Below are 288,358 nucleotides of genomic sequence, written 5' to 3'. Positions count from 1 at the left end.
AAATGTCAATAATTTTTCAATGAAAGTTCCATTTTTGAAAAAAGGTCATTTTTCTTCAGAAAAAGCTTTTTTTGTGCAAAAAAAAACCATTGGCCAGCTTTGGTTCAAAAGCAATCAACAGTCTGAAACCACGTTTGCATGAATCACTCATTAAATAGTTGAGAATAATGAACTCAGTTTAAAAAAAAAAGTCTGAAGCTAATTGGACAGACAGGGGCTAAATGTAGCAAATAAACTGCTATGAGGAGTCCATTCAGTTCTAATAAACATGTTCACAGTGCTTTATGAGGAGTGGGATTGAATGCAAAGAGAACTCCCAGAGCCGTCTTTAAGATGGGATAGGTGCCAAAAGAGAGATTCCACATTTAGCTTTCCGAGGTGGCAAAACTACCATTAATTTCAATAGGTCAGGATTTCACACTAGTGGAAAAGAACCAATCACCAAAAACATAGAAAACCATACCTTGCGTTTTCATTCATTGTTCCTTTTTTGTTGTGTTTTTAAAAGAAAATGCTATTTAGTGAATAATCATTGTCATGTCTTGAGCTCCCTAAACATCATTTTCTTTTGCAATCCCCTTAGCAGTTTGAATTTCAAAGATTCACGCTCCTCAAATTAACTTCGTATCACAAAAACTTTCACACAATGGGGAGGTAGCCCAGAAGATTTATGGCATATAATTGATGATCTCGTATGTTATTTGCCTTTTCAATCAATAAACCAGTTTCAGATTGTCTGATGTCAACTGTATGCAGCCTTTTTGTTTGGTTGGTTGGTTGGTTTTGCCGGAGGCTAGTCCTAAGGACCTGGCTGTATAAAAGTGTCTCACACTCAGAAGGAGGCTCTCAGGCCTGTTGTGGCACCGGCATCTGCTTTGTGTGCGTAGATGTGCAAAGAAGCTTAAGTAAGTGTGGGAAAACAGCAACTGCAGATCAGGATTTGCCATAAGGCAAGACCTAACACATAGCTCTTTCTGGTTCATCACAAACAGATGGAATAATACATAATAGGCCTGAGCTAAAGGTCTTCTGATAGAGTCTGTTTCTTATGAATATACAGCTAAGATATTAATAAAGTTTAAAGAGAAATCTCTTAGGAAGAAAATACTGTATCTACTTAATTGTCAGGCTATTTGTTGCTAATTATTTTAATTGATAGAGAACATGATGATTAAAAATATGCACATTCAATTTGCTTTATGTCATTGAATTCATTTTCACAAACCACAACTTGTATGCCATGTGCAGCAGCATTACCCTTTCACAGGGAGGAAAATTAGACTAGTCAAATGTACTTCTCCTGCCCCTCACATCACCTCAAAGGCAGGAAACTGGCAGGAGAATAAGGGACTGTGATTCCTTTAAGGCTCTCCCCACCCCTGCCACTCATGTAAGAGCTCCACCTGAGCTGATGGGTGGGTCAGTGAAGCTCAGGTAAACTCATTCACCCTACACACTCAAGAGGAAGGTGTCTGCTGTGGACATTGTCACTTTTTTGGGAGTGGGAAGGAATTTTTCCCTCACTGCCAAATTGGGTGAGGTGGGATGGGGTTTTTTGCCTTCTCACAGCAGGTCAGGGAGGTAGGTCAGGAAAGCTAGGTTCAAGTTTTCACAACTTAGCAGGTGGCAGGTGTCCAGTGCAGGTACTAATTCCATAGGGGGTCCAGTTTCCTGATCAATCAGAATTGGAAATGGAGTTGGAGAAAGGCATCCCCTAAAGAAGCTGGGGAAAAGGGGTTGGGGCACCTAATGTCTGGTACAGTGGGGAGATAATCCCTTTTCCCCAGCCACTGAATCCTCCTATGGGGGTGGGGTCCCACCAACAAGCTGGGACCAAGGGTGGAGGAATGGGAGATGACAGCAGCTGTCCACCAGGTAGAAACAATTAAGGACGGTGTATCATGCCCAGTGGAACTGGAGTCAGAGGGCAAATGTTCCCTGAAGAGATTGTTATTGAGGGGACACCAATAGAATGGGGAATGCAGGACATTAGTCTGGAAGCCACTCCTCTATGACAGAGCAGTGCACAGCTTTAATAAAGTTTTACTTGTTCAATTTAACCTGCATTCAGCTTTACTCTTTGCAAACGAAACATGGTGGCAGCGTCTGAGATGTGAGTTCTCTGCAATGCAGCAACTGGCCTGGAACTCAGTCTGAAGTCCCTAGAGCACTGGTCTCCGAACTTTTTGGCTCACGCACCCCCACCGTAAAGACCAGAAGACCTGCCACAGACACGCCACCGCCGGAACAGGGCCGGAAGACCTGCCGCAGGTGCGCCGCCAACGGAACAGGACCGGAAGACCCTCCGCAGGCGGTCTGCCAGAGCGGAACACCAGCCATGGACATGGAGAGCTGTTGCCAAAGAAAAAAAAAGGCGGAGTGCCGTCCGGCAGCACTCTTGCTGCCGCGCACCCCCGGGATCATCTCGTGCACCCCAGTTTGGAGACCACTGCCCTTGAGGCCTGGATTTTGCAGGCACAAACTTAGCCCAGCAGGGAACCCATGGAAGGATGAGTTCAAGCTGTATGTATGCAGGCCTGACATGCAGGAGAACAGCAACAGCAGGAGGATTAAACTGTTACTTTACCTTATCAGGAAGCAAGACAGGAAGGTCTGCAGTACTCTGAACCTCATCGCTGCTTCAAACCTCACATCAGTCCTAGGAGCCCTGGGATCTATTGCTCCCCAAAGAAGAATGAAATATACAGCAACACAGGTTTTTCTCTAGAGACCAATCCAAAGGGGAGAAGAGAGACCCCCATTGTTACTGCCTTATGTACACTAGTTGCTATGTGTAATTTGGGGGACTTCACAGACCCCCTGACTCAGGACAGGATAGGCTGCAGCACTTGGAATCACCACCTGCTCTGGGAAGGCAATCAGAAGTGACTCAAGAGAATGGATGAAAGCCCCAGAAGGCACAACACCCTCAGAAGCACATTACCCCTGGGGGAATTCTGCGCCACTGCACGTGCACAGAATTCATGTCCCTCGCAGATTTCTTTGCTTCCCTGCAGAAAAATGACTTTCTGACAGGGAAGCAAAGGGAAGCTGCAAGAGCAGTCACACACCACTCCCTAGCAGCTCAGGTACATCGTTTCAAGCACCCAGAGTAGCCAGCAGAGAGGTAAATCAACTCAGGGCTGAGAACACGCCAGCCAGTGGCTCCTACCCTGAGCCAGGATCAGCTGCTAGTCCCAGCTGGGCTAGAGGCGGGAGAGGATGGGGCTTCCTCTTCCCCTGTGTCAGACCCACCCCCAGAAACCTCCTCCAGCTGCAGGAAGCTCAGCATCCTCCCCTGCTTCCTGCCTCCATCGCTCCTCAGCTGCAGGGGGCGGGGAGCTGCTCCTCCATCTGCCCAACCCCTGTGCATCCGGACCTCTCATACCCAGGCACCCCTGACAAGCCTCACCCCATACACCCAGAACTCCCCTAACCATCCATACCCAAACCCCACCCCACTGACCCTCAACTCCTGCATCTGGAGCCCCCTGCACCCAGACCCCCTGCCTCTGGACCTCCATCCCTGCACCCAGACCACCCCACAGTGATGAGCCCACCCACCTGCACCACCCTGAGCCCCCACATCACTGACCCCCAATTAGCTGCACCCAGAGTAGGGAAACTGCAGGGTGATCTCCCACCTTCGTGCAGGCAGTGGCCTGGGCTCCCCACTGCCATGCTGGAGTCTCTGCATTTATTTATTGACAAATAAAACTTGCATCATTTTTCAGAATTTTAAAATATTGTGCACAGAATTTTTATTTTTTTGGCACAGAATGCCCTCAGGAGTAGCACATGCAACGAGACAAGAGTAACAAAGAGCAGGTAGCCAGGGTTCCATACCCATAGTGAGATTAATTTACTGTGGGAGACAATATGCAGGCAAATATGTACCAATACTAGGACAACATTGCAAGGAATATGGAGAGTTGAATCATTTTAGCAGTGTGTGCAAGAACAGAGGAAGATCCCAGAAGGATTCAGACTTGCACAAGAGGATGGCATATCACACAATGATAAGACATCTTGATTCTCTCCTTGAGTCCAAGAGCATATCAGCTTCAGGCTGTCAGGACAGGCAAGCAACAAGGAACAATACATTCTTTGTGCCTGAAACAATGTTAATAAGGAAATTTCCTCTGTAATTTCAGCTTGATAAGGGGAGCCTTCAGCAATGTGATTCCTCGGGGCAAATTGGACTCAGACACTCCCATTTCAAATAGTAGGTTCAATTTAACAATCTACAATGAAAGCATAATGCAGACCATAGGAAAATGTGACCCCCATAGTTATCAGACCAAAAGATAACAAACGGTACCAACCAAAGTTTTTGGTGATGAATGGTAAGCACCACAGACCCCTCTTGGGGAACACAACCATGGATCTGATTATGGTGCAACATCAGTATTGGACTGCTGCAGTATAAGAAGAAAAAGGGGAGTCCCATAGACAGTGGAGACAATTTTAAAAGCATATGGGGACGTTTTCAAAAGGGACAGGTGCCTCAAAGGAAAACTGCGATGGGATGTAGACCTCCACCATGGAATCTGTGTGCTTACTATGAAGGAAAATTCCAGTGGCACTTCATACCCCAGTATGAAGGAACTCAAAGGTCTGCAGACCAGGAGTATCATAGCACCTATAGAGGCCAATAAACTTGGGTTAGCAGCATGGTGGTGGTAAAGAAGCCATCAGACAAATTACGCATCTGCACAGATCCAAAGTGATTGAACCACGCACTGAAAAGGTGCCACTATACACTGTCCACAATTGGAGACATCTTGCCAGAACTTTCCAATGCCAGAACCTTTATAGTCTCTAATGTGAGGAATGGGTTTTGGCACATAAGCCTGGATAAAGAGTCTAGCATGCTGACAACCCTTTGCAACCCAGTTTAGTCACTACCAATGGCTGTGCATGCCAGTGGGCATAAGCCCAGCACTATACGTGTTCCAGAGGAGACTTAACCAAACACTGGAAGGTCTGCCTGGGGTGAAAAAAAATTGCAGATGATATCCTTATTGTAGGGGAAGGGACCAATGATACAGAAGCTGGACAAGGCCACGACAGAAAACTACAAGCTTTTCTACAGTGATGCAGGGACAAGAAAATAAAACTCAATCCAGAAAAAATGTGACTCTAACAGCATGAGGTGACATACATTGAACAACTGCTCTCAGCAGAGGGACTGTAAGAAGATCACACCAAGATGGAGGCAGAGACATGCCAGCTCCAGTAGATGTGAAAGGGGTACAGCGCTTCATAAGAATGATCAATTTTCTAACGACTGTCCACACCTGGCTGTGGTAATGAACCCATATGTCAGCTCCCAACACAGGATGCTGAGTGGGAGTGGTCAGGACCTGAACAAGAAGCATTTGACATGCTGAAACAAATGATAATGGATGCCTGTATCCTGCGGTCTGGGTACATAAAGGTTTTTGGGCGTTAGGGGAAAAATCCCAAACTGAAGACCCCTCGCCCTTCCAAAAAAACAATGATGCAAAGGGGGAGGGGTTGAAAAGAGAGCCCACCCTGTACTCCCCCTGCAGTGGCGGTTCCTATATCATGGGGGTGGGCCTCACTCTGGCTCCCCATCACAGAGGGGCAGTTGGGCCAAACCTAAAGGGCACTTTGACCCCACAAACCAGGCTGTAAGACCACTCTGTCTGGGAACTCATTCACATTGCCTCTGTTTTTATTCTGCCCCAGGCAGCCCTGCCAAGAGAGCCACTGACACTCCAGCGTGATGCATCAGAGAAAGGCCTGGCTGTAACTCTTTTGCAAGAGAAGCCGGTCGCTTTTGCCAGCAGAGGCCTGTCAGACTCTTCACGGGGGTACACCCACATAGAAAAAGAGCTTCCGGCGGTGGTATTTGGAGTGGCATGATTCCAACCGCACACCTATGAGCACGCAGCAATAGTGCAATCAGACCACAAATCCTGAGAGACAATCGTGCCAAAGACCCTTCTCCGTACTCCAAAGAGGTCGCAGTGCATGCCGCTGTACCTCCAGTGCTACCACGTAGAGATCAGGTACTGTCCAGGATGATTCCTGGTGCCCGCTGACACCCTGAGCAGGACTTTTGCGATGCAGGGACTGCCTGAGGCCAACTGGCAGAGGGCACAGCAGGTGCAGAGGGTTGCACAGGGAGCCCGTGGGCCAGATAGCCGCATAATAGTTCACCAAAGGGTGGCCTGTGAGTTTCCTACCATGAGCCAGTACCCACTGGTGGTCACAACCATTGCAAAATGTATGTCTAGATAATATTTAAGGAGTTATGTATCTTTTCTGAAAATTATGCTCTTAAGGTTTCGGAGTTAAGGCCGGTCGCCAGGAGGTATGGCATACCGGCAAGAGCTGGTGCACCATACTGGGGCAGCCCAGCTTCCCCAGGGGGCAATTTAAAGGGCCTGGGGCTCCCAGTAGTGGCTGGAGACCCAGGCCCTTTAAATTGCCTCCAGAGCCCCGCTGCTGGAGGCCTGGGGTAGAGGCTGCAGGGCTCCGGTGGCTATTTAAAGGGCCCGGGGCTCCCCTGCTTCTAAGGTCCCGCCCTTTAAATAGCCGCCAGAGCCCCACCGCCGCTACTCCAGGGTTCCGGGGCTATTTAAAGGGCTGGGGTGGTAGAAGCAGGGGAGCCCCAGGCCCTTTAAATAACCCCCGGAGCCCCAGTCTGCGGCTGAGGCTGCTACCCCGGGGGTGGGCACTTACCTTACAGGGTGAGCTGGGGCTGGCTCTGACCCCCTCAACCCTGCCCCTTTCGGGGGCCAGAGCTGGCCCCAGCATACTGGTAAATCACTGGACTTACTTTTACCCCTGTGCATATCTCAGAGATGTTCCTTTCAGGCAGGAGATAAGAGACACCTATATCCCTATATCTGCGTGCTGTATGCCTCTTTGCATACTGAGCCAGGTGTAAACTGAGAGATTACAAAATCCACAAAACAGAAAATCTAGAGGATGAAGCAAACAACAGGGGGTAGGGAGAAGTCCTATTTCTGAATAAAGACAAAATTTGTTTTGGTATATCTTGGAGCACAAAGAGACACAATTAAGCCTTCACCTTGGAGGCAAACTGACAGTGTGCATGTCTCATGAAAGGAGGGCCACAGCCTGCTGCGCTGTAAAGCGCTGCAAGAATTTTGGATGAGCAATAATCAACAAGTTTCAGAGTAAGCAGCCGTGTTAGTCTGTATTCGCAAAAAGAAAAGAAGTACTTGTGGCACCTTAGAGACTAACCACAAGTACTCCTTTTCTTTTTGCGAATAATCAACACGATACTCTCATGCCTTGTAGAATAAGTCTAGGCCCTAGAATGCATATTATGATTTTATTTTATATGTAGCCATTTGTTTCCAATACTTCTACTTGCTACTACTTGAATCTCTGTGCTTTGTTAAATAAACTTATGTTTATGGTGAAATCAGGTATATCTAAGTGTTGTGTGTTAAGCGGAGTGGTGATCTAAGGTGGAATTGGTAAGCTGGGCTGCACTGTTTCTCGGGATGCAGCAAATTGGTAGATACTGTTTCTCCAGTAGACGAGCAGCTGGGCACTCCAGAGAGACACTGGAGCGCTGCCATGTGCCTATTGTTAACTCGCAGGCTGACAGTGGAGACTGTGAGGTCTAGGGAGGAGTGTTTGTGTTGCCTGTGGTCAATGAAGTTGGGGAGCTGGCCCACAGCAAGCAAGGTTTCTTCACATTAAGGGCAGATGGTAGCAAGGTGCCTCACAACCCTGTGTAACACCTAGACGTGCCAAAGGATATATACCCATCATCAGTGGGTTTGGGGAAAGGGGATCAGGACACAGTGCAGGTCAGTGGATTCAATCTCCCAGTTTCAGCAGATAAGTGAATCAAAGAGGCAACAGGAAGGACATCCAGCTACAGCCCATCAAGATACTAGCAGGATGGGTAGAAGACACAAGCCAAGTACCAGTAGGAGCAGAACCATATTTTCAAGCCAAAGGTCAGCGGAGTGTGCAGGATGGAATCATATTTTGAGCACTCAGTTGCATGGAGAGAGCAGTCGCATGGAGAGAGCAGTCCACAGGGTTTAACAAAGTTTCACTTATTCAACCTAAACTGCATTCAGCTTCACACTTTGTGAATGAAACAGAAGGCATTATGAACTGCACTGGACGAGTTGATACCATGGCGTTCCCAGATGAGTTAAGTTAATACACTTGAGGCCTAGTGAAACCACAACCCTTACATCTTGTCCTTCTTGCATGTCCAGTACAACAGTACCTGTGACTTGTATGTATGCACTGATTCTGAGCCTGCATCTCCTTTCACTTATAAAAGTTTTCAAACACAGTAACTGTATTGACTTATTTGGAGTACTCTTTATTTATATCAGTGCAAGAGAGAGGAGACTCAGGCCCATTTGCTTTCTCTGATGACGAATGAAAATGAATACCTTCTAATAAAAGAACTTGTTTACCAGTAGCAACTTACTGATTAGTACAGACGACAGTTTGATGGCTGGCTTCTAGTAAGTGGACTCAGGAAGAGAGTTAAAGTCAAGATACATTCCAAACTGGTAATGTTTTTGCTATATTGGCATTTGAAGGAACTAAAGCCAACCTGTAGTGGACGTGATGCAGTAGCACTGTGTTCAGCCCCAGATACTGGAAGCAGCATCATTGGCTAACCCATGTACTCATGAGCCACAGACAGATCCATTTTCCAGCACTCCTTTGCTGGAGGAATGGGTCAGCCTTTCACAAAGCCTGTAAAGAAGGGAATTATTATTATATATTATTACTTGTTGTTATTTGTATTGCAGTAACACCTAGGAGTCCTGGTCATGGGCCAGGGCCACATTGTGCTAGGTGCTGTACAAACACAGAACAAAAAGACACTCCTGACCCCAAAAAGCTTACAAAGTATAAAACAAGAGACAATAGGTGGATTCAAACAACGACGGGGGAGCACAAAGAAATGATGAGGTCAACATGACAAGCAGTGGTCTCATCATGCCAGACACCTAATCTATGTCAAGTTTTTTGTGGACATCATGACAAAGAAGGGATTTGAAGAGGACAGTGAGGTAGCTTTGTGGATGGATAGTTCAAGGAGATAAGTAGTAGTCCTTTGAATCTTACCCACCCAGCCAGTATCAGTTTTGACTTTTCAAGGTTCCTTCCAGTCTTTCATTTGTATGATGTTTATATGATCAAGGGCAGCATGGGAAAAAGCACAATAGTGCTTTTCTGAAATTTGTAAAATTAAAGGGGGAAATGAGAGAATCCAAGATCTCCCTCCCGTTCAAAAATCATCTTAACACAACAAAATATAAGTAATGCCTTTCCTGGAACCAAGAATTCAATATTTCTTCTGCAGGGCAGGACAAACTGCATCTATATACTATATAGAGAGAGGAAGTATGTGAAAAATTTCTTTCTGATTCTAGCTATTCATCAGCCTACACCTGAATCAAGAGGGCTGATAACTCTCATAATTTTTAGCTAAAGTAACTGCTGAATCTATTCTTACTCATATCAAAGTCTGTTGTTTCTTTTTCCCAAAATATAACTAAGTTATTTTGATTTTGCAGCAGTGAGTTCCACAGGTTAATTATACATCATGTTACAAAAAAACCCTTATGCTACTGTACACTGAATTAATGTTATGGCTTGTTCATATATTTATGCCTACAATATTGTGGCCTCTGCAGTGACAAGCTTTATGCCATCTGATTGTGAACTAATTCCATCTGGGATGTGCACAAGACTCATCACATGTGTACAAAGAGAAACTAGTCCTATATTCATTTTAATAGTTCCTGAAGAACATTATTATAGGCAGATGCAAGGAGAGAACGTAAACAGGGAAAGTGGTTCAAATGATGTAAATTACAAGTCTAAAAATACAGCTCAGACAAAAAAACATTCATTTAAAGGCTTGGTCCTACAAACTGCTGAGTCGCCTCAAGTCCTTGTCTCCCAGGAAACTGATTGAGCCTAATGAAAGTAAATGGTAATAACCACTGCTTAATCAGAACAGTATTAACTTAAATTCCACTTAATAGGAAATAATTTAGCTTCTGCTAAGCAGTTAAATGTGTTTTTCCGGGTGATGAACATGTGTGAAATTCTAAGGTCCAATCTTCCAGTAATCAAATTCTCAAATTAAGATGAAAGGGTGTATTTTCCTGGGCACTCATTTTGACTATAAGTAAAAATGCAATTGGGGATCTGTGTGGTCACAGTACCCCTTTGTTCATTCACTATGGTACAGGAGGCCCTGAACTTGAACCACAAATTTGTTAAAGTGCAGCTTAGGCCTGAGATCCAATGGTAGAGACTTTGTCTAACATTAGTCTGCACTACACCTAGCTCAAGAAGCCAATGCCAAATGTCCCTCACTTTTATCTACTATATTCACGTGCATTTGCTATTCATTTAGAAGGATGGCACAGGCCTTTCAGAGAACATAAAAGGAAGATGGGTCCAACCCCATCAGTGATGTTGCTGTGTTAGATCCACCTCTTGAGTCCTCCAAATGGAAGGTTCATAGTGCCAACCCACAGCTTGTTCAAGTGACTTCCAAATGAGTACAGTGCTGCCACAGACGACAAACCTCCTTGAGCTTTCCAAGAGCTGCATGAAGAGCTGCCAAGAACTAACTAGTATCATCTTTTGATTTCATTTCTCATTGTACCAGAAGAGTGGAAAGCTACAGAATCCTGCCACTGGAAGAGAGTATCAGCAACACTGATATCCGATAGTTAACACTGTCCAAGCAACATGGATTTGAGGCATGTGCTCTTTAGTAACAGCATTCTTTAGTGCTTTTGTTGCATGACTTTAGAGAAGATCATGTTCGACATGGATATAGGGCCAAATTCATTCCTGGTGTAACTCCCTTGCAATCACTGATGTTGCAACAGGGATGAATTTGGCCTTTGTGTCTTTAAAAAACTGTGATTTACATTGTGTGCAAGTCTTATTACCTCCTCAAGTGAAACATATTCTAAATCCCTACACAGAAACTGAAGAAGTATCTTGTGCTCCTTTGAATTTCCTACACTCAAGTACAAAGTCTCTCCGTTTTGCCTTTGCAGCAATGCCCATAAAATCTGGCTTCCTTTGAGTTCCAGCAGGTTTTTTGTCTTCCAGTTTCTATTTCTGCATTGAGGCCATATTTAGTAAAAGTCATGCCTACATTTTTCTGTAGCAAGTCTGCTAATGTGATATTACTTTGAAAGATTTAGGAACAATCTCCTGGGTGTTTTGTTTTGTTTTATTTTTGCCTATTTAATTGTATTTTTTCTCCTCTTATGGACAATAAAAACCCAAAAGATACACAATAACCCCACACAGTGACATATTTTTCAATTTATTCAAATCTTTCTTAATGGCAATAAGTGCAGAAAAAACATTCTTTGTCACTCCAGTCATCAGGAAGGTTAGAAAATCAAGGGACAGTTGTTTTCAAGACAAGGGACAACTAATGACAGTTGTTTTCTTCTAAATCATTAGGAGGTATGTTATGTTGATGGTGCTACAACTTTGGTCTTCTGACATTTTTCCATAGTGCACATCATCACAGTATTTTAGTCTTCTCAGCTTGAAATATTGGTTCCATAGTTTCTAATTTTTTCTGTGTCAGAACCTCACACAAACAGTGAGTTTTCTATAACATGTAACTACTGTGCTAGCCTGTGCTCATTCTTTAGTAACTATCACCAGGCGTGATGTAATTACTGAGTTTTCTGCCTTTGCAATACTGGAAAAATATGAAATGCATGTCTAGAGCACTCCAACGTAGTGTTATTTTGCTTCTTTTCTTGTAAGACTTATTTATTTTTCCACTCCTTACACCAGTGGTGGAAAAGTTGCAGCCCATCAGGAGAATCTGCTGGCAGGCCACCAGACAGTTTGTTTACATTTGCACAGCTGCCCGTAGCTCCCAGTGGCCGCGGTTCACTGTTCCCAGCCAATGGGAACTGCGGGAAGCAGCGGCCAGTGCGTTCCTGTGGCCCGCGCCACTTCCTGCAGATCCCATTGGCCGGGAACAGCAAACCGTGGCCACTGGGAGCTATGGGCGGCTGTGCAAATGTAAACAAAACTGTCTGGCGGCCTGCCAGCAGATTCTCCTGATGGGCTGTGTGTGGCCCTCAGGCCACAGGTTGCCCACCACTGCCTTACACCCTACGCTGTGACAATTGCAACTGCTGTTTTAAATGAAGTTGAGCTTCTGTATATTTTTGGTTATATCCATGCATGTGTCCTATATATTTAGTGGAGCCAAGTAAATAGTGAAAAAGAATTGTCAGTGAGTATTCACAGTGCCTCTGCTTACACCATGCTGAATTTGAATATGGAGCTCTCATACATGGACCCAACCATTTCTCTATTTTAGTCTCACATCATTTTGCCTAACCGGTTCATCAATTTCATGGACAATTTCATCCAATCACCATGAATTCTTCTGTCAGAAGAGTTTTGTCCAATGGATCCTAATATCAAAGCCAAAATGGTGCATCTGCTTACGTTGTAGAGCAGGGGCTTTTCTCCCTTTCTCCCATACAATCCTGCAAGAGTCTACCCCTTTTCAAAGAGTCAATCTTCGTCTTTCTTAAAGGTCTACAATGGCAGGATAGTTAACAAAAAAGAAGTATAGATGCTTCATATAAGTGTCTTAATCCATATGTACATTCAATAAGCATCTGCCTATACCTGGCCAGAATTTGGCCCCCAGTATCTAGCTTTCTAAATATCAGGAATAAGTAAAGATTTTGAAGTACTTTGGTTACAGGACACCCAAAGTGCAAGATGTTCATATGATGATCCCCTATTTTCTGCCCTAGCCACAAATTATGTTACACATAAATAGATTTCTATCTTAAATGGGCTTTGATTTGAGCAGACAGTGCAAATTGTGATAGGATTTCATAACAATACTTAAAATCCTGGTGTTACAAACTTAATCTTTTCATATGAAATTATTTTTGGTTCTTCCTGCTATGCTGGGATGACCTCCTTTCCAGTGCAGAATAGCTGAACATCAGTCCATCCAAAGCAGGTCAATACTGTAGAAAGGATTGATGTAAGAATTGGTAAAGAGCATGTAAGGTATTTCCTCTTTCCCCCTTAAAAGCAAGATTGCATTGCCTCCACATTACTCCAAGTCCCTTCTTCAGTTTTATTTTAACACGATCTATGGTATTTTTCAGTCTCTATTCCTCTCCAGCAAAATTGATTCATAACATACTCTTTGTCTCATCATTAGGTTGATTCTGAAATTTCTGGTTGTGTAGAACCTCACAGGACCATGTGTTCAAAGCATTTACTTTTAGGGGCAATGTCTTCAGCTACTACAGTGATGACAATGGTAAACCAACCTGAGTAGAATTCTTAATTTTGAATTCATCTTGTAAATTACAGAAGGCATTTACTCTAACCTTGGTCATCAAAAAAATGTGAACACCTAATTTCTCCAAAGCCTTCTTTGATTCCTTTTATTTTTTTAAACCTTGGTGCATATCAGAGTGCAAGGATGAAGCTTTGTTCCTGCTGTCAAGACAACCGCTGCCTCTTCAGCAAAAGGGAAATCAAAGACTCACAGAAGTCGAGTTGAGTTTGAACCTGAAGCTGAAGGCTGCAGTCACTAAGCACACCTGGTACTCCCAATAAGAGCAGGACACTCAAGAAAATTGAGGCTTCAAACAGAGCTTCCACCTAACATGCTCTAATTTCTCTTCTTTTGGGGAAGATAAGAGGAAAATTCAACATGAGAATCTATTTGTTAAATCAGGTGAGGAGTTCAAGACAATCTTCAGGATACCACAAGAAAAAAGCCTCATTACGTATAATTACTGATTACCAGTACCACAGATTGATAACAAGCTTGCTCTGCCAATCTTATTCTGCCATTATTAGAAGAGGCAATTAAACTAATTAACAAATCAACTTTTCTGTGCAACAGTGGGTTATTGACCTCCCTTATAAGAAAGCAAGGTTAGCTAGTGGAGGGGATTAAATAGGATGCCAACCTTGGAACAGCACAATCTTCAAAGTTTAGCGACAACATGTATAAGGTATCCAAGATAATTAGTGAATTCTTAGGTATTGGAAAACTACTAAATATACCTTACACATCCTAGAATGTTTAGCTAGTTAGTTTCAAGTTACAAAGCTGTATATAAGTGGCTCTCGACCCTTTATATACTCACATCCTCTTTTCCATAACATGACCCTTATCCCGCCTGGCCAGGATCTAGTAGGGACCCTCTCCTTTAGCAATACAGGAAGGACAAGAGAGCTGTGACCCCCTGACATCTGTTCACAGCCCTCCTTGGGGAATCATGACCCACAGGGTAAGAACCTCTGTCCTATAGGATTAATTTAAAATAAAAATGGTTGCTGACAAAAGTAGTTAATGGAGCTGAGATTGTCTGAAATGCCTCTGTACAAATGTTGACCCATAATATAAATGAGACCCATAATATAAATGTCAGAATTTTCAGAGCTACCCGGGCACCTAGAGAGGAAGACTTGTACCTAATCCAGTACATAATGAAATTTATGCACTCACTGGGATTTTTTAAAATGCCTGGTCTGAACACCTAGTGGCTATGCACTATTGGGAAGGTGGTGAACACCTTTTGGCCATTGTGAGTGGGGCCACAGGATCAAGCACCCGACAGGGTCTGCAGGGAATTTCAGGCACGAGGGTGTTAACCAGGAACTCAGATCTTGCCTGTGGTTAACTGGATGTGCTCTAGGTTCCACACCTCAGAGTCCCCACCCAGCAGACTCATTCCCCCAAACTGCATCTATCAACAGAGAGAAAACTAAGGACAGGGTTAACTATAAAGCAAACTGGTTTATTAAACAGTGACTCAAACAGGAAACAGTAACTTATAGGACCCCCAGCAAAATAATACACAAAGGGCATACAGGTACAGGTTGGCACAAGAAACTGCCATAAAGTCAAGGTCCCAAACCCATAATGACAAAGGGGAATTTACTACGGGTAAGGTACAGAGGTACAAAGCATACTACACCAGGTTCAGAGCAATGGACCCACGACAGAGGACATCACGGATGGAATACATCAGGACAGCAAGGTGAGGACACAGGAGTTCAGGATACAGGTAAGCTAAGAATCAATCAAGAACTGATAGCTGGAACTATGGAGTTCAAATCTTCTTCTGTGGTCTTCTTTAGATCCCTCGAAGTCTTGGTTAGGACATGTACTGTGCTGCCACCAGGAAGAACAGCCTCTCCTCTCGGGTGCAGCAGTTCTTTTATGCTCTCCTGTTGCTAGGCAGAACTCAGGCCATGTGACCATAGGCACCAACTTCCCCTCTTTCCCATGGGTGCTTGAACCCCCCCCCACCGCCCCTGGCCCTGCCCCACCTCTTCCCATCCCTTCCCCACCCCCATTGCAACTCCTTCCCCAAAGTCCCTGCCCCAACTCCACCCGTTCTCTGCCAATATTCCAACCCCTTCCCCAAATCCCCGCCCCAGCCCTGCCTTTTTCCCACCTCCTCCCCTGAGCACGCCACGTTCATGCTCCTCTCCCCGCTCCCAGAGCACGCTAACGCTGCCAAACAGCTGTTTGGCGGTGGCCCGACGGAAAGCATTGGAAAGTAGGTGGAGGAGCGGGGACACAGCGCCCTCGGGGCAGGGAGGAGGAGGGGGGGCAGGGAGCTTGGCTGGTGGTGGGTGCAGAGCACCCACTAATTTTTCCCCATGGGTGCTCCATCCCCAGAGCACCCATGGAGTCGGTGCCTATGCATGTGACCCTGGCTCTTTCCTGCCTTAGAGAGAAAAAGGTGTGAATTGTCTCAAGAAGAAGAAGGTCACCAACATGGTGGACAAACAACAACTCCTTACAAACAAAAATGGTGAACTGCCTAAACAAAATGGAACTTGTAGTTTTTCCCCTACCAGGGCAGCATTACAGGAACTAAGTGTTGAAAAGCTAGGCAATCCCAAGGTAAGTCTAAATGGTTAGGTATGGGACTACCTTGCTCCTTGGTTCTAGGTCACTGCTGCAGAGGCTGCCTCTGAAGACATGCCAAAGACACCTGCTGAGAGTGGAAAGGATAATTCATGAAAACAGCCAATGTATGGAATAACAAAGTACTCCTACAAGTGTAAGGTGAGAGTATAGAAACAAAAAAGGGGGAAGGAGGAAGTGGTACGGGTGTCAACTTGTCAGAGAGGTGCTTTCTTTTATTTATTTATAAGTGTTTTGTTTGCAAATTCCTGACCAGTCCCCTGTTAGTCAATGCAAGATTTCTTCCATTCACCAGATGCAGATAGCCATATCTCCTCCAGGATGAAGTGATGTTTGTGCTTGTTGGTCCTGGCTAGTGGCAGCTATCTATTGCTGGAGCCTACATGCTCCTGTGTGAAGGGAACAATACAAAAGGAAACACTTCATTCTCACAGACACAGAGTTTCCAGTTACATGCTGTAAAGACGCAATTGACAGGACAAGATATTTGCTGCACCCAGTTATCATTGTAGGACATGTGGCTTTTGCCTGACAGTGGGGGAATGTCTGAGTTTTCACAGAGCTGGGAATGCTTTCTTCAGAGTTCAGACACTGTGGAAGTTAAAATCTGGACATACTGGGGGGAGGGAGGGTCACTTTTGATAAACACTCTGCTTCCGGTCACTGGAGCGGTAGGAATCAGCAGGGGGAAAGATTATGCAACCCATATGTTCTGAGCAATGTCAACACACTGTATTGTATGGCACATAACTCCTCCATGCTCACCTGAGGACTGCTGGCTCATGGGACAGTGACCAGCCCCTGTATTCCATGGGTGGCCATCTGTTAGATGGGCTGGAGCACAATGGTCTCCTCACAGAAGAGAGCCCATGGCCCCTCCTATTGCTGGAGCTTCCCTCTCCAGCTTCAGCATACTCAGTGACTGCCTTCTTCACCTCACTTCTTGGTGCCCTCCAGATCATTCCAGTGGCCTGTCACAACATTTGCCTCCATTCATAGTCTTGCCCTATAGCCACCACTTCATCAGACAGGGCTTCAAAGAAGTTATAGATGGCCTGGGTCAGTCATGTGATCTCTTCTGGACTGAGTCTGACAAGCCAGCCATCCCAAAACCACCACATAAAGCAGATGCTGGCAACCAGAGAGCAACGGACTCTCACACACCCACTGTGCATCAACTGGCTGTTTAAAAAAAATCATGGGTTGGGTGTGGAACTCACAGCACTACATATGCAAATTGTTCATTATTTATTGGGTCCTAAATCCTTAGTTAAGTAAGTGCTATTTTTTTTTTAAATTTGACTAGTAACTGGGCACACAACATGCTCTGTGACTTAACACGGGCCTTCTCTGATCTCCACCACCCAACGTAATCCAACACTGGTGTCTTTCAGAGCTCCTTTACTGCATGGCCACAACAGCCATTATAGCTCAACGTGCATATGTTATACATGTAGGGAGAGGAATAGTAGGAAGCACAGTTTAGTGGCGTACCCAGTTATCAAACAAGAAGTGTAGGCCTGCTAAATGTGGCCTGTGCCTGGCGTTACATGACGCTGGCGCTGATTGAAAAGGTCAGGGAAAAAAATCTTTTAAAAAATGAATTTTTTCTTTAAAATTTTCATTTAATTTTTGAAAAATTGCAACTACTCTATAAACGATCTGGAGAAAAAGCAAATCCGGGGGTCAAAAATTCAAAAAATTAAAACCTTTTTGACCAGCTTTACTTGGCACACATTCAGGCTCTTACAGAAATGGCACTCGCAGAAATAGCAGTCAAAATAGCAAATATGACCTTCACGTTATTTTGCTTCTTCATCCTTTTTTTAAAAAAATGCAGTTCTGTTTGCCTCTTTCTAATCAAAAAACATTCCTCAATCTAGTGAGCTTTTTAATTAAATGCCAGCTGTTTTTTGTATGGAATACATCATACATAAATTGGTTAGTCTCTAAGGTGCCACAAGTACTCCTTTTCTTTTTGCAAATACAGACTAACACGGCTGTTACTCTGAAAACTGTATTTTTAAAGTGCCTTGTCAGAACCTGTTTAAATTTTGATTAATAAGTTATTAATTACTGTGCTCACTTGCTTTAAAACTCCATTTACTAGTAGGGTCCATGGGTTGGGGAGGGTTTTGTTTGTTTTCTTTCATCATTTGTTTTTGTTGTATTTATTTGAAACACCATTATTGTTTTTGGGGGGAGGGGAAATCAATGTATTGATTACTATTTCTTTTTGCTTTTCTAATTTTCCTTTGTACTTCCTTCCAAAGAGTTTTACAGCTTACTTAATCATCTGCATTCCATGTTTCTTTTCTCAGACGCCTTCTGTTTGCCCTGGTATGGTGCTCTTTAATCTCACTGCTTTACCATATCTGATCTTGGAACCCCTTTTAAATATTACAGGAATGAGCTTTTAATTTGGAATTTTCTTCCTGTGGTCCAGATCATCAGCTGGTGTAGATGAAAGTAGCTCCATTGACTTCAAGGGATAATTCTAACCTTCAGCAGCTGAGGATCCAAACTTCTTGTTTTTGTTTATTTTTGTGCATACAGTAAATAGCAAAGTCATAAAAAATACAATAAAAAGTCATCTAATCTAGTTTTCATTTTATTTAAATAGCCTTACATAGTTCACATTTGACGACTATTACTAAATTTTTCTATATCACTTAATCAGAAGCCTTACAACTTTATCATCACTAAAGGACTTCCTCTTTGTACACATGCATCTGGGGCTGGATTGTGAATGTCTTCCTTGTGTTGGCAAAAAGAAAAGGAGTACTTGTGGCACCTTAGAGACTAACCAATTTATTAGAGCATAAGCTTTCGTGAGCTACAGCTCACTTCATCAGATGCATATCGTGGAAACTGCAGCAGACTTTATATATACACAGAGAATATGAACCAATACCTCCTCCCACCCCACTGTCCTGCTGGTAATAGCTTATCACTTTAGATTTATCTATAAATTTATCTTTAGATAAATCTAAAGTGATAAGCTATTACCAGCAGGACAGTGGGGTGGGAGGAGGTATTGGTTCATATTCTCTGTGTATATATAAAGTCTGCTGCAGTTTCCACGATATGCATCTGATGAAGTGAGCTGTAGCTCACGAAAGCTTATGCTCTAATAAATTGGTTAGTCTCTAAGGTGCCACAAGTACTCCTTTTCTTTTTGCGAATACAGACTAACACGGCTGTTACTCTGAAATCTGGTTCTTTGTGTTGGTGAGCACAAGCAAGTAATCCCATTGACTTCAGTTCATTCATTCCTCACATAAGTAAGAGTTCCACAGTCTAGCCCAGTGTTTCTCAACGACCGGTCCATGGACCGGCGCCGGTCCCCGAGATCTCCCTGACACAGTTTAGGAAGGCAGCAAGCCGGTCCCCGATACCAAAAAGGTTCAGAAACACTGGCCTAGCCCATAGTGAATCTTTTTTTTCCAAATATGTGTCTTATTGCCCATTGTTGTGTGACCATGTGTTTAAAGACCCTATTGTAATGCATATGTGCAAAGTGTTGCTTTGTGAACTTTCACCTGGAATTCACAGACTTTTGTGAGTTTAAAGTCACAGCAGTAACATAAAGGCACAAATTCTGGTCTCATTGAAGTCAACAGCAAAACTCCCAAAGAACCAAGATATGGTCCTGATTGCATTAGCAGTGTTTTACATGGAACATGATACATACTACAAGATATAAAGTATAATTTTTACTCACAGTCACACAGTATTGGCCACGTACTATTTTATTAGTAGCACCATGTTTGTCATTAAGCTCCTATTAACCAAAAAGTTATTATTCTATTATTTTGGGTGTATCTGGGCCTCTAACTTTATGCTCTACTCCCTAAACTAGAGAAAAGCCTAGAATCAGTTCTCCCAATTCCCATGTATCAAAAAAGTCATCCTACTTTACTTTGACAGTTACTGAACTGAAAGAACAGTATGGGATGTTATTCCAGGACATATTTGTGACATGCCAAGGTACAATCCAGACTAATAAGCAACTGCATTACCCCTTCCCTCTAATCAGGGGTGCCCTTTACACTGCTTTGCTGCTGTAGCCTCCAGCCTGGACTGCTCACAAAGAGTCTCCATGTAAGTCACTCCCAGCTATATCTGTGTGAGTGTTGCAGACAGCCAGCCAGACCTTGCCTTTTAGCAGCCTTAGTTACGCTGCAGGGTGATCCCAACACACCCCAATTTTGGATTTCCCCCCAGAAACATATGCCCTGTATTGCCCAGCCCTCTCCTGGACAGTATGAGTGTATTAAGTCCATTATTCCTTTAACAGAATAATATTCACGCAACTTGTTACCCCAAATGGACTTACCCAGACACTTAAACTTGAACACACTGGATTAGATAAAACAATAAAAACAAGTTTATTAACTACAAAGAGAGAGATTTTAAGTGAGTACAAGCAATGAGGCATAAAAGTCAGAAATGGTTACAAGAGAAATAAAGATAAAATGTTTACCAATGCCTAACTTAACAAACTATATTAGATTCAAGCAAAGTTTCTCATCACATTCTCCAGCAGATTACTGGCCAAATTCTCAGGTCAAAATCCCTCCCCACTCAGTCCAATGCCTACTTCCTTTGTCTTTTCAGATGCAGTGAATGTGATAGGTGAGAGTGGGGGTGTCTTGGGGTGTTTGACCCTCCTTTTTATAGTTTCAGTCCCCGCTCATGAAAAACATTTCCCAGCTGAGAACCAGGAGCCAAAGAGTCTATATAGAAGGATATTCCCTGCTGATTTTTTCACCTGTTTGAACTTCCTTTGTCTTCCCTTCCTACTTGATGACTCTGTTTACTGCAAATGCAAATTAAGCAAAGCACACATCCCTTTGTTTAGGACAGACCTGTTTGCCAACTTCTGTTTGGGCAGAACTCTGGGGTTTGGAACGTTTTAATAACTCCATAAAGGGGATTCTTATAACTCCACATACAATGTAGCCACACATATTTTACAAGGACAATACTGACCAACAAATTGAGTTTTCAAATGATACCTTACAAGGCATACTTTGTACAAAGATTACAATAGCATGTAGGGTATGAATACATGGATGTATTCCATGACAATATTAACGTAGTCTTTTATTGCCCTTAAAAGGAATTCTATAGAATATTTGCCTATTTCTACCAGGACTCTGGCTCCAGCTGGCCAATTACTGTCTGTAACATAATTCTTTGTGATGTAACTACATATTTCACAAACACGGTCTAAGTATTTGCCTCGATCTAAAATTTTTTTCCAGTTTGCCCACTTGCATTATGAAATATTATTGCTATTTATAATACTTGTAAAGAACGAGGCAGGATAAGTTACAGTACCTAGTGTTATGGCACCTTCCAATAAGGAACCACAAGTGCGGAAAGGCATAGGAACAAGAGGTGAAATCCTGGCTCTATTGAAGTTCATGAATGTTTTGCCATTGACTTCAACAGAGCTAGGCAACTCAAGAATGCTGTGTTATGGACATTATGAGTTGGATCCTGTATGGTACTGGGCACGCTGGCCCTGATCCAGCAAAGCACTTAAGGATGTGCTTAGCTTTAATCATGTGAGAAGTTTTACTGAAATCACAGGGACTGGGCACATGCTTAAAGTTAAACTAACCATGTTCTGAAGTGTTTTGCTAGATTTGGCCCAGAGTGCTCAGCAACTTGTATAACTGAGCCCTATGTCACCTTTAATTAAGAATTTCCTTGTTCTTTTCATCAATATTCTCATCCTGAATATTGTTTGGCCTTTTTTCTGTTATATGTTTTATTCGGATTTTTTGCAGTGTGATATATCAAAATTGTAGTCATGCAAAGTTGTAACAACTATAACTTTTTCATGTAAGAACATAGCTGTTCAGTACTGTACTTCAGAACATAGGTCTGAATTCTTTTCCTGCTCTGCTAAGCAAGCATTATAAGCTTCTAACACTTAGGGAAAAAAATCTTTTCTTTCTTTTTTTCTTTTATTTCTCACATTCATTTGAACAATTTTTTAAGCTTAGAACTTGTGTAAAGAAAAACCTTGAAAGAAAATTAAAATCTCTTTTGAACACACAGCAATTGGTTGATATTTTCAAGCTTTTCAATGCAACTGCATTCAAAAATTGAATGGGTGCTGTTTAATATCAAACAATTGTTTTAATTCCATTTCAAGTGCCTCACTGTGTTCATGCTTGTTAATTAAACATGTTATCAAAAAAAATACAGCCTAAGTTCCACAAAACTTCATCTACACCTGCTTCTCTTTTGAAAAGATGTCCTTGGAACAACTCCAGCATATTAAATGGAAAATCATCTATAACAAATAAGATAGATTTTTACCTGTAGGCTTTAGCATGAGTTACTATGTATTATATTCACTATTCACAGTCAATAATCTGAACATTTCTATAGGATAAAAAGTGAAACATCATTTGAACTCTATTCAGATGCGTAATGTTCTGGTATGTTTGATACGGTGAACACCAAATATTCCTGCCCCATCTCTAAAGGATGTCAGAGGTGAACAGAAAAGCCCTAAAATGGCTCAGGTCTTTCCTCTCAGATTGAACTCAGAGGGTCATTTATGGGTAGCTGTTCCACCACCCCAAAAACCCTCAGCTGCAGAGTTCCACAAGGCAATGTCTTCTCTCTCATATGCATCATCATCCATTCAGAGCCTGGGGCAGAGATGGTGAAACAACACAGGCACCAACAATATGCAGACAATACCCAGCTCTACATTGCCTTGATATCAAGCAGAAATTGATCTCAAACTTTCCCAACGTCTAGCAGAGATAAAGACCTTCCTGAAGAGCAGAGGGCTAAAGGTAAACACAGACAAAATGGAGTTGATCCTGTAAGGAACATGGACGCACTATGAAGAACTTGTCTGTTCTAGGACATATTCCCCTGTTGAGGTCATCTGCTCTCAGGTTGTTACATCCATCTTTGGGATTCTTTTGGATTCCTCAAATCTAGTGAAAGCCCAAATAGCTGTAGCAGCAAAAAAAACACCCATCTCCACCTACAACTGACCAAGCAATTGTAACTCCTCCTACCAGCCACAGATCTAGACACCATGATCCATTCACTCATGACCTCCAAGCTTCATTATTGCAACACAAATTTAGGCAGTCACTCTGAGATAGATCCCATTTGTACAAAGCACAGCAGCCAATATGCTTAAAAACACAAGTCACCATGAACACATGACCCAGTGCTCCACCTTCTGTGCTAGCTCTCCATTGAATAGAGAGTCTTGGGCCTGGTCTATGTTACAAAGTTAGGTCAATGTAAATCATCTTGTGTCGGCCTAAGTGCCTAGACTCAAATTTGTCTCTGGCCAATGTAAGCACCCCATTACAACAAAGTAGTAAAACCACCTCCATGAAGAGCACAGAGCCATGGCTGACCTACTGAGGTTAGCACAGCAGGAGTGTACACACAGTCCACCAGCAGCCGTTCCACAATGCTCCAGTCCCTACAGCAGTGACCGCTCTGCTCACAGTTTTAAAGTCCACTGCCCAGGGGTCACAGAGACCGAAAGCCACCTGTGACAGAGTGCAGGGTACAAACAGCTGATCCTGCACGCTGATCATTCAGGTATTAATTAGTTCCCCTGGAGAAAGCCGACAGAGATAATTAGTCAGTCAAGCTGGCCAGCTGAGCCAATTACCCTGCCAGCACAGGCTGATAAGAAGAGGCACAGGAAGGAAGTGTAAAGAAGAGAGGGTGGAACAGGGCTAGCTCAGCCTAGCCCCACAGGAGCTCAGAGTAGGGAGACCTCTATTCCTCTCAGGCCCTGGTACGAGGGCTAAAAGCTAGGTTAACATCATAAATAGGCTGTTGCCCAGAGATTGTTGTGAACTGGCTGGAGAGAACTTACAATAAAAGGACACAGTGAAGGCACAATGACTGGAGTCTGTGCAGTCTCTGTGAGGAGAAGGCAGAAGAGGAGCCACAACGGCAGAAGAGGAGCCACACCCTGTGACGCCATCCCACACTTTAAAAAATTCCCATGTTTCTGAAATGCCTTTTCCTGATTGCCCACCTTAGCAAGTACACTTAGCAGCTTACCTTTGTTGCACGCAACTGCCCAACTGATCATGCCAGCTCCACGCACTAGGTTGTACTGCTGCCTGGAGTAGACAGGAAGCACTGGATTTCCTGGGCCTGTTGGGAGAAGAGGCTATGCAAGCACAGCTACAGCCCAGCTGTAAAAATGTGCACATCCGCAAGCAGATTTCACAGAGGATGCAGACAAAGGAGTACAACAGGAGTACGGTGCTGCATGAAAATGAAGGAACTTTGCCAAGACTCCACGAGACCCAGGAGTGCAGCAATAGATCTGGTGCTGCACCACAGACTTGCCATTTTGACAAGGAACTGCATGCCATGCTTTGGCAGAGATTCCATCACCACCATCACCACCATAACTCAGAAGAGCCCACCATCACCACCACAACTCAGAGGAGCCCAAGACAGAGAACTCTGCCATGAACAGGGAGGAAAAGTCGGAGAGATGCAATGGGGACTGCAGCCACGCTGTGAGCTAGGACCTGTATGAGATTCTGCCACAGTGTAGCCAGTCCACCAAGCAAGCACAGACAAGCCTGATGAAGGGGAAGGGGGGACTCGGCTAAGTGCACATGCATTTTTCCTTACAATGCTTAACTTTAAAAATAGCGCCTAGTCCATCCCCAGGCAGACAAGACAAAGGTATTGACTTTCATTGTTTTACTAGTATAAGAAGAGGTAGAGGTACAAACAAACAGAGGTAGAACTACCATCTGTCTTTCATTCCCCTGCTGGGTTAAGCAAGGCAGGATGGGGGAAGGACATGGGGAGCAGTTTGTTTATGGGCATAGGGATGTCCCTTTTATCCTCCCGAGAAATCTCAATTAAACTTTCATGGAGATACTCTACAATCCTCTCCCAAATGTTTCTAGGGTTGGTTGTCTTATTTTTTCCTCTACAGTAGGACACTTTCCCATGCCACTCTGTGATAAATTCAGCTGGCACCATTGCAGTAAACAGGCTAGTGGCATACAGGTCCAGGTGGCTTCGGGACTCCAGCAGCAGCTGTGTTCTCTTATCTTTGCACTCCTCAGGAGTGAGACATCAACTAAAATCACCACTGCCTGTGGAAAATAGTGTCAATATTCAACACCATTGTCCTGTATGCATACTCAAGGAAAACGGATCAAAAGGTTATGGTTTCAAATAACAAGAAATCCTTTCCCACCCCCGTACCACACCCAATCCCTGGTGGGCCACATGCATCATGGATGGGGCGGGAGCGTAGTGCTGTGCTGAGGCACTCCAACGCTGAAGTGTCAATACACATTTCTTAGGTAAAATGTTTATAAGGATAAGGGAAGGGAGTTTTGAAATTTTTCTTTCCCTTTCCATAGTGACTCTAAATCCTGTTTTTATCAGCAGCGTCTGGCATGGCAGCTTTGAGGGGTTCCCCCTCTACGCCCACAGAATGCATGAGGACGAGCAAAAAGAGGACTAGGCAGGGCATGTTCTGCAAGATCCTGCAAGCCGTTGTTTCACAGACTGTGAACAAAGAGTTTGGAGGGCCATGACCAACAGCATGGAAAAAGACAGTGAGGCAGGAAAAAGGCCCAAGAGTCCCAGCAGGGTGAGAAAAGGGAAATGCACCTGGAGATAATAAGATTTGGGGGCTCACGGTGAACAGGAGCTCCCAGTGTGACGCTATAGCATCAGGGTTAATGTGATCCTGGGATGCATAAACAGAGAAATCTTGAGTAGGAGCAGGGAGGTTATTTTACCTCTGTTTTTGATACTGATGCGATCACTGTTGGAATACTGTGTCCAGTTCTGACCCCACAATTCAAGAAGGATATTGATAAACTGGAGAGGGTTCGGAGAAGAGCCATGAGAATGATTAGAAAACATGCCTTATAATGACAGACTCGAAAGGTTCAAGCTATTTGGCTTAACAAAGGTTACGGGTTGACTTGATTGCAGTCTGTAAGTATGTACATGGGGAACAAATATTTAATAATGGTCTCTTCAATCTAGCAGACAAAGGCATAACAGGATCCAAGGGCTGGAAGTTGAAGCTAGACAAATTCAGACTGGAAATAAGGCATACATGTTTAACAGTGAAAATAAAAGGAGTACTAGTGGCACCTTAGAGACTAATCAATTTATTTGAGCATAAGCTTTCGTGAAGTGAGCTGTAGCTCACAAAAACTTATGCTCAAATAAATTGGTTAGTCTCTAAAGTGCCACAAGTTCTCCTTTTCTTTTTGCGAATACAGACTAACAAGGCTGCTACTCTTAAACATGTTTAACAGTGAGAGCAATTAATCATTGGAACAGTATACCAAGGATAATAGTGGATTCTTCATCACTGACAATTTTTAAAATCAAGTTCAGATGGTTTCTAAAAGATAAACTCTAGGAATTATTTTCAGGAAGTCTCTGGGCCTGTGTTATACAGGAGATTCGACTAGATGATAACTAAGGTTCTGTCTGACCTTAGAATCTACAAATTGGGAACTACACCACGAACTCACTACTAGAAAATATAAGACTAACCACTGACCTCACCTTGTTCAGAAGTGTAAAATGTATCTATTAGACTTAGCTTTCTCTCAGTAAATTTTTCACACACACACACACACCATCCCACTTACACACATAAACAGACACCCACTCACACATACAAACAAAAAACTCCAGCAACCCTAAGTTAATCAAGGTATTTTAAGGTATTTCTCTGATAGGCTGAGAAGAAAGAAAAAGAGAAATAGACTGATCTTGTCATTTCTCTTTTTAAACATTTGGTTGGTGAACAATTCTTATGGTGATGGGAGTCTTATTAAGTAGGTCAGCGTAACCAGAGATGCACATAATCTATGCAGAGGTGCTTGAATTATTTTGTCTATTTTTCCCCTCCTTGTTCTCACTCACCTAATTTCTCCAAGCAGAACACATGGTGTATTCCTACCAAACCATGAAGATCATATCAGACACAACTTTTCCATGATTTCCATGATGTGCTTATAAATCAGCTAACGTCTTTCTAGTGTAGAAAAGAAGTGCATGTTCCAGTGGACTAGGGCACTATCCCTCCACCACTGAAATCTAAATTAGTCTCATCCAAAGTAATTAAAAAAAAGATTGAGATTAGAAGCTATAAAAGGATCTCCATGAAATGAATAAAGATCTTTGATCAATTCATAGAGTTAAAACATCACAATGGCATAACACATCTGGCACTACTTAATGAAGACAGTTGGCAGCTTCTCTTGAAAGAGCCTCAGATACATAACGCATGTTGGCATAAATACCCTCTGAGTCTGAATCTAGTACAATGTGTTTGCTGTAACCCAGGCTTCTAAAGCATTGCCATTTCTTAACAACAATGGGCTAGAGACAATTGGTTTACACTGAATTTTGGAATAAAGTCAATGCATTTTTTAAGTAGATTGGCAATTTTGCTGTTACAGGTTCAGTGGCACCAAACCACAGCTACCTCACATATTTTATTTTATGGCATTTATCAAGTAAATAAATATGGTTCTTTTGGAAGGGGACAAAATCCTATTTAACAAAAGTCTAACATTTACTAGAAAATTCTATGTTATTATTGTTAGAAATAAATTGCCAATCCTATAAAAGTGGTTGATCATTTAACGGTTCGTTTTCTCACAATTCAGTAACTGAATAAAATATGCTACCAATCTAAAGCCAACAGAGGTTCTTAACTAGAGCTAAAGTATAAGTGGTAAGGATTTATTGTTTCCTATTGCAGTATCTGATATGCCAGGACAGTTTACTCTTAAATTTTTCCTGAACTGTACCTGGAATGGTGATTTTTGGTTTAAATGCTGGTTTGTGAGAGGCAACGTTTAATGAAAACAACAGTCCATTAGTGGTTGAGCCGGTGATCCACTGCCAGCAACTGGTGCATTTCTGTACTCCATATACCACCTAATACATGGAATGCCCTCTTTAAACTAATATGTCAGATCACTACACTCCCATTGTCTCCATTTCCTTCCAAGATGCACTTCAGCCCTACAAGAAATTATTCAAATCATAATCGATAGATAGGAAATTAACTGGAGATAATTTGCACAGCAAAGGAGAACTAAAAATGTGAAAGTACCTATATAAGTACCAGTCATCACCCTTACCTTTCTACTTGTCCAGTGTATTAGTTTATCACTTTTCCTCAGCTTTTGTCCATTTTTTCTCTTCTAGGCTATGGTCCAGGACAGGGTCTATGTCATCTTATGTGTTTGGAAATTATCTAAAACACTTTGGGCAAATGAATAAATACATGCATAAAACATGCAAATAAATAAACATTGTGCAAAGGACTACATAAAAAATGTTAAGGTTTCAAAGTCATGCACTCAAAATGCCAGAATTAAGCTTATCCCTACAATCTTAATTGGCCCCCGTTGTAGCAACTCATAATAGCCTTGACTGCTACAACAGCTGAAGTCTATAGCTAGTTCTCCTGGATCAAGATTTAGTGCCTTAACCGCAGGAGATTGAACTTGGTCATCTCTGCCTCATTCACAAACCATCCTGTGCAGTGAATGAAGCAGAGGTACTGGATACAATAAAGAATAATCATGTATTTAAAGGTTATCATAACGCATGTACACAGGGAGGGGCTGAATTAAGTTTACATAGGAAGAGCTCAGACTAGAAATCGTAACCACCTCCTGGCTCCTAGTTCAGCACTCTTCTTGGCCAAAGGGGTGCTACTAGTGTGTCCTATCTGGAGTTCAAGTTCTGTGGCATCTGGAGCATGCTCACTGCAGATGGAATGTTCAGAGACTTTAGCAGCATGTCTATATACAATCCTACTGTGTATGTCCAAATGGGGATTTTCCTAGCTTTTCTGAAACCAAACCTAAGAAGATTTTCATGGGAACAGCAAAAGGGACTAACCAAACCCCGAGACTACCTCCAGGAAAATTTCTAGTTCCTGATCCAAAGCACGAAGTGCTAAAATTCTTCTAAAAAGTGATTGTACAAAAATTAAAATGAGCAAAATTACCTGTTTTTCCCCTACCATCATTCTTGGAAATGACTACGCCGTTTTTGCTAAAGCTTAAAAAAATAATTCAGCCTGAGGTAAAGACCAAGGTCTGGAAAATTTCAGCCCAAAAGATTACATTTTTAGCAATATCATAAACACCTGAATCCAGGTCAACGATAGAAAGCGTTAGGCAACCTTAGCTGCAATGTCACTTTCAGCACTGCCTCTCACAATAACTATAGTAGTAAAAATTATCATTAATAAAGAAGTTCTGCAGCCACTTCATCTAATTCTCTGCCAGGTTCCTTTACATACTGAGGGATTCAGGTGGCTTTTTTGCACGACGGATTTAGTTCACTTCTGATACTACCTCATAAAGTTGTAACACACAGCATTTAAGAGGCAGCTTCTTATTACCTCGGCACTGTCACATGATATGGATCAAGTTTAAAAAACTCTTGTAACATGAAGAGATCAGTATCCATTGACTCCGGTGACTACTCTTACACCTGTTATTCAGGTCATTATCTTGCAGGCTAAGGGTATGTCTACACTGCAATAAAAGACCTGTGGCACAGCCATGTGACTGACTCAGCCAACTGGCTCAGGCTTGTGGAGCTTGAGCTGAGGGACTAAAAATTGCAGTGCAGATGCACAAGCTCAGACCTTGAATGTTTACACTGCAATTGTTAGTCTCACAGCCCAAGTCCTGTGAACCTAAGTACTGCAAGCCCAAGTCAATTGACCCAGGCTCTCAGACTCAGTGCCAATACAATTTTATTGCAGTTTAGACAAATCCTTTGACACTCTTGCACCATCTCTCTATCCGGACTATTATCAAGTGTTGCTACTTCTTCCTCCACAACATATAAAAGCTCAGTGGTTTGAGCATTGGCCTGCTAAACCCAGGGTTGTGAGTTCAATCCTTGAGGGGGCCATTTAGGGATCTGGGCCAAAATTGGGGATCGGTCCTGCTTTGAGCAGGGGGTTGGACTAGATGACCTCCTGAGGTCCCTTCCAACTCTGATATTCTATGATTCTATGATTCTTTCTGCCCCAGTGGCTAAAATCCTTATGCATGCTGTGATTGGGTGTGTTTACCCCACACTTGCCTGGAAAGGGTTAATGCAGACTCAGAAGGAGTCTAATTAACCCTACAAGCCACAGCTGAGGGGAATCAGGTGGCTAAGCAATCCCCTGACTGAGTGAGGGGGTGCAGCTGAGAAGGAATGAGCTGGGTTAGGGCTATAAAGGCAGGACACTGGCAGCAGAAGGGGGCTGCTGGGAAAGCCTGTAGTCACTCCCGGGAAGAAGAGTGTATTTGGGCTAGCAAACCTGGGGGTGGGGTGGAGGGAGTAGGAAGGTAGGACAAGGCTCAGGGAAAGGCAGTAAGGTCTAGATGGGAACTAACCTTGACTGGCTGGCTAGAGGGTCACAGAGCCAGAACCCGGTGTAAGGGGTGGGTCCAGATTCCCCTGCCAGTCACTGAGGGAGTGGCACTACGAGGCAGTGAATGGGAACACTGCCTAGGACTGCTGGCGAAGAAAGACTTGATACCCAGGAAAGGGAAAATGCATCTAGTGATGTGGTCAGAGGGCTGAGTCATGAAGAGGCAACAGCAGCTCATGCAGTGAGAGAGGGGCCACAGTCCTAGAGAGAGAGAGGCAGAAGATAAAATGCAACTGTGGGAAGGGGTGTTGACCTTGAGCTATTCCCCAGAACGACCAGGAGGAGATGCCATCCTAGCGGTGGGAAGAGCACCCCACCATAGATGCTTTTGTCACCTTGCACCTAATTTACAGTAATCATCTCCTCTGTTGCCTCCTTATTCCTAGCAAAGCTCCCTCCCGTCCAGCCAAAATGAATCTGCCAAAGTTATCTCATCGCCTACCAATGATCTGACACATTTCCATCAGAAAGAAGACTGTATCAAGCTATAGAACTCAGACAGATGGGGTAAACATTATTTTTCCATTCAAAAGACCAAAAAAAATCATTTTGATTATACCTAACCTTGTAGCATTGAGACAATCATATAAACCACCTGAGCCCACAAGACAGGAGAATGTATATATTTTTTTCTTTTAGAATTCATTGTGTAGTTATAAAAATGACAGTCCATATACCAGGAAATTGCCAGTAAAGCCAAATGTAATGGGAAAAAAATGTGTTCTTGTTTATATGTTGCCTGTTGTATTATTCTTAATACTTCTCACAGAAGTTGCAGATACAGTAATTAAAAATTGTCATTCACTGTTAAAAGACTTTTTTTAAAAATGATCCAGGACCACTTTTTCTTACTATTAGCAGGTTTCCACTGACTTGCCCAGAATTCTTGCTTCTGTGGACTGGGTTTGACAGACTAAGAATATACCCAGCTGGTTTTCAAACTAACATGTTCGATAGTCTGGAGAAGGGCTGTGAGACATGTCATAAAAACAGCTGCCTCTGTCTCCCAAACCAGCCAGAAATAAGCTGACGAGAACAAAACCTTGAATGAAAACACCTCGACTTTTCATGCAGGGACAAAAGGTGGTCATTATGCATACCAGGAAGGTTCTTTTATAGTTAGTAATTACATATAAATTGGAGAGTTACAATCAAAAAAATCATTTCTTTCTTCATTTGCTTAAAATGTGATTTCTGCGGCCATTATATAATTACTGGCATTTTTCAGTAACATTATTAAGAACAAATGAGCTACTGCTTCTGAAATTATCATAAAGATGAAAATACTGAAAATTCCTTATTAGAACTAGTTGTTCAGTGTGAAACAAGAGCAGGGAATTTATTTCTTGAAAACTGAACTTTCTTCAATGGCAAAAAAGGATCAATCTCTGTCTTTTTTCTTCTAAAAAAAAGAAATTAGTCCTATTCTCTTAGACACGTTATTTCAAGCTCTCCATTTTCTTCAGGTACCCTCCCATCGCTGTAGAAAACTTCCAGTGCTGACTGACCTCTAGCAGTGTGCAACAAGCACAGGAATAAAGAACCCAAACATCGTGGGGGGGAATCCTGAAATAACAGGAACAGCTCCCAGCTGCTGCTGCTTTTGCTGTTTCCCAGAACTTGACATCATCAGCACATGAATAAGAGAAATGTGATGTTATTCATGACAGCTAGTAAAGTCTGAATTCAAATTTGCAACACTGAGATGTTGATAGATCGGACACTATATACAACACTCCCAAGGAGAGCTAGGAGTCGGGGACAAGCATTTTCTTTAAAATAATGAATGTGGATTCTCAGTGAAACAAACATCTAGAATGTAGAGCTAGAGGGACCTTCACTACCAGCTCTCCTTCTATGTGTCTGAGTCGGATTCATCCTTGGGACACAGGGAACTCGCTGGTTCAGGGAGGTTTCTCCTCTGTGCAGCATCTTCAGTGAATCTGGTCCATTGTCTTTATGCTTCCCCAGGCAGAAGGGGGAGAGGGGAGATTCCTCACTATGGGTGAGCCCTGATGGTATTAATTAGTTTGGAGCTCTCACCATTCGTGGCAAATCCCACTTCTCCTACTCTTCTCAGCTCCACTTAGTGTGGAATGTTGCTACCCCATCACAGCTGGGCCAGGCAAGTATAGTAGGCAAGTATAATCAGAGAGAAGCTTTAATAACCAGTCTCCATGCAGCTCTCCTCTCCACACAAAGGTCATATCAATCTACCCTCTTCCTTCTTACGCATTCAGCTAATGAGCCTCTTCCCCGCTGATTAAGAGCTCTTACATCCAGAAGATGATTGTAGACATACCCCTAACCCCTGTCTTTGCGATCAACAAAACACAGCCCCGGCTCACTCAGATTTTCATCCTGTCCCTTCACAAAAACATCCAAATGTATTTAAACCACAGCCTCCACTCACACTGGCACATCCTCCTCCTTCTCTACCTTCTCTTCTCATGGCCTCGCCCTTTTGCCCACATCATAGCCCAGGATACCTGCAGAGATGAGTGTTCTATCAGCTTCAGAGAATCATAGAATCTCAGGGTTGGAAGGGACCTCAGGAGGTCATCTAGTCCAACCCCCTGCTCAAAGCAGGACCAATCCCCAATTTTTGCCCCAGATTCCTAAATGGCCCCCTCAAGGATTGAACTCACAACATTGGGTTTAGTCGGCCAATGCTCAAACCACTGAGCTATCCCTCCCCCCTTCAGAGAGGTGTAGGAGGAGCCATTGTCAGAGAAGGGATTTTTCTTGAAGGTAGGAGAGGATTTGGCCCTTCTGTTTCAGATGGCTTATGCAGCTTGCCTTTTACATTCTTATTTGGGTATCCAACTGCAAGGGCCACCTTGTGTTGTCTGAAGGGACTAAAATGCTGCCAAACACTGAGGATGGAGGAGAGAGAATTTGGTTGCACATGTGGAGGAAGTAGGAGGACTGGGGGATGGGTGGATGCATACCATCTCCCCCAGCCACCACTGTCAAATCTGCTAAAAACTGAGTGCTGCATCAGGATGCATAAGCTTTTTCCCTGCCTTTGGGAACCCTCTCCTTGCAGGAGGCTTTCCTGAACAGGAGACAGCCTGGCAACGTGGCTCAGTTTTAGCTAGCTGCCCAAGAGCTAGAGGTGGGTTTGGGAAGGGGCACATGGAACTAGTGCATACAAGACTCTGTCCCCAGTGTAGCATTTTCAAGAGTGTTATGGAAATACATATGTAAAGAATTATTCCCCTCGCTTCTCCCCCACTGAATAGAACCAAACACATAGGATCCTAGGTGGCTACAGGACGCCTGAGCCCTTCACAGCCCAGCAAGAGCCCTCAGTTTCTGACATTATGGTTCTACTTGAGCCAGGCTACCAGGGACTACCCCTGGTCTCAGTAACCACAAAGGGGTCCATGTGAAAGATAACACAGCCCCACATAAACCTCAGCAAATTAAGAAAGAAGACTAAAGTGCATCCTATGTTTTGACTCCCGGCCTGCCCATTCTCAGACTCTGCCCCCTGCCCCTCCAGCACAGATTCTAGCCCCCGAAATGCCCTTAATGGGATCCAGAAGAAAGAATTTTGCTAGAGGCACGTTAACCCATCCCTTTTTTCCCCATTTCTGCACACAGACGGTCCTCTTCAAGCATGTGGATTGAGGGGAAAGGAAACAATCCCGCCAGTTGAATGGTGCGGCTTTCTCTTTCAGTGGGAGAGTAAGCTACAGATTGGATTTGCAGCTGGGAAGCAGAGTGAGATGAAATGTAATCATCACTACTGGAGTGAACAGGAAATCAGATTATCAAAGCAAATTCTGTTTTTCTTTTTTTAAAATAATTATTTAATTATGGTTAAATAATTTTTAAGACATAGAATTTACACGACAGCTTGACGACCACAGATCTCCCATTCACTCAATGTATGAGATTTATTTCCTATGTCCTAACCTACATCAGCCTGTTAAAGTGGCTACTCCTTGGCTGCTTGTTAATCATGGGTTTTGGTTGTATTTTTATTAACTTATTCTTCATTGTAATTAGATGTAGTGATTAGGATATCTTTTATGAGGGTGTAGTTTACTTTTAACTGCTCCATCAGGCCTAGGGTATAAATTACGTGCATTTCAGCTGCCTACAGCACTTCAGGAATATTCAAATCCTATTGCTTTATGACCATGGAAACTGCTGAAAACTGTTTGAATGAATAAACCCCTTAATTTACTTAAATTAAATGGAAGTATTGTTGTCTTTTTTAATATTTCCCATTGTTTGTCTGTGGTGAGAAGTGATTCTTTCCCTGTGGACTTTCAATCTGTTAGTGTGAATCAAAAGAATCAATACACAAAAAATTCTGGAATGACCAAAGCCAGTGACACATATTGAATGTTATAAACATTTGCTGATCCAAAAGATGTATTTATAAACTTTTCTGGGTCTCAGAGGTCCTTCAATAGGACACTTTTCTTTGTGTTCACATCAAACACAACATTCATTTACAAATGAATATCATTTCCTCTTGGTTTGATTGCAGAGCCCACCTTATTTGCATGTCTTTGTTTTCCTGTTGGAGTGCTTACCAGTCTTCTACAGCTGGTAGGGGCTATACTCAGTACCTGCTATTTGCCATAAGACACTTGATTCAACTAGTTACAGCCTTGAAACAGATTCCCGGAGACAGTTTTGCATAAGAAGTATTTAGATAAATGAAATTCACAGGAAAAATACTACTTGAAAGCTGAAGGAAAGAATGGTAGGAAATAATTCATTTAAAACAAAAATATGTTTCTATTAATGAGAATATAGGCTTATGGTCTGGTTTAAAAATTAGGAGCCATCTGTTTTTCAGCAGAACAAAGGCTAGATTCATGTCTTTATGATTATGTCCATGTTTGAAGTGGTCCCCCTGTATATATTTCCCCCTTCCTCATGTAGAAGGGGGTGTGATCAGATACCATTTCCTGCCTTCCCAGGCCCTACAATGGTTATCCAGGGGCAGGAAGGGGACAAGGAGTTAGCAGGCCAGGGTGAGGCTGGAGGGTGCTCATCATGCCACACCAACACCCAGTGTAGACCAAGGAGGACAAGTCCTCTGTTAACTTTCCAGTGGAGCCTCTGGCAGTGTGGCTCCAGTAGAGCTGCCTTGCTCTGGGAATTGGGGCAAAGCCACAGAGACCCACCTACCTGTAGGTCCAAACTGCCCAGTTGGAGTCTGGGAAAGCCCAGCTCCCACTCCACAGTTACCGCTGGCTCATATCTCTGTGATGGGCTCAATGCCCACCCTCCAAAATTTGACGGAATTCAGACCCAAAGTTTGCAGTTCAGGGCCATTTGTGCCCCAACCATTCCCCTTTCAGTCCTTTATGCATTGCCAGCAAGAACTTTCCTCACTTTCCCATCTCACAGGCCTTGTCTTCACTACAAGAAAAAAGCACGTTCTTCACTCAAGTTAACTAACTTGAGATAAAATCCTAGTGAAAACAAAGCAGTGTGTAATTTTCACAAGTCAGTATAGAGTCACAGTCATAGGCCATGTCTACACTACAGTAGACTGGATTGACACAAGTTACATCAGAATAAACTCACCACAGTTAGTATATCTCTTGTACACATGCATATTTGGTTCCTTGCATCGGTGTAGCACAAACTCACCAGAAGTTCTTGTCGATGCACCATGGGTAGGTATCCCAGTGTGCAACTCACCAACATTCGGTGCCTTGTCCAGAAATGAGTAACACTCGAGTGGTTAAGTTCCCATCATGCAAATTCCACCATCCCATAATCCATTCATATCCCATATTTTTTTAAAAATCCCACAAACCTACTTAGCATTTTTCACTGTCCACCATCTCTGACAGAAGCACCGAGCCCGCACAGCTCTGCACTACTGTTAGGAGAATTGCAAACACAGGATGAATGATCCTCCAATGTTTGCAGAGCCACAAGAAGACTCAGAACACCTGGACACATGACAATTTTGTGGTGGACAGATTGCTATGGGACATAGCAAAAAAACAATTTAAGGTTGTTGGTGGCATTCACAGAGCAGCTGCAGATGGTAGAGAGTCACTTCTGGGCCCAAGGAACAAGGACTGACTGGTGGGATCACATTGTAATGCAGGTTGGGGATGACAAGCAGTGGCTACAGAACATTTGGATGCAAAAGACTACATTCCTGGATCTCTGTGCTGAGTTAGCCCCAGCCCTCCAGCGCAGGGACACCAGAATGAGAGCTGCATTCAGAAGGACGCAAGCAGGAACATTTTTTTCCCAACCAATGGATTACCATTGGTGATGATGAAATGACAACAGTGATCCTGAGGGACCCAGCCTTGCTCCCTTGGCTCATGAAGCCATACTGGCCCCCTCAATAGGACCAAGGAAAGATCTACCATCTCAGCAGTACAGAATGGCAGATGAACGTGCTTTTGGTAGATTGAAAGGACTCTGGCATTGTTTATTCATGAGATTAGATCTCTGTGAGAAAAATATCCCAATGGTAACAGCTGCTTGTTGTGTTTGCTTAATATCTGTGAGGCAAAGGGGTGGGGGGAAGCTACCATTGGGGTGGAGGTGGGAGTGGCTGTCTGCTGACTTTGAACAGACAGACACAAAGTGTCATAAATATAAAGGGAAGGGTAACCACCTTGCTGTAGTGAGTGCTATAAAATCCCTCCTGGCCAGAGGCAAAACCCTTTCACCTGTAAAGGGTTAAGAAGCTAAGGTACCCTCGCTGGCACCTGACCCAAAATGACCAATGGGGGGACAAGATATTTTCAAATCTGGGGCGGGGGAGAACACAAAGGATCTGTCTGTGTGATGGTTTTGCCAGGAACAGATCAGGAATGCAGACTCACAACTCCTGTTAAGTTAGTAAGTAATCTAGCTAAAAATGCGTTAGATTTCCTTTTGTTTAATGGCTGGTAAAATACACTGTGCTGGATGGAATGTATATTCCTGTTTTTGTGTCTTTCTGTAACTTAAGGTTTTGCCTAGAGGGATTCTCTATTTTTTTAATCTGATTACCCTGTAAAGTATTTACCATCCTGATTTTACAGAGGTGATTCTTTTACCTTTTCTTTAATTAAAATTATTCTTTTAAGAACCTGATTGATTTTTCATTGTTCTTAAGATCCAAGGGTTTGGGTCTGTGTTCACCTGTACAAATTGGTGAGGATTCTTATCAAGCCTTCCCCAGGAAATGGGGTGTGTAGGGCTTGAGAGGGGGGGGTGAGGGGGATATTTTGGGGAAGATGTCTTCAAGTGGGCTCTTTCCCTGTTCTTTGTTTAAAACGCTTGGTGGTGGCAGCATACGGTTCAAGGACAAGACAAAGTTTGTACCTTGGGGAAGTTTTTAACCTAAGCTGGTAAGAATAAGCTTAGGGGGTCTTTCATGCAGGTCCCCACATCTTCACCCTAGAGTTCAGAGTGGGGAAGGAACCTTGACACAAGGGCTGTTAGAAGAGCTCAACAAGGAGCTACGGTGCTGAAGGAGGCCTTGAAAGAGCACTTTAACCACCAACCACAGTGTTGTACCCAACCCTGAAGTTTTGGGGTGTGGTGCTTAGTGTACCTTTATGAATATAGCAGTCTGTTAATATACCTATTAATTGTGCAGGGTTTGCTGTACATTTATAATTATTACACTCTGTCATGGACCTGTGGTCCTGTACAAGAACAAGGAGTGGGTGCTGTCAGTACCGCTGTGCATTCTGCAGTAGATGTTATGAAGTAATAAAGAGGAATTAATTTCTAAAACAGAGTTTTATTGTGAATCAAAACCAGTGTAAAAAAGTGTTCAGTTTAAAAACCAATCCAATAAAAAGTTATGTAAATAAATTAATGGAACAGAACATAGCAAGGGGAAAGGACATTCATGTCCTTTTCAGTCCATTTTGCCTACACATACAGCAATCACAGGTCAATGTATGTTGAAGCTGTGGTTGCCTTCATTGTCCCCCAGCTTGGGGTGGTATGGGTAGGGATGCAGGGCCTGATGCCACAAAAAACACTGGGGTGTACGGAACTGTTAAAATTTAGTTCTCCATATCCTGGTGCATCTTCCACCCCTTTTCCTGCTGGGACTTCTGGGCCTTTCCTATCCGCTCTTTCCTTCTGCATAGTGTCTGAAATATTCACCCTCCAGACTCTCTGTTCATAGTCCGATGCAGCACTGACTTGCAGGATCTCTGAGAACATGTCCTCCTGAGTCCTTTCTTTCCCCTTCTTGTCTTGGTCAGGTGTTCCACAGGTCTGGAGGAGGGAGCCCTCAAGGCCGCAATAGAAACAACTAGAAATAAAACACACAGATGTATCATTGTATTCATAATCACATAGGAAAGTGAAAGTTGTGTTTCAGAATTCCCACTCTTTGCTCCCCTAAAGTTTTAAACACCACATGCTTTTACTGACACTTCAACTTTGGAGCAGCTCTGCACAGCAGTCCCAGCCATGGTGAATTTGGGCAAGCAGGGTCATGGGGACCAGTACTGAGGGAAGGAGGAGGGAATTGTTCAGGTGCATAAAACAATACAATTTCAGCTCCTATTAACACGGGTGCAAGTACAGGCAACTGGCACGGTCTTCCACAGGCAGAAGGGGTGAATTAATGCATGGGCCCATGGAGCGTAGAAGTGGGGGAGCCACCAGCACCAGAACTGTGGCCATGCCCCCTGCTCCTCCTCTTCCCCCAGGGTCCCGCCTCCTGGCCAGGCCAGAAGCTGGAGTTGGACAGTAGTAAGAGCAGCCCAGGAAGCCTGGGCCACTATGGGGAGGGTCTGGGGTGCCGAAGAGCAACCCCCAGCCTGCATCCCTGCCCCATGGGGCACGCCACTGCCGGTGGGACCCAGGGGCAGGGGCTCAGGTCCAGACTCCTGCCCCCACCCTGGGTCCTGCACTAGGGTTGCCAACTTTCTACTCGCACAAAACCGAACACCCTTGCCCTGCTCCCTCCCCCACCCCCACTCACTCCATCTGTCACTTGCTCACTTTCACCAGGCTGGCTCAGGGGGTTGGGGTGCAGGAGGGGGTGAGGGGTCCGGCTGGGGCTGAGGGCTCTGGGGTGGTACCAGAAATTAGCCCCTTCCTGCACCCTGAACTCCTAAAGGCTGAGGCAGAGGGCAGGGATGCAGGAAGGGGTGAGGGCTCCGGCTGGGGGCTCTGGGTGAAGCCAGAGATGAGGCGTTTGGGGTGTGGGAGGGGGCTCCAGGCTGGGGGGGGTTGGAGTGTGGGAGAGGCCTCAGGGCTGGGGGAGAGGGGTTCAGAGTGCAAGAGGGGGCTCCAGGTTGGGGCAAGGGGTTGGGTGCCAGGGGCAGGGCTCCAGATGGTGGGGCAGGCTTTGAGTTGGGGCTGGGGATGAGGGGTTTGGGATGCGGGAGGGGGGGACCAGGGTTGAGACAGTGGGTTGGGGCATGGGAGGGGGTGAGGGGTGCAGGCTCTGGTCAGCACTCACCTCATGTGGCTCCCCTCCAGCTCCTACCATGTGAAAGTGCATCCAGGTGGGGTCTATGTGCTGCCCTGTCCAAAAGCACTGCCCCCGCAGCTCCTATTGGCTGCAGTTCCCGGCCAATGGGAGTTACAAGGCCGGTGCCTTGCGCAGGGGCAGTGTGTGGAGTCCCCTGGATGCCCCTATGCCTAGGAGCCAGAGCGGGGATATGCCACTGCTTCTGGGAGCCACACAGAGCCACAGCAGACAGAGAGCCTGCCTTAGCCCTGCTGCATTGCTGACTGGACTTTTAATGGCCCAGTCAGTGGTGCTGACCGGAGATGCTAGGGTCCCTTTTCTACTGGGCATTCTGATCAAAAAACAGACACCTGGTAACCCTATCCTGCACACATGCTCTGTGGAGGGAGGAGGCCCTGGCCCAGCCTGACAGGAATCAGGGAGCTCCAGAAAGGTTGCAGACATAGAGGAGCATAGATGTCGATTCCGTGGGTTCTCTGGGGCTGGAGCACCCACTGGGAAAAAATGGTGGGTGCTGAGCATCCACCAGCAGCCCCCCTATCAGAACCTCCCTCTCCCTCCAGTGCCCACCAGTGGACCCCGCTGATCAGCACCTCCCCCTCCGCGCCTCCTGCCTGACACAATCAGCTGTTTCGCAGGAGGCTGGGGGGAGAGGAACAAGGACGCAGCATGCTCAGGGGAGGGGGCAGGAAGAGGCAGAGTGGAGGTGGAGTGGGGGTGGGAAGAGGTGGGTAAGGGTGGGGCCTTGGGAGAAGGAGTGGAGTGGGAATGGAGCCTGGGGCAGAGCCGGGGCTTGAGCATCCCCAGGCACATTGTAAAGTCAGTACCTGTGGCAAGAAGCTGGGCAAGGAAGGCTCCTCCAGCACAGCTTCTGCTGCTACTGGCCCGGCCTCAGCAGCCACCACTCTCCACCCGGGCTCGCTTAGTGCCTGCACCCGGTTCCCACTGCCAGGCTGTCCCTGCTGGGTCCTGCTGCTGCCAAGATGCCCCTGCCTGGTCCCGCCTGCTCCCAGTGACAGGCTGCCGCTGGGCTTTGTGCCCAAGGTAGCAACCATATGCCTCTGGCCCCAGGCTTGCAGTTTGAAGGGACAATGCTCCCTCATCCCCCAAACTACACCTATACTACCACCACTCCTCACCTTCCTGAGGCTACTATGCCCATGTTAAAAGGGGGGCTATGGCCCTCCCACTTTTATAAGTGGAGGAGGGACAAAGGTTCCCTTGGCCCCCAGGGTGTGAGGGGGCAAAATGTTCTTTCTGCCCAGGGCACCAGTAAATCTTAATCTGCCTCTGACAGGTGATGGTGATTTTAGCTGATATCTCGCTCCTGAGGGTAACCAAGACAAAAAAGGTACAGCTGCTACTGGCATCTTGGAGCCGTTGGGGCCCATATGTCTCTAGACTGTTTATTGCAATGGTGCCTGCTGAAGTCATCGAGGACTAGCATAGGAAAGTGTCCTACCGTGGAGAGACAAATAAGGCTGTCATTTCCTAAAGAACTTTGTGTCATGGAGTGTTCGCCCCCACACTAACCTGGAATGGATTAATGGGACTGAGAAAAGACCAATTAACTATATAGGCCACACCTGAGGGAAATTAGGAGGCCTAAGCAACCTTGAATTAATAGTGGAGCCCAGCTGAGAAGGAACAAGTGGGGCTGGTATAAAGCCAAGAAATTGGAAGCAGAAAAAGGCTGTAGTGGGGAAGCCTGTAGTTATTCACTATGCATTACACAGGGAAAGGGGGAAACCTGGGGAGAGTACAAGCCTAGAGGATCCAGGCCCTGTAGGAAGGGTTTTATGCTGGTAGAACAGAAGCCTGAGAGAGGCAGAGCAGGAAAAGGCTCAAGGAAACGGTGGCAAGGTGGGATGTTGCAGACATTGGCAGCTGATTAAAGGGTCCTTGAGCTGGAACCTAGAATAGAAGGTGGCCCTGGGTTCCCCTACCAGCCACTGGGGAAGTGGCACAGTCAGGGCAGTAGATTTAAAGACTACCTGGGATGGTTCATCTTGTGGGCCTTTGATACCTCAGAAGGGGGAAAACCTATAGCGACCTGTCTGGAGGGCCAAGCCACAAAGAGTGAGTACCCCGTGTCAGAGAGAGAGAGAAAGGTGACGGAGCACACAAATGAATGACAGAAGGGGTTCTTGGATCTGGAAGGAGCAGCCAGGAGGAGGTGCCCTAGCTGTGAGTGTCCCTTGTTACACTTTGAAAGAGGATTGCAGATACCTCCACGAAAGTTTCATTGAGATCTCTCAGGAGAATTCAAGGGACATCCCAGTAAACATAAACAAACTGCTCCACATAGCTCCCTTCCCCTCTCCCCACCACCTAACCCTACAGGGAAATGAAAAGTAAATACCAACTCCACCTCACTTTGTTGTACCTCTACCTCTTCTAATATGAGTAAATTAATGAGAAGTCAATACTTAAGTCCGGCTTAGCTTGGGGTTGGATGTCATTAGTATATCTAAACATTGTAATGGAAAAGGTATTCACACATTTACCCAAGGTTCCTTCCCCTGCATTGGGCTCACCCACTCTTGGCTGCCAGGAGTGGCTAGACTGTGGTGAATTCTCACACAGGTCCTGGCTCACGGCATAGCTCAATCATGTCTCCCATCCTTCTTGTCCTCTTTCTCCTCCTCTTCCTTGCTGTTAGCAGCAGGGGACTGCATCTTGGGCTCCTTGGAGGTATTCATGGTGCTCTGTGGGGTTGCAGCAGGTCTGTGGCTCATCACCAGATCAGCTGTTGGCTTCCCTGACCTACTGGTGTGCTTGCAGCTGTTCCTTCACTTTCACACAGCACTGCTGCTGATCATAGCCCTTCCCCTGCACCCTGCCTGCAAACTACTAGTAGATGTCCATGTTTCTATGGCTGGTCCATAGCTGTGCCTACACAGCCTCTTCTCCCCACAGGCCCGGGAGATCCAGTACCTCCTGACTACTCCAGGCAGAAGAACAGAAGGGGCTAAGGTGCACCAGTGCCCAAGGCCCCCACAATGGCAGGGAATGAAGTGAAATATACCAGATGATCCTAAGCAAGTGACCTACACTCTACAGTGCAGAGGAAGGGGAAAAAACCCCAAGGTCCCTGCCAATCTGACCTATGGGAAAATTCCTTCCTAATCCTGAATATGGTGATCAGTTAGATCCTCACCATGTGAGTCAGACCGACAAGCCAAGTACCTGAGAAAGAGAATTCTTAGTACCCCCTTTGGCCAATGGCCTACCCATCCAGTGTCCCATCTACAGCTGTGGCCATCTATGATGCTTTAGAGGTAGAATGGGGGAAACAGAATATATTGTGGGAGGGGGAATCCTGCTGACCACTGCAGGTGACCAACTGAAGCCCGGAGGTTTTAGGAATACAAGACATGAATCAGCAGGGACCTTCAGGGCTCTTGAGCCCAGCCCCCTGCTGCCACATACACTCCCATACATACATTTGTCAAGCACTATCTTAACACTAATTAAGTTTGTTTGACTCCTCAATTCCTATTGGGAAGGTGTTCCAGAACCTCACCTGTCTGACAGTAAGAAATCTTCTAATTTCCAATTTAATTTATTCATGGCCACCTTATACCCATTTGTTCCTGTGTCAACATTGTCCTTTAGCTTAAATAGTTCTTCTCCCTCCATGGTGTTTACGCCTGGATGTATTTATAGAGAACAATCATATCCCCTCTCAGCCTCCATTTTCCTGAGCTAAACAAGCCAAGTTCTTTTAGTTTCCTCTTGTCAAATAGGCCCTCCATGCACCTGTTATCCTAGTAACTCTTCTCTGTACCTGTTGCAGTTTCAATTCATCTTTCGCAAATCTGGATGACCAGAACTCTATACAGTATTCCTGATGTGGTCTTACCAGTGCCTTGTACAATGATGTTAACACTTCTGTAGCTCTACTGGAAATGCCCCTCCTGACACATCCTAGGATTGCATTTGCATTTTTCACAGCCACATCATATTGGCTTATCCTTTGACTAGGTTCCCCTATAACTTGACTTGTTAACTTGTGGTGAAACTACAACCTGCCTTGTTTTCACCAGGATTTTACCTCAAGTTAGTTAGCGTGAGTTAAAAACACCCTTTTTCTTTTGCTAGGGAAGACAAGGCTACAGTGTTTCATTAACAAATCTTCCTTCTATGCTCATGACATCCAGGCTATAGTTAAATCCGGCTGGTTCCATCTCCAGAAACTGTTCTTTCCTCTTCCGCACTAGTACTAAAATTCTAGTCGATGCTCTCATCCCTCTACCGCTTCTTCTCTGGTCTCCCCATATTTCAACTTTCATCCCTCTACTCCCAACTATAATGCTATGGCATTAGAACAGTCTTCCTCTTAATGCTCTCACCTTGTCATTCTCTTTTTGGCATCCCTTAACTGACTACGCTGTGCCTTCCCTCTGCCAGATTCAAATTTCTCGCCCTCACCTTCAAAGTCAAGATAAACACAAGATGGTATGTCTGCATGTTTGTAAAAATGGACAGAAAACTGTATTTGAAAGAAGAAACTGCCACAAAGAGCAAACTCTCCAAAAAATGGTCATCACCAAGTGCTATAGATTTGTAGACCTACTCTCTGAATAAAGAAATGTTGGGCCTGATTTATGTAGAGGTGTCTACTAACAGCAGCCTGTCCACTGAAGGTAGGACAAGAAGTAATCAGCTTAATCAGTGGCAAGGAAGATTTATGTTAGATATTAGGAAAAACTTTCTAACTATAAAAATAATTAAGTACTGGAATAGGTTTCTAAGGGAGGTTCTGGAATTGCCATCATTGGCATTCTTAAGAACATGTTAGACGAACACCTATCAGGATGGTCTAGGTATTCTTGGTCCTGTCTCAGCACAGGGGGATGGACTAGATGACTTCTCGAGGTCCTTTCTAGCCCTACATGTCTATGGTTCTATTATTTTAAATGTCCGTTTTAAGAATTAGGGACTAACAGCTACCATTTAAAACCTGTAAGCTTCATAAAAAAGGTCACCAAAAAGAAGAGTTTGATGGTCTGTCTGTTGCTGATTTTATTTATTTAAGATTCATTTTAAGTTCAAGACTTACTGTCCCCAACACTGGAAAAAGTAAGGTAACATGGTAGAAAACAGATGGTGAAATTAAGTAGTGCTGACTATTGATATTATCCTTGCTGCTAAAGGGGATGAATTACTTAAACATTTGTGATCTTTATAACTTTCAGGGTAAAGATGTACTTAAGGGCAAACAGTCAGACTCAGGGATTTTTAAATATGTAATCATGGTATTGGGTACCATCATAAATCAATAAATGTACACTGTTTTTTTTTCTCGGACTGCACAGACAGACAATCTCTCTGACAGATTCACATTTTTTTCCAAAAAAAGGGGGGCACCCCCAAGCCACAAAATATTGTTACTCCTTTTGGCCTGTGTGGCTAGACAAAATTCAGGGTCTAACAGTTTGTTCCAGTTGGGAGTAGAAATTGGTGATAATCAGGTATTTCTTTGATGCAGTTTTGTTTATTTACAAAGAACATACAAGCTCTTGTCTCTGAATGCAGAAGGAACCACAAACAAAAGGAGAAATTTGTTAGTTTACAGCCCCAAGCCTCTTTAGCCAACACACCCAAAAGCTCTCCCTCTCTCTAGCTTTTTCCAGGGGCACATTGTGTTCACAGGCTATTGCTAGACTTTGCTGTCTTTTGCCTCTGCCACTCCCTCTGTTCTTGTCTGTCTTCAGTTTCTGTGTGTTCTCTCACACGCACGCACACACACTTGATCAAAATACCCAGTTGAACCCTCGGCCCACCAGGTGCTAGTTTCTGGGCACACTCTTGTTTTGTGTGTGATCCTTTAAGTGTTTCTTACTAAATGGGGGACTTGTTCACATATCAGTTTGAACTAGGTTTTAACTCCACCCATAGCAAAGTTTCATCCAGCTCATAACAATACTAAGAGGAAGAACATCCCAGGAGAGCATATCTTCTTTAATTCTAACCACAGTTAGAGAACAGTTTATTGGTCCACTGTCTTTCCAAGTGCATGCTTGTTGTCAATGGCAATGCTCCAAACTCAGAATTGCAGATCCCCCTGCAGATCTTTTCTCTTCAACGTTTAACTGTAGAGAGTAACACAGTAACTTTTATTCTCCAGTCTTCTTCAAGGGCGGCAAGTTGTATAGGCCTGTGGTGCCTGTGCTCCAGCAAATTCAGGGCCTCAGCGGCCCGGCTCCATGGATGTTCGGGGCCGGGTCTCTCCCCTGGCCCTGCCTGCTGCCACCCCTGCGCGCCTCCCCCAGAGCATCCCCCATCCCCGCCTGCTGCCCCGCACACCTCCCCTGAGTGTCCCTGCCTCATCTGTGCCCTGAGCAGCGGGCGACTGCCCCCTGCAGCTGCGCGCTGCACTCCCTCATCCGCCACTGCTGGCTAAGGGAGGGGCGCTGGCAGCAGGCTGACTGCTGCACCTGCAGAGGAAGGAGGCGCAGCGGCATTGAACCCCCCCAACCCTGGCAGGCGACTCCCAGGAGGCTTATCCTGTCTGGACCTCCTGAGCCGCAGCCTGGGGCTTGGGTGAGCTTCGTGCTGGGGGCGCAGGAGGGAGAGGAGAGGAGGCTTCTCCCCCATAGCTCTCTGCTGCCGGTGGGGAGAGCGCTAGGGAGAGTCTTACTCTCTGGCCCCAGCCCCAGGGCAGCCTGCCTGCTGCACCCCGAAGTTTGAACTCCTCAGCCAGACTCCTCACCCCCCGACCCCAACCCTCTGCCCTAGCTCTGAGCCCCTCCCACACCCCAAACCCCTCATCCCCAGCCCCACTCCAGAGCCCACACCCCCAGCCAGAGCCCTCACCCCTGCCCTGCACCCCAACCCTCTGCCCCAGCCCTGAGCCCCCTCCTGCACCGTGAAGCCATCATCCCAGGCCCCATTCTTTGCTTAGGAATTGGCGTTTCTTTCCTTTGTTCTTTATAAGTGGTTCTTCGGGGCGCATTGCTGTGAGTGCTAGGCTGTCTGACTTGTAGGCCTTGTCTGCACTGGGTTATTTTACACCAACATAGCTGCATTTGTGCAAGCCTCTAGTGTAGACAATCCATGCCCAGTTAACCATGACTTGTGCTGGCACAGTTTATCTCAGTGTGAAATCCCAGTGTGGATAAGCCATTAGTAAGGTGACAACTCCACTTTATCTAAAAAATTAGTTTTATAAAAACAAACCCTTAAGACTCACAGAAAAATGTTCCCCGTGTTATTCTTTTAAATTCCGTTGAAAACACTGGTTTTTACAGCAAGGACAAATTTCCATGAAGTGTTTGCTACCCAAATGTTACAGCACTGAGAACTTGGAAGCACCTTAATTAATTTTCATTGTCCAAGATAAGCGAAGCACAGACTGTGAGAGAGTCATAAATAGGTAAAGAAATACTTGTTTACAATATATGGCTTTCAGGCTGGCCATGTGCCCGATCATAGAGTTTTGCATTTACCTCTCTGTGCACATTAATGAAGATTTACCCTTTTAGATTCCTTTCATCTTGGTTACTAGGCTGAAATATTTGTATAATAGTTAAAACAACAAATCCAGTTAAATCAGTGTACATCCCCAGTCGTAATGCTCTGCCTGGATATTGGTGGGGAGTGCGACATGAATGGTAATCTATGTATGCTAAACCCTATAATCCAGTATTCTGTGACATCTGTAACAAATCCATAGCCACTATCCACTTGTGATTTCACGATGATAGAATTCAGATGCTCCTGCGCCATAAACCCAAACCCTTAGCAGCTGAGCTGAAAGACTATCTCTTACGTATTAGCAACATGGAGCATACTCTACAATATATGCTTGAGCTTGCTCTACCGTTGAGTATTTCTGATTCTACCCAGTGAAGGACAATTTTACCCATATTAGCTAGTTCATTACAATATCAACACTTATGTAGTTCAATACAACTTCATGCCCAGCTCATGAAACATGCACATATTACTGGCCTGCTACTCCTCTCAGTAGAATAATTCCATTGACTTCAAAGGTAGAACTCCTCAGCACAAGAGGAGAATCAGGCCCCATAAGCCCTTTTAATCAATGATTTGCATCCCACAAAATAAAAAAGGATCCACATGGCAGAAAAACCCTACCAAAATAAAACATGCCACTGAAGGTGTTTCTGCCCCTGTGGAGAAGATGTGAGAATAAACAACACATAATAGATATTAGTCACATTGCTTATTGCACTGTTGGCAGGCACTCAGATACTATGGTGATAAATGCAGTATAAGAACCTGAACAGAACAGAATAGAAGCTGGAGTAGGAAAAGGGGGGTAGTGAGTAGGGCAGCTTGGCCAGAGCAAAGTGGGCAAGGAATGGAGTAGAAGATGTGAAGAGAGATGGGACAATTTGTCCCCAGCCTTGAAAGAGAAAACAAGGAACTTGAATTTTATGTGGAAGGATAAAATAGCACAAGTTTCTCTGTAACCTTTGGTTTTGATGGAATAATACGTAATAGCCTGAATATAAAGTGAATGTGGGTGACATTTTCATTGTCTTGTTGAGAGGATGATTCAGGTGGCCTAAACCTCAGGAATATTTTCATATTGTTTTCTAATATATGAAGCCATTGAACAGTTATGTAATTACTGTGACTGAGGCCTCACTTCTGAGCAATTCAATCAAGAAACACCTGGAAAGACTGATATTGACTGTGCGTTAGTGATTAAATACTCTTCAGCTGCTTTAGAAAATGGTCCTCTTTTAAGACATTTGCTTTACAGCTGGAAAAATATATCCCAGTATCCCTACAGTAGAACCTCGCTAATTTTGACTATACTAAGCCACAAACACAATACTTTTCTCTCACACAGACACAAAAATCATACTAACCAGTAGCCTTGATCAACCCTCTTCCCAGAAAATGCCTGCTGGGTTGAAAACTCTGAGGATACCCTGAGTGAATTTCCTAGACCTTTTCCCCTGTGGAATTTCTAGCCAGTAGCTGGTCCTGGAACCATTAAGAAATGTTTCCTTAGTACAGAAGAAGCCATGGAAAAGACTGTATTAACAGTGCTACTTTTTCCATGGGAATTGGGCAGGGAGGATGAATTGCATCCCTTCAGACCTTTCCCTGATCCACACCCTCCCAACACCACAGAGCTCTCTCTACAGAATCCAAGTTGGTTGATCCTAATGAAGAATCAGAATCAAGACCAGAAATCAAGCAGCAAACGAGCCTATTTTGCAAACCACTGAAGCTGGGATTTTCAAAGAAGCCCAAGGGAATTTCATAGTTTCATTGAGTTTAAGACCAGAAGGGACCATTAGATCACTAGTCTGACCCAGGGCCAGCCCACAACATTTTGGCACCTGAGGCTGGGAGCTCAAATGATGCCCCCCATGTCCCCTCACTTGGGCCAAAACTTTGAAACTCTGGGTCCTACTGGTGCCTCCCAGTCTGGCACCTGAGGTGGCTGCCTCAGTTTGCCTCATGGTAAGGCCAGCCCTAGTCTGACCCATTGCATAATACAGGCAATCAGACTTCACTCAAATACCCCATCACTGAGCCAATAATTTCAGTTAAATCAAAGGATATTAGTCCTCAGGAAACTAAACTATTGTGTACCACAGGCAAGGTGAGAGTTAGGCACCCAGCTCCCATTGCATATCAATAGGTGTTGGGCACCTGACTCCTTTGGACATTAGAGTCTACGACTCTAATAGTGTCAGAGCACAAATGAATGCAATAACTAGAGATGTCTATAGCCTAACTTTTTTTATTCTAGTGTGAAAGTGATAGGATAATGATAGGACCATGTTAGGGAACCAGGTGTGACAATTTGGGGAATCTGTCTGTACAAATTATAAAATCTGGTTGATGTTGTGAAGTTGTTCTTATGAAAATTACTATATCATGGAAAGCCTCTCTTTCTTTATGTATCCACCATTACTGACAAGCTTGTAAGCATATGTGATAGAGTGTCCACCCCACACAAGGCAGAACTGGTTAAATTAGGCTAATTAGCCTAGTAGCCGGCAACTGGGAGGAGATTTAGGCTTGAGTGACAAGCACTGATTGATGATGAAGCCCAGCTGGGCAGGGGCAAGCTGAGCTTGTATAAAGCCAACAAGCTGAGGACAGAAGGGGGCTGCAGAGGAAGTAGTCAGCAGTCACTCCCTAGGAGAAGGGAGGTATGTTTGGGACTAGAGTCTGGCAAGATGTCAAAGAGGGAAGTAGGAAGGAGTCTAGGGAAATAGCAACAGGGTCTGGGAAGAAATAAACAAGAGTTACTAGACATAGGGTCCCTAGACTGGAACCCAGAGTAGTGGGTGGGCCAAGGTTCTCCTACCAGCCACTGGGAACGTGGCATAGGACCTGGCCTCAGAGCAGAAGACCATCTCGAATGGCATGTGGACAACCAATCCAGCAAGAGTCTGATACCCTGGAAAGGGAAAACTACATTGACTTAGCTGGAGGGCCAAGCCACAAAGATGGAGCACCCTGAGTCATGAAGAAGGAGCTCTGGAAGTCCTGGAGAGCAAGGAAGGACACAGTGTTAGCAACCGTCCGAATGGGGGCATCTGACCTGAAAAGAGCTAATCCCCAGATGTGGCCACAAGGAGACAGCCAATAATGTGCAAACCCCATAACAACTAGTTTGAGAATGTGGGTGTGATGGTTACCTCAATACAAGGGGAGGATGAGTGTTTCCAGTAGAAAAAGCAAAGAGGAAGCAACAACAGAACTACAGTGAGAGAAGGCATTTTTTGCTGAAGGCATGTATACTTTCTCGAGTTGGACCCCACAGTTGCCGCTTTCATCAGAGGAGGCCAATAAACAACAAAAATGGATCCAAGTGCTATTTATGCAGATCCTAGAGAACCAACAGAGACAATGAGAAACACAAAAAGAAAAGGAGGACTTGTGGCACCTTAGAGACTAACCAATTTATTTGCGCATAAAGTATGCATCCGATGAAGTGAGCTGTAGCTCACGAAAGCTTATGCGCAAATAAATTGGTTAGTCTCTAAGGTGCCACAAGTACTCCTTTTCTTTTTGCAAATACAGACTAACACAGCTGTTACTCTGAAGTGAGAAACACAGTTATTTCTACAGAGTTATTTGGTAAAGTTGGCTGAACTGCAACAATGTTTCCTTAAGATGATCCAGGAGGAAATTAGCCATTAGGAATGGAAAAGAGGTTCTGTGGCTAAGGAGCCAGAGGTCTTGCCAAGCAAGTGTCACGCCTGTGGGAGAAGGGGACACCTGAAAAAGGAATGCCCCTCCCTATGTTGTAATAAAAAGGTTTGTCTGGAAGGAAGGAAAGCAGAACAGCCAAGAAGAGTCCCACCTGTCGCGAGAGCAGGAAAGGGGGATACCTGTTTTTCCTGTGGGGAATTAGGGCATGTAATGAGGGGCTATCCTAACAAGAAGGGTAAAAATACCCAGGAAAAGAGCAAGTCTGAGGGAAAGGAACAGAAGGGAGTGCCAATGGCCCACTACTTGGGCACAAAAGCTAGCAGAGAAGGCCAAAGGGGCTATAATGATGGAAGGTAGAGAGGAGTTGGAAGGAAGAAACACTCCCACAAAGATAAAGCTGAAGGATACTGGGATAAATATGGAGACTAGCTGGAATACGGTGAGAGCTCAGACCCAGAAGGAAAGGGTTCTTGGGTAGCCTGTGAAGCAATGGCAGAGGCTATCTGAGGAGTTGATAGCTGAGGAGCAGGCCCTAGAGTTCCAATGGGAGAAGTACTGTGGCACTATGGAAGAACAGGGCACACTGCTTCTCTTCATGCGGGACCTGGGGCAGGCAAAGCGATAACCTGTGGGTCCAGTTATGAAAAATGCAAGATAGGCAGCACCTGTACCTCCATGGAATAGTCTTAAGAGGGAGGGTATGTGATGGGGTGTCCACCCGACACAAGGCAGAATAGGTTAAATTAGGTCAATAAAACTGGTCGGCTGCACCTGGGAGAAGACTTAGGTTTGAAGATGATGAAGCCCAACTGGGCAGAGGCAGGCTGAGCTTGTATAAAGCCAGCAAGCTGAGGACAGAATGGGGCTGGCTGGCTGGGCTGCACTGGCAGTGGTGATTGCCGACCAGGCAACTGAACTGGTTGTGTAGGCTGAGAGAGGCTGAGAGCTGGGACTTGTAACTCAGGAGCGGCTTGGGCTGGTGGTTGGCTGGCTGAACAGAGTTGCAAATACAGGTTGAGAGGGACAGGCTGGAAGTGATTTTGGAAAATGGGGGAGAAGAGGCAAGGGATGAGGAATAGCTGCGGATTAGGAAGAAGGAAAAACAGAATAGAAATACCTGTATCTGAAGAAGAGGGAGCAAACATGGATGGAAAAAAAGAGAAGGAAAAGGATTGACATCTTCTAATTATTAAATCACTAGCTGAAGAGGTAAAGTCAGAGGTAACAGGAGATGTTAATCCCTTTAAAACCATGGAATAGATTAGGTGAAATATCTGTGATATATTAAGAGCTAAAAGGCTGCAGGGTGGAGATTTCTTAGTAGAATGTACCCATAAGGCAGAAAAACTTCTTAAAACTACAGTTTTAGGGAAAATAAAAGTAATTTGCAAGCTACCTAAACATATAACAGAAGCAAGAGGAATAATGTATGGGGTTCCACTTGGCATGATTGAGGATGAAATGAAAAGGGGTATAAGTGAGGACCAAGTGCTGTTTGTTAAATGACTGATTAGCAGGAGAGCGGGAGAACACAAACCATCCACAGCCACCTGAGTAACATTTAAAGGTGCAATGCTACCTAATAGGGTTAATATGGTTTAACCCAGAAGAGATGATATCCCGTATCTCCCAGCCCCTTTGAGATGTTCTAAATGTCAAAGTTTCGGGCATGTGGCAGCTGTCTGTAAGGGGAAAACAAGGTGTCCCAAATGTGAAGGAGAACCCTTGTATGAGAACTGTCCGTGAGGAACAGAACTAACATGCAGCAATTGTGAGGATAAGCACAGGGCAGCATACAAAGGATGTGTGGCAGAGGAATGAGCTAGAGGGAGATACAGAAAATTAAAATTATCCATACAATATCCTATGTAGTAGCCACCAAAATATATTCACAGCACAATATACAGAAGGAGGAAAATGCTACTGAGGGAAAAGAGCTACCAGTACACCTACATGCCGTTCAAGGCAGGAAAGATAATACAAGGGGAATAAATGAAGATGTACTGCTTGTAGGCAAAGAGAAATTTATAGCTTTTCTGACAGAAGTTATTAAGTGCACTTTACAGACAGGGAAGAAGACTGAAAGAATAAAAATTATAACAAGTGGCAGAAAAGTATTTCCATATAGGCCCTCTCTCTTTAGACTGCATTCATATAATTTTAAAAATGAAAATAACAGTGCAGTTTAAACAACACAGGTCTAATGTTTTGGGTTTGGGTTTGGTTTTGGTTTTTTTGCTGGAATGCATATAGTTTAATAACACATGGTCAGGAATTAAAAGAAAACTGTTTTTGAAATAGAGAAAGCAAACCTGGAGTGATATGTATACGAGAAACAAGGTCAGTGAGGAAACTTATGTTTAGACTTTCAGGATACAATGTAGTCAGATGTGACAAAGAAATAACAAGAGGAGGAGGGGCTTGTGCATTTATAAAGAAAGGTCTTAGTTATGTTGACTTAACTGTACAGAACTTAAGTTTTGAGTACAATATTGTTGAGATTCCTCTGCAGAACAATAGCAGCTTTATATGAATCTATAACGTTTACAACCCCTTTTAAAAACAAGACAGTCTAGACTTGGAAGAGTAAATTCAGGGTGTCAAAGGCCAATATATTATTTGTGGAGACCTTAATAGCCATAATGAATTATGGGGAAGCATGAAAACTGATTATAATGGCAAATGCCTGGGACAGTTCATTGACATGCACAATATGGTATTGCTCAATACTGGAGCACCTACTATGTTTAAGCTGGTGGATAGAACCTTTTCAGGTTTAGAGCTAGGAATTGCAACAAACAAAACAGCAAGCAAATGCTGCTGGTAAACCTATAAAAGAGATGGAATGGGAAGTGATCACTTTCCTGTGTAAATTACATATCAAGACCAAGGTAATGTTAAAAACAATGAAGGAATTCCTACCTGGAGCCTTAGAAAAGCAAACTGGGGACTCTTTAAGAGTACATGTGCTGATATCTAAGTACCAAATTGTAGTGATAATCTAGCAGAATTTCATGATAATATAATAACAGGAGTTGTAACAGCAGTCAACCTAGCGATACATAAAACATTGAATTGCCACAAACTCAGAAATCTTCAGAATGAAGATTGTAAAGCAACACCTAAAGGGAGAAAGAGAGAGAGAGAAGGCATACAAACAAGCAAAAATTACAACGAATAACAAGGACTTAATGAACTATAAAATATGTAAAGCAGTGGCACAAAGAATTATTAAAAAGGCAGAGAAAGAGAGTTGGAGACAGTATTGTGGGAAAATGAACAAAGATTCCAAGGTTACACAGAGCTATATAAACAAGTTAAAAGAATGAATGGGATACGAAGTAAAAACAAATTTATACCTGGTCTTATAGTAAATGATAAAGTTGAAAATTGTAACTTAGGAAAAGTGGACATTTTAGCAAAGGAGTTCCAAAAAGTTAGCAGTGATATAAGAGGAAACACTACAAGGACACTCTTAAAGTATATCTTAAGAAGGGAGGCATTGACCCCATGAACTGGGAAGAGCTGGCTGGCAATAGACTGCAATGGCATTGCATTATATCTCAAGCCTCAGCCCATTTTGAAGAGAATCGCCTTGCTCAAGAGGCTGCAAAATGGCAGAGGAGGAAGGAAAGGGTACAGCATCGCGGCCAGCAGTTGTGCTCTCTCTAAGCAACCACCTGTCATATATGTGGAAAAACCTGTAGAGCACGGATTGCACTCCTCAGCCATCTTAAGTCTCATCAATGACTTTTTTCCCCCTTTTATCCTCGTATTGAGGGATAGTTGATGACAACAAGTGATTTCAATCACAGGAAAGAGTTCTGTGAACAAAAAAGAATGTTTGATGAAGAAAATTGTGAGGCCCTGCCTGGCTGGAACACAAAAAAGCTATAAACAAAAGCAAAATATACAGCTCTGGTAAAGATAGCATATGTAATGCAATGTTTAAGCACCTACCGGAAGGGAGTTTAAGAGTTTTATTGAAATAATATAATATATAGGGAAAAGAGATTCTACTGGCAGAATGGAAGGAAGCAGTCATTATACCAATAGGAAAACACAAGACCTGATGCATATAGACCTACTGTCCTCACATCATGTGGGCAAAATTGTGGAATGCATGCTAAACGAGAGATTAGTAGCATACTTGGAAAAAAAGAAATTATAAACTGTGTACAAAGGAAAGGAAGATGCACAGTTGATCATATAATAAGATTAGACACAGAAATACAAAAAACTTATGAGGAACCAAGTTTGCTAGCTTTCTCATTGGGCATTGCAAAAGCATATGATGTGCTATGGAGGGAAGGCTTGCTGTAGAAATTAGCCACAACTGGAATAAGAGGAAGAATGTTCTGGTGGATAGGAGAATTCTCAAGTGATAGAACCATACAAGTCAGGGTGGGGGTGCTTTGTTGAATATTTATAAACTTACTAGTGGCACTCCACAGGGATGTGTTATCAGCCCAACCCTGTTTAACATTATAATGAATGACCTCATGGAGAGTATATGGGCAGGAATAGGTATTACAATATTTATGGATGACTGTGCTATATGGGCCAAACACAGAATGGGGATTTCAGAATGGGGAGATACTTGGGGATTTAAGTTCTCACTTGCTAAAACAAAGGGAATGATCTACATAAAAAGGAAGACTGGGGAAGAATGGAACCAATATCTCTATACAGAAAAAATACAGGTAGTTCATAATTTTACATTCTTACGAGTTATATTTGATAATCAACTACCTTGGAAAGGTCATATAGATAATATCAAGACTAAATGTAAAGACAGGCTGCATCAACTTAAAAGCATTACTGGGAACTATTGGGATGCAGATAAGAACACATTGATGCTGTATATGGCATTAATAAGATGAGTTATAGATTATAGACGCCAAGCCTTTAACTCAGCTTCTAAATCACCCCTAAATAAATTAGAGCTGATCCAAGCCCAAGCTCTGTGAATCGCATGTGACACGAGTGTTACAACTCTGTTGTCTGGGCAGCAGGTAGTAACCGGAGAAATGCCTATAAATTTAAGCCTAGGTGTAAGCCCACCCCTATATGGGGGGCGGGGCAGCAAAGCAGGGGCACACCCATGCACGTGCACACAGAAGCCAGTGCCCTTGGCTCACGGGCTCTCGCCGCCCACTTGGAGAGGAACCTGGGCTGCTGGTGCTGGCGGTGGACAGGCTGGCTTAAGAGGGGAACCCTGGTTCTGCTAGTGGCCACCCTGGCAACAGCTGTGGCAGTGACGTGGCTGCTCTGGTGCCGCTGCAGCCACCTCCCTGCTAGGGCTGCTGTTGCTGCCAAGTGGATGCCACATGCCCGGCTGCTGCTTCCCCCCACCCGTTCCCACGTCCCCTTCTCTTCCCCCACCCGTTCCCACGTCCCCTTCTCTTCCCCCACCCGTTCCCACGTCCCCTTCTCTTCCCCCACCCGTTCCCACGTCCCCTTCTCTTCCCCCACCCATTCCCGTGTCCCCTTCTCTTCCCCCCACCCGTTCCCGTGTCCCCTTCTCTTCCCCCCACCCGTTCCCACGTCCCCTTCTCTTCCCCCACCCGTTCCCACGTCCCCTTCTCTTCCCCCCACCCGTTCCCGTGTCCCCTTCTCTTCCCCCCACCCGTTCCCACGTCCCCTTCTCTTCCCCCACCCGTTCCCGCGTCCCCTTCTCTTCCCCCACCCGTTCCCGCGTCCCCTTCTCTTCCCCCCACCCGTTCCCGCGTCCCCTTCTCTTCCCCCCACCCGTTCCCACGTCCCCTTCTCTTCCCCCCACCCGTTCCCGTGTCCCCTTCTCTTCCCCCACCCGTTCCCGTGTCCCCTTCTCTTCCCCCCACCCGTTCCCGTGTCCCCTTCTCTTCCCCCCACCCGTTCCCGTGTCCCCTTCTCTTCCCCCCACCCGTTCCCGTGTCCCCTTCTCTTCCCCCCACCCGTTCCCACGTCCCCTTCTCTTCCCCCCACCCGTTCCCGTGTCCCCTTCTCTTCCCCCACCCGTTCCCGTGTCCCCTTCTCTTCCCCCACCCGTTCCCGTGTCCCCTTCTCTTCCCCCCACCCGTTCCCGCGTCCCCTTCTCTTCCCCCCACCCGTTCCCGCGTCCCCTTCTCTTCCCCCCACCCGTTCCCACGTCCCCTTCTCTTCCCCCCACCCGTTCCCGTGTCCCCTTCTCTTCCCCCCACCCGTTCCCGTGTCCCCTTCTCTTCCCCTCACCCGTTCCCACGTCCCCTTCTCTTCCCCCACCTGTTCCCGTGTCCCCTTCTCTTCCCCCACCTGTTCCCGTGTCCCCTTCTCTTCCCCCCACCCCTTCCCACGTCCCCTTCTCTTCCCCCCACCCGTTCCCGTGTCCTCTTCTCTTCCCCCCACCCGTTCCCGCGTCCCCTTCTCTTCCCCTACCCGTTCCCACGTCCCCTTCTCTTCCCCATCCCCTCCTGCTTCCTCTCTCCACTGTCCCCAGCCCCGTCCCCTTCTCTTCCCCCCACCCGTTCCCACGTCCCCTTCTCTTCCCCCACCCGTTCCCACGTCCCCTTCTCTTCCCCATCCCCTCCTGCTTCCTCTCTCCACTGTCCCCAGCCCCGTCCCCTTCTCTTCCCCCCACCCGTTCCCGCGTCCCCTTCTCTTCCCCCCACCCCTTCCCATGTCCCCTTCTCTTCCCCCACACGTTCCCACGTCCCCTTCTCTTCCCCCCACCCGTTCCCACGTCCCCTTCTCTTCCCCATCCCCTCCTGCTTCCTCTCTCCACTGTCCCCAGCCCCGTCCCCTTCTCTTCCCCCCACCCGTTCCCACGTCCCCTTCTCTTCCCCCCACCCGTTCCCACGTCCCCTTCTCTTCCCCCACCCGTCCCTTGCCCTGCCCCCCTGCTGGCACTCACCATTGTAGAGGAAACAGGCAGGCACTAGAAGCCAGGAGGCACCCTCCAGCTGCCGGGGCTGCGGCCTGAAGCACAGGATTACAGCTGCTCCATCTCACCCCCTCCCCATGAGCCAAAACATGCCGGGGGGGAGATGCAGCGTGGGAAGGACAGAGCACCCCTACTCTCCCCCCGCAGGTTGAGCAGAACAAGCCCTGCAGGGCAGCTCAGCGCTCACAGAAATCGGGGGAGGGGAGAAAGTGGCCCCCATGTAACCCCCACACACACACACACATACACACACCCCTCGTCTCTGTTTCGGGGGGTAAACTACACCCCCTGCATCCCCTCAGACTACACCCATGAATTTAATGATGACATTGTTAGATTTAACCTTCTGGGCTATGTGTAATGGAAATAGGGAAAACAAGAGTACCAGACCAATGGATGAGGACTGCTGGGAATTAGGTAGCTAAGAAGTAACTGGGGTGCCACAAATTCCCACATGCTAACAGGGTGAAAAGTGAGTAAAACCCTTGGGTAAAAAAGAAGATCGAGAAGAAGTTAAAATCTTTAGTCATGGGAAATCAAGCAATATCCAGTTGTATGTCCAGTTGTGAATTTAGAATTCAACAATAAAACAAAGTGAAGAGCAAGATCATCAAATATGATGACTAAAACTTATGAGTTATACATGGCAAATGGTGTCTGCATAGCCAGATCTATATCAGTGGCTCTAGAGATGACAATAGAGATAGTATCCCTTTTGTATCCCTGAATTTGAATTAAGAGCTCTATGAAAGCCAGGGTATGTCAACACTACGAAATTAGGTCGATTTTATAGAAGTTGATTTTTAGAAATCAATTTTATACAATTGATTGCGTATGTCCACACTAAGTGCATTAAGTCGGCGGAGTGCGTCCTCACTACTGTGGCTAGCATTGACTTATGGAGCAGTGCACTGTGGGTAGCTATCCCAGAGTTCCCGCAGTCTTTGCCACCCACTGGAATTTTGGGTTAAGCTCCCAATGCCTGATGGGGCAAAAACATTGTCACGGGTGGCTTTGGGTACATGTCGTCAGTCACCCCTCCCTCCGTGAAAGCAACGGCAGACAATCGTTTCGCGCGTTTTTTCCGTGCAGACGCCATATCACGGCAAGCATGGAGCCTGCTCAGCTCAGCTCACCGTCACCACTGCTGTTGTGTCCTGGGTGCTGCTCATAGACTCATAGACATTAAGCAGAAGGGACCATTATGATCATCTAGTCGACCTCCTGCACAATGCAGGCCACCGAATCTCACCCACACACTCCTGCAATAAACCTCTCACCTATGTCTAAGCTATTGAAGTCCTCAAATCATGGTTTAAAGACTTCAAGGTGCAGAGAATCCTCCAGCAAACTGCTAACTGTCATCATCCACCACTTCCACTGCAACTCTACTCTCCTGCTCTCCTGGTGCCATGAATCCACCTCGCAGGTCCTCTCGTCGTTCTGTATAAATATCTAGTCTCTTGGCATCCGTCGTCATCCACCACTTCTGCTGCAACTCTGCTCTCCTGCAGACGCCATACCATGGCAAGCATGGAGCCCGCTCAGCTCACCGCTGCTGTTGTGAGCATGTAAACACCTTGCACGTTATCCTGGAGTATATGAAGAACTAGGCTAAGAGACGCCAGCATGAGGATGATTTTGATGAGGACATGGACACAGACATTCCTGAAAGCATGGGCTGTGGCAATTGGGACATCATGATGGCAGTGGGGCTGGTTGATACAGTGGAACGCCGATTCTGGGCCCGGCAAACAAGCAGACTGGTGGGACTGCATAGTGTTGCAGGTATGGGATGATTCACGGTGGCTGCGAAACTTTCGCATGCGTAAGGCCACTTTCCTGGAACTCTGTGAGTTGCTTTCCCCAACCCTGAAGCGCAGGAATACCAAGATGAGAGCTGCCCTGACAGTTGAGAAGTGAGTGGCGATAGCCCTGTGGGAACTTGGTACACCTGACTGCTACCAGTCAGTTGGGAAACAATTTGTAATGGGCAAATCTACTGTGTGGGCTGCTGTGATCCAAGTAGCCAATGCAATCATTGACATTCTGTTATCAAGAGTAGTGACTCTGGGAAATGCACAGGTCATAGTGGATGGCTTTGCCTCAATGGGGTTCCCTAACTGTGGTGGGGCAATAGACGGAACGCATATCCCTATCTTGGCACCGGACCACCTTGCCAACCAGTATATAAACCGCAAGGGGTACTTCTCAATGGTGCTGCAAGCACTGGTGGATCAAAAGGAACATGTCACCGACATCAACTTTGGATGGACAGGAAAGGTACATGACGCTCGCATCTTTAGGAACTTGGGGCTGTTCGAGCAGCTGCAAGAAGGGACTTACTTCCCAGACCAGAAAATTACCACTGGGGATGTTGAAATGCCAATAGTTATCCTTGGGGACCCAGCCTACTCCTTGCTCTCATGAAGCCTTACACAGGCAGCCTAGACAGTAGTAAGGAGCAGTTCAACTATAGGCTGAGCAAGTGCAGAATGGTGGTAGAATGTGCCTTTGGACATTTACAAGCTTGCTGGTGCTGTTTGCTGACTAGGTCAGACCTCAGCGCAACCAATATTCCCATTGTTATCACTGCTTGCTTTGTGCTCCATAATATCTGTGAGAGTAAGGGGGAGATGTTTATGGCAGGGTGGGAGGTTGAGGCAAATCACCTGGCATCCTATTTTGAGCAGCCAGACACCAGGGAGATTAGAAGAGCACAGCAAGGTGCACTGCACATCAGAGAAGCTTTGAAAACCAGTTTCATGACTGGCCAGGCTTCGGTGTGACAGCTGTGTATTTTTCCTTGATGCAAACCCGCCCCCTTTGTTGACTTTAATTCCCTGTAACCCAACCACCCTCCCCCCTTCGAAATAAAGTAACTATAGTTTCGAAACCATGCATTCTTTCTTTATTAATTAAAAAATAAAGGGAGATAACTGTCAAGGTAGCCCGGGTGGGGTGGGGTGCGGGAGGAGGGAAGGACAAGGCCACATTGCTTATTGTAGCCACACTACAAATCAAACTATTTGAATGACAGCCTTCTGTTCCTTGGGCCATCCTCTGGAGTGGAGTGTCTGGGTGCCCAGAGCCTCCCCTCCTCACCCCACCCCCACGTTCTTGGGCATCTGGGTGAGGAGGATATGGAACTTGGGAAGGAGGGCAGGCGGTTGTACAATGGATCCAGCGGAGGTCTGTGCTCTTGTTGGCTTTCCTGCAGCTGCACCAGACAGCACATGTGCTTTAGGTACAAGGTCGCATTTTGCCTTTTATAATGAGCGCCTGCAGGTATGGTGACACATCACACACGGCTGGGCAACAGAATTCCGTTTTCATGCAGCCATGGTAAGGCAAAGGGTACGTGGGGTTGGCTTCTTATGCATAACATGTGGGAATGGTTTCAAACTACAGCACCATCCTTTCCCATAGCAAGCAATGGGTTCGGTTTCACATTTAAAAGGAGGGGCTGCGGTTTTCAGGTGGATGTGCAGCACACACCTCCCTCCCAACCTCACTGTGTGGCTATTCTCAGGAATGATCCCTTTTAGCCAAGCGCAAACAGCCCAACATGAATGGGGTCCTTTTACTGTTCCCTTACAAAAATTCCCCTATTTCAACCAGGTGACCATGAATGATATCACTCTCCTGAGGCTAACACAGAACGATATAGACTGAACATTGCTTGATTGATACGACCAAAACCGAGGACCATTCACTGCCATGCTTTGTGCTGCAATGATTCCAGAATACTTTCAGAGTACCTACAGGAGAGCTTCATGGAGATGTCCCTGGAGGATTCCCGCTCCACCCCCAGACATGTGAACTGACTTTTCCAGTAGCTGTACTGGCCGCGAATGCATCCCAATTCTTCAGGGCAAATCAAACAGTAAACATCATTGCTTTTAAACCCTGTACTGTATTTACAAATGTGCATTCACCAGAGCTGCCTTCTCCAACTTCCCCAGGTAAAACCAACACTCCTAAAATTCCAAATGCCAGATCTTCTTCCAGTGTAAAGTTTTACTGGAAGATCATCCCCAAAAAAATTAGAAATAAGTTTTAGAACTAATAAAGGCTTGGACTTGCAAAGGGGCCTAAGGGAGTTAGATACCCAATTTTCATAGAAATTAGTGGGAATCGGGCAACTAACTCCCCTCCCCTAAGATTTTCCTAGCAGAGTAGCTGGGGACAGTAAGGGTGAGGCCTAGGTTGCAATAGAGATTGTTCCAGATGCATCTCCTGAATACAGCAAAGATATTTGCTCATAACCAGGGTTCTGGAAATATAAAGTCATGCCTATGTGTTCAAATAACATTGTGTCCATTAACAAATTGTTCAGTTCCTTTTTGGCATTTAAAGAAGCTTCCTGAATAAAAATGAAAGCACCATCCTTTACAGAGGAATTTCAGGCAGTGCCTAAAATATCAGTAAAGTCTCATGGTGTGTCAAAAAGTATTTGGTACCCTTTTATTTTGGGCTGAAATAAAAAGAATTTTAGCAAACCAACACACCAATAATGTACCTAGCAAAACAGATAGAGGTCAAAAAGATACTTAAATATTTGGTGGTCTTTTATTCAATACTAAGAATATATCCACCTGCAATAAACCAGTCCCTCAGTCCAACTTTTTTTTTTAATATTAGCATTTAATAGACAGGCATAGTCTGTTAAATATGTAATCAGAGATTTCACTCAATTTAACCAAATCACTAGAAATGAGATGTTATAGGTATTGTACTCTCAATATGGTAACACCCTATTAAATAGAGAGACCTGATGGCTATTAAAAAAAATAAAAGAAGAGGAAGAAGAATTTTAGGAACTGTTCTTTTTTCATAAGAACTAGTCTGACTGTGAAATAAAGCTAAAAGCCCTGAAGGGCCTCATACTCACAATTAACCAGTGGATACAAATATCAATACTGGCAAACTTTGCAATCCATACTCTACAGTCTAGGAATGCTTATTAGAAAAATAAGCAAGAAACATTTTTTTAAAGTTTCAAACTGCAACCATATTGTTCAGCTAAGCAGTTTAAGAGATCACAAAGTAGAAAGCAGTTGTCATAATAAATAAACCGGGAAATGTCATTTTTTTTAAAATGTAATTACAATTGGCATTTTGGGGCCTGCTACTGGAAGTGTCCATCTTGCTGAAAAGTTGTTGTTTTTTAACTCTAACATTATGCGAAGCCTAAGGGAAAAATTGTGATCCAAACCAGACTAAGCAGGTTCAGACCTGCTTTAGTAATTGTGACACTGGCAAACCAGGTGCCAGATCTTGCCAAAGCTTCAGGCCTCAGCTGAGCATTGACAAATTCATTGCTGGAAACCAGTCTGTTTCACCTGTGCGTTAGTATGGTTAAGGTGGGTATTGAACTTATAGCAATGTGTTTAGTGTTTAGACTTTATGAAATGCTGGTAAGTTGCTGTATGCATTAATCTCACATATCTTTATCACATGCTAAAAGGTAATATTTAAATTTTTGTTTTATAACTGTAAAAAATGTTTGCCCTGAAACTGTGAACATAGGCAGAAGGTATCATCTCCTGCCCATCAAGAAGGTCTATCAAAACCAAATGGGCAATTGTGAAACATCACAATACAAACACATTGTTAATTATCCCTGTCATAAACACACAGCTAAGGGTAGCATAAAATCCCTCCTTTACCCTGTAAAGGGCTAAAAAGCTCAAATAACCTGGTTGGCACCTAACCAAAAGGACCAATAAGGGGAGAAGATACTTTCAAATCTGTGGGGAAAGGTTTTTGGTTTGTGTTTCTTTGTGTTCTCTCGGGAGGCAGAGAGGCACCAGATCAGGAAAATCCATCTCCTCCAAACAATCCTGAAACAAGTCTCTGATATTACAAAAAGTGTAAGTAAACAAGGCAAGGTGCATTAGGTTATCTTTTGTTTTAGCTTGTAAATTTTTCCTGTGCTAAAAGGGAGGTTTATCCCTGTTTTTTGTAACTTTAAAGTTTTGCCTAAAGGGGAATCCTCTGTGTTTTAAATCTAATTACCCTGTAAAGTTACCTTCCATCCTGATTTTACAGAGCTGCTTCTTTACTTTTTTTCTTTATAATAAAGTTCTGCTTTTTAAGAATCTGATTGGTTTTTAGTGTCCTAAAAACCCAAGGTCTGTGCTCACCTGGTTTACCTATTTGGTTGGTAGATTCTCAAGCCTCCCCAGGAAAGGGGGTGAAAGGACTTAGGGGGATATTTTAGGGAAACAGGAACTCCAAGTGATCCTTTTCCTGAATCTTTGTCTAACTCACTTGGTGGTGGCAGCAGTACCCATCCAAGGACAAGGAAGGATTTGTGTCTTGAGGAAGTTTTTAACCTAAGCTAGTAAAAATAAGCTTAGGGAGTCTTTCATGCAGGTCCCCACATCTGTACCCCAGAGTTCAGAGTGGGGAGGGAACCCTAACAATCTCCTCACACCATGAAGAGGCTAAGTGCAAAAGGGCTTGTCCCATCAGGTTGAATTCTGGAAGAAGGAAATAAAGACAGTTTGACATGAAAATTTTTCATCTCTCTTGCTGTTTGGACTCTCACAGGGCCAAAGCTATGAAACAGAAGTAGAGATCCCCAGGGTCAACCTGAGTTAGCCGTAAAAGACACTCAGAACTGACAGATTATTACAATAAGGTCAACTTTTAAAACCATGGACTGTAATTCATTTGTGTATATGCTTGCCTGCTTTAACCTTATAATAACTCCCTTATTTCTTTTATTAGTTAATAAATCCTTAGATGGTTTACTATGGGATTGGCTACATGCATTGTCTTTTATATGAGATCAAAGGTACAAGCTGACCTGGGGAAAGTGACTGGTCCCTTGGGACTGGGAGCCACCTGAATATTTTGTGATCTTTGGTGTATAGCAACCAATTATCACTAAATCCAGCTTGCCTGGTGCCAAGATCTGGAATGCTCAAGGGGCCTATCCGTGACTCCATGGTAAGACTGTTACAGTGCATCAGGAGTTCACATTTGTTACTGGGTTGGTGAAATCTAATTATAGAATATACAACCAGTTTGGGGTCTCTGCCCTGCTTCTTGACAGTCTGCCCTGAGGTTGGCACTCATGGTCATGAGCCACTCCAGACAGTGTGACAGTAATGACTGAACAGCTATGAAAAAGTATTTAATACATTTAACTTTGTCATTGTTTCTTCTGACAGTCAGACCAATGTTACAACAAGCTGGAAATTAGTTATGATTGGATTCCTACCCTCCCTATGACCAACAGGCTTTGATTTCCAGCAAGATGGCTGCCTCCAGCACCACGCTAAGAAATGCCAATTTCAATTGTATATTTTATTTTATTTAAATGTATTCACCTCATGATTTCTGGGCTGAGCAAGGCTGATACAGTTTTCCTTAAGAGCTCTGGGATGGAAGGAAGTTATCATTATGGGCCATATACTACCATCAGTCCAGAACCCAACAGTAACTGATGCCACATCAAAGACTGCATATGGCCCTAAGAGTCCTCTGGTTAGATCATCATTGCCTGTTCTTTCTAAGTATGCTCCGTTTTGTCAGTAGTTATACGTTGATGGAGCCTCTCAACAGAGAGTGAGAGGCTGAAAGAGACATAATTTCCAATTGTGAGCTAAGCACCAAAGGTGGTAGTTGGTCAAGGTTTTACATGGGGCTCTATAATTCTCTCTGTCTGCTTATAAGCTTCATGTGTTCTCATTAAGGACATTTCTGAAAGTGCTCTTTAGCCCTTTGCTGTGGCTACTGGGATGCACAGTGATGTGCAACTACTGAACACCTGCTCTTTACTTTTTCCTTCAAGCCTTTTACTGGGGTGCTACTGAGTTTGCAGCACTGGAAAGCAGTAAGGTGGAAGCTCTATGCAGGTAAATGACATACAGAACTAAGATAAAAGATTTGTTTTGAATCTACTATAATTTTTGGGTGGGGCATTGCCCCAAGTGTCCTAAAGGCAAAGCTATGTTGCCAATTCTCTGATCCAGAGTTGTGTATTGTGAGGAGACCATCTGAATCACAAGCAGTTTTCACAATCTGCAGAAATGTATTAAAAGTGTAAAATATAAACCTTTTTCAGAATAGTCCCCCTAAATTTTATATTTTTCTAAGATACTTGTTTAGTCATTTGCACTAGGATGACAGCAGTGCCATTACCTAAAAGATTATTAATTACTTGTTAACACACTCCAAGCCACTAAAGGTCATCGGCTTTGCTTTTTTACAAATCACTACTACTTTATTTCCATAGAACTAAGTGGGCTTCAAATTAATCAGTATCACATGACACTACCCAGAGGCAACTAGTCTAAAGTAACACACAAGAATAAATACAAGCCTTTTTAGTAACCTTTTAGGGGGAAGTAACTTTGGATCAGGATAATATGTTCCAAAACTTACCAATGAAATGTTACAATAAATCAAAACTGGCTTAAAAATTGTTCAAAATATTCCATTAAATCCTACATATTTCAAAATGCTAGCTTTAAACATAGCAAAATATATACCTCCTAAACCTACTAATGTATTTCCTTTGCTATGTCTTTCGATTGCTAAGGGTTTTCTTTCTCCTGTTTCTTGTACAACATAAGTTTATAAAACTCGACATGTTATTGGGAACCATTTCTTATTGGATTGACTTAGAACATACCTGAAAGCGTCTTGTTGCTCCTAGATTTTATCTGATATGGTCCAGTGAACTCAAGCAAGCCTGAACCTGACCTTGACATGTTCCTGTTTACCTTAAGGTGATAATTCAGGAAGCAACTGCTCATCGTCAAGTTTAAAATAATTCTTTCTGCCGGTTTTAAGGGAAAAAACAAAAAGATCAAAAAGAATCCTTGACCTTCACCATTTCCTGACCTAAAGCTAACTGCTGTTGGATTCTTTCTTGTCCATATCTTCTGTCACATAAGAAGTTTCAACCCGAGGCTTTCTGCCCAATTCATCAGATTTTTATTTTTTTATGTTTTGCTTAAAATAAAGCTTGCCAATAAAGTGACTTTATTTTAAATCATCCTTACAAGTAAACTGACTTCTACTGAGAGTATATCAACATTCAAATATTTTCAGTATAATGTTTTCACATCAATGCAGAGACCTTTGTGAATCTAGAATGCAAACTGTGTTACTTCACCACATCACAGTTCTATAGTCTTACAAATAGATGTTTAAAGATACCCACACATTTTCATTCTTGTAACAGTTTTCAAGACTCTACTGAGCATTTTACTAATAATCTCTGTGCTATTTTTGCACAAGGAAAGGATTTTAAAATACAAATTTAGACCAAAAAGGCCTTCAATCTTTAACACAAATATATGTCTCTATATCGTTTACATAGGTCAGTGGAGCCAAATCCCTGTCCCAAAGATGATCAAACTTTGCCTAGCTGAGCACTGTAGTAGCAACTAGCCCCAAAGCCACACATTAATAGCAGTAGCTAGAAAAAAATTGCTCTTATCCAATAATAATCTTACCGTTTCATCTGCAGATTTCAACATGCTTGTTGGATAAGCATCATTGGCATCAACAGCTTGTGTTCAGCAGCTTTGAAAATCAGATGTCTAAAGTTAGGAACCTAAGTAACTTGCTCAACATCATGCAGCAAGTCTATAGCAGAGCTGGGAATAGTCCCAAGCTCCCCGAGACCTGGTCCTGTAACCTAGCCATTGGACCTTGCTGCTTCTTCATATGTAAGTGTAGCGTATAGACACTATAGGGCAACCTGCATCATTTCATAATGGGATCTGGAGAGCATAGCTCCATACTAAAGATAAGAGTGGCCATAGATCTCATGACAGAATTGTTTGGGACTGCATCTGATCCACGGGACATATTTTTCCAGCCCTGACTAATCTTCTCCTACAATGTACCAAATAGTACACACAGACTTTTGGAGCTGTTTCTGAAACAAGGTCAATATTAGAGCTGGTCAAAAAAATCCATCAGAACTGTTGTTCGATGGAAAATGGGGTTTTTGATTAAACAAAATTTTTCATGGAAAGTGTTTGAGGCTGAAAATCCAATGATTTCAAGAGAAAACTCAAAAATTTCCAGGGGGAAAGAGTTTCAGACCACTTCAAATCACTGTCCAAGAGCCCTCCCAATACATAAAACAAATAGCTTCTGCCACTGATTTCTAATAAGCTAGTAAGTAGGGGACACTTTGATTATAAGCCAATAAGGCTACAACTCATTTCACTCTTCACTATTCTCTGTTCATTCCCCCTGTCCTCCCCCCCCCAAAAAAAAAACATATTTAGTCCTCTCCATAGATAAAGAAATGTGAAAACTTGGTCATCTATACAATCCTAGTCCATGAGCAGACAAACCTCCCACTAAACCACACTTAGAAGGAATAATTCTGTTCTCAGTCATGCCACAGGTCTTAATGCCTCTATTGTCCCTATGTACAAGGAAAACAACAGTACTTACCATTTATACAGTGCCTTTCATCCAAAGATCTCAAAGCTCTTTGTAAGTGTGATTAAATATTATTTTCACCACATTATAGATGGAGAAACTTTGCCAATTATTTACTGTAAACCAAAGGAAATAAATGGCGAATCTGGAAATAGAACACAGCTCTCCTGATTTCTAGTCACCCATTGTAACAACTAGCCCATTCTTCAGCTTTTCCACTGCATGAATGGAAGATGTACAAACATAGGGAAAGATTTTAAAGGGACAGTTTTGTGTCTGGGCCACTAGCAACTGCTCACGCAGTATATCATCAGTCTGAACTGAGTCTATCTCATTTGCAGCCCAGATTTGCTCCTAGTGAAATCAATAAGAGATCTGGAAGAGGCTTCAATTGGAGCAGGGACAGGTACCAATGATGCCTAACAAATAACATAAGAGTTGAAATCCACCATGCACAACCACTCAGAGGACAGGGGGCCCCAGACCCCAAGTTCTTCATGTCCATGTTAGTGTAGCTACAGGCTTTGAGCATTTCAAATCTAGGTCACTGATACTTTGTTTCCTAAGGTGCTTGCACCTCTGTGCCATGGCTATGAAGACTGGTCGACACTTCAGACTTAGGTCGATATAAGGCAGCTTACTTTGACCTAACTCTGTAAGCATCTACCCTACAACGTTGCTCCCACCAATGTAAGTTGCCCTCTACACCGATCGAATCACTCCACCTCCATGAGAGGCATAGGGCTTAGGTTGATGTAGTTAGGGTGAGGCAGTGGCCATGTAGACAGTGTGTTATTTACATTGCTCACAGGGTTCACAGCTGGAGCCATGCCCGTGCCCCGAGCTGTCAGCCCCACAGTTGAAAGACTTCAGCGGTGAGCCGTGCATGGGGCTAACAACTCAAGCTGTCAGCCCTCTACACTGCCCCACTTCAGGTAGTGTAAGCATTCCTGGTGAGGACGCACACCACCAGCAGAAGGAGGGTAGTGTGGACGTGAAAAACCGCCATACTTACACTACTTAAATTGACTTAATTGTGTAGTGTAGACAAGGCCTGCGGGAAGATCTTTGCCCCTCCCAGACCATAAGGCCCCAGCTGGACTGTTGCCTGACTCAGGATTGCAGCTTCTCCAAAGTGGGGAGGGACAGCGTGCCAATGCTTGCCTGCCCCTTCCCTGCCCCCTCCCAGCAGGGGTTTGATGCCCACCCAATGGCAACCTCAGCTCTGAGAACTCAGCCCATAGAATTTTAGACCCTACAACTTGTCACACCCAGGGCTCCAGTTATGGGAGGGGGCTTACTTCTTATGCTACTTCCCTGCTTAGCTGCACTGAGTGCTCAGCCTGCACCAGGTCCTGGAGATGCCTAGCACTGAAGATGCTCCGCTGCCCAGGGATATGCTGCCTGTGCCAGTCCCAGCCGCCCCGCAGGGTACACTAGCCAACTCAGGTCCCAGAAGGTGCTGCTGGGGCTCTTAAAGGGGCCGTGCTTCTTCTGGACTGGTACGCTCTGGGGGCGGACTCCTGGGTGTGCTCACAGTACAGGGACGACCCTGCACTGCGACAAGGGGTACTGGAGCAGGATCCTCTGTGTGGCAGGACCCAGCTCCTGTATAGAGCCCATGAGGGGCTCACTCCCTCATCCTGCCTGGGTCCAGCCTCAGGGGAAGTCAGCCGGTCCCATCAGCACCCTTCCTACACGGGAGCAGCCCCAAGAGCCACCAGGGCGCCGCAGCAGCACAGCCAGGTTGCTGGCGATAACATGGTCCAGTGACGAGGAGGCAGGCTCTAAGTCTCCAAGCTTCTGCTTGTGGCTGGGGTAGGTCCCTGCACCTGCTGCCTCATCTGCCCTGTGGTGATGGTACTAGTGCCTTGTAAAGCGCTTTGAGATCTCCCCGTGGAAGGGGCTAGACATTCCTCTGATTATGTTTTTGACATTAAATTAACATTATTAAGGTTGCTTAGTCAAGCACTCAAATGGTAGGAATAGCCAAACTTATAGTCGCCCCTGCAGCCTTAACTGGGGCCCTTGTGCTTTACATGCTTTGCACTGAATGAGGCAGAGGCCTCTTGTGGGGAGAATAGTGTGTGTGTGATCACAATCAGTCACACGGACACCTGCCCCCATAACCACAGACATCACAGGCCACCCCTCACCCAGCCATTCCAGGGACTTTCCCAACCAATTAGATGTTTGCAAACCAGGTGCAGAGACATAAGGGAGCCTCATGCTCAGAGCTCTGTCTATCTGCACCTGGCTGACAGAGGGCTAAGCACATGCGTGAATCCCAGTCTAAACAATGCTGATGCTGCTTCCTTTAAGTGTGGATCTGCCTCCTTTGCCTTTGTACTTGCTTGCAAAACCCACTGCAGTCCAAACTTCCAATCCTGCCTTTCCCCAAGAGTTAGGGGAAGAGTATTCCCCTCACCCCAGATTGGTATACACACACACACACAGAGGGAGACACAGACACACAAACACCTTCTCATAAGAAGGCTTGTGAACAAATCAGTATCCCCGCTCCTGGCTATCATAGCAATGTCTGATTATTATTTGTAGTTTGCATCACATTCGAAAGTTGACTTATCAAAAATTGCATTTCAGGCAAAATAGTTTTCTACAGGAGCTGCACTGCCGCAGGATAGGCATGCATGAAAGACACATTGGGTTCAGCCCTTTTCTTTCATATATAACTGTCTTTGAAATCATAGCAGAGGAAACTACTGAGTCAGGCAGTGCAAATATTATGATGACAAGCCAAACATACACAAATGAAATGTCTATGAACAACATTAGAATCTTTCACTCCTGTGGCTGCCCTTGTCAGGGAGCTCACCTTTTTTCTGCAACCCTGTTATATGGGGATCTCAGAAACACCCATGATATACGCATTCATAAGTATATAAACTGTCTTGGATTGGTGCGGCAAGCCTAAAATAACCCGATAACAGCTTTCCACAGTGAGGTGGTGAGAAAGTGAACCCAGGTGACACCAAATGAAACGAAGCGTCACATCTGGAAAATATAGGGTTTTGAACTCTTTCAGCAGAGATCTGTAAACCGGCCAGTTTGTTTAACTAAGTGACAATTTACAATTAATGCTTGTCTTTTCTGCCCTTGTGCTTAATCACAGACCAGTTAGAGACACCTGTGGCTTTGATGGTATTGCAAATTCTGTCCCAAGAGCTAAAAAATGTGTCCTGATGTGATCTACATTCCCACTAGAAACCTCTTCTTCCAGATAATAGAGCAATCCAGAAAACATGACCAAATGAAATATGACATAAGGATCTCAGCACAGAAGTTATTCTACTTCACCTGAGTTTTATATAATTCAATTTAGCTATTTTATGATTGTGGGAGAACAAAAAATTGAAATATTGATGACTTGAGAACTGAGGGGTTCCGCCCCCTTTGGTTGTTGCGGGTGGTGCCTTCTCGATTCAAAGATTATTCTGATTTAAAATATAATACTCTACAGATCATTAATCTACAGTGTTGACTCTCCTGTAGAGATTTAAAGGGAACGTAACCAAAGCATTGCAGTTTGGCGTTTTGTTGTAGTTAGTTGGGTTGGATTTGTTTGTTTGTTTTTATGCACACTCTACTGATATAATCATGTTAAATAATCCACAGATTAGGGTTCCCTTATTCTGCCCTTCGCCATGCTAGACCATAAGAGCGCCTTTCGATGATGTCAAGTACCCATATACAAGGTTGCTGGGAGATTTTAAGAATCATTCTTTTCAATACGTGCTAAGGGGAGCCTGGCAGCATGATGCACTTCCAAATGCCTTGGGCAGTGTGAGTGCCTCGTACACTGCTGTGAGATCATACCAGCTCTGATGCAGGAGTTATGACCTCAGTGAAAGGGCAGTAAGGAGTTGCCATGATCGTATTGCTCGCGTGCAGGCTCTCAATGACAGATTTCGTTCTTTTGAAAAGGAAATAAAGCAGACGCAAACACCTGCTAAAATAAGTGACTGGTTTAAATCCAGACCCTGCTCCCACTGAGGTTAATGGCAAACGTCCCATTGGATCAGCTGAGGGCAATAGCGGGGTCCTGATCCCCTAAAATCCATGAGGGAGATTTTTGTCCTTTACTTTAATGGGAGCAGGATTGAACCAGGCCTTCAGTGATTAGATAGCAGACACTATGTGTGAAACAATCCTACTTCTGAGAAATAACCTAGCTCTTGATGGATTGGTTGATTTATTTATTTAATGGCAATTTTGAATTTAAATCCAATGCTTTAAAGTAAATTATGGATTTTGTTTCCTTTTCCTATACCTGTCATAGAGGTTAAATTTTAACTAACTAAAAAAGATGGTCAGCTTTGTAACTAACATATATATATTGCATAGACCAATGATAGTTACCTTATTTGAGATAGTCTTAGTTTCTAAGTAAATGCTTTATGCAATTACTTTGGAATCTTAAATTACACTGTATTCTCCTTGTACTGAAATAGGGCCTGATCCTATTACTTACTCAAAGAGTAATACTCCTGCCTAACAAGATCGATAGGACTACTCAAGGAAGTAAAGATTACTCACCTGTGTAAGGGCTGTAGGATCAGGCCCCAACTGTACTATAAAGCCCATCCTTCCTGCCTATGTGACTGCAAAAATCACATTAAAATCAATGGAGAGTTTGAGATGCAAAAAGAATGCAGGACTGGGTCCTATTTCTGCACTCTCCAAAGATAAGGGGAGAAGGGAAAAGTCCAAGGAGGACAGAATGACATTTTGCATTATAGGCCACATTGTTAACCCCTTAAACTGAACTGGTGAACAGTTGCTCACACAAGGTGTCCTACTGATTTCAGTAGAGCTGCTCGTGTGACTGACTTTGCACGAGTGGGAATAGAAGGCAAACAGTCTGGCCCCACGAGTGTGTTTCTTGGGGAGGTAGGAATATTCACCATTGTTCTGCAGAGATTTTAATTTTGGTGTATTTTGTTTCTCTGTGCAAAAGAACAGAAAAAAGGCATTTTCTATTATAGCCTATGTAAAATACAAAACAACAATGATTATAAATACGAATGCTTGCAAATATAGAACATGTTTACCGAACATCTGAAAGCAAATTAAAGTAAATACTTTGTTATATATATTAACATATATATATATATATAACACAAAAATATATTGCTGCACTTGTCCTTGTTCAGAAAATTGCTTTAAAGAAAATCTTGGCTATAGGGAAAAATCCAGTTGGTTTTTTTGTCACAGTTTGATCATTAAAATAACTCTTTAGGGTTCAAAATACTCACTAGTAGCAAAATATTCAGAGTTGAATTCCTTTAGGGCTTCATCTAAAGTCCTTTTGAAGATAATTGACAGGCTTCTTCTGACTTCAATGAACTTTGAATTAGGCCTTTGATTACTATTAGTTAAAAGTGGTATTTCCAAGAACCAAACTTATTGAAGTCATTGAAGTGAACAACTAGACAAACAGTAGTTTGTCACCAACTTTATTTAAAAAAAAAATCGCATGACAAACCGGAATGGAGACCAAAATACTGCGTCCACTGTACATCATTCATTATAAAACAAACATACACCACATTTGTAGTCTACCAAACAGTGTATTTTCTTTAAAATTATATAGTGCGTGCTTTTTAGATTCATGCTTTCAATATTTATTTTACATTTGCTATTCAAATATTTTTTCTGTTATAAATAATTGCAACTTGATCAAATTGTGTCCCTGTTATCATCCTATACGATCCTATTCAGTACTGCAATGCGTTTGTTTGTTGTTGTTTTTTTCTTTTTAGACACGAGCAAGCACATCTGAAGTGTAAATAAAGTGTACAGAGGCCAGACATGTCTGCAGAATGGTGACTACTGTCCGTATCTAGATCTTAGAACGCTAGAACAAGTGGCAGGAAAATACATAGAAAAGAATTGTTTCCAAAAGGCACAATTTCCTCGACACGAAGGTACAATACAAAATAGATGGCGGCTAAAACATTGGCGCTTGTTGCGTGTGGACTCGTGCTGACTAGGATTAAACCCCCTGAGGGCTGATGCTTTGGCAGTTCGGGGGGGGCTTTACAAGAGCACTGAACGGAGTGAGAGTGGATGGTTCAAAACAAGCACCCCGTTCTGTCCCCATCCGCAAGGGTTTGTTTCTGAGCCCCTTTCCATACGGTACCCCCTGTCATTTACCCAGGAGGGCAAAGCCCGCTGAAGTGCTTCAAAGCCCGTGTAAACAGAAGCGGATCTGCGCTGTGACAACCCCCACCCCGGTCGCTGGATTACTGATCATTGCCCCTGCTGCCGGTTTCCTGGTCGCTCGGGTCATCCGTGAAGCAAACGTCCACGTCGCTCTCGTTGTCAGTCTTTTGCTCCGGCTCCTGGGGCTGGTAGCCGGGCTCGCTTTTGTCCTCGGCCGCCTTGTGGAGGCTTTGGCCCGGGTGCCTGGATTTGACGTGGCGCTCCAGGTCCCTGCGCCGGACCAGCACCTTGCCGCAGAACTCGCAGCGGTAGGGGGTGTTGCCCTCGGCGTGCAGGCGGATGTGCTTGTTGAGGTTGCTGGGGTCGCCGAAGGGCCGCAGGCAGACCTTGCACTTGAGCGGCTTGTAGCCGGTGTGAGTCCGCATGTGGATCTTGAGGCCGTACTTGCGCGAGTAGAGCTTGCCGCAGTAGAGGCAGAGGTGGCCGGTCTTGGGCTTGCCGCCGGCTGGGCCGGCGAGGGCGGCGGGCTGCAGGCTCTCCAGGCGGCCGCGGCTCTTCTCGGCCGCGATCTCGGAGAGCTGCTGGGTGTGCATGGCGATCTCCCGGTCGATGCCGGCCAGGGAGCCCAGCTCGGCCGGGTGGAGCCCCGCCGCCGCCGCCGGCCCGTTGAAGTAGGCCACGGAGTCCGGGTACTTGAGGAGGTTGCCGAGGTGCAGCTTGAGCGGGTAGTAGGGGGCGCTGTAGAGCAGCTCGCCGTTGTAGAGGGTGAAGGGCACGAGCGGCAGGTTGCACTCCCCGGGGTAGGCCTTCAGCCCCTCGAAGGGCGGCAGCGAGAAGCGCTCCAGGTGCAGCCCGGCCCCGGCCGGCAGCGGCGGGTAGCGGCTGGGCGGCAGGCCGGCGTGGTGCAGCCCCCGCTCCACGTGCTTGAAGGCCGAGGTCTCCTCGAAGTGCGAGAGCAAGGGGAAGGCCCGCAGGCCGCCGGCGCAGGCCAGCACGGGCGAGGGGCCCTCGGCCGGGTGCCCGCCGCACTTGGGGTGGGGGCCGCCCGCCAGCGCCTCGGGCCCGCCCCGCCCGGCCCTGCTGCTCCCCAGGGCCTTGCTGAAGCCCAGCCCGCCGGCCTTGCCCTCCTCCGCTTTGGAGAGGCCGGCCGGCCTGAACGCCGACCTGCCCCCCGGGTAGAAGCTCAGGCCGTTGCTCCCCGCCGAGCTCCCCACCAGGCCGAGGAAGGGCCCGTGGCTCCGGCCCGAGCCCACGCTCATGTCCAAGGCTCGCTCCTGCTCCTCTTTCCCCGCCGGCCTGCGGAGCGCCCCCGGCTTGCTCACGGGCGGCGAGGCGGCGGATTCCCGCTTGATGCTCTCCCGGGCCGCCTGCTGCAGGCCGTGGGTCCTCAGGGGAGCCGCCGCGCCGGGGAGCTCGCCCGCCGCCGCCTTCGGGGACAGGCTGAAGAGGTCCGAGGAGCGGGCATGGTCCGGGTGGTGGAGGAAGCCGCGGCCGTTGTTCAAGACGCAGTGGAAGTGGACGTGGGCTTTGAGGCTGTTGGGGTATTTGAACGTCCTCCAGCAATACCAGCAGATGTAGCGCTCCTCCCCTGGGAAGAGAAGCGGAGCCCGCCGTTAGACAAACAGTGGCGCCCCACCCGCCTGGGTCAGCGAGAGAGAGGCCCGTGCACACCCTTGTACCCCAGCAGAATGGCCCACTCCTGCCTTAGACAGTCCATGCACGTCCTTTGAATCATTGCTAAGAGGGGTGCAATGGAAAGTCATGCTGCTCTCCCTCACTGCCCACGACTTTTGCTTCCTTCTCTCAAGTTGCACAATAAAGGCCCGATGCAAACCCCACGGAAATCAATGGGAGGTTTTCGGTTAACTGCAATGGTTTGGATCGGATCCTAACTGCAGACGGGTTGTTCCCCCTTCTCCACCCGCCCAGCGCCTCCTCTAACGCCTCCTTGGGGGACTAGAATGCTGCCACAACTTTCTGGTTTGTCTTTTCAAGCTGGGTCACAAAAGCCTCCTGGCCCAGGAGCTGAGCTGGCCTGGCCCGGGCTGGGCTGAGCAGAGCTGGCTGGGCGGAGGTGGACTAAACTGAGTTTGGACTGGGCTAAAATGGGCTTGGGGAAAGGAGAGCAGCTGTTGCCTTAAATCGTCTGTCGCTGGGCCCATCTGTTGACGTTCGCAGAATAGGTAGCGTATGTCGAGGAGTTGACTAAACGGAACAAAGGCCAATCTAATGATCGTGAGCTCCTCATTACCCCGCGAGACAATCTCCTATATGTATAGGCCATATGTAATCATTCCTTTTCAAAGGACAATGCCCTTTGTGCCCCATCCCTAAACATTTGGGCTTCCCTGAAGCGGAACAAACCGAAATGGCCATGTTTGTGTTATGACTTCATGTTACTTTAAACTTAGACTTTTCTTTCTCTTCGTTCTGAGGAATAAAATAAAGCCTGGCCTGTTCTATCAACCCTGACATTTATATGTATTCTCTGCAGGAGATTTTTTTTTAACTATATATTAGGCTCTCCTACTTACCAGCATCCAAAACGTACAAATTAGATATTTCAAACCATTAAAAAATCATAACAGTAGGAGTGCAGGCTGTACATTCCTGGACAGCCCTAACTTTATAAAGAATACACTAACAGCAAAGTTGTGAAACTGAGCAAGTAAAATAGTATATATTTTCAAGATTGCTGGAAACCTGTTAAAATATTGGCGAAGTATCTTTACAAATATTAAGAGGTGCGAAATCAATCAACCTTAAAAGCGGAGTAAATAAACACCAGAGATTCCTGGTTTGGCCTTTTAAGAAATGTCATAGAAACATAGTTCTAACGTGTTAAAATGATGCATTAGCTTGAAGCAAAGTAGGGAAGAGTGCAAGAGGAGCGTGTAAAATGGTTGGGTTGTTAATGAATAAGCTCACATGGAATTAGCACACTAAACAGCCTTTTAAAAATGACTTTTAATTCAGGAATCAACCAGTGTCAGTTCATTCATTCAGTATCATTCAGGATAAAATAAAAGTCTTTCCACCCCAACCCCCCATTCCTCTTTGGAACACTGTCATGCACACTGAATAATGAAAGCACAGAACAAAACATGGGTTGCGTATTTTCTCTTCTGTTAAGTATTATGTAGTTTCTGTCATGCATAGCGCTCACTAGCTTGCCTTGAAGTGAGTGGTCTTTATGGATCTATGCTGGAATCTTAAATCGGACGTTGTGTGTTTTTTCGCACTGCTGGGCTGAGCTGAGGGGGAAGGAGGAGTGAGTCTGCCGAGACCTTAATTGCTCAGTTGCAGTGGGTCTGACTCTGATCCATTTCAGTAATCCCATTACCGTGCATTGAGATACAGGTAAACTAGCTTTAAAAACGAAAAGGCTTGCAGTTAGAAACAACCTCCACCGCCTAACAAGCCTATTGTGTTGATTTAGAAACTTCTACTTTCTGGCTCTTTTCAAAGAAGCTGCGTGGGTGTTTTATGTTCTTAACAAAGTAGTTGCAATACCAACTAAGATTTGTTCCAAACGCAAACGTATCCTGAATAAAAATGGATGACTCTCCCCTCCCCCGCAACTGTTTCCAAGCAATGACCTAGTAAAAAAAAGCCTTGTTTATAATGTTACATCAATTTAAACCTAAATTGATCTAGTTAAAAACTTTGTTCAACAAAATCGGCTGCCTAGAAGTTTCTTCTTGCATTTTTTCAAAATGCTATCCACAAAAGTACATAGGTGCTGGAACTAGGGGTGCTCTTGCACCCCCTGGCTTGAAGTGGTTTCCATCAACTACAGTGTTTATAGTTTGGTTCAATGGCTCTCAGCACCCTCACCATACAAATTGTTCCAGCACCTCTGCAAAATTAGTAATAACTACACTTACATCTTGTTTCACTTATACAGCCCTCACACTGTATTGATTAGTCTGAAACTTCACTCTGGAAGTTGGGAAAGAGCTGATTTTCAGAATAAGATTGCATCATATGTGTTATATTTACAATGGATTGGAAAGGACATATGAAATAAACGTGTGTATTTTTACAGTGGAGCAGATTCGGTTGTCCTTATTCTGAAAGAGCAGTGCTGTAGTACTGTACTCCCATTGGACTTAGTGAGATTACTTGTGGAGTAAGGTACAGTAATATTCAAGGTGAGTGCGGGCAGCAGACAGACTACGTAGCAGATCTTCTCTCCTTCATTGATTTTGTTACAACGGGTCAAATTCTGCAGGCCTTACTCCGGGCAGTAGACCCACTGGCTTTAATGGGATGAATACGAATTTGACCCTGAGTTTGTTTCTCATGTCGCAGTATTAGTTATAGAAATGATTTACCTCTTTGTAGAGTGACATAAACTAGTAATGTTAGGTATTAGTTTAATAGTGCCTCTCAATATATTAAATAACAGGCCCTATCCTGAATTCCTTCCTGAGTGCTCCAGGTCCTGAATAAGCTCCAGGAGATGATCAGCACCTTGCAGGATCAAGACCTTCCTCCTTACGTTGGGCACTGATTTATGTGGGAAACCTTCTGAGCAAGAAGTGTGTAGACAGTGCGGGATCGGGCTTCTGATCTGTAGGAATCATGTAATCAATGTGCGCTGCTCATTTCCTCTTTGAACAAGTCTATTCTATTATCAGGCTCTTTATACCTAATCTGTGCAGGGAAATTTCAGAGCAGCAATGAATATATTCAGGCTCCAAGCAGAGTGACTAAGTAGACCATCCCCAAAAGCAATTTTCAAAACGAGCTTCAATCTGTTGCCTACGTTTTCACTAGGAAGAGTTTATTCCAGTTTTGCAGAGACTTGTATGAAATACTCAATGTAACTGCTCTTAGAATACAATTCTACATCCATTGAAACCCCATCTCAGCTACAAAATGCCTGCACATGGAAAACAGCACATGGAAATATGCTAGCTATCAGATTCATAGGAAACTATTTAGACAGATAACTGAAATATTTTCCTACGTCATATTTCGAAACATACGCTTTCCCCCTTTCAGAAACTACCGGGTTAATAATTTTAAAACATCGTTTATGTTTACACTACAACTTCGCCTAAAAACAAATTGCAGATTAAAATAATTTATCCAAGACTGATGCATGCCAAGTGCTAGTTTGCTAGTGCACATACATAAACTGAATTTAACTCCCACGTTATTTTTAATCAGTACTAATTTGGTAAACTGACCATTACCCTTTTAAAACAACTAAACGAATCTGAGGAGTCGCTGGAAATTGTCCCATATTTAACCTGAACATGGAATCTGAAGCTGTGACAGAAGGGAAAAGGTGAAAATAATGTTTTAAAAGGGCAGTAAGATAAATTACTGTATTGTAAAAATAGAGAATGATTGTTTTATAAACGATCTTAAAATCCCATTTTCCTTTGAAAATTATAAGATAGTGTCTATGTTGAAAACAGTCTCCTTATCTGAATCCTGAAATGTATTGTCAAATTGCTGGCTCCACTTATTTAAAAACAGCTTTTTAAACATAAGCAGAAGGAACAGATGACCAATTAACAATAAAAAGGGTGGCTGATTAACAATCGTTGTAACTGTGCGGGTATTATTTTTTAAATGTTCTGTTTGCAAACACGTATTTTACTTGCTTAGGTTTTCTAACTGCAGTTTTATATCACAAAGTGGATGCTAATTATAACGTTGCTCTGGAGAAAAACAAAGCAAAACAAAAACACCTTTGCAGTTGGGAAATCGGCGTGAAGCTCTCTGTTAGAAAAGGCACCTGTGAGTTGTATTGACTTCTACGCAGTAATTACTGAACAGAATCATAAAGTCCAAGTTGCTGTACCTTTCTCGTCGTGTGTCGGAGTAGCAGTGATTGGGATGTCAAACCACTGAGCCAAAGAGTTTGAATACCACACGGTCAGCTCCTCCCCTGGCTGGACATCTCTAAGCGCTCTGTAGAAAATCTATTCGAAAGAGAGAAAACCTTATCAGTGCCTTGTCCCTTACAGCAACTCAACGCTGTTAAAGAACACTCCGCCAGAACGTAGCCCGCAATCGAGAGAGAGAGAGAGAGAGATACCTGTCCTCCTGGTAGATCTGCAATAGCTTCCAGAGTCTGTTCTTGTGTGTTTCTGGCAGCCCGGATTAACCCTATCCACTCCAGAGCTGAGCCCCCGGCTTCATCCACTAATTCCCCTCTCACCATCCGTACCTAGAACACAGGCATCAGCCACTGTCATTTCCACACAGGATTCAAGCAAGGCAAAACACAAACACAAATCCTTTATATAAATAAAGCCTAAACGTGCTCCTTACTGGCAACCCTTGCATCATCTTCCCAGTCAGGGAATCGCTGGTTTAAACAGTCAATATATAAAGGCCGAACAAGTGTTTGGAAATAACTGCACACCGTTTGATAGTGGTGAAAGAGAAAGAAGCAGCTAATTTATACGAGCTAGATTTTGCCATCCTTACTCATATTGAGAGTACTGTGCATTGAGATAAATGACATTGCTCGTGGAGTAGGTTGTCACTCATTGTGAGGAAGGATAGCAGCATAGTCTGGCTCTAAAAGCTGTCACTCTTTGCATGATTGTCAGAACAATTCTGTGTAAGTAATTTCTCCACTGGCCAGCATTTGCTAAAATGTGTCTTGTTCAACTGCTGCTGCTGCCTTTGGTTTTAAAGTTTAAGATCATTTTAAAATGCACAGGTAATATTTCAAATTCACGTTTCTTAATGAGTGCGGTTTCGTGCCTTACGCCTGCAGTGAAGCAATTGTAAAATACGCCACTTGTCAAAAGAAAGGAGGGAGAGAGGAGAGAATTCTGCTTAGCTACAAAGTCTCTGTGGCCTCATACTTCATAATCTGCTTGCCCATACAAAGAGAAAATGAAGTGCCAGCTCGCTGAATGACCATGTAATAAAAGTCAATTGAACAAAGCCCTCTAAAGAGAGAAACCAATGGAGCCAGATGAGAAATAAATTTGAGGGGGCTGGCAGAGCGTTTAAAAACAATTAAAGGGCATTAAAAATCCGAGTGGAACTTATGACCAACCTGTGCACTGAGGGAAGAGGGGGAATAGAGGGAGGGTATTTGCCTTGTGGCCATCGCATCCATAGACCCATTTACAACACAAGCCAGTTGAAACCACTCTCTAGCAGAATTTGCTGGGGGTAACTAGTTCATCTCCATGAAATCCCTTTTGTTTATTAGGGAAGATTTTGAAACTTTGAGGTGTCTGATACTGGAAGCCTGAGATAGTTTCCGCATTCCAGACTTACGGAGTTCTAACATCAGTCAGTTCCATCAACTACACGCGACTGTGTTGATTTCAGTACGTCTCTATTGTACATGTATTTGAGCTCTAAGCCACGGGTTTGTTTTCAGTAGCTGGAAAAACTGCCCTTAACTCTGAGCCTTGGCTCAGCACAGGCATCTGGGGCTTGTGCTGTATCTGAAAATGACCTAGCCCCTGGAATATTTGCAAGCCAATCTCATTCTCCCATCCGCCTGCGCCCAGCTCGAAAAGGTACAAATTATTACTGGAGCTGATTTCGATACCGGCCGAAGAGAAGACGATTTTTAAAAATACGAATAAAAAGCAAGAGCTGTGGTATCCAATATGGCTTTGGCTGACCTTGTCGCTTTGGCCCCATCGTATAAACACCAAATAAAAATATATATCAACGAAACCGTGACAAATCCAGGGACGCTTGGACGGGGAATATGATTTCTCTGAACAGGTCGGTGATTACGTTTCAGACCAAAAGGGAGAAAGGAAGGAACAAATCACCAACAAGTTAGCGAAGCCCCCCGTGTAACCGCGTCTGAGAGCATAGCCAGCGCCACAAAACTGCAAACTAGCGAAACTCCCTCACACCTAAAACCAGGGGCAAGCACCTCTTGTGCAGGATACATCGAAACAGGCTCTCTGCAATCACGGGCTGTGAAATGTGCCCCTCTACCATCCCTCTTCTCTTTGGCTTAATGAAGATCTCAAAGGCAGGGACATATCCTCTTGTCTGAAAACACCGCCACAGCCCCTTCACCTTCCCCCTACCAAGTCCAGCCTGCCGTGACCCTATCCAGCAATGCAGGGAGTGGGCAGGAAGGCTGGATAGGTTTTCTATACATTCAATTTCACAGGGAATCTTGGGACACTTTATCAAACGCTTCCCTTTCTTTCCTGGTACTCTGGCTTGTTCTAAAAGGTTAGGGTGAACCGAGGAGAAGGCCGCCTCTTCTCCTAAGTACAGATCCCCCTGAGTCACTGTCTGATCAAACGAGGTCCAGCAGTGCAGATGAGACCATAGGAAATACCTTTTTTTTCGGTCCTGGCTCCCTGCGGTCTGACAGGTACTTGCCCAGTTTGAAGATGCCCGGCACAGGACCCAGCCGCAGTCCGGCGGGGATGCAACTTTCTGCATTCACGCTGATGGCCGGAGCCCTGCTTGTTTGCATTGCTGCCTCTGGGTATAAGGAATCGGGAACCCAAAGCACTTAAAGGGGATGGAGTGACAGAGACAGCCAGCGAGCACGATGAACACAGGCTTATCTCCGCCTGCAGAGTGACGCGGGGGTGTGTGCACGCCGGCTTTTCAATTGGAGCAGGAGGGGTACCCCTTGGCACGCTGATGCTCTAGGGCGCAGAGTTTGGTGAGAGAGTTTAGCTCTTACAGCAGCTGCAGAGTTCCAGCCAAGTGGGTCACGTGGAGCCTTTCCCTAACCCTCCTGCATAATCAAGTACTTTGAATGGCTAGCAAACAATGGTCCAGGCGACCTTCCCATTCCTAAAAATCCAATTTGTCAAGGGCAAAGAAAAGGCGCTGGTGAATCAAAGGTCTGGAGGGACCATTAATCCTCAGCATGGGGTATTGTCCCCTAGACAGTTACGATATTTTAAGTGACAAATCCACTGTATAATTTCTCCATAAATTTTACTTCCTTTTATTGTTCCTAGACAAACCAGTTTTGGAAAATAAGTGACTATTTTAAGTCTACTTGGCTGATTCTTTTGAGGTTTAATATACTTCAAAGATTTTTAATTCTCTTCCCTTGGCTTTATTGTAAAGGAGATTAAACAAAGAGATGGGGAATGTTTTGAGGACTTGTTAACTTCTATTGATTCCTGGCGTGTGCCATACAGAAATTGGGCAGGTACTTGATGGGAAAACACCAGAAAATACCTACACTTTTAAAAAAACTAACCCAACCATATTACCATTTCAGTGGATTGGTTTCAGGCCAGTAACCTATTTATAACAGCTCTGGTCCTTAACTTTTACTTTCGTCTGGGATGAATGGCACAAAATATGAACCATTGTTGTCCTTTTAAATCACGAAGTGTTGCATTTGTGAACACCGTGGGAATTGTTTAATTCGTGTTGTTAGAGAAACTCAAGAGATGGATTCAAACACAAACAGACATCACAGAATGCTAGAGAGGATAATATATGTTTTTGTACCCCTTCTAAATTAGTACTTCTCCAGGCTATTTTTCCATATACAAAATTGCTCCCACTGAGAATACTTTTTTAAAAAAAAGTTTTTAAAAAATGTAATTTAACCTAGAACAATGTGTTTCAGACACAATCCATGATTCCAAATGATGTGCACTTTTTGTAAAGGGTGAGCATATTTTAATTACACAAACATGGAACACTGGTCTACAAGAAGCTTACAAGTTCATTTGTAGCGCATAAAAACACTTAAGAGAGTTGAGGGGCCGGAAGAACAAGATTTTGGAACGGGAATGTATCGTGATCTATTCGTCGGACACACACAAAAATTCCAGATGTGCACAAAATACTAAAGAGTCAATAACTGAAACTTCTATTTGCGCTTTTATAATTTTTCCCATTTCTAAATAGGAACCTCTCTGTAATATATGTGAAGTTGATCTAAATAAGCGGCATATGAATGTTTCTTTCTTTGAAGAACAGCTGCATATGCATATTTTAGACATTATTTCCAATAGCAAGTGCTCTCGGTTTGTTTGTTTGTTTTTCCTGTAGTTTGAGAAATAATCCAATACTAATCCGTTCAAAAACAAGCTATTAAAAAGTTAGCATTTTAGTCTTTTAGGTACAGCTCAGGATAGGCGATATGAAACTGAGTAAATGCTATGCAGGCAAGCAGGTAGCTCTCAATATCTCATCATAAGGTTTGTAATCGTTATTTTGTTTGTTTGTTTACAGCAGCACTCGTCAGTATAATAAATATTAATGGTGAGATGGCGCATTTTTCTCCACGACATGGAGATAAGCGGAAAAGCTCTTTAGAAATAAGTTGATTGTAAATGAGCCTCATAATTCTTAAATCTGCATGATCTGTGTTAGCTTGACCTAAGTATATATGAAGACGGACATCTCAACACGCGGTGCTATGACACCAATTAAGGCAGGCCATGTCTTTCAAGTTAATGCAGAGCTTAACATGGCAGTTGATTATGCAGACAGTTAATTTCATCAAACCCATCTTCTGTCCGCTGCAGCAACAAATTGGTGTTTGATTGAATGTTAGGTAGCTGCCACATGTCAGACATTTAAAAGTATTTGTATATTCACGTAAATTCATAAACTTTAAATATTTCTTCGGTTTAAACACTGCAGTGGCTAAATGGCTGAAGTCCGGTATCATGCCTCTAGGACATGGCGTTAAATCCCTGTTTACCTGTTGTATTTTGTTTATATGGCTATGTCCACAGAGATGCAAACCGTGGGTTAGATTGTGGCAGCACGGGACTTTTGCTGCAGATTTGAATGAGAGCAGAATCTGCCCCTATTTAAATAACTAATGAAGAAACCCCGCCTAAGTGAAAGACGGGGAAAATGGCTGTGGCAAAATGCCTTCTCTAGTCCCAAATTGTTCCCCTGCACTAAATCAATGTAGGTCATGGATTCATTTTCAATAACGATACATTTGCGCGCGCACTAGGCAAGCAGAAACAAATGTAAACGACGTCTGTGGAAACATTAATGATTATCGATCATTCCTCTCCATGGTGTAATTGTAGGGAACATTCTGAGAATAGGTTCGGTGTGGACTGCAGCAGGGGTGGAAAAAAACTGAGATGACCCCTTTGATCAGCAGCATGAATGGGGGGGAAAGGATAAACAAGAAGTTGAGGGCAATAAATTTAAGCCATGAACATGTCCCTATAACCTCTGGCCTGGCGACTTTAGGATGACACCCAGTTTAAATTGCAAGAGCTGCAGAGATAGAGAGACGGCTTTTAAGGAAACCAAGGTACCCTACCGCTCCATTTGGGGAGCTGCTCCATCCCCTCCTTAATGAGTCACAAAGCGTGAACGACACGCGAACAATTTTATCAATAGGACCATGTAAAGGCCGACTGTGAGGAAAGTTATTTATTAATATAGCCAATTGTGGCTGGTTCCCATCCACTCAGAAAAGAAAAGCCCTGCTCTGGAAGCATTCACACCAGTTCTCCAATTTTTATTCTGTCCTGTGGCTCAAAGTTGAAGTTCCCCAAGTGAAATAAATTGTCCACAAAAGAGGAAAGGAACCACATTTTCTTTTATTTTTCCTTCCCTAAAAAGGAAGGGTGAAACCGATCTAATGTGCCCACTGGAGCAAGATGCAGCATGAAAGGCCGGGTGTTAAAAGTAAAAGCAGCCTTTGGAGCAAATGGGATGGAAAATTAAATGAAATTAAATAGCTTGAACGACCGTATTGTCCCTTATTAAAAAGACACATTAATTACATGGTTTCAGCTTTATTCAAAGACAATGTTTAGACTCAATCAAAACGTTCCACTCTCGTTTTTTTATATACTTAAGCTGGGCTGCTCGAAACACCATTAAAGTGAAATAACTTTTGCCCAGAGATTTCATGAAAGATATTTTAGCAGTCAGCCCTTATTTATGCCCACCGCTGAACTGCCAATGCCCCTGCGGAACACTCTGGCACAGTGTTCTTTTTGATTTAACAGGTTGCCCCATAATGAAGCATGAATGTTAAGGAACAACAGTCATCCAAAGAGGCACAGTTGCAGAGAGCAATGTCCCACCAGGGAGCTCCATTCAAATCATCAAACTGCTCCAGCACAGCGAAGGTTCAACATTACATTCAAACCAGCATGAATGCCTGTATACAGGGCCAGCTTCATTATGTTGCAGAGAAACACAGTGGACGCTTTAACAAAATACTGCCCCTTCATTCACTAGTCAATATTCTCGCAGTAAATTGAAGCAGCCAATTCCCCCATTGGCCCTTTTTGGTTTTTGTATCCATTTCAGAAAGGAAAACAACCGCTCTGCGAGCGATGAGCCTGGCAGATTCGAAATGATCCGCTGTAACATTTCAGATTTCACATGCTTTGATGCGGTGCCACAGTCTTTGGCCACACTACACACACATATACACACACGCACCCACACACACAGAGTGTGCATAGATCACAACACTCCGAATTACATGCGAGCCCTTTTCCATCTCATAAGGCAAAATGCGCATTTAAAACAGACCCGGAGTTCTTTCATAAATCTTCGCTTTTAATTTAAAACTTCCTTGGCCCTGGAGTATCCAAGCACAGTTTTAAGCGTATTTTTTTCTGTCTCGTTTCACTTTTATAATAATAGTCGTAATCAGAATGAGTTGTTAATATTAATTGTTACCTATGTGAGGCGGCTTGGCAGAGTGATAGGACCGGGGGTAAGCGCTAAAGGCTCCTAACGAGCTGTGCGGTGCGGGGCAGACAAGATGCGGGTGGGATCTTAAAGCAGCTTTTGAATAGTCATTAAGGTTCTATGGGAACCCCAGCAGATGACATGATCTCAATTTGGGATTCTTATTCTAAGGGGCAAGGAAGCTTCATTCGAGATCGGGTTAAAATAAGTTTAGTGCTAGCTAAAAATTCCAGCGTAGGGTGGTTGTTTTTTAAACGCGGTTTCAGCTGGAAGCGATGCTTGCCACAAAAGGTATTCAAAGTCCGTCTAAAGTTGCCTTTTAACCGGATTCTCCCCCCCGAGCCCCCAACTTATCTCTTGATTCTTTCGGTTGACATGGTACAAATAAAAGTCAGTAAACTTGTTGCTGAATTGCAATGTTTCGGTGTACCTTATAAATTCATACCTTTTCTCCCTCCATCGCCTTAGAATGAGCCCCTGTCTCAATTCGATTTTCCTTGCTGTTGGGCACATTTAGGAGAGACTCTATTTGTGAAGTTCATTTCTAGGCAAATGTATTCAAGAGCTGATTGGGATGAATAGGACCGTGTGTCAGCCGCCCCTAATTGGGATTAAAGCACTTAGGACCATATGCAGAGAGTGACAGAAATTCTCAGGTTTCATTGTATGCAGACTTCCACCCGCTTGGACACTCCTCCTCGAAAGGAGATTTATAAAGATTTCGGAGAGAAACTAAGGAAATAAAAGAGAGACAGAAAATGACCGGGCTAATGTCTCTCGGTGGGACTGCCAGCCCAGCAAATGTTCATGACAGCTCCTGAGAAAAGATGATTAGAAAGAAAGCTGCAATGACATAATTGGACTCTGACGGGGTGGCGAGCGGAGCAGTTTAAGGGGAATCCTGCTCGGGGGGACGCAAGGATTATTTCGTGTTCAGGGAAAACAAAAAACAAAAACGAAACACGGATCTCTCTCGCCCAACGTCCAATGACGCTCGTTTGTTCAACCCTACCACTAATATAAACATCCTCCAGAAAAAACCCCGCGTAGCTAATGCTTTTTAAAGCAGCAGGAAATCAACGAGAAAAATACACTGAGGGGGATACGATCCAATTATACAGAAAAGGGTTAAAATGAACACGGAAAGGACTACAAAGCGGAGTTATTTTACAAGTATAATTAGACATGCCTTAGAAATATATACGGCGAGCATTACGGGCCTGATTCCATGCCTATAAAAGTCAATGGGATCGGAGACTTCCATTGATTTCAGTGGGCTTGGGATCCGGCCCTGGGAGACATAAAGCTCATATTGGCTGATAAAGCCATGTGAAAGACTGACAAGCGGGTTTTGAGCTCCGACTCTCGGCCTCCTGGAGGTGGGATAAGTTACTCTCCCGTTGGCCTGACAATTGAACAGGGAGAGCAGAACAGAGAGCGAGCTCTCCTGCTATGAGATGCTGTCGGCTCCTTACTTTCGCCCATAAACACAGATGTCGGACTATTCACTTCTTCGTTCACTGACGGTGACCTTCCGCCAAGCACTCGCAGCAACACTCAAGCTTTCTCGTGTCAACACACCCCAGTACCGACCAAAGGGGATTGCCCATGTTGATCAAAGAGAGGAAGAAATGAGAACGGCCCTGTTATATTTGTGTACGTATTTTCCCTACATTTTATAATGAAACGCCGTCCAACTCTTCTATTGGATGGCTCGTTCATGCTGAGAAGGGAAGATGCTCTTAGTACCCCCTTTTCTTACCCCACCCCTCATTGCCCCGCCTCTCTTTTCCCACCCTATTCTGAGATCTGATTGTTATCGAGAGAGAGAGAGAGAGAGAGAGAGAGAGAGAGAGAGAGAGAGAGAGAGAGAGAGAGAGACTAGGGGATGCAGCTATTGATTTTCCGATTACTTAAACTCTTTCCATAACTGAAGAGCCCATAACTTTTAAGAAAAAGGGCATCTGAGACTTACAGGGTGAATAAAATTTAAAATCAATAGGGTGAAAAATACCAAATCGCAGGACAGATTCTTCACTGACACAATCCCTCTGTTTCAGACTGGAAAACTTTCGGTTATCAATCGACTTGAATCCCACCGTCGACCGGTGGTTTACCTCGAAAAAGACATCCCCACAGCTCTTATTCACCCTTTGTATGCTAAATCCTGATCAATATACTCGGGCAGCAAGAACCTGGGACACAATAGGCCCGATCCTGAATTCCTTCATCAATCAAGATTCCCATTTAAGTAGATAGAAGTTTTGCCCGCATAGGGGCTGCGTGAAGGGGATCAATTCTGGATGGACAGGGGTCTTTCTCGATCCTGATCGTCTTCAAATCAGGGAATATACTTGCAGTACACATTTTATTGCTGATTTAAAGTTCTAAAACTAAATGAACCCGCTGGTCAGTCGTGATGGTTCTCATTTGCTTCCATTGAAATCAAGAGGAGTTATGCCTTTGACCTGAGGATGAGCAGGATCAGACATTCTACCGCTGATGTAAACGAGCGTAACTTCATTGTGGGCTCAGACGATTTATCTGTGAGTTTCGCATTCACTAGAGGAAAAGATTACCGTAAAAAAAACCAGAAGATTCTCCTTTTTATATATATATTCCATAGGCTTCCTACGTTTCAGACCAGCAAACTCTATAGGTCATAGTCAACAGAGGATTTTTTTCAACCACCCGTTGCCCATATGTTACCCTTATTTTGAATCGATCTAAAATGTATGTTTTGTATGTGGCATATATGCAATGTACAATGTATAACTCTGAGTTGATTCACAGCACAGAAATAGCTCTCTGCCTACCCCGTGCCGGAACAGAAAAAGAGACAAATATTTTAGATGACTTTTATTGACTCACAAAATGAGGGTAATGAATTTGAGAGAGCGGAATCTTTTCACGTCTTTCAGTTCAGGGGCTGCCACAAACCGTAATGTGGTGGTTACAGGCTGACTCAAGGGAGGGATTCCGAACAGAATGTATGGAAAATAGAATCTTGTTATTTCAGAAGCTCGGAAAGGATATTGTATATCTCACTCCAGCGGCAGAGGCAACGTATGCACAAGTGATCGTGAATGGTCTAATTTTCTCCCTTGTGGGTTCCCAACCCCACCACACCTTTAACTTCACTTCACGTGTGTGTGTGGGGGGGGAAGAACTAGGGGTCACCAAATGAAATTAATAGCCATCAGGTTTAAAACAAACAAAGGGAAGTATTTCTTCGCACAGTCAACCTGTGGAACTCTTTGCCAGAGGATGTTGTGAAGGCCAAGACTATAACAGGGTTAAAAAAAGAATTAGATACATTCATGGAGGATACATAGGTCCATCAATGGCTAATAGCCAGGATGGACAGGGATGGTGTTCCTACCCTCTGTTTGCCGGAAGCTGGGAATGGCTGACAGGGGATGAATCACTTGATGATTACCAGTTCTGTTCATTGCCTCTGGGGCACCTGGCACTGGCCACTGCTGGAAAATAGGATACTGAGCTAGATGGACCTTTGGTTAGACCCAGTAGGGCCTTTCTTATGTTATGTTCTTGTTGGACCCGGTTCTGCTCTCACTGAAATAACTGGGAAATTTGCTATACGGTGGGGGACGGCTGGGCTCCTAGGTAGTGTTAGTTCACTATCATTTATTTGCTCGCTCTTGGTGCATCAGCAGTTCTGGGCCTTAGGAGAAACATGAAAGGTGTATGTTGTGATTTGTGCCAGAATAGTATGAAGCCCTTGAAAACCAATACACCGATTCTTTTGTAAGGTGTGTATAATTCGAATATAGAAAAAAAACAGACCAAGAAAGAAATACGTTTTCTGAATGCTGCAAACAAAAAGGTTTCAGAGTAACAGCCGTGTTAGTCTGTATTCGCAAAAAGAAAAGGGGTACTTGTGGCACCTTAGAGACTAACCAATTTATTTGAGCATAAGCAAACAAAAAGGGCCAAGTTCTCTGCCAGACTCCATGGGAGTGAGGGGACCAGAGCCCTAGAGTTTAGCCCTAAAAATCCAGGCCTGTCCCTTGTTCCTGAATCTCTGCATCATTCTCTCCCACTCCGGAGTAACTGACAGAGATGGGTCTGCTACAGAGGAAAATACACACACAGACGGATCACACGGCTTAAGGAAAAGACAAAACAGTGAGGTGAAGGAGTAGCTATCAGGCCTCTTATTGTTTTTTGTTTTTGTTTTGTTTTTTTTTTACCTTACCAAAACTAGATTGTGTAGAAGAGTAATTTATACGTCGATTTACGGTCATTTACTAATAGTACTTAATAATTGTTCAGTCAAATCAATCACACCCAGGTAACAGTAGTTAGGTTCTCGAAATCCCACAGCATCGAAACCATATGCTAACTATCATATACAAATATTACAAATAAAAATCACATGGCATCTAGCTAGCTAGCTATGTCACCAAATAGGCTGTTAATGGGTTATTTTATAAGCGCAAAAGCTTCTCCAGCTAAAAGGTCTGCGTTTTTATGAGTCCTAATTGAGAGTAAGATACAAACCAACGGCCAATCCCTACAGTCCTTTCTTCAATCTTCACTAGACAGAACTCTCATTGACCTGAGTGTGAGTTTTACAGGAGTTCCTGAGGATGCATCGTTAGGCCGAAGAAGCGTTCTCATGCTGAGGAACTATCGTGAAGGCGCATTCATTTAAAACACCAAAGCCAGTCATCCCGAAACGGGAAAGTGTTTTTCCCCCCTTTTTTTTCCCCAGTGATCTAACTAGGATTTGGTGATTTTTGGAATCTTTTGACAGCTCGACGTTTGTCTATAATTGTAATAATCTCTCTTCGGAGTGATTTCCTTTTAATTTTCCTGACAGCTCGGCTACAAGTTATAGTGAACGTTTATTGATCCAAAAGCATATATATTGAGCATGATAGATATGCATATATTTATGCCACGACTCATTAGTATGATCCTTTGTGCGATGATGGTTCGCACTTGTTGAATGGGCATCTTGAAGAGCATTGTAAACCTAACAATGACCTGTTTCTAAATGAGCCATACGACGAGCACTCTTCTGACAATGTATCCGGGTTGCTTTTGTCCACACCGAATACATGGCTCCGTTTTCTATCCCTAGAGAACGTTACTGGGAAATAGCATCTAAACAGCTGAAACTAGTTAATCGTCTGAAAGACAGAATGTCCAGTCATGCTTTCCAATATCCCCTGTATTTTCAGCTGTCAGTTGATACTTGTGTTCACTTATGCGGAAGACAACGTGAAATCCAGATCTACACTAGATCACTTTTTGTTATTTGGTTAAGGACCATGTACTGCCCCAAGGATCATACCTAGCTATCCATGAAGCCTAACGTTGGGAAACACCCGGAGTCCTGGAACCACAAGGTCAAATTTAGACAAAGTCCTCTGCCCTTCCTTTCAGTGGAGAATGGACTAACTACCATGAAGTTTACTGTTTGAGATGACACCTTAAAACGCAGACCCTGGCTTTTCTGTGTGGTGGACATTAAAGGTCCCATGACACTGTTTATATAATGTAGGGTTTGTCTCAGCGTTATTGGCCAACATTTCTGGGACCTGTCTGAAAACCTGAAACCAACCGGACACAAATGCACACTATAAATAATAAATAATATTCTGAGGTCTTCCACCAGATCGGATACAACCGAGTTTGTGGGGAAGGGCCGTTTTGGAATAAAAATTGACAGAATTACCATACCCCACACAGTTTCCTTTGTATCCTGATCTCTTTCTCGGGCAGACTCAAATTTGGGTAATGTAAATTACAGTTGAACTTTAATTACACAGTATGTGAGCTCGACTTTCCTCTGACATATGAGCGATAGAAAGCGGTCTAGCCACTCACATATTTTGGTATTGTCACGGTAAATTAGATTAAAATGCAAAATCCAGGATCTAACAAGCCAAATTCATACCTAGTGCAACACCATAGGATGAATTTGTCCCTTGAGATGTAATTACAACATTCCCTGGAAAATTTGGGCCTCGAACTCAGGAATGGCTAACATTGTTCCAGGCAAACATGGGCCATATTGTGGACGGCTCCTGTGCACATCATTGGGGTTAAGCAAGTAAATCAAGGGCAAAGAATGCGCCCAATGTATTTTCTGCTTCGAAATATGCGGTGTTGATCCTATATTATTTGTTTTAATTGACTTGTCTGTAGTACAAAGTGTGACCAGACAGAGCAGGATGGAAAGGGTTTAGCTGGAATGTGGCAATAAATGACTGATTCCCGCCTTTGAATGCCTGCAATGTCAGAACCCTAGACCTTGCATTTCTTCAGGTGTAATATTATAGATGATCATGCTCAGACATATGGTTCCTTGTAATTCAACCAAAAAGAAGTCTATGACATAATTACATCAAAAATGCTTTGGTCATTGAATGAAGGATACAGAAAAAGGCAAATATTTCTCTACAATACCCTATCAATGAAAAGCTTTAGGTTGAGCCCATTGGAATTAATGGTAATCCTTCAACTGATTACAATAAGCTTTAGCTCAAACTCTGTGCGCAGCCATTATCTCTGCATAGCCCCCTGAGAAGACTATTCGACATCCTGCTGAAATCCTAGACCCCACTAGTTAGCAAAGAACACGTTCTCACCTGAGAGTCCTGGTGAAAACTATCGTTAGAGTTGCCTTATTTAAAACAAATGACACTTCTACACACAGCTGAGTAATTTTCAGCAGCCGAGTGTAGCAATATACAGATACCTGGCAGTCTTCCAGTCAATCAAACAAACAGGATCCTTGCTGTTGTAGACGCAACTTTTAATATCTTGGGACTAACATTGATTGTGGCTAATAGCAAGGACTGTATTTATCTGATTGGATTATTTGGTTTATTCTTTTGGATTTGTTTTTTGGTCTTCATGGATGAGAGAGAAATTGGTACTGGGGCTTTTTTAAACTGTTTACATTTTCTAAACTGCTTACATTTTCTCTCAGCCAGCATATCTGTTGTCAAGATGTCTCATAAACTGCCAGGGCTAGAACCTGTGTGTTCTCCATTCAGCAGGGTTACTCCCTTGCCAAATTACTGTACTTCTCCTCCCTTCCTTAATTCTCTCGTGTCCTCTTCTCCCTCTTCCCTTCAGCGGCCTTCCATTTTATAATCCTTCCTCTTTGCCCAGCTTCTTGCTGAGGCTTTTAAAGAGAAGATTGGTGCTATTTGCTGGAAGTATCTTTTACTTGTCCTTCGCCCTCCTGATTCCTGACCTTCCTTGCCCCACCGTACCTCATTCCTCTCAATCTGGTATCTTCTCTGCATGTCCTCTCCTCTGTCCTCAAAAGGCCCTCTCTTGGCCCCATCAGCCCCCATCCTTCTTTCTAACACCCATTCCTCTCCTGTGCCTCTAATTTGAAACATACTTGCTACTCACACTGCCTTGAATACCTCTCCCCAAGCTCTTGCTTTGCTCCCTAACATCTGGTTTTTGCTCCTTCCACGCCCTTAACATTTTCCTCATCAGTTACCAGTGACCTTTTCTAGACTATACCTCAAGGCTTCTTCTCCACCCTTATCCTTGATTTATCCACTACCTTTAGTATTACCCTGTCCCGGAAGCTGCTCCCTACCTTTCATGGTTCTCCTCTAACCTCTCTGACTGCACCTCCCACCACCACATTATTGCTCCCGCCAGCGATTTCTCCTCTGTTCTCTCCTCTTCTTCTACACTCTATCCCTAAGCAATCTCGTCCTTTTATTCTATTACTCTATGATCAAATCTATGAATGACCCCACAATAGGAGAGAGAGCAATGACGCAAAATGACCGAGCCAAACCGCAAAGTGACCTGGAGAGGTTGAAACAGTAGAAAGTGCAGATAAACAGGGGATATTTGGTACTAATAAATGTCAAGCCCGGCATCTAGGGAGAAGAAATAAACAGCGCAGATACAGCATTTTAGGATTAACCAAGGATCCGCACTTGTACTGCAGATTGGTTATTTTCATTTTATCTCTTTAGTACTGTCCCGTTAGAACGTTATGCAGTCATGAACGATTGACACAAATAAGGTTTGTAATCAGATGTTCACACTGGGGTTGATCCAAACTCTATGAAAGCCAGTGGAAAGCAGTGAAAGGAACTGCTTATTTTTGACACAGCTAGCGCACACTTAACTGAAGCTTTTACGTGTATTATTGAAAAACACAACTTAAAGGCAAACTGGTGATTAGATTAACTTCGATGTTTCACAGATGTGCCAGGAAATACCTGTGAACCTTTTTGGGTACGTTGATACATTTGTTTTATGATGTCTTCTTAATCCCTTGAAATACATTGTATAGAAGTCTCTATTTTAACTCCTTTAGAGTATTGTTATGGCATTTTAATATGTTGTATCACCTAAATGGTCTGCTCCTGAAGCTTTGAGGCAGACAAAACGATCATTCATATCAATATGATTTTTCCTACATAAAGACGGCATGCTGGGACTCTTCTAATTTGAATATTTTCACTGATTCTCTCTGTTTAGGCTACTTCTCTGAAAATAGTGGAGAGCTAGATATTTTCAAGTCTGTTTTTGAATCTGATCCAGGGATAATAAAACTGTAGGAAGACACACAAAGCTAAAATATATGACCAAAGAGAGTGCATTCTGTCAAACTTTCCCACTCAAATAATCCCTCTGCAATGTTTCGCTTGATTCTTTATACACAGTAAGAAAAGGAGTACTTGTGGCACCTTAGAGACTAACCAATTTATTAGTCTCTAAGGTGCCACAAGTACTCCTTTTCTTTTTGCGAATACAGACTAACACGGCTGCTACTCTGAAATCTGTCTTTATACACAGTGTACATTTTTCCTTAAGAGTTATCGGGGGTTGCCATATCTTGTAGAATAAATGTTCTATTTTCTGAGTAATTGTAGCTATAATATGAAACATTTAATTTTCTAATAAACCTTCCTCCTGAACAGCATCATAATACAATATATTATTACTGGATATTCAAAAATACTGTTAATAGCAATCATCATCCACCTAGCTCTCATATAGTGCTTTCATTCAGCCAAAGCACTTTATGAAGCAAGTAGAATAATCCCCATTTTACAACTGGGGAAACTGAGGCACGAGGAAGAGCCATGATTTGCCCAAGTGGCCAGTGGCAGACCCTGGGGTATGTAACCCAAATTTCCTGGGTCCTATTCCATTGATCTCCTTACTATAAATAAATATGCATTTAAATGCTGTGCTGGGGACAGACAGATTGAGTAAGATTTCACCCCTAGACTCCTATTGAATTCAGCACTTGATCTGAGAAGAGCCAGGGAAACCACTAGTATGGGGGAGGGAGAGAGAGAGAGAGAGAATGGTAGCTGCTAGAAGGGAAGATTTCTTTCTGTAGCGGCACCAGAGAGCAAGACAGGGCGGGCTGGCTGGCTGGTAATGACCTAAATGGGGAAAGTGATAGGTTTTGCCAGTAAAACGAAGAAATGGCTGTGAGAGCTGGATTTTTAATGAGAACCCATAATGCTGTAAAGGGTTTCATCATTTTCTGCTTTGCAAGACATGACTATCAGCAAGGACAAATGGAAGTTTTGCAAAAACCCAGCTATCACAAACTGTTCATTACACTCTGGTAAACATTTCCTCATGGTGAAACAGTGGGGAGGCAGGGAAGAAGCAGAGTATTTTTCTAGTGTATGCAGCTCTCTAATTAATGAATTTGACAAACTGAAGGTTTCTCCTCTGGTTCCTGCTTAAAGTGACTTGACTTCTTTTTAATGAAGTAGAAATGTCTGAAACAGGAAACTAAATGGATATATAGAACAGCCAAGGCTTAAATCCACGTTACCTCTACTGTATAGGCTCTGTGCATAAGTCTATTTTCAGATCTCGTTTTATACATCAGGAGGAAGTATAATGCCCTTTTCCTTCATCCTTGTCATATTTTTCAAACTGAAAACAATCTATTGATGATGACGGTTTTGTGGTAAGGAAGCTAAAGCAGCGCATAGGTGTCATCTGTCAAGGAGTCATTTTCCTTGTAATTTATGTAGTTTTAGTATAAATGTTGTTGCCTCATATTCGTTGTTGTGCTGTTTTGTTTTGTTTTGAAATCCCTAAATAAAAATAGTTTAACATTGCTGCTGAAGCGCTGTCCTCTTCCCATCCAATGTCATCTCTGAATCGTGGTTTTAAAGTGTGTATGGAAGAGAGGAGAGTCTTTCACTCAAAAGTTTCGGTCTCTGTCTCTTTTCTCTCTCTCACTCTCTCTCTCTCTCACACATACACACACACACACGCCTTTTATCTCCTTCACGCTCTCCGGGAACAGCCTAACTAGAAAGAGAGATCCTTTTGCTACTTGGATGCTTCTGCCACGGAATCTTTTAAACAAACCTCTCGCCTTAAAATCTTTGCCAGCCAGGCTCGAAATAACCTGCATTCAAAACGACTTGACGCCAGCCAACTCTTGTGTTAAGATGGCGCTTGATAATCCTCAGTTTTAGAGTCAAGGCTGTCTTCTGTCTTCCTGTCCATTGTTGCTTATTCCCATAAAGAACTACTAGCACTATTTTTAAAAGCTGCGTTTCCCCCAAGTCTTGCCAAAGAATGGAAGGGAAAATCAAGTCGATGTGTAAAGCACCTAGCCATTGCTCACTGCAGCAGTGCCCTTGGCTTCGGTGGAGTGCTCCTATGTGTAGAAGCTGTTCACATGAATACAGATTTGCAGGATTGGGTCCACTAAACCATATGATTGCCTTCAAAATGGAAAAAAAAAGTCCGTAGGTATGGACTTTCTACAGTATTACTGAATGCTCAGACCGCGCTTTCAAAATAAATGTGGCACATATTCAACACACACACACACACATCTTCAGAAAGCTTTAACATTCATCCAGAATCGAGCTGCCGTTTGCGGACCATGTCGTGTTGCTCGCATTGATGCTCCCGGTTCATAAAAACATGTACATATGACGCCAAATAGATCTTTAATGCCCTTATTCTAAAAGGATAATCAGGGTCTTAACTTTGCACGTTGGGTGGAGCTATATCTTGTGTTTGGATTTTCCACTGGTGGGGATTTTGTTTGTTTGTTTTGGACTTGTATAGAAGGCCAAACATTTATTATATTCTGGAAATTATAACAAAAATCTGTCTCATGAGATGACTTCCCGGCAGAAGAATATCTGCATTTTCATCACAAAACACCTGAAGCTGTCATTATGGACTATTGTGCCAGTGGTCATATCAAGTTTTGGTCTACGTGGCCCTCATTTCGCATAAATATCAAAATTACAGAGGCTCACTCATGAATAGCCCCAACACACAACTGAAGCAAGCAAAACTCCTTTGTGGCATGCTGCTCTTAACGCAAACTATTCCGATTTGCTTTGATTCCGACTGTCCAGGCTGCCTTGGCAACTTATGAGGGTTTACCACATAAGCACTGTAAGCGGTTGTGTTGCTAGTGTGAATAAGAACCCCCCACTCTGCGTCAGACCAGCGGCCCATCTAGCCCACATCCTGTCTCTGGCAATGGCCAGTGCCAGATGCTTGGGGGATTGAACCGAACAGTCTGAGTGATCCATCCCCTGTCTTCCAGGCCCAGCTCCTGGCAGTTGCTGGTTTAGGGACACCTGGAGCGTGGGTTGCCTCCGGACCTTATTGACGAATAGCCGTGGATGGAGCTATCCTTCAGTGGACCTGTGGGATTTCTGGGTAAGTCTGTATGCTCTTCAAACCAAGAGTTCACTACAATGGACCAACACAGCGTCCCTCTTTATCCCACGTGCTTCCCTTGAACGTCAGTACACACAACTTCTGAGTTAAGACAAAACGATACATCTTTGAGCTCCCCAAGGAGCTCAATATCTAAAAGGCGGAAGAGGAGGGAAGTTGTCTGGGCAGTTGAGGAAACCAGAATCAGGCCATTGTAAAATTTCTGATGATAACTACGGTGACGGTGCTGAATTAGAAAAATCACCCAGGTTTCAGAGTAACAGCCGTGTTAGTCTGTATTCGCAAAAAGAAAAGGAGTACTTGTGGCACCTTAGAGACTAACCAATTTATTTGAGCATTAAAAATCACCCAGTCATTCAATAACAGGTTGCTAGTTCTGATGACGGGGAACGGCAGCAGTTATTTCCAGCATTCGAAGGGAACATACATAGGTAGGTCCGATGTTCAGTAAAGAAATAAAGGTACATTTTCATGCCGGGCTCTGTTAGCACTAAACAATAGCCTGCCAAAACGGAAATAGGCTTTCCTGCCACGTTTGTGTTGCTCAGAACGTATCACGTCACCTTTGTAAGAAAGGGATACAATACTCTGATTAGTCTTGCGATGTAACTTCGAAATTGTTTTCGAATAGCCTGGATTTGGCGCAAATAAGCATGTCTGTGTGGAAAGTGTATTATTATAATTATACCGGACCGACCGTTCGGGTGATGAGGTGACCCCTTATAATTCTCCCTGGCTTTCTGCGAGTGTGGAGGCATTTTCTTTTAACCAGAGCAGTTTATTTTCTCTGGAATAAATTGTAATTCACCCTGAGTGAACCTTTCAGAAATGGAGCTGAAAAGAAGCTTTTGATTTAGGCGCTGCTTTGTGTTTGAGAGACGTTTCAAGTTTGGTGTGATGTTAGGAGGAGAGTTTCTTAACAATCCTTTCCATGAAATCGCCAACAGCTGAGTCAAAATCTTGTTCTCTCTCTTAAGTAATACGTGCGAGTGTGTCTGTGTAGCGATATAGATTAGAAAACATAAAATACAAAAATAATAGGGCCCTGCTCAAAAACATAACGCGAGCTTCTAGTTTAGAGCCGAATCATTTTTAATAGATGGGAATGAAAATTATTCCGGCAAAGTCAGGTCTTCTTTTGTAAAAAAAATTTCTTCAAGCGTGATCTATGTAAGATCTAATTAATTAACATGTTCCTCTGTTTTCTATTCATTTATCTTCAGCAAGGTTGGCGATTTTTCGGGATGGAAACTTCCCATAAGTTAGACTTTACCACATGACACTTCTTGGAAAAAAGAAAAGGAGGACTTGTGGCACCTTAGAAACTAACAAATTTATCTGAGCGTAAGCTTTCCTGAGCTACAGCTCACTTCATTGGATGACTGACTGTCGCTCAGGAAAGCTTATGCTCAAATAAATTGGTTAGTCTCTCAGGTGCCACAAGTCCTCCTTTTCTTTTTTGCTAATACAGACTAACACGGCTGCTACTCTGAAACTTGGAAAAAAGGTTACTACTAAATGTTTCAGAGATGCAAAATGTTATAACAACTGTCAGGTCCTTTAAAGGCTAACAAATACCTTTGCGAAATAATGCGCAATGCCTTGCTTTGGGTAATCATTAAACAGAGCAGAAGAAAAAGGGACCAGCTCAGGCAAAAAATGCATGCTCATAATTTTATTTAATTTAATAAAAGCGACAAACCAGGTTTAAAAACCATGCATAGTTTGGAAATGCGGTTTGACTAAAGGCGCTAAAGTTAGAAAGATTGAAGCGTGTGGCATTTGACTCTCTTTTCTTTGATCCCAAGCAAATTATCATCGTGATATATTCTTCTTAGCTCTCAGCCGCAGTAGCACCAGTAATCCTTAGCATCCTCTTTCGGGTGTCTTCCTGGATGTAGGCATTGTCTGTCTCAACTGTTTTAAGGGGAAGATGATGGTAATGAATGAAAACCGGTGGGGCAAAAATAATGAACATTCAAAGGTACTAATGAGGCAGTAATAACCCCTGTGCAAATCACAGACACGACCTCCTAGACTGTGCCAACGCATTAGGAATGGTGCAAAGTCAGCTGAAGATACAGGGTCAGAAATACTTTTAAATACATACAGTGCAAGCCTGAGTGGATTATTCTCGGGGCATGGTTACATCAGAACCTCGATCAGTCATTACTTCGGCTTGTGAGAGAAAATAGTATACTGAAGTAGTGTGATTCCCAATAATTACACACGATTTCCCCCATCCCTGTGAATCTCAAGGTTTCTGTTATTCCCTTGCATTTTTGTCATATGTTTTTCCTATCGGTCCCTATCCCGGTGGAAATGACTCCTTTACCTGATAAGCACAGGTTTGCTGGGGGTGATATCTACAGGCTCAGCCTGACCTTCGACAATGTTTTCAATGGTACTGCCCTGCCCATGGCCTGTCATCCTGCCTATGAGATGGAGTCCACTCAGAGAGGTCACCAGTTCTTCTATCCTCACTTTCAATCAGCTTCCTTAAAAAAAAACAAAAAGCACCGTAGCATTGAGCGTGACTGTGGAATGAAGGAGACCCCGAAAGCTAAAGAAAACACAAACAAGCGAACGAGGATCGCGTGTGAATCTGGCATAAATCTGCTTCTTCATCAGCATCATAACTTATATGTGGCGATCTCAACGTCCAAAGCCATTTTTTCACGTGCAGGAGATTTTGCTAGTCACACAGATGGAGGGCAATTTTCTCCTTCATTGCTTTCAGTTCCTCTTGCAGTGTTTGTGTTTTCTCCTGAAAAGATCAACACACATCTTTCCTCTGATCGCATCCAAAGAGAGCAATTAATCAAAAGCCGGTCTAGGATGTTAATATGCCGGAGTGAGCTGTGCAAAGGGTACTGTGTGAAGAATTCTTGTTAACTGCAGAAAGGACTAGCAAAAATAAATCAGGACAGAGAAAGGTGTGCCAGGTTTCCTGCTTTTCAAAGATCTACAAGGCAGTCGAAGGACGTGTATTTAAGTCTAGTGACTGCCTACTCCAAAAGATGGCTCCTAACAATTAAAATTCAGGATAGTTTTATATTGGCCTAGTTTACCTATTGGCTTAATTCAATATTTGCAAAGAGGAAAAAATTAAATTAAATTAAAACCTACGAGATGTAGCTTGCCTGTAATTCTTCAGTCACTTCGGTGTATTTCTCTTGGATTTGCTTGATCTGAATCCCTAATGCTGCATTTCTGTTTTAAGGGCCTTAATCTGTAGCACCAGAAGAGTGCAATGCGAAATCACCGATCTGTTCACTCCTGCCATGAAATCCTGGCCTCACTGAAGTCACAGGCAAAATTCCCATGGACTTAATGGGACCAGGCTTTGAGCCTTGAAATCTTGTCTTTTATCTCCACAAGTATCCCAAGAACTGAAATGGTTTTGGACAGAAGTGAGAAAAGTTTCCAGTGCCACCACAGATTTCGATTTTAATAAAGCTGCACCATACCGTAATAAAAAATCCTCTTCAAAATGAACCTCGCCTGCAAGGAAGAGGTTGAGGCCAATTTAAACACCTGCTCAATATGAACAGTTTGTGCTGCACTGAATCCTGCATGTCTGCATCCCCCATATTCTATGCTAGAACTGGGCACACCCACTTTGTATCAAACATACACTTAATATAAGTGTACTTAAGCCACGAGAAAATTGAATATGTTCCTATCTGGCCAAAATATGTGGAAATCAGAAGAAAATGCATTGATTTGAAATTCGATATTGCATTTCTGTCTGTTGTAAGGTTTTACTGGGAGGAGGTGTGGTAAATAAAGTGTAAGAGTCTCTAGGGCCCAGAAATGAAAATCCTTTGAAATAATAAATTATTGTGTTGGAGGTTTGCAGCTTCGTTGATTTTAAATGTGGGTTAGGGAGGAGGTTTGGACTTTGTGCCCTAACCCTACCTGTCAAAGGGATCTAGCTATCTGTAAGATAGTAACTTTTAATAACACCTCAGTCTCTGACACTTACCTTAGTATTTGTCCTTATGCTGGAAACTAAAGTGTGGACTTAACTAGCAACTGCTATTTCACTGTGTTTTTCACAGCTTAATAAATCTACCCCGAATGGCACCTAGACTCCACACCAAGGAGCTGTCTGTCTTTAGAAGTGTCACTTTCTTCCAAACAAGACATGTTCTATTGCAAACTAATTGTCTTCTAACCCTGTCAGTCATTTTTTTCAGATGATCTGAACCGACCTACACGTTGATTTCAGATGTGGGAATTAATAAGTAGCCGAAGTTATATAAAATATTATTCGCGTATGCTTTCTACCGGTTTGACATGGGGTCATATATAGAGTCACCACTCCTCCAGTCCACCTCCCTCCCTGCAAATATAGCCTAAAAGACCACCATTACTGGAAAATATATCAGACGACTGTCACATTACCTAACTTAGTGAAATCAGAACAAAGGGTTGCATTAGAAGTGACATAACATAAGCTGGAAGGGGTTTTCAAATCCACTTACACTTCTTTTGCAGTTCCCTATTTCTTCCCTGAAACGTCTCAAATTCTCGGTATGTTTTGTGGAAGGTTGATTAAAGTCAAGAAATCTGGTTTTGTACCATTCGTCTATTTCCTGAGGGGAAATTAAACGGAATATGGCAAACATGAATATTTATAGTCAGATATGAAAGAAAATATGTGTTTCAGTGATTTCATTAATACATAAATTTAGTTAAAGTAATGGGAATATTGCCAACTATTGTATGGAGGGCTATAGATAAGTGTAAGTAAATTAGCAAAATGTACTTGTAATTTTAAAATTAATCTTCCAGTGTACAGCCATTGAACGTAGGCTCTCCCTCCATGCCTTTCTATGCCTTTTGTGGCATGTGTAGTAGGAGAAATATTTCTCTTATGAAGATATCTGTCTATATTGTGGATGTTTGTTTCTAGAGATGGCATAGTAAATATATTAAACATGTTTGTCACGAACAAGGATTTTTTTTATCAGCAAAGGCTGACAGATAATTTCATTTTGCAGATCCGATGAAGTATAATTTTACCTGCAGGTTCTTGGCTGCAATTCCTTCAGACTCTATCTGAATGTCCCTCAGAGCAGGAGCCAGGTCTGGGACTGAGCAGGAGACATCAACACACGCTGAACCACTGTAGCTCTGTTTCATCAAATCTTCGATTGCCTGTTCTGACAGAAACACACACAGTACATGGTAAATAATACGATACTTCTGCTGAGCTTCCAGAACAGAAGGCTTGGAAAGTGATGTTTAAGACAAATAGACGTACAAACCTCTAAATCTAACCTCACTGTGTACTCTCTGCAGGAATGCAATTTCAGCCTCCAGATTACCCAGCTGTTTCTCCAGGGAGACGCGAGCTGAAGTGGCAGCCTCCACATCCTTCAATTAAATAAATGCATAAATAGATAAAATAAAGATCTAGCAAAGGATTTCACATTTAACACCAATGCTGGCTTTTCGAACTCCACTCTGTAGGTACAGAATGGTTTCCTCTGATTTCACAGCACACTCGGAAATAAAACGTATGTGACAGAATGGCTGAACAGATGAAATAATCTTCATAAAAAAATGTCTCTCTCTCCCTCCACCCCCTTTCCCTCCTTTGCCATTTTGTGTCGCCAGGACTAATGGGTCGCACTAATATCAGGATGAGAATGATCCCAAATCGCTGTATTGTTTCAGTGCACGATAGGATCAATGCAGAGTATAGCTTGCATTCCAGGAAACTGCATCTGCTTTGCTTAATTATAAACTCAGTCCTACGGGGCTAAAAGCTTCAATTCTCTTCTCCGCTTTCTTCCTCCCTTCAAAGGCACATCATCATAGGGTTTCTTTACGGACTGCAGCTGGTCGGCCACAGCTTCCTTGGAAAAGCCTTGAAAAAGTGTGGTGTTGGACCTACAGTACTGTGTGAAGAAGCACTGTTGTGTGGTGACAGGGTATATTTTCCTGGGCACTTTACACGGGGGCATTCTGTGGTGCATTGCTGTGGGTGTGGCACCATTGTGACATGTTCTTGTGTGGGTGGGACACACGGGCATGCTATAGTATGGTCCTGTGTGGAGCACTTCGGTGCTGCCCTGCCTGGGTGTGGTGCACCCTTGTACCTATTACTGTAGTGCATAGGAGCCAGAGTCATGGACCAAGACCGCTGACCCCATGGAGCTAGCGTAACACCAACACACCCCAGTCGACCAGGTGCGGGATGGAACCTTGGGGGTCTCTGGAGCTGAGTGCAGGAGCCTCCACTGCATGGGCTAAAAGCCAACTGCCTGTTAGCTAAGGCTGTGGAGCAGACTCCTTAATCTCTGTCTCTGTAGGTGGTCTGGGTGCCATTAGAGGGGACAGAACACCACACCCAGGAGGCGTGTGGGTAACTCTCTAGGTGCTGTACAAACACAGAACAAAAAGACACGCCCTGTTCCAAATGGCTCACAATCTATGTATAAGAAGGACAACAGGTGGAAACAGACAGATGGGGGAAGGCCAGCGTGGCTTGCTGTGGTGCTCCCCAGTGGCTGTGTGTTGTGATACAGCAGGCTGGGCTGTGGCGCAGGGCTATTACCCTGTGCGCTTTCCTAAGGTCCCTGACTCTGCACAGCTTCAGCAGCCGCTCTCGATACAGATTTCCCAGGCCACCGCAGGGCTTCGAGCTGGGTCTCCAGCGGTTAGCTTCCTTGCTCTAAGGCTCTTACCTAGAAGCAAAAGATGAATCAATCAACCCCTGACTGGCTCCCCACACACGTTGGGGATTCTGGTCTAGACCCCCAGACACCCGCCACAATACACCCAATGGAGCTGCGAGAACCAGCTTCCCACCCGCCCCGCGCACACCGAGCTCCCAAACCCAGAGTCTCCAGCGCCACCGCCACTTTCAGCGCCAATCGAACCTCGCTGTCAAGTTCCCAGAAGGGGGTCTTGGATATGGAAGGTGATTGAATTGCTATTTAATCTATCAGTCTTGTGTCTTAGTAGGGGGCCATTCAACGGCGGTTACTGACTCTGGTGGCCCTCATTAACTTTATTAACAGCGCGTGGGAAGGAACTAGTCCCCCCAAACTCCAAGAGTTCCTGAAGCAGTAGATTTGGTAACTGGAGAAGGAAAGGAAAGATCTTGGGGTCTGCCAGGTACATAAGTATCTGGGAACATTCCTTTTTTACTAGATACTGAAAAGGAAGCCTCCCTTACCAGCTAAACCTCAACACGCCTTTCTACGCGTATTTTTTTCTCAAACATCTATGGGCATCTTACCCCCATCCTCACAGCTAGGGCTGGTGACGGAATGCCCCGGTTGCACAGCCCTTTCAGACCAGGTTTGTATGAGACCTTTTTGGGATGCAGGATGTGGAGTTGGCTCAGATGTTGCTAACCAGCATTTAACCCCTCCCCTTGCATGACTCTGTTCCCATTAAAGACAATGGAAGTTTTGCCATTGACTTCCATGAATGCAGGATCGGGTCCAATTACTTCAAGATTGGGCCCATAGCGTCAGCAAGACGGGGTATCGCGAGCGCCTGTCCCAGCGAAGTCATGTATTTTTAATTACTCCTCCATATCAAACATGTGCGCACCCACAACGCTTTAAAAAAAAGGAACAAAAATGCATTGAAACGAGCTCATTGCGCTCAAAGAAAATCGATTGGATTAATGTCTTAATACATACTGAACCAACACGTGTATAGAATGTTAATATATAATAGTAAATAACAAAAACTTGCTAATTGTAAATCAGAAATGAGTGCCACTACGATAACCCATTGTATTGTATTTCTTTTTAAAGCCTCTAGGTAGGGAGTAGGTTGGGAAACTACTATAGAGGTCATACACACTGTAACCAGAGTGGGAATAATTCACTTTAGGTGATCACTCTGGTTACAGTGTGTATGGTAACACCCACTGTTTCATGTTCTCTATGTATATAAATCTCCCCACTGTATTTTCCACTGAATGCATACCATGAAGTGAGCTGTAGCTCACCCCAAAGCTTATGCTCAAATAAATTTGTTAGTCTCTAAGGTGCCACAAGTCCTCCTTTTCTTTTTTGTTTTATTTGTGTACTTATATTGATGTCCCTGTGTATGCGACCCAAAGATTATCGCAATAGCTCCTTTAAACCCTTTCTTTACCTTAAGCTAAGTCACTGTTATGTGAAATAGTTCAGTTTAGGTCTTTCGAATATGGATTTAAAATATTTAAAATAAAAAGGGCAGGGTAAATATTGATACATCTATTTCGGCCCTCAGGGAATTGAAGAAATCCCAAGGAGTTGATCGGGAATAGCCCAAGCTGCTGGTTTTGTTTCACCTCCCCCTAAAAACACTTAATTCGCCAACAAACGAATTAGAAATAATCTTTCTAATTGAATCATTGTCCTTTTCGCCCTTTAATGTTCACTCATGGCACTTAGTCCGGGGAACAACGCACTTCGATTTTGCTAAAACGCTTTTCATATTGTCTACAGATCTTTGATCGGGAGAGGAGGGAAGACGCAAGAGAAGCACACAACTTGCGAGGCAAACCGCGCTGTAAAAAGTGCCTCGGCCCCGGGGTGTCTCTCCGGGCGCGCCGCGGGTGCAGAGAAATCTTTTTCTAACCTTTAATTTTCGACTCCGATCGTTTGCACCCTTTAATACCTGAGGCGCAGCACCCGGATCTATAGCTCAGTCTCTGTCCACAACTATGCTTCAGGAGAACTGTTTCTCAATTTAAAGGGACAGGCCTGATTCCCCCGCCCGCCCCCAGCAATGCGCGGGAGACCTTCCTAATATTCACTGGGGCCCGAGACTGAGCGCGGCGAAGTCCCCTCTGAGCCGAAGCCCGCCCTAGCCTCCCCTGAAGTGGAGCGCAAGCCCCTTTGTCAGCGGCAGCTGGTGCCCGCTGCTGCAGGAGAGCTCGGCTGCCGTTCGCAGCAGCTGTCAGGCCAGCCGCGGCCACGCCTCGCCCCACCCCTCCGCCTTCCCCTTTACCTGGCCAGGAGCGGCCCGCGGGTGGCCGAGCTGGTCCTTCTGCTCGCCCAGGTAGCGGAGAGGCTCCGGATTTGCTCGCGGCGGCTGCGGCTGGTCGAGCAGCGCTGGCGTGGGGGCCTGCTCCCAGCCGCTGCACCGCCGCCATCCCGGAAGCGCCGGCGGTAGGAGGACATCCTGGCTGGGCTGCGACTCAGCGGGGCTCCCTGCGGAGGGCTGGCTGGAGGGCGAGGGGTGGGTGGCTAGAGGAGTGATCCTGAGTGAAGGGAGAGGAGGGTGCAGCTAAGGAGGGAGGGATCCCGGCCGGGAGAGAATGACAGAGGGGTGGATGGTCACTAGGATGGGTGTCTAGGAATGGGTGGCTCGAGGGACGAGAGCCAGAGCCCTGGAAAGCTGGTTGGAGTTAGCTGAGTGTGCAGATAGTGGCGATGCTGGCAGCCCGGGAGCGACATTCCCGTGTTACACCGCCAGCAGCTCAGGAATGTCCTAATCGGGTCCCAGCAGCAGGCGGACTCACCCTTCCCTCCTCCCTGTCAAAATCCCCCTCAGAAGCCAAATCCCCAGAGGAGAAGGGAAGGGCTCGGCAGCAGCCTTCCCTCCTGCAGCTGATCTAATGCCTCAGTCAGACGTGCCAGGTCCAGCATGAGAGCTGGAGAACAAAGCGTGCGAGCAAGAGTCTGGATATACGTGAAACGTACAGTACCAATGTGTCTCTTACCTTCGGTCTGCGCTGTAGGAGACACAGAAGGCTACGTGGAAAAGGGGTGCTTTTTAAAAACATCCACTATAGAGGGAGCATCTCCAGCACTGCAGCGGAGCAAATTATAGTGCCAAGGTAAACACGAACAAGGCTGGTAAATCACAGAGAAGAAAGCGTTCCTAATAGCTAACTTGAAACAGGGGGATTAGAACATGGCTACTACCGCTGCTTCAGCATATGGACTTTAAATCCCCTCCCCCACCGTAGTGGTTTGTATCACCAATTTCACCATTCCAAGAAAAGGAAATAAGAAAAAAATAAAAGTTCCAAGAATTCATGCAGGAGCTCATACATTCATTTGCAGGGGTTGCATAGATCTTCATGTTTTATTAAATATAATTTAATACAAAAATAGCTTTTATTCCACACACTGTGCTTTGCTTTTACTACAAGCATTAGCTTGAAAGTGCAACAGAATTAAGAGAAATAAAATGGTGCTGTTACTTGCTCCCTTAAAGCTTATTAGGACATATATATTCAAAACTGAAACACCTGATTAACCTTCAGTCTTGGGTTGGTCGAATTCTTTGTTCTAATGGGTATGTTTTAATAATCTAAAGCCTTATTAGTATAAAACATAAGGATATTATGGATAGACCATTGTTATCTTACGAATATAGGAAATGCAGTACTGGAACAGAGTGAAAGTCCATCTAATCTACTAAGTTTAGGGTGTTATCTGTCAGATATGTGTTCGTGGGGAACCAGGGCGGAGTATCCAGCCTGTCTGACTCACCAAGGACCCCTCACCCCAGTCTCTACTTGAAACAAAACCGATCAAAAGAAAGACTTACAAAAATCAATAAAAAGGCAGCATAAAACACACCTAAATCCCTCCTGACAAGGGTGACAGGATTAAGGAAACTCCCCTAGCCTTATTTGCATCAAAGATGGGACAGGAAGATGTGACGAAGTGGGACTGTTCTTAATGTTTCCTCTGAATACTGTATTGGTGCCTCAGTTTCCCCAATGCATTTCTTAAGTCTCTAGGTGGTGGGATAAGGGAGTGTAATTGTTGCAGAGCAAAGGGCCAGTGTACATAAATGGAGGACACTCTGTCTCCTGGCAACTGATGGTCTGGGCCCTTCCCCCCTGCAAGGTGATAGATAAAGGGTTGGAGAACAAAAGAATCAGGTGACCTCCTGTCCCAGGAAAGGGACAAAGCCCAGAGGAGGAGGGGCTGGAAGGTGAGTCAGTTTGGGGCTGGCTGGGGACGAGGAGTGAAGTGCAGACATGGTTGTCTGGCTCACTGCCCCCCAGAGTGGACCCAGCTGAGGTAGGTACAGCTGTTCTCTGTACCTACAAGCTTTGTTTTATGATCGTGTTCCTGTGGTCTAATAAACCTGTTTTACTGGCTGGCTGAGAGTCCTGTCTCACTGCAAAGTTGGGGTGCAGGACCCTCTGGCTTCCCCAGGACCCCACCTGGGTGGACTCGCTGTGGGAAGCACATGGAGGGGCAGAAGATGCTGAATGCTCAGAGGTCTGACCCAGGAAGGTGGAAACTGTGCAAGCTTTTTGCCCTGCAGACAGTCTGCTCACAGAGAGGAGACTTCACCAGAGTCTTGACTGGCTTCGTAGGGAGCAGTTCCAGAGCATTGCTCGGGGACTCCGTGACAGAAGGCATCTCCATTAGTAAACAGAATGGAGAACAGAGATTCCAAGGCAAGAACCAGAATGAACTCTGGGACCAGAAAAGCAAGGAAGCACTGCATGATGAGGGATCTCTGCTCCAGATGTTAATGAACCTACACCTGCACACACCCAGCTCTGTAGTTATCAGACCAATTCTAGCAATAAATCCTTTATTGGTATCCAAAATACTGAAGCTGCCTAATTGCTTTGTGAGCTCCCTGGAAGGAACACTGCCCATAGCCAGGAATGATCAGTCCCTATTGTCTAGCCTGAACAAAACAACTTTGGTATACTCCCTTGAGCCATCAGTTTACCCATAAACAAATCTAGTATTCTCCCTTGAACCATTGTTGTTTCCCTACAAACCTCCTACCCACGCTCAAGTAAGGGTTCTGATGCCTGAATCCAAAATCTGCATTGGTTCCATAGGGACTTCATTTTCTCCTGACTGATTGTGCTAGGGTCTCTGCCTGTCTCCAGCACTCCAGCCCTCAGCTACATATGGAACCACTATATGGAACCCCTGATCGATTCAAGCTTCACCCCAACTCGCTCTCTCTGGTTTTTTTTTCATAGTCTAGGTTTAGCTTTCTAACCCTGACTTGTGTGATAAGATATAGTTTTCTAAACCTGACTTTTGTAATCAAATTTAAGCTAAGTTAATATTGTAACTGTTTTGTTTGTTTGGCTCTCCTTCCATGGTTATTACCTGGCAATAAATAACTTTTATGGTTAAGCTGGTTGCTTCCCCCTCTCTCTCTCTCTCTCTCTCTCTCTCTCTCTCTCTCGTGTTGTTGGCTTCCCCATTTGCTCTGCAGCAATGCTCCTCTTACTTAAGATAAAGATCCCTGTAGCGCCAAAAACGCCTGTGGGGTTTACTCATCAAGTGGGTTACTACCAGAACAATTGTAATGGGAAAGTGGGGATAGGGACGTGCTGAACCTGTGGCATGGGAGGGTGGCAGCTTGGAAGTGTTGCTCCACCCAGCCTGCTCAGGCATACTCTATTCCGGTGCGGTGCTCGTGGCATATGAGGGTGACAGCTTGGAAGTGATGCTCGACCCAGCCTGCTGAGTCCAAGGACATACAAGGGGTCAGCTTGGGAGTGCTGATTAACCCAGTCCACTCAGCCATGCTGTGTTAATGTGTGTGTGTGTTCACCTGATTCTGGGGCTGGAGGATCCCAGCCCTGGGGAACCTAGGCCCTGCAGGATAGCTCCATTGTGAGGGAACTTGCGGAAGGGAGAAGTAGAGCTCTGTCTGAAAGCACAAGTGACACAAGAAATACATTGACAGAATAACAGACCCCCAACCCAAAGAGTAACCCTAATAAATCAGCATACCTCCAAAGTAACAGGCAACTCTGGTAACAAAGGGCCGTATCAAATTCATTGCCATGAAAAATGCATCTCAGACTGGTCTTTTGGGTGCTTTTACCCTAAACTATACAGATTTCATAGGAGAGACCAACATTTCTCAAATTGTGGGTTCTGACCCAAAAGGAAGCTTTAGCGGGGGTTGCAAGATTATTTTAGTGGGGTTGCGGTATTCCCACCCTTACTTCTGCATTGCTGCCTTCAGAGCTGGGTGGTCGGAGAGCTATGGCTGTTGACCGGACGCCCTGCTCTGAAGACAGCGCTCCCCAGCAGCAGCACAGAAGTGAGAGTGGCAACACTATACTGTGCCACCCTTACTTCTGCACTGCTGCCTTCAGAGCTGGGCAGACAGAGCGTGGTGGCTGCTGACTGAGGGCCCAGCTCTGCAGGCAGCAGCGCACAAGTAAGGGTGGCAATACCATACAACAACTTCTGCACTGCTGCTGGCGGCAGCTCTGCCTTCAGAGCTGGGCTCCAGGCCAGCAGTCACTGCTCTCCAGCTACCCAGCTCTGAAGCCAGCACTGCCGGCAACAGTGCAGAAATAAGGGTAGCAGTACCACAACCCCCCCACACACACACACACACTAACGTTGTGACCCCCTCCCCCGCAACTCCTCTTTGGGTCAGGACCCCTACAATTACAACATTGAAATTTCAGGTTTAAATAGCAGAAATAATGAAATTTACGATTTTAAAAATCCCATGACTGTGAAATTGACCGAAGTGGTCTGTGAATTTGGTAGGGCCCTAACTATGTTAGCTTCCATAGTGGCCAATAGTGGAAACTTTCAGAGGAAGACATATTCCCTCTCAATGTGTCTCAGGAGGGAAGAACATCCAAGGAAGAAATGGTTGGAGCCAGGAGAAACTGATCAGAATGTTTACTAATTTGTGTACAAGGCACTGAGATGGGATCCACCTGAGCAGTACCACCCAGCACAGTTCTCTGCTTGGAAAGTTTCTCAATACCTGCTATTCTTCAGATGTCATATTTTATCCACTGTGGATCAGGAAAGTATACAGTTAGAATATTATCCCCATACTTTCTCACTTTAAATATCTCTCAGCAAGCTATCAGATGGTCTACTGCTCTTGTTATCTGTCATCTTATTAAAACAAAATATAGAGAGTGACTGGAAAGAGGTGTCAGTAATCAACACAAAAATCTACATATTGCTTTTTATGTAGTTAACTTCAAAAAGAATCAACAGAAATGGAAAACTCAAAACCACCTACTATGAATGTTCTCCCCCAATTCAGATTAGATAGTACTTCAACATCTTCATTATACAAAGTGACTTTTATCAACTTCTTATATTTGGTACTTTCTCTCAGCTTAATTAAGCATGCTTTAGGCATACTTACCATGTGTCAGCATGGTTTATGTGCTCTGTTGTGTCTAGCTCTCCCACTAGACTTGCTAATTTTTCTAGACACAACTACACTATTCATTTTCTTTTTCTATTCCTGTAAACCTTCAATAGAGTTGTGGGAACTCACAGAAATGCAATGTTCATTTAGGACCTGATTTAGGAAAGCACTAAAGTAAGTGCTTAAGTGCCATCCTGAATAGTGGTGTTTTACTGAACCAACAGCACCTTAGCTGTCAAATATATAAATAGCTACCACAAGGTGTTAAATGTTGGGAAAGCATGAATACTGGTGTATAAGGCATATAGATTTCATATAAACTGACAAATATTATGGACCAAATCTTGAAGTCCTTATTCAGTTTTTATGTTTTTATTCAGTGTTTACTCAGACAAAACTCTCAGTTAAGTCAAAGGGGATTTTGCTTAAGTAAGGACTGAGAGGAAGATAATTAAAGTCATTATTTGACTCTATTTATTAGTTATTATTTACACAGATTTTAAGGTGCCCATTATTATCATAGTGTCTGGGTGCTCACAGAAAACTTCAAAATATAGAAGCTCATTGAAACATCATGATAGAATTGACTTGGTTACAAACTGAAAGAACTATCTGTGACCCTTAGAGTATCCCAAGGCCAGAAGGAACATTGTTGTCATGATATTTACCCATGTAATATATCATTGGAAAACCAATAACTTACTTATCATTAACACTCTTGCATGATATATGTATGATCAACCCACACAAAACTTTACAGATGGGCTGGAAATATGAGACGAGGCATGTCAGGGAGAGTTCACTCCAGACAAGTTTACTCCAGATAGAGGAAAGAGGCTAACACCTCAAATCAGGTGTGGCCAAATTCAATAGGCTATTCATTTGTACTGGAGGTTTCAGGAAGAGATCATTTGCATTGTAAAAGTCACCAGTCAGGTAGAAGACGGCACAGAGTCTACACCAGGCAGCATGGCATCCACATCCACCAGGGAAAAGGAATTCTATCTGATTACACATTTCAGAAGATACATTTCACAGGTTTACTGGACTACAAAGAGAGGGAGAGCAAACCCCTAAGTTATCCTTCACCTGAGGAGACAAAGAAACAAAGCACTTTATGTTCTGTGAAGGGTCCTGACCAGCCAGTTTGGGCAGCCATGCTGGAAGAGACTTGGTGAGAAACTTTTCTGAACAAGAGATTTAAATCAGGTTTTAGTCTTAGAGGCATATTTTTACTTTTGTTTGTGTGTAACCATTTCTATCTTTATTTCTTATACTTGGTATCACTTAAACCTATGACTTTTGTTTAATAAATGGGTTTTACTTTTAATATAAACCAAGACAGTGCTGTGATTGAAATAAGTGTGTTTATCAAACCCCAGCTAAATTAATGAGTTGCACTGTATTGTCTGCAGTGTATTAAAGAAGCAATGAACATAATAACATTTGTGAGTGTTCCAGGAGAGGGCTAGACACTGCAAAGAGGCATTTCTGGGGAACTCATAAACTGGAGTGTGCTGTAAGTTCCCTGCAAAGCAAGGTTAAATCTTGAGGAGTTTGCTCATAAGAAAGACAGGCTGGTGTGGCAGAGAGCTGACATACAGCCTTATCTGGAGCAAAGCTCACTCTTGCTGAGGCAGAGAGGTAAGGCAGTGGCTCACAGTTCTGGTGTACTGAACAACATGTCACAGTATCATATGGGGGAGCTGGAGCAGCAGTGACCTAAGTATTCTCAATATTCACTGGAGTTTGGTGCTCTGTGGAGGTGACCTACCAGAGTTCTGAGGGAAAGGAAGAGAGATGTTTAACATCAACCAATTCACACATTAATATTACTGTGTGTCTCTCATATAAAATAGTTGCTTACTTATCATTTTGACAGCAAAAATTGTCCACAATGTCACCTTTTGCAAGGGGTGGGAATGTATTGGGGTAAACAGGAAAAGTTTTTACTCCAGAAAAGGGTGTAGGGAATTCAAGAACCCAGTTTGGATCAGCCTTCTACTCAGGATTTGGTGTAGTAAGGAGAATCAATTCTCAGAAGATTTAGGAACAACAATATATAGGATCCAACTGTGATCTCACATCAGTTGTACCAACAAGACAGCGTAACAACAAAAGATTTACACTGATGTAAATGAACAATCAGGTCATAGTCCATATTAAAATAAATAAAACAAAACTTACCATAATATGGAATAAACACACAAGCCACAAGAAATTCTATAGTACTCACAATCCAAATGGAAGCATATCTGTTTAAGCCTAACATAAAATATTATCTGCTTTGGGCGCTTGCACCAAAGCTCACTGAAGCCAGTGAGAGTCTATGCCGTTGGTGCACTGCCTACTACTCTTATTCTTTTGAATTCTCTGAGTACTATGATACATATATATGCTCTAACCTATTGCATATAATAACCTGCATGCCATGTAATTCCTGATGGGTTAATAACTGATTGTGGACTATAATGTATAAATAACTCAATTCACCAATTCTCCAGAAAGCATCTGTTTAAATATGTTTCATCAAGTCCATATGATCACAAACAAATGGGGTAGCTGAGAGTTCTCTTCACATATCACGGAATCTTCTAACAAGGAAAAACTACATGTTATTGATTCAAATGTTTTACTGATGGTTTACTGCATTATACCACTGTGTAACGTCATTGCATTACACCTATAATGCAGTTATCCATTTAGAAGCGAATAGACAGAATGACATGAACATTTCTGTCTACCACAAGATTACATCTAGCACTGAAGATTATCAGCTCTAAAATGGTGGTAAAATCACCCTAAATTAGTAGAAAAAACAAATGTCATGGAAGAATTGAACAAATACTATGCCAACTCTGAAGAAATTTGTGAAAATGTTGAGGGACAATGCCATGCTGTGTGATCACTGCCTTAGATATTTACTCACAGTCATGATTACAGAATTTCACTATGGGCTGTGGAAGAATGGGACTTGTATGCAAATTAGTATGTAAATAAGCTGCATATTTATGAACAACAATGAAATAGCTGCTTTCTAAAAAGCAAAATTTTTCCAAGATGTTGAATGTTTTATAAAGTGGTCAGCTGTGTTTTCTATTAGTCTTCTTATGTCTTCTGTCAGCTCCTGATGAAGATTAAAATGTTGTTCAGGAATTGTAGTACATTATTACTTTTTCAGGTATCCAAGAGAGGAAAAAAGAATGTTCTCCAGAAGCCATAGTCACAGGGAGAGTAGCAAGTATTCTTAGCAATTAAACTATAGACATTGTGAAAGAATATTGGATCATACTAAGCCAAAGTTTCAGTAAAAGTATTATGTATTGCCTCCTTTGCTATTATTCAATAAACACTAGGGCTTGAGTGTCCTTTGATTTATATCAGTGTAAATCAGAAGTTATTCCACGGAGGTTAAAGGAGTTACAGCTGTACAAACTGTTGTAAGTAAGAAGAGAATCAGACCCAGGATCTTGATTGTCAGGCAAGCAGTGATTAATCACACCTCCCCCATATCAGCCATTTGTCATTCTGACAGACTATGCCAGATACATCCATACTATAACTTCTTCGACATCAGTGAAGTTATGCCAGCGATGATTGTGGCTTCATACAGTAGGTATAAACAGAGGAGATGGGGTCTACATTACCAACTGGATTGGTACAGCTTTGAACCTCAGATTAAGAGTCAGACTGGTCACTGTATTGCTCCAGTTTTACACTGGCATAACATCATAGATATCAGCGGTGCTATGGCAACATATATTTGGCAAAACACCGTGATGAATAAGGTCTAAGGGCTCTATTACACATCCAGAGGCAGAAAAGTCAAACCAACCTACCACTAATGTAATGAAAAATACAGGTATATAGTCAATATTCATAGCTTCTGTCATAAATATAAAAGGAAGGGTAAACACCTTTAAATCCCTCCTGGCCAGAGGAAAAGCCCTTTCACCTGTAAAGGGTTAAGAAGCTAAGACAACCTCGCTGGCACCTGACCAAAATGAACAATGAGGAGACAAGATACTTTCAAAGCTGAAGGGGGGGAGGGGGAGAAACAAAGGGTTCTCTCCGTCTGTTGTTTTTTTTTTTTGCCGGGACCAGAGCAGGAATGCAGGTCAGAACTCCTGTAAAAAGTCAGTAAGCAATCTAGTTAGATAAGCGTTAGATTCCGTTTTGTTTAAATGGCTGATAAAATAAGTTGTGCTGAATGGAATGTATATTCCTGTTTTTGTGTCTTTTTGTAACTTAAGGTTTTGCCTAGAGGGATTCTCTATGTTTTGAATCTGATTACCCTATAAGATATTTACGATCCTGATTTTACAGAGGGGATTCTTTTACTTTTTCTTTAATTAAAATTCTTCTTTCAAGAACCTGATTGATTTTTCATTGTTCTTAAGATCCAAGGGTTTGGGTCTGTGTTCACCTATGCAAATTGGTGAGGATTTTTAATCAAGCCTTCCCCAGGAAAGGGGGTGCAGGGCTTGGGGGGATTTTGGGGGGAAAGACGTTTCCAAGTGGGCTCTTTCCCTGTTATTTTTGTTAGACGCTTGGTGGTGGCAGCAATAAGGTCCAGGGACAAAAGGTAAAATAGTTTGTACCTTGGGGAAGTTTTCACCTAAGCTGGTAAGAAGAAGCTTAGGGGGGTTTTCATGCAGGTCCCCACATCTGTACCCTAGAGTTCAGTGTGGGGAAGGAACCTTGACAGCTTCAGATACTAAAATGACACATGCATACAAATAGGATAAATCATGTTCAGCAAACCATAACTTTTCCATTGACACCTTACATGACACACTTTGTACAAGATTTGTTGCAACTGTTTAACAGTGTTAGCAACAATGATATACATGGTCCTATTTTAATCAGATAACATCACAAAGGGCCATTTGCAGAGAGCTATTCTCAAGGGGTTGTTTCCACCCTTTCAAAGTACCCTTTTTAACTGCTAAGGCAGCATTCAAGTGCCTTAGCATAACTGAGAAGAGTCCCAGGATCTGGGAGTTATTGAGAAACAATAAATATAGACCATTACAATCCCATTTTTACAGAATCTCTTTTCAGAGCAGAACCATGTGTTAACACAAGCACTGATGACTGTGAACCAGTTATAATGGAGATATTACCTGTGCAGTGTCATGTAATGGACAGACACCAGAGTACTAAATCCTGTGCATTTACTTGGAGAAATGGAAGTAGGGCCTGATCTTCTTAAAACATAATGGAAGTTTGGCCATGGAAGGGCAAAGGATCAAGTCCTAAACAACCAGAAAATAATACAGATATGGGGGAAAATTGTCCCATTTGACTTTGAGTATCACCCAATTTCTTAACTAGAATGATACATAACCCGTGAACAAGAATAAGCAAATCAACAAGGCATGTGTAATATTCTCACGTTTCTTCATAAAGTGCTGTTTTCTATAGGATGGACACTTATTGTTCTTTAATGCAGCAGTTATTTTTCCGTATTCTCTATTATTATTTACTGCCTTCTTGAGAAGCTCAAGTTACTAACACAGCGTAATGCCACTTGCTTTATGGGTTGTTGTTTTGTTTTTTTTTGCAATAAATTATAATGCTGTCTTCCAACTCTACCACATAATTGTACATAGTGACTAGACAGTCAGCTGTGCCAGAGCTCTGTTCAAAGCAGCTGAGAAAGGGAGCACAAAAGTTTACTTTTGCTCTCCCTTAATCTCCAGGGCTGCCAAGATTGTTGTAATTGCCACTGGCTTTTAATGGCTCCCCCGGTTTCGCAGGTCTCAGATTTCTGGAGAGCAGCACTCTCTAGAAAGGATCCAGCATGTCCACACCCACTATTGTCAGGGGGCCAAGAGGGCATGGGGTATAGCCAGCTATGCTTGGGGAATCCTCAGATGCCTGCTAAGGGCAGCTTTATGGCCACTTTCTGCCTCTCAATTGATATAAAGAGCCATAGCCTGGGTCAAAATCCAGCCTCTTAATTTTGTTAGTACCTTGCAAAAGTTTTCCTGCTTATTATCTGCATAGAACACATTTGATTTCATATATTAAAAAACCCTATCTATATATAGTTCCTGGTTGGATTTTTTATTTTAATTTACTTCATTTTTCTTCTGAACATGTCTACCACATAGTATTCTATGCTTTTAACTAGATGAAGTACCATAGCATGTCCTCGCATATTGTCTTTTGTCTTATAGTTAGATTGTAAGCTCTTTGGGGTAGGGAGTGTCTTTCTGTTCTGTGTTTGTACAGCACAATGGTGTCCTGATCCACCACCAGAGCTTCTAGATGATATGATAATACAAAAAATAAGTGAAAAGTAATAATAAAGTGAAAATCAACTTCCAGAAAATTACATGGTGCAGTGAACTGGTTTTATTATATATGTAGGTGATGCACCATAAACTTTAATGTTAATATTATTGTTTTAGGTATATTTTAACATATTTGGTTTATTTGGTGTTAACAAACACTACAAAAATAGCAGTCAGTCACTTTGTAGGCAAATGAATACTTTTCTCATATAACCCAAATTTAAAAACAGTATATTATGAAACTACTTGAAATAACTACTACAGTGTTCTCTTAGGTCCAAAATCTACAACACTTTGATCCCCCCCAAAACAAACAAACAAATAAACAAACAACAGACAAAACCTCCCAACCCCCCACAATTTACTTAGCTCAAATTTACTTACACCAGAATGAATCAACACAGATCTTTTGATGTAATCTGGAAATTTTTTGGCCCTGACCCTGAAATTGGACCCATGTGGCTGAACACTCCCACCCAGGTAAAACCAGATTGCAGGATCTTGGCCGGTGTCAGGATTAGTTAATTGTTTCTCTGATCAGTTTGAGAAAAGTAAGTTACTGTTATAGCTACAGGAAACACAAATTAGATATTTTACACTACCTGAAGGCAAGCATAACACATAGTGTAATCAGTAAGCTCCATGTGCTTGTTCTTAGTTCACAGTAACTGTGATAAAATCAAATTCTTTGCCTGCAAACGAAGAAAATTGAAGGGCATAAGGAGCATGCTAGAGAGCACTTTCACAATATCTGGGGCAATGCTAAGGAAAATTAAGCTCATGTGAATTGCTTGTGAAGAAAACAAACTATTCTTTTAGTCAGTATTTTGCATGGTCTGTGAGTTGTGCCAGTCAGTGAATCTGAAAGAAGAAAGCCACTTCTGACATCTATAGATCACTGTCCAGATATCTTGATATTGGATGCTAGCTAGAAAGCTAATTATTATTCTTATTTGTTTTTAATAGCACCCACAATGGGCGATGTGCATCACAATCTCAGAAGTAAACATGGTGTCTATTCTGCATACTTTATATAATAGAAATTGTTAACTATTATTATTGTTGTCACTCTTAGGAACCCCAGTCAGGGAACAGGGTCCCATTGAGCAAGGCACTATGTAGGCAAATAAAAAAAGACAATTCCCGTCCTGAAGCAGAGCTCTATGTAGCTCAACAGCTGCTATCTCTTACCAACAGAACTTGATCTATTAAAGACATTAGCTCATCCACCTTGTCTCTCTAATATCCTGGGACCCCACAGAGCTACAATAACACCACATAATTCACGTCCTGTCGGACACTAGGTGTCAAATGGTTGCAACAGGCGGGCTAAAGAGACAGCTAGGGTGGGAGGAGGCAGGAAGAGATGATGAGGTAAGAAAATAAACAGAACTTGGCAGACAAATACAAGTCCTTGCTTGCCATTTGTGGTAGATAGATAATAACCAATTGCAACAAGAAAGCGAATGTCTGCATTCAAGTACACAAAAGGTTGTTATAACAGGGAAGGAGAAAAAAAATTCTCTTCATCCTCTGGGGATAGGACAAGAAGCAATGGGCATAAATTGCAGCAAGGGAGGTTTAGGTTGGACATTAGGAAATACTTCCTAACTGTCAGGGTGGTTAAGCACCGGAATAAATTGCCTAAGGAGGCTGCGGAATCTCCATCATTGGGGATTTTTAAGAGCAGGTTGGACAAACACCTGTCAGGGATGGCCTAGATAATCCTTAGTCCTGGCGTGAGTGCAGAGGTCTGGACTAGCTGACCTCTCGAGGTCCCTTCCAGTCCTACCATTCCATTCGGAATTTCCTTAGCCCATCTACGTCTGCCCTCAGAAATCAGGGGGACACAAAGTGCAGCAGAGAGCAGGGAACAGCCGCTGTCCCCGGGGCCAGGCGCTGCCCCAGCACACAGCGCCCCCCAGGCAGCCCGAGTCCGGCCAGCGGCGTGCACAAGGGGGTCCGGCGTTCCCTGTCTGCCCCACTCAGCCGCTCCCGCCTCCCCAGCGCAGCCGCCCTGCCGCCGACCCTGCCTGGCCCCCGCCCGCCGCCGCCTGACCCGGACACGCGCCCCCGGCCAGCCCCGCTCTCGCTGCCCCCGCCCGGCGGCGGGGCGGTTTCCAGGCGGAACCCGCCTGCGCGGGAACTGGCGCGCTCGGCAACGGGCGCCGCCGGTCGGCGGAGCCAGGACACCACCGGGCTCCTGCCGCCGCCGCCGCCTCCTTCCTCCTCCCTCCTCCCGCTGCTGCTGCTGCCGGGCTGAGCGGCGGGGTCGTCGGCAGCGTGACACGAAGCAGCCGCCTCCGGACTCCTCTTCATGGCAGGGAACTTCTGGCAGAGCTCGCACTAGTGAGTGGCCCCCGCCCGGCCCGGGGCTGCCTGGAGGGGGGCGGGTGGCCGTGGGGCGCCTGGTCCGGCAGGAGGGGGCTCCTGGGGCTCGGCGCTGGCTGCGGGGGGGGGGGGGGGGGTTGTGTGCAGGGGCTTGGGGTAGGCTGGGCGCAGCTGTCCCTGTGGCCACGGTACATCTGGGAGGGTTGGGCTCGGGGTTGTGGAGACCACAACAGTGTGGCCGGGGGCTTTTAAATCCACCCGGACGCTCGTTAACCCGGTCCTTTGCCCAGTCACTTCAGTTTGCTCCTGACTCCCTTCCCCCCCCTTGTTTCCACCGCGGTTTTTTGTTTGTTTTTTTTTAAGTGAAGGCCATAGAAAGCTTATTAAACTTGTGTGGAAAGCTGTTAGGTGGGGGTGAGGGAGTTCTGTACTCGATTTGGGCAATGCCAATAATTTATGAATAATAATTAAAATACCTGTGTGTTGTTCTCACCCCCAGACCCGGGTTCTGACACATCCAAATTGTGGGCCAGAGAATGTGTTTTGGAAGATTTGAATTTTTTTTTAACGGACAAAACAAAATTAAAAAATAAGAACATTTTCGAAACAGTTGAGAAGGAGATCTAGAGCATGAAATTAAAACTTGTGACAGAAGGAAGAATAGTGTGATGGGAGGAAAATGTCTTTTAGCAAAATCAGGCACATGACCATATAAAATAGGGTTCATAAGGGACTTATGATGATTCATTGCTAATTAAAATGACTCAAATAGAAATATTTATAAACAAAAATAAGCACTTACCTGTTTTAGTAGCTAGAGTATATTGGTATCTATATAGTTAAACCAGCTGATCAGTTTCTCTGGCTTAGTAGCAATTTTCATAATACCTGCAGTTTAGTCATTTCCTTTCTCTTCTATTTTGTGCCTTACTCACTTGGCTACCCTGATTGTAATAATTGGGAATGTTCATGTACACACAAACGATTTACCAGTAAATCCACAACTTTCATCCCACTCTAGCCTATGTATACATAGGTGACCTTTCCATATTTATACATAGGATAAGCATGCAAAACTCATGACTGGACAAGCTCAAGAAGTATGACTATATGTAGGAAGTGGAAGTGGTTCAGTTAGACTCACACAGGTTAAGCATATGTATAAATATTTGTATGAAGCATGTGAGTAATCCCAATTGAAGTAGTCAGATTAAAAATGTTGGCAACTAATTAAAAAAGGTAATTGTAGCATCTGTGGAAGGCTAGCATTTTAAAGGGTTTTTTTGAGCGTTTGTATATTGGGGTTGCAGAAAAAAAGTCACAAATGCTCCAGGAATGGCTGTGTAAATACTCCCTTCACGTCTAATAATATTCTGCACCAAGGAGAGAGAGAGGAATTGAAAAGCCTTTCCTTGAAGGAAAGGCCCTTGAACTAAATATGCAAGATAGCCAAGAATGAACTGATAGAGTATCTCATTATTATACAAGAATGAAGAATGCAGATCAGTCCAGATTTGAGTATACAGAATTTTAAAAAGGCATATTTGATAAAAATATAGAATAAAATACATGAATAACTGACAATTTATCAGTTTTATAAACATTTTCAGCAACAAAATTAAAAGAAATCCTCTTACTTTTTGTGAGTATTTTTCCAAAAGCCTTACTTTAATGACCCTAATGAGTATTCATTTCACAAGAGTGCCTCTAGTATTGCAAGACTAGATTAAAGAGATACTGTCAGCCTGTTTGGTCCCCAAATGTAATCTGCAATCTAGTTGTGCTAAAGACACTACATAATGTTTGTGCGTAGTTTTTAAAAATTGCTTTCCCCCCCACCAGTTTACAATGGATTTTGGATAAACAAGATTTGTTGAAGGAACGCCAAAAGGATTTGAAATTTCTGACAGAAGAAGAATATTGGAAACTACAGATATTCTTTACTAATGGTAAAATGGTTTTATTTTTAGCTCGGCTGTTTAGCCCATATTGTATTTACCATGTCTGAATTCAGGTTTCAGTTGCTTAGAATATCAGTTTCTCATAACATCTTATATACATTCTCTCAACCTATTAAACATGTAACTTTAAGTTACAATCTTTTATAAATTATTCAGATTAGCTGTATTCTTAGTTGTATGAGGAGTTTTATAGATAAACTAGCTGCATATGTATTTCTCAGTTATGTTATGAAATTTCAAAAGTCTTCCTTCTTATTTTCAGGAAGTTTCTGTAAAGACAAAAAGAGGGAGGGCAAAAAAAGAAGCAAATTTATATGTAGAGGCTTAAAGGTTAGAATGTGGAGTTATTTAGGGCTTGATCCTGCAAGGTGCTGAACACTCTGGCCCTGACATTTAAGCACTGGAATAGTCCTGTTGGAGCAATGAGATACCTTTAAAAATCTGAGTAATGTAGGTGTTGCTGTACTCAGCATTGCAATGCCTAAGTCTAATTTTTAGAAGTGATTTAGGGCACATCCACACTTCAGAAAAAAAACAAACAAAAAATGTAGCAGTGAGTCTCAGACTGAGTCAACTGATTTTGGGCTTGTGCTGTGGGGCTGAAAATAACAGTGTTGGAGCCCGGGCTCTGAGATCCACCCCAGTCACCCAGTCAGTTGACTGAGGCTCTGAGACTCGCTGCTGCAGGATTCCCCCCCCCCCCCCGCATTAATGAACCCTAAGTCACTTCTGAAAATGAAATTAGGCTCATAAATCAGTTAGGCATTGCAATGCTGAGCACAGGAACGCCTAAATAGCTTTAAAATCTGGGCTTAAGTGCTTTGTGTCATAAAGACCAGAACGTTTAAGTATCTTGCAGGACCAAGCCCTAAGGGAGAAAAGACTCTTAAACTAGCACTTTGTGCAAAGTGCTATTTAAATACTCTCTTTGAACCATCTTGTAAGATAGGTAACAGTATTTTCTCAGTTGTCTGGGAGGAGAAACTGAGACAGAAAGGTTTCAGAGTAACAGCCGTGTTAGTCTGTATTTGCAAAAAGAAAAGGAGTACTTGTGGCACCTTAGAGACTAACCAATTTATTTGAGTATAAGCTTTTGTGAGCTCAAATAAATTGGTTAGTATCTAAGGTGCCACAAGTACTCCTTTTCTTGAGACAGAAAGGTTAGTGACTTTCTTGAGGGCACTTATAGTCCTGGCATCTAACATGAACTCTATAACTCTAGTTTTCCATCCCCCACTTCTATGCTCAGATGCATTTCTCTTTGGCATAGCTATTCTTATTTACAATTACCAAGATTAAAGTACTCTGCAAAATCTGATCACAAATAATTTGGCTGTATTAACACTTGTATAGTACAAAATAACTGAGTGAGCACTCATGTTTATCTAATGAATTAACTATCCTAAAGTTCCTTGAGGACAAAGTAAAACAGTATTCTGATTTTGTAATGTAACAAGATTTAAAAGGACATTGATAGATTTATGAAAACTAAAATATTTTAAAAATCTTACTTTTTCCGTTGATGTTGCTTTTAGTGCTTCATTCCTCTCGGACAAAGAAAACAGACTAGTTACTTCCATTTTCTGGTGAAGATTACCAGCTGATTAAATGAATGTCAGTCACTTGTTTTGTTACATACTTTTTAAGTTAGGTTTTTTTAATCAGCTCTTACCATTGTCCAAAGAAGGACGTTTGTGACCACTTTCATCTGTAGGAGTGTGGACATTTACTAGAATTTATGTTCCTTTGGAGTAGACTAGTTTTCTTTTCTGGTTTTCATGCATTAGCACATGTTTCGGTTACAAGCTGTTAAGAAAAGTATTTCAACTTTAAACAGAAATGTTTTCATTTTTAAATCAAGTTTTTGAAATGGTTGTGAAAACACTTTTTAGTATTAAATTTTTGTGAAACATTGAAGCTAAACAACCTAATAACATTCTTTAAAATACTTCATTTGAAAGCTTCCATTTATAAGGTTTCTTTAGGCACTTATCAGTTAACTTTTTTTTTTTCTTTTCTAAATCTCACTTGGTTTCTCTCTCTGGTCACATATGGCCCAACCATTCCCTCCTACAGAAAAACCCCAGGGGAAGGGAAAATGAACTTATAAAATTCTGTGTGGCTTACTGCATGGATTTTTCTGATGCATCATCCCCAGTGTGAGGACACCAGCATGTAGTGAGATCAGGGGACACAATACTGTAATTGTGCAAATGTTCAAGATTCATTGGGAAGCTTGTGGATATTGAGGTATTTGTGCAGAGACATTTCATGTTGCAGCTTGGCTCCTTCCTTGGCAGCATTGCTTATTTATGAGCCTTGAGGCCATTGGCAGCCTGGCCTTAACTGTGCAATATGTGTGTTCTCTCCCTGAGGGAATGAGGAGGTCACAAGTCAGAGATAAGGACTTAGTTTTACTTTGAGTAATGTTAACACATGACATAATTTTTTCCTCTGCAAAATCTGCTGGGTAGCCAAAGAATAAGGCCATTAAGAGTGACTTTCCCTCAGGTTCATCCCACCTCCAGCCAGCCATGCCCCCAGTACCTTCACATTCTCAACTGGGAGCCGTTTAGGTCCTTGCATATGGGGAGAGAGCTTCTGTTGTCTGTGGGAGACAGTGGACAATGGCGCATGAGCAAACTAGACAATTACAAGTGCTTATATGCTTCTAATACAGTGTAAGATTCTAACAATGTTTAATAATTTAAACTGCTTGCTTTTCCCATCTGATACCACTGTTTGGTTTTTGCTGTACATGCTTAAAATATGTTGCGTGTAAACTAAATGACATAACTTGAGACCTCTGTATAAAAGGCACGATACTGATATGGCATTGCTTGCTCGAACTAACAGCAGAGAGAGAAATACAGGAAAAGTAGCATGTGTAATGTTTCATTCCATCGTTCTTTAATCCCACCTCTGCTCTGTATCCCAGACTGATGCATCTAATGTGCTTGGCACCTTTCCTTTGCCTGAGAGGCCAAATGAGCTACCTGCACAGCTGACACCAGGGCTGCTTCTTGGCCAGCTGGCAGAGAACACTTGTGATGGAGCAGCTGACTACTTCCTCTGGTCTTCCATCCCCTTTCCCTAGACTAAACATGTCACTTCTCCAACACCTGCTGCCTCTGCCAAATCCAGTGACCATGTTTGTTGGCAGCTTTATTCAATTTACAATGCATGTAAAAGTCAAGTTTAATTTAAAACATTTGAATTTTAGACTGTAAAATGGACACCCACATTTTACCCAGTGGAGGCTGTGTAGTATGTGGTCACCTTCCCAAGGGACATGCATAATTTGTGCATAATGGAGCAAATTGTCATCCTCATCTTTAAGAAAATGTCCAGTCCACATACACCACAGGCTGCAGCATGCATCCACTGTTATCAAAATGGCCTGCTGAAACATGGTCTCTGTGGAGTCAAACCTCTGAATTTAAAATGAGGGCTGTCTGACCACACTTTAGAACCCTTTCAATCCAGTTTCTCCCATGGGCCCCACGTAGTGTGCCCAATAAATGGTACCAATCATATTAAAACGCAACTTAAATATATTGTTCATTTTTTTTTTTAAGTCATCCAGGCTTTAGGTGAACATCTTAAATTAAGACAACAAGTTATTGCCACTGCTACAGTCTACTTCAAGAGATTCTATGCCAGGTAGGACTGTTTACTATAATGGTACAAGAATAACGCGTTTGTTAGGCAGATTTTGATAGCCCTTTAAAAGTGCAATAATAAAATAAAAATGCCATTTTTGTTTGTGAATGGTGTAAAGCTTTTATGTTGATAATGTTAAACAGTTTTTACATTTCCAAAGCAAGTGTGGTGCTCTTAATACATTAATCTTTCTACGTGTGTAAAACAACGTATAATTTTGTTATGACATTTCAGATATTCCCTAAAAAGTATAGATCCAGTATTAATGGCTCCTACGTGTGTGTTTTTGGCATCCAAAGTAGAGGTATGATGTATTATAATTTTCTAATGTAAAACTATATGATATATAAGGGAGATGAAATATTTAAGGTTCTTAAGGTATTTTTTGTTTCCATGATTTGGGGGTTCAGACCTCTTTTTTTCTATGGATTTCTGTATCGCTTTAGCGTCAGAGAGAAAATGCCCAATGATTGCTGCTATTAAGTAGTACTTCATTTTTCACAATGTTGCCTGAGTTACTGGCCTGTTTTCTCAACCCTAAAGGATCTTGGAGATTTTGACAGACTGTTTAGATGATATTTTAATGTAGTTATTTATTTATCTTAAATTGTGCTGCTGTTCCGTAAAATCTCCATTTTTATGTGGTTCAGTTTTGTCTGTTATGTATAGAAACTGGTTAAATGTTTACTCCAATTTTCAAATATAATTGAAATTCTACTGTGTTTTTCACTGTATATGGGAAGGATTTACCACACTTTTTTTAAATTTCAATAGCAAATGCTGTAGCTCAGATCTTTATTTTAAGAAAAGTGTGCATAGTTGGATGGCAAAGGATATTGGTAAGGAGGAACCAATCTTTCCAGCTGAAGCTCCCTGACTTGAGTATGGCCAGGGTCAGCAATGCCTGAGATTTGTTATAATCTGGAGGATGTTCGTGGCCCTTTGTGAAATAAAATGGTCTCAGGTCATTCTTTGATAGATGTCCACACACACACGCACTCTGCTGATGTTACAGCTGGTTCAGCTGAACTCTTGTTAGCACTAGTGAAAGTCTTGGTGTAGACGAAGCTTTGGCAGCATCCTGTGTGTGCAGTTTCTTTTTATCACTGTGTTAATTTAATCTTCTGATAATGGCAGACAGAAATAATAGATACACAGTTTTAATTTACACAGTATTGGAAACACTGGGTGCCGCCAAAGCCTTGTCTATACTTGGGCTCCGACTGGTGTTAAGAGGGCAGCTGAACTGGTGTTAACACTGTTGGGAATGTTTCTGTAAAATTATTCAATGTAAATAAGGCCTTGTCTTCTCTGCTAATACTGCCAACAATAATGCATGAAGACTGAGCTAGCCTTGAAACATTACCAGTGGCTTTCTAGAACAGGGTTTCCTCTCAAACAAGATTGAGATGTATTGGTAGTGGGATGTTGGAGCTTGCAGTATGACTGCCTATTCTGTATGGGTACTATACATAAATTAAGTATTGTGAATGTGACATTTATGAGTATTAAATGTTTGTTACCATTCATTTTAATGAGAACAGTGGAGTAATTATTAAATGAAAAGTAACCTCTGTGTTGGTGTAGCTTTACTTAAATAATTAACTCATTCTGATCACCTAAACAGAAATTTAATAGGGAAGAAAATATTTAGTTAAAATGTAATGTAAAAAAAATGTCTAGCAAGAAAACCCAGTGCTTTTAAACTGATAAAAGTGTGATCAAATGATATTTCAGCAAGTTCAATACTAACTGGGTCACCTCATTTACCGCTCTTCTTTGCTCAGGAATTTGGTGTGGTCTCAAACACAAGGTTGATTTCTGCTGCTACTTCTGTATGTAAGTGTAAATGATGTGTTTGTTATACTATATTAAGGAAGCTATTTTCAGGGGAGAGGAGATGTTCACTTTGTTAAGAAATAGTTTCTTATCAAATCATGAGGGATTTTTAACCTTGCTCCATAAGGGCAACTCATTTACATCGTCTGTGCTTTTAGGGGAAAAGACACCTGTTTGAAGTGTGTATGTGGAAGAAAAGGTCCTTTCTGTGTACCATTCTACACTGGTATCAATTCTGGTGGGAACATATCAGTCAAATCACAACTAAAAATAAGGAGCCATGATGATTATCCTAAATAAAGAAACCCTGAAAATCAGCTCTAGATTTCAATTCAAGCAACGGTGTAAATCAGAAGTGTTGGGCTTTATTTGTCCTTTTTATCACTATTAGCTTTCATAGAACTACTATTCTGTTTGAGATTTTTGATAGACCTAAATACTTTTTGTTTGTTGGAAAATTGCTAATTGCAAACACATTGTTATAGATTCAATTCATTTTCATAGGTCAAGCAAAAGATACTATTTCTAAGTTTTTATAAAGTTAAAATCTAATTAGAGAAAACACTTAAAAATTATTTCCCCTTATTCTCCTTTTCCGTTCTTTCCTATAACTTCCTCTCATTCCCTGAGGTCCTTAAACTAATGACTTATGCAGATGAATTCATGATCCAAACTAGAAGGCCCAGCTGCTCTCAGCTGATAATTTCTCACTACTCTGCTCTTCAAAATGTAGGTCAATGCATTCAAAACCCCACCTAGAACTTGAGAGGACAGGTGACTGGCTGCATTTGTAGCTTGTGTATGCAGTATATCACTCCATGAGGTTAGCCCTGTGACAGTTCCACCACCAGAAGATGAAACACTTCATCAATGCCAGCTGGAAGACCAAAGATCCCACCCCAAGAAACCCTAATGGTTGGGAGAGGAGGAGTTATTGCTGAACCAAAGTGACATCCATAATATTGTTTTCATTTTAAAAATAAACGATCTTCAGATTAGAATCTTAAAGTTTGTAGAATCCTGTATTTTGACATTTGGAAAAAGATTAAGCTTGTATATGATATGATCTTCTAAGGACTGACTTAAGTTACTGAAAAAATATTTATGTAGAATTCTGCGACTAAAAATACGTCAGTACTGCAGTTAGTAGGTTTGCCATTTTACATTAAAACCTTAGCAAGAGTGCAGATTTGTGTAATAACTTTGTGCATCAATGAGGACAGCAGATATGTATTTGATAAAGATACAGGAGTCTAAATTTAGTGTTAGCTTTCAGGGATCTTGCAATGCTTTTAAAAACAAAATACTCCACTGTTTTTGGGAGCACACATTGAGAGGGAGGACAATGCACAGGTGGCTTTTTCTTCAACCTCACTTTTGTATGTCTGTCTTCTGCCTGTGCCTCTGTTAGCAGAGCTTCTTCAGCAGCACAGGTTCAGCGGATTGGTATAGGACTTTGGAGAGGAGGGGAAAAAAGAGTTGAGTGGAAAAAATAGGAGATGCATAAAAGGAAACTAACAAAAAGGAAGACCTGCTAGTTAATTGAGACAGTTTGGTCCTTTGCACTTTGCGCAGTTGCTAGAGGCACTGAGGAGGCAGTGTACACTTCCCCTTGGGGAGAAGGCACCTTCAATTGATCTCTAGCAACCTCTTCACTCTACCCCTGCAGTTGAGTGCAGGAACAGCTCAATAGGGCGATGGCTCCAGCATGCTTTGGAAATCAAATCTTTTCCCCACAACTCTCCCAAAAAAAATTGGGATTCTTTTACCCCTACTTGCCTGAAAAAGCGTGGTGAGGAGATCTTTTCTGCCCAACTTCAGAGTCAATTAAAGAGCCATGATGAAAGGACTGTCCACTGATGGTGAACTGTAGTCTTGTTTCTGTTTGACACAGAGCAGTATAATTGACCTGCAACTGGGTCTGTTCCTAAAACTTGGCTTGGTCAAGCTATATTCTCCTCCACTTCTAATGCTGTTTTTCTCAGGCAGTGGTATACACAGGGTTCTCTTTTTAAAATTATTATAGAATTGTATTGTTTACATTAGTTTTTGGCTTCTTTACATTGTATATTGTTTCTTGTGTAAATTAAAAACAAGTAAATGAAGTTGCAGTAGTTTTCTGAATAAATAGTCCACATAATCATTGAGCAGTTCATTATTGTTTTTAATCTATTGAACAACTCAAAATTAAAATTACTCTTTTAATTTGAAACTAAAATTTCCATCTAGTGGTGTGATCCTACAGACAAAATTCACATGGAAGTATATGGAATGTGCATACATACCTAAGGACTTCAGGTTCAACCCTTTAGTTGTTCAGAGGGCTAGATCCTCCTCCTACTGATGTCAATGGTATAGTAGACTTCAGCCAGAATCAGGCCCTAAATTACTGTCTCTCAGTATTATAGGGAACACTGTCTGCTCAGAAAATGTTAATTGTTGTCCATTTTGTTCAGAGGGGGAGTTTCTAAAATAGGTTTAAAAATGCATGATCTGACAGAACTGACAGTCTTTATTCAAATAATACTTCATCTTTCAGGAATTAAACCACTGAGTTATACAATTGAGTTAATTCTCCTCTTCCAAGTAGGATTGTTCTTTATGTATAGCAGTAGATCGTTAGTGGCCAGATAAGAGGGTTTGAGGCTCTACATGCTGAAGAACTAATAGAAATAAGTAAAGAAGAATATTTGATTTAATTTTGTCATTATTTTTAATATATCAATCTCTTTTTACTACAGTGAAAACTAGGTTTTCTTATGCCTTTCCGAAGGAGTTTCCTTATAGGATGAATCATGTAAGTATGATATAACTCTAACGAATAAATACATAGACAAGCATGTGTGAGCAGGAATAAATTGTATGTCCTTCTTTGAGTGCTTGCTCATGTCCATTCAACTTAGGTGTGTGTGCTCGCCACATGCACAAGTTGAATGGGCATGAGCAACACATCTCGAAGAACACCAGTTACGGAAAAGGTAACTGTCTTTTTCTTACAGGTGGAACAGCTCTGTATCATAAATAAATCACAAATAAATAAATACCTACCAAATTCACGGCCATGAAAAATGCTTCACGGACAGTGAAATCTGGTCTTTTGTGAGCTTTTACCCTCTACTATACTGAATTCATGGGAGAGACCAGCATTTCTCAAATTGGGGGGCCTGACCCAAAGGGGAGTTTCAGGGAGGGTCGCAAGGTTATTTTAGGGAGGTTGTGGTATTGCCACCCTTACTTCTGCACTGCCTTCAGAACTGGATGGCTGGAGAGCAGCAGCTGTTGACTGGGTGCCCAATTCTGAAGACGGCGCCCCCACCCCAGCAGCAGCGCAGAAGTCAGGGTGGCAATACCATCCCATCCCACCCTTACTTCTGCACTGCTGCCTTCAGAGTTGGGTGGCCAGAGAGTGGCAGCTGCTTACTGTGGGCCCAGCAGGCAGCAGTGCAGAAGTAAGGATGGCAATACCATACCACAACTTCTGTGCTGCTGGTGGTGGTGGCGGCTCTGCCTTCAGAGCTGGGCTCCCAGCCAGCAGCCACTGCTCTCCAGCTGCCCAGCTCTGAAGGCAGCGCTGCTACCAGCAGCAACGCAGAAGTAGGGGTGGCAGTACCACACCCCGCCCCCCCCTCCCCACACACAACCCTGGGTCAGGACCTCTATAATTGCAACACTGAAATTTCTGATTTCAATAGCTGAAATCATGAAATTTACAATTTTTAAAATCCTATGACCCTGAAGTTGACCAAAAATGACCATGAATTTGGTAGGACCCTAATCATTAATTTAGTGACCTGACTTGTGCGATTCTGGCTCTGCATGAATATTTAGCTCCTTTGCCTTTTTATTTAATTCATATGGCTACAACATATTGACTGTTTTATAAATGTAATGCATTGTACTATTTTGTAACGAGAGGCAATTAAATCTCAATTTGGGGCCCAACTGAGTGAAAATTGCACCAGGCAATCCTTTGGAAACAAGTTTTTTTTCAGGTCTTCCATGGAAAAGTAAGACATATTTTTTGTTAAGTAATTTCTAAGCAATATAGTTTCACTGTTGTTTCAAGGTTATTTCAAGCTGTTCACAATTAACTTTGAATTAGTTGTAGGGAAACTTTCTTTGGGTAACCCATGTCCATGCTTGCAGTTTCTTTATGAAAGAGTTACTTGTTGTATCACCTACTTTCCTTAAATTAGTAGAAAGAGAAATATTATAAAGGGAAGAGAGAAATAAAGTGGGACTGAATAAAATAGCAGTAATTATACAGCAGTTGGTTACTAAGTACACTGCTCCAGAGTAGATCAAAGTAATTCCAATTCCTGGGATACTCACCAGGCCTACACATGGGAACAGTTGGCTCATGTTAAATGTTTTTTATTTTTGTCCCCAATATTTAATCTGTAGTAAAAATCTGTCCCTCTTTCTACAACTCTTATTTAGACTTAAGAAATTTCCAAGTGTTGTGAAGGCAATATCTTTGGTAATGAAGCCTCACAATAATGAGGGGATTGGTACAGATTTTATTAATGTAATATATTTCTTTCAAATTTACTTCCTTTTAGCTTTTACTATCATATTCCCAAAGGCAAAGCATGTCTCCTTACAGTCTTGGTAACTGTGATATATAATAAGAGACTACTAAATTCTAATCTCAATATAATTTTTCATTTTCATTTTTACTGCTCTCCAGCAGAGCTGGCCAGCCCAATGTTATATATTAATTCTTCTTTAGATCTTGATGTAGATCCCTGGGGGCAATGCTGTGCTGCTATTTTAGGATCAAACTCAAAGCCACATAAAAGTATAATATTGAACAGCACTGCTATTCTGGTTCTTGTTGAGTCAGCATTCAGTTTATAGAATTGTATGATACATCAAGGATTGGTTACATGGAACCAATACCATGGGAAACTTCAGCATACCCAATCTCTTAGTAGATACCTCTGAAATTACTTATTGGTAATAAAATATGTGATTGGAGGCTGGTAACTGACGTTCCTATTTGCCACATAATTGTATTAGAAATGTTAAATGTCTTCTAGTTTAGTGTAATACAGTTAGTGCCATCATTATAGTTTCATAGCCTTTCTTAATATACAGGAAAATATTGCTTGCTTTAACTAAACAAATGCAGTCTAGTCCCCTTCTTATGATGCTAAGCCATCATCCTGAGTCTTGAATATGAGATATCTTGTCTTGATGTCTATAATTTATCAGAATATTTTAGTAACATTTTATACTCTAATATCCTATACATCTGTCAATATCCCAGATATCCTTTTCATTTCATTTCAGTCTTTGCTGTAAGGGTAGAGAAACTAAATCTACACAGGCGCAAGTGTCCTCAACTGTTTTTAACCTCCAATGAAGTTGGGGGCACTCAACCCCTTGAAAGATCCGTCCCCATGTGAACAAAGCAGCATAAGTACTGTAAATGAAATAGTCCACAGAACATATTCATAGAACAGTTAAATGAGAATACTTAAGTACACAGCAATGACAGAAAAAAAAACTGTCCTTAGAAGTGGAGTGGTTATTAAAATGATGAGACAGTTGACTAGCTAAAGATTATTTCTGTTGAGATATTTCTTAATTGGTTTGTAGTGTTTCTATAAAAAAAAATTTGGAATTGGTGAAAGCGCTGTGGAATGACTGGGGTTTCTTGCGCAATTCGTAGTATATAGGAATTCTTGTATGTAAAAAAATGTATTAGTCTGGATGCTGACTAACCCTGTATTCTCTTTCCTGTTAAGAGAAAATTGTTGCTTAATTATATTTTTAATTCTTTGCAGATATTAGAATGTGAATTCTATCTTTTAGAATTAATGGTAGGTGTCTTTCTTTCTCTTACTACCAGATTAGTTTATTTTTACGGAAATAATATGTATGGAGCTGCCATTTGTTTGTTCAACCTGAGTTTCATTGTTGAAGTTCTTATTGTCCCCTTTTCTCAATTAACTTTTGTGTTTTCGAATATGTGGAGGTTAGCGACCCCCTGTATATAGGTTGCTTACCATTTTGCACTGTAAAGATTCTAGTGATCATTTTTGAAAAACTCGAATATTTCCATTATGTGCAGAAGGACTCTAAAATTTAACAGGGTGAAGACCCTAGGGTCGGAGATAGAGATGTATCTTTTGTACCAAGAAATTCTGTTCAAGTTTGGCTGAGAGAAACTTTTGAAAGTCACCATTTTCCTTTCAACTAAACTTTGGCAGTGTGCCAAAATAATAACTGAATGTGAACATTCAAATTCTCACAGTGCAAATCTGAAGATAAATTCATTAATATTTGTGAAGCATTCAGATATTAGAACATTAGTGTTCTAGAAAATACCACAAGGAAATTAATAATTATGTATTCATTGCAGGAGTTGGATGGTGTCCTGTTAAGACAGGGCCACAGTTGATAATGAAGATAAAAATAAATATTGAACATCTGCCTCATTCCCTGAACATTGTCCATTTTGTGCATTGAATGAGGCAGGGGTCCTGTGGAACGGTACAATCATGTAGTTAACTTTTTGTGCTCAAATAGTATGTGATCATGTAACTAGAGACTCTAGCATGATGCTGTGCAGGAGGCCGAATTAAGGTTGCATAGGGAACCTAAAATCTGACATTTCCTAACTTTTGAATGCCTAACTCTACAACCTAAATAATGTTGTTTTAACATAGGTTTTCAAATATGTAATTGTATACATTTGTAATGCTGCCACTACCTGTATCCAGTACTATAAAGCACTTAAACGTACCAAATACAGGTGAGCAGTTCTTGGAGTTGCCAAAATACTAAATAATTTATTTAGTGTCTGCATCTTCAGAGCATCACACCAGTATTTAGCTAACTTGAGTCTTTGTTAGGGTTGTTTGGGGGTTATCTTAATTTTTATAGTGGAGGAAGAGAAACTGAGGCAGGGAGATTAAGTGACTTGTCCCAGGCTGCAGAGGGAGTGGGCTCAGATAACTATTCTACACCTCAGATAACTAGTGCCAGAAAGAGGAGCCCTTTTAAATGCATGATAAGGATATGAAACATAGGTTAATTTTTGTAAATATGCAAGAACAAATAGGTTTCAGATTAACAACCGTGTTAGTCTGTATTCGCAAAAAGAAAAGGAGTACTTGTGGCACCTTAGAGATTAGTCAATTTATTTGAGCATAAGCTTTCGTGAGCTACAGCTCACTTCATCGGATGCATACTGTGAAAACTGCAGAAGACATTATATACACAGAGACCATGAAACAATACCTCCTCCCACCCCACTCTCCTGCTGGTAATAGCCCATCCAAAGTGACCACTCTCTTTACAATGTGTATGATAATCAAGGTGGGCCATTTCCAGCACAAATCCAGGTTTTCTCACCCCCGCCCCCTTTTTTCCAAAAACCACACACACAAACTCACTCTCCTGCTGGTAATAGTTTTTTTGTTTTAAGATATGAAGGTCGCTATCTTAAAACAAAAAACTTCAAATCCAGACTCCAGCGAGAAACTGCTGAATTGGAATTCATTTGCAAATTGGATACTATCAATTTAGGCTTAAATAGAGACTGGGAGTGGCTAAGTCATTATGCAAGGTAGCCTATTTCCCCTTGTGTTTTCCTACCCCCCCTCCCCAGACGTTCTGGTTAAACTTGGATTTATGCTGGAAATGGCCCACCTTGATTATCATACACATTGTAAGGAGAGTGGTCAGTTTGGATGAGCTATTGCCAGCAGGAGAGTGAGTTTGTGTGTGTATGGAGGTAGGGGGTGAGGAAACTTGGATTTGTGCTGGAAATGGCCCACCTTGATTATCATGCACATTGTAGGGAGAGTGGTCACTTTGGATAAGCTATTAGCAGCAGGAGAGTGAGTTTGTGTGTGTGTGGGGGGGGGGGGGGGCGGGCGGAGGTTGAGAGAACCTGGATTTGTGCTGGAAATGGCCCAACTTGATTATCATACACATTGTAAGGAGAGTGATCACTTTAGATAAGCTATTACCAGCAGGAGAGTGGGGTGGGAGGAGGTATTGTTTCATGGTCTCTCTGTATATAATGTCTTCTGCAGTTTCCACAGTATGCATCCGATGAAGCGAGCTGTAGCTCATGAAAGCTTATGCTCAAATAAATTGGTTAGTCTCTAAGGTGCCACAAGTACTCCTTTTCTTTTCAAGAACAAATAGTTATTTTAACAATGTTTGAAGTTACTGCAGCAATGAGATGTCCCAAATTCCCTGTATTTGACTTTCGGTGTTTTTGTAACAGGAGAAATATTTCTTTTCTTGAGAAAGAGGTGTTTTGAATATTGGTGTTCTGTGCTGTGCTTAGGAACAGTCTCTGATCTTGAGAATTAATCAGACCTTAATTGCAACTGACTTTATTTACATGCATCTGACAAAGTGGGTATTCACCCACAAAAGCTTATGCTCCAATACGTCTTAGTCTATAAGGTGCCACAGGACTCTTTGTCGCTTTTACACATCCAGACTAACATGGCTACTCCTCTGATATTATTTACAGAAAGTTACTTTTTGTGACAATTAACATTTTTCCCCTGTAACAATGTACATGCAATATTTGATTTCAGCTTTTGTGTGTAGCACATATTCACTGACACAGCCCTCCAGTGTTGCATACCTATAACCAGTGATGAGCTGCCAAAATCTTAACAACCCGTTCCCTTCTCCCCCCACGAGGGGGACATTGCCCACCCCGGCCCCCCAGGACTCCTGCCCCATCCAACATCCCGTGTTCCTTGATGCCCCCCCCCGGACCCCTGCCCCATCCACCCCGTCCCCTGACTGCCCCCAGAACCGGGCAGGAGGGTCTTGTGGGCCACCGTAGTGGGTGCCCACCCCGCCCCTAAGAGCCAGAGGGACCTGCTGGGGGGCGAGGTGGGGAGTCCTGGTGGTGCTTACCTAGGGCAGCTCCCAGGCAGCATCCGGCAGGTTCCTCTGGCTCCTAGGGGCGGGGTAGTGTAGCGGCCGCTCCCCACTAATCACATCAAAAGCGGCTCCTTAGGCGCAGACTCCGTGGGTGCTCCGAGTCTGCAGCAGCCATGGGGAAAATTTGGTGGGTGCTCCCCACCCCGTGCCCGGCCCCAGCTCACCTCACCTCCACTCCGCCTCTGCCTCCTCCCCTGAATGCGCCACCCCGCTCTGCTTCTCCGCGCCCCCCTGGCTTCCCGCAAATCAGCTGTTCGCACGGGAAGCCTGGGAGGGCTGAGAAGCAGGTGGCGGCTTCGCACTCAGGCCCAGGGTGGCAGAGGTGAGCTGGAGCGGGGAGCAGTTCCCCTGCGTGCCCCCAGGGTTACCTGCTGCAGCACGGGTGGCCCTCCTCGCGCCCCCCGACCCCAGCTCACCTCCACCTCCCTGGGCCTGAGCACGTAGCTGCCGCTTGCTTCTCAGCCCCCTTCCCCTCCACCTCCCTGTTCCTGCGCGAACAGCTGACTTGTGGGAAGCCGGGGGGTGGGGGGCGGAGAAGCGGAGCAGGGTGGCGTGTTCAGGGGAGGAGGCAAAGGCGGAGCGGAGGTGAGCTGAGGCCGGGCGTGGGGCGGAGAGCTGCCAGTGGTTGCTCTGCACCCACCAAATTTTCCCCTTGGGTGCTCCAGCCCTGGAGCACCCATGGAGTCTGCGCCTAAGGCGCCACTTTTGGCTGGTTGTTAAATTTAGAAGCCCTTTTAGAACCGGTTGTCCCTCACGGAACAACTGGTTCTAAAAGGGCTTCTAAATTTAACAACTGGTTCCAGTGAACCGGTTCCAGCGAACCAGCTCCAGCTCACCACTGCCTATAACTAGCTATTGTTGGGAGGCGAGGGGGGTCTTTGTTCTTCCTTGTACACTCCAACCTTAAGAGAGAGTAAGAAAATTCAGAGCTGTTTAGACTTTTAAAACCAGTGTCCGTTATTTGGCAAGCTTCTCATGTATGGTATTATTTAGTGACAGACTCTTTTCTGGCAGCGTTCTGAATTTTCAGTTGGGAATTATGGGTTTGTAGGCAAATAAGGTTTCAGTGAGCTGAAGATGTGGCACTTTTCTTTTCCCTTAGAGAGGCAAAGGATGTTGACAGACTGGCAATCAGTCTATATAATGGTATTTTAGAGAGAGAGTGCTTCCCTCATTATCCCAGAATTAGGGTGTCATGATGCTAAAATATATAAAACTGAAAGGGGAGAAAAAAAGATTGTTAAATCAATGTTTATAATGCAAACTGATGACGGTGTATTTTCTATTAGAATTATAATTTGATTTTTTTAAACTTGTTTCTAGGATTGCTGTTTGATAGTGTATCATCCTTATAGACCTTTGCTCCAATATGTGCAGGATATGGGCCAAGAAGACATGCTGCTACCCCTCGCATGGTAATAAAGACAAAGGTTAATAATACTAGTGCATTCTTTCAGTAGGAAAGCTAACTTGAAAAAATAAACTTCAGAGATGGTCAAGTACAAGTTGGTTTGGCCATGTCTAAACACAAAGTGGCAGCAATTTATTGATGTACGTGTGTCTACACAGGGGTTGACGGTGTAACTATTCTGGTTTCAAACTGATTTTAAACTTGTGTGTAGACCAGAACTAGTGGCACGGTGCCTGCCCTGCTAAATAATGAACACTGAATAGAGATGCTCTTTCCCTGCTAATGTGAGAGCTTTTTGTTGTACCTTGTCATAGTAGAACATGTCAGAAGTAGTATACAGTTGATCTGTTCTTTTAGATCTGTGATTTTCAAACTTTTTAGGCTGCGTACCCCTTTCCAAATAATGTAGTCTACACCAAGTGCCTCCATCTGAGATAGGCAGAGTCAATGTGGGTGGGTGGGGGGTCACGGGCAGAAATCTGGAATGGCACTCCATTTAGCAATAGCTTCTAGAGGATTTCAAACTGAGGTGTGTGCCCCCCCCCCACAGAGACATGGAGGAAGATTCAGGGGGATGAGTAACGACGCTAGGCGGTTTGGGCCAGCCCTGCGCAGTGGGGCTCGGGGAGGGAGTGCCAGCTCCACCCCCTGACTCACTTCAGCAGGTCACCCACCTCTCGGGGTTGGGGGTGTGCAACCAAAAATGGTAACTCAAAGGTGGGGCTCAACTCATTGCAACCTCCCTCCCGACAGGCTGGGTGGCCCACTAAGGTGAGTCAGGCATGGAGGTGGTACTCCCTCCTCAAGCCCAGCAGTGAGGCGCTGGCCCAAGTCGCCTGGTATTGCCGCTCGCCCTCCCCCAGAACTTTTCTCAGTGCCCCCCATTATGGGTATGCTCCCCATAGTTTGATAACTTCTGTACTAAATAAAATGCATTGTCTGCCATTACAGGATTTTTCTTGTATACCCCATGATGAGAGCTTGTATACCCCTAGAGAGATTCATACCCCAGTTTGAAAACCACTGTTTAGATTAACAAAGCTTTCTTTTTAAAATAAAAATAAAATAGGCAATAAAAAATTTAGTCTGTTACTCTGGACTGTCTAGTAGAAGCCAAGAGCTCCTGAATTATAACTTATTATAATTTATTGTATATATTATTATTATATAACTAATTATAACTTAAACTCAGACATGGACTCCCTCCATAGCTTTGAACACACTACTTACTCTTTTTGCCCTTGTTTCCTCCTCCGTAAAACGAGGATTATAATACCTCACAGGAGAGCTGTGAGGATTGGTTGATGCTGACAATTTTATGATGCATCTTCAAAATATTTTGCAAAGCAACAATTTATTAGGAAGCAAAATATACTTCACATAGAGTGCTTAGAAGCAAACCATTACTATGATCACCTGGGAATGAATCAAAAGATTCAAGATTAGAAGTGTATGTACATGGATACATTTCAGAGTAGCAGCCATGTTAGTCTGTATCTGCAAAAAGAAAAGGAGGACTTGTGGCACCTTAGAGACTAACACATTTATTTGAGCATAAGCTTTTGTGAGCATAAGCTTTCCGATGAAGTGAGCTGTAGCTCACGAAAGCTTATGCTCAAATAAATGTGTTAGTCTCTAAGGTGCCACAAGTCCTCCTTTTCTTTTTACATGGATACAGATATTCATGATTTTCCCCACCTTTATTTCTGACTGTCTTAATGTAAACAAATTCCTCCTAACTTTTAAAATAGACAGTAACTTCTGAAGTAAAATGAGAATAAAGGTGAACAACAGAGTGTTTACTACTTTTGTTTGCACAGGAGGATAGTGAATGACACATATAGAACTGATCTTTGTCTACTGTACCCTCCCTTCATGATAGCCCTAGGTAGGTAATAAGTTCAACTATTTCACTGTATCTGAATGGTTTCATCTTTCATAGTGTTCCATGAATGGGCATTTCTTAGCAAATTCACTGTACTAAAGAATGTTGATTTGTTTATCCCCACCATCTCCTTCAATTAGCACTTCAGATGTTATTGATGGTGCAGTCATATGGCTTGAAAATCTTGCAAGAAACCGGAAAGCTTGATTGTGAGCTTAATCCTTGAAAACTATGTCTTGGAAGTGTTGTAGAATAGACAGTGGTAAAGGGAGGCAGAAACCCTCAATTATAAAGAAGGAAATAATAGTAGAAAATATATTCTGAAAATTAATCTTTTAACAAACTAATCTTTGTTCAGTAGACATGTCCCTACACTTATTTTACTTTGCAGCTTGCCTGCATGTGGCCTGTGTTGTCCAGCAGAAGGATGCAAGGCAGTGGTTTGCTGAGTTGTCTGTTGATATGGAGAAGGTATTTTTTTTTCTTACTTGATACATACTGACTAGAAAGCTATGTCATTAATATTATAAATTGATATTTTGCTTGCCTATCATTTAGATTTATACTCTTGTTAGATGATACACACTATGCATTGTTAAACGTAGGCAGGAGTTGGATGGGAGACATCTCAAAAAACCCAGATATTTCAGAAAGAGGACTTGGTTATTCAGCGCATAGCACTCTGTCCGCTGAGCCAGTTGTCAAGCACAGAGTGCTTCTGGAGTTGTCATTTTTCAGATGAAACCTAAAACTGAGCTCTTGTTTAGTTGTGGTCATGAAATAGCCTATGGCATCTTTCACAAAATAAAGGTGTTAGCCCAAGCATTCTGGCCAAACTCCAGTGTGGGCAATTCTGCCTAATTCTTTCTGCAGTAGCAGTTGCTTACTCACCATTCTTATTTTTAATATAGCTGTTCTGTACTTTCCAAAATGTTTTACACACAGCAAATCTTTCTGGATGAAAAGTACTATGACCCCAATTAATTAAAGCACTTAAGCTTATGCTTTAGAGCTTTGCTGAACCAGGCTATATGAATTACACTTTTGGGCTTGACTGCACAGCACAGTTGCAGTGTGTTGTGCATACCAGTGTAAGGTAAAATGAGCTGAACACGACAGGGAGTACAGGGGGAAACTACTCTGTACCAAGGGGTGGTGCTATGTAGCTACCAAGTTACTCCTGCTGCTGAACATATTTGTGTGTATTTAGACTTCCCAGTTCTGATACGAATAACAGTCTAGGCTTAACAGTTCACATCACCAGACTCCTTAGTCAATTGTGACTGATTTCAGAGATGTGTGTTGCTTCCATGGTGCTTAATGCTTTATCTAAACTCAGGTTTTGTTTGTTTGTTTTGTTTGTTTTTACTATCTGCCAACATGAGAGCCATACATCACATGCAGTCCTTGCTTAGTAAAAATACTGCACTAGAAATTCATATTTGTAGAGGTTAGTAGGAAGAGAGGGGAGAGCTAAGATGGCCACAAAGCAAAAAAAAGTGGTATGAATAAAAAAAATTACAAGAGGTGAAAAAAATAAAAAATTGGTAGACAGTACTTTGGCAAACACAAGAGCAGCTGTGGGAAAGTTACAGTTCATAGGACAAAATACTTGTGCACTGGTCAGCCCCTTCCCTCCTTCAGGGTACCTAAACCAGTGGTTATGAAACCTTGGTCCACGGAACACCTGTGGTCTGCAGACCACTTGCTGGGTGATCCATGGTGAGCTGGCTGGTTATATGCTACTGCCTATCCTGTTTACCAGCTGCTAAATAGCCTTAAAAGAAGCTAAAAATACATAGCTAATATTATTTTTCCATGTAACAGGTGGGATGTTTAGTTTTTGATGGGGAGAAAAAAAAGTGGTTTGTGTAATTCTGAATGGGAGGCAAAGTGGCCCAAGAGACGCACTCTCTTTGCAGTATCCTAGAAATGCAGGGCTGGAAGGGGTCTCGAGACATCAAGTCCAGCCCTCTGTGCCTGAGGCAGAACATGTGAATCTAGACACCATCCCTGACAAGTGTTATGATGTAATTTACCCTAAGGAAAAGCTTTAGAACCCCTAAGCTAGACCAAGACCCTCTCAGCTATCTGTGGAAATAGTTAAGATTGCTAAATTGTTGAGACTGATGTGAAAGCCACTCTGATATAGAGAAAGCATCATATTTACATTTTGGTTGGTTGATGGCTACACATTTGTATCGGTAGTGATGAACACAGAACCACTATAGTATCTGATCTCAAATATCTCTTTCTAATTAGATTTTGGAAATAATCAGGGTCATTCTAAAACTGTATGAACAGTGGAAGAACTTTGATGAGAGGAAAGAAATGGCTACTATTCTTAGTAAGATGCCTAAACCGAAACCACCTCCAAACAGGTACTATACAGTTTTTACTTTTCTTTTTTCATACCACTTCATATATTGTACAATGTCTTAAACTAGACACTTCCTCTTAAAACACAAGTGAATATTTCATTAGGGGCATAGTAAATACAGTATGTTTACAGTCCAGATCTTTCCATGATAGACTCACTCCTGTCTACTAGTTTGGGAGCCATGAAGAAGAATTGCTTCTGGTTGATGAGAATAGTTTTAAACATTTTATTGTTAGTTTTTCTGACTAAAGTCATTTAATGGGAACTTCGTTTACATGAGTTCACCATAACTAGGAAGGCCTGACTGCTCAGAACTGCATGTAAAATTTGCTCTTGTAGATACTGTGATTGGGTGTTGTGTAAATTGACAATCTGCACATGCAAATCACCACTAAGGTGCAAATATGTAAGCTTAATTATGGTAACTGCAGAAGTAAACTGGGTGCACAACTGGACATTTTTTTTGCATGTGCAATTTTGAAAATCAAGTCCTTCAAGTGCTGGCTGTTTTGCATGCTTTCTAGTGGAATTAATTTATTTAGACCTAGTTATCAAAACAGTGGGTTTTTGATTGCATAGAGTTAGGAAAGGCAAAAAAAAATGCTTTGAATTTTGTGTCTAAAGATTCTCTATTTCAAGAGGTTTTTAGTACTGTCTTCTATTGCACAATAGTTCTTCCTTTCTTAAAAGCTAGCAATGTAACTAATATACATTTTGTATCTGAAATATGTATTTCTCCCTCTAAACAGTGAAGGAGAACAGGGTCCAAATGGAAGTCAGAACTCCAGCTATAATCAGTCTTAAGACATTCCAAAGAACTTTATTATGGACCACTTTGGATCAAGACATACTGGGATCTTAATTGTGTTCATGAAATGGACAGAAGGTTTTAATAACGTCTTTGACAAAGAACTTGAAGAATAAATGGCTTGTTTCTATCAAGCGTGTTGAAAGCTTTTTCTTTAAAATTGCATGAACCCCTTTAACACTGGAACTACTGTATTAGCAAGATTTCTCAATGTAAGGAATTCAGAAGTTTTGAACAGAGCTTCAAAAGATTCACACATCCACTTCAGTATTAATAGTTTTGTTTGCTTTCAGAAAAATGTAGGTTGCCATTAAAGTGAAGATTATTTTTTAAACTGCAGTAATGAAGCCTGTCGAGTGTAACCATATTAATGGCCCTGTGTCTTCATCATTTTGTTTATTACTGAAGGAGGATGGTGTATAAATCTTGTCATTTACCGAGTTTGTTTTATAGCTAAGGAATATTATTCAAAAAAAAAACCTAATCTTTCAGCAACAAAGGCTGCAAAAACCTGTAAAAAATGTTACGAGTTTCAGTAAAACCAGTGCAGGAAAGAAATTAAGTTCCTCTTCTGGACTAAAAGGATGCTGTTTTACTCAGTACATGGAGCTCAGATATTTTTCCACAAAACCTAGTAGCCCAGCTTACCAGAAAAGTGCAATATGTATAGTGGACATTTGAGGGGGAAAAAAAAGTTTTCACCATTTCAAATATTAAAGTTTAAATTATTTGCAAGTACTATACTGTGCAATCAAATGTTTTAGAAGCACGTAATCATATTTGGATAATATTGCTATCTTTTTATTGTGGATTTTTTTGGTACAAAAAGGTATACACTGTTAGTCTGCCTTCATGTTATGAATGAGATTCTGTAGAAGTTTACTGAAAGGAGTAAGCTTCATCCTGGCTGTTTTAAAATGTGACTAAGAGTAGCTCTTGAGAATTACTGCAATGGGATTCTTTTGTTACCTACTTGCTGGACAAAATGAGTTTCCTTCAAACCATGGGCTGTACCCTACATGCCTGAGTCATGCAGAACTCCCACTCAAGTCAAGATTTGGCCCTAAAGATTTTAATGTTTTGTCCCCCTTGCCCAACAGCTTGCGTACTATTTAATTCTCAACTGAAAATGCTGATTTGCCCACAAATAAAAGTTGAATGAGAAAAACTGAAGTCTAATAGCTTTTTGTCCAATCTAAATTTTTTCGCAAAGCATAGTAACACATTACACAGGTCTAAAGTATAGACAATAAGTGCTTGAAAAACCTGGCCCGATGGACCTTGTTAATTCTAAAACTTGACCATTTAAAAACCACCTTACTTTTCTGTAATCCTCTACTGGACTCCTCATTCAAAGATGCAACCCAAAAGGTGGTTTTGTATGCAGTTAATGAGGCTAGTTGCACTTATTCAAGTTTTTTTTTAATACAACATTTAATGCAAATTATTAACACTTTATACTGAGAAAACAGGCATTTTAGCCTTATTACTTTTGTTGGTAAAGACACTTGGTCCTTCTACTCTTGAAAATTGACATGTTGGTTTTGACCCTTGAAACTTAAACAGTATTGTTTGTAATGAGGACATGAGTAGGAATAAATCAATGCAAAATGACAATGATTGTGTGTAGTTCTTAACACTGATTGATTATTCCTGAACTAAAGCTTTACTGAGGTAGTATTCCTCAGTAGTAGCTGTGTTAATAAGTATTTTACATAATCTACAGTTTTAATACAATGTGTTAGACTAGAAAGTTAACCATTTGTTTTCAAAACTTCTTGCTTCTGCATGTAAATGTTTTCATGATTATAGTGGTGAAAGTATTTTTTCCATATAGTTCTAAAGAGTTCACTAATTGCATTAGACAAGTATCACTTCTCTGCTAGTCCTCAGAGCTAAAACGCCATTACACTGTTACCACAGATACAAGAAAATGGTGACCAGAAAATCCCTACCCAAATGTGGGGGTAGGGGGGATAGGAGGAGAAACAGTATAACAGGTTATAATGTAAAATAGCTCTGACTGTTAAGATATGGTAGACTGACCTCAAAAAGAAACTGTATCCACCCCCACAATAAAGTAAACAGCATAAATTGAAAGCCTTCCTAAAGTGAAATAGACTAGCTGGTTTCTGGTACCCTTTAGTAGGATGTCTACACCCTTTAGATTTTTTTTAAAGTACTTATCCCCACATATTTGTACAAACATTTAAGATACACATGACACCAACTGTCCCTCTAAGGCAAATCTACATTAACACCCTTAATAAAAGCCTGCAAGAGAGAACTTTAAAGTGTGCCCTTATCACCAACAAATCAAGGTTCTGTCAAAACAACTTAGGTGGAGAGGAGGAAGAGTTCTACTGTTGAAAAGTGCCCTTCCAAAAGCACCCTCTTCCTTTAAAAGGGGGCGGGGGATGGCTAGCTTAGTGCTCCTGTAAGTCCCACCTTTGGGGACTGAACATAAAGAGGTGGTCTGTCAGGTCATCAAGTAGTATGCCAAAGAAGGCTAAGTCAAAATTCCAACTCCAGAGGAAAGCTATTTGTACAGATTAGGGGACATGTGTAGTTCATATAAAGCACTGCTAATTCATGTTCCAATAACTTGCAAATGGACTTAAGCAGCGATTCTCAACATTTCCCCACACAGTAACCTCTCTATTCCTATTTAGCAAGAATCTATCCTGGTAATTCTCCCATCCCTCATTTGGCAATATAAACAGCTGTGTACCCTACACTGAACCCACTGCTCAATAGTTGCTACCCCATTAGAGATCATTAAAGTTGTCTAGTCATGCACAAGTAACCGGTCAGACCCATATCTAAAAGAAAAAGAAGAAAAATCTACATTTCTTCTCCTATGCAGGTGGAAAGTTAAAGGGCAAAGCTGCTCATTGAGTAGCCTGTGATCTAACCTGCAACAAATTGCAAGTCTAAGCACAACAGAACTTCAGTTTTATAAGCTATAAGTTATGCAAACCATTTTTCTTGATGGGGAATATGTTACATAATGAAAATGTCAAAGCAGCAAGTAGACATCCCTTCATATTCTGATTCCTTCAATGCATTGGAAGTCACTTTGCCGTAGCATGAAGGACAAAATGATGCAGTGCATCAAACTACAGCTTATGCACCATACCGACTATAACTTCATAATGTTCAATTTTATGAACTCAATGCCCAGTTTATAAACTGGGGATTCTACTGTAATACAATAGCAAGTGTACTTATATGAGCAGGGTTGCTAATAATTGATGATCTGTATTTCTCACTGTAAAGCTAGTCAGTGTCTAACTCCCTTGGGCTCTGAAGAATCCAAACCTAAATCAATCACATCTATACTATCAGGTCATATGCCTAAAATTCTTATTTCACATTAGGCTCATAAGGAAGGTATATAAATTGTCTGTAGTTTTCTAGCCAAAACTCTATATTTACTTTTAAATGTTACTAAACCTTCTTGAAGTACCTTTACATAGCTCCTGTAGCCAGACTCATTACATTTTGCAGTCACATTTGAGAGTGTCACCTCTTGTGTTTGCAGGATCTGTTCCTCCCTTCCTATTTGCCCTTCTGACAAGACAGGTTAAGAACAGCTACTATATGCAGATTAGTACCAAGTATCATTCTAACCCAATTAAAATAACTGGGCAAGAGGACTATATAACAAAATTTATAAAGTCTGTTCATCACCATAAGTTTAACCATGATCCCCTGTTGTACACATTACTATGAAGTATATCATTAGTACAGTATGTTCAGTTTTTACTTTGGAGTCCTTAGCTTTAAATTTTTTTCATGGAGTAGTTTCATAGTAATTTTAACATATGACCAAAGGAGAATCAAATTGCTACTTGTGTAATCTTCAACTCTCAAATCACATTTTAAATTCAGAATAACCAGCTACTTTTAACAGTGTTTATTAAGTTTACATATATAAATAAACATTCCCCTTCACCCCACATTCTCAATCTTATTTCACACAAGGCTAGTAATAGCTTGTATTAATATCAGGACACTATAACAAGGCTTGTATTCCAAAATTCATCTTCATTGTTTTGTCTCTGGTGGTTCATATTTTGCCCACTCCTCCAAACCACCAGCATAGTGCTGAACTCTGAAAGTACACAGAAGATTGTCAGTGTTATGGAGATGTTATTACTGGTAATCTTGTACAAAAAGAATAAAGCCTAGTTGCTTTAAAAAAAAAAGTATTCTCTAGTTTCTCTAAGAAACACTGTACAATAGTGGTAGTGTTCATTGTTGCAAAACAGTCTAATTGCTCCTAGTTTCACAGAGCAAAAATGCAAATATTTTGCAGTAGTCTTTATGGTTGACTTTCACTTAGTGATCCTATTTCAATTAGAGAAAATGAACAACATGGGGGATTAATGTCAAGCAAGTGGTGGCATATGGTCAATGCATATTGCATTCAGAAAAAAAAAAACACAGGCCATGTTTAAATACAGTTTGATCAAGTAGTTGTGTAATAGGAGTAGATTCACTTTACTTTGGGAAATTTAAGTGGTACCAATTTAGTCCTTATCAACTTAGTCCAAACCTCACTTTGAGACTAGATTCAGATCTATACATTCTAAGGAGAAGTTTATAAACATGTTGAATGCATTGGTAGAGTGCTAACATTTCAAACCATTACAGTGAAGATCATTTTGGCCTCACATTTGCACTAGTTTAAGAAAGTTGGAGTTTTTGTTTTAAATCCACCATTCATGTTTTCCATGCATACTTGTTTGATGGGTTCCTAGTTCTTCATTAGCTAACCTGTTATGTTTGCAATATGGATTTCAGATTGTTAAGGAGACTCCCTATATTAATGGAGGTGAGGGAAAGAAGGTTCAATATCTGATTGGTCCCCGACACCTTCCCAAATGCTATACTACCTAGAAGATAGCATAAAGGGGCAGGTGGGTGGGTAGTGGAGCATTTAGGGCCAGAATGACAGTTTAAAAAGAACTGTGTGCTAACATTAACTGAGGAGGTTTTTCCAATCTACAAAGTAACCAAACTTAAGAAGGAAAAAACAAAAAAAGAGCCTTTTCTATGAAGCAATATGAAAAACAGATAGTGAAGTTTCAACATGTTAAAAACAAACCAAACAAAAAACCCCAACAACAAAAACACAACCCACACACAAAACAATGTGGGGTCATAGATGGTTTAGTCTGGTTCTACTCAGAAGAGTAGAGTAGAAGATTGGAATTATGGCATTCCATTTTGGTATGAACTATTTCCACTTCAATATTTGCTCAGTTTACAAAAGCAAAGGCTGCCAGCAGTCCAAACTCTGCCTGCGGCCTGAAAGTCAGATTGATGGTTAGATAAGAGGAACCTGAGTAATAAGAATTCTGCAGCTAAGTGCTGCTTTCATCTTACCCCTGTGCAAACATGTTATGCCCTTAATTACCATATACCTGAGCAATCTAGCAAAGGATTATATAATTGAGGGCATGATTTGACGACAATAGGGTTGCACAGATGGCACTGCAATTGAAAATCAGCCAACAGTTTTTTTGACATGCAACAAGAGAATTCAGTTAAGCCTCCCAGAGCTGTTCTAGTTTTGCAGAACTGACAGCAGTGGGAAAAGTCTTGTTACTGATTGACCAGAGATGTCTCAAACTACATTCTGGGAACAGAGCTGCAAAGTACCATTTTATTTAAAACAAAACACAAAAAAAAACCCCAAAAAACACCACACCAACAGTTTAGGTACTCGTTATTCCATTTGTTTTCACATCTTCACCTGTACCCTTAAGATAATGGCCATACTCGGTCAAACCTGTGGTCCATCTAGCCCAATATCTAGTCTCTGATAGTGGCTAGTGCCAAATACTTCTGGCAGTAGGAGGGGTAGGGAACACCTTGAGTATGGTGTTGCAATCCCACTATTTTTCACTGCAGTGAAAAACTGATGAAAAGAATTCATTTAGCTTCCCTGCAACAGCTGTGTCTTTCTTGAGTGCTCCTTTAGCCCCTTGATAATCCTTTGGCACATCCTGCTTCTGATATACTTAATTTTTCTTGCTGTTAGTTTCTGATTTTTCAAGTTGATCTTCCAGTTTTCTTGGCCTGTCTAATTATACTTTTACACTCGATTTGCCAAAGTTTATGCTGACTTCCAATGTTTAGAAAATGACTTTTTGCCTGTAATTGCCTTTTACACTGCTGTTTAGCTTATGTTTGTTCTTGATTTGGGGTATACATTTAGTTTAAGCCTATATTATGGGGTTTTTAAATTAGTCTCCCTACAGTTTTCAGACATTTCACCCTTGTGACTGTTCCTTGTCATTTCTGTTTAACTAGCTTCCTCATTTTTGTGCAGTTCCCCCTTTTGAAGTTAAATGCTACTGTGGTGGGTTTATTTTGGCATTTGCCCCCCTTACAAGGGTAAGTTTAATTACATTATGCTCGCGATTACCAAACTGTTCAGCTATATTTCCCTCCTGGACCAGAGCCTGTGCTCTACTTGGGACTAAATAAAAGATTGCCTCTTCCATTGTGGGTGCCAGGACAAGCTGCTCCAAGAAGCAATCGTTTATAGCTTCTAGACGTTTTATGAGCATCCTTTCCTGAGGTGATATGTACCCAGTCAATATGAAGAAGATTTAAAAAAGCAATAATAATGGGGGATTTCATCTGTCTTTGCAGCCTCTCTAATCTCCCTGTGCCCACCAAGGAAGCAGTCTACTTTGCAGACAGCAACTTTTCCCATTAATCCTGTTCTCCATACAGGAGCTTACCCAGCCAGCACCTCAATTGCTTACCTGCTGAAGCCCAAAGACATAGCAATATCCAATGCCTTCTTGCTTCGCACTCCTGCCATGCATGAAAAGACTAGATGGTCAGTTTTAGCAGGCATATCTTGATTGTACCGTTCTTTAAAGTCTTTTGGGTTCATCTGTAGAGCTTCCATAACCTCACCTACTGCAAGAATAGATGCAAAGTCTTTTATGTGAAATTCATGAAGGAGTTTTGTTGGTGAAGATTTATACTAGTTAGCTTCCCAGAAGAGTCTGACAAAAACAAGTTGCAATATGTATGACAAGTCACCAGGGTTTGCTTGCAAGTTTAGGCTTAAATGTTTCTGATCCTGTTGCTATTCAGTGATATGTATGACTTACATGGTATGTTGATGGAGCCAGGAATTTTTCCAAACTGTCCAGTTTCCCACTTCTCTCGAACATCAATAAGAGTCATTTGGGATTTTAGCAAGCCTTTGAGTTCTTTATAGGAAAGACTACAATCAGCAGCAGTGTCAAGATTACGAAAGATCACATTAACAGTTCTCAGACCTAGAAAAAGAAAAGACTGTCATCCCACAAGAAGCAGGAAAAATCATAAAGAAATCTTGGAAAAGGTGGTTACCAGTAATCGTGCTAATAAATAATAATAATATTAAGATGCGGCAATCTGGGGGAATTTACCACTGAAAATTCACTAAGGCCTGGTCTACACTACGGGGTTAGGTTGAATTTAGCCATGTTAGGTTGATTTTAAAAAAAAGACTGTGTCCACACAACCAACCCCATTCCGTCAACCTAAAGGGCTCTTAAAATGGACTTCTGTACTCCTCCCCAACAAGGGGAGTAGCTGAAGAGTTCATCTAGCATTCATGCACCTGGAAACAGTCAGGGCACACCCTGACTGTTGTGTAGGAGCAATGCACACATTGCTCTGCTCTGTCCAAGGACATGGACCATGGAAACATGGACCATTTGGGAAGTCAAAATAAGGACATCAACCGTGGGAAGCTTCCTTGGCCTAGGCTCAAGGCCTGAGAACAAAGATTGTAGTAGATAGAGGCTGGTAAATAAGAATATTAATCAAAGTCATATTACTTCCTTTGTTGATGCCTTTTGCTGTCGGAGTATGTAATGCGCAGGGGGGAGAGAAATAAAAGAGAGGTGGAAAAGCTGACAGGGGAGATCCCGTCAGCAGACCAGCCTGCTTGCTTGTCTAAAGCCGTGTCCCGTCTTGTATTGAACCGCCACAGAGTAGCACTAAAAATCAACCTTCCTGGGTTGAATTTGGGGTAGTGTGGACACAAATCAATGGTATTGGCCTCCAGGAGCTATCCCCGAGTGCTCCATTGTGACTGCTCTGGACAGCACTTTGAACTCCAATGCACTAGCCAGGTATACAGGAAAAGCCTCAGGAACTTTTGAATTTCATTTCCTGTTTGGTCAGCATGGCAAACTTAGCAGCACAGGTGACCATGCAGTTCCCCAGAATCATAGAACATAGAATGGTTCTACGCTCCCCCTACCATCTCCATCCCTGAGGTTATTGCAGATTAGAAGGCACGGGGGGGGAGGGGCGAAAGAAGAATGCATGGTTTCAAAACAATAGTTACTTTATTTTGAAGTGTGTGGGGGGGGTGGTTGGCTTACAGGGAATTAAAATCAACAAAGGGGGCGGGTTTGCATTAAGGAGAAACACACAACTGTCACACTGACGCCTGGCCAGTCATGAAACTGGTTTTCAAAGCCTCTCTGATGCGCAGTGCGCCTTGCTGTGCTCTTCTAATTGCCCTGGTGTCTGGCTGCTCAAAATCGGATGCCAGGTGATTTGCCTCAACCTCCCACCCCGCCATAAACATTTCCCCCTTACTCACAGATATTATGGAGCAAACAGCAATAACAATGGGAATGTTGGTTGTGCTGAGGTCTGACCAAGTCTGCAAACAGCGCCAGCAAGCTTTTAAATGTCCAAAGGCACATTCTACCAACATACAAATTTCCTACTTTCTGCACTTGCTCAGCCTATAGTTGAACTGCTCCTTACTACTGTCCAGTTTTCATGAGCCATGGGAGCAAGGGGTAGGTGCAACCGTGCGGTGCTGCCGGCTGGGAGAGCAGCCTGAGGCAGAAGCCTCCAGCTTGCATTGTATTCCAGGCAGGGCTGAATCTCCATGAGATGAAACCTAAAGAAAATGACCTGAAATCTCTGGCTCCCATTCAGTGCTCTAAGAGGAGAATAGCCATATCTGTCCAGGTGCCCCAATCGACCTCGCCGAGGTCTGCCAGGAGACGTACGACAGCTATCAGTCCTACTGCACCATCTGCCGTGAAAGCAAGGAGCTGCTGCTGTGTAGCAATGCCGTACCGCATCTGCCACCGGCACCCAGGAGACGTACACTGATGGTGAGCTGAGCGGGCTCCATGCTTGCCGTGGTATAGCATCTGCACGGGTAACCCAGGAAAAAAGGAGCGAAACGATTGTCTGCCGTTGCTTTCATGGAGGGAGGGGGATCTGATGACATGTACCCAAAACCACCCGCGATAATGTTTTTGTTCCATCAGGCATTGAGAACTTAACCCAGAATTCCAATGGGCAGCGGAGACTGCAGAAACTGTGGGATAGCTACCCACAGTGCACCGCTCTGTAAGTTAATGTTAGCCACGGTAGTGAGGACACACTCCGCCAACTTAATGCACTTAGTGTGGACATATGCAAGCGACTGTACAAAACTGGTTTCTAAAAATCGACTTCTATTAAATCGACTAAATTTCATAGTGTAGACATACCCTATATGGCAAGTTTACAGATGTTAATGTGAGCCTGAGTTATTCCACTATCTGTCACCATGGTTATCCTAGTGCCTCCCAAAATTAGAAATAAAGTATATACACATGTTTCTCTCTTTCCAAGAGTCAGGAAGGACTGGGCTGTTTATTCTGTGTGAGGTTCTAAAGTGGATTTTAAAAAGGTATTGTGAGATGGCTCAATCAAAGAAGTGGGATTTGCTTCCTATCTTTGATCAATACTGACAATGAAATTGTTTCTTTTTGAAACTTTATCAGCACAGGTGCAGGCCTCAATCACAAAAATGCAGACTGTATTTTCTACTAGTATTTATGTTAAGGTTTGTGCTTGTCCCTCAGGTTCATTTGCATTTTAATAAAACTCTTAAGCACTATAAAATGGATGTTTATTTACAATCCTTGGTTTCCTACTGGCTGGTCATAGACTCATTCCACTTACATACAATCATTTTTATTGCTACCATCAGGTTAATAAAAATAGAAATTTAAAAAAAAGTTATTTATGATGTATAAGAAAGAGGCCTAAAAAGATACTTATTTTGTTTGTGTGTTTGTTAATTTCAGATTTGTTCCTTCAGTTATTAGCACTTCCAGTAAATATGTGATCATACCTTCAAGATGTCCTCCAGCAAAAACAAAACACTCTGTATAAAGGACTGATACTTAGACTCAAATTTTTAAGGTATTTTGGTGTTGCTGTGCTCAGCATTCCAACACCTAACATGAGAAAAGGGGAGCCAGGAGAGGGCTCTAAATAAGAGACTAGCATGGCCTGAGAGGTGTTAAAATCACTAACACTATTTAGATTTTACTATTACACTTACTATTTGTATTGCAGTAGTGCCCAGAGGCCCCAGCTCCATTGTGCTATGTAAACTCCATTGTGCTATTCTGTAAACACAGATTTAGGAGCCTGTGTCATTTCAAAGGCAGTTTAATCACTTCAGAGCCAAAATCCTATTGACAGTCAATTGGACTGAGTTCAGCAACACCTAAACACCTTTAAAAACGTGGGCCATAGTCATTTTAAATTAGAAGCATTCACATAAAATTTAACAGTGATTAAGAGTCACTTTCCTTTTCAATTGCTAAAATTCTCTTGACTTTCCAGATACCACTTGTCTGCTTGTACAGTCATCCTAGAGCCAGGATAGTCAATTATTTTTTGTCAGACTCCAGAGAGAGAGACAGGAGGAAAAAAGAACACCACACGACCCAACAATAAAGTATAAAAAGATGTCAGGTTTCAGAGTAGCAGCCATGTTAGTCTGTATCCGCAAAAAGAACAAGAGTACCTGTGGCAATTTAAAAGCTTATCCTCAAATAAGTTAGTCTCTAAGGTGCCACACGTACTCCTGTTTTTTTAAAGAGATTTCAGAGTCCATTCAAAAGCATCTGATGGTCTGGATTTGGCCCACGGTCTGCCTATTGATTACCTCTGTCTTAGAGTCTTCAGGCCTTGTGTGCCTGATTATAGAAGGCCCACGCACTTCTTAGACTTCTGTAATCACTAACAAAGAAGGGAATGTCCATAACTCTGCACAAACATTACGGTTGTTCTTTCAAAAGTTTACAGCTGAACATTGACTTAATACTTCTTTGGAACTTAAATATGCAGAAGAAAAATGTTGCTTTTAACGATCATTGTTTAAAGTGAAACAAGCACAGAAACAGTTTCCTTACCTTGTAAAAAAAAAAAAATTTTTTTTTTGGTTTAAGTTTACATTTAACATATTTGTCTTTTTTTGTCTCTGCTGCCGGATCACATACTTCCGGTTCCAAAAGAGGTTGATCAGTCAGCTCACAACTTCTACCGTATCACCACACCCACCATGGCTCTCTAATATCGTGGGACCTAGGGCTACGACTACAGTGTAAACAAAATCTAGGCGAGCGTAATACCAGAGTCAAGGGCAGGGCAGCAGCTTCAGCGGATGCTATGGAGTAGCCTCACTTCGCAGGAGCCTGCTCAGTCCCAGCCGTGCAATACTTTTTTAACATTACACCGCAGCTGCCAGACACGCCCCCCCCCCCCCCCCCGCCCTGCCATTTTGACGTGCAGCAGTGCCCCAAGCCCTGCGCCTGTCCCTTGCGCGCTAAGAACGGAGCTTCGCCTCCCCCACACGATGGCCGCGGCCCCCTGCCCCTCTAAAAGGGGCTGGGAACATTCTCCGGCCTAAGCCCGGCACTCTGCCCAGCGGGACAGCCGGCTGCACGGCGCCTACTCACCGGGCTGCAGCGGGCGGGGGCCGCTGCTGCTCCAGCCCCCGGCCGCCCGCGGGACACCAAGCAGAACCCGGGCGGCGCACCTCAGCCCGCGGCAGCCCCACATGACCGGACCCCAAGCAGCGGCGCCTGCGTGCGTCTCTGTTCGCCCTCAGGCCGCCCCGCTAGGCAGCGCACGACAGGCGGGGCTCGCTCTTGTCTGGCCTGCTGAGCCAAGCCCTTGGAAGGGCCTGCCCGCGTGACAGCAGGGCTGCGCCCATTGCGGGCGTGAGGCGGGGTGATGGAGCTTGCAAAGTGAGGGCTCCTAGCTGGGGTTTCCCGTGAAATGGACAAGTGGAGGCCCACGCCAGTAGTTGATTTTTCTGCTTAATTAAAAAAAAAAAAATCCTTGTTGTGGAGTCCCAACGTTGGAAAATTAATGTGGAATTTAACAGACTTAAGCGAACAAGTGCAAGCTTCTGTGTTTACCCTTCAGCTAGCCCAGCGAGCAAAGATCGCTCCAAACTTGGGACTCCCACATGGCAAGGGTAGTGCTACCAGCTGAGGCTACAGGCTGGTGATTCAGCCGGTAGCATTATGGGCACAGCTCCCATCTCGCAATCTTACAAACAATGTCTCTTCAAAGAAACGAAAAGGCTTTGGTGTAAAGGTTGAGAAACTCATATTAGAAGTTGAGCAGCGGTGGTTTTTCTGTCAAGCAATCGGGCGTATGATTTTTTTAAAAAGTGTGTTTCTATACATATATAAGATAATGTGGATTACTGAAAAGATGAGTATTTTATAATGCTTTTATAAAGACTCTAGCAGCCAGCCAAGTGGCATATGGTGGCTGTACATTTCCACATGGAAGACCTGTCACTGGTGCAAACCAGTCATGTCATATAATAAACTTTTCCAACCTTCAGCCTAAAAGAGGAGGTAGCATAGTTTAGAGGTGAAAGTAGGGACTAGGAGTCAATAAACTAGGCCATTGGCCCTACAGTGACCAATGCATTGTCCCAAAGAATCTCAAAGGCTCAAAAGCCGTGAGTCAGACCCCCACCCCCAATTCATGAAATTGGCTTAAAATAGTGAAGTTTTTTAAAATAATAGTTTTTCACCTACCTTATTATTTTTTACCCTTTGGGGGAAGCTGCTCACAATCTGTGTTTGATCCTCACAGGGTCAAAATTTAACCTTAAATGTCCACACAAAAATGCAAGCCTCCCCCTTGACTACAGGCCTTATAAATACATGTACCAAAATAATAACATAGCAACAGTATTTCTAAAGGTCTCATTTATCATGTTATCTAGATGCCTTTATGCTAATTCAGAAGTACATCAATTTTCTCAAGGAAAATGTACACAGCTCCCTTCCCCAAAAGACTAAAACAACTTATTAAATACAGTTCAAATTTAAGTCACCAGTGCTACAATCAAATCTGTACAAATCTGATTCCAAGACTGAGGGGGGAAAGAGCAATTTCCTTGAGCATACAGCCACAGCCATTTTGGCTATGTCTACACTGCAGCTGGGAGAGTGCCTCCCAGATTAGACAAACTTGCACTAGTTCAGTTTAAGCTAGTGCGCTAAAAATAACACTGTGGGCCTTGCAACATGGGCAGTAGCTCACACTAGCTATTTGAGCTCAGATCCAGGAGGTGAGGCAGGCTTGGACATGGGTGGCTAGCCTCAGCCACCACCCATGCTGCTATGTCCACCTTGCTATTTTTAGCATGCTAGCTCAAGCAGGGCTAGTACATGTCTGTCTACCTGAGCTGGGTGGCTCACTCCCAGATGCAGTGTAGACGTACCCTTTGGCACTCAGTGCTTATAAGAAAGCTTGAAACGAGTTAAGCCCTGATCCCAAAAATACTTACATAAATGCTCAACATTACTTTGTGAATTGATCTAGTGAAATCAATGGGACTACTCATGATAGTAAAGTCAAGCATATGCATAAGCATTTGCAGGATTCAGGCTTATACATGTGCTTGACTTTACTACCATGGGCAGCTTTGATTTGAACTAACTGCAGTTTCCAGGTTGTCAATACACTAACACAGTAGCACCCATGTCTTTGTAGCCCTATTCCAGACTTCCATGGAAAGTAAAATATGTATGTATTTGCACTTCAGTCATTTGTAAACTAGAATAGCAACAACAACTTTGGATCTGGCTGCTGTCCCTATAGACGTATGGCAGATCTTGTTCCACAGGAATGTATCATTTTTAGATTAACTTCTTACTAAGAATTAATTTCCACAGCAGTTTGACATGCTTTGCTTTAAATTGCAAAGTCATACTTACAAGTGAAAACAAAGATTTAAATGAAAAAGGAAAAAAATGAAGAAATTGTGGCAGGGACTTGTTACTTGTGATGATGAAATCCAAAATTATTATTTATTATTTGTTGAGAATTGACACGACTCTCAGCGCTGTACAGAAAAATGGAGAAGACCCTGTTTCAGCTCCCAAGAGCTTATTATCTAAAGGGACAATCAATAAAGAGCAATTCAGGCACAAAGGATCAGCTGAACAGGAGATTCAATCACACAACTATGCAGAAGTGATTTTAAAAGTAGATAAATAAAAGCAATTCATTAGATGGTGGGTTGGCACTGGTAGGCCTCTCATCAATTTTGAAGTTGGATGAAAGGGGAATGGATGCAAAAATGTCAGACCTGGATTGGGGGCTCACGGCATTTTAGACATAAAGGGCAAGATGGAAGAAGCACAGAGAAGGATACAAAGTGAGCAGTTAGTCTGAGGTGAGAAGGAGCTGAGAACAGAGATGAAGGCTAGAGGTGTAGAACCAAAGTGTCAATTGCAAGATGAAGTGACAGCATCTGGTTAACGTCATTTGATTAGCATCAATTCTGTACTCTGACAGCAATGATCTTGAAGGGAACCACTTGCAAAACTTATACCTGCCTTCTCAGATTATTATTGCTGTAATAATTTTTAATTAAATTGGTGTAAGAGGTCTTACTACCTGTGGTTATTCTGGATATTCATATTCAGATTCTCCATTAGCAACTCATATTTTTCACTTCATATGAAAGCTTTTGCCCTCAAGTACATGTGTGTAATTCCCATTGGACTCATTTGGGTTACACAGATGTAATTCAGGAGAAAATCTGGCCCATAATGATCATTCTGTGTATTTAAATAAAACATAATTTAGGGCCTTATCTTGCAATGCCTCCACCTGCACAGCTTTCATTGACTTAAAGAAGTGTTCTGTGCAAAAGACTTGCAGGATCAGGCCCTTTTAATGTTTCCATTATTTTTGGCTTGACTGCCCATTTCTCACTCTAAAAGGGTTTAGAGGCCCATCTTAGGTTTCAGCAAGTAGAGGGTTAACTCCTGTCTTGGATCTGACACAAGTGCACAATAAGACTCCCCGGGGGAATTCTGCACCAAAAAATTAAAAATTCTGTGCACAATATTTTCAAATTCTGTAAAATTCTGCATATTTTATTTGTCAAAATAACATAATATAATCATACCAGTTTCAATTATTTTTGGTCATTTATTTCAAAATACCTGTCAGCAAGTATGTTTGTAACAATACAGACAACAAAAAAGATTCAGGAAATGTTTTTTGACAAATAGATTCCTTAGTAGGCATATTAATACAGAACTCTGAGTAATAATTCATTTACACTACAATACAGAATGATATTTCCTGCGCCCCTCAGAAGCAATGCAAATGCTTGGGGGAGTCAGGGATAACAGAGGAGTGACGGAGAGGGAAGTAATTTCTGGAAAGGAGCCTAGGTGTGAATTCGGAGGGGTGATGGATGTGGGTGGGAAAAGTATGGAACAGGTGTTTTTCAGGGGTGCAGAGGGATTGTTAGTGAGCTTCCCCCATGCAGACCCTGGCTGACCCCTAGCCTCTCCCATTCAGTCAGGCACATCTGCCCCTGTCCCCATGTGTCTCTGCACCCCCATGTGTCCTTCACCCGCTGTCCATGTGTCCCTCTGCCCCCACTCATACACCCCCTCCCCCATTCCCATGTGGCCCTGCACTCCAACCCCATCCCCATGTGTCTCTGTGCCCCCACTCAGCCACCCCTGTCCCTATGTGGCCCTGCACTCCCTCACCCATCACCATGTGACCTGCATCTCCCTCCTCCCTGTGGCCCTGTGCCTCCATGCCCATTCAGCTCCTTCCCCAGTCTGTCCTCCCCCACTAGCCCTTATGAGCCTTTGTCTGACCCCACAGCAGCCCCACGCTATCTCCCCATATCCCCTGTCTCCTGACCTGGCCCGACAGGAGCCGTGAAGAAGGCACTACTTTACAGGCTATTTCTCCTCCCTAGCTGGCCAGGAGCTGCTGCTCTGCTCTAGCACCACAGCTCCCTCTGGTGGGCAAAAGGCAGAACTGCAGCAACTTTCCAGCAGAAGCTTTTTTTCTGCACAAAAAATTAAAAGTATGTGCAGCTAATTAATTATGCACACATGCAGTGGCACAGAATTCCCCCAGGATTAAGTAAGGCTGGGGACTAGAAGTCCAAACAGACTCTCAGAAGGTACACAAAAAACTATTGGTGAAATACTGGCCCCAATTGAAATCAATGAGAGTTTTGCCATTTATTTCAATGGGGCCAGAATTTCACACTGCTAGGTGTGGTCAAGCTGATGAAAGTGCTTAGAGTACCAAGGACAACACTCAGCATTAGGTTGTATTCCAAGTTAGTGTGGTTGTCTTGTTACGATCAACCATTTTGTTTTCTTATTGTACCTACCTCATTCTTACCTTCATAAAATGTACGAAGATGTATGAAATTGTCAGGAAGAGACTTTGCTGTTTAAGGTCCTGATTCAACTTTTATTGAAGTCAATGGCAGTCTTTTAATTGACATCAGAGAGAGTTAGATGGGGACCTAAGGGTCAATCTTGCAAACACTTGTTACTGGTATAGTGCTTACTATCGTAAGAAGACCCATTGGGCTGTTAAGGGCTAGGTAGAACTCGATGAGTTTATAAATACTGTAGTTTATTTATTTAGTGTATGTATAGTCATCTAGCTAAGCAATGGCATCTTCAGGGGCATGATGCAGTTCTTCTAGTCCCCCGCTGAACCTAGTCAACAGGCATTCATTGGCAATGTGCGTCATCATCTGTGTTGCACTGCAGCTGCACAAAGGGCTGTCACGAAGGCCCCAGTGATACTGGTTGGCTGCACAGAGACCTTGCCCATTCCAGAACCTGTTCAACAGGGACCTTTGGTTACAGGGCAGGTCAAAACCAGGCAGGCAAATTTTGGGGTCGGCGATGAGGGACTGGTTGTGGATTTTAACGGATATTCATTCCTCTTGCCAGAGTGTTTCCGACCTAACATCTTGGCGTGGAGGATGAGACCATAATGGGTGACGTGATGGCAAATGTGCAGCTGGTGATTTAAAACGGTCATAATGCAGCGGCAGGCTTGAGTAGGCATGTACTTTCTGCAGTAACTTGTCAGTGGCAACCTCTCATCTGATATCGGGAGGAGCAATATTGCTCAGAACTGGGAGCCATGGGAGTGGAGTCGGCCGCAGGGTGCTGGAGATGTTATGCATGGCGGAATGTAACTGCGTATCCACCAGTTAAATAGTAATAGCCATTAGGCTGACAGCAATTATTTGCTGGATTAAATCATAAATCATTAAATCAATTATTTGCTGGATTAAATCTTTTTTGCTTTGCTGCTGAATCAGTGGATTCACTATATCAGTTTAATGTATGTAGTATTACAGATTACACAATTTACTCTTAACTCTACACTGACTATTCCATATTACCATAATGATATGAACTTTTTACTGTTACAGCTAATATGTACATTTTGTAATCTTTAAAAAGGACATCACTGGCAAAGTAGAACTGCACTTTTTGAATAGATATGCTGAGTTTTCATTTTTATGGCACTGAGGTATCTGCACCAGAGTTAAGGTTGCATTACAGAGTTAAAATTGAACAGGACCTTTTAACCTTTAGTTTGTTTACAACAAACAAAAACTAAATGGTAAAAACCACAACACAGAATATAAACTTTGAATACTATTGAAATCTTTCATGGTGGTTTGATTAAAAATTAATTGATTCAGAAAGAATTAGTTGAAAATTGCCCATTTCGGTGATTTTTTAACTGCATTGTCCCACTTTGCTTTGTAGTTCTTTTGCAAGAAATCTGAAGCACTCTGGAACCAGCCCATTGGCTACATTGGTGCCCCCTCAAATGCATGCTAATTTCTATAAGATCAGTTACAGATCAGTAACTGTTTGTCTGTGAAGAACTGTATAACTTCTCAGCCATGATGAAAAATGTGTATGTGAAGGCAAACTTACCAAATTTTAATTTGACAACAAATCTGCTGTGTGCAGTACAGTATTGTTGAGCCATTCTGGTCCCAGGATACTAGAGAAACAAAGTAGGTAAGTTATTGGACCAACTTCTGGTGATGAGAGAGACAAGCTTTTGAGCTACACAGAGCTCTTCTTCAGGACAAATCCGGTGTGATATGAACGCTGCCAGTCACTCCCTGTGGAGCTTAAAAAAACATAGAAGAGACCTTTTCTCTTATCAAATAACCTTATAACCTAAGAGAAAGTTCCCTGAGCTGGAAAAACAGACTATGAATTAAAATCTCTCAAACCTTGGCAGAATTAAGGCAAATAAACTTCTCAAATGGATGGAATGTGACAGTCAGATGTACTCATCTCTTGCTGTAAAAGCACTGAGCATATGAAGTAACTGTTAAGGATTTGCTTTACAGTGTAAGTCTGATGAAGTTGGGGGATGTATTGTTTTTGGATATGTGTTGGAGATGGAAGTGAAAGCATTATGGAGCACTGGAGTGTGTTATTAACACTATTGTATGCAGTATAAAAGTGGAAGAGAAGCAGGGCCGGCTCTAGGCACCAGCAAAATAAGCAGGTGCTCGGGGCGGCACATTTCTAGGGGCGGCATTCCGGCGCCAGCCATGCCGCCCCTAGAAACGTGCCCCAGCTCGCCTCCACTCCGCCGCCGCCTGCTCCCCTGAGCGTGCTGCTGCCCCTCCGCTTCTCCCCCCTCCCTCCCAGGCTTGCCACACATGAAACAGCTGTTTGGCACAGCAAGCCTGGGAGGGAGGGAGGAGAAGCCGAGCGGCAGCGCACTTGGGGGAGACAGTGGTGATGGAGCGGAGGTGAGCTGGGGTGGGGAAGCAGCTCCTCTATCCTCTCTGCCCCCGTTACTTCCTGCGCGCCCCCCGCCACCCTTTCTCACCTCTGCTCTGCCTGTTCCCCTGAACACACTGCCTCTCCCTCGCCTGAGAGGGAGGGGGGAGAAGCGGGGCGGTGGCGGCGTGTTCAGGGGAGCAGGCGGAGCGGAGATGAGCTAGGGCGGAGGGTTGGGGGGGGAGCTGCAGGAAGCAATGGTGGGGGGGAATGCTGCACCCCTGGGGGAGGAGGCGGGGCCGGGGATTTGGGGAAGGGGTTCGGAAGGGGCGGAGTTGGGGCAGAGCCGGGGGTGAGGGAGCACTAAAAAAAAGTGGGGACGGCCAAAATTTTTTTTGCTTGGGGTGGCAAAAATCCTAGAACCGGCCCTGAAGAGAAGACACAAGTTTTTGCCCCCTAATTTCTTATTTCCATACTTTTAAGGTTTGAGGTGGAATGGGATGTGTCCTGCAGAAACCTTAACTGTGACTAAACATAGTTTTGCTTGCTAATAGTAACTCTATATTCAGTTTCTTCTTTTCAATGTTAAAAATGGCTTAAACCTAGTGCCATGTTTGAAGACAAAGCCACCACCATCTCCATGGAGATTGTAAGCTCTGCATTTAGCATGAGTACAAAAAATGGCCATATTCTGATTTTATTTATGCCTGTGTAAATCCCAATCAGTTTTTTAGTTCAGTGAGATTACTCCAGATTTGCACTGCTGCAACTGAGATCAGAATCTGGCCCATCAGCAGCAGCTGTTGAAAAAGCAGGGTTGCATTGTAGTGCTGTGAATAAAGTCTTATATGCAAATAATTTTAAATATGTAATTTACATAAACAGTAAGACTTCCAATCACCCTAAAGAAAAAGTAAATCAAAATTTAATTGAATTTGCTTGAAACCAGAATTAAAGAGAGGTATACTACATTATTACATTTTTAAGCAATCTACAATTAGATGAATAGGTTTTTTGTGAATACAGGGTATCTGCACTTCTGTCCCTTTTCCGGTCTCTCAAAGTGCACCTCCTCTAGTGTCAGGCCTTGTGTCTTACTTCTCCTGAGGTAGAATTCCACTCTTGGACCAGACTCTGAGATACAGTACACTACATATTGATGATGCTTACCAAGTAGTTTCAGTTGGGTTCTTCTCTTCAGGAGTCTGAGACCAGACAGCCGTTTTAAAACCAGAATATTGTTTGCTTTAATAGTGGAAACAAAGCCCTTAGAGAAAAAGGATTTTAGGACAGTCTACACACTTCTATTTTACCTAAAGTCTTACCATCTAGTAATGGAGACCTAGGCAAGCCTAGTTTCTCCAGACACCCCTGACGGTCATGTGTATCAGTCTAGTTACCCCAAACAACTCCCCAACATCTGCCCCTTCTTTGAAAGGGTTTACCTTTTTAACCCTGCCTCAGGTGTTTTCTGTTTTGTTTTTTGTTTTGTTTTGTTTTTGTTCCTCTTGTTCCCAGTCCTTTTCCAGTTCTGGCATTGTCTCTCATCCACCCTCAAGTATTTGCTGAGAAGTGGCTCATCCTGAGCCACTGTTTTCCTTCCTGCTTGTTTTTCCTGATAACCCCCCATTAAACTAAACCAACATATTCATACAGTAAACATCCCCATAATCTGGTCAATATACAATGTTCATAAATTATTACAAAGCAGTTTCACTTCTATCACCGTAAGCACCAATACTACCAGTAATGACAGGCACAATTTAGGATGCCTCCAGAAAGTCATCTCTAAAAAGTTTAGAATCATCTGATTTTTTTTCTCACTAATGTAATTCTGTCACATGCTACTTATTAGAGACTGGGTTAACAAAGCACTCTACTTCCTACATTTAATATATATTTTACATCTAATAGTGATTATTACTTATGGCTAAGTAACAATTATCATACCTTTGTCTTTCTTTTACCAATCTCCCTTTCACCTATCTAGGACTCCCACTTGTATCATATTTGAACTTAGTCCCTGATCCTATGATTGGGTCTGCACAGAAGCCTTTTGTCTGCAGGAAGTCCCACTGGTTTCAATAGGGCTCTGTGTGGGCACAAGGGTCCACCAGCACAGATCCAGTTATACGATTGGGGCTTTAATTGAAGGCTTTTTGGGGTGGGGAACATATATTTGTTTCTGTAAGGTACGCAGCCCGCTTTGGGATACTCTACAGAAATTAACCTCAAAACTCATGAGTTACATTTGTTTAAAGAAATTAAGACATGCAAGTAGCAGGTAGCTCTCTTATTCAGTTACCCAGGTGTGACTGGGTTGAGTTTATATACATCCACAGTAGAACACAAAGACAATGAACTCACTCCTTTAATAGGGTTTGACTTTATTGATAACTCATAAACAAGAATACAGCAAAAAGCCTAAATTTCTTCACAGAAATTTGTTATCCCTAGGATCAACCTCCAGAACTTCCTTTGTTCTAGCTCTCTCTTTAGAGGGAGCTATACCAGCCTCTTTATAGCCCACATGGAATAATTGTTAAGTATTATTATGTATTTGTAGTGTGGCAGTGCTCAGAAGCTGCAGACCATTGTGCAGAAACATACAACAAAAGAATGGTTCTTGCTGTAAACTGCTACAGTGTGTCGAGAAATCACTTCCTGTTATGGAGAGTTCTAATACCTGCTAACCCAGAAAAGTTCCACAAACCTCTTATTTTGAGTGAAAAGACCTGAAAATGAATAAGGAAAATCAAAATAGTTATACTGATAAATGACCATCACAGAATATTATCAAAGTCCCTTATTACCAACTATGCACCAAATTCCAGAATTTTTCTGACTGGACTTGATCCTGATTCTGCAAAGTTAAACATGGTAAAACTTTACAAAGATCTCAGGATCAAAATCTGTTAAAACTAATCCTACAAAGACTTGCACATGTGCTTAACTTTACACATGTGAGTAGTGTATTAACCTTAATGAGACTACTCATGTGTGGTTAAACACAAGCATAACAGGCCTAAATTACTCATTCTGTGTGTGATCTTGGGCAAATTTCACTTGACCGCCTATTGCCAGGAAATCTATTTGTAAAATTAGGTAAAAAGCAGGATCTTACTGAAAATCAGGGGTGAAATCCTAGTCGCATTGAAATCAATGGACATTTTTCACCCCAGATATCTGAGTTCAGCAGCCTAAGTAGGTGAATTACACAAAAGATTTATCACTGCATATGTAGTATCATCAAGTTTATTTATGAAATTTGCAAACTCAACCACTGTCTTCAGTCTCAGGCGAGTCAGCATATACTGTACAGTTTTTGCTACATAATTAAGCAAAGGAAGCGTCCACAAATGTCTCAAATACTCCAAAACCAGCACAGACTTGAAATAGTAATTAAAACAAAATCTGATAAATACAAAAGTAAATGTAACTTTGAAGCCAAACCCAGCACTCAGAAAAGCTATCCTAAAAATTTACAACCACATATGTAAGTGGGATTGCACTGGTGTAACTGAGGGCAGTATCTGGCTTCTGGCATTTATCTCAGTCGATATCTGTACTTCTATTTATGTCTGAAGAGTGTGTACATCTTAATTTGATTGTATGTTCCTGAGGTAGAAATAATGTCATGTATGTGTCTACCACTTGTGCTCTAATAATAATAATTAGTCTATTTTAGTCTATTATCTGCCTTGTATACTAGGGATTCACTTTAAAGACAAGGCTGCCATTTGGCGTGGGGGGAGGGAGTGGCAATCTAAACAATGTCTGTTTTAAACCAGTATTTCATACCTAGGGCCCAAATTCTCTAATGGCAAGCCTTTATGCGTGTGCTTAACTTTATGCATGTCAGTACTGGTGTGTAAAGTTAAGTATGTGTGTGTGTAAGTCTTTGGAGGACTTGGGTTTATATAACCAACATTTTCTATACCTGTATTAAGGAAAAGATGATTTTGATGCATCTGTAGCTGCAAGATATTTCAGTATGTTTTTTGTAACCCATGATGTTATTATTGGGGAATCTTGGATTATTGCTAAAATTACTGATCCTTTAAAATAATTTAATATAACTTTGTGGGTGTTTGCCTTTCCCTCCATACATGGAGTTATGCAAATAGAGGCATATTGTTTATTTTCCATTCACAAAGGATGTATTTTGAGGAATGTATTGTTAACTTGTTCCTTATGAGAGTTTTCATGCTTAAAACAAGGATAAAGCATTTCCCAGAAATGAGAAGTGTGACAAATTGAAACTGGCACATATAGCTGGTTCACTAGTTGCCCTTCTGCTAGCCTTTCCATATGGTATCCTTTTTGACAGACATTTGCAAATTTGACTTTTAGAGGCAAGGAATAAAAATATAAAGATCGGTTGCAGTTTTCTGTGATTTTTGGCTTTAACATGATATGGGTTGGAATAAAAAACTTCTATAATTCCTCTTTTGAAATACCTATGGTAAAACAACCCAAAGAATGTACAATTCTATGCTGATAAAATTCAGACTTTAAAATATGAGACAAGAGTATTTATTATATGAAATGCATATACGTATGAAAGATATGATTCTGACTGATTCATTTATTGTTTTCATTTTACAGGTAATGACAGGACCCTCTATAAACAAAAGAAGGCTGGCAGAAATAGGACTGATGGAACTAGCAGCTGTTCCAAAGGGCTCAAGATAGAGAGTCAGAGGAGATGAAGCCACAGCTAGTCTTCTCAGTGGGAGAGGGGAGCAACCCCCGCAAATAACACTTAGCACTTACTGTTACCATTATCTAATATTCCTGATACAGTAGCACTTAAAGGCCCCAATCAGAATTAGGGCCAGGTTGTGCTAAACCCTGTACAAACACATACAAAGACAAAAGCTCTACCCTGAAGAGTTTACAGTCTAAGCCCCAGATCCTGCAATTTGTTCCACTTAGGAGTCTTCACAAAGGCTTTGTCTACAGTACTATCACTTTTGTCTGTCAGGGGTGTGAAAAATCACCCCCCCCGATTGACAAGATTCTCTGATGAAAGTGCCAGTGTGGACAGCACTATGTCTGCAGGAAAGCGTCTCCTGCCGGCATAGCTACTGCCACTCATTGGGGGTACTTTAATTATGCCGGTGGGAGAGCTCTCTCCCACTGGCATAGTTAAGCTACACAGGAGACCTTACAGCGGTCCAGCAGCTGCTCCCGGCTTCTCTCCCGCACTGGATCGCCCCGAGCCGGGGGGAGGGAAGGTGGGTGTGAGCGGCGCGGCCGGGGGCGGGACCGGGAGGCGCGGCCCTGGCCAGGACCCAGCTTCTTCCGCCGCTTTCTGCGCTGTCGCTGCTGCCTGCGTGTCGGGGGGAAGCCCGTGAGTGAGGAATCGCGGCCGGGCGCGGGGTAGCTGCGACCCGGGCGCAGCGCGGCGAAGCCCCGGGAGGGAGGCGGCCGCCTCGGGGCCCGACTCTCGGGCTGTGTCTTCCCTGGGGCCAGCAGCGGCCTGGGCCTGGGGCTCGCCCACGCTGCTGGCCCGCAGGCGCCTTGGCCCCCTCTTGCCCCCTGCACACACATGGGCTGGGGCCCAGGTGCTGGTTGGCTTCAGGGGCCCGCTGGACCCTGCCCGCTCCCGCCGCGCTAGAGCGAGACGGCGGGTTATTCAGCCCGTAGGGCCCGGGCCAGGGGCAGACCCAGAGGTGCTGTTTGTGGGCTGGACCTTGTCCACACTGGGTGCTTGGAGCCCATCAGACGTAGTTCATGGTATTTCAGCTGAGCTGCCATCAGATGGCGACTTGCCTGGCTACCAAACTGGGCTGGGTTTGCACCAGTGACATGGCTGCTCTTGAAACGCTACGGCAGCACATTTGCACTGCAGCGCGGACATTCAGGCGTAGTTAATCCACCTCGCTTGAGAGGAGGTAGCTAGGTGGGTGGGAGACGGCTTCCCTCCACCTAGCCTTGTCTGCGCTGTCCTCTCGATCAGTACAGCTGTGTCTCTCAGGGGTGTGGGTTTTTCACATGGCTCTGTGTCCGATGGAGGGTCCCGTCTTCCTAAATGTCGAATCCCAGGAATGAAGTTACAGGAAACTTTTTTCACAGAAAGAAACTAAATTGCTTGTTACTTTTAACTGATCATTCTGCTGTTGTGTGTTGTTTCGTTGCCACACAAGGCACTGGCAGGGTGAGGAGAAGGATGAGGAAGTAGGTTTCATGATGTGAGAATTTGGACCCTTCCCTGTCCCCTGTGGAAAAAAATTATACCTTAGATGTGCTTTAAGAAAGGCCCTATGAAACTCAGTTTCCTGTCTTAATACTTTTTAGTTGTAATAATATTTGAAAGAGTGTAACTTTTGTGTGTTTGTGGAGTTTTTTTCCCCCAGTTTGCTTAAGATGACTTAATTGAGTTTAGTTGTTTAAGAAATACAGTACAACAAAAATAGCAAAATGGGAAAATGTACTTGACCTGAAGTAACTTCTCAGTTGTCTAATAATAATGAAACATTAGTGTCACCATTTGTTGGATTAAAACATGGACTACAGATTTAACTAAGAAGATTCCATTCCCTTTGTTAGTCAAGTTAACAGGGAAAGTTAATGCACTTATTTAAAAATTGATTTTCTTTCATGGTCCATGATGCTCATTGTTGTCAGAGTTGAGTCACACTCTTCTCTGACATCCTAGCATTTGCCATGCTTGCAATTCCACAGCCTCCATGGAATTACTCTGGAGCCATTCAGCTGGGAAGGAGGGAGAGAAGGGTTAAGTAATAGTGTTCAGCATGCCTCTTGTGACCTGTTAAAATCGCTTAACACAAATTCCCGAAGTGCATGAATTTTTGTATCTTATATTTGAAGTTTGAGAGCTGATAGTGGTGATTGGAGGAAAATCCAAAGAAGAGACTTAATTAGTTTGATACTTGGGATATGAGAATCTGCTCTACATGCTGTATTTTAGCAAGAATTGTTTTAATTTTGGTCCCAGGTTTTAGAGCAGCATCCACTTTATCTTGCAGTTAACTCTGCATCAGACCGATGGACATGATTCACGTGACTTCATATGACGTATAGACACAAATAAGCAACTTCCTAAAATTAAAGTAATTTTGTGCAAAGTAATTTGACTAGCAAGGATGAGCAGTTTAAACTGTATCCATTGCATTGCTCAGCTTGTCTACAAGTATCATAATTTCACATGAGTTGCTGAAATGCAGTCCTTTTTTTAAAAAAAGCTCTTTTTTAGCTCTTAAAGTGGAGGCACAAATATGCTAGGCTAGTTGCACAATATGCCTTATGAAGTTACTCTGTAATTTACTCCATTTGTAAATATTTTGTCAGATTTCTTCAGGAAATATTGAAAAATTGTTATTCTGTAGATTTGTTTCCCCTTGAGTTCTGTGGCAGTACAGCATCCTGTCTTTTGGGTTTTGCTGGTAATGTCTAAAGCAGAACAAGTCTTCCTTGATTTGGGATTGACATGTGTCATAAAAACAAATTGGGGCATTCCTGTATGTAAAATGAAAATTGGATGTAATCTTACGCTCTTGGCAACTTGTCTTTGACTTTCTGAGAAATGGCACTAATACATAGACTTTTCATAACACTTCACATTTCTGATTCTGTTACTATCATTAACTAATCCTTGTCAGGTAGGTGAATATTCTCTCTACAAATAGGAAAACAGTGGTTAGTTAAATGACTTGCTCAGGGCCACACAGCGAGTTAAGGTGTCATAGCAGATGTTAGCACTCATGAGTTTCCGGCTCTCAGTCCTTCAGCTTGATGTGCGACTTCTTGTGGGTCACAGTATAATAATTCCACAACCACAATTCTAAGGGCTTGTCTACGCTGGCACTTTACAGCATAGCAACTTTCTTGCTCAAGGGTGTGAAAAAACACCCCCCTGAGAGCTGTAAGTTTCAGTGCTGTAAAGTGCTAGTGTAGACAGTGCACCAGAGCTATTCCCCTCCTGGAGGTGTGTGGGGTTGTTTTAGTTTGTTTGTTTGTTTTTTTTAATAGTACTGTGAGAGCTCTCTCAATAACATCCAGTGAACTAGTTTTACCCTCTTTTATCTTGGTGTTTTCCTTTTCTTTTTTTGGGTGGGTGGGAGGTAGGTTAGTTTACTTTTGCTTCGTGAAACTGTATGTTGACAGTGGTGTCAGTCTGACATAAAAGACCCTGGCCATTAGTCTAAAAATACTTGCCTACACTCAGTAACAAGATTTTGGCAACTTTTGGCATAGTATATTTTAGTCAAAAATAGCATGTGAATACTGTCACTGGGCAGGCAAATCCGATTTCTGTGAAACATAAGAAATCACAAAATGAAAGACAGATGAGGAATCTGAGGAGAATCACATAGGATGCAAACCATGACAATGGGCAAAAAGTGGTAGATGAAAGTGAAAGTGCTATGGAATCTTTAACTGTTACGTGGGAAGCTGTGTGAGAGAGGCAGCCATGTCTGTTTAACTTCTCGTCCAAAATACAGTCACCCTTCTAGGACTGTAATGTAATGTCAGTGGTGGACTACGAGCTTGAATCATCGTGTGTGATGTGCCTTTGGGTCAGAAGATCATGGACCTGACACTACTAGAATTTCAAATGACAGTCTCCAATGAAAGAAGTGTTGCTGCCACTACCAGTCAGTAATTCTGGTCCTTTTATGGCTCTAGCAGGCAGTGAGTACTTGTTTGCTCAAAAGGCTTTCATGGCTGTCATAGCAGTGAAAGTCCTGAACTACTGATTGATGACCTTGTCCAGTTGCTAGCCATGATGAATGCTGTTCTTGCTCTGATTGGAGAACATTTGATCCAGCAGTGAACCAGCCAAAATGCCACAGGTAGCTATGAAAAGTCATCCAAACATTTCTACTCGCCGCTTACATCAGAACGTGCAACAGTTCTGCAATACTTGCAGGAGATGTGTTGATTTAGCACTAGCAGCCCACAGGAATATATTCCTTTTGTACTTTGACAGATTTGAGGAAATGCATAAGGGCCTCTTCTCCAAATATGGCTACAGAACATCTTGGTCTCTAGATGCTGTATAATAAAGGCTCCATGTGCTCTGAGCCAAGCTGTACCTAAATTCTGTGGCAAGGTCTTGTGGTTTCTGTGGCAACCTGGTGCTGGAAGTTCTTCTGCAGCAGCTTCATTTAATCAGTACAGTAGCCGTGTGTTACTTGTTTTTATAGTCAGTTTCTCTCCACAGTGCTGTCTCCACATTTTCAGTGTGATGCGATGATTTCTGTTCAGTTTTGGCAATGTAAAACTGCACCATAGTTGTTGAAGTTTTTGGCAGCTGGATAGGGAGCAGTTGGTGCTTATGGTGCCTGTGGAGAGAGGGAGAAATCAATTTGGGATAAACATATAATCTAAAATGCACAGTAGTGAAATATGCAGTGTAGTTGTGGCCATGTCGGTCCCAGGATATTAATGAGACAAGGTGGGTGAGGTAATATCTTTTATTGGACCTACTTCTGTTGGTGAGGGCTTTCAAGCCACACAGAACTCTTCTTCAGATCTGGGAAAGGTACTTTGAGCATCACAGCTAAATTGAAGGTAGAAGAGATTGTTTAGTATAAGTGGTTAGTACATAGTCTAAGGGACCATTCAAGGTAGAGTGGCCAATTAACACGTTTTCAGTCACAGAACAAAAAGAAGGGGTTAGTGGGTTACAGATTGTTGTAATAATCCATACATCCAGTGTCTGTTCAATCCATGATTTTTAGTATCTAGTAGAGTTATGAATCTAAGATCCCGGGCTTGTCTTTTGAAATCCTTGAAAGTGTTGTGCAGGTTTCCTTTGAGGATGAGGACAGATAGGTCAGACATAGTCATTGCTCTGTGAAAAGTGTTCACCCAACTGTGATGGGTAAAAAGAAAAGGAGTACTTGTGGCACCTTAGAGACTAACAAATTTATTTGAGCATAAGCTTTCGTGAGCTACAGCTCACTGTGTGAGTTCAGTGGAGAGCACAGTGAATGTCTGGCTTCACCCACATAGTTGTTGTTGGGGCATTTAGTGCACTGGATGAGGTACACCACATGTAGTGATAGGCACGGGTAGGATCCATGGATCTTGAAAGGTGTGGTGGGGGGTGGGGTTGGTTGTACTATCACTGCAGAGGTGTTAATGGGCCACTCTACCTTTGGTCCCTTAGAATATGTGTTAACTACTTGTGATAAACAATCTGTTCCACCTTGCATTTAGCTGTGACGCTCAGAGTACCTTTCCCAGGCTTGAAGAAGAGCTCTGTGTGGTTCAAAAGCTTGTCTCTCTCTCCAACGGAAGTAGGTCCAATAAAAGATATTGCCTCACCCACCTTGTTTCTCCAGTAGTGAAATAGCTAATAATATTGGTTTCACAGTTAACGGCCAGATGAAAGTAATGGAAAAGTTTACACTTCTCCGAAGTATGGTTTCGGGCTGACTGCATACTCACTTAGCTATGCTTCAGTTTCTGTTCCGTTTGTGGTTTAATTTTTTTGTTTGTTTGTATAAGTAAAATGCTGGATCACTGTTACTACCAATATGTCTATGGAATTCTGTGGTGGTTGATGGACTCCCACAATAACTTGGGTTCTCCTGTTGCAGTTGGCTGTTGGCTTGCTTGTGAACCTCTACTGCCTAGATGATCATGTGCTGGTTTTAGATGAGAACAAACAGTCCACTCTCCAGCAGAAAGAAACTTAGGCTCCACCCTAGAGTGGACCACAATTAGGTAATTTGTAATTCTGTTAAATTCTCTCTAGGTTAGGTAGTGTTTAAATATATGTTAATTAAAATTTATCTAACATATTTTAAAAGACCACCTATTTTTCTAGTCTGAATACAGCCAGAAGATCTCTGCCGGCAGACTCTTTTCCTGTGTCTGTCTCTCATTGACTAGCAAATGATATTTTAGCTTGTAAATACATAGGTATTTGAGGTTCATCCCTTCCAGTATGGCAGTAAAAGGTGTTAGAGCTCTAGTCTGGTTGACTTGGAAGTGATTTGAGTTTCTTTATTTAAAACAATATAATTTTGGGTGGGGGCAGAATTATCTGAAATTCTTGTGGTATCCAGAGAAGGCCTTTCCTCTCCCAAAGTCAGTTAAAAATATACAAGTGTATGGGGGTATATCTACACTGGCAGAGTTGCATCACCAGCAGTTACAGCGTCGCTCAGAGTGCGCTGAAGGGAAACTGCTGTTGTGTGTTCACACTGTCAGCTGCCTGTGGAATAGCGTGTCCACACTTGTGGCACTTGCAGCAGTATTCAGAGCGATGCACTCTGGGCAGCTATCCCACAGAGCATCTTTTCCTCTTCTGCCACTAAGACAGTGGTTCTCAAACTAGGGGCGCTAGGGAAGGGCGGCCAGCTTCCCACAGCCCCCATTGGCCTGGAGCGATGAACTGCGGCCAGTGGGAGCCACGATTGGTTGAACCTGCGGACGCGGCAGGTAAACAAACCGGCCCGGCCTGCCAGCGGCTTTCCCTGAACAAGCAGCGCCCCTAGTTTGGAAACCACTGCTCTAAGAGTTGTGGGAAGGCGGAGGGGGTTGCGGGGCATCCTGGGTTCTTTCCCAATGCCCTGTGATGCATTGCTTCGCATCCCAGCAATCCCTGTGCTTCTGTCCGCATTTGACGCCATCTTTCAACAGTTTATGTACTGCATGCTCTGTCTCCTCAGTCTGCAGGAATGGATCCCGCTCCATTGACCAATATGCTGCTTGCTTTCACTCACATGTCACGAATGGCAGTGGAGTTATTCCTTAAACTACAAAGGCAAGAGGAGTTCAACATTGATCTCGCCATGTGTGGTAGCTACGACACAAGATTGCTTGTGGCATTCATGGAGGTGCTGACCACAGTGGAACGCTGCTTTTGGGTTTGGGAAACAAGCACTGAATGGTGGGATCACATCGTCATGCACATCTGGGATGCCGAGCAGTGGCTGCAGAACTTTCGGATGAGGAAAGCCACATTCATGGGACTGTGTGATGAGCTCGCCCCAGCTCTTTGGTGCAAGGACACAAGAATGAGAGCTGCCCTGCCATTAGAGAAGTGCATGGTGACTGCACTGTGGAAGCTGGCTACTCCAACCTGCTACCGATCGGTTGTTAACCAATTTGGAATGGGAAAGTTGACCATTGGACTCGTGTTGATGGAAGTGTGCAGGGCCATTAATCGCATCCTGCTCTGAAAGACTGTGACTCTGGGCAACGTGTGTGACATTGTGGATGTCTTTGCACAAATGGGCTTCCCTAACTGCAGAGGGGTGATAGAAGGCATGCATATTCCAATTCTGGCACCAGACCACCTAGCCACCGAGTACATTATTCGGAAAGGGTATTTCTCTATGGTTTTCCAGGTGCTGGTGGATCACCATGGGTGTTTCATGGGCATTTAATGCAGGCTGGTTTGGAAAGTATCTTTCTGGCCCGTTCAGGATGCTGCAAGCAGGGAGTTTCTTCCAGGACCAGAAGATCACCGTAGGGGAAGTCAAAATGCCCATTGTGATCCTGGGAGACCCTGCCTACCCCTTAATGCCGTGGCTTATGAAACCATACACAGGGCACCTTGACAGCAACAAGGAGCAGATCAATAACAGGCTGAGCAAGTGCAGGATGACTGTTGAGTGTGCTTTTGGCTGATTAAAGGCCCGCTGGCGATGCCTAAATGGGAGACTCGACCTGGCCAATGACTATATTCCTATGCTTATAGCCACATGCTGCACGCTCCATAATATTTGTGAAGGGAAGGGTGAAAGCTTCACTCAGGGCTTGATGGCTGAGGCTCAGTGCCTGGAGGCTGAATTTGAACAGCCAGAGACCAGGGGTATAGAGGGGCGTGGGGCCATAAGGGTTAGTGATGCCTTGAGGCAGCAATTTGAAGCTGAAAGCCACTAATATTTGTTGCTGTACTCAGAAGTGCAGTGCTTGTAATGCTAGGAGGTGATTGTGGTTGGTGCAGACAATGTACTATGAAGGTTTAAGAAAATTGCCTGGTGCTTTGCAGGGCTCTGTTTGCTTTCAATTAATGGAATAAAGATTGCTTTCAAACAAAAACAATTATTTTATTAAAAAACAACAAATGGAAGAGAGAGACAAACAAAAAAACACATCAGCACTGTGGGGGATGAGGGAAGGTGGGGTTCCAGGACGGTCAAAGATTTGTGTATGTCCAGGTATCATCTGCATCCTTGTCCTTTGGAGTACAGTGCAGTGGGTACTGTACTTCAACAGGGCTAAACTGCAGAGGGATGGGTGTTGAGTGCAGTGGGTACTGGGAGTCCACAGGACTGGACTGTGATAGGGCAGGAGTGGAATGTTGCGGGTACAGACTGGAACCAGGAGGTTGATAAGAGTATGTTGGCGGTGTCTGGGGGGCACATGGGAAAGAGTTTTGTGACGGAGGCTGCAGGGGAGGGCGGGCGCAGAGCTGCTTGGTTTGTAGTGCTAGTAGCTCCTGAAGCACATGTGCTTGGTGCGCCATAACTTTTAAGAGCCGCTCTGTGGCACGCCGTGTTCTCTTTTCGGTCCCTCTTCTCATTGTCCTGCCACTTCTTCAATTCTTGTTTTTTGGCCATGGAATGCATCATGACATCACGCAGTAAATGCTCTTTAGATCTTCGTGGCCGCTTTCTAATTCTGCACAGCCATTCAGCCATCGATAACAAAGAGGGAGGCTGGACTCCCATATCTGTGAAGCCAAAATGCAACATTTTACAGAAGCAGCATTGTTTTCAACACAGAGACCACTGATTCAGTGATGTAAAACATAACCACTATTCACATACTCGTCACTAACTGGCTGACTCCAGGCAAACACATAAGCCGCAAGACCCCCAAAATGGTGAGTAATCGCAGGGGCAAGGGAAATCAGTGTTCCCGGACTGTACTGTACACTGGGCACATGGCTCTTGGGGAGAGCCAGCACTGTAGAGCGGGGCCTTATAATCATTACTGTCCCCACGTTTTCCACAGGCTGTGCTCATTATGGAAGAGATCTTGCTGCTGAGGGTGAGCAGGGAATCAAGAGAGGCCGTGGCCCTTATGCGGCTCACCTGGGTGCAGCAATGGTCCCCTTCACACCCTCCCCAGTGATGGCAGAGTGGTGTGGGAAAATTACCCTTAATGGGGCAGGAAACAAAGTAGCTCTGCCAAAGATCCTGCGGCAGCGGATTGCCCAGTATCTCCACGAGAATTTCGGGTAGATTTGAGGGAGTTGATCAACACCCTCTTCCACTGCTCAGACTAGGCATGTGGTGGTATGCGCATCATACAGACACAACTCTTCTTTCTACAACCCTCCTGCCCCCAACAACTTGCTTCAGCAATTCCCAAAATCAAAGCCACTTACCAGGGGCCTCATCTCCTGTTTGTGCTTCGCCAAGCTCCTACAGCTGTGACTGGCTAGCCTCCTCCGGGGTAGAGAAGAGCTCCTGGCTGCATGTATCTCTGACCTCCGAGTCATCCTCTGCCTCTGGGTCCACCTCCACATTCTCATCCAAGATTTCCTCCTCCTGGCTCTGTCTACTCTCCACTGGCACGCGAGCCACCAAAGTATGCACAGTGGCCTTTGCAGTGGAGGTGGGGTCACCATCGAGTATTGCGTCCAGCTCTTTGTAGAACCAGCAGCTTGTGGGCGCAGCACGAGGCATTCCACAGCTCCTTCACTTTGACCTTGCACTACAGTGTGTCCCAGTCCCTGGTCCCTTTCTGTCATGCTTCGTGAAATCTTCTGGAGGTATCATAATTCCTATGGCTGGAGCGCAGCTGGGACTGCACAGCCTCCTCTCCCCAAATGCTGATGAGGTCCAGCAGCTCGGCGTTGCTCCAAGCAGGGGATCGCCTGGTGCATGGAGCAGACCTGGTCACCTGGAAAGATGCGCTGAGACCACTGCACGTGTCACCAAGCAAACTGGAAGGGAACTTCCAAAATTCCCAAGGAATTTACAGGTGGTGTGACAGTTGGTCACCTGAGGGCAGGGCAGTAGAGTTCCAACTGATTACTAGAAGTCGTATGTAAATCACAGTTTTTTAGAAAATTCATGATAAGGTCAATGGCAAAGTATTTCACCAGCAGGCTTAGTCAATTTCAAGGATGGAAGGATTTGTGGCAGAATGGAGTGCTGTGTCTGTGTGGAAGAATAGACATTCTGTGTATGCTCATTGATAAAGTTTGCTGGTTAAATTCATTCTGTCCTTGAAATTGACTAAGTTTGCACACAGAACTCAATTCTTCCACATGCACACAGCACTGTAAATTATGGTAATTTTTGAAAGAACACCATAGCTAAAGTAATATTTAAAAGGTCACCATTGGGGGCATTTTCGTGATTTCCATGCCCTCTGTGAAATCATGATTTACACAGGGCCCTACCCATAATGCTTGTTCCATTCCATAATTTTCACACTGTTTTTAAAATGCCCACAGTCCTGTACTCTGCTTTTCAGTCTTTACCATCTCTTGGGCAGAAGCATGGAGCCGGCAGAGCTCATTGCAGTTCTAACGACCATTGCTAATACAAGACACAGAATTTTCTTGTATTTGTAGTACTGAGGCCTAGTCTACATGAGAAAATCAAGTCACCATAACTACATCACTCGGGGTGTGAAAAAACTATGTTGCTCCAGATTGGGTTTGGATAAATTGACCTAAGTCCCTGAGTAGACAGCATTAGGTCATTGGAAGAATTCTTCCATCAACCTAGCTACTGCCTCTTGGGGAGGTGGATCTTTCCTGTCAGCATAGGTAGTGTCTGTTCTGAAGCACCAGTGTAGCATTGTAAGTGTAGACAAGCCCTTAGAGTAGTACTACTACTGGGATTGTGGGGAGGAAGAAGAGGAGATGTTCAGCCACCACGACTGGATGCTGATGGACACAGTGAATAAAAATGCCAGGTTGCTGCTGGATTCATGGTGCATCTCCACATGGTGAATCCCCGCCACTGGGCCTGAGAAGTGAGCAGTGACTGTTGGGTTGGTATCCTAGTGCAGGTTTGGGTAATGAGCAGTGGCTGTAAAACTTCCAGATGCAAAAGAACACATTTCTGGGTCCATGTGCCAAACTTGTCCCAGACTTCCAATGCAGGGATACCAGATTGAGAGTTGCATTGACAGTGGAGAAGTGAGTGGCAATCATGCTCTGGAAACTTGGAACACCGGGTTGCTATCAGTCAGTGGGCAATCAGTTTGGAGTTGGAAAATCCACAGCATAAAAAGAAAGTGATGCTTTTCCATAGTTATGCAAATACTGGTGGATCACTGCGGACATTTCACTGATATCCTTGTAGGCTTGTCAGGGAAGGAGCATAATGCTCTCATCTTTTAAGAACATAGGACTTTTCCAAAATCTCAAAGTGGGGACATTCTTCACATTAGTGATGTTGAAGTGACAGTAGTGATTCTGGGAGATCCAGCCTTCCCTTTACTCCCCGGCTCATGAAGCCATACAATGGCCACCTTGGAAGTGCCAAAGAAAGATTCAGCTACCAGTTCAGTAGGTGTAGAATGATTGTTGAACTTATTTTTAGTAGACTGACAGGATGCTGGCATGGTTTGCCCACTAGATGGGATCTCAATGGGGCAAACATCCCCATCATTGGAGCTGCATGTTGTGTACTGCATAATATCTGTGAGGCAAAGGGGGAAAGGCTACGAGCAGGGTGGAGGAGTGAAGTGGACTGGCTGTCTGGTGAATTTGAACAGCAGATGTAAGGGCTACTGGAGGAGCCAGGTGTGGAGCTATACAGCTGAGGGAGGCCTTAAAAAGAGCAGTTAACTCAATCACAGTAGTGTTGTGTGATGGTTTTGTGAAATAGTTTGCCTTTGTGTGTACAGAACTTAAATGTGGGTGAATTATTGACTCCTCTGTGAATTGTGGCAATTGTACTTGGTGTAAGTAATAAATATACTCGGAGTATCCAAAAATAGAACTGTGTGTCCACAGAAACAGGAAACAAAGCTACAGTGCAAATATCCAAGGTAAGAACATTCTAGCAGCACTGTAAGAGGGTGACCCATACTTTACATGGGTTTTTAAATGCATATTTTTATGTATTAAGACATATTACAAAGTTTCAGTCATATTACAAAGCATGTAGTATTTTGTGGCTTTTCCTGTAGTTTTCTCAGGCCAGTGTAGGTGCAGTTATGGTTCTTTTTGCTTTCTCCTGATGTGAAGGTGTAGAGATAAGAAGTTCATACTATGCTGCCACCTGTTATATTGGGTGGAAGTGGGGGGGGGAAGGGGCGGCTGTGACACACATAAGGAGCTGTGACAATAGACTTTTTAATGAGTTGGAAGGGCTGCTATGTCTCGGGTCTTTCAGATGTTGCACAGCATTATCGAGCTACGTGCCCAGTTTTGTTGCCTGAGTAAACCCTTTCTGACCTGATGGATTTCCCAATGCATCTCTCAGTCCCTTTTCTTCTTCTGCATCAGATCCTCTCTCCATTCTTCCTGGTCTTGGATATGTGGCCTCTCCAAGCCCTTCATTCACAGTCAGCAGCTGTGGGTGAATGGAGGATCTTACAGACTGTATCCTCCTGTATCCACTTCTTTCTTAATCTGAGTAGGGTCAGACAGTCAGCTGGCTTGGAGAGGGCACCTCTCAAGATCACCACATTAGAGGCTGCTGATTAAAACAGACAGATACAGCATTAGATTTACAATTGCAACACAAAGGGAAAGATAAGTCTCAAAACTCCCTTACGTAATTCCCACAAATACATTTAATAAGAAATGCCAGGTGTCACTTTTTAGCTTTGGAGTGCCTCATTACAGAACTGCTGTGCAGCTCAAGCTGTAGTGAGCAAGCCCTAACGGAGAAGGAGGTAGTTTTACTGCGTGGACGGTTTAGACACTGGACATCCATAGCTATGAGTATAGGGAAAGCATGGTAAAATATTGCCAATATTTTCTTAGGTAGTGATGATTTTGGCTGATGCCTCTCCTGAGTGTGACAAAGGCACAGAGAATCTAGCTGCTACTGACATTCTGAAGCTGCTTGGTTGGACCCATATACTGCTAGTCTGTCTGCAATGAGTTCTCATGGCATCATAACAGTAATGTGACGTGGGGGAAGAAACAAGCCACCATACCCAGAAATATTCAGGAAAATATTGCAGAGTATCTCCATAAAATTTTCATTGAGACTGCTCGTGAGGATAAAAGGGACATCCTTGTTCAGTTAAACAAAGTGCCCCACATGGGGTGAATTGTGGTCTTCCCTGCCTAGCCGAATAAACCAAATAATGGAAATGTGGATGTTGGCTCTACCTCTATCAGAGCATGTGGTGCTGACTTGCTGTAGAGCATGTCTGCTCTCCAGCAGCACAGTTCTGGTGATACAGCTGTGCTGCTGGAGCATTGTAGTGTAGATGCTTCCTACATAGATGGAAGGGGTTTTTCTGTCTATGTAGCTGATCCACCTTTCAGAGACCAGTAGCTAGGTCGATGGAAGAATTCTTCCGTTGACACAGCCAAGTCTGTGTTGGGCAGGAGGTCGAACTAACTGCAATGATCAGCCCTGAGTTACATAGTTAGGTCAATCTAATTTTTAAGTGTAGACCAGGCCAAGGACTGTATAATTCAGACTGCCATACTAATTTTTTAATTTTATCTTTTCAACATTTTACAAGTAAAGTGAACAATCAAAAATCAATGCCCTCCTTCTTCAAACATGGGGATAGGATGAGCACCATTCTTAAATGGGGACTAAGGAAGGAGGAGTGGGTGGGAGGGAAGAAGTTTTGAGCAACGAAAAGATAAAAAATGCTAATAAGACGAATAAAGGATATATACACTTACCTGAGCTCCCTTGCTGTTTATCACCGGGCTCATGTGCACTTCCCAGGAGGGACTGGATTGACTGTAGCGGAGTTTCAGAATACTCCTGGCTTATCATATGGTTTGCTTCTCCCTTCTGCTCCTCCTCCTCGTACACTGAGGTGGTCTCCGTGTTAGACTCTTGCAACATATCCACAGTTGTATGTTGGATACTGCTGGGGTCTATGCCAAATATGGCATACAGTTCATTGTAGAAGCAACAGGTCTGCAGGACAGCCCCAGATTTGGTGTTGGCATCCCTCGCCTTCTGGTATACCTGCGGATATTCCTCTGCTTTTATGAGGCACTGGTGCTAATCCCTGTCATGCTCCTGGTTCAGTATCCCCTGTGCAATCTGTACACAGATGTCTGTATTTCTTTGGCTGTTGCTTAGCTGGATTTGCATAATCTCTTCTCTCCACAGGCCAAGGAGTCCCAGGACTTCTTTCCTGCTCCACAGAGGAGCATGTCTAGTTGCTATCTGTGTGCGTGGATCCAGCATGGTTGGATGCTCACAAAGTTGGACTAATAGGTGCTCTCACCAAGGTGGGCAGTCAAAAAAGGGCATTTCAAAAATACAGTGCAGGTGTTAGAACTGGGGAAGGGGGACAAGTATCCGGTGTCTTTGACCTCCTGGGAGGTGGAGTTCAAAATTGCGATTAGAGCAACTACTAGTGCAAAACAGGGGTATTGTGGGACAACAGCTGGATGACTGTTAGGGTTGACACAGGTAATGCAGTGTCTACTCTCTTTCAAAAGTAAGTTGACCATGCCTCTGTGTTGCTGGGGGAATTGGTCTTAATGCATCACTGTAATGGGGTGCTTACATCAGCACGAGACAAATTTGGGTGTAGACACATGCACAGGTAGGTTGAAACAGGTTGACTTAGGGTACGTCTACAGTACATGTGCTACAGTGGCACAGCTATGTTGCAGCTATGCTAGTCTAGTATAGACACTTATTATAGCAACAGAAGTGGCTTTCACATCACTGTAGTAAATCCACCCCCTTAGGAGAGGTTAGAATTCATCTGTTGACCTAGCTGCGTCTGCAGGGGTGTTGGGTCAACCTAACTGTTGACATTTTTCACAGTCCTGAGTGATGTAGCTAGCTACAATCTAAATTTTAAATCTAAAATCTAAATTTTAGGTGTAGACTAGGCTTGAGGTTGATATAACTTTGTAGTGCAGACCAGGCTTGAGTTATTCTTCAGAGTCTCGGCCTTTTTTTTTTTTTTTAAAGTAAATCTCTACTTGCTATGGTTCTGAGGAAAGTCACCAAAGCATGAAGTGAGTGTGACTGATGCAGAGATAAAAAGAAAAGGAGTACTTGTGGCACCTTAGAGACTAACCAATTTATTTGAGCATGAGCTTTCGTGAGCTACAGCTCACTTCATCGGATACATACCATGGAAACTGCAGCAGACTTTATATACACACAGAGAATATGAAACAATATCTCCTCCCACCCCACTGTCCTGCTGGTAATAGCTTATCTAAAGTGATCATCAAGTTGGGCCATTTCCAGCACAAATCCAGGTTTTCTCACCCTCCACCCCCCCACACAAATTGACTCTCCTGCTGGTGATAGCCCATCCAAAGTGACAACTCTCTACACAATGTGCATGATAATCAAGTTGGGCCATTTCCTGCACAAATCCAGGTTCTCTCACCCCCTCACCCCCCTCCCAAAAACCACACACACAAACTCACTATCCTGCTGGTAATAGCTCATCCAAAGTGACCACTCTCCCTACAATGTGCATGATAATCAAGGTGGGCCATTTCCAGCACAAATCCAGGTTTTCTCACCCCCCCACCCCCATACACACACAAACTCACTCTCCTGCTGGAATAGCTCATCCAAACTGACCACTCTCAAAGTTTAAATCCAAGTTAAACCAGAACATCTGGGGGGAGGGGGGGAAGTAGGAAAAAACAAGAGGAAATAGGCTACCTTGCATAATGACTTAGCCACTCCCAGTCTCTATTTAAGCCTAAATTAATAGTATCCAATTTGATGGGGCGGATTTGATGGGGCGCCCAGGATTTCCAGGTTTATGGATCTTGGGTAGTAGATAGAATATCCCAGGTCGGGGTTCCAGGGGTGTGTCTGTGCGGATTTGATCTTGTGCTTTTTCAGGAAGTTTCTTGAGCAAATGCTGTAGTTGCTTTTGGTAACTCTCAGTGGGATCAGAGGGTAATGGCTTGTAGAAAGTGGTGTTGGAGAGCTGCCGAGCAGCCTCTTGTTCATATTCCGACCTATTCATGATGACAACAGCACCTCCTTTGTCAGCCTTTTTGATTATGATGTCAGAGTTGTTTCTGAGGCTGTGGATGGCATTGCGTTCCGCATGGCTGAGGTTATGGGGCAAGTGATGCTGCTTTTCCACAATTTCAGCCCGTGCACGTCGGCGGAAGCACTCTATGTAGAAGTCCAGTCTGCTGTTTCGACCTTCAGGAGGAGTCCACCTAGAATCCCTCTTTCTGTAGTGTTGGTAGGGAGACCTCTGTGGATTAGTATGTTGTTCAGAGGTATTTTGGAAATATTCCTTGAGTCGGAGATGTCGAAAATAGGATTCTAGGTCACCACAGAACTGTATCATGTTCGTGGGGGTGGAGGGGCAGAAGGAGAGGCCCCGAGATAGAACAGCTGCTTCTGCTGGGCTGAGAGTATAGATGATGCAGAGATGTTTACTTGGGTATGCAGAGCCTGACCCAATAGCTCTGAGATGTGAAGTGCCCCACAAGTTTCAATGAGTACTAACTTGGATGTCTGTGAGGATATCTTTAAATATCAACATTGTTAACTATTTCACAGCTTACCAAAGGAAGTATCCTATTCTGAAGATGGACACCAGTGTTTCTCAAAATAGGGTGTAAAGGACTACCTGAGTTTGACTTAAAGATGTCTAAATTAAGATGGGTAGGTTTTTAACAATGCCTTTTCTGTCTACAGGGGCCCGTGACTGGTTTCATTTTCCAAAAGGGGGCTCAGGTCTTGAAAGTTTGAGAAATACTGGTGTAATGAAAGAGAGAAGGGAAAATATCTGTATGTATGCCAAGACTTAAATATGTTTTAAACAGCTTTTTAGGTTTGTACACCTGTATTTGGTACAGTTTAACTTGCTCCCATATTAGCAAATTATTACTGTGGTGATATGAGTAAATACTATATGGTGCCACAGTAAGTCATCTTTTTCTAAATAGAATTTATGGCTTGAGGAATTCTGAGTCAACCTGTAGAATGAATTGTCATGGGATGTTGTGATGGCCAAAAGTATAACTGGGTTAAAAAAAAGAATTAGATAAGTTCATGGAGGATAGATCCATCCATGGCTATTAGCCAGGATGGTCAGTGATGCAACCTCCAGCTGTCAGAAGCTGGGACTGGATGGCAAAGGATGGATCACTCAGAATTGCTCTGTTTTGTTCATTCCTTCTGAAGCATCTGGCAATGGCTGTGTCAGAGACAGGATACTGGGCTAGATGGGCCATTGGTCTGATGGATTATAGCTGTTCTTAGTAAACGCCTACCAGCATTGTGCTTCATGGGAAGTTTATCCTGTCTGATAAAAAATGTAACCAATATTAAAAGGGCAACCTGTGAAAACAGGCTATTTATGTGATAAATGTCTATATCAAATACATTTAGTCTTCTTCTGATTTTAAGATAAGGAATAGATGGACTATAAATATTGTACTGTTTTTATAAAAAGTGCAAAATGGACAATTTGGTGTTTGAAAAAGGAGATATTTCTCACTTTAACAAAACGGCTGTGGTAAACTCTAATGGAGGCACTAAAGCATCTTGTCTTTTTATAACTAACAATATGTAACACTACCAGCTAATTCTGTGGCTACATGGTACAACATATTTCCAATTTGTGAAATCAGCTACCTTGTTTCTACATGCTGCAGTAGCTTATCGAACAATTATGCTCGGTGTGTATTTCTCACTACAAAATAACTGAAGTTGGATGAAAGCTTATCTATTATATAAAATTACGTATTTTGTGGACTCTGGTTTTTCTGAGTATTCTTTGAGAATATAAATCCTTAGATTTGATGAAATATATAGGAGGTGAAGTAATGTGTGTTTTTTCCCTTCCTTTTCCAGTAAGTAACAGATGCGGGTAAAAGATCCATCGAGGGCTAACCCTGAAAAAAACAAGAGAAACAAAAGGCCTAAGAGGCATCAGGATGAAGACTCTTCAGATGACATTGCAGGTAAATAAATTATGTGACATTTGGCAATCAGAGTGAGGGAGGGAAAACAGTGTCCATATGGTTTTCATTAGTCAACAAAGCAGAAAACACATGTGGGAACCGTGAACTGCGTGTTGGTTGAATGCAGCAACAGAGATGCTTACAATCAAATATCTATGGCGTGATGAATTGTCATTACATTGCACTCAGGGAATTGGTGCAAAAATTAATGAACAGGAGGATAGTTTGGCCATATTAACATTTTAAAGAGGCAGGTGTAAGGACAGCAGTGCAGTGATGTAGTTAAAACACAGGGAAGGCCTTAAGGGTAGGAAAGGTCCAAACTACCTATATTGATACACACAAACAAATGGACTTCAGTAATGTTAAGAGTGTTGACGAAAGTTAGGAAAATGAATGTTTAGTAATTTTGTCCTTCAGTTTATCTTGGATTTGTTGGGTTGTCACCAGCTTGTAGCTTTTTGGGTGTTCTATTTGGTAGGAAAAATAGTACTTTTAAAAAAGATGGAAATAAAATCCTTCAGATGCATCAGAAAATGGACACTATTGTGTCCTTGGAGCTAATGTGTCCTGCCTTTAAAAACTATATAGATATAGCTAGATAGTGGCTTTGAAAGGTTTAATTTATGTAAATAGCAGACAACTAATATATTTTACAATTACAAAATTTTTGTTAAACAAGTTGAGGGTAGGCTACAATTTAGATCTGTCAGTTTTGATAGTTACCTTCAAAGTAATCTCTGTAATCCAGCTTTTGTGCTGGAACCAAGGTTCTGGAAGGAAGTGCTGTGTCTGAAAGCCCTTAAGTTGTATCTTGAATAAGCATGGTGTGCAAGCTCTCTGTACCTCCCAAGTATTAAACATATTTTTATAGTAATGAGTGCCACCTGATCAGCATAAAATGGAATGTGATGTGTTATTACGGCACTTTTTGTAAAAAGGAAAGAAAAAAAAAAGCTTGAATCCTTGTACAAGATTGAATCTGGCTTTTGTGACTAATGACTGAGTGTCTCTTATTCTGTAGGTTTAACCTGCCAACATGTTAACCAAGCAGTGGATGTGCATCGTGTGAAGAGGGCAGTAGCTCAGAATGTTTGGTCAATATGTTCAGAATGTTTAAAAGAAAGGAGAATAAATGATGGCGACCCAGTAATTCCTTCTGACATATGGCTGTGCCTCAAATGTGGCTCTCAGGTAAAGAAACTTGCACTGTAAATTTACAGACAAATATAGACCCTGATCCTCTGAAAGGATTTGCAAGTGCAGATTCTTATTTCTGCATGGAGTCTCACTGGAACTCTGGGCAGGAGCAATGGGATTTTGCCCAAAGGGGAAGTGTTATCACCACAGATCCCTGCTTTTGGGATAAGCCTGTACTAGAGTTTGAAACCCTCGGGAAAGCTCTGACTCTTGGGGACAGTGTTAATTTCTCTTTGAGCTATACAAACTTTCCATGCAAGTCTATACAACGAGGTGTGCGTGCCACCCTATCTGCGGTACACCCACTGTTCTTTCTAAACATTGGAACAGCAGTTCAGAACTCCCTCTGGTCTCTTGACTTTCATACTAGAAATATTTTTTAACAGTGAGAGTAATTAACGATTGGAACCATTTACCAAGAGTCATGGTGGATTCTCCATCGTGGAGAACGTTAAAATCAAGATTAGATGTTTTTTAAAAATATATGCTTTGTGTTGACTCTTCAGGGCCAGGAACTGTCCTTCCTGAAGGATGCCAGCTCTAACCCAAAACTTAGATTTAACAAATGCTTGTCTCATGCCTTATCCTTGCTTATTGTTTTCCAGGCAGACTATGGTAAGGTCTACCTTAGAAGCACTACATTGGTGCAGCTGCAGTGCATCTGGTGAAGACATGCTATGCTGACGGGAGAGCATCCCCTGCCAACATAGCGCCACTGTGAATAACGCTTAGGTCACTGTAACTTGTATTGCTCGGGGCGCAGGGGCTGTCTTTCACAGCAGTGGCTCCGGCCCTAGCTCCAGCTGAAGCTGCGAAGGGCAGGGGAGTGCACAGCCCCTGGGTCCTGCCACATCCGCGGGGGATAGGAGGGCTCACAATAGGAATGTTTTGGATGTAAGCCATGGAGGTGGGACTGTGTGATCACTGTGATCCTTTCTGGCCCTAAAATCAATGAGAATGGGGGAAATTTCTGTATTATTTTTTTAAAAGTATGTATGACTCAGTTTCTCCACTCACTTTTGTATTGTTACCCATGGGGTGTGAAGGGGTTGATTTCTTTCCTGACACAGAGGATAAGCAATGCAGGGACTAGGTGAAAGTGATGTAGGCAAATTGGTATGAATAGTCTATCAAGAACTGTCAATGTGTGAACAAAGCTACCTTATGGATACAATGGAAGGCCAACAGTTGGTCACAAACTTGTAACGACTCCAGTCAAAGGGGGCAGGACATGGAAGGCCAACAGTTGGACACAAACTTGTAACGACTCCAGTCAAAGGGGGCAGGACATGTGAAAACGCGGTGACTAGAATTGGTTACAAAGAACTCAGTTGTTCGGAGATGGCAGTAAGAATGCTGCTGCCCAGTGCAGTGAGGTTCAGGGTGGGTCTACATTAAACACACTACATCGGTGCAGCTGTGGTGCTTTAAGTGAAGATGTTCCTATGCTGATAGGAGAGTTTCTTCCATCGGCGTAGTTAATTCACCTCCACAAAAGGTGGTAGCTATGTCAACGGGAGAAGCTCTCCTGCAGACCTAGCACTGTCTACATCAGGAGTTAGGTCAGTATAACAACATCGCTTGGGAGTATGGATTTTTCCCACCCCCGAGTGACGTAGTCCTACTGATATAAGTCTGTAGAGTAGACCTGACCTTAGTCCTGGACATTTGGGCAAGACAAAGAGGTAGAGCTGCCAGAAGCCATGTGAGAAATAGTTGCTGAAGTATAGCAGGCATGGGGCTCCACCTTGTAAAAAGCGGAGGCTCAGGGCTTAACACTACACGCCCAGAAACTCTGTATAGAGGTTGCTGTCATAGAACAACTTATGGATCTCTGACAGATATTGTATGTTCTTAAAAAATCACACTTCTACCTAGATTTACATTGTTACAAGTAATGCCCAAGATCATTTTAATTTAAAGATTAAAGAAAAATAATTTTCTCTATATTTCTTTTATGTTCTTTTTATGCATTTGGGCAGCTCTCGTTGTGTAGTCAGTTTCACTGTTCTCTCTGTTGTCACTTTGGTATTCAGTTTCTCCTGTGTAACTCTCATGCAGCAACAGGGGAGACACTCTAAATATAGGAAAAGACAATTGTAAAACTGTTTAATGCTTTTAGAGGTGGTATAGTGCCTGAAACTAGTTTTAATTATTATTATTTTTTTTAATTACAGGATTTGAAGTTGACAGTGTCCCTTTAAATAAAAAGTGTATTCTTACTCATGAAATTCCATTTATATGTGTGTGTATATATATATGTATAGATATACACTTCTCACATGAGTGCTTTAACAGCGTTTTCCTAGGAAAAAGTTTATGCTCTCCTGCAGGAAATTCTCTAGCATACAAACTCCATTCCTGTGTGCAAGCACTAGTAAAGTGAATTGATAAGAATCCTGCTTTTTGGAGTTGTAGATGATTTTACCTCTTTTTCTTCAGTTCTGTGTTGTAAAGTAAAATATTGTAGTTTTTTTTTTTTTGAAATATAATATACATAATATGTATAACCTTTTCTTAATGATCTCATTTTCAGGGTTGTAGTCAAAACTCAGAAGGCCAGCATTCTCTGAAACATTTCCAAACTGCTCGCACAGAACCTCATTGCATTGTAATCAATATCAGCACATGGATCATATGGTAAGATTGTGTTTAGGAATAGTTTTGTGTGGGTGTGTGTATACACACACACACACACACACACAGTTAAAAAGACTCTTTTTTTTTTTAACTAGGGCAGTTGGTTAATCACAGTTAACTCACGCGATAACTCAAAAAAAATTAATTGCAGTTTTAATTAAACAATAGAAAACCAATTGAAATTTATTAATATTTTGGATGTTTTTCTACATTTTCATATATATTGTATTCTGTGTTGTAATTGAAATCTAGGTGCATATTATTTTTGATTACACATTTGCACTGTAAAAATGATAAACTCAAGAAATAGTATTTTTCAATTCACCTCATACAAGTACTGCAGTGTAATTGTAATCTCTTTATCATGAAAGTGCAACTTACAAATGTAAACTTTTATTGTTACATAACTGCACTCAAAAAAAATCCACAATGTAAAACTTCAGAGCCTATAAGTCCACTCAGTCCCACTTCTTGTTCAGCCAATTGCTAAGTCAAACAAGTTTGCTTACATTTACAGGACATAATGCTGCCCTCTTCTTATTTACAATGTCACCAGAAAGTGAGTACAGGTATTTTCATGGCACTTTTATAGCCGGCATTGCAAGGTATTTACGTGCCAGATATGCTAAACATTTGTATGCCCTTTCATGCTTCGGCCACCATTCTAGAGGACATCCGTCCAAGCTGATGATGCTCATTAAAAAAATAATGTGTTAATTAAATTTGTGAAGGAACTCCTTGGGGAAGAATTGTATGTTCCCTGTCAGTTTTATCCATGTTCTGCCATATATTTCATGGTATAGCAGTCTCGGATGATGACCCAGCTCACGTTCATTTTAAGAACACTGTCACTACAGATTTGACAAAACACAAAGAAGGTCCCAATGTAAGATTTCTAAAGATAGCTACAGCACTCGACCCAAGGTTGAAGAATCTGAAGTGCCTTCCAAAATCTGAAAGCATGCTCCACACCTCATCCCTCTCAGAAGTTGTAAAAGAGTAACACTTTGATGCAGAAACTACAGAACCTGAACCACCAGAAAAGAAAATCAACCATCTGCTGGTGGCATCTGACTCAGATGTTGAAAATGAACATGTGTCGGTCTGTACTGCTTTGGATTGTTATCGAGCAGAACCTGTCATCAGCATGGATGCATGTCCCCTGGAATGGTGGTTGAAGCATGAAGAGATATATGAATCTTTAGCGCATCTAGCATGTAAATATCTTGTGACGCTGGCTACAAGAGTGCCATGTGAACGCCTTTTCTCACTTTCAGATGACATTGTAAATGAGGCAGGCAGTATTATCTTCTGAAAATGTAAACAAACTTGTTTGTCTTAGCGATTGCCTGAACAAGAAGTAGGACTGAATGGACTTGTAAGCTCTGAAGTTTGACATTGTTTTGTTTTTGAGTGCAGTTATGTAACCATAAAAATTTACATTTGTAAGTTGCACTTTCATGATAAAGAGCTTACACTGCAGTAGTTGTGTGAGGTGAATTGAAAAATACTATTTCTCGTGTTTATCATTTTTACAGTGCAAATATGTGTAATCAAAAATAATATGCACCTTGATTTCAATTACAACACAGAATACAATACATAGGAAAATGTAGAAACAAGTTTGTTTACATTTTCAGAAGATAAAGCCTCAATCACTATTCCACATAGGCAATATAGGCAGAGGAATGCTTATCTTTTCCTGGTTTTTGGATAGTGGTGGAACTTAGGCGTCTGGATGCCTAGAGCAGGGGTGAAAGTAAGTTAAAGGACTTACCGGTACTCCGGAGTCCTGAGCAAGGAGTGGGGCCTCAACTGGAAGAGGCAGGGCCTTTAGAGCCCCAGGCCCTTTGAATCGAGATTGAAAGGGTCATAGAATCATAGAATATCAGGGTTGAAAGGGACCTCAGGAGGTCATCTAGTCCAACCCCCTGCTCAAAAGCAGGACCAATCCCCAATTAAATCATCCCAGCCAGGGCTTTGTCAAGCCTGACCTTAAAAACTCCTAAGGAAGGAGATTCCACCACCTCCCTAGGCAACGCATTCCAGTGTTTCACCACCCTCCTAGTGAAAAAGTTTTTCCTAATATCCAACCTAAACCTCCCCCACTGCAACTTGAGACCATTACTCCTTGTCCTGTCCTCTTCCACCACTGAGAATAGTCAAGAACCATCCTCTCTGGAACCACCTCTCAGGTAGTTGAAAGCAGCTATCAAATCCCCCCCTCATTCTTCTCTTCTGCAGACTAAACAATCCCAGTTCCCTCAGCCTCTCCTCATAAGTCATGTGTTCCAGACCCCTAATCATTTTTGTTGCCCTTCGCTGGACTCTCTCCAATTTATCCACATCCTTCTTGAAGTGTGGGGCCCAAAACTGGACACAGTACTCCAGATGAGGCCTCACCAATGTCGAATAGAGGGGGACGATCACGTCCCTCGATCTGCTCGCTATGCCCCTACTTATACATCCCAAAATGCCATTGGCCTTCTTGGCAACAAGGGCACACTGCTGACTCATATCCAGCTTCTCGTCCACGGTCACCCCTAGGTCCTTTTCCGCAGAACTGCTGCCTAGCCATTCGGTCCCTAGTCTGTAGCTGTGCATTGGGTTCTTCCATCCTAAGTGCAGGACCCTGCACTTATCCTTATTGAACCTCATCAGATTTCTTTGGCCCAGTCCTCCAATTTGTCTAGGTCCCTCTGTATCCTATCCCTCCCCTCCAGCGTATCTACCACTCCTCCCAGTTTAGTATCATCCTCAAATTTGCTGAGAGAGCAATCCACACCATCCGGCTCCGAGCTCCGGGCCCTTTAAATTGCCGACTGAGCCCTGCTGGCAGAGATTTAAAGGGCCCAGGGCGGTAGCAGCGGCTGGAGCCCCGGGCCCTTTAAAACACTGCCCGAGCCCTGCTGCCAGAGCCCTGGGGTAGTGGTGGCGGGGCTCTGGCAGGGATTTAAAAGGGCAGGGACTCCCAGCTGCTGCTACTGCAGCAGAGCCCCGGGCCCTTTAAATCGGAGCCCCGGGAGTCCTGGCCACCTCCGCTACCCAGGGGCTCCGGCAGCGGGGCTCTGGCGGCAATTTAAAGGGCCCGGGGCTCCAGTCACTGCTGGGAGCCCCAGGCCCTTTAAATTGCTGCCTGGGGAAGCCGGTACGGTACGGTGTACCCGCGCGTACCAACTTACTTTCACCTCTGGCCTAGAGCGAAACAGCATTGAGCATGCCCAAGGGCAGAAACTTAGGTGCCTAAGGTACTTTTACAGAGAAAATTTGGGCATCAAGTGAGTTTAGATACCTACATGGTTTGGCGGCAGCCATACAGGGGTTTTGTGGATGTCAGTGGTTCCTAAAGCTGAAAATTAGATGCTCAAGTCCATTTGTGGATGTGGCCCAAAATGACTTCCCCAGGCACACAGGAAGTCTGTTAGATGTGGGAAGTGAACCTGGATCTCCTGAATTCCAATCTATTTCTCTTTGTTTAAATTTTGTGTATTGTTTAGGTGTTATGAATGTGATGAAGAGCTGTCAACACACTGCAACAAGAAGGTTTTGGCTCAGATAGTTGACTTTCTTCAGAAACATGTTACTAGGACTGAACCAAGTAAGAATTTTATTTAATGCACCAATTACATATCTCTCTGTTTCTAGAAACGGCATCTCAGCTTTTGGATTGTATTAATAATACAATTGAAAAATGATTGGTGGTGTTGATCCAATGTTTATTATTACAGTTGTTTCCAGAAACACTGCCTTCTATTGTGGTACTAGAAATAATATTTTGGGCACTGTAATGTAATTCTCCCAGAATTTCACCTTCAACATCTGTATTTTATTACATCAGTTTATGGTAGATAATAAAACCTTGCTGAGGTCCCCAGAGATAAATGCAAGTACTTGATGATAAAGCATTCGTTATCTCATTTACATTAACATATACAAACTGCATTGAAAAAAATTAATTGGTTGAGTTTTTGTATCAGTCACGTTTTTAAACTGCACAATTGCTTGCTTACTTTCATTGATGACGTTTGCACAGCAGTTCTTTAAAGCTTATTGCTGGACATAGTGCTTTCAATCACTTGACTTTATGAAATTACTTGCACAAGTTATTACTATCAGGCTCATAAAGCATCAACTAATGTGTCTTTCTTCTTGTGTCTGCATAGTGGAAATAATTAGGTATTCTTGCTGCTCATCTATGCACTTTTGAAGATCGAGATGGATGATACAAGCATTGACACAAGTCTTGCTGCAGCATTTCAGATCTAAAACTTTACTGGGGCTGTGCAGATTTCACACCACTTAGACGTAACTGCGGGGAGGAGGGACGGACTTGGAAAAGACTTTTGATTGCACATTCCCAGAAGAGAATAGTTGCATCACTGGTTAGGGATAGGATCAGAATTATATAGCCTTACGGGTAGGTCTTTATATGCGCCTCAGTGCATGTGTGCATAACTCTCTTGTTAGTTTTAATGGAAATTGTTTTCCAGGTGATCATCTCACAATAAGACACTTTCAAGTTGTCATATTTAAAAAAAGCAGATTTTCTAATCCATAGTTACAACTAACGGCATATTACATTTTAAAAATGTAGCTTTTCATTATGCTGTTTTTACTGTGTGTGTTTCTCTCATTTTGGACAATGAAAACACAATATTCAATTTCACTTTCCTTTACAGTCCATTTTTAATGTCCAATTTTCATGCACTAGTAAAATGCTGTGATATTTCATTTGCAAGCACTTAAATACTGTGGTAATTGTTTCAAATAATCAAATGGAAAATATTTAAATTTGTTTTGTTTTACAAAAAATAAAAAAGATGCTGGCTAAGATTTTCAGAAGTGCATAATGATTTTGGATGCCTCAAATTTTAGGTGCCCAATTTGAGATGCTTTGAAGGTGTCTTGATTTTGCCCATCACTTTCTGAAAATTAGACACCCAAAATGACCAGCCAGCTTTAATCTTAAATCTTAATCATTGTCAGGTCATGTTGGGCCCAATGCTTATGTAACCATGAAATATATATATATTTTTATAGAAGCACATTGACTATGCTCTATTTATTTAATCCAAGAGTTGGAAAATCAAAGATTATTAACACTGTCTGAGAATGCAGGCATTAAAAATGAGATACCAAAAAGACAGAAAACTCTTTAAGATTTTCCTCCGATGAACATGTTTGTGAAGATATTTTCTGAATGAAGGAGTAATGTCACAAGATATTGAATTATACAGAATGAACTTTAAAACCAGTGACGTATTAAGCTCAGCTTTTTTGGTGAGCCTCAGTATGTTGCTGCTGCCACCGTCTCATTCATTCTAGCTTATGTACAGTGCAACTGGTGCTGCACTGAATAACGTCTTTGCACTGTCTGATGTGTTGCTGGATTTTTGAGTTCCTCTAGCTTAATTCAGCGCCATAGACATTTTTTTTTTAAATTTGGGGATGGGGGCTAGAGTTAAAACAATAAAATAATAGCAGTTGACTATCGCTTCAATGAGTAGTTTAGTATCAGAACTAAATTTGCCCACTAGTAATAAAGTGAGATAAACTAGCTTCTGTTCCAAACTCAGTGTTTTCTTTATCAACGGAGCCCCTAAATTTTTTCTGGGGAGAGGACTGTGGGCTTAAGCTCTCCCCTTCCCCCCCCCCCGAAGTCCCCAGTTGTCTATGTCTATGTCTATGTAATTGTGAGTGCAAAATTAGACCTAATCCCACAAACACTTATGCATAACTTCTGAGTATGTGAGTAGTCACATTGACTTCAGTGCAATTATTCACATGCTTAAAGTCCAAATGCATTTAAGAGTTTGCAGGATTTGGAGCTTGAAGAACCAGAAACCTTAATGCAGAAGACCGGATCCTGTACAATGACCAGCTTTCTGACCCTTATTCAACAAAGCACTCAATCCCATGCTTAAGTGGTTCAGATCAGGGCCAGTGCCCACAACACTTACAAAGAATGAGCTCAAAGGTTGTATCTTTATCACTAAAGAAGCAAGGAGAGCAGGTCACAGGCTACAGAGGAAGAGGAGAGGATTCTGACTGGTACAGCTGAGGTCTTCATTTGGTGAATTGGTACAGCTGCCAGAAGAGTCTGGGAATTGTTGACCTATTGATAAATCACTGGTATGTGTGTGTGTGTGAGAGGGGACACTTCTGAACCAGGTTGACTGTCTTGTTCCAGTTCGATAAATTTAGTTGCAGCGATTGTTCTTCACTAAATGATGATTAAATTCAAAGTTAAAAAAACTGTGTTTCCACTAAAATAATTTAACTTGGGTCCTTATTAGTTCTTAGAGGGTAGGAAAAAAAAGACGACATACTGAAAATCTTGACTGAGACCCAAACTTAACTCACATTAGTGTACAAACAGAAAAGGGGATAAAATATAATGGTCTGAATTAAATATATGAATTTTGAATCTTGTCTTTTGTGGATAGATCTGAGGCCTTTATTTCTTGTTAAATAGTAATTTTCACCATAATTCTTAATTTCATTTAAATGCTTATTTCATAGTTCTGTTGATGTGTTTTTTTTCCCTTTTGTTTTTTAATACAGCATAGAAGATTTTGATTTTTGTAATAGTCCGGTAATGAGGTTAAGAGAAATCTTAATAAATGTGATTTTTAAATGATAAATCTAAAAGTATTGACTACAAGCTTGCAATACTTGCTACCAACAACATGCTATTCAATATTTCAAAATAAATCTTGTGCTTCGTTGTATTTTCTCCTCTTACTCCCCCATTTCTTCTGATCTGTGAGTAAGCATACTGAGGTGGGGAAAATTGCTACTTATTTTTCATTGCAGAAATTGTGGCATCTATAATGTACAGTCTAATATCTGTGTGTGTGTTCTCTGACAACTGATTGGTATGGCACTTCATAGCATACAAATATTCAAGTCTCTGTACAAATAAGCATGCACATGAATATTAGATGTTGGCTATTATACTTGTCAAGTTCTTGATCATCAAGAATCCATATAAAGATAAAATAAAACATTTTAAAACTGGAAAGAGAGGGTGGGTTATATAGATTTCCTAATTAATGCATCTTGGAGGATAAACAAAAGCAAAATGCTTGTCATTTGGTACTAATGTGGTGGAATAGTGTGGCAGCAGGACCCCTGCCTTTTACTCAGTCTCTCATAAAGATTGAACTTCACTTCAGCTGCAGAAATGTGCAAATTACATTACTACTACATGACTGACTTTTGTAATTACATTAAGCGATTGAGATGAACTCCAGTGCTGGGTTCCCAAAAGAATGCTTGCAGCTGTGTGGTTTTCGCATCTGATCCTATGGTTTGCTGTACCCAGCAATGTCTTTATTATTTTAAGTCTTTTTGGTTAAGAGGTCATGTTGGGCACAAGATGGAAGAATAAAGCAAGACTGCTTTCTAGGGAGTACCACCCAGAAATTTGTTTTGTAGAAAAGGTTAGCAGGCCATGATGGTTTTCCCAGGAAGGCAGGTGCAGTATTGTCAGGATGGCACACTTGTGAACTTCACAGGAACATAATGCACATGTACTACATAGGAACCATGCTGAGATGCTACTCTTTGAGTGTCTGTTTTCTGGGGAAGAAATTATTTTGCAATCTTGAAAATTGTTATGTATATTTGCCCTAATAGAAGTGGAGAGATATACATGTTTGAAGATTGATTTTTAAAAAAAAAAAGTTTAAGTTAAATCTGTCACAGATTGGTCCCAGGGTGGTTTTTAAAGAGAGAGGAGGAGAAAGAGCTAGTATTAGTTCTCCGGCTTTGCCGTTACAACCCTTGCTGGGGAGGCCAAGTAGTGGAATGGGTTTTTGCTGTTTTAAGTTCAGCTGTGCTGCTCTGCTGAAGCAGCTGACAATAGGTGAAAACTGGGAACTTGATCTGTATTTTCATAGATATAATTGATATAGTACAGTTTCTGTAATAGCTAGAAGAGTAATAAGTTTCTAAGACTGATAATTTGTGTGAAATTTTATCAGGGAAAATAGGTATTCTGAAATAATTACCCCACTCCACATTTGTGGGTGGATATTTATGAGTTGACCATGTTTTACACTGAATTAAAAATTGTAACTTTTTCTGAACTAATTTGTAGTACATATAATTCAAAATGTAAGGAGCCAGATTAACCAGTTGTATTGATTTAGGGCAGGCGTGGCCAAACCGCGGCTCGTGAGCCACATGCAGCTCTTTTACAATTAAAGTGTAGCTCACGAAGCCCCCACCACTCCCCCCTCCCGCATTCTCTGCCTACCAGACAGAGGGAGGGAGCTTGGGCTTCTGCCCTGCAGCAGGGTGGTAGGGAGAGGGGCCCCTGCCCTGCAGGGAGGGAGGTCTCGGGGCTTTAACCCCATGTGGGGGGAGGGCAGGCCTCGGGGCTTCAATAGGTGCGTGCCATGGCAGGCGCTGCCCCGCGGGCCAGGTTGCGAGTGTCTTGCAGCTCTCGAACTTCTGAAGATTATTGTATGCGGCTCGGAGGGCCAATAAGTTTGGCCACCCCTGATTTAGGGGTTGCCTACCCTGCTCTGTCAGAGCATGCTAGAGAGGGCTGATTTGTAAACTTGTCTAACCTGTTGCACGGTAATTGTCCTGTTTAGATCTTGCTGGCACACTCTGAAAGGTACCTAAGCCAGGCATCCTTTTAGAGAATGCCTGCAGGATATACACCAGGCAGTCAGAGCACTTTACAAATCCCACCCTCCTAGTGTGCTTTGCTGAAGCTGTATAGACAAGCCCTTATGTTTAGAAACAAAATTAACAAGCAAAGTAATCCTAAATGTGCCCCTTATCAAAATAAGAGAGGATATGCTTCCAAAAAAAAGTTCCTCTGTTGTTGGCCTGAAATTCAGTTTGACAAATGCAGACCTTTCCTCGAGAAATGCTGTTAATTAAGAAAACAGATTACTTTTGGGGAAAAAAAATGAGATGACAACTCAGTGACAAATTGTTCTTTCCTAGTGCTGCTATAACAAAATAATTGGCCTCAGTGAAGAATTATTTTGATTTTTCTCTCTCTCTCTCAAGGCTTTCCCCCTCATCTATTTAGTAGTGAACAAAAGTACAAATAGTTTGAAAGTAGAAACTCAAAATTAGTGATTGAATAGCTGCACAATTGTGCAAGAACCAGACATAATTTTCAGTTTATTATATTATGGCAGATGCATAGAAATAAAACTTGTAGTTTGCTTTCTCTAATTCTGGCATTATTTTAGCACTGAAAGAAAAAATTAGGCTTTTAAAACATAAAATTAGCAGCCATTTAAGAAGAGAACACTTCTTTTTTCTAAGGGTTAGGTTTTCATGATTGTACAATTTTGAGAAAACTAGTTTTATTTCCTTTTTTTAAAAATAAAAAAGGAGCGCTAGGCGATTTAGTAGCATTTCATAATACAACATGATGAGAATTTACTAAAAAAGAAAGTAAATCTATTAACCTTGTTTTTTCCATGAAGGCCTTCAGCTGAAGTACCAGAGATCTACTCAATAGAAAAGGCTTGTCCTTGGAATAAGGGTGCATATTCCTGGAACTCTCATTTTTAATTTTTTTAAAAAGTTGCATTGAAAAAATAAACAAAGATGCTTTAATCCCCTAGCTGAAGGAAAAATTGATTGTCATTTATGTTTTTGTTTGTATACCATCTGTGTCCCCAGATACATTTCTGTTTGAGCAAAAATATTTCTGAAGCATGCACACACTGCACATATTTGAAATACAATCAAAATAAATTGATACAAACCTACAATAAGTCTTTAGAGTTTCTTGTGCCGGTCAGAGTTGGCGTTGTTCTTTAAACTTCGGACTGGTAATTATTAACCCAGTGCATAGTCTGAATTGAGGAGTTTTTGCTGACAAGATTTATTGCGAACCTGTTAAATGTTACAATGAATTGTAACGAGAAACTAAATTTAAAATCTCCAATTTTTATGAATTATGTATTTTTAGTTACTTTGGGCTGAGTCCTTAACCCCTTCACCTTCCAAACTTCTATTGACTTCAGTGAGTGTTCTGCAAATGGAGGAATCTCAGGATCAGCCCCTTTATTTGTAAGCACTACTAAATTAGCTAGACAACTCTCTCTACCTTTTCTCCTACCCTTCCTAAGAGCCAGTTTCTTCAAGGTGCTGCACACTCATAGCTCTCATTGATAGCAGTGCTCAGCCCCTTGCAGGTCCAAGTTCTAAGACTGTAGGAACTCCCACAAACAGTGCAATAGCAATGGGTGTGGAATAGTGAACCCAGTCCAAAGAGGTGGCAAAATCAGGACTTAGACCTGGAGTAGATGAGTCCTGATATTTCTAAAGTAAAACAAAAATAAAAAAGTACAAGAAAACCCAACTCACGCTCTGCATCCTCCTTTGTTTTATTCTGTTTCTTTTTACCATACAAACACTTTTTATCCCCATTTGCAAATCACCTTTAATGCTGAAACACTTTTCTTAACATACTACATCCTTAAGTAAATCCCCCAGTGCCAAAGCAACATAACACAAAGACTGTTGTCCCAATTCAGAGAAGAGACCTTTTTGGGTTTTTTTAAAGGTCTGAAAATACTTTATATGATGCACATAATATACTGTATAAAAGAAGAAAATTCAGTTTACTTCACTTTTAACTTAATTTTTTTCTTAATATGAATTTGTACTTAGTAACTTTTGCCTTTAAAGATCTGAATTTAGAATTTCATATATATTTTAGCACCTGGCTAAATACAGTTTAATTGACATTGGCTAAATGTGTTCCCATTAAGCCAAATATATGATGATTTTGCCCAGACTAAGTAGCAGTCATTACAGTTCAATATTGTTAGACTAAATCAGTTCCATAGGCAATCTCCTGATTAAGCTCATTCTGTTCAAATGGATTGCACTGTGTGATGCACATTATTATTGATCATGGGACTAAAGCCAAGGAACTGGAAGCAAGATGGGGATAACTCTGCTAGGATACCTGTCTTTAAAAAGAAAATCTCTGTTTGTAAGCAGTTTATGCTCACAGAGGCGGATGATTAGTTTACAATGTGTTTTATGACTTTTTGAAATATCTCCCCCACATACAAATCTAACAGAATGGATGTATTGGGTCACAAGATAATTAATTTTAAACTAAAGTATTGTATAACAGAATTAGGAACATATATTTAACTATTCTATTTACATTTATTTTGCATTCAGGGAAATGCATTATTTCTCATTTGGTGAGCTGGGAATTGGAACTTTTATTATTTGTATTGCAGTTGTGTTTAGTAGTCCCAGTCAGTTTAAAAAAAAAACAAAAAAAACCTTTTGGCCCAGCTACAATGGCTACTTGATGCCCACTGCAATTTTTTTTATGTAAGATACATTTTTGTGAAGTGTTTTAAGTCCCATGTAAATGTATTACCGTATTCTGTTCAAAATCTCTATTTACACCATCACTAATTTTTATACTGTTTCCTGTAGTTTGAAAGTCAGTATGAATAGTTTTACATACAGCTTCTCTTTATCATAACTCCTTCATAATTTTGCTTCTTGGGAGTTGGTCTGGTTTGATAGAAGGAATATATTTTTTTCTTTTAATCCTTGAAACTGTGCATCTCTACTGGTATGTGCTTGTAGTAGCATACAGCTTCTTTGATAGAAGAGTGTAACTTTTTTTTTTTTATAGAGCCTTTGTTGTGTCTGTATTGGCTTGAAAAGTCACATTCCATTCCTAAAAGAGGAATGATGAAATATTTGAATATGCACCACACTGAATCAAAAAGAGTCTATAAACATGTTTTTGTACACAAGCACTGTCCATTTTTTTTAAAGTTTAGGCTCTAGCATGCTTTTAGCCTTGGGTTATTTTTCAGTACAGCCCTGAAATTTAAGTGTGTAGAACGGTTAACAATCAGCAATTGCAGTTATTACCACTGTCACTTATTAAGTTGGCTGGAGGCTGGCTGACCAGCTCTACGCATGCCAACCAAACATATTCAGCCTTACCAGACCAAGGCTCAACTGCCATGTACCACTGAATTTAGGGCTTTCCAGTATGGAATCAATAGATGCTGTACCTTTTGAATTAGAGATCCCGTAGATGTATAAATGTGCTTACAAGTCACTATACAAAATGAACTAGTTAAGCAATAATGTCTGTATTGGGACCAGTTTACAGCTGTCTGTTTAGACTTTTTCCAGACAAAAATACCTATTCTTCTTAGAAAACGTCATTTGGGAAAATCTATTAAAGATGGGGGGGGGAAAGGTAATATTTAAAATCTCTTTGGAGGAAAGAAGGTTCCTAGGAATCACTAATAAAATGTATACATCTTTTATTTATTTAGTTGTATGTTTTTATCTTTATAAGTTTTTTTTTTATCTTGCTAACGTGACAGTCAGATCTAGAACTCTGGTTTACTGTGTTTTGTAATTACATGAGCATTCAGGTCTAGTAACAAAAATGGTCATCCTTGTTTTTTTCTCTTGAATTATTTACATGTGAGACTTAGCAAATGGAACCTTGCTACTTGTGTGAAGCTGCCATTTAACCATGAAGTGAAATGTTTTTATTGAGTTTGCCCTGCAGATATGGTCTGCTGTGGCAGTGCTGTCCATATTTGGTGGCTGTGCAAGGAGAGCCAGGTGGTGCTGCAAAGCATAGCACAGTGAAGCGTAGACAGATCTAGGTTTGACATTTGTCATCCTGTATTGCTGAAGGGAAGAGAAAAATCTGCTTTTCCATATGCTTATGCTTTAATTTTTGCCCGCAGTTTTGTCCAGATGGCCTTGTGAACATTGTTTACTTTAAGACGCTGTCCCAGATGTTTTTGAATGCCGATGGATAAATGCAACAACTGTGGTATACCAATACACAAATTATTTACACAATCTTGGCTTTTTTTGTTTAACCATCAATTTTCTCCACATACAGAACTGCTTTAGTGTGTGTGATGGGGAGAGGGGAGTGATTTTTATTTATTTTCCAATGCTGAACAGTACCTTCAGGTGGCAGAAATTTGGAGATTTTTCCCTTCTCCCCCGAAAAGCTCACACTTTTCTTGCCTTAGGACTTTTATGTGATGGTGCTGTTGCAAGACACTGTAGCATACAGCTTGTGAGCATGTCAATGAAAGGGTATTACTGCATGTATCCTAGTTTGTGGGAGCCTGTTTAAATTGTGAAGGGTTCCCAAGCTGTTTGTCATTTGCTATGTTCAAAAGTATTCTGTCTATGTTTTCAAAGAGAATTTACTCTCTTGCTGTGTCCCTGTATTGTCTTCAGTTTCCACACCAGTGGAATAGAGAATATTTTAAGCTGCATAGACTGTATCATTGAGAGCATTTAAAAAAAAAAAAAAAAAGAAAAGAAAAGAAAAAATTTAAATGGCAAGCGCCTCTAACTGCATTTTGACGAACTCATACATAACTTGAAAAATAATTATGCCTTGGTATCCTTAAAGGGTGCATGCAAATTGCATCAAAGGTTTGTTGTCAGCCACAATGGATATTTTTAAATCACATTTACTTTTTTTCTGAATTTAATTATATTTTTCCATATTCTAAGCAAGTAATTACCTAGGAGTCTACATAAAATAACCTTTTGGTATGAGCATTTCATTAACGTAAATAGGCCTGTTAGTTATTTCTCAAGAACACTTTAATGAGACTTCACTGTGTAACTCATTAGAACAAATGTATGAATTCATATGTCACGATGTAGATTGCAGCATTACAGTGCTTGGCATCCATTAAGTCCATAACTCGTTTACATTGACATGCATTGTTAATCAATACTTAAAACATTGTAGATGTCAGTAATGTTCATATTTAGTAGAGGAATCATGGCAATATGCAAGTTGCTAGTGCATCTGATGAAGTGAGCTGTAGCTCACGAAAGCTTATGCTCTAATAAATTGGTTAGTCTCTAAGGTGCCACAAGTACTCCTTTTCTTTTTGCGAATACAGACTAACACGGCTGTTACTCTGAAACCAGGCTAAATAGTGTATCTCAAGTCTTTATATTACCTCTAGGCTACAAGTTAATGACTGCCTAACTTCACTGCCCCTTGTCTATTTAAGTAATAAGGCAAATAGGAAAATACAAGGAAACTAGTGGTCGCATGTTCTATTATGGTTTATTAAATCTGTTTTTTGTTAAATTTTAAACAAATAACAGTATCTTACGCAGCCAAGTGTAGCTTAACAGATCCTGTGCCAGTGACAAGGGGCAGGAGAAGTAAATGTGTCACCTGGGAAAACAGATGACAGTTCGTATCCAGCTGTTGAATGGATTATACAAGCCAAATTGAACAAAGAACAGTAATTGAGAGAGATTCACTGTACTCAGGTGGGAGCTTTTGCACACCTCCCTTCAATAGCACCTAAAAGCAAAGTAATAACTACTGCCTGGTCTTTCTAGTATGTGTATGATATACATAAATCTGTTCTTAGTGACTAAAAGGGCATGCTGCAAGACTCCTCTTTTTGTGTGGATGGTAGAAGAGGGTGGAGCCTGATGGGGGTGTGTGAGGTGTTTTTGTTTTTGTTTTCTTTGTCTTTTTATGGTGGATAGAAGTTTGGTGGGAAAAGTATCACCCATTGGGTTATGTTGATGGTAGAGTTTGTCTGGGAGATTTACTGCTGATTTTATTTTTGTTGTATTGTTATTTTAAAAAAAGTCAAAAGTACCCACAGTAGCAAAGATTTTATATATTATATATTGCAATAAATAAATAAATCAGTGGAAAGAGTAAACTGAGAAAAACAGGGGAAAAGTGAGATCCCGTTTCTGCAAACACTTAAATGCACATGCTAGCTTTAATTAAGCACTAAAGGCAATGGAACTTCTGCTTCTGCTTTAAGTGAACCATGTGTTTAAAGGTTTCAGGATTAGGGCCTGTATCAGTACTTTTTTTGTGGGTGTAGGGCCCCATTGTGGTAGGCATGGTGCATTCCTATAGTAAAAAGACACATCCTGCCCTAAAGAACTCATGATCGGTATAGTGTTAGGCTATTATTTTTGGTAAGTAGACATCTCAGCAATTGAATATAATATTCCATAACAGACATATTTAACAATCTTGTATTGGGTACTGGAACTAGTTTTTACAGAAAAGCTAGCTTGTTTGCAACCTTTTCTTGTTTTTTCTCTAATAACTTTAAATCCAACTGTTCAATCAAGCAAAGTGGTATCACTTTTAGGTAAAGAGAATCAGTATTTCATACAAAATATCTGAATAATAAATATCTTATCTTTTGGTCACTTAATGTTAATCTATAGTTTTATTTATAGGTTCATCATCAAAAATTATACAACTTCACGAAGAAAATAGTGAAGGAAGTGAAATATTGAAAGGAAAAAGTTCTGCAAATGGCGCGTCAGTTCCAGTTAAGGGAATAAATAATTTAGGAAATACATGTTTTTTTAATGCTGTCATGCAGGTAAGATGCAAAAATGACATCAGATTTCCTTGTTGTTAGCATTTTAGAAATATTTCATTTAATCATTACAAATGTGAATTTTATAAAGGATTTTTGTATGTTATCACTTTAATTATTGCTTTTTCGATATTTCATTTCAGTAGCTTTTTTCTCCTTCCTCACCTCCCCTTCCCCCCCCCCCCCAAAGTATTTCCTTCAATAACAAACCCTATGTCAGCAATGCTTTACAAATGAATGAAACAGAAGAAAATGTCAGGTGCTACACATAATGTTTGTGTGGGGGTTGTAGCAATTCAGTTGCAATTCAGTGTGTGATCTTTGCAGTTCCGTATTAGGTAGCCATGAGTAATGCACTGAACTTGTCCTACCTGAGGGAGTGAAAAGGGTGTTTTACTCATGAGTGAGGATATTGAGCACCTAGGCATTGTCTACAGATAAGAATTGTATTGCTTTAACTGTAACCTCTCCCCTCTCAGCACGAATACGCGTATACCGGTATAAAAGTACTTACAGTAGTTGCTATAGTTTCTTTCCGAATGGAAAGAGCTATACTGCATAAGCTATACTGGCATAAGCGCTTTTATACCAATTTAATTGCATCCATGCTAGGGTTGTACTGGAATAACTAAGGGTTTGGCTACACTACAGAGACTACGCTGGCATCGCTATCATGACATAGCTATGCTGGCATAACCTATAGAGTAGATGCTGCCTATATCAGTGGAGGGGCTTTTGTGTCAGTGTGGGAACTCTACCTCCCTGAACGATGGTAGCTATGTTGACAGACACGTTCTTCTGTCGACACAGCTGTGTCTCCATTGGGGGTTAAGTCAGCATAGCTATGTTGATCAAGGGTGTCCGTCCCGTTCCCCCCCCCCAAACCGTCACTGATATAGCTATGTTTACCTAACGTTTATGTGTAGACCAGGCCTAATTCATTTTGAAAAACAGTACACCTCTATTGGAAATAGTTATACCAGTACAAAATCTATGTGTAGAATAGTCACATTAACCCAACACTGTTTCTCTGACTATATTTCTAATAAAGGTCAGGTATGTTGAATTATTAATCACTTTTTCACAATTTTTTTATATATAATATATATTCAGGGTTGTGACCATGCTGTGTGTTTCATAAAAGCTGTTACCCCTAAGTCTCAGTGCCTTCTGAAGCATATGTCAACACTACAGAGACTATACTGGCATAGCTATGGTGCTACAGCTACAGAAGGGGGTTTTCCCGTCAATATAGGAACACCTCCTCTGAATAACAGTAGCTACATCAACAGACGCATTCTTCCATCAGCGTAGCTGTGTCTACGCTGGGGGTTAGGTTGGCATAGCTATGTTGGTCAGCGGTATGGATTTTACACTGCCCGACTGATTTTTCTATGTTAACCTAACTTTTAAGTGTAGTCCAGCATTAGACAAACAGGAAAACTCAGTTAAAAATAATAAATCATTTGTTCTACAATTAAAATAATAAACAAACCAGACACAGAGACAGTGTTATTGCTGTTCCAACTACTTCTGTTACCTTTATTTGGAGACCTACCAACAATGACTACATCTTTTATAACAGTGAGACCTATTTCCTATAGGAGATACTTTTTTCCTGGGGCCTGATTCAATACCCACTGAAGTTTTTCCATTAAATATACTTTTGTACATTGTGCCAACACTTAGGATTTGTGACTGAAGAAGTTATGTTCTAGTTAAGAGATCAGTGTGTCTAACTTTTTTTTTTTTTGTCTCTTTAAGAATCTGGCACAGACTCACATGTTAAATGAACTAATGTATGAGATGAAGGAAAAGGGAATAAAGTTAAAAATCAGTCAAGCTGAAGATGCGCAATTGGTAGGTGTGTAGTAAGAGATCTGGTTTATGTGAAATGTGCAATGGGAGAAACCCAGGTCAGAATAATGTGTCTCTAAATGATAAAGTAGGCTGAGAGTAGTTAATGATGATCACACCCTTGGCCTGCAATTTCTTTTGTCTTTTAGTTCTCAGTTAGTCTATAATACATGTGACTTCACTTATTTTTAGAGTTAATGTTGTAAAATCAACATTGAAAGAGGAAGGATGCTCACACTCTGCTGAACTAAAGCAGGAACATAACTGAATGCAAATAATGCCTGACCTGAAGAAGGAGTGAAAGAAAGAAGTGTGATGTAGTAGATTTTTTTCAGTTCCCGTTAAATCTGGTTTTTAACATGCACAGTACAAGAAACAGTATGTTTGTGCTTCATTAAATGTGTAAAAAATTTCATTCTGATCTACCCCCAGCCCTTTGTGTAAAATTTGCAAAATTTACAAAACACTGAATAGCCAGAGCACTAAACCAGTATAAGGGACCCCACTACTCAGGGCATCCCCCAAGTCAAAAATCAAACTCCTGTTCCTCAAGCTGCTGAGGTTTTTATTGGGCTGCTGTTCCTGGACCTTTTTTAGGGTCTCCCATCTTTCATAGGCTCTGGTTAGTGGATATCTAATAAATTTGACACCCCTTTCTCTCCATCCATCTGCTGCATGCACTATCTGGCTATGGCACAGAGAAGAAACATTCTCTTGTTCCCTATACCACCCCAGCAGCCTCCTAGTTGGTGGGAGAAGGGTGAGGTTGGTGTTGGGACTCTGTTCTACCATACACATCGCTTCTCTGCTTTGGAACACTCCTACTCCATTGCCTGCCTCTGCTGCTCCTCATTGCTTTTTGAAACACAGTGTGACATTTAACGGGATTCTTGTCACTTTCACTGCTGCTATCAGGATTCTGAACAGCAGCAGTGAATATCGATAGCTTACCTCTGAGCACCAACAGCGTCTCTAAAGTTTTCTGCCTGCAGCATTGTACTGGTTTAAACTTAGTTCATGCTTCACATGATACCTATGCAACCGTAAGGGTTAGAAATGTAATTTATTTTTAATGAAAGATTGTATTCTCAAGATTGCACGATCTGAGGAGTAGGGACTGTCCTCTGCTCTGTTTATGCGGTATCTGGAGCCTTTGAGCACTACAGTAACAATAATAATATAGAAGCTGATGGCTTCCTACTTGCGTTTTCAAGCTCCCATTCTTCTTGTTTATTATTGTTATAAAAATAAGAATACCATATGCATTTATGCATCATAAAGCTTATCTTTTAGAGAGACATCCTCTCTAGTAATTCAACGAGAGGTTTCAGTCTGTATGTTGCAGATTGTAATGGTCCCTTTTAGCCTTAACATCTATGAACTCCAAGGGCTAAGGAAACAGAATGCTGGCGAGCACTGTTTTGAAACAGGCTGCAGAGGAAGCTATGTATCTCTCTTACCCACTAAGTTAAGGTGCAGATGGTGGTAGTTTGGGAATAAGAGTAAAACAGATTTAAGAGCACAAGTGTGTGATGTAAACTTTCACTTGAGTTATATATACCAAGTACTGTAGTTCATGCAAGAAATAGGCCTTTTATCATATATGCTTGACATCAATGCAGTCATTGCATTGATTGCTTGTGGAAAATAAGAAGAGGAAAACCCTGCACATGGTATATTATAGATCTTGAGAAGACTTATGATCACGTTCTGAGAGAATTCATCAGGTAGTATATGAGAATGAAACAGCTATCTGAAGACTATATCAGACTCATTCAGGATATGTATGAGAGTACTGTTAGGCCATGTAGAGAAACTGAATAGTTTCTAGTAAAAGTCAGAATCATGAAACTTTGGCACTAAGCCCCTTGTTCACATTGGTGCTCAGTGCACTTACAGAAAGTATCAAGAGAGTGGCACCTTGGTGAATGCTTTTTACAGATGATGTAGCGCTCATGGGGAAAAGCAAAGAGGAAGATTTAGAATGATGGAGGTGCATACTTGAAGAAATGGGGTGAAAATCAGCAGAAACAAAATCATAGAACTGGAAGGGACCTCGAGAGGTCATCTAGTCTAGTCTCCCGCAATCATGAGAACTAAGTATTATCTAGAGCATCCCTGATAGGTGTTTGTGTAACCGGCTCTTAAAAATATCCAGTGATGGAGATTCCACTACCTCCCTAGGCAGTTTATTCCAGTGCTTAAACACCCTGACAGGTAAGAAGTTTTTCCTAAAGTCCAGCCTAAACCTCCCTTGCTGCAATTTATGCCCATTGCTTCTTGTCCTATCCTTAGAGGTTAAGAACAACAGTTTTTCTCCCTTCTCCTTGTAACAGCCTTTTACGTACTTGAAAACTATTATCATATCCCCTCTCAGTCTTCTCTTTTCCAGACTAAACAAACCTTATTTTTTCAATCTTCTTTCATGGGTCATGTTTTCTAGATTTTTAATCATTTTTGTTGCTCTTCTCTGGACTTTCTATGATTTGTTCACATCTTTCCTGAAATGTCGTGCCCAGAACTGGACACAATACTCCAGTTGAGACCTAATCACTGTGGAGTAGAGCGGAAGAATTACTTGTGTCTTCCTTACAACACTTCTGCTAATACATCCCAGAATGATTGATATATATATTTTTGGCAACCGTGTTACACTGTTGACTCTCATTTAGCTTGTTGTCCACTATGACCCCCAGATTTCTTTCCACAGTACTGCTTCCTAGGCAGTCATTTCCCATTTTGTGTGTGTGCAACTGATTGGTTCTTCCTAAGTGGAGTGCTTTGCATTTGTCCGTATTGAATTTCATCCTATTTACTACAGATCATTTCTCCAGTTTGTCCAGATCATTTTGAGTTATAATCCTGTCCTCCAAAGCACTTGCAACCCCTCCCAGCTTGGTATTGTCTGCAGATTTTATAAGTGTACTTTCTGTGCCATTATCTAAATCATTGATGAAGATATTGAACAGAACCGGACCCCAAACTGATCCCTGCGGTATCCCACTTGTTATGCCCTTCCAGCATGACTGTGAACCACTGATAACTACTCTCTGGGAACAGTTTTCCAACCAGTTATGCACCCACCTTATAGTAGCTCCATCTAGGTTGCATTTCACTGTTGGTTTTTTTTTTGAATGAGACGGTCATGTGAGACAGTATCCAAAGCTTTGCTAAAGTCAAGAGATACCACATTTACCACTTCCCCCCCATCTGTAAGGCTTGTTACCCTGTAAAACAAGGATATGAGTTAGATTTGACATGATTTGTTCTTGAGAAATCCATGTTGACTTACTTGTCACCTTATTATCTTCTAGATGTTTGCAAATTAATTGCTTAATTAATTGCTCCATTTTCTTTCTGGGTACAAAAGTTAAGATGGCTGGTCTGTAATTCCCAGGATTGTCCTTATTTCCCTTTTTGTAGCCTGGCACTACATTTGCCCTTTTCCAGTCTTCTGGAATCTCTCCCGTCTTCCATGACTTTTCAAAGATAATTGCTAATGGCTCGGATATCTCCTCAGTCAACTCCCTTGAGTATTCTAGGATGCATTTCATTAGGCACTGGTGACTTGAAGACATCTAACTTGTCTAAGTAATTTTTAACTTGTTCTTTCCCTATTTTAGCCTTTGATCCTACCTCATTTTCACTGGCATTCACTATGTTAGACGTCCAATCGCCACCAAACTTCTTGGTGGAAACTGAAACAAAGAAGTCATTAAGCACCTCTGCCATTTCCACATTTTCTGTTACTGTTCTGCCCCCCCTCCCCATTAAGTAACTGCCTATCCTGTCCTTGGTCTTCCCTTGCTTCTAATGTAATTGTAGAATGTTTTCTTGTTACCATTTATTTCTCTAGCTAGTTTGATTTGATTTTGTGCATTGGTCTTTCTAATTTTGTTCCTACGTACTTGTGTTATTTGTTTATGTTTGTTCTCTGTAATTTGACCTAGTTTCCACTTTTTGTAGGACTCTCTCTCTTTCGATTTTTAGATCATTGAAGATGTATTGGCTAAGCCAGGGTGGTCTCTTGCTATACTTCCTATCTTTCCTACACAGTGGGATAGTTCGCTCTTCTGCCCTTAATAATGTCTCTTTGAAAAACTATCAACTGTTTTCAATTGTTTTTCCCCTTAGACTTGCTTCCCATGGGATCTTACTTACCAACTCCCTGAGTTTGCTAAAGTCTGCCTTCTTGAAATCCATTGTCTTTATTTTGCTGTTCTCTCTCCTACCATTCTTTAGAATCATAAACTCTGTCATTTCATGATCACTTTCACCCAAGCTGCCTTCCACTTTCAAATTCTCAACCAGTTCATCCCTATTAGTCAAAATCAAATCTAGAACAGCCTCTGACCTAGTAGCTTTCTCCACCTTCTGAAATAAAAAATTGTCTCCAATACATTCCAAGAACTTCTTGGATAATCTGTGCCCTGCTGTGTTATGTTTCCAACAGATGTCTAGGTAGCTGAAGTGCCCGCATCACTGCCAAGTCCTGTGCTTTGGATGATTTTGTTAGTTGTTTAAAAAATGCCTCATCGACCTCTTCTTCCTGGTTAGGTGTCTGTAGTAGACCCCTACCGTGACATCACCCTTGTTTTTTACCCCTTCTATCCTTACCCAGAGACTCTCAACAAGTCTGTCTCCTATTTCCATCTGAACCTCAGTCCAAGTGTATACATTTTTAATATACAAGGCAACACCACCTCCCTTTTTTCCCTGCCTGTTCTTCCTGAGTAAGACCATAAGAGTATATGGTCTATAGATTCTGTGATACCTTGCAAAAGATAACAAGACTGTAAGTCTGAAGGCCAGCCACTACCAAAGGTACAGAATTTAAGGACCTATATGCAATAATATAAGATAATGGTGAACTCAACAACATAAGAATGGCCATACTGGGTCAGACCAATGCTCCATCTAGCCCAGTATCCTGTTTTCTGACAGGGGCCAATGCTAGGTGCTTCAGAGGGAATGAATAGAACAGGGAAATTATTGAGTGATCCATCTCCTGTGATCCACTCCCAGCTTCTGGCGGTCAGAAGCTGGGGACACCCATCTTGGCTAATATTCATTGATGGACCTATCCTCCGTGAACTTATCTACTTCTTTTTTGAACCCAGATGTACTTTTGGCCTTCACAGCATCCCAAGGCTGTGAGTTCCACAGGTTGACTGTGTATTGTGTGAGGAAGTATTTCCTATTGTTTGTTTTAAACCTGCCTATTAATTTCATTGGGTTGATATTTCCATTCTTGTGTTACACGAAGGAGTAAATAACACTTCCTTATACGCTTTCTCCACACCATTCGTGATTTTATAGACCTCTATCATATCCCCCCTTAAATGTCTCTTTTCCAAGCTCAAAAGTCTGTCTTTTTAATCTCTCTTCATATGGAAGCTGTTTTATACCTTTAATAATTTTTGTTTCCCGTCTCTGTGTCTTTTTCCATTCTAATATATCTCTTTTTGAGATGGGGCAACCAGAATTGCATGCAGTATTCAAGGTGTGGGTGTACCATGGATTTATATAGTGGCATTATGATCTTTACTGTGTTATTATCTATCCCTTTCCTAATGATTCCTAACATTGTTAGCTTTTTTTGGCTGCCACTGTACATTGAACAGTTGTTTTCAGAGAATTATCCACAGTGACTCCAAGCACTTTTTCTTGAGCGGTAACAGCTAATTTAGAGCTCATCATTTTGTATGTATAGCTGGGATGATGCTTTCCAATGTGCATTACTTTGCATTTATTTATGCATTTATTAACTTATAAGAACAGAAAAGGCATCTAAATGGAGAGAAGTGAGCAGAGTGATCTGTGATAGGAAAATGTCTGTCAAATTGAAAACTAAGATCTACAAGATGGTAATTATGCCTGTACTTTTGTATGGGTCTGACTGCTAGGCCCTGAGGAAGAGACAGGCGCATATCTTGAATATAGCGGAAATGAAAATGTTAAGATGGATTCTTGGAGTTACAAGGATGAACCATGTTTGGAACAAACAAATTAGGGAAAGTGTAAAGATGATACCTATTATAGGAAAGTGGAGGGAATCCAGCCCTAGATGGTTTCGACTTGTGAAAAGACTGAAAGAATGCATAGGAAACCGGGTGTTAAACTTCTAAGTGGAGGGCCAAAGAAGGGTTGGAAGACCCCAACTAGATGGATGGATGTCATACAAAAGTATTTGATTAGCTGAGGCGTTTCTGAGGAACTGTTTCAAGACAGACTGGAATGGAGAAGGAAGTCTCCAAGAGCTGACCTGATAAAGATGGGACTAAGACTAAAAGAAGACTCATATATGCTTGACAGCTAGCTTTGGCAAAAATGGGGAGGGGCCCGTTATAGCCAACTCTGTTGTTCCAGAAGTCTAAAATAAAGGAAATCATTGTTAATTTAATAAGAAAGATCTAGTTAATTGTACTGCTACCAAATAATTCATCCATCTGTTACAGTAGTGTGTTTGGTGGGTGGTCATATAATTTTAGATTACTTCCCTTCCTCCTTAATTGCTATTGCTTTGCAAATAGGAGATAGAAGGTGAAGAAAAATTACAAAATCTGATGTCTAATAAAATACTATAGCATGAGAATGTACAAAACCCAGGGAAGAGAAATAAGAGCTGAGCCATACTGTTTGCTTCCTTTGATTTCATCTTGGTGTGGTTTCTTACTCAAGCTTTGAATTTGGGAAGCTAGTCTTAGATGAAAGAAGTGAGAAATGTGCATAGGTGCTGTACTGACAACACCTGGGATTCTAAAGTAGCTGACAGGATTATTCCAGCATCACACACTCACCCTATAAATGCAATTGACATTAAAAAGATAAAAAATAAAATGGGACAGATCTAGACCTTCTGAACATTAATGAGGAATATGTGAAAACCATGCTAATAAATTCATTACTATATCTTCCACTAAGTGATATTAAATTTCACTTCAAGCTTCAGTTAGTGAGCCACTTCTCCCCCCCCCTGCCAAAAAGAAAAAATTAATACTAGCCAACGATTTATATGTCAGTATGAAAAGCTGCTTGATTCTGAAGCTTTTTCTTTGACTAAGATTCAATCAGGATAAACTAAACTTCTGAAATTAATGTATAAACTACAAAGTATTGAGTTAAACTTTTTAAGCCTTACTGTCAGTTACATTGATCTTTAGTGTAAATGTATTAATTACAGAACAACTCTTGTGCATCAGTTATATCCGCTAATGGCATCCATGTTACTGATACATAATTCAACTTTATTCCAAAGGATCCTTTGGTGGTGAACCTCTCAAGCCCTGGACCATTGACTTCAGCCATGTTCTTGTTCCTTCACAGTATGAGGGAAACTGGCAAAGGCCCTCTTTCTCCCAAAGTTTTGTTCAGCCAGCTCTGTCAAAAGTAAGTGCAGACAATAGTTTTGTTTTTAACAGAAAGTTACAAAGGGTGCAATCTCCAGTTTTTAAAAAACATATTGATTAATGCGGTAGTATATTTTCCACTCAGTTTTAAATAAGTCAAGTGATGGGACTGTTGCTACTTGGGAGACACTTGGATGGTGGTATCCCTCATTTAGATGTATCGCTCATATTGAAGCCAATGGGAGTTGCATCTGCCTGTCTGATTTTGCCCCTTACAATCTAATAGATTTCACACTTTGGAGATTTTTCTAATATTCAGCACAATTTTCCTTTGTTTAATTTAATCCCATACATTCTAGTTAAACCTCTTTTGACCACTCTAAACAATTACTTTCCCTCTTTGATGATAAAACACTTAAAATATTTGTGTATAACTTGCACAAATTTAGTTGGCATTTATCCTTATACATTCAGTATTTTGGCTTGAACTCCAATTAACTGCAATGGGCTTTTTAAAGAACAGGTGGTGGGTAGAAGCTAAGGAAAAAGTTATTTAAAAAGATTTACTTTTCAGGCTTCTGGTCAGGTAATATAATAGCAATAAAATGCATGGATAGTGGCTACTCTAGGTCAAATGTGTATACATGTGTTTGTTTAAGCTTTAAAATGTGAATCCTGTGCGATGATGTTTTGCTTTGGCTTTGATCCAAAACTAAAAGGGCCTAGCAAGCAAGGACTTGAAGCACTATTGAGATGGCATATGGCTCCAGATTGAGAAGAATTTGCAAGCCCTAAAGAAATGCATGTTTCTTAGGGTGGAAAATGTTCACAGTGTTGCTTTATGGGTGTGTTTAATTGTGGCACAGACAAATTTATTTTTTAAAACACCTGTAGAAGTGCTATAACTGGATCAAATATTTAAAAGTTAAATATTTAAAGGACTACACTGTAAGTAAAATAATCTGTAGGTTATGATAGAGCAGTGTAGTGCAATACAGTTGCAATTCATGTTTTAAAAAAGTATGGAGTATTATAATGTGGTGTTAGTTTTATTTGTTGTGAAAGTATTGTACACCACTCAGTACCTTTGTGTGGGAACACCTATTATTATAGCAACAAGTTGTAATGAGCGCTCTACAGTTCTTGCTTGCACAGTGCACAAAAAAAGAACTCTGTGAAATCCTCCAGTACACCAAAGCTTTTTTTATTTTGATCAGAAACCAGCACTGGTATGAAATAGTTATGAGCTAAAAAAACCTCTTTTGGGTAGTGATATACAGGTGACCATGGTGAGTGGCTCACTTTGCCCTAAACTTCTAGTATCCTATACAGACACACGTAGCTTTTAAACTGAAGCAGGATTGACCAATACAGGTAAGCAGCCCTGCATTATTTTCCTGTATTCCCTCTCCCTCCCCCCCCGCATTGCTTCACTCTCAAAGTTTGTCTGCAAAGGTTTGGGTATGCCTGGTGCACTTTTTATTGTACTAGATTTTCATTTGGTGTTTGTATTGTAGAAGAAAATATCAAATGCACATTTATTGGATTTGAGTAAAAACAACCATCTTGTGTATATAGCATTCTTTACCCTCTAAAAAGCATATGGGATATTTTCCCACTTTATAAAAACAAATGTGATATAATAATATAAAAATACAACACTCTTAAAAGAAATTTCTGAAGACAGATGAGGATTTTTTTTTTTTTTTTTTTTTAAGCAAAGGGATTGGAAGGAAAGTTACTAAATATGGGGCCAACAACTGCTCTGTATATATCTGAAAGGTGAGAGGGGAAACAATAACATGCTTTTATAAAGTGGTGAGGGATGAAATAGAACATTTTGGAGGAAGCAAGTTTCATGCTATGGGGTCTGCCTCAGAAAAAATATGATCACCTGTAAACTTCAGACAAGATGGAGGTATTCTTAAATGACAGCTAGTGTGTGTATGTGCATACAGATAATGGATAATTCAAGGCTTGAAGCTGTGCAACACATCCAATAGTGTTAACATTTTTTTAAAACTAGCAGTACTGAATTTTAGATCAGGCCTGCACTTTACAGGGACTCTGGAAAAATGTTACCTTAATAATCTGATCAGCTTTTTGTTATTCAGAACTATCGCTGCTGACATTAGTAAAATCTTACTCTTATCACTGCTTTTTACACCTGTTGCTCTGTAGAACAAATGCAGCTCTGAGAGAGTTTCTGATTCTTTTCTGGCTCATGAGTCAGTACTAGAACTGTCAGCCAAGTCCCCATTAGCAGGAAATTATGTGTTCAGTTACACTTGTGCAACCCCACTGAAGTCAACAGACGGCTGTACAGGTATAACAGAGGGCAGCATTTGGCTTGCAGAATCCTTTGTTACTTTGGTGATGCATGAGCCAGAAACAAAACAGGCTGACATTCAGCAAACTCAGCTGAGTTTGCAAGTCTAGAACCTAGAAAAAAAAATCTTTATTTTATTTAAATGCTTCCACAAAAAAATTGTTCTGTTTTAGAAGTATAAACACTGAGTTCCACCCTGGCGTTTTTATAAACTCACTTCTCAGGGTAGCACTGCAATGATAAACTCAATTTACTACTTTATAAGCACCATGTAAAGAATGTAGAGTGGAATAATGTGATTGTGATGGCCCTAACCAGTGAGAATTTCTTGTTGCTGCACATTCTCAGTAAGCTGCGAAATAGACATCTAGCTACTTATGAGCCCGGCAAAAAGGGAATTGGAGTAATAGAGCCTTGTATCCACAAATATGTTGTATTGCTATTGTCTGGTCTTCACAGGTTAAATTCTAGATAAACTGGAATAAATTCTCCAACTAAAAAAAGTCTACTTTATTTTATTCAGATGAATGTACATTAATTTATTTAGTGTAATTCTGCAGTTCCTGCTCTAGAACAAAAGTGTCCTGTATTTTAGAAAACAGAACATCTATTTTGCAAACATAGAATAAGAGCTTAGTCTCCTACAGGCATTACTATTAAAGATAATCCTTTGCTTCATTAAAAGAATGAAATTTTGGTGAACAAGATCATAGTATTCCTAGTTAAAACTCATCAAAAAACACAGAAATTGCTTAATACAGTAAGCGATCATCGTTATAGAAGCTTGTGTTACAACAACAGTTCAGGCCCCTCTTCAAATTCTTATATTTTAGAAAGCCATTTTGAAAGCCATTTAAAACTGGGGTTGCCTGGGTATATCTATCTGACCACCAGGAGTGCTTTTTATATACCACACACACCTCAAATTATGTTAATAAAATAGTCTGAACAGTGCAGTCTTTTAGTTTTAGTAATCTGACTACTATCAGTTTAGTAGAGATTATTGTCCTAGGTCTACCTTAAAGATGATTCTTTGATCTCGTTGAGATATTGAACCTTCATCAGAGAGACATTTTAATAGTTAGCTAGGAAATTCTCTCATTCTATGACAACTTTCTATAGCTAGTGATTAAAATTATCTAGTAATATTGACTGAAAATGATGAAAAATAATCAAGGTAAAGGTCAGAAACTGTGATGTTGGCAAGATAAACTATTTGATTTCCGAGGTTTCGCTCCAATAAAAGGATAGCCACGCTGAATGAAAGGCACTCTTATTAAGCTAATAAATAAGAATGACTTGGGAGCGGTTTCTGTCTGTTGTATAACATTATGTTTAATTTCACTCTGCACAATAGGGCTTCACAACTTTAATGTCAATGGGCAGCAAAAATCCATGAAAAAAGTTAGTGGGCAGCAGTCAATATTAGACCACAATAATAAAAGAAGCTTAAATCACTGTATAAATTAAAGGCCTGGAATTACCTTTTTAAAGTTGGCTTGGAGGTTGTACAGTAGTGCATAAGAAAAGTACACCCCCATGTGTACCTTTTGTAAATCGGTATGGAGGCTTATTTCCCTCCTCCTTACTCCACTTGCTTCTTTAATGAAGATGATGAACATATGCCTCCTTTGGGCCCCATCTGGAAAAAAATCGTTAGAGATAAGTGTAGGGTGATCCTTTGGCTCAAAAGTGGAATATGCTTTCTTCAGAACATCAGCCCGTGCTTACCCAGGCACAAAGGAATTCATTCCAAACACTCAGACTCCACAAGATAACACATTGCTTTACCACTAGACTATGCTGGCTCCAAATGACCACACTTCTTTATTTTTTGCACTCTTTTGATTTACCATTTTAAAAAAAAATCCATTTAATTTATGGGCTGAGAAATATTGCAGGTTATTTTTTTTTAAATGGAATTATGTTTGAGGTTCTAATTATACCTTAATTTTGGTATAACTCTTAATTAGAACTAGAATCAGTTAATTCTGCCTGAAAAGGTCCCTAGTATGCTTTAGTATTTGGAATTTAGAACATTTTTAGTAATTTACATTTCAGAAATTAATATTAATTACATTTAATGAAATGTTAAAATATATCAAAGAGCCCTTATTCTTTGATAAATTTTACAGTATATTTAAAGGGAAGTTATGAAGCTAAAACAAAATGTTGAATTTTGCCCTTTTTTCTCCTTTACCATATATGAATGGGTCTTCAAACTTTCTTTCTTTGAAAAGTTCTCCTTTTTTGTTTGTTTTTTACATTCTGAAATGTGAAAAATATCCAGTCCTCGCTTCCTCTCGGCTGGAAGTCCTTGGCAAGAGAAGGTCTGAATAGAAAGGGTTATTATTTGAGCTTAATCTCTCCCCTACCACAAAACTGAGATGAAGAGAAAGCTAAGCTCTCTCTTAGAGTAGGATTCAGCTAAAACTGTCAAGCAATCATTATCCCCTCTCTCTGTTTGATGGAGGTGGAGTTGCATTTAGAAAGCAAGTTTGACAACCCTGTGTGACATCATTCTGTAGGTCCTCCAAAATTATTATTAAGGACCTCCAACGAAGAAAAAGGAAAGCCCTGATATTTCTAAAAATACATAATCTGTAAAATATTTTTAATTATATACTTTTTTTGGCTCTACTGTTACTTTTAATAGAAAAAAATTAACCTACTAAAAATTTGCTCCCTGAGTCTGTTAGCAAAAATTTATAAAGAAGAAAATATCAGATTTTAATTAAGACCAGACATTTTGTTTGTAATGTCATAAGATATGTGACTACGTCAAATGGTGGTAGGCTTGTTTATTGAAGTCTACTTTAAAACAGTGGAAATGTAGCAATAGTGATTTGCCAAAGCTAATCAGTGGCCTACTAGTTAGTTCTAGATCAGATTGCCTGATTGGAGAATGGCTGGTTATAAACTGGAATCCAGATGTCAGCCTGCTTTATTTGGACCACAGTAACAGTATTTTGAAGCTAGTATTAACTGGCTGGTGCTCTGAAATACTAGTCAGCATACTAGAACGGAAAAAGAAGCTGTAATTGAAACTAACTTTAGTGTGAAGATGTGTTCTAAATTTATAGCCAATGTTGCTTGAAATAAAACAGGCTGAATTAACAAAAATGCAGTTTTTTGCTTTTACATAATTTTACCTCATTTATAAGAAATGTGTGTAACCAGACATTCTTCAACAGACTGAATCATCCACAAAATATTTTTTACTGGGGAAAAAACAAAAAACAAACCAACCCTAACCTAATCTGTTACGTATGGATTGCAGAATTGTTTTCAGAAGTTTTCTTTATTTTGAAATCTCTCTCACCCCCCATAACTGCAAATTAGAAAGAAGAGTAGATCTATTCATCTTTAATTTGGGAAAAGAAAGTGTGTTGAATTTGAAGTAGCTAAAATGTGAATGGTTTCAAGAAGGTAAAAGTCCAGATAACTTCTAGTGGGGGGAATAACAAGAAGAAGAAACACTACATTGAAAAAATACTCTGGGTTCGTGGTCTGGTGAACCCAGTGCATTCTCCTCTCAGGAAGTGAATGAAGAATTTATCAGCCACGGGAGGTATAGTCTTGTAGCTGTGTGGGATGAGATTACCTGTTAGTTCTTATATGGGTGCATATATAGGAGCATGAGGACTTGGAGTGCTTCAGCAAAGATTTTTAAATGTGATCTCCCCCTCCCAGCACTGGAGGTGAGTGTCTCAGTCCACAATTTGTTGATCTAGTAATGGATCTCTCTTCAGCAAGAGAAGTACACTGTGCCTACAGTGATTACCCTAACTGGATTTCACTTGACTAGTTGCTTGTGGGTTGCATGATGATTGTGAAGGTGAGAAGTTGTGGATGGGTCATCTGTTTGTCATGACCTCCAGAATGTAAATATACTTTACCATAGTGGTCACTTACAAACCATTGGAACAATTTACCAAGGATTCTTTATCACTGGTAACTTTAAAACAAGATAGGATATTTTTCTAAAAGATGTGCTCCAGGAATTATTTTGGCCTGTGTCATACAGGAGATCAGATTAGATGATCACATGGTTTCCAAGGCTAGCGGGGAACAATGAATATATGGTGAAATGGCAATTTTTAAGTCTAAGTAGGTGAAGTACTGAAGCTTTCCGCAACTCATGATAAATTTTCCTTATTCTTGATATGTTTGCATCTACCTGTTTGGCAGGAATAATACAAGTCTGCTACTTCTTTTACTAGAAAATATGCTGTACTCTAATACTGTTGTTTTCATGTGTGATGTACAGCTGGTTCCTCAAAAATAGATAATCTTCCCTAGTGTCGATATAGGTCATATGGGAAGTAGAGATCTGGATAAAATTGGTATTCATGTAATTTTTATGCTCTAGGAGAGTGTGTGATACATTCTTATCTGGGAGAATTAATAACACTATTAATGTAAGATGTGAGAGGCATTGCTATAATTAAACATCTGATGCTAGCAGCCCTTCTAGAGTTTGGTACTAGAGACTCAGTTTTCAAACGTGAATGCTCAGTTTTGCTTTTTTCATGCTCGTATAGGATGTGAGACACCAAAATACTTGCTTAGATGCCAAGTGCCACTTTAAATAGCCAAATACAGAGCTAGTTACCTTAACTGTTTGAAATAACACTTCTGAACTCTTGCTACTATCTAAGGCTAGAAGTGTTTAGTGAAAGAGAATTCAAGAGGTTAAGGGGAAAAGAAGAACAATAAGGGAGGAGTTGAGGGGGAGAAGAGTCAGGAATGCACAGGTGATGATGGAAACAGGACATGTAGAGAGGTGAAACAAAGAGCTGGTACCATTTACCAGTCCATGACAAGAAGCCCTGACTCTGAAAATAAAGCTAAATGTCATCCAGGAAGCAAGGAGTGAAAGGAACCGGAAGGGGAGGTGCAAATTGGCCAACTAAAGGTTTAAAAAAAATAATTGGGGCATGACTCCTTTGAAATTGTGAGCCCTGTCTCAAAGTTCTAGATGGATCATTGAATATCTTCACCCTTTTATGTATATTAAGTATATAAAGGGGTAATTTGTGATTGTTTATAATAAAACAATGTAAAACAATACTGTTAATTTGGGGGGAATGGTGGTGGTGGGTCAATCAGTTGAGGAAGTGTGGGGGGGGGGGTGGAGGGAGAAAGAAATGGATGATTCTTTCCATAGCAACTGTTTAGCGTCTGGTACTAATTCATCCACTGTTAATTTTGTTAGTGTTGCAGCTGTCAGACGTTTTGCTAGGACAGATTGTGTGCATAGCTACAGGGCCCTTCTGTTTGTTTTCCACTATTCTGAATATTAGGACTGCAGACTTTTGACTTATCTAGAGACTTAGTGACTGACACAACATTTATGTATTAAGAGGACCTAAATATTTCCTATATTTGTTACGGCTGAATAATTTTATCAGTGGAAGAAACTTCAGTTACTTTGTTTAGAAATGTGCACCAAGTTCATATTACAGTACTTGAGTGATTAGTGTCAATGAGTATATTTTAGGTATTAGAAAAACTGCTCTGTACTTCCCCCATAATACAACTACTTGTTTTGCTGCATGAATGTTGCTAAACAAGATTTTATTGCTGGTCTCCAGGATGATGTGGAACAAGGTGCTGTACTTCTGATGAAGAAGAGATTCATATTCTCTCTCTCTCTCTCTCTCTCTTTCCTGATGTATTGTAAAGCCTAGGGAGGGATTCACTGGGGACGTGGTGAACTGAGGTTACAGGCACTTATGTGTACTGTGCTTTTTGGAAACCAGCCTTACAGAATGCTTGGAACATTCCACCATCATCATGCTGCTGAGAGAAATAATGTTTATGGAATGATGAGATAATGCTACAGGTGATTCATGGAATGAAGGAAAGAGAAACCATTTTTTTTTTTTATTTGTCAGCTTGTTAGGACACTTTTTTTTTTGTAGGAGGAGGATTGAGGATTTTCTACAATTTTTCTTCGCTTTTTAATTGAAAAAGTTCCCAGGTTTCACTGCACACCTTACTTCATTAAAAGCCCTCCCCCAGCATCAGACTGTAGGGGCTGCTTCTTTCCTGACTGAGCATAGAGATTTTTATGAGAGTCTCTATGACTTGCATACATGTACTTGCTCCACTTCTGGAGAACTGTAGCAGAGAAGAGTGGACCTGTCAGGCTGACCTTCCCTCTTGTGCTGCTGATATAAAACCAAAACTTGTGGACCCCCTTCCATCCCTGAAAAAATAAGTAGGTGACACATCGTTCTTTAAATGAGACTAAAGAACATGGTAAGGAACCTCAGAGAAACCTAACAAAGCTAGGTGAATGGGCAGCACAAACATGGATGACATTAATTGCTGGCAAGTGCAAGGTATTGCACGATGCCAGGAATAATTTTTACTACTCATATGTTCCTGGATTCTAAATTAACTGTACCTGTTCAGGAGAAAGACCTGTACATCATTTTGAACAGCTCAGTGAAAATATTTGCTTGGTCTGTAGTGGTAGTAAACAAAGCAAACAAAATGTTTATTCAGATGTATAAAGAACAGGATAGAAAACAATACTGAAAATATTTTAATGCTGTAATATAAATCATTGGTATGCCCTAACCTGGAATACCGTGTTCAGTTCTGGACAGTCTGTCTCAAAAAAGATACTAGCGAGGCAAGGTGGGTGAGATGATGTCTTTTATTGGACCAACTTCTGTTGGTGAGAGAGAGAGAGAGAAGCTTTCAAGCTACACAGAGCTCTTCTTCAGGTCTGGGAAACTTATTCAGAATGTCACAGCTAAATAAAAGGTGGAACAGATTGTTTAGAATAAGTAGTTAACACATATATTTCAAGGGACCATTCAAGGTGAAGTGACCTGTTAACACCCCTCCAGTCATAGGGGGAAAGGAAGTAGCGGGTAGTGGAGAAAGGCACCTGGGTGAGGCTTGCCAGTGGGTTATTGATTTTTGTAATAAACTGTAAATCCAGTGTCTCTATTCAGTCAGTTATTTTTAGTGTTTAGCAAAGTTATTAATTTAATCTGTTCCACCTTGTGTTTAACTGTGACACTCTGAGTACATTTCCCAGACCTGAAGAAGAACTCTGTATATAAGATATTACCTCACCCACTTTGTCTCTCTAGTATCCTGGGACTGACAGGGCTACAAGAACACTGCATACATTATTTAAAAAAAAAAAAAAAGATACAGCAGAAATAGAAAGGATCCAGAGAGAGTCAACAAAAAATATTTAGAGGCACAGACACACTTCCATATGAGGAGAGGATCTTTAAGTATTTTGTTATTAAGTTTCCCATGCCTTGTGAGGAAAGCACAGTCGAGAAGGTTTATTTTGGTTTTTTTTTTGTTTTGTTTTGTTTTTAAAAATCAGGATAATGTATTGCCCCTGTATAATGTGATTGGGCTACTTTATTACAATTGTGGGTTTTTTTTACAGTGTTGCTTAATTCTGAACAACAAAGGATGACTTAATCTCGAATACATATGAAGATTATTATACTTTAAAAGAAGTGTAAAAATTGTATTTGGGGTGTGCACTTTTAACTAGTACTGCATAATTTTCATTGTAAAAAATAGCCACATTCTAACTGGTAGATAATGATTAGAAACATCTTTTTAGCTGATGTACAAGATATAAATGCTTGACCCAAGATCAGCAGTGAAATGATAGGCTTAACTAATAAGTACATGGCTGTCACAGTTGTCCTTCACTTCTTATGACCATTAGCAGGAGTTCAACCTGTTCTGTCATTATACTGCTGACACTGTACAACAGGTTGTAGCGCATTGGCACTGGCTTCCATATGTCGGCACATCTGTGAGCGGTCAACTCAACCAACCATCTTAGAGTCCTCCACTTTTGCCAAGGATCTTGCTTGAAGCATATTTTCAAGGAGACAAGAGCACATCTCTTAGTTGTCAGATTTCTATGAATCAGTGTGGATTAATTCTTTTACTCCCAAATTTGGGTTAGTAAGGATAGGAATCTTCCTGTAAATACCCTGTATTGTACTGGTTCACCTTTTTATATTCTCCTTCTCCCCCCACATCCTCCCAACATAAACAAAAAGCAGATTTACCAATCCTGAGCATTTTTCTGCAGCATTGTAAAGATTTAGAATTGACTGTGGCATTAATATAGCACGTTACAGGCATGGGTGCCCAATTGTTCATATATTAATCATGTGTTAACAATGACATCACTTGTCAGTCAAAGTAAACCAGCCAAACCTATCTTACCATCTTTTTAAAAAATGTTTTCCTGTCACTTCACCTTTAAAAGGTTAACTGTTATACTCCAATCCTCATTTTGTTCTATATAATAGCATGTGATAATTGTTAGTTCTTTCAGTTAATCCATTTTAACTATAGTGAAGATCTTAAAAATACAGCAAAGTCTAAAGAAAATTTTTAAAAATAACCACTTCTAGCCCTGTTAGATGCCCCTCACACTACAGTAAAACTCTAAAACAAAAGGTGTCTTAATGATTTCTCTTTAATGGGAACTACCACATCTTGTTGGTCATATGTGTCCTTTCCTATTTAAGACAATAAAGTTAATAAGTAGAACATCAAATGAAAATGTTCTCCCTTGGAACTTTTCACTAAATTAATTCTGATTAATAGTATATGTTGTTAATCAGTGGGAAACTATACTACACATCCATTAATGATAATGAAAGATGTATGCAATTATCCTTGAATTCCATTACTAATCTGTCTCTGATTTAAGTGAGTTGTACGTATCTTATATAAAAAAGGACTTTATAGCGTTGCTCATTGTTTTGACTCTGGAAGATGTCAGGTTTCATCCTCATCAGTTTTTCCCCCCATTTCTCTCCGATGTGTGGGAGTTGTGTGTGTACAGATATGGGAAGATATCTGCTGAATATATTGATAAATTTTGGGTGTTTTAGAACAACAGCAATGTATGTAAAGTAATACTGAACCCAGCAGTTCTCCGGCTAATTTGTTTTTCCAAAAGTGAGTTGATTTTACAGCTTGTTACTTAAATAAATTTCAGAGTGAAGAATGACTTTATAGATGTCACTTCTCTTGCCCTATGTTAACCGTAGAAGACCTCCGTAGTGTATGACAAACGGGCACAGAATGCAAATTATAAGGTACTATATTTACAAATATGAGTGTTTGATCTGCACGTATACTGTGCACTTGTGTAATTATTAATGCTCATTATTTTTGTTGGAGCATCTAGGAGCCCTGTGTTTCACATCCCTTCAGTGTTCCTCTCACAGGCTATTGGTATGATATTATAAAGCAAAGCTGACCAGTTCTGTTACAAGACTAGGAAAAATCATATTGTCTTCTAGCTCAAGACCTGGTTTGGACAAGTGAAATTATTGTGCACTGGACAAGGTGATGACATGCTTTTAAAAGTAAGTGCACTGACTAGCCAGAGTGTGCAACCTGAAAATGAAAACTCACTCCCTCTTCTGTTGATTTCATTTCAAATGTAACTGAGCAGTGGAAGAAATAGTTTTTTCTGGCCAGTCTGCTAATTTGATGAAATTCCTACTTGGGCTCTGCTCAACTAGTTTTGCCCCATACTACATTTTCGGGAAGGTGCACGTGGCTAACTATGCATGTGCTGTTCCCAAAGTGAAGCAGGAGTTATACCTACCATATGGTGACATTTACAAGGAAACTTCAGTTTAAATCTCAGGGTAGATGCATTGGCCTGGGATTTTAATTGAAGTCAGATCAGCAGCTTGCTCTGGAAAAGAGGGCATGCAATATTGTGACAGAGGGGATGGTATCTTTCTATAAGCATCTTTAATGTGCAGTAAAATTATGTTAAGAATAAATACTTAAACACAGTCTCATTTAGATTACAAAAAGTTTGGAAACAACAAAACTATAGATCTGTGTAGTCCTTTGACAAGTTGTCTACCAAGGATTCTATGATCCTGACACCGAGGATGTATAAAAATATGCATAGAGATCTTTACTTAATTTTGCATTAGAAATAAATTAATTTTTGCTTGATGAATATTTGTTAAAGTATGATTATATGTTATAGTGGACTGTTAGTATAAAGGGGACTCACAGAGTTTTGATGGGAGCCATGATTTAGGCTACTATCTGTTTACCATGCAATACAGTATTTGTTTTATAAATAGATGTCAACCCATATAGTTTACAAACATGTCATTTGTAGAAACTGTTGGCCCAGCCTTCAAGAATTTTGCTTCATTTGGGTTTGGGAGGTGGACAGTGATGCCTCTGACTCTCTTTTAAAATAATAAATTTGCTAGTGGTCATTTCAGTTTTTTTCATTTGTCTTGGGTAATAACTGTAAAATCAGCAACTGCCAGTGTTCCTTCTGTGTCCTTGCCCTGACTCCCAAGCTGGCTCCTTTCTTTTGCTGCTGATGCCAGACACCATAAAAGAGGACAGCTCGAAGGACGCACTGTGAGAGGACAAGGGCAACACCAGACGTATGTTTGGATTCCTTGTTTGGCAGATTTCTAATTCACAGGGACCAGAAATTTTGTAGGGATAGACTGCAATAGTTGTGGTGTTTCTGAAACCTGTGGTAGTTTAGATCATTTGTTTAATGTGGGAAGTATTTAGGTGTGGTAGTGGTAGGGAAGGAAGTTTATACTAGGAATTGTAAGCAAGCATTTGACATTGCACATCTAAAAGATGCTGAATTTCTTTGGCATATTCTCCTGTTTGTTGTTACCAAATTAAGCATACAAAATGAGTGTGTGCATTTGAAAATGTGACACACTGAGTATTTTAATCATTTACCTCTTGTTACTCCCCTAGCCCTGTTCTTGTATCTAGTATCATGGATGCATAAAAAAAAATTAACTTTCCCTGTGGATGAGGAGCCTCATAGGAGCAAGAATAGTGAATTTTGGCTGTTTAAAACTGAACACATTTATTTATTTCAACAACTTCCTGTTTTCTCTCCCATGTACTTGAAACTATTCAGCATGCAGTTAGATAATATCTCTTTCCTTTTGCGGTGCTTTCAAAGAACTTCATTGTAGATTCAGTGCTTTCCAAATAGCATTCAATTCTATATCTATGTTCATTGGGGTATTTAAAAAAAATTCATATTCCCACGCTTTCCCTCTAACCGTGTGATGGGATATGTGTTTAAGTGCATATATTCCAGAAATTCTGAGTTCTCCTGACTAGTATTAATTGCAGAAGATGGTATTGGATGTGACAGACCATGTGACAGTTATTTTGTTGACTTGGGAAATTCATGTACATGGTTTGAGTTACATTTTCCTTCCTTACTCATTTTTGGCATTTTGCCTATCCATGGATGCATACTCCATACCACTTGATAGTAAGACAGTAAGTGAAATAATCTATTAAAAATAGCTGTAAATAAGAGTAGATGTTATTTGGAGCACTGAGAAAACCCCTGTTTTCTCGATAGTGAAATTCTGTCTTTGCTATTATTTTTCATCACAGAAAGTTTCTTCTTCAATAGAGGCTGAAGAAAAATGTTCTGTAGCAAATTCCTTGAAGAAGTGATCTCTCTCAAAATTGCAGCCATCTTTTAGTGTGCTCATTGGGACTGAGGCCACAAACTTCTTTTTTTTCCACTGAATGCATCCAATGAATTGAGCTGTAGCTCATGAAAGCTTATGCTCAAATAAATTTGTTAGTCTAGAAGGTGCCACAAGTACTCCTTTTCTTTTTGCAAACTTCCTTCAGTTAATATGGCCACTGCTTCCATTCCCCTGCTCCTCATTGTGTTCCTCTCTGTCTTCTGACAGTTGTTATTATTAGGGGGTTATTATTTTCCTCTGAGGGCAGCTTGGTTTCACTCCTATTGGGAACAAAGGAAGGCAGTAACAGTTTCAAAAGAAGGCAATTCTCAGTGAGTTTCTCTGAGGAAGCCGGTTTTTTTGTTCAGCCTCTGCGGAAGGAGAAACTTGTAGTTATGAAAAATAACAGCACCCCCCCCCCCATTAACTCTAAATTTATTTTTAGAAACACATTTCTTTACTTTGCACCAGATCTACTGAACGGAGTGATGTAGGAGGATGTAGGGGTGGAGGGCTGGAGGCAAGGGAAACTATTGTGTGTGCATGGCAAAAGGCAGAGAACAGGAGAAATGGGGAACTTGGGGCCTATATGTATAAGGGAATGTGGAGGACAGGCAGAAAAGGAAAAATAGGATAATACACTCTGACTACTTTGTGCTGCTCTGGTGATGCAACGCAGCTGTAAATCTAGCTTAACTGGCCATATATTCTGGATGCTTTGGGCTCTTCCAGGGTGTCATAAAGCTACCAGAGAAGACTGGTGAAACTAGCCTTAAAAGTTAAAATGATTTAAGATTGATATTACGTATCAACATTTCTGTGCAACCATTAAAAATATATGGTAGCATTCTCTTTGGGCTTCTTTTTAGTGTTAATGTAGGAAATTTTTAGGGATATTTTTTAAAATTTGCAAACAAAAACTAAGATGGAGTTATGGTAGATAATATATATCAGTAATACATTAATGATTACAGGGATATTGTAATTATACCAAAAGCAAGCATTACAAACCTAGGAAATTCAGAATTAAGGTTAAACTTAAAAGAAATCCAAACATGTTAAGATATGGACATGCACAAACAACTTTAACTGTGCTCTGCAGTGGCACCATGCAATAACTGGATGATTATAATGCATTTTACTGTTTTTGGTCCCAGAATAGATTGGCTTTTAAAGACTTGTGAATTTTTTTCACACCTCTCAACGTATCATTATAGGGCAGAGTTCAGGTTGTTCGGGTGTCTTAACTGTGTATTTCCATATCTTGAAGTGTAGATAATCTAACAATTTTTAATTCAGCATCTGTATATTTTTTAGAATCCTGGGTCTCTACCATTCTTTTTTACCATGATGTGGACTACATTCACAGGAGGCTGTTATCATTCCAATCACCACTATTATTAACTTCTCCTTCTCCTTTCAAACACTACTTGGCTCCTTCTATCTTTCTAGATAAAAATAACACTGCTTCCCTGAAGCATTTAGGAATTCAAAGACCATTCTGGATCCATCTGTTCATCTGTTAATCATACTATCATTTTGTGTGGTTAGATTTTTGTTTCTAGGTCTTGTAAGATTGCTTACATATACTTTGGGTACGTAATTCCAGTCCGCTGTACAAGTACAGGAGCTTTTCACACTCTAAATTGTCAAGCTTCATTATTGGGAGCAATCAGGAAGCTTTATAAGGTTCCCTGGTAGAGTCTCATCCTCTAGTGTTAAGGATTATTAAGGGTGATTAAAGCTCTGCCAAATTCCAGATTAGAACTCCTCAGATTCCACTTTCCTCTGTGTAAACTTTCACCCCTGGTCTTTTCCCTCCCTTCTGACTGTCTATGGAAGTTGCCTGTTTAAAAGTATTTACCTCTGCCGAAAACATTGGTACATTGATGTCTGTAAATACCTTTTTACAGTTTTTCATAAGGGCATAGAACATTACAGTACCCTGTTTTGTTCCCAAATGTAGTTCACAGGAATCAGATAATAAACCTCCTTTCTGTCTGTCTAAGGGAGGCCTTTAGGCATACTCTGGATCTTGTCAGGGCTATGGCAGTGTTTCTCCACAGAACAAAAGTGCTTTGTAAATGGATGCAGAGGCATAGGTGCTGACTCCGTGGGTGCTCTGGGGCTAGAGCACCCATGGGGAAAAATTGGTGGGTGCTCTGCACCCATTGGCAGCTCCCTGCCCCAGCCCTAGCTTGCCTCCACCTCTTCCCCTGAGCGCACCGCTGCGTCCTGCTTCTCCCCCCTCCCTCCCAGCGCTTGGGCCGCAAAACAGCTGTTTTGCGGCGCAAGCGCTGGGAAGGAGGGGGAGGTGGAGGAACGCGGCGCACTGGGGGAAGAGGCAGGGCTGGGGCGCAGATTTGGGGAGGAGTCCAATAGGGACAGGGAGGGGGCGGAGTCGGGGCAGGGGTGGGGCGCCTGTGCTCAGAGGGCTCAAAAAGTATGAAAATACACTAAATAAATCGTAGTTAAATGGTTATTAATATGTATTAAGGGAACATTACTAGCATAAGGCTTGCCTTAGCCACTTGCAGTAAGGCCCATTCTTCTTAGAGGATGGCTTCCTCTTGGCCTGACAAGGGAGTCTGCTTCGGTGGTTGAGATCAGCGAGGTATCAGTGTAAAGCTTGTTTTGTCCCTTTACTCATCATTACAGAGTGACTGTAAAAATGTCTGCACGTGCAGTCTTTGGATTTGGAATTCTGGGTGCCAGTGTGATGGTATTCTCTGCTTTCCTCCGTAGTTAGCCTGCTTGGTGTCAGGGTAGGTACTGCTAAGCAGGAGGTTCCCTCACAGAAAGGAAGATTTTGATCTTACTTTCTCTGCAGAAGCCAATCCTGTTTTGAGTTCCAACTGGAGGTGGCATAGTTTCCAGTTGCATTTTGTCTTATCACTTGGCGAGCTCAGGATGGCTGCAGGGGGAATCCATTAAAAACTGGGCTTTCCACAACCATCAGTTTGCATTGATAAATCCAAATTTTCCTTCCTCCTTGTCAGTTGTGGAGATGGAAGGTTATTAAAGGGAACTAGGATGACAAGTACAATGCAGCTTTCTCCCACAGGGAAAATATTTGCATATGGTATATGCATACAAGAAAGGAATAAAGAAGATTAATGGTGAGTTATAATCGTTTTCAGGGCTTCTCAGGTCATCCTGTCTTAATCTTGAATGACCGGACTCTAATATCCTTTTGTTGGTACTGCTGAGCCTGGGTAAGGATATTAGAATCTGGCCCTTACACTGTAAACTCTTTGGGATGGAGTTTGTGTCTTGTATAGGTCAGTCATATGGTCAGCCCTTAAAAAGGTAAATAATAATAAAGCAAAGATGGTTGACAGCTGGAGATCAGTTTGAAGAATTTCGGGTAACTGGCTAAAGGGCACTAAAAAGAAATTTGTGTTGGCTTAGGTATCAGGATGCACTGCAGAAAGTTTTCCCATAGAGGGAGTAACCAGGCAATCCGAGGGCTTTAGAGACTGATTCTAGGCACAGACGTGAGGTAGCACTGAGCCATGCAGAATAGGTCCAATGAACTGATTACTTTCCTTTTTTTCTCCTTCTATTTAACTATTTTAGTTTCTGCCTGATTTTCTCATTGTGTTTTTGTTTTGTAGGTTTTTTTTTTTTTTTGGGTGGGGGATAATTCTAAAGAGATGCTGATCGGAGCTTTCCTTGGGGAAAGGGTCCTGGAGCTGAACTCCTGCTCCTTCTAAACACTGTTCTCAGGTCATGGTTACAATGCTCATAGAGGTAAATGTTTGCAGTAGAACAGTTGTTTGTGTGTGTGGCAGAGTAACTGCCTGTGTATCCACAAGCATGCAGGGGGAGAGGAAGAAAATACACAACTGCAATTTTTTTCTGAAAAACAATTAGACAATCTCTATGCTTTGGACATACTCTGTAGTTATAGTTTTAATGCCAGAGGGTGTGATAAGTGGTTAAAAGAATTAGCATGAGGAAGTATGGCAGGGCCATTTAAGAATATGCTATTCAGGCATATGCAGATTTTCCTTCTGGCAGTGGTCTTGAAGAAGGCTCTTGGCAAGTTAGACTTGTACATAATTTGTTCCATCCAGAAGGCAATCAGTTAATGATTATATAGACCCTTTGCTATGCTCAGTATTATATGCTGCTTTTGATCAAGTGATACAGATAATTAGGACTTGCAATAACAGCTCAACTCATGGCAGAAACTGACCTAGAATCAGCATGTTGCTTGTTGCTTAAACACACACATTCTCTTTTTTTTTTATATTTGGAAGACAATATTTCTCTTGATAAGAGTATACCTAGAGCTTGTGAAGTTTCCTGTTTGTTGTGCTTTTAAGTTCAATACATTCTGGAATCAGTGTTGAAGCAGAGGACCGGCAAAATCATTCCTCCAATAGTTAGATGACTCTTTTTGGTTTTGTTTGAGAACTCGTCAGATATTATTGGGAAAGATTTCCAAAATGATTTGCAAGTTATGATAGCAGGTGAAAATCTGTGGTGAATAACTTTTGGGTGTTAGACAATTCTTGATGATATAGTTTAATACTACTGAGGTTTCTTTATATTCTCTTGCTACCAAGTAACAGCAAATAATGTTACCGAGTATTCATACATTGCTTTGTGTACTTTGGGCCGTGTAATGGGTAAAAATTTCTGAGGAGACTGGGTCTACTTTGCTAAGTATAGCATTAGCTAAGCTTAATAGGACTAACACTAATGCTTTTCTGGGTATTGAAGTGTCTGACTCCTGGAATTCTGTTAGCCCCCCCCCCAGATTCTTGATGATATGATATGATCAGAATTAGAAAAGGTGCCATTTATATCAAGACCTTTTTTGATGCAGTAGGTGATTTAGTCAGATGAGCTGAACATGCTATGGGACACAGGAAGATCAAAATCGCCTTTGTTATGAATGAATAATTATATGTGATCCTCCTTGAGTTATGATGACATATCTAGATAACTTATTGCTATATTCAGTAACCACACACAAGATAGAATGTGTAACTTTTGGTATTTAGCCATGCTGTGGGATCATAATATTTTATATAACTGAGGATGGAGTTACTTGGATTACTACAGTGAGACGTGAGCTGGCCCCTTCAGCTGTGATTTTTCAAAACTACAATTGGGCATCCAAATCCCCTAGGCCGATTTGAAAAATGTCAGCAGTCATGTACACCAACTTATTACCCTGCTGGTCCAGACCTAGCTTTATGGAGTGGATGGGCTAGGTCAAAAAGATGCTTGAAAGATTTTGTCGTCAGTCGGAGGCTTTTCATGTATTCTAGAAATAAAAGTATCCTTTTGGCTTGCCTGTGCTGCTGCCTGCAGCTCCCATTGGCCGGGAACAGCGAACCGTGGCCACTGGGAGGCGCAAGCAGCCGTACCTGCGGACGCTCATGTAAACAAAGCGTCTTGTGGCCCCCTGGGGGCTTACTCTGAACAAGCTGCAAACCAAGTTCAGGAACCCCTGCCCTAAATTCATATGGAGCATGGCATTTATTTTTTTAATATATTCACCATCTTACCCATTCAGATGCCTTTCACTATATTCAGTAAGTTTAAAAATCAAAAGGCTGATTGAGCAAGTAGGCTTGAAGCTATCATAGGTAGATTATTGAAGTATAAATGAGGATGAGCTCTTATCTTATTGTTACTTTCTAAGTAATTGTACTTGTGTAATTTCTGACCTGGACTATGTTACCATTTGGTCCAAGACTCAAGATGTTCCTTCAGTCTCTAAATACAATTTTTCCAAATATTGTATGTATTATAACACTGAGTCCTGTATTCTGTACGTCAGCCTGAGGTTTTTGTCTTTTTTAAAAATTATTATTATTATTTTTTTGAAGGGTAGAGGAGGGGCACGGTTGGGAGAGGGAGTATAGTGTTTTGAAAATACTTCCCCAGAAATCCTAAGTGGAAGCCATCAGAGTCATTTTGAACTTTTCTCGCTTCTTCTATAGGGCCCCTCGGTTTAAAGGGTTCCAACAGCAGGATAGCCAAGAGCTTCTCCACTATTTGTTGGATGCAATGAGAATAGAAGAAACAAAGGTAAAATCTTTGTATATTTTCAGTGAAGTAGCTTGAATTGACTGTAGATCAGATGTCATCTTTTCACACACTTTGTTTTCTCTGTTTAAAATATACATAATGAAATGACTACTAAGGCTTGTTTCTGCTATTTTCCAAAAAAGCAACTTGATTATTACATTTTCATTTTGGTATTTTAAATCTGTTGATCTGGATGCAGATTTCAGTTGATTGTTGAAGGGGATATCATAAATGATGGTGGTTATAACTTTACTGTAACTTTGGAAACACCATTTTAGGAGACTGAATCTTCTGTAGTTATTTAAAAAATACGCTTTTTAAGTGGTAGGGTGAAAGTCATGTCCCTAACTCATTTGGTAAAATCTGCTTCAGGATAAAACTTCATATACCTCCCCACATCCAGGGAGCAATTAGTTTATGTTCTAAAATTTCACTGAAACCAATTTGACTGAAAAAAAAAATTAAAGCAAAAATATTATCCAAGTTTTTGATGTCTTTTAGCAATGTTTTAAGTGAAGAAAAATTGCTTGTTTTACAAATGAAACTGTATTTTACATTACTTAACAAATCTAGATCCCCTAAATATATATATGGTACGTAAAGAAAGCTTTTTATATTAAAAAGATATCTATACACGTTTAGTATTTACTTTCTTCATTTCTGCCCCTTACTTCCCTGTTTCCAGAAGTACAGTCTTGAACCATAATACATCTGATCTGATTTGTTTGACATCTCAGGTTCATCACTGTTTTTCCTCTTTCTGACTCAGAGGAAAAGGTCTTTCTTCAAGCAATTGTAATAGCAAATAACCTTTTCCCGAAGGAGACACTTCACTATGGTAGTGATCGTTCAATATAGCCCTTCTTCCATCTCAAGCAAAGTTTTTAATTCAGTAGTTCTCAAACTTTTGTAGTGGTGACCCCTTTCACACAGCAAGCCTCTGAGTGTGACACTCTCTGCCCCCCCCCTTATAAATTAAAAACACTTTTTTTATATTTAACACCATTATAAATGCTGGAGGTGAAGCGGGGTTTGTGGTGGAAGCTGACAGCTCACAACCCCCCAGGTCTTAACCTCGCGATGCCCTGTGGGGTCCCGCCCCCCAGTTTCAAAACTCCCGGGTTAATTGTATAGTACCTGTAATGTATCTATACTGCATTATCATGGACATGAGATCTGAAGCCACTCCTGTACCCAGGTCTCTGGCACAATAGAGCCATTGAGCCATCGCCACACAGCAGCTCTATGTTGCAGTATTTTTATGTATTTTGGACTTCATGGAGCTATTTTTCTGACAAATGGCACATCTGGTCATCAGTCAGTCCATATTGTCATTGTCTGAATAAAGACGATAGACAATACTATTATAGCTTCCAATGTACAGCAAGATTATGCGGCGACAGTATGCTATAAATAAGCTGCAAAAGTGGTTAGCATGAATTGTGGAAATGCACTGCGAACGTGCAACTCAAACCCAGTTGAATATCAACAAGCTCCTTGTTGCAAAGCTGAAAACTTAGTTCATGTAAACAATAGGCTGTATCCTAAAAGTAGTGAACTATGGAGAAGCTTTTCTCAGTCCTGACCTTGTAATGTCATAAAAGGACCCACTGAGCAAAACTATAAGGACTGCTGTTTTTTATTGCTTTTACTTTAAGGGGGGGGAAAAGAGTTTTCAGAATGTTGTAGTGATGGTGGTACTGTGTTGTTCCTATTGACTTTAATGGGGTAGAGTGGTTTAAACCCTATTTACTGTGCAACCTATGAGAATATAGGTTTGACAGTAAAAGCAAGGAATGCTTACTTAAACTAATATTCTGACACTCCTCTTCTCCCCCCGTAATGAACAGATTAACAAAAATGACCGCATAAATTCTAGTGCCGTCAGTGAACATGGCAGCATGATTAGGTCTTAGAATGTATTTTTTATTTGTTTTTAATAGTTTCATTAGAGAGTAATGGTGGCCGCTGTTATCACCATAATAGAACATGCCGAGGAATATTTTCTTTATACCTTAGGTTGTACAGTATTTCTGCCATCTCTGTTATTGGGTAAGTAAAGGTTGGTCCCACCTTTTACAGCAATTAAACCCCTGTTTTTCCATAATGGTGCATTACTATTAACAGTGACTTTATTACCTCAGGCTGTGCAGTAAGGGACATTACTAGTAAAAGCTCTTTTTTTCCCTCCCCTTTCTTTTTCGGGTCTATAAATGGTATGACAAACTGAGAATGTCGGATCTGTGGATCTATTCAATCTTGTGAGCAATGACAGTTGTGCCAGTCAGATACAAGCAGTAGCAGCATTGTCTGTCATGAGAACTGCACAGCTGTTAATCGTGCTATTGTTATGGAGTGTCACTACCATGTGTTTTTTGATTGAAGAAAGCCTACAGCAATATGTCTGCCACCAGAATCCTTTAGAAAATGATTATAGCCACTAACCTTCCTCTTTCATGCTGCTTTTAAATGTTCGCTTTTGAGTGTAAAGTTTCAGTAACAGCCCTGATAAAATAGCAGCTAACCACTTCAGTGTACCTGTGATAAACGTCTGTTCAGTTGAGCAGTCTAATTGGCACTTCTCTTAAAAATCCCAATTAATTTTTTCAATCAAAGCTATGTGGTCCTTTAAAATATACATACTGTATTCAAATAGGTGAGTGCAATCTCAAAATGCTTTTATAGTGCTACATAAATTACCTTTTCACTCTGCTTTTAATTTGTTTTTGTATCCTATAAAACAGTTCTTCTACAGCGCCTTGAGGTTTTGTCTGCAATTTCTGGGCTTTCTGAAACAATATTGCGTTCTTAGGAATCCTGTTTTTATTTTTTTTTTCTGCATTCTTCTGAAAATACATTAATCTATAAAAGTGGACCTTTAAAATAAAAGTCTGTCAATACCACAATCCAAATTACACACTGTCTGCTGTTTCCAGCGCTGTGTGCTGGAGATTGTTTCACACCAGGGTTTGAAGTAGCTGAACCCTGCTGCTAATTGATTAATGTCTGTTGCCATTGTTAGTAGCACCCTGACCATTCAAAGACTATGTCTTTCTTTGACCTAAATAAATGGTTCAACGCACTAATCCCAACAAAAGAGGTTGCTTATGGCCCTAAACCCATTTATGGTATTCAACTTGGTGAATTACGTATTGATTAGTCCTTTTAGTATATTGTTGGCTTTAAGATGAACAAAGCAGAGCTTGGGGTGTCCGGACTTAATTCACAAGCCAGGTCACATACTCATAAGGTAGAAGTATGACTAGTCTGTGGGTAGATAGATGAACTGGAAATTGAACCTCAAAAGCTATCCTTCATCATAGCATTTCCCAGTACATATGGTTTGAGTGGAACATGACAACTTACAACCATCTCAAATTTGAATATATTTTTATCCATTAGAACTATGTTGTAAAAGTGATGATTATTTGTTAGTAGGTCTGCTATGTACTACATACAAAACTTTTGTAGCATCACAGCTTGTTTCTGGAATGGAACTGTACATTGTTCTGTTTGTGACTTCTATGTGCCATTTAACAAATTATAATAATACAGTAGAACTTTGCTACTTTTCACTAATGAATGGGAGACCCATTACACATTACTGAAGACTGTGAATAAGTACTTTTTAAAAGGGAGAAAAATAAAAACAGGAACATATGGATAATGCATCCAAAAATGTACTCTGTTCCTGTATTTGACAGTATTGTTTAGTTTAATTATTTATGCTATTCCACAGCATACTGGGAAAAACTTAGTTATATATTCTGCAAAAATATTGAAACCTTAGTAATATGAGACCTCACTATGCTAACTGCAGTTAATTTTTGTTGAGAAGTGGGCAAAACTTGCTATTTTTATGTGCAAGCTACAGGTACAGGTAATATGATCCTGTTGGATGCTATTTAGATGCAGTTAGCCTCCTCCAAAAATATTTTTTTAGCGTTCTACGTTCTCTTCAGTACATTCAGATAATCCTTATATGGGTTAATGGGAGTTTTCTGTACACACACTGATGCATGACTAGATTGGTTATTATAATTGTTTTTAAAAGGTTGTATTGGCTAGCAAATAAAATTTACTCTCTAAATAGAGTAATTGAAACATGGTTAAATATATTTAGCAAATTTTATGCACTTTATATTTCAGTCAGTCACTGCACTACAAAGCAATTTCTCCATTATCACTTTATTTTCTTTCCGAGCAGTGTTCACTTCACAATCCACAATTTCTTGATAAATTCACTACATACCTAAATTGGCCCTTTTTGTGATGAAAAATGCTTGACGTAGTTAAAGCTAGAGTTATATAAACTTATGTAGTTTTCTGGAAATAACCAAAAGTTTTTGTTTCTAACAGTTAGGCACTCTAAAAACTGCCAATCACCCACTGAAAATACTTATTAAATATTTGGTTTATATTGATAGCGTATACAAGCTGGTATCTTAAAAGCATTCAACAATCCAACAACTAAAACTGCAGATGAGGAAACTAAAAGAAAAGTGAAAGGTATGTTGTTATATAATATAATATTGTCTTGTTATTTATAGTGATTTATTTTTAAGTTCTTTTTAGCAAATGAATCACTCTTTTCAAAAAAAAAAAATTGAATGTACAAGTTTTAAAATGGGTTTCAGAGTAGCAGCCGTGTTAGTCTGTATTCGCAAAAAGAAAAGGAGTACTTGTGGCACCTTAGAGACTAACAAATTTATATGAGCATAAGCTTTCATGAGCTACAGCTCACTTCATCGGATGCATTCAGTGGAAAATACAGTGGGGAGATTTATATACATAGAGAACATGCAACAATCGGTGTTACCATACACACTGTAACGAGAGTGATCATTTAAGCTGAGCTATTACCAGCAGGAGAGTGGAGTGGGGTGGGGTGGGGGGAGAGACCTTTTGTAGTGATAATCAAGGTGGGCCATTTCCAGCAGTTGACAAGAATGTATGAGGAACAGTGGGGGATGGGGGGAGGGAATAAACATGGGGAAATAGTTTTACTTCGTGTAATGACCCATCCACTCCCAGTCTGTATTCAAGCCTAAGTTAATTGTATCCAGTTTGCAAATTAATTCCAATTCAGCAGTCTCTCCTTGGAGTCTGTTTTTGAAGTCTTTTTGTTGAAGAATTGCCACTTTTAGGTCTGTAATGGAGTGACCAAAGAGAATGAAGTGTTCTCCGACTGGTTTTTGAATGTTATAATTCTTGATGTCTGATTTGTGTCCATTTATTCTTTTGTGTAGTGACTGTCCGGTTTGACCAATGTACATGGCAGAGGGGCATTGCTGGCACATGATGGTATATATCACATTGATAGATGTGCAGGTGAACAAGCCTCTGATAGTGTGGCTGATGTGATTAGGCCCTATGATGGTGTCCCCTGAATAGATATGTGGACAGAGTTGGCAATGGGCTTTGTTGCAAGGATAGGTTCCTGGGTTAGTGGTTCTGTTGTGTGGTGTGTGGTTGCTGGTGAGTATTTTGCTTCAGGTTGGGGGGCTGTCTGTAAGCAAGGACTGGCCTGTCTCTCAAGATCTGTGAGAGTGATGGGTTGTCCTTCAGGATAGGTTGTAGATCCTTGATGATGCGTTGGAGAGGTTTTAGTTGGGGGCTGAAGGTGATGGCTAGTGGCGTTCTGTTATTTTCTTTGTTGGACCTGTCCTGTAGTAGGTGACTTCTGGGTACTCTTCTGGCTCTGTCAATCTGTTTCTTCACTTCAGCAGGTGGGTATTGTAGTTGTAAGAATGCTTGATAGAGATCTTGTAGGTGGTCTGAGGGGTTGGAGCAAATGCGGTTGTATCGTAGAGCTTGGCTGTAGACGATGGATCGTGTGGTGTGGTCTGGATGAAAACTGGAGGCATGTCGGTAGGAATAACGGTCAGTAGGTTTCCAGTATAGGGTGGTGTTTATGTGACCATTGCTTATTAGCACCATAGTGTCCAGGAAGTGGATCTCTTGTGTGGACTGGTCCAGACTGAGGTTGATGGTGGGATGGAAATTGTTGAAATCATGGTGGAATTCCTCAAGGGCTTCTTTTCCATGGGTCCATATGATGAAGATGTCATCAATGTAGCGCAAGTAGAGTTAGGGGACGAGAGCTGAGGAAGCGTTGTTCTAAGCCAGTCATAAAAATGTTGGCATGCTGTGGGGCCATGCGGGTACCCATAGCAGTGCCGCTGATCTGAAGGTATACATTGTCCCCAAATGTGAAATAGTTATGGGTGAGGACAAAGTCACAAAGTTCAGCCACCAGGTTTGCTGTGACGTTATCAGGGATACTGTTCTTGATGGCTTGTAGTCCATCTTTGTGTGGAATGTTGGTGTAGAGGGCTTCTACATGCATAGTGGCCAGGATGGTGTTTTCAGGAAGATCACTGATGGATTGTAGTTTCCTCAGGAAGTCAGTGGTGTCTCGAAGATAGCTGGGAATGCTGATAGCGTAGGGCCTGAGGAGGGAGTCTACATAGCCAGACAATCCTGTTGTCAGGGTGCCAATGCCTGAGATGATGGGGCGTCCAGGATTTCCATGGTTTATGGATCTAGGGTAGCAGATAGAATACCCCAGGTCGGGGTTCCAGGGGTGTGTCGGTGCGGATTTGTTCTTGTGCTTTTTCAGGGAGTTTCTTGAGCAAATGGTGTAGTTTCTTTCGGTAACCCTCAGTGGGATCAGAGGGTAATGGCTTGTAGAAAGTGGTGTTGGAGAGCTGCCTAGCGCCTCTTGTTCATATTCCAACCTATTCATGATGACGACAGCACCTCCTTTGCCAGCCTTTTTGATTATGATGTCAGAGTTGTTTCTGAGGCTGTGGGTGGTGTTGTGTTCTGCACGGCTGAGGTTATGGGGCAAGTGATGCTGCTTTTCCACAATTTCAGCTTGTGCACGTCGGCGGAAGCACACTCTGTAGAAGTCCAGTCTGTTGTTTCGACCTTCAGGAGGAGTCCACCCAGAATCTTTCTTTTGGTAGTCTTGGTAGGAAGGTCTCTGTGGGTTAGTATGTTGTTCAGAGGTGTGTTGGAAATATTTCCCCTGTTTATTCCCCCCCCCCCCCGCGCACCCCACATTGTTCCTGAGATGTTCTTGTCAACTGCTGGAAATGGCCCACCTTGATCATCACTACAAAAGGTTTCCTCCCCTCCATACCCTCTCTCTCCTGCTGGTAATAGCTCACCTTAAGTGATCACTCTCGTTACAGTGTGTATGGTAACACCCATTGTTTCATGTTCTCTATGTATATAAATCTCCCCACTGTATTATCCACTGAATGCATCCGATGAAGTAAGCTGTAGCTCATGAAAGCTTATACTCAAATAAGTTTTAAAATATAATTTTCAAAATTGACTGCCCTGAAGTTCTGTAGATGGTTTTATAAGGCTTTTGTTACATGTTATTCTGGTGCCATCTAGTGCACATGTAAAGTATCGAAGTGTTATGTACTAATCTGTTTCCAGTATCTAGAATAAAGGCTTTCTTTTGTTAATCACTATCATATAGGCATGTAAAACTTAGTTTTACTTCTAGTTAAATATTCTGCTGCATCTTCAGATCTTTCATTAAGGCCACAACCATTGCATCACTCAGGAAGAGACCACCTAAAATGCATCGTTGATTAAATTGCCACAAGGTTGCTGACATCATAAGTGTATTAAGAATAACACAAAAACAAGATAATTAATTATTTCAATCAGGGCAATATTTTCTAAACCTGAGCCTTTTATTTACATAATACTTTGACTTTCTGTGTACAGGAAGCAATTAGCTTCATTAAAATTCCAAAGGTATTGTAATTGTTCTGAAAAATTAAGTTAATCCTTGCCAAATCTGTAGTAATTTGAGTTTGGTAATGTATTACAAATATATTGAACAGGTTTTGGTTATTAGTTGTACAATTTTTTTAGAAGCTATTTGTCATTTAGAAAATCAACCAGCAAGTTTTCTGCCTATATGCCTGCTACAGTGTAATAGAATATTGTATCAACAGGACTGATGACTTGCATTGTGTATTAAAATAAAAAAAACTTTTTAAAAAGGCCTCTTTTTAAGAGATGCAGCATTATTCTATTACTGAAGAAAGGGAGGGGAGGGAGAAACTGAATTCTCTATTACTAAGTATTGACAAATATTCAATAAAATATTTTATTTACTTTAATTAATTTCATTAGTGCTAGGAAATATTTTGAATGTATTCCTACATTGTACTATGTGTTTTCAGAATAAACCATAGAAAGAATTACATTGTACTTATACAGTGGCATTGGATCTGTTTTTTCACATTAAAAAAGGTAATGTTTTTTCAGCATATGGAAGAGAGGGTGTGAAGATGAACTTCATAGATAGGATCTTTGTTGGTGAATTGACTAGCACTGTCATGTGTGAGGAATGTGAAAATGTAGGTATTTTGGAATTCAGCTCAATGTGGAATAGAATTGTATTGTCAATTTCATACTATTTATTTGTAAAAGGATTTTATTGAAGGGTTCTTATTAAAAAGGACTATTTTGTCCTTAAAATATTATCCTCTCCACTCATACAAAGGAGTCATATGATTTAGAAAAGATTTAAATGCTGTGATTTTTTGTGTCTAGCTAATCTTGGGCTGGAGGCTCCAAATTCTATAATAGTTTGGGAAATACTGATCATGTATTTAATGCAGCGTTTCCCAGATTTTTGAAAGCTGAGCCCCTCTTCAGGAAAATGAAACCAGTCCACCCTCCCTGCCCCCACAACTCTTATGTGTTGTTAAAGTTCTCCTCCATCTTAATGTATCCATTTTTCTTGCCCCCACGGCTAGTTCTTTGGGACATGAACCACACTTCGGGAAATGTTGATTTGATTACTGGGAGTGGGAAAATATATTTAATCAGATTATGGAATTAATATTGATCTAAATGGTCTCTTCTTGAAATACTTTTAGTAGTTAACTTGATATTTGTATTAAACAATGAATAACTTTAGTAACTTAGTATTGATCAACATTTTATCAAAAATAAGTAATTTCCATAATTGCTAGTATTTTCTTTAGTGTTTAAAAGGATGAAAAAATTATTTTGATACATTTTCATGAATTATTGAATGTTGCATTTATATTTGGGTTACAATATTATATTTCATGTGATAGACATATAATAAACCCTTTCAGTCTGAATAATTAATCACAGTTCTGCAGTGACTGGTAATCTTCCCCTTGTGTAATGTGCAGAGTATATTTTTAATATGTCACTGGTATCAGTGAAGAACTTCATCTGCACACAATTTAGAAAGGTTAGAAGTCATATGTACCATATTACTATTGCTTAGTCTGCACAGGAATCAGGAATTTGCTGGCTACAACCACATTAAAACAAGGTTCCAGCTCCGTTTCCTTTATCAGCGTTGGTGGGGATTTTTTTGTCTAGCACTGGTTCTTGCAAAATCCATCTCCACAGAAGCCTTGCTAAAATTCTGCTGACCCCCAAAAATAAACATGTAAACAAACAAACACCACTTAAATTTAAACTTGCAGTGCTAGGACAGTTCTAATCCTGATAATTTATTTTTCTAGCATCCAGAAATACATTGGGTGCATCACAAAACAAGTAAAAATGTTTTCCTAGCTAAATTTAACATAACACCCACAAGTGAGGGTCATAAACATACAAGGGGAAAGGAATGGCAAGGATGACAGTAATAAGAGAACATGGTTAGTCAGTGAGCTGTATATACATCTTGGTATTTTTTGTTTGTTTACCTTCCACTAACTACTCATAAGCAAGGTAGTAAATTTTTTTTTTTTAAGAAGGGATTTGAATGTGGCGAGAAAGGGAGCTTAGTAAACAGGTTTTGGCAGGATATTCCAGGCATAAGGTCAGCCTGGAAGAGGGCATGAAAAGAAAATGTAGATAAAGCTGGGTGACGTAATATCTTTTACTGGACCAGCTTCTGTTGGTGAGAGAGAGACAAGCCTTTGAACTACACAGAGCCTGAAGAAGAGCTCTGTGTAGCTTGAAAGCTTGTCTCTCTCACCAACAGAAGTTGGTCCAGTAAAAGATATTACCTCAACTACCTCGTCTCTCAAATATCCTGGGACTGACACAGCTACAACTACACTGCATATGTAGATAAAGTCCAACTCTCTCTAATTCTAGCATACATTTTTATTATGGTTTTGAGGAAGCAAAACATAATTTTGGAATAAAAGAGGGTATTTTTAAATACCCTATTAACATTTTCCATGGATTGGCTTTAATTTAACTACTAGTACCACTCTAAGTATAGATGCATGACCCAAGAAATTAGCTTTTTAGCTTTCGTGAATGAACCAGTTACATGATTTAACCCATTTGGAGGTACATCACTTCAGATATGATTAGGCAGAATCCTGTCATTTTACCCACTTGATATAATTGTCATTTACTCAACAATAATTGCATTCATGAACAGTGCAAAAGCTCAAACATTTCTGCATAGGGTCAAAAGATTCCAAGTTTCCCTTCAGAGAGTTTACTCTGCAGTTTTCCATTGGGTTTTCACCCTCTTCCTGCAGAAGAAATTGGTAATCCAACCACAAACACCACATGTCCTCCAACATCTGCATAGATCTCAGAGATCCGCCAGCTGTCACGTGATTCCTTTGGCTCACTGCCTGTTCCATTGTGCCATGTTGTTCAAGCCGTGCTGCTAGTGACTCCCCATCCAGCATCTGCCTCTGGGACTTCCCTGTCAAAGGGTTTCCCTATCTTTTCAGTTGGCTCTGGGTTCTGGGATGGGGACAAGATGCATCTCCCCTGCTTACCTCCTGTCCTCTCATGTATTGCTACACCCTTAGAGAGCCTGTGCAGGTGAGGGAATACTTAGAGGCAACTGACATGGAGGATAGGTCCATCAATGGCTATTAGCCAGGATGGTCAAGGATGCAACCCCCAAGCTCTGGGTATCCTTAAGCCTGTAGGACCGAACGACGAGATGGATCACTTGATAATTGCCCTGTTCTGTTCATTCCCTCTGGAGCATCTGGCACCAGACACTGTCAGAAGATAGTGGCTTGGGTTGGATGGACCATTGGGCTGACCCAGTAGGGCCGTTCTTATGACACTCTTTGAGTCGGGAGGGAAGTTCTTTTCTGTGTATGGATCACAGGGATATGACTTTGTTCAGTGTTTTTATACACTGAAATTTGACATCACATTCTCTAATGCTTACTGACCCAAAATAAAATCACAGTTAGCTTTAAGTAAATATTTAGCACTATGTTTGTAGAAAGTTCTTCATTCTAATTAAAAAGATCTTGCACCTGAGAATTAGCTTTTGTATAGTTTTGTTTCTACTATAATAGAAACATGGAAAATTCATGCTAGAACTCTAATACAGTTCTTTGTATTTAATTGTCTTTTCCTCCAAGATTTCCACAGTAAAGGAACCTTTCATTGATCTTTCACTTCCTATAATAGAGGAGAGGGTAAGAAACAAATAAAATATTTTAATAAATAATCACAGCTTCTGCTGGAGTATGTTTTTATACATCTGTATAAAAATGTGTGTATAGAAAAGTATAGATACACATTGTTTTGATTTATAACCTTAGAGTGAGTGTGTGTGTGTGTAATATATGATTATGTAATTTGTATATGTATATAAAATTAAATTAGCCTAAATGTAGAACAATTCATAAATAGTCATATATGTTGTTTTGAGTTTAGTTTTATAATACTTTGTGTACATATACCCATACACGTTCAAACAGATTATTGTTAAATTAGACTAAATGCAAACCAATTTCAGGGTACTTAGAAGCTTTTGAAAAGTCAGTTCCCAATCTGTTGCTTTCTATATCTAAAGAAATGACTAAAGTAGTATTTAAATGCTCTAAGATTTACCCGCAACTCTCACTGAAGGCTACCGAAGTGATGAAGTAATGTAAAAATTGGTTCATTATGAATATCATTGTTCCAGTTTATTTTAGATCATTATTTTGAATGTAATGATTAGTGCACAGTTTTATAAGCTCTCTTCATTAATTGGAAGAAAGTCTTGGCGGGGTTTTTTGTTTTTTGTTTTTTAAGTATCCTTCTTAGCTCCTCCCCTGTAGATTCACATGTATGCTTGTGAGAGCATTTAATAACTTAAGTAAAAAAGGAACTGATGGTTGGAGGCTGGAACACAATTATTTGTTAATTTTGTTTGTTTGACCCCGGTTGCAAATTTCACCCTTCTGCATCTGTGAAGGCAGTGGTCTTCCAAGAGAATTCTCTCTGTGGGGAAGATACAGTTTTTTCACCACCTCTCTGCCCCAGTGGTTCTACTAGGGAAAGGCAGTTTTAACTTGTGTTTGAGGATTACTGAGAATGAGTGGAATTGGTGCCTCTTTGATCATATTGTTTTCCTGGGAATGGAAGTTCCCATTTTTATATCTGCAGGCCCTTGGGTGTCACTGCAGTTTTCCCAGGGCTGATTCAGGCCCTGTGTGTGTGTGTGTGTGTGTGTGTGTGTGTGTGTGTACTGTCTAGATGTAGATCACTATTTAATTCCCACCTCTTGTGGATCTCAGGTGGTCCTTCAAATATGTCTGTATAGTGGGTTATGTTCTATAAACGTAGAAAGCAGTTGTGTATCACAAGTCAGAGGCCAATTAACCAAAGAATGTGGCTTTATTTAGACTAGTACTTTTCAAAAATTGCAACTAAGAAACTGAGAGAGAGCTCTCATATCATGGAACCAACATGGCTACAACACTGCAAACAACTAAGAAACTTGCATTTTGTTATTTTATGGGTACAAGGAAAACAGGATTTTATGTACTTTCTTTCCTAAGTCATAATATTTTATTTCTCAGGTCTCAAAACCCATGCCTTTGGGAAGGACAAGTAAATGTAAAAATGTACAAGAGGCAGATCTTGGTCAGTTCAACTGCTCTTCTATTACTGCGCCAAATAATCAACAACCAAAAATCACCAGGAGACATTCTTTAACAAAAGATAAGGTAAGAAAGTAACGGCATTGCTGGCCAACTTTATATTCAAACCCTGTTCGAATGTTTCAGGTAACAAAGTAGAATTCTAGTGTGCTTAACACTCTACAGTGAATGGGAGGCTTAAAAAAATCAACTTCAAATTGATCTGCTGCATATTTACTTCTAGCTTTATAGATGTTGGAATTTTTAAAGTTCATATTTTTAAATAGCTAAATTACAGATTTATAACAATATATAGAACATTATGTGCATGAAAAATCAGTGATCGGGGTGCCATGTGGTTTGAAAATATGGCTTTGTTTGTAAAAGTGAAATCTTTTCTCTAGATTAGTTTTTAATTCATGTGACTTTGTTTCGTTGACCTCCCACCTCTTGCTATCCTCCAAGTTTGCTTCTGGCAGAAATCACAGGCGTGGTAGTGCTGGCAGAGAGAGCAGACAAGTCAGCATTGGTGCCATTTGGTGGATCAGTTGGCAGGGTGTGCTACAAGAGTAGTACAGCCCGCACCGTCCCCCTGGAGACTGAGAACATGGCTTCTTTGATGCACTCAGCCTCCAGTTGCCCAAGGGCTTGGGAATCACAGTTCAGCCCCTTAACAGGGTCCTTCGTGATGGTGGCACAACATTCTGCAGATCTGCCAAACTAACAAAAATGATCATTAACACTGAAGTTCTTTCCTTTGTCGTGCTCTGTTCTATAGTATTTCACAAGAGAGCATTTTCTTTTTAAAAATTTTCAGAGCTCTGCAGAGGAAAGGAAATCTGTACTCCATGTTGTGTGTATGCATTATGGCTAATAATGACATATGTGACAGAGGATTTGGATTGGTATTAATGTTCTCCATTTAGAATATGCTTTTTGTAAGCCACCTTATTGTATGTAGGGTCCAGCAGATTATTAGAATATGCCAGAATACCAATGCTGACATGATTTAAACAATTCCTGAATGTATATGAAACTATTAATAAAATTGACAGAAGCATAAAACTCTGCAGCTGGTTTCAGTCAGTGAATTATGAATCAAACTATAAATCTGATTTTTAATACTATTTTTAAATACAGGATTCATTTAAAATTAGTATTCCAAGTCTAGGCTAGACAAAACTCTCTAATAGATTGTAGGAAGCAACTTTGTTTTCCCAGTTATAGAAAAAATGACCTAATAAATCTGTCCCATCTCTAATTCGTGTGGTTCTGTGATTCAGAAATCCTTATGCTTCTGCCATTCGCTCTACATTAATATGAAGCTCATGAGAGAGAGTGTAGTCCACACCTCTGTTGTTGCTGTAGTTTGGCTGGAGACAGTTGTCTGCATGGCTGCGGGAGTAAGGGAAGAAGCACACCTACTGGTACTAGCTGGAGAAAGTTTGTGAATCCTTTTACTAATTTTGAAGTGATAAAAAGTTTGTTGAAAAGATTTTTTTGGTATCTTTTTCTTGTTCATTTTTATTAAAGATTTTTTAATATAAGGGAATTTCTCAGTTTTAAGTAAAATTCAATATATTTCAAAATCTTAAATCAGAATTCTTGTATGAACAAGACAGCCTAGGTCCCATGAAAATTTAAATGATTAGAAATCTGGGAGTGCTATTTCTTTCTTTGTTGGCAGCAAAATGTATGATCAGACCAACTAAACTAACAGTCCAAGTTTACGAGAAGAATGTAGAGTCACTACCATCCACAGCTGAAGCTATAGTGTCACAAATTTGATATGATTGGTCTCAGGAAATGTTGATCTCACTAATTATGTAAAATCTCTTTCTGCCCAGTGTACGGATCTACATTTAAGCACGAGATTATCTAAAGAATTTAGGAGATCAAGTCTATACACTATAAGGTCTTCGAGGCAGGGGACTGTTCTGTTTTGTGTTTTTGTTTGTACAGTGTCTAGCACAGTGGGGTCCTGATCCATGAATGGGGCGCCTAGGTGCTAACACAATACAAACCAATTAATTAATTAATTAATAATAATTGTATAGCTGGATGATAAATCAAAATATTGGGTTTTATTGTGTTTTGAAAGTGTCTGTCATAAGTTGTATTTACTGCTGCTTAATGATAGCTGACTCTCTTTCGATTCACTGGTATATTTTTTTCTGTTTCTCTCCCACGCCCCTTTGAAATAATATCGTGGCAATTTCCAGAATCAGTTAAATCATGAAAGAAGTCTTGCCAGGAAATCTTCCTCTGGGGAGGAGGAGAGAAGTCCAGTTATCATGCATGAGAAAAGAAAGCTTGAAGTAGAAGGTGGTTCTGGAGTTTTGTATTCTGAGGCCATAAATACAGCTACTGAATCCACAGCAAATGGAAGTCAGACTGAAGGCAGTGAAAAAGAAGTCAGCCGTTCCGAAAGTAGCGTTGATGCAGACAGCGAAGCCTCAGAAGGTGAAAGTGCTGCTAAGCAAGAAGTTACTGGTAGATCCAGTAACACGTCTGGTTTACATGTTGACGGGCTTAACCACTTAGTAAACCTTAGACTGCCACACAGCAAACCGAGTGACAGTAATAATGAGATGATCACCAGTGCCATAGCTAAGCTTAGCTTCAACAGTATTGTAAACGAAAGCGAAGAACCCATCAGTGAGGATCCATCATTAAGTCTGTCAAACAATTCAGTGTTTTCAGTGGAAAAGTCCCCTTTGTCCCAAAGCCCTCAAAATGCTTTTCAGACCCTTTCTCAAAGTTATATAACTAGCTCTAAAGAATGTTCTGTTCAGTCCTGCCTCTACCAGTTTACATCCACGGAGCTTTTAATGGGGAACAACAAGCTTTTATGTGAGAATTGTACAGAAAGGAAACAGAAGTATCAAAACAAAACTCACACCACAGGTAATGTGCTAATGTTGTGTATGTGTTATTCATTTAAACAACTCTCTTTTAACACACTCAGGGGTCTGCCCTGCGTCCAGTACCATGCAATGACTTGGATAATGGAGTGGAGAGTATGCTTATAAAATTGTGGATGACACCAAGTGGGGCGGGGTTGCTAGCACTTTGGTCAGGATTAGAATTCAAAACAATCTTGAACATTGTAGAATTAGTCTGAAATCAACAAGATAAAATTCAATAAAAAGTGTAAAATGCTTCACTTAGGAAGGAAAAAAAAACAAATGCACAACGACCAAATGGGGAATAACTGGCTCGGCAGTAGTGCTGCTGAAAAGGATCTAGGGGTTAAAGAAAAGGCTAATATCATTCTGGGTATATTAACAGACTGTCATACCATTTCGGGGTGCAGTCCAGACCAGAGAGAGGTGATGTCAGAGCCTGCCCGGTAACCCCCAGTGCCTTAAATGGCCTGCTGCTGTGGTTCACTGCCCAGATACCAACAGCCAGCGTACAAGCCAGCACTGGGTGTCTGTGTGCTATGGAGCTCTGGTTCAGTGCTCTGGCCCCAGCAGCCTGCCTACAGCATGACCGTTTCACCCTGGTCTCCACCAGCCTGGGTTACCATCTGCTCGTTGTGTTGGAGCTCAGGGTGAAACGGTCGTGCTGTAGGCAGGCTGCTGGGGTCAGAGCACTGAACCAGTGCTGCACAGACGCTCAGTGCTGGCTTGTATCCTGGCTTTTGTTGGCCTTCAACATCGGTGCTGGCAGTGTGGCTGCACCGCTTGCTTGAAGTAGTTTCCATCGTATCCAGGGTTTACAGTTTGGTTCAATGGCTCTCAGCACCCCCACTGTACAAATTGTTCCAGCATCCCTGCCGGGCAGTGAACCACAGCAACAAGGCATTTAAGGCACTCTGGGTTACTGGCTAGGTGGTTACACAACCTCTCACTGGTCTTGATTGCACCCCAGATTGGTGTAAACAAACAGGATCTTCACACAGCTTGCTATTTTAAGTGTGATTTACACTTTCAGCGCTGATAAAATAGTTTTAAGCGATTCTCAAGTGAGAAGATTGGGATCAATCAAGGGAAGGCTACAGTTTGTTATTTTCTGTTTGTTTATTTTGGGTGAGAAACAAAGGAAGTTTAAATTGAGGATCAACGAAGCAACCTCAAAGTTAGAGCTGGCTAAATTGAAAAAAGGGCAAAAAGGCCTAAAACAGGAGGCTGAGAGAGCAGCATAGGAACACCAAAAATGGGAAGCCAAACAGAGAGAGAGAGAGAGCGTGAGCACCAAAAATTAGAGGCAGAGCAGCGAGCCAGGCAGAGGGAAGCGGAAAACCAGCATCGTGTTACAAAGACGTGTTCTGGTTGGCACTGGAGAGGCCTCAGCTGGAGTACTGTGGCCAGTTCTGGGCACCGTGCTTCAAGAAAGATATAAATTAATTGAAGAGAGTCTAGAGAACAACAAAAAATAATAGGTTTAGAAAAACTGACCTATAGGAAAAGGTATTTTTAAAAAAACAAAACAAACAAACAAACAAAAAACCAAAAAAACCTGGGCATATTTAGTCTTGAGCAAAGAAGACTGGGAAGGAACCTGATAAGTCTCTTTAAATATTTTAATGGCTGTTATAAAGAGGACTGTGGTCAATTGTTCTCCATATCAGCTTTATGTAGGACAAGAAGTAATGGGCTCAATCTGCAGCAAGGGAGATTTAGGTTAGATATTGGGAAGAACATTTTACCTATAAGGTTTGTAAGCACTGGAATAGGTTTCCAAGAGAAGTTGTGGCATCCCTGTTGTTGGACATTTTTAAGAATGGGTTAGACAAACCCCGGTCAGGAATGGTGTTGGTTTACTTCCACCTGCCTCAGTGTAGGGGGCTAGACTTGGTGACCTCTCAAACAAATATTCTTGCTCCTGTGTTTACTGTACTTAGCAGGAAACTTTTGAACAATACATCAATTTACTCCATTATAATGCAGTCTTTTACTACAACATAATACAGTGAAATACAAATATAACTTGATGTACTTTACTGTAATAATCAGCAATTACATCTTCAGTAATGATGCTTTGTAATTGTAAACAAGCTTTACATAAATAGATATTGATACAAAAAGGATGCAATTGTTTTTATTTTATCTGCAGTTCTGTGCAGCAATATCTCAGATTATAAACTCGGACTTGTATATGTGGACCTTTGTCCCTCCCAGCATCCTGCTGAATAGGCACATAAGGGTCCAACCATTTTGATCCCTCTGTAGAATCAGAACCTTAGTCTTGTCAACAACAGTATTTATGAATACAAGAACCAAATTCAAGACCAGTTTTAAAATACTCAGCTTTTACCACTGAAGTGTCAGTGTTTCTTCTGAGCAAGTGTCTGAGCCATTGATTGCTGAGCTATAGAACAGGGGGGAATGCTGTTTCTTGTGCTTACTTGTGTGATGAGAGATCATAATAGTGGCCAAGAGTGGGTAGGGTCATGTGTTTAAAATAATACAAAACAGAAAATGTTCTTCCTTTCACTGCCATTCCCACCAAAAATTCCACTTGTTGTTTCTTGGTGTCGTGTTCCTAAATTCACTAAGTGAGTATCACATACAGAAAGTATTTTTGCTGGGTGTAAACAGTGAAACATGTTGAACTGATTAAAAAAAGAACATTAGAAACTAGATTTCTCTCTGTGCACGTGCCTTTCAATTGTTTTAACTATTCTGTGTGATCACTTCAATCTTTATAAATTACGGGATTGTTTTATAATTCTTATTCTATGTGCACTACAGAAAAGAAAACCGAAGGCTTATACACTAATGCCCGGAAGCAACTGCTGATTTCTGCGGTTCCTGCCATTCTTGTTCTCCATCTGAAAAGATTCCATCAGGTAAAAGTAAAAAAATCTGTTCTTTTAAATTCACTTATTGAAAGAACTTGTTGTAACAGACTGTCTGTACCTACTAGAGATGTACAGAAGGGGCTTTCACACAGGGGTATGCTAAGGGTTTTTTGTAGGACTGCTGGTTTTTTCTCTTATTTAAGAAAGAAAGTACAGTGATAGCAACCTGCTGGCTACTGCCATGTTATTCTGGCCATGCTAAATGACTGCTGAAGAGAGACAGCAGTCTGCAGCATGGGGCTGTGGGTTTGAGCACTAGCTGCTAATCCTATTAATTCAGACCCCACTTGGGCTATGTTGGTTCAGTCAGTGAATGGGGGAGACAATTTTGGGAGATGCCTCACTTCCTTCTGTAGAATACAGGAAGAGACAGGTTGGAGATGTTGGGGAAGCCCCAGGTGTGAAAGATGGAAACTAGGTTAAGGGGAGGCAGAGCTGGCCAAAACTCAGGATTCTCAGTTTTTGAGAAATATTGGTATTTTGGAATTGGTTTAATTACAAATTGGAACACAACCAAATTTTATCAAAATTTCTTGCAAATCCCCAAAATTTTGTTTCGGAAATGTTAGACCCGCAATAGAGGTCTCCCTACAGGATGACCATAACGTTTCTTTAATAATTTTTGCAACACCCAGGCCATTGGTGCTTTTCTTTGCTTCCCTGTGTTGCGTAACAGCATTCTGCTTTTCCAGTCTCCCCTCAGAGTGGCTTGATCCCAATTAAACTTCATATATTTCTTCCATTCTGCAATTTGTTGATTCCATATATGAGGATCTTTGAACCACTCAGAAGGCCATTGCCCATTACTTAACAGATTAACCATTCTCTCTGTGTATTGTATGCCACAAGTTTGCATCTGTACACATCATATTGCTAGTAGCTTTATTGTCAGTCTCAGACACACCAAATAGATTTACATTTAGAGACATTTTCAGGCTTGGGCTTGTTTCAACTGGAGTTACATGTTTCTTATTCCTTGTTCCGATAATGCACCAATATTTTGTGTCACATCTGTCTGTATAGACCCAAAATCTTACCCAAAGCTGACATTTTCCCTTGTAATGTCTCAATATCAAATAAGTTTAAAACTCCAGCTCCAGCACCAATATTACCTACAATATGTTCCCCTGTACCTCTCTTATTTTGTATAGTCCCATCTCCCTATTGTTGTTGCTGCACTTGTAATAGATGCAAGGCACATGGCATGCACTCTGGATGTTGTGCACTTAATGTTTACTTGCACTCCTTCCAACCAGATTGTTTGATCCACAATAGTTGGGGCTTCGATTACTTCTCCCCTCCTATATGAGGGCTCGTCTGCCATGATTCTTGGTGCAATCTTGTTTACTAGTGTCTGATCGATAAATGCAAAAAACCAACCATATCCCCGAAAATATATTCCCCCATTACTTTTCCTAAAGCAGCTCAATCTTATTATGGAAGGATTTGCCATTACGCCATATTCCCATAATTTAAAAGCCATTGACTCATTCTATCCCACGAGTATTAGCCAATTCTTGTTCATTAGTCACATCAAAGGTGACTACATCAAATCCCAAACTCCAAAAGGTACAGTTCAGAGTACTCATATTCAGATTGTTCTCGTCATAACTAAATCTAAACCTTAGGTGACCTTCCCCACCTTAGTATGTACAAATATCTCCATTGCTCTTCCAAATCTTTTGGCTTTAGATATTCCCATGTCACATTTTTGCCATTTTCCCACCATATTTCAAATTTTACCTCAAAAGGTTTTTCTTTACATCGGTTTTGTTTGGTCCTGTTTTTCCCATTATGTCCCATGAATAGTTGAATGTATTATTCCCTTTGATCCATACCTCCATCCTAGAGGTGTTCCCATATGTACATCCATATACCCGTAAATTTCCCCAAATATTCAAAAAAACATAAAAGCCAAAAACCATATTTCCACCCTTTTTGAATTATGAAGATCCTCAATAGTGAAGCCATGGCTGATGCTTCCAGCCATATTATTTTAAATACTTACACTAACCTCTTCTATCTTCGCTCGGGCGCCAGTATTATTTTTTTTCTCCCTAAACTGTAACGCACACAACACAATTCTTCTACTAAGCACACAATGCAAAGCAAAGCAAGCATAAGCAATAAACCAATTACAAAAATTAGAGCACCGTATCCACACTCCAAATCCAAGGGCCATACAGGATAATCTCCGGTGCAATTGGGCATTCCTTTCCCTCTGTAAGATAAACTAAAAGAAAAAGAAAGGAACGTTATTTAATCTTTAGGCCATAACCTTAATTGTGATGTGTGGACCCACTTTCCCTTTTCCCCCTTGTTAATCTGCACTACAGTAGGTGAAATTTTATTTATGATGGAAAATGGTCCAACCCATCTAGACTCCAGGACACGATTTTTCTATATTAATTTCAAATACATTACTCTATCTCCGATTTTCCATAATTTACTATCCTGAGCTACACGAGAATCCACATAGTCTCTTGCTTTTTCAGTGGCATCAGTCAGGTTAAATTCCATTTTCTTAAGTTCTATCGGTAACTTCCTTACCCATTGGGTAACTGATACCTCCTCTTCTTCTTCTGGGTACAGTAAAGGGCTCCACAATCTCATAGGCCTTCCAAATAAAATTTGATAAGGCTGTTAGACAGTACCCAATCAATCACTACTTCAGATGGCCGCCAACATCATTGTCAATTTATCATCCCAATCTTTGCAAGTTTCTTGCACTACTTTGCATAGAGCTTGTTTAATAGTTTGATTCATCCTTTCTACTGTCCCTGACGATTGAGAATGATAGAGGATATGTAGTTGTTGCTTTAGTCCCAAAGCTTTTAATAAACTTTTCATAGACCACATTTTGTAGGAGAAGTGATAATCTGAATCAGTTGCTTTTGAAGTTCCATATCTACTAAACGCTACTTCCCACAACTTTTTGACAGTGGTCTCTGCAGTATGATTTCTGGTGGGAATCGCCTCCACCCATCCAGAAAAGGAATCTGTTATCACTAATGAATACTGATTCCTCCTTTGGGTCTTAGGCAATTTATCAATATAATCACCTGTATTCTACTCCATGGTCCCACAGTTCTTTGGTGCAACAAGGATCCCGAATTCGGTGGTCTGTTCCTGTCTGCTGCACACCTTATGCAGTTTTTAACAAAGATTTCTACGTCCTCTCACATCTTAGGCCATATTCCAATTTGTTTTACCTTAAAGAGAGTATTCTCTATTCCTTGGTGGGCCATAGAGTGACACGGGTTAATAATCACTTCTTTTTTAAGTTTGTCAGGTAGCCACTTTACCTCTCCTGTTTTCTTATTCACTGCATGTCCACCTTGTATATTCCAATTTCCCCATCTTTCCTCGGGTTTAACGTCCTGTTTTATGGCTTGAGCTCTAGTAACTACCATAACTCCCAAAGGTTCCTTTGCTGCTAATTTAGCTAAAGCATCCACTTTATCATTCCAATATTTTTCATTCCCTTCTCACTGTTGATGACCTTTAATATGTCTTACTCTTAATTTTCCTGTGTGTTTTTTCAACCAATCATAGATAGATTTCCAATTCTCCTTTTGTATCAAATTTTCCCCCTCCGCTGTTTCCCAATTCTTCTTTTTCCAAATCCCAATCCAATATAACAGTCCTTGTACCGCAAAGTCTGAATCCATATAGACAGTCTGCAACATCATTTTTCTGTTTAAGCAGATTGCTAAGAGCTCTGACCTCTGCTCCCTGAGCTGAAGTCATACTCGTAGAACCAGAAATAGTTTCCCCATCAATTTGTACAGCAGCATATCCCCTATATGGCTTAGAGTTCTCATGATATAAACTACCATCTGTAAACTAAACCTCTTTTTCCCTGAGGCTTAACACTTCATCTACCAGGAGTGCTTCTTCAACTAACTTGGTTCGGTTTCTGGAAGTGGGCATTCATGCTCCTCTCCTTCCATCAGGAGGGCATATGGTAACATTGCTTGTTTGTTATTCTCATAAGTAACATCTCTGCTAGTTAACATCAAGGTCCATTGAGCCATCGTGGTATTTGATACTCCTTTCCCCTGCAGTTTCCCTGATAAAATATACTTCAGGGGAGAGTGAGGTGTTTGTGTTATAATAGGGGCTGTGCGATTAGTCAAAGCAAAAGCTTCAGTGGCCCACACAGCAGCCAAATGTTCTCTTTCACAGATCCCAAACTGCTGCTCTGTAGGGGTTAATCTTCTAGATCCGTATGCTCCCGGTGTTAACTTCCTGTCAGTTTCCTGCATTAGTACTGCTGCTAGACCCTGTTGGGTTGCTGCCAACTTAATCACAAACGGCTTGTTTATTTCAGGGAATTTCAATGCTGGGGCTTGCATCAAAGCTTGTTTTAAATTACAGAATGCTTTTTCTTGTTTGGGCCCTCACTCCCATTCTACTTTCTTTTTTAGTAAAGGAAAAAGGGTCCAGTTATAGTGGCAAAATTCCAGAGGTGTTTCCTTAAATAGTTAAACCTTCTTAACATCATCCTCAATGCATGAGAATCCTCTGGCCTTGGTAAATTCATTAGTGATTTCACCTTTTGTTGATTGACCTGAATTCCTTGTTTCCCTCGGGTCACCTCCAAATAATTCACTCTCCTCTGCAGTAGTTGGGCTTTCTCTCTATTAGCCTTGAAACCAGTTTCCTGGATGAGTCTCAACACCTTTTTGTCCTCTCAGTAACCTTCTCTTCAGTGTCCCCCCCACACTAATATGTCATCTACATATGAAGTGACATTCTCCTGATCCTCTTTGGATAATTGATCCAGCATTCGCACCGCATGTTGGTGCGCAATAGCCAGAGTGCAGTGTAGGCCCTGGGGAATTCTTTTAAATAAGTCCTGTTGTCCCTTAAAAGTAAACACAAAGCGGGCCCATGTATCGGGATGCAATGGGATGGTGAAAAAAACAGTTTGCCAAATCTATGACAGAGCACCATTTAGGGCCCCCCTGTACTCTTGCCATCACTTGTGGTAGATCTGCTACTATTGGTGTCATAAGCCGGGTAGCTTTATTAATTTGTCTAAAATCCACTGTCAATCTCCTGAGACTTTTAATATGGGCCAAATTGGGTTATTGTGTGCGGAATTCCCCTTTTCAATAATGCCCTGTTGTTCTAATGATTCCATTATTTTCTCAATTCCTGCCTCTCCTTGCACAGGATATTTATATTGTCTCTGTGGTGGCATATTAGTAGACATCGCTAATGAATTTCTGTCCAATCCTTCAAACGCATAATTCCAAAATTCCCTGTGATTCAAATTAACTGCAACCAAACAATCAGCTGTGACATGTCTGGCGACCTCTGGCATGGGATTAGTGACCGGTTGTATTTCTCCAGCCAATAATCCCACCGTTATTCTCTTTAACAGGTAATCCCTGGGTGAATCTCCAGGCTTCGTGTAATCTGCATTGGATAACACCTTCATGAGTCTTTGACCTATCACTTTTCCTAACAGCATAATAAATCATGGTATCAGTTGGTGTGCTTCTGACTGCCTGTCCAAAAGCATTTTTCGCTTGATCTACTGCCTGTCTAATCTTTCCAGTGGTAACTGCCCTGATTAACCTATAAAATTCACTCATTTAAATTCTCTGTTCCTCCTAACTCTGCCCACTGTACTAGCCATGTTGCCAAATTTTTCATATTCATTGAGTCTAATTTACCATCAACTGTAAGTCTGACGAACTCCAAAGAATTATTTTTGACTGCTCTGACTGTATCTCCCCTGCTACATCCTTAAGGGTTGATCTCTGTTCTATCACTGCTACAGACTTTTCTGGCTTAGGCTCTCCCAGACAGTTTCTTATTTCTTCCCTCAACTTAGTATAAAGCCCCTCTCAAAGTTAGTCAAACTTCCTTTTCTCTTGACCCCTTTGCAGATCCTCTCCATACCAAATATCATTGGAATCCAAATCCAAATCTCTCTCTTTTTGACACACAGCCACAACTTTCAGCTCCTGTATTTTCACTTGCTTTTTCAATGCTGCCATAGTTTTCTGGCACCAACTGTGAGACGCTTGTGATCTCCTCTTCCTTTTTCTTATTCAAATCTCAGATTAACTATTTCATTCCTATCACTTGATGGTCTAATTTATCTTTGTCTGCTTTAACCTTTTCCCAATCCATCATTCTTTTCTCCAATTCCCCTGTTTTGTTTCCCCATTTGTTCTGAGTTTGCATTTATCTGTGTCTGTCTCACTTCCTGCTCCAAATTTTCCTGGCAAGTTTTAAAATTCTCTTGTAGTGTTTGTAACTCTGCACAGACTTCTCCCTTACATCCAATTGCCTTTTTTACAGCTTGCCACAACAGCCATATTACGGCCATTTGGTTTTTACTGGCATTAGGCTTGTACAGCTGTACATATTTCTCAAATATTAAATATCAAATATTACATCTGGTTCCACTGCACCTTCCATCCAAGGGCATGTCCCAAATGCAATAATCTCCTTCTCTAACAGAGAAGGAGCTTTAACTTTAGTCCACTGGGGTGCCTCTTCCACCCCATTACTTCTCTTCTTAAATAGTGTATTAAACATTATTACAAAAACACCACGCAGTATCTCTCCACACTTGTTGGGTTTTTTTTTCTCAAAAATTTCTCACAAATAAGGAGTCACCCTTATTAGTCTTAAATAAGGACTCCCCCAAACACTGTAAGACCCTGTCTCGAAATCCGGCACTCCTTAATATCTCTCCCCCCTCCGCATTCTCCACCACATGTTAGACCCGCAGTAGAGTTCTCCCTACGGAACGGGGAGCAGGCAGATACCAGACACAGTGTTGGTATATAATACTCTAAATGGTCTTCACTGATTACAAAACAAAGCTTACTCAATCCACATTCACACCCCAAACATACTATACCAGAGTGCAACGGTCAGAATGGTCCCGATGGCCAGTCGAGATTCCTTCCAATCATAAGATGTGGGGAACTGGCAAAAACCACATCTATATCCACACAGGGCTCTGGATCAATAAACTACTCCGATTTGCAGAAATCATAGGCAACCATTTATAGTCCATTCCGTCACATCATCGGTTCTTTGCCTTTGTTTACTAGGCCTTCTACCCACACAATTCCAAAAAGACCATCCTGGATGGGCCGCCATGATCCAAGGTGTGCCATTTCCTCCAATTCTTATACAATTTTATATCAGTCCAGCTGGTGGTGTTTCCTTTTCTGCTGATTATCCATATTTTTCTCAGAACATAACAAGATTGTTTTTGCGCACATAGTTCTAATAGTTCTTGACCTTAAGTTCTTGCTTCGGTTGCCAACTTGCAACACACATATTTTTGTCAAGCACGTGTCATTCATACCAGTCCTCAATGACTTATAACATATGATATGGATATATGAATCACAATGCGTGTGTGTGTGTGTGTGTGTGTGTGTATATATATGTACGTATGTATGTATATCCCAACAGAAACACTGTAACATATAGTGCTCCTGAAAGGAAATGTGTGAGGTTCTCAGAATCTGTAATAGATTTGCCAAAACATTTCACTTAATCAAGTTGGTATATTCTGATTAAACTAAGTTTCATCAGAAAACTTCCAACCAGGAGCTGAGAGGTCCAGGATCCAGCTGGGGATGTTGGTCCTCCTTTTACCATGTGCAGGAGCCAAGATTCAGGGTAATGTTGAAACAGGGCATAAGTTCATGTGTGGGCCACCTCAGGCTGAATGAAGCAGTATGTTATATCTGTCCTACAGTGATACATAGCCTTTAATTGATTCAGCTGCATATCACTGTGGCTTTTTATAAACCCTAAGTTCTTGAAAACCATTTCACAACCAGAAAGCTTTCTTAGTACTAAAGCTCTATAAACTTGTTATCCTTTTCAGAAAACTTTTAATGTAAACTTAGTGCTAGTTTGCCAGTTAGCCCTAGACACTTGAAGGCGACTGTTTATCCACAGAAAAGTTGACAGCACAAGTCATACCAGTGTCCTGCAGTTGTGACTCAACCTTGACCTGGAGGAATCCTTTCTAGGGCATATGAGATTACTGTAAACTTAATTCCCATTCAGACCTTGGACACTGCCGAGGCTGCCAACAAGTATGCATATTGTCAAGGCTCTCTGAGATCAGAGTAGGTTTATTGTTAGTACAAAAAACAAACTTCTGTCTGTGTTATTCAATCAGGTAACAACCAGTCATATTATTGAGACTCTTAGCACCTTCCTAGTTAGTTCTTTTCCATGTTACTGTCTTACTATAATCTATTAAAATAATTTAAATTAAGTAAAAATATGCTCAACTAGTAAATGTTTGAAGTTGGTGTTTTAAAGAAAATCAAACCACCGGACTGATGGAAATCACTGTCTAAGCACCTGAAACCCAAGTTTGTTGACAGCTTTTGGTAGCAGTAGCCTTGTCTGTGAATGCAGAGTAAATATTTTCTTCATTTTGGTTTATTCTAGTTCAGTTCAATGACAGTTAATACAAAGTTAAGAAACTGGGAGTTGAAAAAGCATGAGAGGTTGTTTTCCTCTTCCAGCCTGAGTAAAAACAAGATCAGAGAGTATGAGATCTACTAGTTCTAAAGTCTTGAAGGCTGTGGTGACCAAACCAATCCGTTAAATCCACAAACAGACAGCCCCGCAACCTGAAGCAAATACTCACCAACAACCACATACACAACAGAACCACTAACCCAGGAACTTATCCTTGCAACAAAGCCCGTTGCCAATTGTGCCCACATATCTATTCAGGGGACACCATCACAGGGCCTAATAACATCAGCCACACTATCAGAGGCTCGTTCACCTGCACATCCACCAATGTGATCTATGCCATCATGTGCCAGCAATGCCCCTCTGCCATGTACATTGGTCAAACTGGACAGTCTCTACGTAAAAGAATAAATGGACACAAATCAGATGTCAAGAATTATAACATTCATAAACCAGTCGGAGAACACTTCAATCTCTCTGGTCACGCAATCACAGACATGAAGGTCGCTATCTTAAAACAAAAAAACTTCAAATCCAGACTCCAGCGAGAAACTGCTGAATTGGAATTCATTTGCAAATTGGATACTATTAATTTAGGCTTAAATAGAGACTGGGAGTGGCTAAGTCATTATGCAAGGTAGCCTGTTTCCTCTTGTTTTTTCCTACCCCCCCCCCCCCCCAGATGCTCTGGTTTAACTTGGATTTAAACCTGGAGAATGGTCAGTTTAGATGAGCTATTACCAGCAGGAGAGTGAGTTTGTGTGTGTATGGGGGCGGGGGGGATGTGAGAAAACCTTGATCTATGCAGGAAATAGCCCGACTTGATTATGTTAAGAGTTGTCACTTTGGATGGGCTAGCACCAGCAGGAGAGTGAATTTGTGTGGGGGGGTGGAGGGTGAGAAAACCTGGATTTGTGCTGGAAATGGCCCACCTGTTGATCACTTTAGATAAGCTATTACCAGCAGGACAGTGGGGTGGGAGGAGGTATTGTTTCATGATTTCTGTGTGTATATAAAGTCTGCTGCAGTTTCCACGGTAAACATCTGATGAAGTGAGCTGTAGCTCACGAAAGCTCATGCTCAAATAAATTGGTTAGTCTCTAAGGTGCCACAAGTACTCCTTTTCTTTTTGCGAATACAGACTAACACGGCTGTTCCTCTGAAACCTGTCATTATGCAAGGCACTGCATTTAGCCGTATGGAGTGGAAATCTATCAACTGCATGAAGAAACTTGTACAGATACAGACAGACATCATCTTCCTTTCCAAATGCAAACAGATGGACATCGTACCAAAAGGACTGAAGGTCAAAAATCCATTACAATCTACATACCACACAGACTATGCTGACAGCTTGTGCCTCACGCTCTCAAAGAAACTGCGGAATCACCTGATCAAGATCCTCTACAGCAAACAGGGAAAGATTAAGAATGAGCTCTCAAAAATGGATACTCTCATAAAGAACCAACCTTCCACACAAACTTCCTCGTGGCTGGATTTTACTAAAACTAGACAAGCCATTTACAACGCACACTTTGCTTCTCTACAAAAGAAAAAAGACACTAAACTTTCTAAACTACTACATGCTACAAGGGGCCACAGCAATGGTTCCCTCACCCCACCTAGCAATATTGTTAACCTATCCAACTATACTCTCAGCCCAGCAGAAGCAGCTGTTCTATCTCGGGGCCTCTCCTTCTGCCCCTCCACCCCCACGAACATGATACAGTTCTGTGGTGACCTAGAATCCTATTTTCGACGTCTCCGTCTCAAGGAATATTTCCAAAATACCTCTGAACAACATACTAATCCACAGAGGTCTCCCTGCCAACACTACAGAAAGAGGGATTATAGATGGACTCCTCCTGAAGGTCGAAACAGCAGACTGGACTTCTACATAGAGTGCTTCCGCCGACGTGCACGGGCTGAAATTGTGGAAAAGCAGCATCACTTGCCCCATAACCTCAGCCATGCGGAACGCAATGCCATCCACAGCCTCAGAAACAACTCTGACATCATAATCAAAAAGGCTGACAAAGGAGGTGCTGTTGTCATCATGAATAGGTCGGAATATGAACAAGAGGCTGCTCGGCAGCTCTCCAACACGAGTTTCTACAAGCCATTACCCTATGATCCCACTGAGAGTTACCAAAAGCAACTACAGCATTTGCTCAAGAAACTTCCTGAAAAAGCACAAGATCAAATCCGCACAGACACACCCCTGGAACCCCGACCTGGGATATTCTATCTACTACCCAAGATCCATAAACCTGGAAATCCTGGGCGCCCCATCATCTCAGGCATTGGCACCCTGACAGCAGGATTGTCTGGCTATGTAGACTCCCTCCTCAGGCCCTACGCTACCAGCACTCCCAGCTACCTTCGAGACACCACTGACTTCCTGAGGAAACTTCAATCCATCGGTGATCTTCCTGATAACACCATCCTGGCTACTATGGATGTAGAAGCCCTCTACACCAACATTCCACACAAAGATGGACTACAAGCCGTCAAGAACACTATCCCCGATAATGTCACAGCTAACCTGGTGGCTGAACTTTGTGACTTTGTCCTTACCCATAACTATTTCACATTTGGGGACAATGTATACCTTCAGATCAGCGGCACTGCTATGGGTACCCGCATGGCCCCACAGTATGCCAACATTTTTATGGCTGATTTAGAACAACGCTTCCTCAGCTCTCGTCCCCTAAAGCCCCTACTCTACTTGCGCTATATTGATGACATCTTCATCATCTGGACCCATGGAAAAGAAGCCCTTGAGGAATTCCACCATGATTTCAACAATTTCCATCCCACCACCAACCTCAGCCTGGTCCAGTCCACACAAGAGATCCACTTCCTGGACACTACAGTGCTAATAAACAATGGCCACATAAACACCACCCTATACCGTAAACCTACTGACCGCTATTCCTACCTGCATGCCTCCAGCTTTCACCCTGACCACACCACACGATCCATCGTCTACAGCCAAGCTCTGCGATACAACCGCATTTGCTCCAACCCCTCAGACAGAGACAAACACCTACAAGATCTCTGTCAAGCTTTCTTACAACTACAATACCCACCTGCAGAAGTAAAGAAACAGATTGATAGAGCCAGAAGAGTTCCCAGAAGTTACCTACTACAGGACAGGCCTAACAAAGAAAATAACAGAACGCCACTAGCCGTCACCTTCAGCCCCCAACTAAAACCCCTCCAACGCATTATTAAGGATCTACAACCTATCCTAAAGGATGACCCAACACTCTCACAAGTCTTGGGAGACAGGCCAGTCCTTGCCTACAGACAGCCCCGCAACCTGAAGCAAATACTCACCAACAACCACATACACAACAGAACCACTAACCCAGGAACTTATCCTTGCAACAAAGCCCGTTGCCAATTGTGCCCACATATCTATTCAGGGGACACCATCACAGGGCCTAATAACATCAGCCACACTATCAGAGGCTCGTTCACCTGCACATCCACCAATGTGATCTATGCCATCATGTGCCAGCAATGCCCCTCTGCCATGTACATTGGTCAAACTGGACAGTCTCTACGTAAAAGAATAAATGGACACAAATCAGATGTCAAGAATTATAACATTCATAAACCAGTCGGAGAACACTTCAATCTCTCTGGTCACGCAATCACAGACATGAAGGTCGCTATCTTAAAACAAAAAAACTTCAAATCCAGACTCCAGCGAGAAACTGCTGAATTGGAATTCATTTGCAAATTGGATACTATTAATTTAGGCTTAAATAGAGACTGGGAGTGGCTAAGTCATTATGCAAGGTAGCCTGTTTCCTCTTGTTTTTTCCTACCCCCCCCCCCCCAGATGCTCTGGTTTAACTTGGATTTAAACCTGGAGAATGGTCAGTTTAGATGAGCTATTACCAGCAGGAGAGTGAGTTTGTGTGTGTATGGGGGCGGGGGGGATGTGAGAAAACCTTGATCTATGCAGGAAATAGCCCGACTTGATTATGTTAAGAGTTGTCACTTTGGATGGGCTAGCACCAGCAGGAGAGTGAATTTGTGTGGGGGGGTGGAGGGTGAGAAAACCTGGATTTGTGCTGGAAATGGCCCACCTGTTGATCACTTTAGATAAGCTATTACCAGCAGGACAGTGGGGTGGGAGGAGGTATTGTTTCATGATTTCTGTGTGTATATAAAGTCTGCTGCAGTTTCCACGGTAAACATCTGATGAAGTGAGCTGTAGCTCACGAAAGCTCATGCTCAAATAAATTGGTTAGTCTCTAAGGTGCCACAAGTACTCCTTTTCTTTTTGCGAATACAGACTAACACGGCTGTTCCTCTGAAAACTACTGACAGTAATTCTCATGTTTAATAAATGAGTGGGTTTTAAATGCATAATATATTCTGATAAACTTACTTTTTTTCATATGTATCCAGTACATTTAAAGTAGTTTTATTTATCCGATAAGCAATTTCAAAATGCTTTTTTGTGAATTTTTAATTGCTTTCCAGTGTCCATCTCAATACAGCTTGACACAAATCATGAGCAAAAATTTAATAATCCTCTAGTAAAAAAGAAATGCATCATTCACCATTTTCTAACATAAAACTGTAGAAATCGAGAGTCTGAATAAATGTTTGTTACGCTATATAATTGCTTAAATAAATATGTATAGATTTAGTGTAGTCTCCTGATTACTAAAAAGAAATACCATGTTAGACTTGCCTTTCTTTAGGAAAATAACTAAAATGCGCAAATGTAAAACCAGATTAAAATTATTTAAGTCTTTTATTTTAATCATAATTTAGATCAGCAAGCAGGAAACCTTGATTTAAATTCAACAGCCCTGACTATGATTTCAGTCAAAATCTGAATTCTGTTGCAGCTAAAGTGCACTTAGTCTTTTGCATCATACATTTTGCTATGGAGCATATTCCTTCACTACATTTTGTTCCCCAATCTGTTACTTGAGCCGCAGGGGGAGCTGGTAGTAACCCCTATATTTAGGTTGTCTAACACTTTACAGGATAGAAAAATAGTGTGACTTTTTTTTTTTTTTTTTAAAGATGCTCTAACACCTTCATTGTTTGCAGCAGGCCTTTAAATTTTGGGCAGGGATCAAGCTCTGGATCCAAAGGAGTGTAGTGCCTTTTCTTTGTTCAGTGAAATTCTGTTAAAATGTTTCTGAGATATAAATTGTTGAACATTGTCCTTCTTTTGGAAAATTTTGGCAATATGCAAAAATAACTAAACGCTGGCTGATGTGTGATAGAGAGTTGGTACAATTGTATATAGTACAATGTTATTTCTCTTTAACTTTTAAAAATAAAAAACCTACAAAATTGCATTAACATGTTAATAGAATGCTTGACTTTACAACCAAATTAACAGTTAAAAGTTAGGAAATTTCAGATTTATGGTTGCCTGTGCAACCTGAATTCTGTCCCCTTGTGTATATGCAGTATGATGGTGTTTAAGAATAAATATCATTTATTCACATTCTACTTTTTCCATGGTATCCTGTCTCCTCCATTGCACAGAATGGACACACAAAGGGGCAGAATTAAGGTTCCACGGGAAACCAAAATAATGTTCCTATACCATAGGGGTTTTTTGTATGTAATGTTGAAGAGATGAAAAACGAATGTATAGAGAATGTGTTTTATCCACATTCATTATAGATTTTGTATTCTGTTTTGTCTTATCAGGTTATTCTAATACTGATGCGATACACTTAGATTTAAAAGGCAGCTATGTAAAAATGTTTCTTTCATACTCTTATTTTCTCTTGAAGGCTGGTTTGAGTCTACGGAAAGTAAATAGACATGTGGATTTCCCACTAATTTTAGACTTAGCACCATTTTGTTCTGCTTCCTGCAAGGTACAGTATATTAAGAATACATTTTAGAGTCTTTATTGTAAAGCATTAATTTATTATAGTTTAATTTTTGTAGCTATGGATACAAGTTAAACTGTGATTTTCACCCCAAAGAAATTACAAAATGAATGCGTTCAAGCAGTAATCTAGGATCAGTTCTTCAACTGGTGTAAACTGGCATAGCTCCATTGAAATCAGTTGAGGAGGATCTGTCCCACTTAATGTTTTAAAATGAACACAGTAGCATTACAGCTAGTTATCAGTGCTTCCAACAAAACTGGATTTAGTTATTGAACTTTGAATAACATAGTCTTCACTTGTTTCTCAAGTTATTTTAGCATTGCAAAATATACTTAACAAACTACAGTACTTATCAACTATTTGCTCCCTTTATTACTGTAATATTTGAAATGTGTTAACATATATATTGTTATAAAAATCCATTATGAAATTATACAATTTATCTTTACTTTCTATGATTTTGTGAATAAGAACGTTACAGATGCAGCAAGAGTTCTGTACACTCTTTATGGAATAGTGGAGCACAGTGGCTCAATGCGAGGAGGTCACTATGCAGCATATGTGAAAGTCAGAACACCTTGCAAGAAATTATTGGAGCATATTGCTAGCAATAGAAATGTTCAAGGTATGTCCGACAAACCTTTCTGTCTCTGTAAGGAAACAAAATTGATCATTGCCACAACTCATCCAGTCACTGTACTTATATTGAATAAACACTTTGGCCCTGAATCTTCTCATAATTTGCAGTGCCACGCAAGTTGTTAATTTTGGTTTATTAAACCTAATATATAAACACTAATTTCTATGCCACCCACTCCCTACCTGTGGAATACCAAGTCATCTTCACTGAAGTCCCTCCTAAAGGCTCACTTCTTTCCCAGTGCCTACAAGAAGTGAGTCAGTAACAGTTTTTAAAACAAGTTATTTCCTTCTCTGTGGATCTTGTCTCTTCTGTGTCCCTTAGACTGGAAGTTATTTGAAACAGAAGCTGTTTTGTGTTGAGTCTCATGCTATGCTTGGCACATTGTCAGTACGTAAAAATACCAAATACTCTGATTTAATGTGAGAAGTAAGAAATACTATTCCATGGAAGATTGAAAATTTCTTCTGGTGACTCTTCTGGCACAGAAGTTTGAAGTGAGGCATCAGTGAAATATATATTCCTGGTGCACTATCCTGTGAAATAATGGAGGGAAGGAGAAGATGCCAGGAGCTTTACCAACTAATGGCTGGGTGATTATTAGGCAAGAGAATTGGGCTGGTGGGAGCGGGGTCAGTCTGTAACTTTTTTCATCTTAGAAAAAACACTGCCAGTCCTCGCTAGCAATTGTTTTATATTAGAAGCCCATCTCTCCACAAGGAAAAGGATTAGAGATGTATTGACTCCCTGTCATAAATATAAAGGGAAGAGTAACCACCTTTAAATCCCTCCTGGCCAGAGGAAAAAACCCTTTCATCTGTAAAGGGTTAAGAAGCTAAGAAAACCTTGCACCTCGCAACCTGGCACGTGACCAAAATGACCAATGAAGAGACAAGATACTTTCAAAGCTGGGGGGGGACAAAGGGTTTGTCTGTGTGATGCTTTTGCCGGGACCAGAGCAGGAATGCAGGTCAGAACTCCTGTAAAGAGTTAGTAAGCAATCTAGTTAGATATGTGTTAGATTCTGTTTTGTTTAAATGGCTGATAAAATAAGTTGTGCTGAATGGGATGTATATTCCTATTTTTGTGTCTTTTTGTAACTTAAGGTTTTGCCTAGAGGGATTCTCTATGTTTTGAATCTGATTACCCTGTAAGGTATTTCCCTTCCTGATTTTACAGAGGTTTTTCTTTTACTTTTTCTTTAATTAAAATTCTCTTTTAAGAACCTGATTGCTTTTTTCATTGTTCTTAAGATGCAAGGGTTTGGGTCTGTGTTCACCTATGCAAATTGGTGAGGATTTTTATCAAGCCTTCCCCAGGAAAGGGGGTGTAGGGCTTGGGGGGATATTTTGGGGGGGGGGAAGACGTCTCCAAGTGGGCTCTTTCCCTGTTCTTTGTTTAGAACGCTTGGTGGTGGCAGCATAAGGTTCAAGGACAAAAGGTAAAAGTTTGTACCTTGGGGAAGTTTTAACCTAAGCTGGTAAGAATAAGCTTAGGGGATCTTTCATGCAGGTTCCCACATCTGTACCCTAGAGTTCAGAGTGGGGAAGGAACCTTGGTAACTTCTTAAAAGAAAACTTAAGTATCCACTAGTCGCTTCGTTCTCTTTGAAAGTTCATGGGAGCCTAGTGGATCCTTGTAGTGTTTTTAAATTGCTATTAAATAACTGCTGAAATATTCCTTTTTCTCTCTCTCAGAATTGACCCTGTGTACGATACATTATCAATGTAATTGATAAAATTGAAAAAACCTCAAAGGAGGACAGGCTGCTTTTTGAGAAAAGACGTTGCAAAAAAGTGATATGACGGTTATCCAGTGTAAATATGATTTTTGTGAATGGCATAAAACAATGATCGTATTCTGAATAAATATTATCTTTCACCTGCTCCTCCCAGTATGACATTTTTCCAATATACATTTGGTTACAAAGCAAAAAAAAAACTTAAACTTATTCAGTGTAAACTTAAGATATAAACAAATATTACATATGTTTCTAAATCATGAATAACTGATGTGTTCAAAGGTATTTTCCCTCCTCTTCTGTGAAGAACCATTGTGTAATTTGAGAGTAAAAGTATAAGCTGATGAATAGTAACTCTTTGCATTTGCATTTCAGGTTTAAAGGAAGCTGTGGGAGGATCAGCAGGACAGTGGGTGTATGTTAGTGATGTCCATGTACAGATGGTTCCAGAATCAAGAGTACTAAATTCACAAGCTTATCTGCTGTTTTATGAAAGAATATTGTAAGAGTATTTACCAGTTTAATTTGAAAAATGGTAATGGTTATTTGGTCTATCTTACTTACATGCTGCAGTGGTTGCAGTACCTGTAAATATTGTGCCTTAATCTGCCCTGTAATAGAAAACATACCATACTTTGACCCTGAACTTCAATCAAGCTGATTATCAATACCCCAACACTAGCTTTAAAATGTGCATTTTGCCAAACATTAAAATTCCTGAACTCCCTGTATCAGCGAGAGAGAGCGAGAGTAAATGACACAAAGGATGGAATCCTGGTCCTGTTGAAGTCAATGGAGTTTTGCCATTGAATTCAGTGGAGCCACGATCTTCCCCATGATCTTAAACCAGTTAAGAATGAAAATGATGTTGGTAGTGTTAAGTGGCTTGATTCCCAATGGGCAGTAGTAATGCAAAATTACTCATCTTCAGTGAGATTTAGTTCAGATCATACAAATTGCTGGGTTAGATATTTTGTCTTAAGATTTCTACAGACAAATTTGCATCATGGTGTATTTCCAGACTTCTTATCTGGAAAACAGTGCTTCCAGAATGGAATGATGACATTGGACAACCTTGATTGGCTAATTTTGCAGTGTAATTTCCTGATGTACTACTGGGAAAACTGAAAAATATAGCATCTACCAGGTCATGCTTGCTGATGGCAAATAGAATATGTAGGGTTTGTATTCTCTCAAAAATCCAATTAGGTTTGATACACATGCTCTGAGCTGTCTCTGGATGGCATTATTATAGGAATTTTCTACCCTCTTAGTACCTGTGGAATAACTATGCTTTAAGTCTATCATTTGTAAGTCTGCTGATTTAATACATAGCCATTGTATTTATTCAGGCATAAGAGAACATTACAAATAGTTCTGTATTGTAGTAAAAACTCAAAACTGCTATATATTGGTTGGGATTACACATGTACAGTATATAGTGAGCTTGTGTGTATATATACATTTATTCAAGCACAACTGGGTAATTTTGTTACTAATTATTGGTTCTAAAAACAAATTTGTTCATCTGTTGGTGATTACTTTCTCACAGAAGTAATAAATGACAAATTATTTTTTCAATGTGTGAGAGTTGGACAGTAGATGACAAATTCTGCCCTCAAACAGGTACAAGCAACTCCCTTTGAAGTCAGTGGAGAGGGTGAGGATGTCCACTGGCAGAATTTGTCCCTAATACTTTGGCTGTTTAGCATATTATGTCTGCCATAATGTTAGCACTTATGGGTCTGCCAAGAAAAATTATTTCTGTCCCAAATGTGTTAGACAATAATTTCTGTCAGTCTTCAGCCTTATAATTAAACTGGTTATTTTAATTTTTAGGTCGTCTGATAATTTATTGAAGTTAGCTAACTCATAACCAGATTCTGTTTAGCTTGCAACCCGTCCGTCATAACTACCGATTTATTTGGTAAATAAAATGCTTTGTGTTTGTTTCTGTTTGTTGTTTCAACAGTAGAAACATTTAGTTTCATGGTGAAAATTAATTGCCAGTTCTCCTCACCCCAACATTCCCTACTGCAGAACTCTCAACGTCCAGCACTGCAATTAAAGCAGCCTACAGCTTACAGGTAGCCAAATCCCACCTCTTACCCCAGGGATTCAAGGCTTGAAAAGCAGTAGGAGCTACCATAGTTACCTACCTCAGAGGTAAGGAGCAGAGGCCGCACAGGGGGACTCCATATTCCGCATGCTGCAGCACAGTGTTCCATGGTAACACACACTGCCATGTAGATCCACCTGGCAAAACTCCAGTGTGGGAGGGCAGGCATAAATGTCTTAGAGCCCGTGGGCTGTATAGCAGATACAGAGGAGCTAATGGCTAGTTGGAGCTAGTTGGTCATACAGGCTTTGTTTAGAAGAAGTTGAGGTTACGGAAGGGTTAGCTAATATATGTTGGCTAACCCAGACATTTCCCGCAGAGTAGATTCAAATTAGTGCCTCTTACTTCGGTTTAGCTGGTCTCTGTCAACCCTTGTGGGAGCCTAAGGGTCAACCTCAACCACCAAAGTGAGGTAAAAAGTCTTGACCTAAATCTACACTAGGGAAAAGGTCATGGCGAGGTTGGAGTTAACTAATACATTAGTTCCCTTGACCTCTTTTCCTAATCTAGATAAAGCCACACAGGGCGCAGAGAGGTGTTCTTTTCTCTCTCTCTCTCTCTCTCTCTTTCTTCTTCTTCTTCTGTTTCTACATAGTTGATTGAAACTCGTACGATTAATGTGGATGGGACTCCCAGGAAACAAAACATGCCACTTGAATGCTGATAGAGAAGTTTCACCACTGTGACGGAATCAGCTCCACAGAACACCAATGGTCCAGTATTAGAACCACCGAATTTGCATACATAAATCTCTGTTAAGAATAGCACTACTTTGTGGGATGCAAGACTGAAGGATCCAACTGCAGAGATTTTCTTGGCCCCAGTCAGCTCCAAGGAGATCACTTTGCATGAGGTCATGGAGTTCTCCCAGAGCTGGTCTCTGTTCCTCTCCAATCAGTTTGCACCCACTGGGTGGCCTGCCTAAATTCTGCCCCCCAAGCAATAGAAATGCCTGGGTTCTGCTGCCAGAGATCCTGCTGCAGCCGTGGAAGAAGAGGGACAACTTGCCCATTAGGGCCCAGGCACACATTTCCTTGCTTTTATGCTGTATAGGCTTGTCAGCAAGAAAGAGACAAACAAATTAAGTGAAATGATGTGAAAACAGAAGCTAACCCTAAAACTATTAGTACATCTCTCCAAGATGCTTATTACTGTCCCTGCTGGACTTCTGTTATTGGCAGAAAAAGCTACATGAGCTGAAACATGAAAAACACTGGCACTGTGTGGCAGAAGCTACAGCAAATATGGAGCAAAAATTAATTTGAAACTTCAGAAAACATACTCTGCAATGGATTTATAGCTTTATATGGAGAATGATTTTGGTTGAAAATGAGAGAGTGAAGGCACAGACTTCAAGCCTTACGTCTCCTTCAATAACTTTTTAACTACCGTACTTAGGGCAATAGTTTTCCCACGGTAAACCTTACTCTGTTTCTTACTCTGAACAAACAAAAATCTGTTCATAGCTTCACAGCTACACACATTCTGCATGAGGAATTGAGAGAGAAGATGACACAGGCTTCCAAAGGTTCTAGTGACATAGTATCCGATACTTGCTAAGATTCAAAACATTTTTCTAAGGGCATTTTTTCAGATACACTGGACAGTCTGGGAGCTATTAGGTTCCTCCAGCTGTCTCAGGATTCTGTGTGCATTCTGTTGTATGTTAGGCTAGTGTGAAAATGCTCCTGCCTTTTCCTACCTACCACTACCCTTTGTGCTGTATCATGGGGTTGCAACTGATGCATTTTCAAAGCCCCCAAAGATTCAGCATTTGGATAAGCATCCTAAAATAGAGATGCTTTTCCAGTGGTGCTAGAACAATTTTTATAGTGGGGGTGCTGAAGGTGGAAACCATATATTTGGGTTGTTATTACTACTTCAAGCCAGCAGGTGTAGCTGCACCCCTAGTTCCAGGACCTATGTACTTTTCCAAAATAATGGAGTCTCCCTCTGGGGCCTGTGGTCCTCATGCATGTAACCAGACTTTCAAGGGGTAGATCATAACTATGCCTTACTGCTATATTCTTGCAGAGACAAGAAGTAATATAGCCTGCTACTGCACCTGGAGTTGTCAGGGGCCAGATTCTTCTGTGATCTTTGTAGGGGGACAGTCCTCTTCTATCTGTCTCATCTTACCCTTTCCCATCCCTCCTTGTGATGTCTCCTTCCCCTCTCACTCTGACACCAATGTTTCCCTTCCTTACCCCTACCCCTACTTTTGGTTATCCCTGCTGTTCTCCCAGCCTCTGGAATTTGTATAGATTAGCCCACTTCCACCTTAATTGAATTGGCTCATTAGCACTGACCCCCCCCGACTTGGTAAGGCAACTCCCATCTTTTCATGTGCTGTGTATTGATACCTGCCTACTGTATCCACTCCATGCATCTGATGAAGTGGGTTTTAGCCCATGAAAGCTTATGCCCAAACAAATTTGTTAGTCTCTAAGGTGTCACAAGCACTCCTCATTTTTGCTGATACAGACTAACCCGGCTACCACTCTGAAACCTGGAATTTGTCTGTCAGTCACTCCTCTTTTATCTCTTCTCACTACCATCCAAATTTCTTGATCTACTGGAGCCTTTGGTAAGGTGCTCAACTTACAGTCCTGCTACTCATACTGCCTTTCTGTGGAATGCAATATGGTTTGCAGAAAGGCCTGAGAAGATAGAGAGGCAAGTAATGGCCGCTGAGCAACCCTTGGAGCAGCTCCTTTGCTGGTCAGCTGCAGGAACTTGATGGTGTGGAGGAATCCCTGCATTTGGGATAGGCAAAAAGTTCTGTCCAAAATGGGACTTTGGCAGGTGTGATACTGTGTGCATGGTAACTATTCCTGTTTAAATAGTATAGTCCCTATATTTTGGTTACCACTGTCTACCATCAGAATTTTTAATCATGGTTTTTTTTAATGGAGTAAACCTATTTTTTCTTCCCAAACGACCCTGTTTGTGGATTTCAAATGTTGGCAAGTATGACAATGCTTTATGAAGTCATCAGAAGTTTGAGATGTCTTGTATATCTTTGTCACCATTTTCTTCTCCTATGGACTTTATATTCAAATAATACTACAAACTGAAATTTTAGATGCAAAAGAGGTTAATGTGCCAATGTCTACTAGATAAAACAGGAACTCTAACTGCTCAAATAAGGTTTTAAACAGAAACTAAGCTGTTGAAACTATAAAAACTTCCTTCTGAAGAGGAAATCCAAGCTGGAATGAGGTGTAGAGGATGGGGAGGCAGATGGAGGAGACTTGCAGCAAATGTAAAGATTAGGAAACAGGTGTTTGGATATTTAACAGTTTACCACACAGTTGTGCAATGGTCTCATGAAACAGCTTTTTGTTGATACATCCATAACTGTGAAATACATTTTTCACCAGCTGGCAGTGGATTTCTAGCCATGCTTCTTACATATCTAAGTTTGTACATAGTTTTACAAACCTATACAAAAGGGACAACATCAAGTTGCAATCTAAACAGTTTTTAAGATGTGGTTAAGTAGTTTGTTACTGCATCTGATTCTCCCTGCCTATTTTTGAGGTTTTGCAATGACATTTTGACAAATTTTAAATGTTTTTTTTTCCTTTCCCCTGTTTCTGTGTAAAAGACTCATGCAAACAATGGGAAACTGAAAGTGCTGTTAAGTGCACAAAGTAAACAAAAAATTCTCTAATTTTTTTCATAGTAATTTTACGTGGCATTTGTTACAATAGTAGGTAAGGCCGTGTTCAGAAAGCCGTGTAATTATTAAATTGATGGTGTCCTTGTAAGAGCAATTATTTTCTTTTCATAATATTTTCCAAAATTTACTTTGTACATGCAGTAAATGAGCCTAATTATAACTGTATTTTTACACATGCGATGAAAACTTGTATATAAAATGTCAATGGAAATATAAGTATTTATAATAGAACAGAAATACAATAATATATTTTAATTAAGAATGTTTCTTCCATTTATTGCAACTTCATATTTTTATTCCATTATGTTTGCAATACAAAATATTCTTCAGTAATATTGTTTTTTAATGAAAATAGAAAATTACTGCACATCCTGTTTATGAAAGCGTTTATTTTGATTACATTTATTTATGGAGACTCTTACATGAAATCATAATGCGTATTTATAACCCCATTGTTTATGGTTGTATTAAACTCATGTTTCTGAACTGTGTAACCTGAAACTGCAATGAGCTCTATGTGCTACTCCTGGGGGAATTCTGTGCCACTGTGCATGAGCAGAATTTGTATCCCCCTCCCAGATTTCTTTGCTTCCCCGCAGAAAAATGTCTTTCTGATGGGGAAGCAAAGGGAAGCCACAAGAGCGGTCATGCAACCCTCCCCAGCAGTGTTTTGGGTGCCCAGGGCAGCTGGCAGAGAGGTAAAGGGGCCAGGACTGGGGAAGACCCAGCTGGTGGCTCCTACACTGCCCAGGCTCAGCTGCTAATCCTGACTGAGCTGGGGAGGATGGGACTTCATCTTCCCACAGCACAGCATCCGGAGCTGGGTCAGACCTACCCCCAGTTTTTTCCCCCCGGCTGCAGGAAGCTCTGCAAACTCCCTCCTCCCCCTCCCTTGCACTTCCTGCACCCATCACTCCTGAGCTGCAGGGGGAGGGATCCCTGTACAGGGAGCTGCTCCCCCATTCGCCCAACCTCATGCATCCAGACCCCCTCATATCCAGACCCTCCTGCCAAGCCTCACCCCACCCTACTGAGTCCCAACCAGCTGCACCTAGATCCCCACCCCACTGAGCCCCACTCCCCTAGCATCTGGACCCCACACACCAAGACCCCCCTTTTGAGATATATCCCCCCCACACCCAGCCCCCCCCCGCTGAGCCCCAACCACCTTCACCTGGACCCCCCCTGCAGAGTCCCATTACTGTTGCACCCAGAACCCTCCAACAAGCCCCTGTGCATCCAGATCCCCCCTGCATCCAGATCCCTCACTGAATTGCCTGCACCCAGGTTGCCCCGCACAGAACTGTCTCAGCTGACACCTGGATCCCCTCCACACTTGGTTCCTGCCTTGCAGTTCCTGCCTGGTGCACCTGGCATGGAGGGGCAGGGCCCTGGGGTGTTTATGGGACAGGCCCAGTCCTTGCACAGGGTCAGGGTTGGGTGCAGCCTCACCACTGAGTCCGTGTCCCGGGTGGGGAGCAGCACAGTGATCTCCCACCTCTATGCAACCAGTGGCCTGTGCTCCCCCATACCATGGTAGCGCCTCCATATTTATTTGGCAAATAAAATTTGCAGAATTTTAAAATATTGTGTGCAGAATTTTTAATTTTTTGGTGCAGAATGCTCTCAGGAGCAATGTGCAGTCAGACCTTGTACCTATGCGGAGCTCATTACAGCACTGGGACGTTAATTCCCTAATTAACTATTCTGCAAAGTAAGGTTCAATCCTACAAACACTTACGCATGGGAATAGCCCAATTACATTCAAATTACTCATCCCTGTAAGTGCTTGCAGGATCATGGTGCTAAGCAATCAAAAACCTGTGACATACTAATTTTTTAAATATTTGCAATAAATAGGAAATACATCAAATGTGTATTTAAAAGCTGATTGTTATTCCTTCTTCCTTCTTTTCACCTTTTTGGCTCAATACCAGTACTTTTACATCTATCAAATATTTCTATGGCCAAAGGGGTTAATTTTAGATGTATATCACAATGTTAGGATACTTTCTTTTGAGATTTTCTTTGTAGACTGACAATACCAAATCTTATTGCTAAAGAAAAGAGGGACTTAACTTCAGGCTGGACATTAAAAAAACAGTTTTTACATTTCGCTTTTTTACAAACACTTCTGTCTGTTTTTATACTGGCAATATCTTAAGTACCTTAACAATGTAAATTTTTTTACAGAATAAAGATACCACTTGTTTCATATCCATCTTGTTTTTTGCATCTGCAGTGTATGCTGTGTACTTAAATATGTGCATAAAATATCTGAACATTTGTAGAACTTACTAAATTGTCTAGCTTAAGATATGTGGTATAACTGCTAACATAGTTCCTATTTTTAAGAAAGGGAAAAAAGGTGATCTGGGTAATTATAGGCCTGTTAGTTTGACATCTGTAATATGAAAGGTCTTGGAAAAAATTTTGAAGGAGAAGGTAGTTAAGGACATTGAAGTCAATGGTAAATGGGACAAAATACAACATGGTTTTACAAAAGGTAGATAGTGCCAAACCAACCTGATCTCCTTCTTTGAGAAAGTAACAGATTTTTTAGACAAAGGAAACGCAGTGGATCTAATTTACCTAGATTTTAGTAAGGCGTTTGATACCGTGCGACATGGGGAATTATTAGTTAAATTGGATAAGATGGGGATCAATAGGAAAATTGAAAGGTGGATAAGGAATTGGTTAAAGGGGAGACTACAACGGGTCCTACTGAAAGGTGAACTGTCAGGCTGGAGGGAGGTTACCAGTGGAGTTCCTCAAGGATCGGTTTTGGGACCAATCTTATTTAATCTTTTTATTACTGACCTTAGCACAAAAAGTGGGGGTGTGCTAATAAAGTTTGCAGATGCTGGGAGGTATTGCCAATTTAGAGAAGGACAGGGATATACTACAGGAGGATCTGGATGACCTTGTAAACTGAAGTAATAGTAATAGGATGAAATTTAATAGTGAGAAATGTAAGGTCATGCATTTAGGGATTAATAACAAGAATTTTAGTTATAAGCTAGGGACACATCAATTAGAAGTAACGGAGGAGGAAAAGGACCTTGGAGTATTGGTTGATCATAGGATGACTATGAGCTGCCAATGTGATATGGCCATGAAAAAAGCTAATGTGGTCTTGGGATGCATCAGGAAAGATATTTCCAGTAGGGAAAAGGAGGTTATAGTACCGTTATACAAGGCACTGGTGAGACCTCACCTGGAATACTGTGTGCAGTTCTGGTCTCCCATGTTTAAGAAGGATGAATTCAAACTGGAACAGCTACAGAGAAGGGCTACTAGGATGATTCGAGGAATAGAAAACTTGTCTTATGAAAGGAGACTCAAGGAGCTTGGCTTGTTTAGCCTAACTAAAAGAAGGTTGAGGGGAGATATGGTTGTTCTCTATAAATATATCAGAGGGATAAATACCGGAGAGGGAGAGGAATTATTTAAGCTCAGTACTGTTAGGGGGCTTATTCCTTCACCCACTTACTTCCCTGGTCCTTCTCGCATGAACAGAGAGCAACAATACCTGAAGTCCAAAGGTGCAAACAATTCGATGTTTATTGGGGTGAACTTCCAGCAAGCATGATTCCAGTTTCCTTCCTTAGTATCCTCCTTCCCAGCTCTGACACCACAGAGCCATACACCTGTGTCCCTGTTCCCATTCCTGCCCTTAGCCAAACATGATTCCAACTTCCTTACTCCCATTCCCTGTTCCCATTTCCCCCTTTAGCAAAACATGATTCCAATTTTCTTACCCCCATTCCCTGTTCCCATCTCACACACCCACATGCCCACCCACATGCCCACCCCCACCCACACCCCTTAAGGTTAACCTGTCCCCCTTATTTTCAGGCTTGACTTGTTTTTTTCACCTCCCTTTCCTGAAGGGCCATAATCTGAGTCTTCTAGTAGCTTGTTTGCTGACAGGATGTATTCATTATTTGCAGCTCCTTTGTGCCCATCAGCTAGGTAATTTGCATTTACACACAGAGGCTTACTAGCTTGCTTTTGGATCCAAAGCTGTTAGCAGCTCAGACACTGTCTTAAAAGGGAAGCATTTTACTTCCACCAGAGTTCTGATCACTTTCCACTTTCATCTCCTGCTTCAAAACACAGCGATCTGAAAAAGAAAGCACAACCTATTGTGGCTCCTTTTGGAGCCCTATTAGGATTTTAATGAAGTACCATGTTTTATTTGCATTTCTTTTACTCCTTTTCCAATATACACTGCACATGTCCTGGGAAAATGCAAATTCCTTCCATATAGTTTAACCTCCATAACATCATATTAGCCAAATTAATTTTACACAAGGTATAACTGCCTCCCCCATGCCTACAGAGTTTTCATGCAGAACCCACCAAAGCAACAATCTGATCCCCCAGAGCAATCCCAAGGCTCAGTGTTCCCATCAAGTACCAATGTGGACACAAGAACAAATGGATATAAACTGGCCACCAGGAAATTTAGACTAGAAATTAGACGAAGGTTTCTAACCATCAGAGGAGTGAAGTTTTGGAATAGCCTTCCAAGGGAAGCAGTGGGGGCAAAAGATCTATCTTGCTTTAAGATTAAACTCGATAAGTTTATGGAGATGGTATGATGGGATAACATGGTTTTGGTAATTAAATATTCATGGTAAATATCCTGTGATGGGATATTAGATGGGGTGGGATCCGAGTTACCCAGGAAAGAATTTTCTGTAGTATCTGGCTGATGAATCTTGAATCATATGCTCAGGGTTTAGCTGACCGCCATATTTGGGGTCGGGAAGGAATTTTCCTCGAGGGCAGATTGGAAGAGGCCCTGGAGGCTTTTCACCTTCCTCTGTAGCATGGGGCACAGGTCACTTGCTGGAGGATTCTCTGCTCCTTGAAGTCTTTAAATTACGATTTGAAGACTTCAATAGCACAGATATAGGTGTGAGGTTTTTTGCAGGAGTGGTGGGTGAAATTCTGTGGCCTGCGTTGTGCAGGAGGTCAGACTAGATAATCATAATGGTCCCTTCTGACCTAAATATCTATGAATCTATGAATCTTTCCACAAGGCTTTAATTGTCATTTTTGGTTAAAGAAAGAAAGAACAATGTCCTCTCCCTTTTGTGGTGAAGTCAAAACATTCATTATACATTCACTGTCTCCTCAGTTTTCAGAAAGTTGTTTCATCTATCCACTGATCGAACAGTGTGTGTACAGAACATTAGCCAGTGTATAAAAGTCGGTGTCTTTTTTTTCCCCCTTTTTTGGAGGAGAAGGAGCATGCAGTAGCATTAATTTATGATTTGTCCAATTGATTTCCGATAAACCTGCTTTTATATTTGGCTAATTTATTACATTTGGTAGTCATTTTCTATCAATTAACTTGTAAACAGAATAACCTAGATGTTATGAACAGTTCATAAAAGGAAAAACCTTTATCACAGGAGTTGAAGTGCTCACATGGTGCACATTCCGAGAGACATAACCAGATATAATGCTTACAATTTGAGTAGTCCCATTCAAATAAATAACGTTATTAATGGTAGTAAGCACGGTATCCTGGCAGAGCTTAGAGGATCAAGTAAAATAGCTTACGGCTATATTTAATGTATATTTGCCTCTGATTTAATTAAATTCATAGTTTCATATTTTAATCAAGTACTAACTATGGCCCTAACACTGCAAACTCATATGGACATGAGAAACTTTACATGTCAGTAATACTATTAATTTCCATGACGTTACTCTATTGAGTGTTCTAAAACACTTGCCATGTATCTCAACACATATACTAGTACTCATCCAGTGGCTTTCTAATCATAGTGGATGTATTGTTCAATAATTCATTAGTGCTGTAGAAATGTAAATATGTGGAAAGAACTAAACTTTATTTTCATGTAAAACTGAACATAGTACCGTAGAAATGTAGGGCTGGAAATGTTGCGGTCCAAATACAAGACAGAACAAGGCTTTAAGCAAGCAAGCAGGCTGGTCTGCCGACGGGCTGGTCTGCCTGTCAGCTTTCCACCCTCTCCTTTATTTCTCTCCCTCCTCCTGCGCATTACATACTCCAACAGATAAAAGGAATACACTGGCTTTGTTTAATATTCTTATTTATCAATTTCTATCTACCGCATTCCTTGCTCTCGGGCCTTGAGCCCAGTCCTGGGAGGCTTCCCACGGTTCATGTCATCTGGGCGAGATTCCAAGGTTCATGCCCTTGAGAGGAGCTGTGTGTGCACTGCTCCTACACAACACTCCGGGTGTGCCCTGAATGTTGCCAAGTGCATGAACCTTGCATGAATGCTACATCCCCTCCTTTTTTGTTTATTTGTGCTTGGCCATCTCATGGTAGCCATCAATTTGCTTTTGCAAGCCAATTAACTCCCGGACAGACAAGGTCATAGCTCGTGGAGCCTGCCAGGGCGGGTCTTGACAAAGCCTTAACAAAAAGGAAATACACTGCACACAGCAACAGCAAGAAATAAGCCCAAGAAGGTAAAATGTAGTTGGCCGGGCCCCAATTAGCCATGCTAGAGTACTGGGAAGAGAGGTTCACGTAAGCAGCGAGCATCGTCTCATTCCCTATTTCCTCAGGGTGATGACATACTGGAATAAGGCACGTACCTAACAATTCTTCAGCTGCTACAAAATCAAATAAAAGTGGGTAACATTTGCTATTGAAGCCAATCTTTCCCATAGGTTATATGTCATTCGGGCCTGTAACAGAGGAGATGCTCCAAAGTCAACCCCTACAGGAAATAGCAGGCACATAAGGCACACAATCAATACAGATTTGGCAGTGATTTGGGTGAGAATGGCCACAAACAGAGTCTCAGGAGTCTCTGGCTGTTGGTTTGCTGCCAGTCTTCGTTGAGCCGCGGCGACCAATGCTTTCATTACTCCCCATGTCACGGGCTGGCTTGGGATGCTACGTCTCCTCTGTCTCCGTCCCACCATTGTCGACCCGGGAGGCACTGCGTTCTCCTCCAAGGTCAGCTGAAACTCCGGTATGGGGTTCGATAGCCCCTGGTGCCACGCCATGCTGTTTCAGTGCCGGTCGCACACACCGGGCCAGAACCCACAACGGTCCTGCAGGGAGAGACACAGCAGCATATCCCCGACCATAAGTAATTAAAGGTACTTGGCCTAACCATTGCAGATCGGGCAGCTGACGATAATAGACACGCAGTCTTTCCAGTACCTCGGACTTATGAAAATGCCAATCCGCGGGGGTCTGCTGATCTGTATTCAGTGTTAAATTATTTAAAGTAAACAAAAGGACATGCAATTGTTGCTGAATGTCTCCTGAGGTTCGGAGACGCAGCTCCCCTTGTTTTAATTGTTTGTCAAGCAAGGTTTTTAGCGTGCGATTTGCACGTTCAACAATAGCTTGGCCTGTGGAATTATAAGGGAGCCCGTGTTTGAGATGGACATCCCATTGGGCACAAAAGGTGGAGAGGGCTGTGGAGCAATAGGCTGGGGCATTATCCGTTTTTATCTGGCTCGGGCGACCAATAACAGCAAAACAGGCTAGCAAATGGTGAATAACTTTGGGAGTGGCTTCCCCACACTGTGGGGTTGCCCAGAGGAATCCCGAATAGGTATCAATGGAAACATGTAAAAACGAATAGGGGCGGAATTGTGGCACGTGAGTGACATCCATTTGCCACAGCTGATTCGCTGCGGTACCTCTGGGGTTAATGGCATAAGAAAAGGTAGGGGCAGCAGCGGCACAGTGGGGGCAGGAACGAACAATAGAACGTGCGTGATCAGCAGGAATGTGAAATTGTCGGGCCAAAACAGAGGCAGACTGATGAAAAAAGGAATGGCTTTCGATGGGGTCAGAAAAAAAGGAATTTACCTGACCACGTAATGCGCGATCAGCGTGCGCATTGCCCTCAGTGAGTAGCCCAGGCAGAGGGGTATGACTGCAAATATGAGCAACAAAATAAGGGAAATTACGAGTGGTGACGAGATACTGTAAGGACAAAAACTGGCAAAGAAGGTCCGCATCGACCTGAGGGGTACTGAGGGCAAGGGGTAAATGATCAATTACCTGATAAACATAATGGGTGTCCACAATTAAATTAAAGGGACAATCAGCAAAAAATTGAAAGGCCAAAATAACAGCAGCTAATTCCAAGAACTAGTGAAGCTCTCCAAGCGCTGTGCATGCAAATATTGTTGTACAAGTGAATGAAGCGCTTTCAGCTTTTCTAGGGGGAGGGGCGACTGGTCAATCCATACAGGCTCTAAGGATTGCCATACCAATGGTAATGCGGAGGGTAAGGTGGGTGGGGGAGGGTTTTGGGCCATTATATATTAAAATAGAGGGTAGTGTCCAGCTTTACAAGTAAGTCACGGTCCCAAATATTGAGGTGGACAGGGAGCACAAAAGGGCGGATCGTAGCAAGGGCACGGCCTCCTGGTTTAGAGACCCTGACCCAAGACAAATTTTGGCGCCCGGGTTTGCTACCCCCGATCCCCCACAACTCTTTAGAAGGAACTGTGTTCCCATAGTCTTTTGGGCTGGTCTCTCCAGTTGGAACCCTTTTTCATGGATGACACAAAGTTGGGAGGTATTGCCAATGTGGAGGACCAGAATGCCATATAAGATGGGGAGGACCTTGAAAACTGGAGGAATAGAAACGGGATGAAATTTAATAGTGCAAAGTCATGTACTTAAGGACTAAAAAAAAAGATTGTTGCTATAAACTGAAGACTTATCAGTTGGAAGTGATGGGGAGACAAACCTGGATGTATTGATTGATCACAGGATGACTATGAGCTACTAATGTGACACAACCATGAAAAAGGCTAACACAATCCTAGGATGAATCAGGCAAGATATTTCCACTAGAGACAGAGAAGTATTATTGGCATAATACAAGGCACTGGTGGGATACCTCATTTGGAATACAGTGTGCGATTTTGGTCTCCCATGTTTAAGAAAGATGAATTCAAACTGAAACAGGTTCAGAGAACAGCTACGAGTTTGATCAGATGAATGGAAAACCTACTTTATGAGGGGAGGTGCAAGGAGCTTGGCTTGTTTAGCTCAACCAAATCAAGGCTGAGGGGAGATATGATTGCTCTCTGTAAATAAACCAAAGGGATAAATACCAGGAAGGGAGAGGAATTAGTTAAGCGCCAATGTTGAACAAATGGATGTAAGCTAGCAATCAACAAATTTAGACTTGAAATTAGACAAAGGTTTCTAGCCATCAAAGGAGTGAAGTTCTGAAACAGCCTTCCAAGGGGAGCAGTAGGGGCAAAAAATTTATCTGGCTTCAAGACTGATGTTGATAAGTTTATGAGGTGGATGGTAAGATGAGACTGCTAAAATGGCATGCGGCCTATCTGCAAGTGCTAGTAGCAAATATCCCCAATAGCCACAGATGGGGCACTAGATGGAGAGATCTCCGAGTTACTACAGAGAATTTTTTCCCAGGTGTCTGGCTGGTGGGTCTTGTCCACATGCTCAGGGTCCAACTGATCACCATATATGGGGTTGGGAAGGAATTTTCCCCCAGGTCAGATTAGCAGAGACCCTAGAGGGTTTTCACCTTCCTCTGCAGCATGGGGAAGGAGTAACTTGCTTGTTTAAACTAGAGTAAATGGTGGATTCTCTGTAACTTAAAGATTTAAGTCATGATTTGAGAACGTGAGTAACTCATCCAGAGGTTAAGGGTCTATTACAGTAGTGGGTAGGTGAGGTTCTGTGGCCTGCAATGTCAGGAGGTCAGACTAGGTAATTGCAATAGTCCTTAAAGTCTGAGTCTCCTGGGAAAAGTCTTCCCCCCTTTTTTAATCACATAGTATATCAGCTTTTGGGTACTTGTTTTTATTTCAGCAGTTAGTACAAGTTTGACATTGTATGTCGGGGGAGAGGGGAGCAGAGGGGTATTTAAGTGAAGCAAAATGTATTTCTGTAATATTTTCCTCAAAACACCACATCTGTGACTCCATCACTTAAACAAAATCTAAACTATATATCTTTGACACATTATTGTAGCAGTCTAAGTCATATACACAGTATGATTGAGGAGCTCCACACAAAATGGGTAGCCAGATTTGCCTTATACAGGCCCAAAATGAAGATGTTTATTCTGAAAAAAGGTTACCTACAAATATTCAGATTAAGAAAGGGTGGGAAAGATGTAGAAAACATTCAATTTCTTGACTTCAGCTGATGGACTAAGGACTGAGAAGACTTTATTTTCCAGCTCACTTCCCAGACTGCTTTTTAAGTCCATGTTTTTCCTAATTAATATATTTCGCACATAGTTTCATATGGAAAAATAATTCTTCACTGCCCATGCAAAAAACTATTAGGCAGCATCACTGGCAGAATATTTGTTCCATATGCTAGTAAAAGCTGGTGAGTCATAGAACATTAGGGATGGAAAAAACCTGTTAGGTCATCTAGTCCATTTCTCTGCTAATACTGAGTTCTTCTTTGAGTGATTGCACATGTCCATTCCGATGTAGGTGTGTGCATGCCCTGAGCACAGTCACCAGAATTTTTTCCCTCAGTGGTATCCGTCGGGTCAGCTCTGGCACCCTCTGGTGCCACATGCTCGTAACGCCGTTATCAAGGGCCCAGCCAATGCTGTGCCCTCTCAGTTCCTTCTTACCACCTGTGACACTCACTGGAATTGCTCTCTTTGCTTTGGCAAACTTTTCCAGTGGTTTTCGCTGTTCTTTGTAGTGTAGTGTACATAGTTGATTTAGTTGTAAATATTCAGTTTTATTTAGTAAGTGTTTGGAGTTTTCTCCATCAGTTTGCAAAGTTTGTTTCCTAGTGCCAGGGCATGGCTCAGCCACCGGGTTTCAAGCCCTGTGCCTCCTGCCGTAAGTTGATGCTCTTGAGTGACCTGCACTCCAGTTGTCTCAAGTGCTTGAAAGACAGCATTGAGACCTGATTTTGAATTGAGTCACTTGGACTTGGCACCAAGTACCTCAGCATCGGTACGGAGTGCCCCTCCCACTGTGCAAGAGTCTTGGCACTGTTTGCATCCCCAGTGCCTAGAAGAAACACAAAAGGCAGCTGGCTGAGAGCAGTCACTCCCCGGCACCAAAGATGGCGAGGCATGGAGACTGGAACAGAGTGAGACCTGAGTCAGGCCATTCTTCTACCTTGGCACCACAACAGCTGGTACCAGCAACCCCGGTTCCTACATAGGCCCTGCTGTCTCTGGCACTGGAGGCGCTGTCTTTGGCAGACAGTGCAGTACCAGTATGTTTATGGTACCATCAATTTCAGAGACATTCACTACAGCCAGGGACCTGCTGTCATTGCTGGTGCCTGTATCCCTGGCAGCATAGGGATCAGCACCACCACTACTGTCCAGCAGGAGAGATCTGTCTTCTCTCAGTTCCCAGCTGGTTCCAGGTGCAGTGGCACCACCCAGGGACAACCTTCAATCTTCAGGTGGTGACTTGACCCGCAAGCAGTGTGCGTGGGAGTGCTTTTTTCCAGGCCCCAACTCTCGCGGTCTCTAGTAACAGATGCGTCGGCAATGGGTTGGGGGGCGCATTTAGGCAGACTCAGGACCTCTGGTCCCAGGCAGAACTTTCACTGCACATCAGTGTCAGGGAGCTAACAGCGGTGTGCCTTGCTTGCCAGACATTCCAGGCCCATCTGGAGGGCAGATGTGTATCGGTATTGACCGACAACATGATAGCGATGTTCTACATAAACAGACAGGGTAGTGCTCTCTCCTCTCCCCTGTGCTGGAAAGCCCTCAAACTGTAGGAGTTCTGCATTGTCCATTTGATACATCTAGAGGCATCATAAGTTCCAGATTCCAGAACTGGCCGATCATCTCAGCAGGTCATTTCACAGACACGAGTGGTCCTTCCACCTGGGTGTTCTGATCAACATCTTCCAATGGTGGGTATTTCCCCAAATAGATTTTTTTGCAACAAAGTACAATAGAAAGTGTGACCAGTTTTTCTCCTGAATCACACCCCGGGCTCATTCACAGACACTTTTCTCCCCCCTTGGAAGGACCATGTACTATATGCTTTCCTGCCCTTCCCACTTGTATACATGGTCCTGCTGAAGGTCAGAAGGGAGGAAGCATCAATGATCTTAATAGCACCAGCGTGGCCTCGCCAGCACTGGTTCACCATGCTTCTAGGCCTGTCGGTGGACATGCCAATAATCCTGCCCCTGGTCCCGGACTTGGCTATGGTCCTGGGTGTTCATCTCCAGCATCCCAATCTGCAGTCTCTCCATTTCATGGTAGAAAACTCCGTGGCTAAACCTCT

At 41.8% G+C, this 288,358-nt stretch overlaps 4 protein-coding genes, 2 long non-coding RNA genes and 1 pseudogene across 14 annotated transcripts in view; 2 read left to right on the top strand and 5 right to left on the bottom strand.

Moving 5' to 3' along the window:
* Positions 1-74,658: 74,658 nt before the first annotated feature.
* PRDM13 (PR/SET domain 13) lies at positions 74,659-83,021 on the bottom strand. Its single transcript, XM_073336654.1, has 4 exons — positions 82,881-83,021; positions 80,637-80,768; positions 80,400-80,520; positions 74,659-76,166 (listed from the first exon to the last, which is right to left on the bottom strand). Exons 1-4 carry the CDS (start codon positions 83,019-83,021, stop codon positions 74,659-74,661), a joined length of 1,902 nt encoding a protein of 633 aa, XP_073192755.1.
* A 17,717-nt stretch (positions 83,022-100,738) lies between these two features.
* On the bottom strand, positions 100,739-108,041 carry LOC140908779 (desmin-like; annotated as a pseudogene).
* A 13,482-nt stretch (positions 108,042-121,523) lies between these two features.
* On the top strand, positions 121,524-146,157 carry CCNC (cyclin C). Of its 2 annotated transcripts, XM_073336849.1 has the most exons (12): positions 121,524-121,683; positions 123,508-123,614; positions 127,205-127,289; positions 127,524-127,593; positions 129,077-129,128; positions 131,870-131,925; positions 134,921-134,956; positions 139,380-139,471; positions 141,288-141,355; positions 141,744-141,823; positions 143,615-143,733; positions 144,482-146,157. In XM_073336849.1, exons 1-12 carry the CDS (start codon positions 121,652-121,654, stop codon positions 144,534-144,536), a joined length of 852 nt encoding a protein of 283 aa, XP_073192950.1. In that variant the 5' UTR covers positions 121,524-121,651; the 3' UTR covers positions 144,537-146,157. The 2 variants fall into 2 exon arrangements, with proteins under 2 accessions (XP_073192950.1, XP_073192951.1); XM_073336850.1 differs by lacking the exons at positions 121,524-121,683; positions 127,205-127,289 and having other exon boundaries at positions 123,555-123,614.
* On the bottom strand, positions 123,304-126,227 carry LOC140908881 (uncharacterized). Its single transcript, XR_012158007.1, has 3 exons — positions 126,174-126,227; positions 125,138-125,432; positions 123,304-123,895 (listed from the first exon to the last, which is right to left on the bottom strand). It is a non-coding gene; the product is annotated as an uncharacterized lncRNA (long non-coding RNA).
* Positions 146,158-148,444: 2,287 nt separating the features above from the next.
* On the bottom strand, positions 148,445-156,565 carry LOC140908880 (thiosulfate sulfurtransferase/rhodanese-like domain-containing protein 3). 2 transcript variants are annotated; one of them, XM_073336852.1, is made up of 4 exons: positions 156,336-156,565; positions 151,683-151,853; positions 151,326-151,485; positions 148,445-148,657 (listed from the first exon to the last, which is right to left on the bottom strand). In XM_073336852.1, the coding sequence occupies exons 1-4, from the start codon at positions 156,436-156,438 to the stop codon at positions 148,591-148,593; spliced, it is 501 nt and encodes a 166-aa protein (XP_073192953.1). In that variant the 5' UTR covers positions 156,439-156,565; the 3' UTR covers positions 148,445-148,590. The 2 variants fall into 2 exon arrangements, with proteins under 2 accessions (XP_073192953.1, XP_073192952.1); XM_073336851.1 differs by lacking the exon at positions 156,336-156,565 and adding an exon at positions 153,176-153,481.
* A 12,168-nt stretch (positions 156,566-168,733) lies between these two features.
* USP45 (ubiquitin specific peptidase 45) lies at positions 168,734-272,129 on the top strand. 7 transcript variants are annotated; one of them, XM_073336844.1, is made up of 18 exons: positions 168,734-168,819; positions 186,383-186,492; positions 187,517-187,686; positions 190,229-190,332; positions 193,830-193,930; positions 205,594-205,742; positions 207,504-207,599; positions 214,855-214,985; positions 234,766-234,853; positions 239,281-239,362; positions 243,155-243,246; positions 246,235-246,291; positions 247,666-247,812; positions 249,948-250,632; positions 253,425-253,522; positions 267,808-267,894; positions 268,384-268,537; positions 270,669-272,129. In XM_073336844.1, the coding sequence occupies exons 2-18, from the start codon at positions 186,393-186,395 to the stop codon at positions 270,797-270,799; spliced, it is 2,472 nt and encodes an 823-aa protein (XP_073192945.1). In that variant the 5' UTR covers positions 168,734-168,819; positions 186,383-186,392; the 3' UTR covers positions 270,800-272,129. The 7 variants fall into 7 exon arrangements, with proteins under 7 accessions (XP_073192945.1, XP_073192947.1, XP_073192942.1 ...); XM_073336842.1 differs by lacking the exons at positions 168,734-168,819; positions 270,669-272,129 and adding exons at positions 182,791-182,808; positions 185,222-185,314 and having other exon boundaries at positions 268,384-269,741; XM_073336846.1 differs by lacking the exon at positions 270,669-272,129 and having other exon boundaries at positions 249,948-250,188; positions 268,384-269,742.
* A 9,848-nt stretch (positions 272,130-281,977) lies between these two features.
* LOC140908877 (uncharacterized) overlaps positions 281,978-288,358 on the bottom strand; it is an 18,616-nt gene continuing 12,235 nt past the window's right edge. The window contains exon 3 of the long non-coding RNA XR_012158006.1: positions 281,978-283,171. This is a non-coding gene — a long non-coding RNA (uncharacterized lncRNA). The remainder of the gene's footprint in view (positions 283,172-288,358) is intronic.

The sequence above is a fragment of the Lepidochelys kempii genome, chromosome 3, assembly GCF_965140265.1.
Source record: "Lepidochelys kempii isolate rLepKem1 chromosome 3, rLepKem1.hap2, whole genome shotgun sequence".
Classification (NCBI taxonomy): Eukaryota; Metazoa; Chordata; order Testudines; family Cheloniidae; genus Lepidochelys; species Lepidochelys kempii.
Note: the sequence above shows the minus strand (reverse complement) of the source record. Positions and strands in the feature narration are given on the sequence as shown.

Coding starts and splice junctions, on each gene's coding strand:
- LOC140908880 (XM_073336851.1), bottom strand. CDS start 153,281: ATGTGCCTTTGGACATTTAAAAGCTTGCTGGCGCTGTTTGCAGACTTG. Junction 151,486..151,682: donor TGGCTCCATCAACATACCAT/GTAAGTCATACA, acceptor CTATTCTTGCAG/TAGGTGAGGTTATGGAAGCT. Junction 148,658..151,325: donor ATGTCTTTGGGCTTCAGCAG/GTAAGCAATTGA, acceptor GTGTACTTTCAG/AGTTCAGCACTATGCTGGTG.
- USP45 (XM_073336841.1), top strand. CDS start 186,393: ATGCGGGTAAAAGATCCATCGAGGGCTAACCCTGAAAAAAACAAGAGA. Junction 186,493..187,516: donor CTCTTCAGATGACATTGCAG/GTAAATAAATTA, acceptor CTTATTCTGTAG/GTTTAACCTGCCAACATGTT. Junction 253,523..267,807: donor ATCTGAAAAGATTCCATCAG/GTAAAAGTAAAA, acceptor TTTCTCTTGAAG/GCTGGTTTGAGTCTACGGAA.
- PRDM13 (XM_073336654.1), bottom strand. CDS start 83,021: ATGCAAACAAGCAGGGCTCCGGCCATCAGCGTGAATGCAGAAAGTTGC. Junction 80,521..80,636: donor CAGATCTACCAGGAGGACAG/GTATCTCTCTCT, acceptor TCTTTCGAATAG/ATTTTCTACAGAGCGCTTAG. Junction 76,167..80,399: donor TCCGACACACGACGAGAAAG/GTACAGCAACTT, acceptor TTCTCTTCCCAG/GGGAGGAGCGCTACATCTGC.
- CCNC (XM_073336849.1), top strand. CDS start 121,652: ATGGCAGGGAACTTCTGGCAGAGCTCGCACTA. Junction 121,684..123,507: donor TTCTGGCAGAGCTCGCACTA/GTGAGTGGCCCC, acceptor CCCCCCCACCAG/TTTACAATGGATTTTGGATA. Junction 141,356..141,743: donor TCCCTTCATGATAGCCCTAG/GTAGGTAATAAG, acceptor TTTACTTTGCAG/CTTGCCTGCATGTGGCCTGT.